Source organism: Chiloscyllium plagiosum, unplaced genomic scaffold, assembly GCF_037043375.1.
Source record: "Chiloscyllium plagiosum isolate Xiang-an unplaced genomic scaffold, Cpla_swu_hap1 HiC_scaffold_2, whole genome shotgun sequence".
In the NCBI taxonomy this organism is placed as follows: Eukaryota; Metazoa; Chordata; class Chondrichthyes; order Orectolobiformes; family Hemiscylliidae; genus Chiloscyllium; species Chiloscyllium plagiosum.
In genome coordinates, this window is record NW_028270140.1 from 150,968,031 (window position 1) to 151,253,042 (window position 285,012).

Genomic DNA, 285,012 nt, shown 5'->3' on the forward strand with positions numbered 1-285,012 from the left:
CTGCACAGAGTGCACACTGCACGTAGGGTACACTGCACCAAGGGTACGCTGGACTGAGGGTACACTACACTGAGGGTACACTGCACAAGGTACCCTGCACTGAGGGTACACTACACTGAGGGTACACTGCACAAGGAACCCTGCACTGAGGGTACGCTGACCTGAGGGTATGCTGCACTGACGGTACACTGCACTTAGGGTACGCTGCACTGAGAGCACGTTGCATTGAGGGTACGTTGCACTGAGGGTACACTGCACTGAGGGTACGCTGCACTGAGGGTACACTGCACATAGGGTACACTGCACCAAGGGTACGCTGGACTGAGGGTACACTGCACCAAGGGTACGCTGGACTGAGGGTACACGGCACAGAGGGTACGCTGCTCTGAGGGTACACTGCACAGAGGGTACGCTGCACTGAGGGTACACTGCACTGAGGGTACACTGCACTGAGGGTACACTGCACTAAAGGTACGCTGCACCAAGGAAAAACTGCACTGAGGGTACGCTGCACTGAGAGCACGCTGCACTGAGGTTTCGCTGCACTGAGGGTACACTGAAGTCAAGGTATGCTGCACTGACGTGATACTGCACTGAGGTTTTGGTGAACTGAGGGTACACTGCACTGAGGGTTCGCTTTTTTGAGAGTATGCTGCACCAAGGGTATACTGCACTTTGGGTACACTGCACTGAGGGTACGCTGCATTGAGAGCACGCTGCACTGAGGGTACACATCCCTGAGGTTATGCTGCATTGAGTGTACGGTGCACTGAGGATACACTGCACTGAAGGTACGCTGCACTGTGGGTCCGCTGCACTGAAGGTAGGCTGCACTGAAGGTACACTGCACTGAGGGTACACTGCACTGAGGGTACGCTGAACTGAAGGTACACTGAAGTGAAGGTATGCTGCACTGAGGTGATGCTGCACTGAGGGTTTGCTGAACTGAGGGTACACTGCACTGAGGGTCCGCTGCACTGAAGGTAGGCTGCACTGTGGGTACGCTACACTGGAGATACGCTGCACAGAGGGTACTCTGCAGTGAGAGCATGCTGCACTGAGGGTTTGCTGCACTGAGGGTACACTGCACTGAGGGTACACTTCACTGAGATTATGCTGCACCAAGGGTACGCTGCACTGTGGGTACACTTCACTGAGGGTAGTCTTCACTGAGGGTACAATGCACTGAGGGTATACTGCACTGAGAGTATGCTGCACTGACGGTTTGCTGCACTGAGAGTACACTGCACTGAGGGTACGCTGCACTGAGGGTACGCTGCACTGAGGGTACACTGCACTGAGAGTATGCTGCACTGAAGGTACACTGCACTGAGGGTACACTGCACTGAGGGTACACTGCACTGAGGGTACACTGAAGTGAAGGTATGCTGCACTGAGGTGATGCTGCACTGAGGGTTTGCTGAACTGAGAGTATGCTGCACTGAGGGTACGCTTTTTTGAGAGTATGCTGCACCAAGGGTACACTGCACTTTGGGTACACTGCACTGAGGGTACACTGCACTGAGGGTACGCTGCACTGAGGTTATGCTGCACTGAGGGTACGCTGCACTGAGGGTACGCTGCACTGAGGGTAAACTGCACTGAGGGTACGCTACACTGAGAGTATGCTGCAACAAGGCCACGCTGCACAGAAGGTACACTGCACTGAGGGTACGCTGCACTGAGGGTTCGCTGCACTGAGGTTATGCTGCACAGAAGGTACACTGCACTTTGGGTACACTGCACTGAGGGTACGCTGCACTGTGGGTATGCTGCACTGAGGTGATGCTGCACTGAGGGTACGCTGCACTGAGGGTAAGCTTTTTTGAGAGTATGCTGCACCAAGGGTACACTGCACTTTGGGTACACTGCACTGAGGGTACGCTGCACTGAGAGCATGCTGCACTGTGGGAACACATCCCTGAGGTTATGCTGCATTGAGTGTACGCTGCACTGAGGGTACACTGCACTGAGAGCATGCTGCACTGAGGGTACACTGCACTGAGGTTATGCTGCACTGAGGTTATGCTGCGCTGAGGGTTTGCTGCACCGAGGGTATGCTGCACTGAGGGTACGCTGCACCGAGGGTATACTGCATTGTGGGTACCCTGCACTGATGGTACATTGCATTGAGGGTGCACTGCACTGAAGATATGCTGCACTGAGGGTACCCTGCACTGAGGGTACACTGCACTAAGGGTACGCTGCACTGAGGGTACACTGCACTAAGGGTATGCTGCACTGAGGGTATGCTGCACTGAGGGTACCCTGCATTGAGGGTACACTGCACTGAGGGTACCCTGCATTGAGGGTATGCTGCACTGAGGGTACACTGCACTGAGGGTACCCTGCACTGAGGGTACACTGCACTGAGGGTACCCTGCACTGAGGGTATGCTACACTGAGGGTACACTGCACTGATGGTACGCTGGACTGAGGGTACAATGCACAGAGGGTACGCTGCACTGAGGGTACACTGCATTGAGGGTACGCTGCACTGAGGGTACGCTGTACTGAGGGTACGCTGAACTGAGAGTACGCTGCACTGAGGGTACACTGCACTTAGGGTACGCTGCACTGAGAGCACATTGCATTGAGGGTATGCTGCACTGAGGGTACACTGCACTGAGGGAACGCTGCACAGAGGGTACGCTGCACTGAGGGTACACTGCACTTAGGGTACACTGCACCAAGGGTACGCTGGACTGAGGGTACACTACACTGAGGGTACGCTGAACTGAGGGTACGCTGCACAGAGGGTACGCTGCACTGAGGGTACACTGCACTGAGAGTACGCTGCACTGAGGGTATGCTGCACTGACGGCAGACTGCACAGAGTGCACACTGCACGTAGGGTACACTGCACCAAGGGTACGCTGGACTGAGGGTACACTACACTGAGGGTACACTGCACAAGGTACCCTGCACTGAGGGTACACTACACTGAGGGTACACTGCACAAGGAACCCTGCACTGAGGGTACGCTGACCTGAGGGTATGCTGCACTGACGGTACACTGCACTTAGGGTACGCTGCACTGAGAGCACGTTGCATTGAGGGTACGTTGCACTGAGGGTACACTGCACTGAGGGTACGCTGCACTGAGGGTACACTGCACATAGGGTACACTGCACCAAGGGTACGCTGGACTGAGGGTACACTGCACCAAGGGTACGCTGGACTGAGGGTACACGGCACAGAGGGTACGCTGCTCTGAGGGTACACTGCACAGAGGGTACGCTGCACTGAGGGTACACTGCACTGAGGGTACACTGCACTGAGGGTACACTGCACTAAAGGTACGCTGCACCAAGGAAAAACTGCACTGAGGGTACGCTGCACTGAGAGCACGCTGCACTGAGGTTTCGCTGCACTGAGGGTACACTGAAGTCAAGGTATGCTGCACTGACGTGATACTGCACTGAGGTTTTGGTGAACTGAGGGTACACTGCACTGAGGGTTCGCTTTTTTGAGAGTATGCTGCACCAAGGGTATACTGCACTTTGGGTACACTGCACTGAGGGTACGCTGCATTGAGAGCACGCTGCACTGAGGGTACACATCCCTGAGGTTATGCTGCATTGAGTGTACGGTGCACTGAGGATACACTGCACTGAAGGTACGCTGCACTGTGGGTCCGCTGCACTGAAGGTAGGCTGCACTGAAGGTACACTGCACTGAGGGTACACTGCACTGAGGGTACGCTGAACTGAAGGTACACTGAAGTGAAGGTATGCTGCACTGAGGTGATGCTGCACTGAGGGTTTGCTGAACTGAGGGTACACTGCACTGAGGGTCCGCTGCACTGAAGGTAGGCTGCACTGTGGGTACGCTACACTGGAGATACGCTGCACAGAGGGTACTCTGCAGTGAGAGCATGCTGCACTGAGGGTTTGCTGCACTGAGGGTACACTGCACTGAGGGTACACTTCACTGAGATTATGCTGCACCAAGGGTACGCTGCACTGTGGGTACACTTCACTGAGGGTAGTCTTCACTGAGGGTACAATGCACTGAGGGTATACTGCACTGAGAGTATGCTGCACTGACGGTTTGCTGCACTGAGAGTACACTGCACTGAGGGTACGCTGCACTGAGGGTACGCTGCACTGAGGGTACACTGCACTGAGAGTATGCTGCACTGAAGGTACACTGCACTGAGGGTACACTGCACTGAGGGTACACTGCACTGAGGGTACACTGAAGTGAAGGTATGCTGCACTGAGGTGATGCTGCACTGAGGGTTTGCTGAACTGAGAGTATGCTGCACTGAGGGTACGCTTTTTTGAGAGTATGCTGCACCAAGGGTACACTGCACTTTGGGTACACTGCACTGAGGGTACACTGCACTGAGGGTACGCTGCACTGAGGTTATGCTGCACTGAGGGTACGCTGCACTGAGGGTACGCTGCACTGAGGGTAAACTGCACTGAGGGTACGCTACACTGAGAGTATGCTGCAACAAGGCCACGCTGCACAGAAGGTACACTGCACTGAGGGTACGCTGCACTGAGGGTTCGCTGCACTGAGGTTATGCTGCACAGAAGGTACACTGCACTTTGGGTACACTGCACTGAGGGTACGCTGCACTGTGGGTATGCTGCACTGAGGTGATGCTGCACTGAGGGTACGCTGCACTGAGGGTAAGCTTTTTTGAGAGTATGCTGCACCAAGGGTACACTGCACTTTGGGTACACTGCACTGAGGGTACGCTGCACTGAGAGCATGCTGCACTGTGGGAACACATCCCTGAGGTTATGCTGCATTGAGTGTACGCTGCACTGAGGGTACACTACACTGAAGGTACGCTGCACTGTGGGTCCGCTGCACTGAAGGTAGGCTGCACTGTGGGTACGCTACACCGGAGATACGCTGCACAGAGGGTACTCTGCAGTGAGAGCATGCTGCACTGAGGGTATGCTGCACTGTGGGTTTGCTGCACTGAGGGTACGCTGCACTGAGGGTACACTTCACTGAGATTATGCTGCACCAAGGGTACGCTGCACTGTGGGTACACTTCACTGAGGGTAGTCTTCACTGAGGGTACACTGCACTGAGGGTATGCTGCACTGAGAGTATGCTGCACTGAGGGTTTGCTGAACTGAGAGTACACTGCACTGAGGGTACGCTTTTTTGAGAATTTGCTGCACCAAGGGTACACTGCACTTTGGGTACACTGCACTGAGGGTACACTGCACTGAGGGTACGCTGCACTGAGGGTAAACTGCACTGAGGGTACGCTACACTGAGAGTATGCTGCAACAATGGCACGCTGCACAGAAGGTACGCTGCACTGAGGGTATGCTGCACTGAGGTTACGCTGCACTGAGGGTATGCTGCACTGACGGTACGCTGCACTGAGGTTAACACTGCACTGAGAGCATGCTGCGCTGAGGGTTTGCTGCACCGAGGGTATGCTGCACTGAGGGTACGCTGCACCGAGGGTATACTGCACTGAGGGTACGCTGCACTGAGGGTACGCTGCACTGAGAGCACGCTGCACTGAGGGTACACAGCCCTGAGGTTATGCTGCACTGAGTGTATGCCACACTGAGGGTACACTGCACTGAAGGTACGCTGCACTGTGGGTCCGCTGCACTGAAGGTACACTGCACTGAGGGTACGCTACACTGGAGTACACTGCACAGAGGGTACTCTGCAGTGAAAGCATGCTGCACTGAGGGTATGCTGCACTGTGGGTTTGCTGCACCAAGGATATGCTGCACTGAGGGTACGCTGCACTGAGAGCACGCTGCACTGAGGGTACGCCATACTGAGAGGATGCTGCACCAAGGGTACGCTGCACTGAGGGTACGCTGCACTGAGGGTACGCTGCACTGAGGTTATGCTGCACTGAGTGTACACTACACTGAAGGTACGCTGCACTGTTTGTCCGCTGCACTGAAGGTAGGCTGCACTATGGGTATGCTACACTGGAGATACACTGCAGTGAGAGCATGCTGCACTGAGGGTATGCTGAACTGTGGGTTTGCTGCACTGAGGGTACACTGCACTGAGGATACACTTCACTGAGAGTATGCTGCACCAAGGTTACGCTGCATTGTGGGTACACTTCACTGAGGGTACACTGCACTGAGGGTACTCTGCACTGAAAGTACGCTGCACTGAGGGTACGCTGCACTGAGAGTACGCTGCACTGAAGGTACACTGCACTGAGGGTACACTGAAGTGAAGGTATGCTGCACTGACGTGATGCTGCACTGAGGGTAAGCTTTTTTGAGAGTATGGTGCACCAAGGGTACACTGCACTTTGGGTACACTGCACTGAGGGTACGCTGCACTGAGGGTACGCTGCACTGAGGGTACGCTGCACTAAGGGTACTCTGCACTGATAGTACGCTGCACTGAGGGTTTGCTGCACTGAGAGTACACTGCACTGAGGGTACACTGCACTGAGGGTACACTGAAGTGAAGGTATGCTGCACTGAGGTGATGCTGCACTGAGGGTTTGCTGAACTGAGGGTGCACTGCACTGAGGCTATGCTTTTTTGAGAGTATGCTGCACCAAGGGTACACAGCACTTTGGGTACACTGCACTGAGGGTACGCTGCACTGAGGGTGTTTTAAAAAATTCTCAAGGTCAGGTTCGTAGGAGAGTAGTCTGACACAGAACAAACGACCAAGAGGCGAGTCTGCTAGAATATGGGCATTTTATTCCCCGCAGCGTCGCCACAACGGGTCTGGCTTATACTCACTCTACATGTTACCGGAACTGGGAGCCGTCAGTTCTCGTAGAGCGGTTGCCAACAACCCACGCTCGGCGGTTAAACGTAACCCCGGAGCAGACTCACCGAACTGGAGACTTTTCCAGCTGATATACTCTTTTCCAGATATAAACATTCATGTGAACAGCAGAGCAAGGCTAAAAAACACATTCCATTCTGGTTACATACAGATAAGAAGATTCACACGGGGAGGTGTGTAATAAGATTCACACGGGACTAAGCAACACCTCCATTCCGGTTAGATTCACACATGTATTGGGACATAATTTTTAACCGTTTCACCACATTCCACTGCTTGGAATTTTACACCACAGAGGGTTTGCTGCACTGAGGGTAAACTGCATTGAGGGTACACTACACTGAGAGTATGCTGCAACAAGGGCACGCTGCACAGAAGGTATGCTGCACTGAGAGTACGCTGCACTGAAGATACACTGCATTGTGGGTACACTGAAGTCAAGGTATGCTGCATCGAGGTGATGCTGCACTGAGTGTTTGCTGAACTAAGGGTACACTGCACTGAGTGTATGCTATTTTGAGAGTATGCTGCACCAAGTGTACACTGCACTTTGGGTACACTGCACTGAGGGTACACTGCACTGAGAGCACGCTGCACTGAGGGTACACATCGCTGAGGTTATGCTGCATTGAGTGTATGCTGCACTGAGGGTACACTACACTGAAGGTACGCTGCACTGTTGGTCCGCTGCACTGAAGGTAGGCTGCACTGTGGGTACGCTACACTGGAGATACGCTGCACAGAGGGTACTCTGCAGTGAGAGCATGCTGCACTGAGGGTATGCTGCACTGTGGGTTTGCTGAACTGAGGGTACACTGCACTGAGGGCACACTGCATTGAGTGTACACTTCACTGAGAGTACGCTGCACTGAGGGTATACTGCACTGAGAGCACGCTGCACTGAGGGTACGCCATACTGAGAGTACGCTGCACTGAGAGTACACTGCACTGAGGGTATGCTGCACTGAGGTTACGCTGCACTGAAGGTACACTGCACTGAGAGCACGCTGCACTGAGGGTACACTACACTGAAGGTACGCTGCACTGTGGGTCCGCTGCACTGAAGGTAGGCTGCACTGTGGGTACGCTACACTGGAGATACGCTGCACAGAGGGTACTCTGCAGTGAGAGCATGCTGCACTGAGGGTATGCTGCACTGTGGGTTTGCTGCACTGAGGGTACACTGCACTGAGAGCATGCTGCACTGAGGGTACGCTGCACTGAGGTTATGCTGCACTGAGGGTATGCTGCACTGAGAGCACGCTGCACTGAGGGTACGCCATACTGAGAGTATGCTGCACCAAGGGTACGCTGCACTGAGGGTACGCTGCACTGAGAGCACGCTGCACTGAAAGCACGCTGCACTGTGGGTACACAGCCCTGAGGTTGTGCTGCACTGAGTGTACGCCACACTGAGGGTACACTGCACTGAAGGTACGCTGCTCTGTGGGTCCGCTGCACTGAAGGTGCACTGCACTGAGGGTACGCTACACTGGAGTACGCTGCACAGAGGGTACTCTGCAGTGAAAGCATGCTGCACTGAGGGTATGCTGCACTGTGGGTTTGCTGAACTGAGGGTACACTGCACTGAGAGTACACATCACTGAGAGTATGCTGTACCAAGGGTAAGCTTCACTGTGGATACACTGCACTGAGGGTACGCTTCACTGAGAGTACACTGCACTAAGGTTATGCAGTACTGAGGGTTGCTGCACTGAGAGTACGCAGCACTGAGGGTACACTGAAGTGAAGGTATGCTGCACTGAGGTGATGCTGCACTGAGGGTTTGCTGAACTGAGGGTACACTGCACTGAGTGTATGCTTTTTTGAGAGTATGCTGCACCAAGGGTACACTGCACTTTGGGTACACTGCACTGAGGGTACGCTGCACTGAGGGTACACATCCCTGAGGTTATGCTGCATTGAGTGTACGCTGCACTGAAGGTACGCTGCACTGTGGGTCCGCTGCACTGAAGGTAGGCTGCACTGTGGATATGCTACACCGGAGATACGTTGCACAGAGGGTACTCTGCAGTGAAAGCATGCTGCACTGAGGTTATGCTGCACTGTGGGTTTGCTGAACTGAGGGTACACTGCACTGAGGGTACACTTCACTGAGAGTATACTGCACCAAGGGTACGCTTAACTGAGGGTACTCTGCACTGAGAGCATGCTGCACTGAGGGTACGCTGCACTGAAGTTACGCAGCACTGAGAGTATGCTGTACCAAGGGTAAGCTTCACTGTGGGTACACTGCACTGAGCGTACGCTTCACTGAGAGTATGCTGCATCGAGGGTACACTGCACTAAGGTTATGTAGCACTGAGGGTATGCTGCACTGAGGGTACACTGCACTTAGGGTACACTGCACTAAGGGTACGCTGCACTGAGGGTACACAGCACAGAGGGTACGCTGCACTGAGGGTACACTGCACTGAGGGTAGGTTGGGCTGAGGGTATGCTGCACTAACGGCAGACTGCATAGAGTGCACGCTGCACTGAGGGTACACTACACTGAGGGTACGCTGCACCAAAAATATGCTGCAATGAGGGTACGCTGCACTGAGAGCACACTGCACTGAGGTTATGCTGCACTGAGGTTATGCTGCACTGAGTGTACGCTGCACTGAGGTTATGCTGCACTGAGTGTACGCTGCACTGAGGGTACGCTGCACTGAGGGTACACAGCCCTGAGGTTATGCTGCACTGAGTGTACGCTGCACTGAGGTTATGCTGCACTGAGTGTACGCTGCACTGAGGGTACGCTGCACTGAGGGTACACAGCCCTGAGGTTATGCTGCACTGAGTGTACGCTGCACTGAGGGTACGCTGCACTGAGCGTATGCTGCACCACGTGTACACTGCACCAAGGGTACGCTTCACTGAGGGTACGCTGCACTGAGGCTACGCTGCACTGAAGGTACACTGCACTGAGGGTACGCTGCACTGAGGAACCACTGCACTGAGGATACGCTGCACTGAGGGTATGCTGCACTGAGAGTATATTGCACTGAGGGCACACTGCACTGAGTGTACGCTGCACTGAGGGTACGCTGCACTGAAGGTATGCTGCACTGTGTGTCCGCTGCACTGAAGGTACACTGCACTGAGGGTACACTGCACAGGGGGTATGCTGCACTGAGAGCACACTGCACTGAGCGTATGCTGCACCACGTGTACACTGCACCAAGGGTACGCTTCACTGAGGGTACGCTGCACTGAGGCTACGCTGCACTGAAGGTACACTGCACTGAGGGTACGCTGCACTGAGGAACCACTGCACTGAGGATACGCTGCACTGAGGGTATGCTGCACTGAGAGTATATTGCACTGAGGGCACACTGCACTGAGTGTACGCTGCACTGAGGGTATGCTGCACTGTGGGTACATTGCACTGAGAGTACGCTGCACTGAGGGTAGACTTCACTGAGGGTACACTGCACTGAGGGTATGCTGCACTGAGAGTACGCTGCACTGAGGGTAGACTTCACTGAGAGTACACTGCACTGAGGGTACGCCGAAGTGAAGGTATGCTGCACTGAGGTGATGCTGCACTGAGGTTATGCTTCACTGAGGGTACGCTGCACTGAGAGTTTGCTGCACTGAGGGTAAACTGCACTGAGGGTACGCTACACTGAGAGTATGCTGCAACAAGGGCACGCTGCACAGAAGGTACGCTGCACTGAGGGTAAGCTGCACTGAGGGTATACTGCACTGAGAGCACGCTGCACTGAGGGTATGCTGCACTGAGGTTACGCTGCACTGAAGGTACACTGCACTGAGAGCACGCTGCACTGTGGGTACACAGCCCTGAGGTTATGCTGCACTGAGTGTACGCCACACTGAGGGTACACTGCACTGTAGGTACGCTGCACTGTGGGTCCGCTGCACTGAAGGTGCACTGCACTGAGGGTACGCTACACTGGAGTACGCTGCACAGAGTGTACTCTGCAGTGAAAGCATGCTGCACTGAGGGTATGCTGCACTGTGGGTTTGCTGAACTGAGAGTACACTGCACTGAGTGTATGCTTTTTTGAGAGTATGCTGCACCAAGGGTACACTGCACTTTGGGTACACTGCACTGAGGGTACGCTGCACTGAGAGCAAGCTGCACTGAGGGTACACATCCCTGAGGTTATGCTGCATTGAGTGTACGCTGCACTGAGGGTACACTACACTGAAGGTACGCGGCACAGTGGGTCCACTGCACTGAAGGTAGGCTGCACTGTGGGTATGCTACACCGGAGATATGCTGCACAGAGGGTACTCTGCAGTGAAAGCATGCTGCACTGAGGGTATGCTGCACTGTGGGTTTGCTGCACTGAGGGTACACTGCACTGAGGGTACACTTCACTGAGAGTATGCTGCACCAAGGGTACGCTTCACTGAGGGTACTCTGCACTGAGAGCACGCTGCACTGAGGGTACGCTGCACTGAAGTTACGCAGCACTGAGAGTATGCTGTACCAAGGGTAAGCTTCACTGTGGGTACACTGCACTGAGGGTACGCTTCACTGAGAGTATGCTGCACCGAGAGTACACTGCACTGAGGGTACACTGCACTAAGGTTATGCTGCACTGAGGGTACACTGCACTGAGGGTACTCGGAACTGAGGGTACACTGCACCAAGGGTACACTGCACTGAGGGTACACTGCACAGGGGGTATGCTGCACTGAGAGCACACTGCACTGAGCGTATGCTGCACCACGTGTACACTGCACCAAGGGTACGCTTCACTGAGGGTACGCTGCACTGAGGCTACGCTGCACTGAAGGTACACTGCACTGAGGGTGTGCTGCACAGTGGGTATGCTGCACTGAGGGTGCACTGCACTGAGGGTATGCTGCACTGAGGGTATATTGCACTGAGGGCACACTGCACTGAGGGTACGCTGCACTGAAGATATGCTGCACTGAGGGTACACTGCACTGAGAGCACACTGCACTTAGAGTATGCTGCACCACGTGTACACTGCACCAAGGGTACGCTTCACTGAGAGTACGCTGCACTGATGGTACGCTGCACTGAAGGTACACTGCACTGAGGGTACGCTGCACTGAGGAACCACTGCACTGAGGATACGCTGCACTGAGGGTATGTTGGACTGAGTGTGCGCTGCACTGTGGGTATGCTACACTGAGTGTACGCTGCACTGAGAGTACACTGCACTGAGGGTATGCTGCACTGAGGGCACACTGCACAGCGGGTACACTGCAGAGATGGGATGCCGAACTGAGGGCACACTTCACAGAGGGTATGCTGCACTGAGAGTACACTGCACTGAGGTTATGCTGCACTGAGAGGATGCTGCACCTAGGGTACGCTGCACTGAGGACACACTGCACTGAGAGTACACTGCACAGAGGGCATGATGCACTGAGGGTACACTGCACTGACAGTACTTTGCGCTGACGGTACACTGCACTGAGGGTACACTGCACTGAGGGTACGCTGCACTGAGAGCACGTTGCACTGAGTGCACACTGCACTGTGGGTACACTGCACAGAGGGTATGCTGCACTGTGGGTACATTGCACTGAGAGTACGCTGCACTGAGGATACACTGCACTGATGGTATGCTGCACTGATTGTACGCTGCACTGAAGGTACACTGCACTGAGGGTACGCTGCACTGAGGAACCACTGCACTGAGGATACGCTGCACTGAGGGTATGTTGGACTGAGTGTGCGCTGCACTGTGGGTATGCTACACTGAGTGTACGCTGCACTGAGGGTATGCTGCACTGTGGGTACATTGCACTGAGAGTACGCTGCACTGAGGGTACACTGCACTGAGGGTATGCTGCACTGAGGGCACACTGCACAGCGGGTACACTGCAGAGAGGGGATGCCGAACAGAGGGCACACTTCACAGAGGGTATGCTGCACTGAGAGTACACTGCAATGAGGGTACAGTGCACTGAGTGTACACTGCACTGAGGGTATGCTGCACAGTAGTTATGCTGTACTGAGGGTACACTGCACTGAGGGTACGCTGCACTGTGGGTACACTATACTGAGAGTATGCTGCACTGAGGGTATACTGCTCTGAGGGCAGACTGCACTGAGGGTACACTACACTGAGGGTATGCTGCACTGAGGGTACACAGCACTGAGAGCACGCTGCACTGAAGGTACACTGCACTGAGGGTATGCTACACTGAAGGTACGCTGCATAGTGGGTACTCTGCACTGAGAGCATGCTACACTGAGAGCATGCTGCACTGGGGTTACGCTGCACTGATGGTACGCTGCACTGAGGGCATGCTGCACTGAGAGCATGCATCACTGAGAGAACGCTGCACTGAAGGTACGCTGTCCTGTGGGTACACTGCACTGAGGGTATACTGCACTGAGAGCATACTTCACTGAGGGTATGCCTCACCGAGGGTAGGCTGCACCAAGGATACACTGCACTGAGAGTACGCAGCACTGAGAGTATGCTACACTGAGGGTACGCTGAACTGAGGGCATACTTCACTGAGGGTATGCCTCACCGAGGGTAGGCTGCACCAAGGATACACTGCACTGAGAGTACGCAGCACTGAGGGTACACTGCACTGAGGGTATGCTGCACTGAGAGTACATTACGCTGAGGGTACGTTTCACTGAGAGTATGCTGCACCAAGGGTACGCTGCACTGAGGGTACACTGCACCGAGGGTACACTGCCCTGTGGGTACACTGCACTGAGGGTACACTGCACTGAGGGTATACTGCACTGAGGGTACGCTGAACTGAGGGCATACTTCACTGAGGGTATGCCTCACCGAGGGTAGGCTGCACCAAGGATACACTGCACTGAGAGTACGCAGCACTGAGGGTACACTGCACTGAGGGTATGCTGCACTGAGAGTACATTACGCTGAGGGTACGTTTCACTGAGAGTATGCTGCACCAAGGGTACGCTGCACTGAGGGTACACTGCACCGAGGGTACACTGCCCTGTGGGTACACTGCACTGAGGGTACACTGCACTGAGGGCATACTGCACTGAGGGTACGCTGCACTGAGGGTACACTGCCCTGTGGGTACACTGCACTGAGGGTACACTGCACTGAGGGTATACTGCACTGAGGGTATGCTGCACTGAGAGTACGCTACACTGAGGGTAGACTGCCCTGAGGGTACACTGCACTGAGGGTACACTGCCCTGTGGGTACACTGCACTGAGGGTACACTGCACTGAGGGTATACTGCACTGAGGGTACGCTGCACTGAGAGCATGCTGCACTGAGGGTACACAGCACTGAGAGCACGCTGCACTGAGGGCACGCTGCACTGAAGGTACACTGCACTGAGGGTATGCTACACTGAAGGTACGCTGCATAGAGGGTACTCTGCACTGAGAGCATGCTACACTGAGAGCATGCTGCACTGGGGTTACGCTGCACTGAGGGTACGCTGCACTGAGGGCATGCTGCACTGAGAGCATGCATCACTGAGAGAACGCTGCACTGAAGGTATGCTGTCCTGTGGGTACACTGCTCTGAGGGTACACTGCACTGAGGGTACGCTGCACTGAGGGTACGCTGCACTGAGGGCATGCTGCACTGAGAGTACGCTGCACTGAGGGTACGCTGCACTGAGGGTATGCTGCACTGAGGGCACACTGCACTGAGGGCACACTGCACTGAGGGCATACTTCACTGAGGGTATGCCTCACCGAGGATAGGCTGCACCACGGTTACGCTGCACTGAGAGTACGCAGAACTGAGGGTACGTTTCACTGAGAGTATGCTGCACCAAGGGTACGCTGCACTGAGGGTACACCGCACTGTGGGTACACTGCATTGAGGGTACACTGCACTGAGGTTCGCTGCACTGAGAGCATGCTACACTGAGGGTATGCTGCACTGAGAGTATGCTACACTGAGGGTAGACTGCACTGAGGGCATGCTGCACTTAAAGTACTGAGGGTACACTGCACTGAAGGTACGCTGCCCTGTGGGTACACTGCACTGAGGGTACACTGCACTGAGGGTACACTACACTGAGAGGATGCTGCACCAAGGGCATGCTGCACTGAGGGTACGCTGCACTGTGGGTACACTGCATTGAGGGTACACTGCACTGAGGGTACAGTGCACTGAGTGTACACTGCACTGAGGGTATGCTGCAGTGAGGGTACACTGCACTGAGCATACATTGCACTGAGAGTACGCTGCACTGAGGGTACGCTGCGTAAAGGGTATATTGCACTGAGGGTACGCTGCATTGAGGGTACGCTGCACAATGGGTACACTGTACTGAGGGTGTGCTGCACAGAGGGCAAGCTGCACTGAGGGCACCCTGCAGTGAGGGTACACTGCACTGAGGGTATGCTGCACTGAAGGCATGCTGCACTGAGGGTACACTGCACTGAGGGTACGCTGCACAGTGGGTATGCTGCACTGAGGGTACACTGCACTGACGGTACGCTGCACTGAGTGTACATTGCACTGAGAGTATGCTGCACTGAGGGTACATTGCAAAAAGGGTACGTTGCACTGAGGGTACGCTGCACTGAGGGTGCGCTGCACAGAGTGCAAGCTGCACTGAGGGCACACTGCATTGAGGGAAAACTGCACTGAGGGTACACTACACTGAGGGTACGCTGCACTGAAGGTTCACTGCACTGAGAGTACACTGTTTTGAGGGTACGCTGCACTGAGGGAACACTGCACTGAGGGTACACTGCACAGAGGGCATGCTGCCCTGAGGCTACACTGCACTGAGTGTACACCACACCTCACTGAGACCACGCTGCACTGAGGGTACACTGCACTGAGGGTACGCTTCACTGAGAGTACATTACACTGAGGGTACGTTTCACTGAGAGTATGCTGCACCAAGGGTACGCTGCACTGAGGTACGCTGCACTGAGAGCATGCTACACTGAGGGTATACTGCACTGAGAGTAAGCTACACTGAGGGTACACTGCACTGAGGACATGCTGCACTTTAAGTACGCTGCACTGAGGATTCCTCCGCACTGAGAGCAGGCTGCACTGAGGGCACGCTGCACTGAAGGTACGCTGCCCTGTGGGTACACTGCAGTGAGGATACGCTAAACTGAGGGCACACTGCACTGAGAGGATGCTGCAGCAAGGGTACGCTGCACTGTGGGTACACTGCACTGAGGGTACGCTAGACTGAAGGTACACTGCACTGAGGGTACACTGCACAGTGGGTACACTACACTGAGGGTATGCTGCACTGAGGGCACACTGCACTGAGAGTATACTGCACTCAGGGCACACTGCACTGAGGGTACGCTGCATCAAGGGTAGGTTGCACTGTGGGTACACTGCATTGAGGATACGCTGCACAGAGGGTGTGCTGCACTGTGGATACTCTGCAATGAGAGCACGCTGCACTGAGGGCACACTGCACTGACGGCACACTGCACTGCGGGTACACTGCACTGAGGATACGCTAAACTGAGGGCACATTGCACTGAGAGGATGCTGCAGCAAGGGTACGCTGCACTGAGCGTATGCTGCACTGAGGGTACGCTAGACTGAAGGTACACTGCATTGAGGGTACACTGCACAGTGGGTACACTGCACAGGGGGTATGCTGCACTGAGAGCACACTGCACTGAGCGTATGCTGCACCACGTGTACACTGCACCAAGGGTACGCTTCACTGAGGGTACGCTGCACTGAGGCTAGGCTGCTCTGAAGGTACACTGCACTGAGGGTATGCTGCACAGTGGGTATGCTGCACAGTGGGTATGCTGCACTGAGAGCACACTGCACTGAGCGTATGCTGCACCATGTGTATGCTTCACTGAGGGTATGCTGCACTGAGGCTAAGCTGCACTGAAGGTACACTGCACTGAGCGTGTGCTGCACAGTGGGTATGCTGCACTGAGGGTGCACTGCAGTGAGGGTGCACTGCACTGAGGGTATGCTAAACTGGGGGTATATTGCACTGAGGGCACACTGCACTGAGGGTACGCTGCTCTGAAGATATGCTGCACTGAGGGTACACTGCACTGAGAGCACACTGCACTGAGATTGTGCTGCACCACGTGTACACTGCACCAAGGTTATGCTGCACTGATGGTACGCTGCACTGAAGGTACACTGCACTGAGGGTACATTGCACTGAGGGTACGCTGCACAGAGGGTATGCTGCACTGAGTGTGCACTGCACAGCGGGTACACTGCAGAGAGGGGATGCCGAACTGAGGGCACACTTCACAGAGGGTATGCTGCACTGAGGGTACACTGCAATGAGGGTACAGTGCACTGAGTGTACGCTGCACTGAGGGTATGCTGCACTGAGGGTACGCTGCACTGAGGGTACGCTGCACTGAGGAACCATTGCACTGAGGATACGCTGCACTGAGGGTATGCTGGACTGAGTGTGCGCTGCACTGTGGTATGCTACACTGAGTGTACGCTGCACTGAAGTTACACTGCTCTGAGGGTATACTGCACTGAGGGTACACTGCACTGAGGGTACACTGCACTGAGGGTACACTGCACTGAGGGTACACCGCACTGAGGGTATGCTGCACCGAGAGGATGCTGCACCAAGGGTACGCTGCACTGAGGACACACTGCACTGAGGGTACACTGCACTGAGGGTACACTGCACAGAGGGCACACTGCACTGAGGGTACATTGCACTGAGAGTATGCTGCACTGAGGGCGCACTGCACAGCGGGTACACTGCAGAGAGGGGATGCCGAACTGAGGGCATACTTCACAGAGGGTATGCTGCACTGAGGGTAAACCGCACTGAGGGTACGCTGCACTGAGGGACATGGCACTGAGGGTACGCTGCACTGAGGGTACACTGCACTGAGGGTACGCTGCTCTGAGGGTACACTGCACTGAGTGTGCACTGCACTAAGGGTATGCTGTACTGAAGGTACGCTGCACTGATGGTACGCTGCACAGTGGTTATGCTGCACTGAGGGTACACTGCACTGAGCGTACGCTGCACTGAGGGTACACTACACTGAGGGTATACTGCTCTGAGGGCACACTGCACTGAGGGTACACTACACTGAAGGTATGCTGCACTGAGAGTACACTGCACTGATGGTACGCTGCACTGAGGGTACGCTGCACTGAGGGTACACTGCACAGTGGGTACACTGCAGAGAGGAACCATTGCACTGAGGATACGCTGCACTGAGGGTATGCTGGACTGAGGGTACGCTTCACTGAGGGTACACTGCACTGAGGGTACACTGCAGAGAGGAACCATTGCACTGAGGATACGCTGCACTGAGGGTACATTGCACTGAGGGTACATTGCACTGAGGGTACATTGCACTGAGGGTACGCTGCACTGAGGGTACACTGCAGAGAGGAACCATTGCACTGAGGATACGCTGCACTGAGGGTACATTGCACTGAGGGTACACTGCACTGAGGGTACATTGCACTGAGGGTACGCTGCACTGAGGGTACGCTGCACTGAGGGTACACTGCACTGAGTAACCATTGAATTGAGGATACGCTGCACTGAGGGTATGCTGGACTGAGTGTGCGCTGCACTGTGGTATGCTACACTGAGTGTACGCTGCACTGAAGTTACACTGCTCTGAGGGTACACTGCACTGAGGGTACACTGCACAGAGGGCACACTGCACTGAGGGTACACTGCACTGAGAGTATGCAGCACTGAGGGCGCACTGCACAGCGGGTACACTGCAGAGAGGGGATGCCGAACTGAGGGCATACTTCACAGAGGGTACACTGCACTGAGGGTACACCGCACTGAGGGTACGCTGCACTGAGTGTGCACTGCACTAAGGGTATGCTGTACTGAAGGTACGCTGCACTGATGGTACGCTGCACAGTGGTTATGCTGCACTGAGGGTACACTGCACTGAGGGTATATTGCTCTGAGGGCACACTGCACTGAGGGCACACTACACTGAAGGTATGCTGCACTGAGAGTACACTGCACTGATGGTACGCTGCACTGAGGGTACACTGCACTGAGGGTACGCTGCACTGAGAGCACGCAGCACTGAGAGTACAGTGCACTGAGGGTACCCTGCACTAAGGGCATGCTGCACTGAGGGTACGCTGCACTGAGGGTACGCTGCACTGAGAGCACGCAGCACTGAGAGTACAGTGCACTGAGGGTACGCTGCACTAAGGGCATGCTGCACTGAGAGTACGCTGCACCGAGGGTTTGCTGCACTGAGCGTACACTGCACTGTCGGTACGCTACACTGAGAGTATGCTGCACCAAGGGCATGCTGCACTGAATGTACGCTGCACTGAGGGTACACTGCACTGATGGTACGCTGAACTGAGGGTACACTGCACTGAGGGCACACTGCACTGAGGGTGTACTGCACTGAGGGCACGCTGCACTGAAGGTACGCTGCACTGAGGGTCCGATGCACTGAAGGTACGATGCACTGAAGGTACACTGCACTGAGGGTACGCTACGCTGGAGGTAAACTGCACAGAAGGTATGCTGCACTGAGGGCATGCTGCACTGAGAGTACGCTGCACTGAGCACTCAGAGTACGCTGCACTGAGGGTATGCTGCACTGAGGCCATGCTGCGCTGAGTGTACGCTGCATTGAGGGTTTGCAGCACTGCACTGAGGGTACACTTCACTGAGAGTATGCTGCACCAAGGGTACGCTGCACTGTGGGTACACTGCGCAGAGGGTACACTGCACTGAGGGTATGCTGCGCTGAGGTTACGATGCACTGAGAGCATGCTGCACTGAGGATACACTGCACTGAGGGCACGCTGCACTGAGGGCATGCTGCCCTGAGGGTACACTGCACTGAGGGTATGCAGCACTGAGGGTTCACTGCACTGACAGTACACTGTTTTGAGGGTATACTACACTGAGAGCACGCTGCACTGAGGGAACACTGCACTGAGGGTACGCAGCACTGAGGGTACACTGCACTGAGAGCACATTGCACTGAGAGCACACTGCACTGAAGGCACACTGCACTGAGGGTAGGCTGCACAGTGGGGATGCTGCACTGAGGGTACACTGCACTGAGAGCACACTGCACTGAGAGCACACTGCACTGAGAGCACACTGCACTGAGGGCACACTGCACTGAGTGTATGCTGCCCTGAAGGTACGCTACACTGAGGGTACACTGCATGAGGGTACATTGCACTGAGCGTTCGCTGCACAGACGGTTTGCTGCTGTGCAGCATGCAATGTGGGCATGCTGCACTGAGGATATAGTCCACTTAGGCTACTCTGCACTGAGGGTACATTGCATCAAGTGTATGTTGACTGAGGGTATGCTGCACTGTGGTTACGCTGCACTGAAGGTACACTGCACTGAGGGTACACTGCACTGAGGGTACACTGCACTGAGGGTATGCTTCACTGAGGGCATCAGGCACTGAGAGTACTCTGCACGGAGGGTACACAGCACTGAAAGTATGCCGCACTGAGGGTACGCTGCACCAAGCGTATGCTGCACTGAGGGTAAACTGCACTGAGGGTACGCTGCAAAAAGGATACGTTGCACTGAGGGTACGCTGCACTGAGGGTATGCTGCACTGTGGGTACACTGCACTGAGGGTGCGCTGCACAGAGGGCACACTGCACTGAGGGCACACTGCACTGAGTGTACACCACACTGAGGGTACACTGCACTGAGGGCACACTGCACTGAGGGTACACTGCAATGAAGTTAAGCTGCACTGAGGGTACACTTCACGGAGAGTACACTGTTCTGAGGGTACCCTGCACTGAGGGCACACTGCACTGAGGGTACACAGCACTGAGAGTATGCTGCACTGAGGGTATACGGCACAGAGGGCACACTGCACTGAGGGTACGCTGCACCAAGCGTACGCTGCACTGAGGGTAAACTGCACTGAGGGTACATTGCACTGAGGGTATGCTGCACTGAGAGGATGCTGCACCAAGAGTACGCTGCACTGAGGACACACTGCACTGAGGGTACACTGCACAGAGGGCATGATGTACTGAGGGTTCACTGCACTGACAGTACCTTGCACTGAGGGTACACTGCACTGAGGGTATGCTGCACTGAGAGCACGTTGCACTGAGTGCAGACTGCACTGTGGGTACACTGCACAGAGGGTATGCTGCACTGTGGGTACATTGCACTGAGAGTACGCTGCACTGAGGGTACACTGCACTGAGGGTATGCTGCACTGAGGGTACACTGCACTGAGGGTGCAATGCACTGTGGGCACACTTCACAGAGGGTACGCTGCACTGAAGGTACACCGCACTGAGCGTACGCTGCACTGAGGGACACGGCACTGAGGGTGCGCTGCACTGAGGGTGCACTGCACTGAGGGTACGCTGCACTGAGTGCACACTGCACTGAGTGTACACTGCACAGAGGGCACACTGCACTGAGGGTACGCTGCACCATGTGTACGCTGCACTGAGGGTAAACTGCACTGAGGGTACGCTGCAAAAAGGGTACGTTGCACTGAGGTACGCTGCACTGAGGGTATGCTGCACTGTGGGTACACTGCACTGAGGGTGTGCTGCACAGAGGGCACACTGCACTGAGGGCACAATGCACTGAGTGTACACCACACTGAGGGTACACTGCACTGAGGGCACACTGCACTGAGAGTACACTGCAACGAAGTTAAGCTGCACTGAGGGTACACTTCACAGAGAGTATGCTGCACTGAGGGTTCACTGTACTGAGAGTACACTGTTCTGAGGGTACCCTGCACTGAGGGCACACTGCACTGAGGGTACACAGCACTGAGAGTATGCTGCACTGAGGGTATATGGCACAGAGGGCACACTGCACTGAGGGTACGCTGCACCAAGCGTACGCTGCACTGAGGGTAAACTGCACTGAGGGTACACTGCACTTAGGGTATGCTGCACTGAGAGGATGCTGCACCAAGAGTACGCTGCACTGAGGACACACTGCACTGAGGGTACACTGCACAGAGGGCATGATGCACTGAGGGTTCACTGCACTGACAGTACCTTGCACTGAGGGTACACTGCACTGAGGGTATGCTGCACTGAGAGCACGTTGCACTGAGTGCAGACTGCACTGTGGGTACACTGCACAGAGGGTATGCTGCACTGTGGGTACATTGCACTGAGAGTAAGCTGCACTGAGGGTACACTGCACTGAGGGTATGCTGCACTGAGGGTACACTGCACTGAGGGTGCAATGCACTGTGGGCACACTTCACAGAGGGTACGCTGCACTGAAGGTACACCGCACTGAGCGTACGCTGCACTGAGGGACACGGCACTGAGGGTGCGCTGCACTGAGGGTGCACTGCACTGAGGGTACGCTGCACTGAAGGTACACTGCACTGAGTGTACACTGCACAGAGGGCACACTGCACTGAGGGTACGCTGCACCATGTGTACGCTGCACTGAGGGTAAACTGCACTGAGGGTACGCTGCAAAAAGGGTACGTTGCACTGAGGTACGCTGCACTGAGGGTATGCTGCACTGTGGGCACACTGCACTGAGGGTGCGCTGCACAGAGGGCACACTGCACTGAGGGCACAATGCACTGAGTGTACACCACACTGAGGGTACACTGCACTGAGGGCACACTGCACTGAGAGTACCCTGCAACGAAGTTAAGCTGCACTGAGGGTACACTTCACAGAGAGTATGCTGCACTGAGAGTACACTGTTCTGAGGGTACCCTGCACTGAGGGCACACTGCACTGAGAGTACACTGCAACGAAGTTAAGCTGCACTGAGGGTACACTTCACAGAGAGTATGCTGCACTGAGAGTACACTGTTCTGAGGGTACCCTGCACTGAGGGTACACAGCACTGAGAGTATGCTGCACTGAGGGTATACGGCACAGAGGGCACACTGCACTGAGGGTACGCTGCACCAAGCGTACGCTGCACTGAGGGTAAACTGCACTGAGGGTACACTGCACTTAGGGTATGCTGCACTGAGAGGATGCTGCACTAAGAGTACGCTGCACTGAGGACACACTGCACTGAGGGTACACTGCACAGAGGGCATGATGCACTGAGGGTTCACTGCACTGACAGTACCTTGCACTGAGGGTACACTGCACTGAGAGTATGCTGCACTGAGAGCACGTTGCACTGAGTGCAGACTGCACTGTGGGTACACTGCACAGAGGGTATGCTGCACTGTGGGTACATTGCACTGAGAGTACGCTGCATTGAGGGTATGCTGCACTGAGCGTACACTGCACTGAGGTTGCAATGCACTGTGGGCACACTTCACAGAGGGTACGCTGCACTGAAGGTACACCGCACTGAGGGTACGTTGCACTGAGGGACACGGCACTGAGGGTACGCTGCACTGAGGGTGCACTGCACTGAGGGTACGCTGCACCATGTGTACGCTGCACTGAGGGTAAACTGCACTGAGGGTACGCTGCAAAAAGGGTACGTTGCACTGAGGTACGCTGCACTGAGGGTATGCTGCACTGTGGGTACACTGCACTGAGGGTGCGCTGCACAGAGGGCACACTGCACTGAGGGCACAATGCACTGAGTGTACACCACACTGAGGGTACACTGCACTGAGGGCACACTGCACTGAGAGTACACTGCAACGAAGTTAAGCTGCACTGAGGGTACACTTCACAGAGAGTATGCTGCACTGAGAGTACACTGTTCTGAGGGTACCCTGCACTGAGGGCACACTGCACTGAGAGTACACTGCAACGAAGTTAAGCTGCACTGAGGGTACACTTCACAGAGAGTATGCTGCACTGAGAGTACACTGTTCTGAGGGTACCCTGCACTGAGGGTACACAGCACTGAGAGTATGCTGCACTGAGGGTATACGGCACAGAGGGCACACTGCACTGAGGGTACGCTGCACCAAGCGTACGCTGCACTGAGGGTAAACTGCACTGAGGGTACACTGCACTTAGGGTATGCTGCACTGAGAGGATGCTGCACCAAGAGTACGCTGCACTGAGGACACACTGCACTGAGGGTACACTGCACAGAGGGCATGATGCACTGAGGGTTCACTGCACTGACAGTACCTTGCACTGAGGGTACACTGCACTGAGGGTATGCTGCACTGAGAGCACGTTGCACTGAGTGCAGACTGCACTGTGGGTACACTGCACAGAGGGTATGCTGCACTGTGGGTACATTGCACTGAGAGTACGCTGCATTGAGGGTACACTGCACTGAGGGTATGCTGCACTGAGCGTACACTGCACTGAGGGTGCAATGCACTGTGGGCACACTTCACAGAGGGTACGCTGCACTGAAGGTACACCGCACTGAGGGTACGTTGCACTGAGGGACACGGCACTGAGGGTACGCTGCACTGAGGGTGCACTGCACTGAGGGTACGCTGCACTGAGTGTACACTGCACTGAGTGTACACTGCACAGTGGGCATACTGCACTGAGGGTACGCTGCACCATGTGTACGCTGCACTGAGGGTAAACTGCACTGAGGGTACGCTGCACTGAGTGTACATTGCACTGAGCGTACGCTGCACTGAGGGTATGCAGCATTGGGGGTACACTGCACTGAGAGTATGCTGCACTGAGGGCACACTGCACAGCAGGTACGCTGCAGAGAGGGGACGCCGAACTGAGGGCACACTTCACAGAGGGTATGTTGTGCTGAGGGTACACTGCACAGAGGGTACACCGCACTGAGGGTACGCTGCACTGAGGGACACGGCACTAAAGGTACGCTGCACTGAGGGTACACTGCACTGAGGGTACACTGCACTGTGGGTATGCTGCACTGAAGGTACGCTGCACTGAGGGTACATTGCACTGAGGGTACACTGCACTGAGGGTACACTGCACTGAGGGTACACTGCACTGAGGGTGCACTGCACTGTGGTTATGCTGCACTGAGGGTACACTGTAGAGATGGTGTGCTGCTCCGAGGGTGCACTGCACTGTGGGCACGCTGCACTGAAGGTATACTGCACTGAGGGCACACTACATCAAGAGTATGCTGCATTAAGAGTACGTTGCACTGAGGGTATGCTGCACTGAGGGTACACTGCACTGAGGGTACACTGCACTGAGGGTACACTGCACTGAGGGCACGCTGCACTGAGGGTACACTACACTGTGGGTATGCTGCACTGAGGGTATGCTGCACAGAGGGTATGCTGCACTGAGGTTACGCTGCACTGAAGGTACAGTGCACTGATGGTACACTGCACTGAGGGTATGCTGCACAGAGGGTGTGCTGCACTGAGGTTACGCTGCACTGAAGGTACAGTGCACTGATGGTACACTGCACTGAGGGTATGCTGCACAGAGGGTCTGCTGCACTGTGGATACTCTGCAATGAGAGCACGCTGCACTGACGGCACACTGCACTGCGGGTACACTGCACAGAGGGTATACTGCATTGAGGGTACACGGCACAGATGGTGTGCTGCTCCTAGGGTGCACTGCACTGTGGACACTCTGCACTGAAGGTATACTGCACTGAGGGCACACTGCACTGAGGGTACACTACACTGAGGGTATGCTGCACTGAGGGTACACTGCACTGAGGGTATGCTGCACTGAGGGTATGCTACACTGAGGGTACACTGCAAAGAGGATACGCTGCACTGAAGGTACACTGCACTGAGGGAACACTGCACTGAGAGGATGCTGCAGCAAGGGTACGCTGCACTGTGGGTATGCTAGACTGAAGGTACACTGCACTGAGGGTACACTGCACTGAGGTTATGCTGCACTGAGGGTACACTGCACAGCGGGTACGCTGCAGAGAGGGGACGCCGAACTGAGGGCACACTTCACAGAGGGTATGTTGCGCTGAGGGTACACTGCACTGAGGGTACATTGCACTGTGGGCTCACTTCACAGAGGGTACGCTGCACTGAGGGACACGGCACTAAAGGTACGCTGCACTGAGGGTACACTGCACTGAGGGTATGCTGCACTGAGGGTACACTGCACTGAGTGTACACTGCACTGTGGGTATGCTGCACTAAAGGTACGCTGCACTGAGTGTACACTGCACTGAGGGTATGCTGCACTGAGGGTACACTGCACTGAAGGTACGCTGCTCTGAGGGTACACTGCACTGAGGGTGCACTGCACTGTGGTTATGCTGCACTGAGGGTGCACTGTAGAGATGGTGTGCTGCTCCGAGGGTGCACTGCACTGTGGGCACACTCAACTGAAGGTATATTGCACTGAGGGCACACTACATCAAGAGTATGCTGCATTAAGAGTACGTTGCACTGAGGGTATGCTGCACTGAGGGTACACTGCACTGAGGGTACACTGCACTGAGGGCACACTGCACTGAGGGTACACTACACTGTGGGTACACTACACTGTGGGTATGCTTCACTGAGGGCATCATGCACTGAGAGTACTCTGCACCGAGGGTACACAGCACTGAAAGTATGCTGCACTGACGGTATACTGCACTGAGGTTACGCTGGACCAAGCGTACGCTGCACTGAGGGTATACTGCACTGAGGGCACGCTGCACCAAGCGTACGCTGCACAGAGGACACAATGCACTGAGGGTACACTGCACAGACGGCATGATGCACTGAGGTTTCACTGCACTGACAGTACCTTGCACTGAGGGTACACTGCACTGAGGGTACGCTGCACTGAGAGCACGTTGCACTGAGTGCAGACTGCACTGTGGGTACACTGCACAGAGGGTATGCTGCACTGTGGGTACATTGCACTGAGAGTACGCTGCACTGAGGGTACACTGCACTGAGGGTATGCTGCACTGAGAGGATGCTACACCAAGCGTACGCTGCACTGAGGACACACTGCACTGAGGGTACACTGCACAGAGGGCATGATGCACTGAGGTTTCACTGCACTGACAGTACCTTGCACTGAGGGTACACTGCACTGAGGGTACGCTGCACTGAGAGCACGTTGCACTGAGTGCAGACTGCACTGTGGGTACACTGCACAGAGGGTATGCTGCACTGTGGGTACATTGCACTGAGAGTACGCTGCACTGAGGGTACACTGCACTGAGGGTATGCTGCACTGAGGGTACACTGCACTGAGGGTGCAATGCACTGTGGGCACACTTCACAGAGGGTACGCTGCACTGAAGGTACACCGCACTGAGGGTACGCTGCACTGAGGGACACGGCACTGAGGGTACACTGCACTGAGGGTACACTGCACTGAGTGTACACTGCACAGAGGGCACACTGTACTGAGTGCAGACTGCACTGTGGGTACACTGCACAGAGGGTATGCTGCACTGAGAGCACGTTGCACTGAGTGCAGACTGCACTGTGGGTACACTGCACAGAGGGTATGCTGCACTGTGGGTACATTGCACTGAGAGTACGCTGCACTGAGGGTACACTGCACTGAGGGTATGCTGCACTGAGGGTACACTGCACTGAGGGTGCAATGCACTGTGGGCACACTTCACAGAGGGTACGCTGCACTGAAGGTACACCGCACTGAGGGTACGCTGCACTGAGGGACACGGCACTGAGGGTACACTGCACTGAGGTTTCACTGCACTGACAGTACCTTGCACTGAGGATACACTGCACTGAGGGTACGCTGCACTGAGAGCACGTTGCACTGAGTGCAGACTGCACTGTGGGTACACTGCACAGAGGGTATGCTGCACTGTGGGTACATTGCACTGAGAGTACGCTGCACTGAGGGTACACTGCACTGAGGGTATGCTGCACTGAGAGGATGCTACACCAAGCGTACGCTGCACTAAGGACACACTGCACTGAGGGTACACTGCACAGAGGGCATGATGCACTGAGGTTTCACTGCACTGACAGTACCTTGCACTGAGGGTACACTGCACTGAGGGTACGCTGCACTGAGAGCACGTTGCACTGAGTGCAGACTGTACTGTGGGTACACTTCACAGAGGGTATGCTGCACTGTGGGTACATTGCACTGAGAGTACGCTGCACAGAGGGTACACTGCACTGAGGGTATGCTGCACTGAGGGTACACTGCACTGAGGGTGCAATGCACTGTGGGCACACTTCACAGAGGGTACGCTGCACTGAAGGTACACCGCACTGAGGGTACGCTGCACTGAGGGACACGGCACTGAGGGTACACTGCACTGAGGGTACACTGCACTGAGGGTACGCTGCACTGAGGGTACACTGCACTGAGTGTACACTGCACAGAGGGTAGACTGTACTAAGGGTACGCTGCACCAAGTGTACGCTGCACTGAGGGTAAACTGCACTGAGGGTACGCTGCACTGAGTGTACATTGCACTGAGCGTACGCTGCACTGAGGGTATGCAGCATTGGGGGTACACTGCACTGAGGGCATGCTGCACTGAGGGCACACTGCACAGCGGGTACACTGCAGAGAGGGGACGCCGAACTGAGGGCACACTTCACAGAGGGTATGTTGCGCTGAGGGTACACTGCACTTAGGGTTACGCTGCACTGAGGGTACATTGCACTGTGGGCACACTTCACAGAGGGTACGCTGCACTGAGGGACACGGCACTAAAGGTACGCTGCACTGAGGGCACACTGCACTGAGGGTACACTGCACTGAGTGTACACTGCACTGTGGGTATGCTGCACTGAAGGTACGCTGCACTGAGGGTACACTGCACTGAGGGTGCACTGAACTATGGTTATGCTGCACTGAGGGTACACTGTAGAGATGGTGTGCTGCTCTGAGGGTACACTGCACTGAGGGTACACTACACTGAGGGCACACTATACTGAGGGTATGCTTCACTGAGGGCATCATGCACTGAGAGTACTCTGCACGGAGGGTACACAGCACTGAAAGTATGCCGCACTGAGGGTACGCTGCACCAAGCGTATGCTGCACTGAGGGTAAACTGCACTGAGGGTACGCTGCACAAAGGGTACGTTGCACTGAGGGTACGCTGCACAGAGGGCACACTGCACTGAGGGCACACTGCACTGAGGGTGCGCTGCACAGAGGGCATACTGCACTGAGGGCACACTGCACTGAGGGTACACTGCAACGAAGTTAAGCTGCACTGAGGGTACACTTCACGGAGAGTATGCTGCACTGAGGGTTCACTGTACTGAGAGTACACTGTTCTGAGGGTACCCTGCACAGAGGGCACACTGCACTGAGGGTACACAGCACTGAGAGTATGCTGCACTGAGGGTATACGGCACAGAGGGCACACTGCACTGAGCGTACGCTGCACCAAGCGTACGCTGCACTGAGGGTAAACTGCACTGAGGGTACACTGCACTTAGGGTATGCTGCACTGAGAGGATGCTACACCAAGCGTACGCTGCACTGAGGACACACTGCACTGAGGGTACACTGCACAGAGGGCATGATGCACTGAGGTTTCACTGCACTGACAGTACCTTGCACTGAGGGTACACTGCACTGAGGGTATGCTGCACTGTGGGTACATTGCACTGAGAGTACGCTGCACTGAGGGTACACTGCACTGAGGGTACGCTGCACTGAGGGTACGCTGCACTGAGGGTACACTGCACTGAGGGTGCAATGCACTGTGGGCACAATTCACAGAGGGTACGCTGCACTGAAGGTACACCGCACTGAGAGTACGCTGCACTGAGGGGATGCTGCACTGAGGGTACGCTGCACTGAGGGACACGGCACTGTGGGCACACTTCACAGAGGGTACGCTGCACTGAAGGTACACCGCACTGAGGGTATGCTGCACTGAGGGACACGGCACTGAGTGTACACTGCACTGAGGGTAAACTGCACTGAGGGTACGCTGCACTGAGTGTACATTGCACTGACCGTACGCTGCACGGAGGGTATGCAGCATTGGGTGTACACTGCACAAGGGTACGCTTCACTGAGGGTTCGCTGCACTGAGGCTCCGCTGCACTTAAGGTACACTGCACTGAGGGTATGCTGCACAGTGGGTATGCTGCACTGAGGGTGCACTGCACTGAGGGTACACTGCACTGAGTGTACATTGCACTGAGCGTACGCTGCACTGAGGGTACAGTGGACTGAGGGTATGCAGCATTGGGGGTACACTGCACTGAGGGTATGCTGCACTGAGGGCACACTGCACAGCGGGTACACTGCAGAGAGGGGACGCCGAACTGAGGGCACACTTCACAGAGGGTATGTTGCACTGAGCGTAAAACTGCACTGAGGGTACATTGCACTGTGGGCACACTTCACAGAGGGTACGCTGCACTGAGGGACACGGCACTAAAGGTACGCTGCACTGAGGGTACGCTGCACTGAGGGAATACTGCACTTAGTGTACACTGCACTGTGGGTATGCTGCACTGAAGGTACGCTGCACTGAGGGTACACTGCACTGAGGGTACACTGCACTGAGGGTACACTGCACTGACGGTGCACTGCATTGTGGTTATGCTGCACTGAAGGTATACTGCACTGAGGGTACACTGCACTGAGGGTACACTGCACTGAGGGTATGCTACACTGAGGGTACACTGCAAAGAGGATACGCTGCACTGAAGGTACGCTGCACTGAGGATACGCTGCACTGAAGGTATACTGCAAAGAGGATACGCTGCACTGAAGGTATACTGCACTGAGGGTATGCTGCACTGAGGGTACGCTGCACTGAGGGTATGCTAGACTGAAGGTACACTGCACTGAGGGTACACTGCACAGTGGGTATGCTGCACTGAGGGTACACTGCACTGAGGGTACAATGCACAGCGGGTATGCTGCACTGAGGGTACACTGCAAAGAGGATACGCTGCACTGAAGGTACACTGTACTGAGGGTACACTGCACTGAGAGCACACTGCACTGAGCGTATGCTGCACCACGTGTACACTGCACCAAGGGTACGCTTCACTGAGGGTTCGCTGCACTGAGGCTACGCCGCACTGAAGGTACACTGCATGGAGGGTATGCTGCACAGTGGGTATGCTGCACTGAGGGTGCACTGCACTGAGGGTACGCTGCACTGAGGGTATATTGCACTGAGGGCACACTGCACTGTGGGTACGCTGCACTGAAGATATGCTTCACTGAGGGTACACTGCACTGAGAGCACACTGCACTGAGAGTATGCTGCACCACGTGTACACTGCACCAAGGGTACGCTTCACTGAGGGTACGCAGCACTAAGGGTACGCTGCACTGAAGGTACACTACACTGAGGGTACGCTGCACAGTGAGTATGCTGCACTGAGGGTGCACTGCACTGAGGGTAAGCTGCACTGAGGGTATATTACACTGAGGGCACACTGCACTGAGTGTACGCTGCAATGAAGATATGCTGCACTGAGGGCACACTGCAATGAGAGTACGCTGCACAGAGGGTATGCTGCACTGAGGGTACGCTGCACTGAGGAATCACTGCACTGAGGATATGCTGCACAGAGGGTATGCTGGACTGAGTGTGCGCTGCACTGTGGGTATGCTGCACTGAGTTTACGCTGCACTGAGGCTATGCTGCACTGAGGGTACACTGCACTGAGGGTATGCTGCACTGAGAGGATGCTGCACCAAGGGTATGCTGCACTGTGGGTACATTGCACTGAGAGTATGCTGCACAGCGGGTGCACTGCACTGAGGGTATGCTGCACTGAGGGTACACTGCACTGAGGGTGCAATGCACTGTGGGCACACTTCACAGAGGGTACGCTGCACTGAAAGTACACCGCACTGAGGGTACGCTGCACTGAGGGACACGGCACTGAGGGTAAGCTGCACTGAGGGTACACTGCACTGAGGGTACACTGCACTGAGGGTACACTGCACTGAGGGTATACTGCACTGAGGGTACGCTGCACTGTGGGTACATTGCACTGAGAGTACGCTGCACTGAGGGTACACTGCACTGAGGGTATGCTGCACTGAGGGTACACTGCACTGAGGGTGCAATGCACTGTGGGCACACTTCACAGAGGGTACGCTGCACTGAAGGTACACCGCACTGAGCGTACGCTGCACTGAGGGACACGGCACTGAGGGTGCGCTGCACTGAGGGTGCACTGCACTGAGGGTACGCTGCACTGAGTGTACACTGCACTGAGTGTACACTGCACAGAGGGCACACTGCACTGAGGGTACGCTGCACCATGTGTACGCTGCACTGAGGGTAAACTGCACTGAGGGTACGCTGCAAAAAGGGTACGTTGCACTGAGGTACGCTGCACTGAGGGTATGCTGCACTGTGGGTACACTGCACTGAGGGTGTGCTGCACAGAGGGCACACTGCACTGAGGGCACAATGCACTGAGTGTACACCAAACTGAGGGTACACTGCACTGAGGGCACACTGCACTGAGAGTACACTGCAACGAAGTTAAGCTGCACTGAGGGTACACTTCACAGAGAGTATGCTGCACTGAGGGTTCATTGTACTGAGAGTACACTGTTCTGAGGGTACCCTGCACTGAGGGCACACTGCACTGAGGGTACACAGCACTGAGAGTATGCTGCACTGAGGGTATACGGCACAGAGGGCACACTGCACTGAGGGTACGCTGCACCAAGCGTACGCTGCACTGAGGGTAAACTGCACTGAGGGTACACTGCACTGAGGGTATGCTGCACTGAGAGGATGCTGCACCAAGAGTACGCTGCACTGAGGACACACTGCACTGAGGGTACACTGCACAGAGGGCATGATGCACTGAGGGTTCACTGCACTGACAGTACCTTGCACTGAGGGTACACTGCACTGAGGGTATGCTGCACTGAGAGCACGTTGCACTGAGTGCAGACTGCACTGTGGGTACACTGCACAGAGGGTATGCTGCACTGTGGGTACATTGCACTGAGAGTACGTTGCACTGAGGGTACACTGCACTGAGGGTATGCTGCACTGAGGGTACACTGCACTGAGGGTGCAATGCACTGTGGGCACACTTCACAGAGGGTACGCTGCACTGAAGGTACACCGCACTGAGCGTACGCTGCACTGAGGGACACGGCACTGAGGGTGCGCTGCACTGAGGGTGCACTGCACTGAGGGTACGCTGCACTGAGTGTACACTGCACTGAGTGTACACTGCACAGTGGGCATACTGCACTGAGGGTACGCTGCACCATGTGTACGCTGCACTGAGGGTAAACTGCACTGAGGGTACGCTGCACTGAGTGTACATTGCACTGAGCGTACGCTGCACTGAGGGTATGCAGCATTGAGGGTACACTGCACTGAGAGTATGCTGCACTGAGGGCACACTGCACAGCGGGTACGCTGCAGAGAGGGGACGCCGAACTGAGGGCACACTTCACAGAGGGTATGTTGTGCTGAGGGTACACTGCACAGAGGGTACACCGCACTGAGGGACACGGCACTAAAGGTACGCTGCACTGAGGGTACACTGCACTGAGGGTACACTGCACTGTGGGTATGCTGCACTGAAGGTACGCTGCACTGAGGGTACATTGCACTGAGGGTACACTGCACTGTGGGTACACTGCACTGAGGGTACACTGCACTGAGGGTGCACTGCACTGTGGTTATGCTGCACTGAGGGTACACTGTAGAGATGGTGTGCTGCTCCGAGGGTGCACTGCACTGTGGGCACGCTGCACTGAAGGTATACTGCACTGAGGGCACACTACATCAAGAGTATGCTGCATTAAGAGTACGTTGCACTGAGGGTATGCTGCACTGAGGGTACACTGCACTGAGGGTACACTGCACTGAGGGTACACTGCACTGAGGGCACGCTGCACTGAGGGTACACTACACTGTGGGTATGCTGCACTGAGGGTATGCTGCACAGAGGGTATGCTGCACTGAGGTTACGCTGCACTGAAGGTACAGTGCACTGATGGTACACTGTAGAGATGGTGTGCTGCTCCGAGGGTGCACTGCACTGTGGGCACGCTGCACTGAAGGTATACTGCACTGAGGGCACACTACATCAAGAGTATGCTGCATTAAGAGTACGTTGCACTGTGGGTATGCTGCACTGAGGGTACACTGCACTGAGGGTACACTGCACTGAGGGTACACTGCACTGAGGGCACGCTGCACTGAGGGTACACTACACTGTGGGTATGCTGCACTGAGGGTATGCTGCACAGAGGGTATGCTGCACTGAGGTTACGCTGCACTGAAGGTACAGTGCACTGATGGTACACTGCACTGAGGGTACACTGCACTGAGGGTGCACTGCACTGTGGTTATGCTGCACTGAGGGTACACTGTAGAGATGGTGTGCTGCTCCGAGGGTGCACTGCACTGTGGGCACGCTGCACTGAAGGTATACTGCACTGAGGGCACACTACATCAAGAGTATGCTGCATTAAGAGTACGTTGCACTGAGGGTATGCTGCACTGAGGGTACACTGCACTGAGGGTACACTGCACTGAGGGTACACTGCACTGAGGGCACGCTGCACTGAGGGTACACTACACTGTGGGTATGCTGCACTGAGGGTATGCTGCACAGAGGGTATGCTGCACTGAGGTTACGCTGCACTGAAGGTACAGTGCACTGATGGTACACTGCACTGAGGGTATGCTGCACAGAGGGTGTGCTGCACTGAGGTTACGCTGCACTGAAGGTACAGTGCACTGATGGTACACTGCACTGAGGGTATGCTGCACAGAGGGTCTGCTGCACTGTGGATACTCTGCAATGAGAGCACGCTGCACTGACGGCACACTGCACTGCGGGTACACTGCACAGAGGGTATACTGCATTGAGGGTACACGGCACAGATGGTGTGCTGCTCCTAGGGTGCACTGCACTGTGGACACTCTGCACTGAAGGTATACTGCACTGAGGGCACACTGCACTGAGGGTACACTACACTGAGGGTATGCTGCACTGAGGGTACACTGCACTGAGGGTATGCTACACTGAGGGTACACTGCAAAGAGGATACGCTGCACTGAAGGTACACTGCACTGAGGGAACACTGCACTGAGAGGATGCTGCAGCAAGGGTACGCTGCACTGTGGGTATGCTAGACTGAAGGTACACTGCACTGAGGGTACACTGCACTGAGGTTATGCTGCACTGAGGGTACACTGCACAGCGGGTACGCTGCAGAGAGGGGACGCCGAACTGAGGGCACACTTCACAGAGGGTATGTTGCGCTGAGGGTACACTGCACTGAGGGTACATTGCACTGTGGGCTCACTTCACAGAGGGTACGCTGCACTGAGGGACACGGCACTAAAGGTACGCTGCACTGAGGGTACACTGCACTGAGGGTATGCTGCACTGAGGGTACACTGCACTGAGTGTACACTGCACTGTGGGTATGCTGCACTAAAGGTACGCTGCACTGAGTGTACACTGCACTGAGGGTATGCTGCACTGAGGGTACACTGCACTGAAGGTACGCTGCTCTGAGGGTACACTGCACTGAGGGTGCACTGCACTGTGGTTATGCTGCACTGAGGGTGCACTGTAGAGATGGTGTGCTGCTCCGAGGGTGCACTGCACTGTGGGCACACTCAACTGAAGGTATATTGCACTGAGGGCACACTACATCAAGAGTATGCTGCATTAAGAGTACGTTGCACTGAGGGTATGCTGCACTGAGGGTACACTGCACTGAGGGTACACTGCACTGAGGGCACACTGCACTGAGGGTACACTACACTGTGGGTACACTACACTGTGGGTATGCTTCACTGAGGGCATCATGCACTGAGAGTACTCTGCACCGAGGGTACATAGCACTGAAAGTATGCTGCACTGACGGTATACTGCACTGAGGTTACGCTGGACCAAGCGTACGCTGCACTGAGGGTATACTGCACTGAGGGCACGCTGCACCAAGCGTACGCTGCACAGAGGACACACTGCACTGAGAGTACACTGCACAGACGGCATGATGCACTGAGGTTTCACTGCACTGACAGTACCTTGCACTGAGGGTACACTGCACTGAGGGTACGCTGCACTGAGAGCACGTTGCACTGAGTGCAGACTGCACTGTGGGTACACTGCACAGAGGGTATGCTGCACTGTGGGTACATTGCACTGAGAGTACGCTGCACTGAGGGTACACTGCACTGAGGGTATGCTGCACTGAGAGGATGCTACACCAAGCGTACGCTGCACTGAGGACACACTGCACTGAGGGTACATTGCACAGAGGGCATGATGCACTGAGGTTTCACTGCACTGACAGTACCTTGCACTGAGGGTACACTGCACTGAGGGTACGCTGCACTGAGAGCACGTTGCACTGAGTGCAGACTGCACTGTGGGTACACTGCACAGAGGGTATGCTGCACTGTGGGTACATTGCACTGAGAGTACGCTGCACTGAGGGTACACTGCACTGAGGGTATGCTGCACTGAGGGTACACTGCACTGAGGGTGCAATGCACTGTGGGCACACTTCACAGAGGGTACGCTGCACTGAAGGTACACCGCACTGAGGGTACGCTGCACTGAGGGACACGGCACTGAGGGTACACTGCACTGAGGGTACACTGCACTGAGTGTACGCTGCACTGAGTGTACACTGCACTGAGTGTACACTGCACAGAGGGCACACTGTACTGAGTGCAGACTGCACTGTGGGTACACTGCACAGAGGGTATGCTGCACTGTGGGTACATTGCACTGAGAGTACGCTGCACTGAGGGTACACTGCACTGAGGGTATGCTGCACTGAGGGTACACTGCACTGAGGGTGCAATGCACTGTGGGCACACTTCACAGAGGGTACGCTGCACTGAAGGTACACCGCACTGAGGGTACGCTGCACTGAGGGACACGGCACTGAGGGTACACTGCACTGAGGTTTCACTGCACTGACAGTACCTTGCACTGAGGATACACTGCACTGAGGGTACGCAGCACTGAGAGCACGTTGCACTGAGTGCAGACTGCACTGTGGGTACACTGCACAGAGGGTATGCTGCACTGTGGGTACATAGCACTGAGAGTACGCTGCACTGAGGGTACACTGCACTGAGGGTATGCTGCACTGAGAGGATGCTACACCAAGCGTACGCTGCACTAAGGACACACTGCACTGAGGGTACACTGCACAGAGGGCATGATGCACTGAGGTTTCACTGCACTGACAGTACCTTGCACTGAGGGTACACTGCACTGAGGGTACGCTGCACTGAGAGCACGTTGCACTGAGTGCAGACTGCACTGTGGGTACACTTCACAGAGGGTATGCTGCACTGTGGGTACATTGCACTGAGAGTACGCTGCACAGAGGGTACACTGCACTGAGGGTATGCTGCACTGAGGGTACACTGCACTGAGGGTGCAATGCACTGTGGGCACACTTCACAGAGGGTACGCTGCACTGAAGGTACACCGCACTGAGGGTACGCTGCACTGAGGGACACGGCACTGAGGGTACACTGCACTGAGGGTACACTGCACTGAGTGTACGCTGCACTGAGGGTACACTGCACTGAGTGTACACTGCACAGAGGGCAGACTGTACTAAGGGTACGCTGCACCAAGTGTACGCTGCACTGAGGGTAAACTGCACTGAGGGTACGCTGCACTGAGTGTACATTGCACTGAGCGTACGCTGCACTGAGGGTATGCAGCATTGGGGGTACACTGCACTGAGGGCATGCTGCACTGAGGGCACACTGCACAGCGGGTACACTGCAGAGAGGGGACGCCGAACTGAGGGCACACTTCACAGAGGGTATGTTGCGCTGAGGGTACACTGCACTGAGGGTACATTGCACTGTGGGCACACTTCACAGAGGGTACGCTGCACTGAGGGACACGGCACTAAAGGTACGCTGCACTGAGGGCACACTGCACTGAGGGTACACTGCACTGAGTGTACACTGCACTGTGGGTATGCTGCACTGAAGGTACGCTGCACTGAGGGTACACTGCACTGAGGGTGCACTGAACTATGGTTATGCTGCACTGAGGGTACACTGTAGAGATGGTGTGCTGCTCTGAGGGTACACTGCACTGAGGGTACACTACACTGAGGGCACACTATACTGAGGGTATGCTTCACTGAGGGCATCATGCACTGAGAGTACTCTGCACGGAGGGTACACAGCACTGAAAGTATGCCGCACTGAGGGTACGCTGCACCAAGCGTATGCTGCACTGAGGGTAAACTGCACTGAGGGTACGCTGCACAAAGGGTACGTTGCACTGAGGGTACGCTGCACAGAGGGCACACTGCACTGAGGGCACACTGCACTGAGGGTGCGCTGCACAGAGGGCATACTGCACTGAGGGCACACTGCACTGAGGGTACACTGCAACGAAGTTAAGCTGCACTGAGGGTACACTTCACGGAGAGTATGCTGCACTGAGGGTTCACTGTACTGAGAGTACACTGTTCTGAGGGTACCCTGCACAGAGGGCACACTGCACTGAGGGTACACAGCACTGAGAGTATGCTGCACTGAGGGTATACGGTACAGAGGGCACACTGCACTGAGCGTACGCTGCACCAAGCGTACGCTGCACTGAGGGTAAACTGCACTGAGGGTACACTGCACTTAGGGTATGCTGCACTGAGAGGATGCTACACCAAGCGTACGCTGCACTGAGGACACACTGCACTGAGGGTACACTGCACAGAGGGCATGATGCACTGAGGTTTCACTGCACTGACAGTACCTTGCACTGAGGGTACACTGCACTGAGGGTATGCTGCACTGTGGGTACATTGCACTGAGAGTACGCTGCACTGAGGGTACACTGCACTGAGGGTACGCTGCACTGAGGGTACGCTGCACTGAGGGTACACTGCACTGAGGGTGCAATGCACTGTGGGCACAATTCACAGAGGGTACGCTGCACTGAAGGTACACCGCACTGAGGGTACGCTGCACTGAGGGTATGCTGCACTGAGGGTACGCTGCACTGAGGGACACGGCACTGTGGGCACACTTCACAGAGGGTACGCTGCACTGAAGGTACACCGCACTGAGGGTACGCTGCACTGAGGGACACGGCACTGAGTGTACACTGCACTGAGGGTAAACTGCACTGAGGGTACGCTGCACTGAGTGTACATTGCACTGACCGTACGCTGCACGGAGGGTATGCAGCATTTGGGGTGTACACTGCACTGAGGGCATGCTGCACTGAGGGCACACTGCACAGCGGGTACACTGCAGAGAGGGGACGCCGAACTGAGGGCACACTTCACAGAGGGTATGTTGCGCTGAGGGTACACTGCACTGAGGGTACATTGCACTGTGGGCACACTTCACAGAGGGTACGCTGCACTGAGGGACACGGCACTAAAGGTACGCTGCACTGAGGGTACACTGCACTGAGGGTATGCTGCACTGAGGGTATGCTGCACTGAAGGTACGCAGCACTGAGGGTACACTGCACTGAGGGTGCACTGCACTGTGGTTATGCTGCACTGAGGGTACACTGTAGAGATGGTGTGCTGCTCCGAGGGTGCACTGCACTGTGGGCACGCTGCACTGAAGGTATACTGCACTGAGGGCACACTACATCAAGAGTATGCTGCATCAAGAGTACGTTGCACTGAGGGTATGCTGCACTGATGGTACACTGCATTGTGGGTATGCTGCACAGAGGGTATGCTGCACTGAGGTTACGCTGCACTGAAGGTACAGTGCACTGATGGTACACTGCACTGAGGGTATGCTGCACAGAGGGTGTGCTGCACTGTGGATACTCTGCAATGAGAGCACGCTGCACTGACGGCACACTGCACTGCGGGTACACTGCACAGAGGGTATACTGCATTGAGGGTACACGGCACAGATGGTGTGCTGCTCCTAGGGTGCACTGCACTGTGGACACTCTGCACTGAAGGTATACTGCACTGAGGGCACACTGCACTGAGGGTACACTACACTGAGGGTACACTACACTGAGGGTACACTGCACTGAGGGTACACTACACTGAGGGTATGCTACACTGAGGGTACACTGCAAAGAGGATATGCTGCACTGAAGGTACACTGTACTGAGGGAACACTGCACTGAGAGGATGCTGCAGCAAGGGTACGCTGCACTGAGGGTACACTGCACTGAGGTTATGCTGTACTGAGGGTACACTGCACAGCGGGTACGCTGCAGAGAGGGGACGCCGAACTGAGGGCACACTTCACAGAGGGTATGTTGCGCTGAGGGTACACTGCACTGAGGGTACACTGCACGGTGGGTATGCTGCACTGAGGGTACACTGCAAAGAGGATACGCTGCACTAAAAGGTACACTGTACTGAGGGTACACTGCACTGAGAGCACACTGCACTGAGCGTATGCTGCACCACGTGTACACTGCACCAAGGGTACGCTTCACTGAGGGTTCGCTGCACTGAGGCTCCGCTGCACTTAAGGTACACTGCACTGAGGGTATGCTGCACAGTGGGTATGCTGCACTGAGGGTGCACTGCACTGAGGGTACACTGCACTGAGGGTATATTGCACAGAGGGCACACTGCACTGAGGGTACGCTGCACTGAGTGTACATTGCACTGAGCGTACGCTGCACTGAGGGTACAGTGGACTGAGGGTATGCAGCATTGGGGGTACACTGCACTGAGGGTATGCTGCACTGAGGGCACACTGCACAGCGGGTACACTGCAGAGAGGGGACGCCGAACTGAGGGCACACTTCACAGAGGGTATGTTGCACTGAGCGTAAAACTGCACTGAGGGTACATTGCACTGTGGGCACACTTCACAGAGGGTACGCTGCACTGAGGGACACGGCACTAAAGGTACGCTGCACTGAGGGTACGCTGCACTGAGGGAATACTGCACTTAGTGTACACTGCACTGTGGGTATGCTGCACTGAAGGTACGCTGCACTGAGGGTACACTGCACTGAGGGTACACTGCACTGAGGGTACACTGCACTGACGGTGCACTGCATTGTGGTTATGCTGCACTGAAGGTATACTGCACTGAGGGTACACTGCACTGAGGGTACACTGCACTGAGGGTATGCTACACTGAGGGTACACTGCAAAGAGGATACGCTGCACTGAAGGTACGCTGCACTGAGGATACGCTGCACTGAAGGTATACTGCAAAGAGGATACGCTGCACTGAAGGTATACTGCACTGAGGGTATGCTGCACTGAGGGTACGCTGCACTGAGGGTATGCTAGACTGAAGGTACACTGCACTGAGGGTACACTGCACAGTGGGTATGCTGCACTGAGGGTACACTGCACTGAGGGTACAATGCACAGCGGGTATGCTGCACTGAGGGTACACTGCAAAGAGGATACGCTGCACTGAAGGTACACTGTACTGAGGGTACACTGCACTGAGAGCACACTGCACTGAGCGTATGCTGCACCACGTGTACACTGCACCAAGGGTACGCTTCACTGAGGGTTCGCTGCACTGAGGCTACGCCGCACTGAAGGTACACTGCATGGAGGGTATGCTGCACAGTGGGTATGCTGCACTGAGGGTGCACTGCACTGAGGGTACGCTGCACTGAGGGTATATTGCACTGAGGGCACACTGCACTGTGGGTACGCTGCACTGAAGATATGCTTCACTGAGGGTACACTGCACTGAGAGCACACTGCACTGAGAGTATGCTGCACCACGTGTACACTGCACCAAGGGTACGCTTCACTGAGGGTACGCTTCACTGAGGGTACGCAGCACTAAGGGTACGCTGCACTGAAGGTACACTACACTGAGGGTACGCTGCACAGTGAGTATGCTGCACTGAGGGTGCACTGCACTGAGGGTACGCTGCACTGAGGGTATATTACACTGAGGGCACACTGCACTGAGTGTACGCTGCAATGAAGATATGCTGCACTGAGGGCACACTGCAATGAGAGTACGCTGCACAGAGGGTATGCTGCACTGAGGGTACGCTGCACTGAGGAATCACTGCACTGAGGATATGCTGCACAGAGGGTATGCTGGACTGAGTGTGCGCTGCACTGTGGGTATGCTGCACTGAGTTTACGCTGCACTGAGGCTATGCTGCACTGAGGGTACACTGCACTGAGGGTATGCTGCACTGAGAGGATGCTGCACCAAGGGTATGCTGCACTGTGGGTACATTGCACTGAGAGTATGCTGCACAGCGGGTGCACTGCACTGAGGGTATGCTGCACTGAGGGTACACTGCACTGAGGGTGCAATGCACTGTGGGCACACTTCACAGAGGGTACGCTGCACTGAAAGTACACCGCACTGAGGGTACGCTGCACTGAGGGACACGGCACTGAGGGTACGCTGCACTGAGGGTACACTGCACTGAGGGTACACTGCACTGAGGGTACACTGCACTGAGGGTATACTGCACTGAGGGTACGCTGCACTGAGGGTACACTGCACTGAGTGTATACTGCACAGAGGGTACACTGCACTGAGGGTACGCTGCACCAAGCGTACGCTGCACTGAGGGTAAACTGCACTGAGGGTACGCTGCACTGAGTGTACATTGCACTGAGCGTATGTTGAGCTGAGGGTACACTGGACTGAGGGCACATTGCACAGCGGGTACACTGCAGAGAGGGGACGCCGAACTGAGTGCACACTTCACAGAGGGTACGCTGCACTGAGGGTACACTGCACTGAGGGTACACCGCACTGAGGGTACACTGCACTGAGTGTACACTGCACTGTGGGTATGCTGCACTGAAGGTACACTGCACTGAGGGTACACTGCACTGAGTGTACGCTGCACAGTGGGTATGCAGCACTAAGGGCACACTGCACTGAGGGCATGTTGCACTGAGAGTACGCTTCACTGAGAGAATGCTGCACCAAAGGTAGCTGCACTGAGGGTACACTTTATTGTTAGGATGCTGCACCAAGGGTACGCTGCCCTGAGTGTACGCTGCCCTGAAGGTACGCTGCACTGAGGGTACACTGCACTGAGGGTGCACTGCACTGTGGTTATGCTGCACTGAGGGTACACTGTAGAGATGGTGTGCTGCTCCGAGGGTGCACTGCACTGTGGGCACGCTGCACTGAAGGTATACTGCATTGAGGGCACACTGCATCAAGAGTACGTTGCACTGAGGGTATGCTACACTGAGGGTACACTGCATTGTGGATATGCTGCACTGAGGGTACATTGCACTGAGGATACGCTGCACAGAGGGTGTGCTGCACTGTGGATACTCTGCAATGAGAGCACGCTGCACTGACGGCACACTGCACTGCGGGTACACTGCACAGAGGGTACACTGTACTGAGGATATGCTGCACTGAGGGCACACAGCTCAGAGGGTACACTGCATTGAGGGTACACTGCACAGATGGTGTGCTGCTCCTAGGGTGAACTGCACTGTGGGCACTCTGCACTGAGGGCACACTGCACTGAGGGTACACTACACTGAGGGTATGCTGCACTGAGGGTACACTGCACTGAGGGTATGCTACACTGAGGGCGCACTGCACAGAGGGTACACTGCACAGAGGCGATGCCGCATTGAGGGGACACCGCACTGACGGCACCATTCACAGAGGGTATGCTGCACTGAGAGCACACTGCACTGAGCGTATGCTGCACTACGTGTACACTGCACTGAGGGTGCACTGCACTGAGGGTACGCTGCACTGAGGGTATATTGCACTGAGGGCACACTGCACTGAGGGTATGCTGCACTACGTGTACACTGCACCAAGGGCACGCTTCACTGAGGGTACGCTGCACTGAGGCTACGCTGCACTGAAGGTACACTGCACTGAGGGTATGCTGCACAGTGGGTATGCTGCACTGAGGGTGCACTGCACTGAGGGTACGCTGCACTGAAGATATGCTGCACTGAGGGTACACTGCACTGAGAGCACACTGCGCTGAGAGTATGCTGCACCACGTGTACACTGCACCAAGGTTACGCTTCACTGAGGGTACGCTGCACTGAGGGTACGCTGCACTGAGAGCACGTTGCACTGAGTGCAGACTGCACTGTGGGTACAATGCGCAGAGGGTATGCTGCACTGTGGGTACATTGCACTGAGAGTACGCTGCACTGAGGGTACACTGCACTGAGGGTATGCTGCACTGAGGGCACACTGCACAGCGGGTACACTGCAGAGAGTGGATGCCGAACTGAGGGCACACTTCACAGAGGGTATGCTGCACTGAGAGTACACTGCAATGAGGGTACAGTGAACTGAGTGTACACTGCACTGAGGGTATGCTGCACATAAGGTACGCTGCACCGAGGGTACATTGCACTGTGGGTATGCTGCACTGAGGGTATACTGCTCTGAGGGCAGACATGCACTGAGGGTACACTACACTGAGGGTATGCTTCACTGAGGGTATCATGCACTGAGGGCATGCTCGCTGAGGGTTCACTGCACTGAGCGTATGCTGCACTGAGGGTAAACTGCACTGAGGGTAAACTGCACTGGGGGTACGCTGCAAAAAGGGTAGATTGCACTTTGGGTACGCTGCACTGAGGGTACACTTCACTGAGATTATGCTGCACCAAGGGTACACTGCACTTTGGGTACACTGCACTGAGGGTACACTGCACTGAGGGTACGCTGCACTGAGGTTATGCTGCACTGAGTGTATGCTGCACTGAGGGTACACTGCACTGAGGGTACGCTGCACTGAGAGTATGCTGCAACAAGGCCACGCTGCACTGAGGGTACACTGCACTGAGGGTGCGCTGCACAGAGGGCAAGCTGCACTGAGGGTTCACTGCACTGAGGGTACGCTGCACTGCGGGTATGCTGGACTAAGTGTGCGCTGCACTGTGGGTATGCTGCACTGAGTGTACGCTGCACAGAGGGCACGATGCACTGAAGTTACACTGTTCTGAGGGTACGCTGCACTGAGGGTACACTGCACAGAGGGCATGATGCACTGAGGGTACACTGCACTGAGAGCACGTTGTACTGAGTGCAGACTGCACTGTGGGTACACTGCACTGAGGGTATGCTGCACTGTGGGTACACTGCACAGAGGGTATGCTGCACTGAGGGCACACTTCACAGAGGGTATGCTGCACTGAGAGTACACTGCAATGAGGGTACAGTGCGCTGAGTGTATACTGCACTGAGGGTACGCTGCACATAAGGTACGCTGCACTGAGGGTACACTGCACTGAGGGTACGCTGCACTGAGGGTACACCACACTGAGAGTATGCTGCACTGAGGGTATACTGCTCTGAGGGCACACTGCACAGCGGGTACACTGCAGAGAGTGGATGCCGAACTGAGGGCACACTTCACAGAGGGTATGCTGCACTGAGAGTACACTGCAATGAGGGTACAGTGCACTGAGTGTACTCTGCACTGAGGGTATGCTGCACATAATGTACGCTGCACTGAGGGAACACTGCACTGAGGGTACACTTCACTGAGATTATGCTGCACCAAGGGTACACTGCACTTTGGGTACACTGCACTGAGGGTACACTGCACTGAGGGTACGCTGCACTGAGGTTATGCTGCACTGAGTGTATGCTGCACTGAGGGTACACTGCACTGAGGGTACGCTGCACTGAGAGTATGCTGCAACAAGGCCACGCTGCACTGAGGGTACACTGCACTGAGGGTGCGCTGCACAGAGGGCAAGCTGCACTGAGGGTTCACTGCACTGAGGGTATGCTGCACTGAGGGTATGCTGGACTAAGTGTGCGCTGCACTGTGGGTATGCTGCACTGAGTGTACGCTGCACAGAGGGCACAATGCACTGAAGTTACACTGTTCTGAGGGTATGCTGCACTGAGGGAACACTGCACTGAGGGTACGCTGCACTGCGGGTATGCTGGACTAAGTGTGCGCTGCACTGTGGGTATGCTGCACTGAGTGTACGCTGCACAGAGGGCATGATGCACTGAAGTTACACTGTTCTGAGGGTACGCTGCACTGAGGGTACACTGCACAGAGGGCATGATGCACTGAGGGTACACTGCACTGAGAGCACGTTGTACTGAGTGCAGACTGCACTGTGGGTACACTGCACTGAGGGTATGCTGCACTGTGGGTACACTGCACAGAGGGTATGCTGCACTGAGGGCACACTTCACAGAGGGTATGCTGCACTGAGAGTACACTGCAATGAGGGTACAGTGCGCTGAGTGTATACTGCACTGAGGGTACGCTGCACATAAGGTACGCTGCACTGAGGGTACACTGCACTGAGGGTACGCTGCACTGAGGGTACACCACACTGAGAGTATGCTGCACTGAGGGTATACTGCTCTGAGGGCACACTGCACAGCGGGTACACTGCAGAGAGTGGATGCCGAACTGAGGGCACACTTCACAGAGGGTATGCTGCACTGAGAGTACACTGCAATGAGGGTACAGTGCACTGAGTGTACTCTGCACTGAGGGTATGCTGCACATAATGTACGCTGCACTGAGGGAACACTGCACTGAGGGTACACCACACTGAGAGTATGCTGCACTGAGGGTATACTGCTCTGAGGTCACACTGCACTGAGGGTACACCACACCGAGAGTATGCTGCACTGAGGGTATACTGCTCTGAGGTCACACTGCACTGAGGGTACACTACACTGAGGGTATGCTTCACTGAGGGTATACTGCACTGAGCGTATGCTGCCCTAAGGTACACAGCACTGAGGGTACCCTGCACCAAGTGTATGCTGCACTGAGGGTAAACTGCACTGAGGGTAAACTGCTCTGAGGGTACACTGCACTGAGTGTACATTGCACTGAGAGTATGCTGCACTGAGGGTACGCTGCAAAAAGGGTAGATTGCACTTAGGGTATGCTGCACTGTGGGCACACTGCACTGAAGGCACACTGCACTGAGGGCACGCTGTACCACGTGTACACTGCACCAAGGGTACGCTTCACTGAGGGTACGCTGCACTGAGGGTACGCTGCACTGAGAGTACGCTGCACAGAGGGTATGCTGCACTGAGGGTACGCTGCACTGAGGAACCACTGCACTGAGGGTACGCTGCACTGAAGATATGCTGCACTGAGTGTACACTGCACTGAGGGTACGCTGCACAGAGGGTATGTTGGACTGAGTGTGCGCTGCACTGTGGGTATGCCGCACTGAGTGTACGCTGCACTGAGGGCACAATGCACTGAAGTTACACTGTTCTGAGGGTATGCTGCACTGAGGGTACACTGCACTGAGGGTATGCTGCACTGAGGGTATACTGCACTGAGGGTATGCTGGACTAAGCGTGCGCTGCACTGTGCGTATGCTGCACTGAGTGTACGCTGCACTGAGGGCACGATGCACTGAAGTTACACTGCTCTGAGGGTACACTGCACAGAGAGCACGTTGCACTCAGCGTATGCTGCACCTACGTGTACACTGCACCAAGGGCACGCTTCACTGAGGGTACGCTGCACTGAGGCTACGCTGCACTGAAGGTACACTGCACTGAGGGTATGCTGCACAGTGGGTACGCTGCACTGAGCGTACGCTGCACTGAAGATATGCTGCACTGAGTGTACACTGCACTGAGGGTACGCTGCACAGAGGGCATGCTGGACTGAGTGTGCGCTGCACTGTGGGTATGCCGCACTGAGTGTACGCTGCACTGAGGGCACAATGCACTGAAGTTACACTGTTCTGAGGGTATGCTGCACTCAGGGTACACTGCACTGAGGGTATGCTGCACTGAGGGTATGCTGGACTAAGCGTGCGCTGCACTGTGGGTATGCTGCACTGAGTGTATGTTGCACTGAGGGCACGATGCACTGAAGTTACACTGCTCGGATGGTACACTGCACAGAGAGCACGTTGCACTGAGCGCAGACTGCACTGTGGGTACACTGCACAGAGGGTATGCTGCACTGAGGGTACACTGCACTGAGGATATGCTGCACTGAGGGCACACTTCACAGAGGGTATGCTGCACTGAGAGTACACTGCAATGAGGGTACAGTGCACTGAGTGTATACTGCACTGAGGGTATGCTGCACATAAGGTACGCTGCACTGAGGGTACACTGCACTGAGGGTACGCTGCACTGAGGGTACACTACACTGAGGGTACACTACACTCAGGGTATGCTGCACTGAGGGTAGGCTGCACTGAGGGTAGGCTGCACTGAGGGTATACTACACTGTGGGTATGCTGCACTGAGGGTATACTGCTCTGAGGGCACACTGCACTGAGGGTACACTACACTGAGGGTACACTACACTGAGGGTATGCTCCTCTGAGGGTACACAGCACTGAGGGTATGCTGCACTGTGGGTATACTGCACTGATGGTACACTGCACTGAGGGTATACTACACTGAGGGTATGCTGCACTGAGGGTATACTGCTCTGAGGGCACACTGCACTGAGGGTAGGCTGCACTGAGGGTACACTACACTGAGGGTACACTACACTCAGGGTATGCTGCACTGAGGGTAGGCTGCACTGAGGGTAGGCTGCACTGAGGGTACGCTACACTGAGGGTATGCTTCACTGAGGGTATCATGCACTGAGGGCACGCTGCACTGAGGGTACACTTCACTGAGGGTAAACTGCACTGAGGGTACGCTGCACTGAGTGTACATTGCACTGAGAGTACGCTGCACTGAGGGTACACTGCTCTGAGGGTATGCTGCATTGGGGGTACTCTGCACTGAGGGTATGCTGCACTGAGGGCACACTGCACACGGGTACACTGCAGAGAGGGGACGCCGAACTGAGGGCACACTTCACAGAGGGTATGCTGCACTGAGGGTACACTGCACTGAGGGTACGCTGCACTGAGGGTACGCTGCACTGAGGGACATGGCACTAAGGGTACGCTGCACTGAGGGTACACTGCACTATGGGTATGCTGCACTGAGGGTACACTACATTGAGGGTACACTGGAAAGAGGATACACTGCACTGAAGGTACACTGTACTGAGGGTGCGCTGCACTGAGAGCACACTGCACTGAGCGTATGCTGCACAACGTGTACACTGCACCAAGGGTACGCTTCACTGAGGGTACGCTGCACTGAGGGTACGCTGCACTGAGGGTACGCTGCACTGAAGGTACACTGCACTGAGGGTAGGCTGCACTGAAGGTACACTACACTGAGGGTACACTACACTCAGGGTATGCTTCACTGAGGGTATCATGCACTGAGAGCATGCTGCACTGAGTGTACACTGCACTGAGGGTACGCTGCACTGAGTGTACATTGCACTGAGAGTACGCTGCACTGAGGGTACACTGCTCTGAGGTTATGCTGCATTGGGGGTACTCTGCACTGAGGGTATGCTGCACTGAGGGCACACTGCACACGGATACACTGCAGAGAGGGGACGCCAAACTGAGGGCACACTTCACAGAGGGTATGCTGCACTGAGAGTACACTGCAATGAGGGTACAGTGCACTGAGTGTACTCTGCACTGAGGGTATGCTGCACATAATGTACGCTGCACTGAGGGAACACTGCACTGAGGGTACGCTGCACTGAGGGTACACCACACTGAGAGTATGCTGCACTGAGGGTATACTGCTCTGAGGTCACACTGCACTGAGGGTACACCACACTGAGAGTATGCTGCACTGAGGGTATACTGCTCTGAGGTCACACTGCACTGAGGGTACACTACACTGAGGGTATGCTTCACTGAGGGTATACTGCACTGAGCGTATGCTGTCCTGAGGGTACACAGCACTGAGGGTACGCTGCACCAAGTGTATGCTGCACTGAGGGTAAACTGCACTGAGGGTAAACTGCACTGAGGGTACACAGCACTGAGTGTACATTGCACTGAGAGTATGCTGCACTGAGGGTACGCTGCAAAAAGGGTAGATTGCACTGAGGGTACGCTGCACTGTGGGCACACTGCACTGAAGGCACACTGCACTGAGGGTACACTGCACTGAGGGTACACTGCACTGAGTGTACATTGCACTGAGAGTATGCTGCACTGAGGGTACGCTGCAAAAAGGGTAGATTGCACTTAGGGTATGCTGCACTGTGGGCACACTGCACTGAAGGCACACTGCACTGAGGGTACGCTGTACCACGTGTACACTGCACCAAGGGTACGCTTCACTGAGGGTACGCTGCACTGAGGGTACGCTGCACTGAAGATATGCTGCACTGAGGGTACGCTGCACTGAGAGTACGCTGCACAGAGGGTATGCTGCACTGAGGGTACGCTGCACTGAGGAACCACTGCACTGAGGGTACGCTGCACTGAAGATATGCTGCACTGAGTGTACACTGCACTGAGGGTACGCTGCACAGAGGGTATGCTGGACTGAGTGTGCGCTGCACTGTGGGTATGCCGCACTGAGTGTACGCTGAACTGAGGGCACAATGCACTGAAGTTACACTGTTCTGAGGGTATGCTGCACTGAGGGTACACTGCACTGAGGGTATGCTGCACTGAGGGTATACTGCACTGAGGGTATGCTGCACTCAGGGTATGCTGGAATAAGCGTGCGCTGCACTGTGCGTATGCTGCACTGAGTGTACGCTGCACTGAGGGCACGATGCACTGAAGTTACACTGCTCTGAGGGTACACTGCACAGAGAGCACGTTGCACTCAGCGTATGCTGCACCTACGTGTACACTGCACCAAGGGCACGCTTCACTGAGGGTACGCTGCACTGAGGCTACGCTGCACTGAAGGTACACTGCACTGAGGGTATGCTGCACAGTGGGTACGCTGCACTGAGCGTACGCTGCACTGAAGATATGCTGCACTGAGTGTACACTGCACTGAGGGTACGCTGCACAGAGGGCATGCTGGACTGAGTGTGCGCTGCACTGTGGGTATGCCGCACTGAGTGTACGCTGCACTGAGGGCACAATGCACTGAAGTTACACTGTTCTGAGGGTATGCTGCACTCAGGGTACACTGCACTGAGGGTATGCTGCACTGAGGGTATGCTGGACTAAGCGTGCGCTGCACTGTGCGTATGCTGCACTGAGTGTACGCTGCACTGAGGGCACGATGCACTGAAGTTACACTGTTCTGAGGGTACACTGCACAGAGAGCACGTTGCACTGAGCGTATGCTGCACCTACGTGTACACTGCACCAAGGGTACGCTTCTCTGAGGGTACGCTGCACTGAGGCTACGCTGCACTGAAGGTACACTGCATGGAGGGTATGCTGCACAGTGGGTATGCTGCACTGAGGGTGCACTGCACTGAGGGTACGCTGCACTGAGGGTATATTGCACTGAGGGCACACTGCACTGAGGGTATGCTGCACTACGTGTACACTGCACCAAGGGCACGCTTCACTGAGGGTACGCTGCACTGAGGCTACGCTGCACTGAAGGTACACTGCACTGAGGGTATGCTGCACAGTGGGTACGCTGCACTGAGCGTACGCTGCACTGAAGATATGCTGCACTGAGTGTACACTGCACTGAGGGTACGCTGCACAGAGGGCATGCTGGACTGGGTGTGCGCTGCACTGTGGGTATGCCGCACTGAGTGTACGCTGCACTGAGGGCACAATGCACTGAAGTTACACTGTTCTGAGGGTACGCTGCACTGTGGGTACACTGCACTGATGGTACACTGCACTGAGGGTACGCTGCACAGAGGGTATGCTGGACTGAGTGTGCGCTGCACTGTGGGTATGCTGCACTGAGTGTATGTTGCACTGAGGGCACGATGCACTGAAGTTACACTGCACTGTGGGTACACTGCACAGAGGGTATGCTGCACTGAGGGTACACTGCACTGAGGATATGCTGCACTGAGGGCACACTTCACAGAGGGTATGCTGCACTGAGAGTACACTGCAATGAGGGTACAGTGCACTGAGTGTATACTGCACTGAGGGTATGCTGCACATAAGGTACGCTGCACTGAGGGTACACTGCACTGAGGGTACGCTGCACTGTGGGTACACCACACTGAGAGTATGCTGCACTGAGGGTATACTGCTCTGAGGGCACACCACACTGAGGGTACACTACACTGAGGGTATGCTGCACTGAGGGTACATTGCACAGAGGGTGTACTGCACTGTGGGTACTCTGCAATGAGAGCACACTGCACTGTGGGTACACTGCACTGAGGGTATGCTGCCCTGAGGGTACACAGCACTGAGGGTATGCTGCACTGTGGGTATACTGCACTGATGGTACACTGCACTGAGTGTATACTACACTGAGGTTATGCTGCACTGAGGGTATACTGCTCTGAGGGCACACTGCACTGAGGGTAGGCTGCACTGAGGGTACACTACACTGAGGGTACACTACACTCAGGGTATGCTTCACTGAGGGTACACTGCACTGAGAGCATGCTGCACTGAGAGTACACTGCACTGAGGGTAAACTGCACTGAGGGTACGCTGCACTGAGTGTACATTGCACTGAGAGTACGCTGCACTGAGGGTACACTGCTCTGAGGGTATGCTGCATTGGGGGTACTCTGCACTGAGGGTATGCTGCACTGAGGGCACACTGCACACGGGTACACTGCAGAGAGGGGACGCCGAACTGAGGGCACACTTCACAGAGGGTATGCTGCACTGAGGGTACGCTGCACTGAGGGTACGCTGCACTGAGGGTACACTGCACTGAGGGACATGGCACTAAGGGTACGCTGCACTGAGGGTACACTGCACTAAGGGTATGCTGCACTGAGGGTACACTACATTGAGGGTACACTGGAAAGAGGATACACTGCACTGAAGGTACACTGTACTGAGGGTGCGCTGCACTGAGAGCACACTGCACTGAGCGTATGCTGCACAACGTGTACACTGCACCAAGGGTACGCTTCACTGAGGGTACGCTGCACTGAGGGTACGCTGCACTGAGGGTACGCTGCACTGAAGGTACACTGCACTGAGGGTATATTACACTGAGGGCACATTGCACTGAGGGTAGATGACACTGAGGGTACACTGCACTGAGGGTATGCTGCACTGAGGGTACGCTGCCCTGAGGGTACACTGCACTGAGGGTATGCTGCACTGAGGGTACGCTGCCCTGAGGGTACACTGCACTGAGGGTATGCTGCACTGAGGGTACGCTGCACTGAGGGTACGCTGCACAGAGGGTATGCTGGACTGAGTGTGCGCTGCACTGTGGGTATGCCGCACTGAGTGTACGCTGCACTGAGGGCACGATGCACTGAAGTTACACTGTTCTGAGGGTACGCTGCACTGAGGGTACACTGCACTGAGGGTACGCTGCACTGAGGGTACGCTGCACTGAAGGTACACTGCACTGAGGGTAGGCTGCACTGAGGGTACACTACACTGAGGGTACACTACACTCAGGGTATGCTTCACTGAGGGTATCATGCACTGAGGGCACGCTGCACTGAGGGTACACTGCACTGAGGGTAAACTGCACTGAGGGTACGCTGCACTGAGTGTACATTGCACTGAGAGTACGCTGCACTGAGGGTACACTGCTCTGAGGGTATGCTGCATTGGGGGTACTCTGCACTGAGGGTATGCTGCACTGAGGGCACACTGCACACTGATACACTGCAGAGAGGGGACGCCGAGCTGAGGGCACACTTCACAGAGGGTATGCTGCACTGAGGGTACACTGCACTGAGGGTACGCTGCACTGAGGGTACGCTGCACTGAGGGACATGGCACTAAGGGTACGCTGCACTGAGGGTACACTGCACTAAGGGTATGCTGCACTGAGGGTACACTACATTGAGGGTACACTGGAAAGAGGATACACTGCACTGAAGGTACACTGTACTGAGGGTGCGCTGCACTGAGAGCACACTGCACTGAGCGTATGCTGCACAACGTGTACACTGCACCAAGGGTACGCTTCACTGAGGGTACGCTGCACTGAGGGTACGCTGCACTGAGGGTACGCTGCACTGAAGGTACACTGCACTGAGGGTATATTACACTGAGGGCACATTGCACTGAGGGTAGATGACACTGAGGGTACACTGCACTGAGGGTATGCTGCACTGAGGGTACGCTGCCCTGAGGGTACACTGCACTGAGGGTATGCTGCACTGAGGGTACGCTGCCCTGAGGGTACACTGCACTGAGGGTATGCTGCACTGAGGGTACGCTGCACTGAGGGTACGCTGCACAGAGGGTATGCTGGACTGAGTGTGCGCTGCACTGTGGGTATGCCGCACTGAGTGTACGCTGCACTGAGGGCACGATGCACTGAAGTTACACTGTTCTGAGGGTACGCTGCACTGAGGGTACACTGCACTGAGGGTATGCTGCACTGAGGGCACACTGCACAGCGGGTACACTGCACAGCGGGTACACTGCAGAGAGGGGATGCCAAACTGAGGGCACACTTCACAGAGGGTATGCTGCACTGAGAGTACACTGCACTGAGGGTACACCACACTGAGAGTATGCTGCACTGAGAGTATACTGCTCTGAGGGCACACTGCACTGAGGGTACACTACACTGAGGGTATGCTGCACTGAGGGTATACTGCTCTGAGGGCACACTGCACTGAGGGTACACTTCACTGAGGGTATGCTGCACTGAGGGTACACTGCACAGAGGGTGTACTGCACTGTGGGTACTCTGCAATGAGAGCACACTGCACTGAGGGCACACTGCACTGAGGGTATGCTGCCCTGAGGGTACACAGCACTGAGGGTATGCTGCCCTGTGGGTATACTGCACTAATGGTACACTGCACTGAGCGTATACTACACTGAGGGTATGCTGCACTGAGGGTATACTGCTCTGAGGGCACACTGCACTGAGGGTAGGCTGCACTGAGGGTACACTACACTCAGGGTATGCTTCACTGAGGGTATCATGCACTGAGGGCACGCTGCACTGAGGGTACACTGCACTGAGTGTATCCTGCCTGGGGGTACACAGCACTGAGAGTATGCTGCACTGAGGGTATACTGCACTGAGGGCACACTGCACACGGGTACACTGCAGAGAGGGGACGCTGAACTGAGGGCACACTTCACAGAGGGTACGCTGCACTGAGGGTACACTGCACTGAGGGTACACCGCACTGAGGGTACGCTGCACTGAGGGACATGGCACTAAGGGTACGCTGCACTGAGGGTACACTGCACTATGGGTATGCTGCACTGAGGGTACACTACACTGAGTGTACACTGCACTGAGGGTACGCTGCACTGAAGGTACGCTGCACTGAGGGTACGCTGCACTGAGGGTAAACTGCACTGAGTGTACACTGCACTGAGGGTATGCTGCACTGAAGGTATGCTGCACTGAGGGAACACTGCATTGAGGGTATGCTGCACATATTGTACGCTGCACTGAGGGAACACTGCACTGAGGGTATGCTGCACTGAGGGTATACTGCTCTGAGGTCACACTGCACTGAGGGTACACTACACTGAGGGCATTCTCACTGAGGGTACACTGCACTGAGGGTATGCTGCTCTGAGGGTACACAGCACTGAGGGTACACAGCACTGAGGGTACGCTGCACCAAGTGTATGCTGCACTGAGGGTAAACTGCACTGAGGGTAAACTGCACTGAGGGTACACTGCACTGAGGGTACACTGCACTGTGGGTACACTGCACTGAGGGTACACTGCACTGAGAGTACTCTTCACTGAGGGTACACTGCACTGAGAGTACTCTTCACTGAGGGCATGCTGCACCAAGGGTACGCTGCACTGAGTGCATGCTGCCCTGAAGGTACGCTGCACTGAGGGTACGCTGGACTGAGTACGCTGCACTGAGGGTATACTCCACTTAGGGCACACTGCACTGAGTGTACACTGCATCAAGGGTACGTTGCACTGAGGGTATGCTGCACTGAAGGTACATTGCATTGAAGGTATATTGCACTGATGGTACACTGCACTGAGGGTACACTGCATTGAGGGTATGCTGCACTGAGGGTACACTGCATTGAAGGTACATTGCACTGATGGTACACTGCACTGAGGGTACACTACACTGAGGGTACACTACACTGAGGGTATGCTTCACTGAGGGCATCATGCACTGACAGTATGCTGCACTGAGGGTATACTGCACTGAGGGCACAGTGCACTGAGGGTAAACTGCACTGAGGGTACGCTGCACTGAGTGTACATTGCACTGAGAGTACGCTGCACTGAGGGTACACTGCACTGAGGGTATGCTGCACTGAGGGTACACTGCACTGAGGGTACACCGCACTGAGGGTACGCTGTACTGAGGGACACGGCACTAAGGGTACGCTGTACTGAGGGTACACTGCACTGAGGGTATGCTGCACTGAGGGTACACTGCACTGAGTGTACACTGCACTGAGGGTACGCTGCACTGAAGGTACGCTGCACTGAGGGTACGCTGCACTGAGGGTACACTGCACTGAGTGTACACTGCACTGAGGGTATGCTGCACTGAAGGTACGCTGCACTGAGGGTACACTGCACTGCGGGTACGCTGCACAGTGGGTATGCTGCACTGAGGGTACACTGCACAGAAGGTACGTTGCACTGAGGGTACGCTTCACTGAGGGTACACTGCACTGAGAGTACGCTGCACTGAGGGTTCACTACACTGAGAGTACACTGTTCTGAGGGTACCCTGCACTGAGGGCACGCAGCACTGTGAGTATGCTGCACTGAGGGTATACTGCACTGAGGGCACACTGCACTGAGGGTAAACTGCACTGAGGGTACACTACACTGAGGGTACACTACACTGAGGGTATACTGCTCTGAGGGTACACAGCACTGAGGGTATTCTGCACTGAGGGTATACTGCACTGATGGTACACTGCACTGAGGGTATACTATACTGTGGGTATGCTGCACTGAGGGTATACTGCTCTGAGGGCACACTGCACTGAGGGTACACTACACGGAGGGTACACTACACTGAGGGTATGGTCCTCTGAGGGTACACTGCACTGAGGGTATTCTGCACTGAGGGTATACTGCTCTGAGGGCACACTGCACTGAGGGTACACTACACTGAGGGTACACTACACTGAGGGTATGCTGCCTGAGGGTACACTGCACTGAGCGTATGCTGCATTGGGTGTACACTGCACTGAGGTTATACTGCACTGAGGGCACACTGCACACGGGTACACTGCAGAGAGGGAACGCCGAACTGAGGGCACACTTCACAGAGGGTACGCTGCACTGAGGGTACACTGCACTGAGGGTACGCTGCACTGAGGGTACACTGCACTGAGTGTACACTGCATTGAGGGTATGCTGCACTGAAGGTACACTGCACTGCGGATACGCTGCACAGTGGGTATGCTGCACTGAGGGTACACTGCACTGAGGGTACACTGCACTGAGGGTACACTGCACAGTGGGTATGCTGCACTGACTGTACACTGCACAGATGGTGTGCTGCTCCGAGGGTTCACTGCACTGTGGGCAGTCTGCACTGAAGGTACACTGCATCAAGAGTACATTGCACTGAGGGTATGCTGCACAGAGGGTATGCTGCACTGAGGTTACGCTGCACTGAAGGTACACTGCACTGAGGGTACGCTGCACAGAGGGTACACTGTACTGAGAGCACCCTGCACTGAGCGTATGCTGCACTACGTGTACACTACACCAAGGGTATGCTTCACTGAGGGTACGCTGCACTGAGGCTACGCCGCACTGAAGGTTCACTGCACTGAGGGTATGCTGCACAGTGGGTATGCTGCACTGAGGGTGCACTGCACTGAGGGTACGCTGCACTGAAGATATGCTGCACTGAGGGTACACTGCACTGAGAGCACACTGCACTGAGGGTATGCTGCACAGTGGGTATGCTGCACTGAAGGTTCACTGCACTGAGGGTATGCTGCACAGTGGGTATGCTGCACTGAGGGTGCACTGCACTGAGGGTACGCTGCACTGAGGGTATATTGCACTGAGGGCACACTGCACTGAGGGTACGCTGCACTGAAGATATGCTGCACTGAGGGTACACTGCACTGAGAGCACACTGCACTGAGAGTATGCTGTACCACGTGTACACTGCACCAAGGGTACGCTTCACTGATGGTACGCTGCACTGAGGGTACGCTGCACTGAGGGTACACTGCACTGAAGATATGCTGCACTGAGGGTACACTGCACTGAGAGTACGCTGCACAGAGAGTATGCTGCACTGAGGGTACACTGCACTGAGAGTACGCTGCACAGAGGGTATGCTGCACTGAGTGTACACTGCACTGAGGGTACGCTGCACAGAGGGTATGCTGGACTGAGTGTACGCTGCACTGTGGGTATGCCGCACTGAGTGTACGCTGCACTGAGGGCACAATGCACTGAAGTTACACTGTTCTGAGGGTACGCTGCACTGAGGGTACACAGCACTGAGGGTATGCTGCACTGAGGGTATACTACACTGAGGGTATGCTGCACTGAGGGTATACTGCTTTGAGGGCACACTGCACTGAGAGTATACTACACTGAGGGTACACTACACTGAGGGTATGCTGCACTGAGGGTACACTACACTGAGAGTATGCTGCACTGAGGGTATACTGCACAGCGGGTACACTCAAGAGAGGGGACGCCGAACTGATGGCACACTTCACAGAGGGTATGCTGCACTGAGGGTACACTGCACTGAGGGTACACCGCACTGAGGGTAAGCTGCACTGAGGGACACGGCATTAAGGGTACGCTGTACTGAGGGTACGCTGCACTGAGGGTACACTGCACTGAGGGTACGCTGTACTGAAGGTACGTTGCACTGAGGGTACGCTGCACTGAAGGTACGCTGCACTGAGGGTACGCTGCACTGAGGGTACGCTTCACTGAGAGGATGCTGCACCAAGGGTAAGCTGCCCTGACTGTACGCTGCCCAGAAGGTACGCTGCACTGAGGGTGCACTGCACTCAGGTTACACTGCACTGAAGGTACACTGCACTGAGGGTACACTGCACAGAGGGTACACTGCACTGTGGGTACTCCACACTGAGGGTACGCTGCACTGAGGGACACGGCACTGAGGGTAGGCTGCACTGAGGTTACACTGCACTGAAGGTACACTGCACTGAGGGTACACTGCACAGAGGGTGCACTGCACTGTGGGTACACCGCACTGAGGGTACACTGCACTGAGGGACACGGCACTGAGGGTATGCTGCACTGAGGGTACACTGCACTGAGGGTACACTGCACTGAGGGTATGCTGCACAGTGGGTATGCTGCACTGAGGGTACACTGCACTGAGGGTACACTGCACTGAGGGTACACTGCACAGTGGGTATGCTGCACTGACTGTACACTGCACAGATGGTGTGCTGCTCCGAGGGTTCACTGCACTGTGGGCAGTCTGCACTGAAGGTACACTGCATCAAGAGTACATTGCACTGAGGGTATGCTGCACAGAGGGTATGCTGCACTGAGGTTACGCTGCACTGAAGGTACACTGCACTGAGGGTACACTGCACAGAGGGTACACTGTACTGAGGGTACACCGCACTGAGGGTAGGCTGCACTGAGGGTTCGCTGCACTGAAGGTACGCTGCACTGAGGGTACGCTGCACTGAGGGTACACTGCACTGAGTGTACACTGCACTGAGGGTATGCTGCACTGAAGGTACGCTGCACTGAGGGTACGCTGCACTGAGGGTACACTGCACTGAGTGTGTACTGCACTGAGGGTATGCTGCACTGAAGGTACGCTGCACTGAGTGTACACTGCTCTGAGGGTATGCTGCACTGAAGGTACGCTGCACTGAGGGTACACTGCACTGAAGGTACGTTGCGCTGAGGGTACGCTTCACTGAGAGGATGCTGCACCAAGGGTACGCTGCCCTGACTGTACGCTGCCCTGAAGGTACGCTGCACTGAGGGTGCACTGCACTGAGGTTACACTGCCCTGAAGGTACACTGCACTGAAGGTGCACTGCACAGAGGGTACACTGCACTGTGGGTACACCGCACTGAGGGTACGCTGCACTGAGGGACACGGCACTGAGGGTAGGCTGCACTGAGGGTACACTGCACTGAGGGTACGCTGCACTGAGGGGACACTGTACTGAGTGTATGCTGCCTGAGCGTACACAGCACTGAGGGTATGCTGCACTGAGGGTATACTGCACTGAGGGCACACTGCACTGAGGGTACACTGCCCTCAGAGTACGCTGCACTGAGGGTTCGCTGCACTGAGGGTTCGCTGCACTGAGGGTTCACTGCACTGAGAGTACACTGTTCTGAGGGTACCCTGCACTGAGGGCACACTGCACTGTGGGTACACTGCACTGAGGGTATGCTGCCCTGAGGGTACACAGCACTGAGGGTATTCTGCACTGAGGGTATACTGCACTGATGGTACACTGCACTGAGGGTATACTATACTGTGGGTATGCTGCACTGAGGGTATACTGCTCTGAGGGCACACAGCACTGAGGGTACACTACACTGAGGGTACACTACACTGAGGGTATACTGCCCTGAGGGTACACAGCACTGAGGGTATTCTGCACTGAGGGTATACTGCACTGATGGTACACTGCACTGAGGTTATACTATACTGTGGGTATGCTGCACTGAGGGTATACTGCTCTGAGGGCACACTGCACTGAGGGTACACTACACTGAGGGTACACTACACTGAGGGTATGCTCCTCTGAGGGTACACTGCACTGAGGGTATTCTGCACTGAGGGTATACTGCTCTGAGGGCACACTGCACTGAGGGTACACTATACTGAGGGTACACTACACTGAGGGTATGCTGCCTGACGGTACACTGCACTGAGCGTATGCTGCCTGAGGGTACACAGCACTGAGAGTATGCTGCACTGAGGGTACACTGCACTGAGGTCACACTGCACTGAGGGTAAACTGCACTGAGTGTACGCTGCACTGAGTGTACATTGCACTGAGAGTACGCTGCACTGAGGGTACACTGCACTGAGGGTATGCTGCATTGGGTGTACACTGCACTGAGGTTATGCTGCACTGAGGGCACACTGCACACGGGTACACTGCAGAGAGGGGACGCCGAACTGAGGGCACACTTCACAGAGGGTACGCTGCACTGAGGGTATGCTGCACTGAAGGTACACTGCACTGCGGGTACGCTGCACAGTGGGTATGCTGCACTGAGGGTACACTGCACTGAGGGTACACTGCACTGAGTGTACACTGCATTGAGGGTATGCTGCACTGAAGGTACACTGCACTGCGGGTACGCTGCACAGTGGGTATGCTGCACTGAGGGTACACTGCACTGAGGGTACACTGCACTGAGGGTACACTGCACAGTGGGTATGCTGCACTGACTGTACACTGCACAGATGGTGTGCTGCTCCGAGGGTTCACTGCACTGTGGGCAGTCTGCACTGAAGGTACACTGCATCAAGAGTACTTTGCACTGAGGGTATGCTGCACAGAGGGTATGCTGCACTGAGGTTATGCTGCACTGAAGGTACACTGCACTGAGGGTACACCACACTGAGGGTACACCGCACTGAGGGTACGCTTGACTGAAGGTACACTGCACTGAGGGTACACTGCACAGTGGGTATGCTGCACTGAGGGTACACTGCACTGAGGGTACACTGCACAGTGGGTATGCTGCACTGAGGGTACACTGCAAAGAGGATACGCTGCACTGAAGGTACACTGTACTGAGGGTACGCTGCACTGAGAGCACCCTGCACTGAGCGTATGCTGCACTATGTGTACACTACACCAAGGGTATGCTTCACTGAGGATACGCTGTACTGAGGCTACGCTGCACTGAAGGTTCACTGCACTGAGGGTATGCTGCACAGTGGGTATGCTGCACTGAGGGTACGCTGCACTGAGGGTACGCTGCACTGAGGGTATATTGCACTGAGGGCACACTGCACTGAGGGTACGCTGCACTGAAGATATGCTGCACTGAGGGTACACTGCACTGAGGGTACGCTGCACAGAGGGTACGTTGCACTGAAGATATGCTGCACCGAGGGTACACTGCACTGAGGATACGCTGCACTGAAGATATGCTGCACTGAGTGTACACTGCACTGAGGGTACACTGCACAGAGGGCATGATGCACTGAGGGTACACTGCACTGAGAGCACGTTGCACTGAGCGCAGACTACACTGTGGGTACACTGCACAGAGAGTATGCTGCACTGTGGCTACATTGCACTGAGGGTATGCTGCACTGAGGGTATACTGCACTGAGGGCACACTGCACTGAGGGTACACTGCACTGAGAGTACGCTGCACTGAGGGTTCACTGCACTGAGAGTACACTGTTCTGAGGGTACCCTGCACTGAGGGCACACTGCACTGTGGGTACACTGCAATGAGGGTATGCTGCCCTGAGGGTACACAGCACTGAGGGTATTCTGCACTGAGGGTATACTGCACTGATGGTACACTGCACTGAGGGTATGCTACACTGAAGGTATGCTGCACTGAGGGTACACTGCACTGAGGGTACGCTGCACTGAGGGTACACTGCACTGAGTGTACACTGCATTGAGGGTATGCTGCACTGAAGGTACACTGCACTGCGGATATGCTGCACAGTGGGTATGCTGCACTGAGGGTACACTGCACTGAGGGTACACTGCACTGAGGGTACACTGCACAGTGGGTATGCTGCACTGACTGTACACTGCACAGATGGTGTGCTGCTCCGAGGGTTCACTGCACTGTGGGCAGTCTGCACTGAAGGTACACTGCATCAAGAGTACATTGCACTGAGGGTATGCTGCACAGAGGGTATGCTGCACTGAGGTTACGCTGCACTGAAGGTACACTGCACTGAGGGTACGCTGCACAGAGGGTACACTGTACTGAGAGCACCCTGCACTGAGCGTATGCTGCACTACGTGTACACTACACCAAGGGTATGCTTCACTGAGGGTACGCTGCACTGAGGCTACGCCGCACTGAAGGTTCACTGCACGGAGGGTATGCTGCACAGTGGGTATGCTGCACTGAGGGTGCACTGCACTGAGGGTACGCTGCACTGAGGGTATATTGCACTGAGGGCACACTGCACTGAGGGTACGCTGCACTGAAGATATGCTGCACTGAGGGTATACTGCACTGAGAGCACACTGCACTGAGAGTATGCTGTACCACGTGTACACTGCACCAAGGGTACGCTTCACTGATGGTACGCTGCACTGAGGGTACGCTGCACTGAGGGTACGCTGCACTGAAGATATGCTGCACTGAGGGTACACTGCACTGAGAGTACGCTGCACAGAGGGTATGCTGCACTGAGGGTACACTGCACTGAGAGTAGGCTGCACAGAGGGTATGCTGGACTGAGTGTGCGCTGCACTGTGGGTATGCCGCACTGAGTGTACGCTGCACTGAGGGCACAATGCACTGAAGTTACACTGTTCTGAGGGTATGCTGCACTGAGGGTACACAGCACTGAGGGTACACTACACTGAGGGTATGCTGCACTGAGGGTACACTACACTGAGAGTATGCTGCACTGAGGGTATACTGCACTGAGGGCACAGTGCACTGAGGGTAAACTGCACTGAGGGTACGCTGCACTGAGTGTACATTGCACTGAGAGTACGCTGCACTGAGGGTACACAGCACTGAGGGTATGCTGCACTGAGGGCACACTGCACAGCGGGTACACTGCAGAGAGGGGACGCCGAACTGAGGGCACACTTCACAGAGGGTATGCTGCACTGAGGGTACACTGCACTGAGGGTACACCGCACTGAGGGTACGCTTCACTGAGAGGATGCTGCACCAAGGGTAAGCTGCCCTGACTGTACGCTGCCCTGAAGGTACGCTGCACTGAGGGTGCACTGCACTGAGGTTACACTGCACAGAGGGTACACTGCACTGTGGGTACACCGCACTGAGGTTCCACTGCACTGAAGGTACACTGCACTGAGGGTACACTGCACAGAGGGTACACTGCACTGTGGGTACACCGCACTGAGGGTACACTGCACTGAGGGACACGGCACTGAGGGTAGGCTGCACTGAGGGTACACTGCACTGAGGGTACGCTGCACTGAGGGAACACTGTACTGAGTGTATGCTGCCTGAGCGTACACAGCACTGAGGGCACACTGCACTGAGGGTACACTGCACTGAGAGTACACTGTTCTGAGGGTACCCTGCACTGAGGGCACACTGCACTGAGGGTATGCTGCTCTGAGGGCACACTGCACTGAGGGTACACTGCACTGAGAGTATGCTGCACTGAGGGTTCACTGCACTGAGAGTACACTGTTCTGAGGGTACCCTGCACTGTGGGTACACTGCACTGAGGGTATGCTGCCCTGAGGGTACACAGCACTGAGGGTATGCTGCACTGAGGGTACACTGCTCTGAGGGTAAACTGCACTGATGGTACACTGCACTGAAGGTACACTACACTGAGGGTACACTACACTGAGGGTATGCTCCACTGAGGGTATCATGCACTGAGGCCATGCTGCACTGAGGGTACACTGCACTGAGTGTATGCTGCACTGAGGGTACACTGCACTGAGCGTATGCTGCCTGAGGGTACACAGCACTGAGAGTATGCTGCACTGAGGGTATACTGCACTGAGGGCACACTGCACTGAGGGTAAACTGCACTGAGGGTACACTGCACTGAGGGTACACTGCACTGAGTGTACATTGCACTGAGAGCACGCTGCACTGAGGGTACACTGCACTGAGGGTATGCTGCATTGGGTGTACACTGCACTGAGGTTATGCTGCACTGAGGGCACACTGCACACGGGTACACTGCAGAGAGGGGACGCCGAACTGAGGGCACACTTCACAGAGGGTATGCTGCACTGAGGGTATGCTGCACTGAAGGTATGCTACACTGAGGGTACACTGCACTGAGGGTACGCTGCACTGAGGGTACACTGCACTGAGTGTACACTGCATTGAGGGTATGCTGCACAGTGGGTATGCTGCACTGAGGGTACACTGCACTGAGGGTATGCTGCACTGAGGGTATGCTGGACTAAGCGTGCGCTGCACTGTGGGTATGCTGCACTGAGTGTACGCTGCACAGTGGGTATGCTGCACTGAGGGTATGCTGGACTAAGCGTGCGCTGCACTGTGGGTATGCTGCACTGAGTGTACGCTGCACAGTGGGTATGCTGCACTGAGGGTATGCTGGACTAAACGTGCGCTGCACTGTGGGTATGCTGCACTGAGTGTACGCTGCACTGAGGGCACGATGCACTGAGTGCAGACTACACTGTGGGTACACTGCACAGAGAGTATGCTGCACTGAGGGTACACTGCACTGAGGATATGCTGCACTGAGGGCACACTTCACAGAGGGTATGCTGCACTGAGAGTACACTGCAATGAGGGTACAGTGCACTGAGGGTACACTGCACTGAGGGTACGCTGCACTGAGGGGACACTGTACTGAGTGTATGCTGCCTGAGCGTACACAGCACTGAGGGTATGCTTCACTGAGGGTATACTGCACTGAGGGCACACTGCACTGAGGGTACACTGCACTGAGAGTACGCTGCACTGAGGGTTCACTGCACTGAGAGTACACTGTTCTGAGGGTACCCTGCACTGAGGGTACCCTGCACTGAGGGTACACAGCACTGAGGGTATTCTGCACTGAGGGTATACTGCACTGATGGTACACTGCACTGAGGGTATACTACACTGTGGGTATGCTGCACTGAGGGTATACTGCTCTGAGGGCACACTGCACTGAGGGTACACTACACTGAGGGTACACTACACTGAGGGTATGCTCCTCTGAGGGTATCATGCACTGAGACCATGCTGCACTGAGGGTACACTGCACTGAGCGTATGCTGCCTGAGGGTACACAGCACTGAGAGTATGCTGCACTGAGGGTATACTACACTGAGGGCACACTGCACTGAGGGTAAACTGCACTGAGGGTACGCTGCACTGAGTGTACATTGCACTGAGAGTACGCTGCACTGAGGGTACACTGCACTGAGGGTATGCTGCACTGAGGGCACACTGCACACGGGTACACTGCAGAGAGGGGACGCCGAACTGAGGGCACACTTCACAGAGCGTATGCTGCACTGAGGGTATGCTGCACTGAAGGTATGCTGCACTGAGGGTACACTGCACTGAGGGTACGCTGCACTGAGGGTACACTGCACTGAGTGTACACTGCATTGAGGGTATGCTGCACTGAAGGTACACTGCACTGCGGGTACGCTGCACAGTGGGTATGCTGCACTGAGGGTACACTGCACTGAGGGTACACTGCACTGAGGGTACACTGCACAGTGGGTATGCTGCACTGACTGTACACTGCACAGATGGTGTGCTGCTCCGAGGGTTCACTGCACTGTGGGCAGTCTGCACTGAAGGTACACTGCATCAAGAGTACATTGCACTGAGGGTATGCTGCACAGAGGGTATGCTGCACTGAGGTTATGCTGCACTGAAGGTACACTGCACTGAGGGTACGCTGCACAGAGGGTACACTGTACTGAGGGTACACCGCACTGAGGGTACGCTTGACTGAAGGTACACTGCACTGAGGGTACACTGCACAGTGGGTATGCTGCACTGAGGGTACACTGCACTGAGGGTACACTGCACAGTGGGTACGCTGCACTGAGGGTACACTGCAAAGAGGATACGCTGCACTGAAGGTACACTGTACTGAGGGTACGCTGCACTGAGAGCACCCTGCACTGAGCGTATGCTGCACTACGTGTACACTACACCAAGGGTATGCTACACTGAGGGTACGCTGCACTGAGGCTACGCCGCACTGAAGGTTCACTGCACTGAGGGTATGCTGCACAGTGGGTATGCTGCACTGAGGGTGCACTGCACTGAGGGTATGCTGCACTGAGGGTATATTGCACTGAGAGTACGCTGCACTGAGGGTACACTGCACTGAGGGTATGCTGCACTGAGGGTTTATTGCACTGAGAGTACGCTGCACTGAGGGTACACTGCACTGAGGGTATGCTCCATTGGGTGTACACTGCACTGAAGATATGCTGCACTGAGGGTACACTGCACTGAGAGCACACTGCACTGAGAGTGTGCTGTACCACGTGTACACTGCACCAAGGGTACGCTTCACTGAGGGTACGCTGCACTGAGGGTACGCTGCACTGAAGATATGCTGCACTGAGGGTACACTGCACTGAAGGCACGCTGCACTGAGGGTACGCTGCACTGAAGATATGCTGCACTGAGGGTACACTGCACTGAGGGTACCCTGCACTGAGGGTACGCTGCACTGAAGATATGCTGCACTGAGTGTACACTGCACTGAGTGTACACTGCACAGAGGGTACACTGCACAGTGGGTATGCTGCACTGAGGGGACACTGCACTGAAGGTACGTTGCACTGAGGGTACACTGCACTGAGAGCACACTGCACTGAGAGTGTGCTGTACCACGTGTACACTGCACCAAGGGTACGCTTCACTGAGGGTACGCTGCACTGAGGGTACGCTGCACTGAGGGTACGCTGCACTGAAGATATGCTGCACTGAGGGTACACTGCACTGAGGGTACCCTGCACTGAGGGTACGCTGCACTGAAGATATGCTGCACTGAGTGTACACTGCACTGAGTGTACACTGCACAGAGGGTACACTGCACAGTGGGTATGCTGCACTGAGTATACGCTGCACTGAAGGTACGTTGCACTGAGGGTACGCTTCACTGAGAGGATGCTGCACCAAGGGTACGCTGCCCTGACTGTACGCTGCCCTGAAGGTACACTGCACTGAGGGTGCACTGCACTGAGGTTACACTGCACAGTGGGTACACCGCACTGAGGGTACACTGCACAGAGGGTACACTGCACTGTGGGTACCCTGCACTGAGGGTACACTGCACTGAGGGGACACTGTACTGAGTGTATGCTGCCTGAGCGTACACAGCACTGAGGGTATGCTGCACTGAGGGTATGCTGCACTGAAGGTACGCTGCACTGAGGGTACACTGCACTGCGGGTACGCTGCAAAGTGGGTATGCTGCACTGAAGGTACACTGCACTGCGGGTACGCTGCACAGTGGGTATGCTGCACTGAGGGTACACTGCACTGAGGGTACACTGCACTGAGGGTATGCTGCACAGTGGGTATGCTGCACTGAGGGTACAGTGCACTGAGGGTACACTGCACTGAGGGTACACTGCACAGTGGGTATGCTGCACTGACTGTACTCTGCACAGATAGTGTGCTGCTCCGAGGGTTCACTGCACTGTGGGCAGTCTGCACTGAAGGTACACTGCATCAAGAGTACATTGCACTGAGGGTATGCTGCACAGAGGGTATGCTGCACTGAGGTTACGCTGCACTGAAGGTACACTGCACTGAGGGTACACTGCACAGAGGGTACACTGCACTGAGGGTAGGCTGCACTGAGGGTTCGCTGCACTGAAGGTACGCTGCACTGAGGGTACGCTGCACTGAGGGTACACTGCACTGAGTGTACACTGCACTGAGGGTATTCTGCACTGAAGGTACGCTGCACTGTGTGTACACTGCACTGCGGGTACGCTGCACATTGGGTATGCTGCACTGAGGGTACACTGCACTGACGGTAGGTTGCACTGAGGGTACACTTCACTGAGAGGATGCTGCACCAAGGGTACGCTGCCCTGACTGTACGCTGCCCTGAAGGTACACTGCACTGAGGGTGAACTGCACTGAGGTTACACTGCACAGTGTGTACACCGCACTGAGGGTACACTGCACAGAGGGTACACTGCACTGTGGGTACACCGCACTGAGGGTACACTGCACTGAGGGGACACTGTACTGAGTGTATGCTGCCTGAGCGTACACAGCACTGAGGGTATGCTGCACTGAGGGTATACTGCACTGAGGGCACACTGCACTGAGGGTACACTGCACTAAGAGTATGCTGCACTGAGGATTCACTGCACTGAGAGTACACTGTTCTGAGGGTACCCTGCACTGAGGGCACACTGCACTGAGGGTATGCTGCCCTGAGGGTACACAGCACTGAGGGGATTCTGCACTGAGGGTATACTGCACTGATGGTACACTGCACTGAGGGTATGCTATACTGTGGGTATGCTGCACTGAGGGTATACTGCTCTGAGGGCACACTGCACTGAGGGTACACTACACTGAGGGTACACTACACTGAGGGTATGCTCCTCTGAGGGTATCATGCACTGAGACCATGCTGCACTGAGGGTACACTACACTGAGGGTATGCTGCACTGAGGGTACACTGCACTGAGCGTATGCTGCCTGAGGGTACACAGCACTGAGAGTATGCTGCACTGAGGGTATACTGCACTGAGGGCACACTGCACTGAGGGTAAACTGCACTGAGGGTACGCTGCACTGAATGTACATTGCACTGAGAGTACGCTGCACTGAGGGTACACTGCACTGAGGGTATGCTGCATTGGGTGTACACTGCACTGAGGTTATGCTGCACTGAGGGCACACTGCACACGGGTACACTGCAGAGAGGGGACGCCGAACTGAGGGCACACTTCACAGAGGATATGCTGCACTGAGGGTATGCTGCACTGAAGGTACGCTGCACTGAGGGTACACTGCACTGAGTGTACACTGCATTGAGGGTATGCTGCACTGAAGGTACACTGCACTGTGGGTACGCTGCACAGTGGGTATGCTGCACTGAGGGTACACTGCACTGAGGGTACACTGCACTGAGGGTACACTGCACAGTGGGTATGCTGCACTGAAGGTACACTGCATCAAGAGTACATTGCACTGAGGGTATGCTGCACAGAGGGTATGCTGCACTGAGGTTACGCTGCACTGAAGGTACACTGCACTGAGGGTACGCTGCACAGAGGGTACACTGTACTGAGGGTACACTGTACTGAGGGTACACCGCACTGAGGGTACGCTTGACTGAAGGTACACTGCACTGAAGGTACACTGCACAGTGGGTATGCTGCACTGAGGGTACACTGCACTGAGGGTACACCGCACTGAGGGTACGCTTGACTTAAGGTACACTGCACTGAGGGTACACTGCACAGTGGGTATGCTATACTGAGGGTACACTGCACAGTGGGTATGCTGCACTGAGGGTACACTGCAAAGAGGATACGCTGCACTGAAGGTACACTGTACTGAGGGTCCGCTGCACTGAGAGCACCCTGCACTGAGCGTATGCTGCACTACGTGTACACTACACCAAAGGTATGCTTCACTGAGGGTACGCTGCACTGAGGCTACGCCGCACTGAAGGTTCACTGCACTGAGGGTATACTGCACAGTGGGTATGCTGCACTGAGGGTGCACTGCCCTGAGGGTACGCTGCACTGAGGGTATGCTGCACTGAAGATATGCTGCACTGAGGGTACACTGCACTGAGAGCACACTGCACTGAGGGTACGCTGCACTGAAGATATGCTGCACTGAGGGTACACTGCACTGAGAGCACACTGCACTGAGAGTATGCTGTACCACGTGTACACTGCACCAAGGTTACGCTTCACTGAGGGTACGCTGCACTGAGGGTACGCTGCACTGAGGGTACGCTGCACTGAGGGTATGCTGCACTGAGGGTACACTGCACTGAGAGTACGCTGCACTGAGGGTACACTGCACTGAGGGTATGCTGCACTGAGGGTACACTGCACTGAGGGTACCCTGCACTGAGGGTACGCTGCACTGAGGATACGCTGCACTGAAGATATGCTGCACTGAGTGTACACTGCACAGAGGGTATGCTGCACTGAGTGTACACTGCACTGAGGGTACGCTGCACAGAGGGTATGCTGGACTGAGTGTGCGCTGCACTGTGGGTATGCCGCACTGAGTGTACGCTGCACTGAGGGCACAATGCACTGAGGTTACACTGTTCTGAGGGTATGCTGCACTGAGGGTACACTGCACTGAGAGCACGTTGCACTGAGTGCAGACTACACTGAGGGTACACTGCACAGAGAGTATGCTGCACTGAGGGCACACTTCACAGAGGGTATGCTGCACTGAGGGCACACTTCACAGAGGGTATGCTGCACTGAGAGTACACTGCAATGAGGGTACAGTGCACTGAGGGCACACTGCACTGAGGGTACGCTGCACTGAGGGGACACTGTACTGAGTGTATGCTGCCTGAGCGTACACAGCACTGAGGGTATGCTGCACTGAGGGTATACTGAACTGAGGGCACACTGCACTGAGGGTACACTGCACTGAGAGTACGCTGCACTGAGGGTTCACTGCACTGAGAGTACACTGTTCTGAGGGTACCCTGCACTGAGGGCACACTGCACTATGGGTACACTGCACTGAGGGTATGCTGCCCTGAGGGTACACAGCACAGAGGGTACTCTGCACTGAGGGTATACTGCACTGATGGTACACTGCACTGAGGGTATAATATACTGTGGGTATGCTGCACTGAGGGTATACTGCTCTGAGGGCACACTGCACTGAGGGTACACTACACTGAGGGTACACTACACTGAGGGTATGCTGCACTGAGGGTACACTACACTGAGCGTATGCTGCCTGAGGGTACACAGCACTGAGAGTATGCTGCACTGAGGGTATACTGCACTGAGGGCACACTGCACTGAGGGTAAACTGCACTGAGGGTACGCTGCCCTGAGTGTACATTGCACTGAGAGTACGCTGCACTGAGGGTACACTGCACAGAGGGTACACTGCACTGAGGGTAGGCTGCACTGAGGGTTCGCTGCACTGAAGGTACGCTGCACTGAGGGTACGCTGCACTGAGGGTACACTGCACTGAGTGTACACTGCACTGAGGGTATTCTGCACTGAAGGTACGCTGCACTGTGTGTACACTGCACTGCGGGTACGCTGCACATTGGGTATGCTGCACTGAGGGTACACTGCACTGACGGTAGGTTGCACTGAGGGTACACTTCACTGAGAGGATGCTGCACCAAGGGTACGCTGCCCTGACTGTACGCTGCCCTGAAGGTACACTGCACTGAGGGTGCACTGCACTGAGGTTACACTGCACAGTGTGTACACCGCACTGAGGGTACACTGCACAGAGGGTACACTGCACTGTGGGTACACCGCACTGAGGGCACACTGCACTGAGGGGACACTGTACTGAGTGTATGCTGCCTGAGCGTACACAGCACTGAGGGTATGCTGCACTGAGGGTATACTGCACTGAGGGCACACTGCACTGAGGGTACACTGCACTAAGAGTATGCTGCACTGAGGATTCACTGCACTGAGAGTACACTGTTCTGAGGGTACCCTGCACTGAGGGCACACTGCACTGAGGGTATGCTGCCCTGAGGGTACACAGCACTGAGGGGATTCTGCACTGAGGGTATACTGCACTGATGGTACACTGCACTGAGGGTATGCTATACTGTGGGTATGCTGCACTGAGGGTATACTGCTCTGAGGGCACACTGCACTGAGGGTACACTACACTGAGGGTACACTACACTGAGGGTATGCTCCTCTGAGGGTATCATGCACTGAGACCATGCTGCACTGAGGGTACACTACACTGAGGGTATGCTGCACTGAGGGTACACTGCACTGAGCGTATGCTGCCTGAGGGTACACAGCACTGAGAGTATGCTGCACTGAGGGTATACTGCACTGAGGGCACACTGCACTGAGGGTAAACTGCACTGAGGGTACGCTGCACTGAATGTACATTGCACTGAGAGTACGCTGCACTGAGGGTACACTGCACTGAGGGTATGCTGCATTGGGTGTACACTGCACTGAGGTTATGCTGCACTGAGGGCACACTGCACACGGGTACACTGCAGAGAGGGGACGCCGAACTGAGGGCACACTTCACAGAGGATATGCTGCACTGAGGGTATGCTGCACTGAAGGTACGCTGCACTGAGGGTACACTGCACTGAGTGTACACTGCATTGAGGGTATGCTGCACTGAAGGTACACTGCACTGTGGGTACGCTGCACAGTGGGTATGCTGCACTGAAGGTACACTGCACTGTGGGTACGCTGCACAGTGGGTATGCTGCACTGAGGGTACACTGCACTGAGGGTACACTGCACTGAGGGTACACTGCACAGTGGGTATGCTGCACTGAAGGTACACTGCATCAAGAGTACATTGCACTGAGGGTATGCTGCACAGAGGGTATGCTGCACTGAGGTTACGCTGCACTGAAGGTACACTGCACTGAGGGTACGCTGCACAGAGGGTACACTGTACTGAGGGTACACTGTACTGAGGGTACACCGCACTGAGGGTACGCTTGACTGAAGGTACACTGCACTGAAGGTACACTGCACTGAAGGTACACTGCACAGTGGGTATGCTGCACTGAGGGTACACTGCACTGAGGGTACACCGCACTGAGGGTACGCTTGACTTAAGGTACACTGCACTGAGGGTACACTGCACAGTGGGTATGCTATACTGAGGGTACACTGCACAGTGGGTATGCTGCACTGAGGGTACACTGCAAAGAGGATACGCTGCACTGAAGGTACACTGTACTGAGGGTCCGCTGCACTGAGAGCACCCTGCATTGAGCGTATGCTGCACTACGTGTACACTACACCAAAGGTATGCTTCACTGAGGGTACGCTGCACTGAGGCTACGCCGCACTGAAGGTTCACTGCACTGAGGGTATACTGCACAGTGGGTATGCTGCACTGAGGGTGCACTGCCCTGAGGGTACGCTGCACTGAGGGTACACTGCACTGAGGGTATGCTGCACTGAGGGTACACTGCACTGAGGGTACCCTGCACTGAGGGTACGCTGCACTGAAGATATGCTGCACTGAGGGTACACTGCACTGAGAGCACACTGCACTGAGAGTATGCTGTACCACGTGTACACTGCACCAAGGTTACGCTTCACTGAGGGTACGCTGCACTGAGGGTACGCTGCACTGAGGGTACGCTGCACTGAGGGTATGCTGCACTGAGGGTACACTGCACTGAGAGTACGCTGCACTGAGGGTACACTGCACTGAGGGTATGCTGCACTGAGGGTACACTGCACTGAGGGTACCCTGCACTGAGGGTACGCTGCACTGAGGATACGCTGCACTGAAGATATGCTGCACTGAGTGTACACTGCACAGAGGGTATGCTGCACTGAGTGTACACTGCACTGAGGGTACGCTGCACAGAGGGTATGCTGGACTGAGTGTGCGCTGCACTGTGGGTATGCCGCACTGAGTGTACGCTGCACTGAGGGCACAATGCACTGAGGTTACACTGTTCTGAGGGTATGCTGCACTGAGGGTACACTGCACTGAGAGCACGTTGCACTGAGTGCAGACTACACTGAGGGTACACTGCACAGAGAGTATGCTGCACTGAGGGCACACTTCACAGAGGGTATGCTGCACTGAGGGCACACTTCACAGAGGGTATGCTGCACTGAGAGTACAGTGCACTGAGGGCACACTGCACTGAGGGTACGCTGCACTGAGGGGACACTGTACTGAGTGTATGCTGCCTGAGCGTACACAGCACTGAGGGTATGCTGCACTGAGGGTATACTGAACTGAGGGCACACTGCACTGAGGGTACACTGCACTGAGAGTACGCTGCACTGAGGGTTCACTGCACTGAGAGTACACTGTTCTGAGGGTACCCTGCACTGAGGGCACACTGCACTATGGGTACACTGCACTGAGGGTATGCTGCCCTGAGGGTACACAGCACAGAGGGTATTCTGCACTGAGGGTATACTGCACTGATGGTACACTGCACTGAGGGTATAATATACTGTGGGTATGCTGCACTGAGGGTATACTGCTCTGAGGGCACACTGCACTGAGGGTACACTACACTGAGGGTACACTACACTGAGGGTATGCTGCACTGAGGGTACACTACACTGAGCGTATGCTGCCTGAGGGTACACAGCACTGAGAGTATGCTGCACTGAGGGTATACTGCACTGAGGGCACACTGCACTGAGGGTAAACTGCACTGAGGGTACGCTGCCCTGAGTGTACATTGCACTGAGAGTACGCTGCACTGAGGGTACACTGCACTGAGGGTATGCTGCATTGGGTGTACACTGCACTGAGGTTATGCTGCACTGAGGGCACACTGCACACGGGTACACGGGTACACTTCACAGAGGGTATGCTGCACTGAGGGTATGCTGCACTGAAGGTATGCTGCACTGAGGGTACACTGCACTGAGGGTACCCTGCACTGAGGGTACGCTGCACTGAGGGTACGCTGCACGGAAGATATGCTGCACTGAGTGTACACTGCACTGAGGGTACGCTGCACAGAGGGTATGCTGGACTGAGTGTGCGCTGCACTGTGGGTATGCCGCACTGAGTGTACGCTGCACTGAGGGCACAATGCACTGAAGTTACACTGTTCTGAGGTTACCCTGCACTGAGGGCACACTGCACTATGGGTACACTGCACTGAGGGTATGCTGCCCTGAGGGTACACAGCACTGAGGGTATTCTGCACTGAGGGTATACTGCACTGATGGTACACTGCACTGAGGGTATACTATACTGTGGGTATGCTGCACTGAGGGTATACTGCTCTGAGGGCACACTGCACTGAGGGTACACTACACTGAGGGTACTATACACTGAGGGTATGCTGCACTGAGGGTACACTACACTGAGCGTATGCTGCCTGAGGGTACACAGCACTGAGAGTATGCTGCACTGAGGGTATACTGCACTGAGGGCACACTGCACTGAGGGTACGCTGCCCTGAGTGTACATTGCACTGAGAGTACGCTGCACTGTGGGTACACTGCACTGAGGGTATGCTGCATTGGGTGTACACTGCACTGAGGTTATGCTGCACTGAGGGCACACTGCACACGGGTACACTGCAGAGAGGGGACGCCGAACTGAGGGCACACTTCACAGAGGGTATGCTGCACTGAGGGTATGCTGCACTGAAGGTATGCTGCACTGAGGGTACACTGCACTGAGGGTACGCTGCACTGAGGGTACACTGCACTGAGTGTACACTGCATTGAGGGTATGCTGCACTGAAGGTACACTGCACTGCGGGTACGCTGCACAGTGGGTATGCTGCACTGAGGGTACACTGCACTGAGGGTACACTGCACAGTGGGTATGCTGCACTGACTGTACACTGCACAGATGGTGTGCTGCTCCGAGGGTTCACTGCACTGTGGGCAGTCTGCACTGAAGGTACACTGCATCAAGAGTACATTGCACTGAGGGTATGCTGCACAGAGGGTATGCTGCACTGAGGTTACGCTGCACTGAAGGTACACTGCACTGAGGGTACGCTGCACTATGGGTACACTGTACTGAGGGTACACCGCACTGAGGGTACGCTTGACTGAAGGTACACTGCACTGAGGGTACACTGCACAGTGGGTATGCTGCACTGAGGGTACGCTGCGCTGAGGGTACACTGCACAGTGGGTACGCTGCACTGAGGGTACACTGCACTGTGGGTATGCTGCACTGAGGGTACACTGCAAAGAGGATACGCTGCACTGAAGGTACACTGTACTGAGGGTACGCTGCACTGAGAGCACCCTGCACTGAGCGTATGCTGCACTACGTGTACACTACACCAAGGGTACGCTTCACTGAGGGTACGCTGCACTGAGGCTACGCCGCACTGAAGGTTCACTGCACTGAGGGTATGCTGCACAGTGGGTATGCTGCACTGAGGGTGCACTGCACTGAGGGTACGCTGCACTGCGGGTATATTGCACTGAGGGCACACTGCACTGAGGGTACGCTGCACTGAAGATATGCTGCACTGAGGGTGCACTGCACTGAGAGCACACTGCACTGAGAGTATGCTGTACCACGTGTACACTGCACCAAGGGTACGCTTCACTGAGGGTACGCTGCACTGAGGGTACGCTGCACTGAGGGTACGCTGCACTGAACATAGAACATAGAAGAATACAGCGCGGTACAGGGCCTTCGGCCCTCGAAGTTGTGCCGATCCAAGCCCACCTAACCTACACTAGCCCACTATCCTCCATATGCCTATCCAATGCCCGCTTAAATGCCCATAATGAGGGAGAGTCCACCACTGCTACTGGCAGGGCATTCCATGAACTCACGACTCGCTGAGTAAAGAACCTACCCCTAACATCTGTCCTGTACCTACCCCCCTTAATTTAAAGCTATGCCCCCTTGTAATAGCTGACTCCATACGTGGAAAAAGATTCTCACTGTCGACCCTATCTAAACCCCTAATCATCTTATACACCTCTATCAAGTCACCCCTAAACCTTCTTTTCTCCAATGAAAACAACCCCAAGTGCCTCAGCCTTTCCTCGTACGATCTTTCTACCATACCAGGCAACATCCTGGTAAACCTCCTCTGCACCCGTTCCAGTGCCTCCACATCCTTCCTATAGTATGGCGACCAAAACTGCACACAATACTCCAGATGTGGCCGCACCAGAGTCTTATACAACTGCAACGTGACTCAGTACTCCGGAAGTCAATTCCCCTACCAATAACAGCCAGTACGCCATATGCCTTCTTCACCGCACTATTTACCTGGGTGGCAACTTTCAAAGATTTGTGTACATGGACACCAAGATCCCTCTGCTTATCCACACTACCAAGTATCCGACCGTTAGCCCAGTACCCCATCTTTTTATTACACTTACCAAAGTGAATCACCTCACACTTAGCTACATTGAACTCCATTTGCCACCTTTCTGCCCAGTTCTGCAGCTTATCTATATCCCGCTGTAACCTGCCACATCCTTCCTCACTGTCTATAACTCCTCCGACTTTCGTATCATCCACAAACTTACTCACCCAACCTTCTAACCCCTCCTCCAGGTCATTTATAAAAATGACAAACAGCAATGGTCCCAAAACAGATCCTTGCGGAACACCGCTGGTGACGGCACTCCAAGATGAACCTTTGCCATCAACTACTACCCTCTGTCTTCTTCCAGCCAGCCAACTCCTAATCCAAACCTCCAACTCACCCTCAATGCCAAACCTCTGTATTTTTTGCAGTAGTCTACCATGGGGAACCTTATCAAACGCCTTACTAAAATCCATATACACCACATCTACTGCTTTCCCCTCGTCCACCTCCTTAGTCACCTTCTCAAAGAATTCAACAAGGTTTGTGAGGCACGACCTGCCCTTCACAAAACCATGCTGACTATCCTTGATCACATTATTCCTATCCAGATGTTCATAAATCCTATCCCTTACAATTCTCTCTAAGATTTTGCCCGCAACAGAAGTGAGACTCACCGGCCTATAGTTACTAGGATTATCCCTACTCCCCTTCTTGAACAAGGGAACCACATTTGCTAGCCTCCAATCTTCTGGCACTACTCCTGTAGACAACGAGGACATAAAAATCAAGACCAATGGCTCTGCAATCTCTTCCCTCAGTGAGGGAACTGCACTGAGGCTACACTGCACTGAGAGTACGCTGCACAGAGGGTATGCTGCACTGAGGGTACGCTGCACTGAGGAACCACTGCACTGAGGATATGCTGCATTGAAGATATGCTGCACTGAGGGCACACTGAGGGTACACTGCACTGAGAGCACACTGCACTGAGAGTATGCTGTACCACGTGTACAATGCACCAAGGGTACGCTTCACTGAGGGTACACTGCACTGAGGGTATGCTGCACTGAGGGTACACTGCACTGAGAGTACGCTGCACAGAGGGTATGCTGCACTGAGGGTACGCTGCACTGAGGAACCACTGCACTGAGGATATGCTGCACTGAGTGTACACTGCACTGAGGGTACGCTGCACAGAGGGTATGCTGGACTGAGGAACCACTGCACTGAGGATACGCTGCACTGAAGATATGCTGCACTGAGTGTACACTGCACTGAGGGTACGCTGCACAGAGGGTATGCTGGACTGAGTGTGCGCTGCACTGTGGGTATGCCGCACTGAGTGTACGCTGCACTGAGGGCACGATGCACTGAAGTTACACTGTTCTGAGGGTATGCTGCACTGAGGGTACACTGCTCTGAGGGTACGCTGCACTGAGGGAACACTGCACTGAGGGTATGCTGCACTGAGAGGATGCTGCACTGAGAGTACACTGCAATGAGGGTACAGTGCACTGAGCGTACACTGCACTGAGGGTATGCTGCACATAAGGTACGCTGCACTGAGGGTACACTGCACTGAGGGTACGCTGCACTGAGGGTATACTGCTCTGAGGGCACACTGCACTGAGGGTACACTACACTGTGGGTGTACTGCACTGTGGGTACACTGCACTGAGGGTACACCACACTGAGGGTATACTGCTCTGAGAGTACGCTGCACTGAGGGTACACTACACTGAGGGTGTACTGCACTGTGGGTACTCTGCAATGAGAGCACACTGCACTGTGGGTACACTGCTCTGAGGGTATGCTGCCCTGAGGGTACACAGCACTGAGGGTATGCTGCACTGTGGGTATACTGCACTGATGGTACACTGCACTGAGGGTATACTACACTGAGGGTCTGCTGCACTGAGGGTATACTGCTCTGAGGGCACACTGCACTGAGGGTACACTACACTGAGGGAACACTGCAAAGAGGATACATTGTACTGAAGGTACACTGTACTGAGGGGGCGCTGCACTGAGGGTACACTGCACTGAGCGTATGCTGTACCACGTGTACACTGCACCAAGGGTACGCTTCACGGAGGGTACACTGCACTGAGGGTACGCTGCACTGAGGGTACACTGCACTGAAGGTACACTGCACTGAGGGTATATTACACTGAGGGTATGCTGCACTGAGGGTATACTGCTCTGAGGGCACACTGCACTGAGGGTACACTACACTCAGGGTATGCTTCACTGAGGGTACACTGCACTGAGGGTACGCTGCACAGAGGGTATGCTGGACTGAGTGTGCACTGCACTGTGGGTATGCCGCACTGAGTGTACGCTGCACTGAGGGCACAATGCACTGAGGGTACGCTGCACTGAGGGTATGCTGGACTAAGCGTGCGCTGCACTGTGGGTATGCTGCACTGAGTGTACGCTGCACTGAGGGTATGCTGCACTGAGGGTATGCTGCACTGAGGGCACACTGCACAGCGGGTACACTGCAGAGAGTGGATGCCAAACTGAGGGCACACTTCACAGAGGGTATGCTGCACTGAGAGTACACTGCAATGAGGGTACAGTGAACTGATGTACACTGCACTGAGGGTATGCTGCACATAAGGTACGCTGCACTGAGGGTACACTGCACTGAGGGTACGCTGCACTGAGGGTACACCACACTGAGAGTATGCTGCACTGAGAGTATACTGCTCTGAGGGCACACTGCACTGAGGGTACACTACACTGAGGGTGTACTGCACTGTGGGTACTCTGCAATGAGAGCACACTGCACTGTGGGTACACTGCACTGAAGGTATGCAGCCCTGAGGGTACACAGCACTGAGGGTATGCTGCACTGTGGGTATACTGCACTGATGGTACACTGCACTGAGAGTATACTACACTGAGGGTATGCTGCACTGAGGGTATACTGCTCTGAGGGCACACTGCACTGAGGGTAGGCTGCACTGAGGGTACACTACACTTAGGGTACACTACACTCAGGGTATGCTTCACTGAGGGTATCATGCACTGAGAGTACGCTGCACTGAGGGTATACTGCACTGATGGTATGCTGCATTGGAGGTACTCTGCACTGAGGGTATGCTGCACTGAGGGCACACTGCACACGGGTACACTGCAGAGAGGGGACGCCGAACTGAGGGCACACTTCACAGAGGGTATGCTGCACTGAGGGTACACCGCACTGAGGGTACGCTGCACTGAGGGACATGGCACTAAGGGTACGCTGCACTGAGGGTACACTGCACTAAGGGTATGCTGCACTGAGGGTACACTACACTGAATGTACACTGGAAAGAGGATACACTGCACTGAAGGTACACTTTACTGAGGGTGCGCTGCACTGAGAGCACACTGCACTGAGGGTATATTACACTGAGGGTACACTGCACTGAGGGTACGCTGCACAGAGGGTATGCTGGACTGAGTGTGCACTGCACTGTGGGTATGCCGCACTGAGTGTACGCTGCACTGAGGGCACAATGCACTGAGGGTACGCTGCACTGAGGGTATGCTGGACTAAGCGTGCGCTGCACTGTGGGTATGCTGCACTGAGTGTACGCTGCACTGAGGGTATGCTGCACTGAGGGTATGCTGCACTGAGGGCACACTGCACAGCGGGTACACTGCAGAGAGTGGACGCCAAACTGAGGGCACACTTCACAGAGGGTATGCTGCACTGAGAGTACACTGCAATGAGGGTACAGTGAACTGATGTACACTGCACTGAGGGTATGCTGCACTACGTGTACACTGCACCAAGGGTACGCTTCACTGAGGGTACCGTGCACTGAGGTTACGCTACACTGAGGGTATATTGCACTAAGGGCAGACTGCACTGAGGGTCCACTGCACTGAAGGTACACTGTACTGAGGGTGCGCTGCACTGAGAGCACACTGCACTGAGAGCACACTGCACTGAGGGTATGCTGTACCACGTGTACACTGCACCAAGGGTACGCTGCACTGAGGGTACACTGCACTGAGGGTACACCGCACTGAGGGTACGCTGCACTGAGGGACATGGCACTAAGGGTACGCTGCACTGAGGGTACACTGCACTATGGGTATGCTGCAATGAGGGTACACTACACTGAGTGTACACTGCACTGAGGGTACGCTGCACTGAAGGTACGCTGCACTGAGGGTATTCTGCACTGAGGGTACACTGCACTGAGTGTACACTGCACTGAGGGTACGCTTCACTGAGTGTACACTGCACTGAGTGTACACTGCATTGAGTGTATGCTGCATTGAAGGTACGCTGCACTGAGGGTACACTGCACTGCGGGTACGCTGCACAGTGGGTATGCTGCACTGAGGGTACACTGCACTGAGGGTACACTGCACTGTGGGTATACTACACTGAGGGTATGCTGCACTGAGGGTATACTGCTCTGAGGGCACACTGCACTGAGGGTACACTACACTCAGGGTATGCTTCACTGAGGGTATCATGCACTGAGGGCACGCTGCACTGAGGGTACACTACACTGAGTGTATCCTGCCTGGGGGTACACAGCACTGAGAGTATGCTGCACTGAGGGTATACTGCACTGAGGGCACACTGCACACGGGTACACTGCAGAGAGGGGACGCCAAACTGAGGGCACACTTCACAGAGGGTATGCTGCACTGAGGGTACACTGCACTGAGGGTACACCGCACTGAGGGTATGCTGGACTGAGGGACATGGCACTAAGGGTACGCTGCACTGAGGGTACACTGCACTATGGGTATGCTGCACTGAGGGTACACTACACTGAGTGTACACTGCACTGAGGGTACGCTGCACTGAAGGTACACTGCACTGAGGGTACGCTGCACAGAGGGTATGCTGCACTGAGGGTACACTGCACTGAGGGTACACCGCACTGAGGGTACGCTGCACTGAGGGACATGGCACTAAGGGTACGCTGCACTGAGGGTACACTGCACTATGGGTATGCTGCACTGAGGGTACACTACACTGAGTGTACACTGCACTGAGGGTACGCTGCACTGAAGGTACACTGCACTGAGGGTACGCTGCACAGAGGGTATGCTGCACTGAGGGTACACTGCACTGAGGGTACACCGCACTGAGGGTACGCTGCACTGAGGGACATGGCACTAAGGGTACGCTGCACTGAGGGTACACTGCACTATGGGTATGCTGCACTGAGGGTACACTACACTGAGTGTACACTGCACTGAGGGTACGCTGCACTGAAGGTACACTGCACTGAGGGTACGCTGCACTGAGGGTATGCTGCACTGAAGGTATGCTGCACTGAGTGTACACTGCATTGAGGGTATGCTGCACTGAAGGTATGCTGCACTGAGGGTACACTGCACTGAGGGTACGCTGCACTGAGTGTACACTGCACTGAGTGTACACTGCATTGAGGGTATGCTGCACTGAAGGTACGCTGCACTGCGGGTACGCTGCACTGAGGGTACACTGCACTGAGGGTACGTTGCTCTGAGAGGATGCTGCACCAAGGGTACGCTGCCCTGACTGTACGCTGCCCTGAAAGTACGCTGCACTGAGGGTGCACTGCACTGAGGGTACACTGCACAGTGGGTATGCTGCACTGAGTGTACACTGCACAAATGGTGTGCTACTCCGAGGGTTCACTGCACTGTGGGCACTCTGCACTGAAGGTATACTGCACTGAGGGCACACTGCATCAAGAGTACATTGCACTGAGGGTATGCTGCACAGAGGGTACACTGCACTGAGGGTACACTGCACAGTGGGTATGCTGCACTGAGGGTACACTGCACTGAGGGTACACTGCACACTGGGTATGCTGCACTGAGGGTACACTGCACTGAGGGTACACTGCACACTGGGTATGCTGCACTGAGGGTACACTGCAGAGTGGGTATGCTGCACTGAGTGTACACTACACTGAGGGTACGCTGCACAGTGGGTATGCTGCACTGAGGGTACACTACACTCAGGGTATGCTTCACTGAGGGTATCATGCACTGAGAGCACGCTGCACTGAGAGCACGCTGCACTGAGGGTACACTGCACTGAGTGTATCCTGCCTGGGGGTACACAGCACTGAGAGTATGCTGCACTGAGGGTATACTGCACTGAGGGCACACTGTACAGCGGTACACTGCAGAGAGGGGACGCCGAACTGAGGGCACACTTCACAGAGGGTATGCTGCACTGAGTGTACACTGCACTGAGGGTACGCTGCACTGAAGGTACGCTGCACTGAGGGTACGCTGCACTGAGGGTACACTGCACTGAGTGTACACTGCACTGAGGGTATGCTGCACTGAAGGTACGCTGCACTGAGGGTACACTGCATTGAGGGTATGCTGCATTGAGGGTATGCTGCACTGAAGGTACGCTGCACTGAGGGTACGCTGCACTGAGGGTACACTGCACTGAGGGTACGCTGCATTGAGGGTATGCTGCACTGAAGGTACGCTGCACTGAGGGTACGCTGCACTGAGGGTACGCTGCACAGTGGGTATGCTGCACTGAGGGTACACTGCACTGAGGGTACGTTGCTCTGAGGGTACGCTTCACTGAGGGTGCACTGCACTGAGTGTACACTGCACAGTGGGTATGCTGCACTGAGTGTACACTGCACAAATGGTGTGCTACTCCGAAGGTGCACTGTACTGTGGGCACTCTGCACTGAAGGTATACTGCACTGAGGGCACACTGCATCAAGAGTACATTGCACTGAGGGTATGCTGCACAGAGGGTACACTGCACTGAGGGTATGCTGCACAGTGGGTATGCTGCACTGAGGGTACACTACACTGAGGGTACGCTGCACTGAGGGTACACTGCAGTGAGGATATGCTGCAGTGAGGGTACGCTGCACTGAGGGTAAACTGCACTGAGGGCACACTGCACATGGGTACACTGCAGAGAGGGGACGCCGAACTGAGGGCACACTTCACAGAGGGTATGCTGCAGTGAGGGTACGCTGCACTGAGGGTAAACTGCACTGAGGGCACACTGCACACGGGTACACTGCAGAGAGGGGACGCCGAACTGAGGGCACACTGCACTGAGGGTATGTTGCACTGAGGGTACACTGCACTGAGGGTATATTACACTGAGGGTACACTGCACTGAGTGTACACTGCATTGAGGGTATGCTGCATTGAAGGTACGCTGCACTGAGGAACCACTGCACTGAGGATACGCTGCACTGAAGATATGCTGCACTGAGTGTACACTGCACTGAGGGTACGCTGCACAGAGGGTATGCTGGACTGAGTGTGCGCTGCACTGTGGGTACACTGCACTGAGGGTACGCTGCACTGAGGGTACGCTGCACTGAGTGTACACTGCACTGAGTGTACACTGCATTGAGGGTATGCTGCACTGAGGGTGCACTGCACTGAGGGTATATTGCACTGAGGGCACACTGCACTCAGGGTACTTTGCACTGAGAGTACGCTGCACTGAGGGTCCGCTGCATAAAGGGTACGTTGCACTGAGGGTACGCTGCACTGAGGGTACGCTGCACTGTGGGTACACAGCACTGAGGATGCACTGCACAGAGGGCAAGCTGCACTGAGGGCACACTGCTCTGAGGGTACATTGCACTGAGGGTACGCTGCACAGAGGGTGTGCTGCACCAAGCGTACGCTGCACTGAGGGAACACTGCACTGAGGGTATGCTGCCCTGATGGTACACTGTACTGAGGGCACACTACACTGAGCGTAAGCTGCACCAAGCGTACCCTGCACTGAGGGTAAACTGCACTGAGGGTACGCTGCACTGAGGGTGTACTGCACAGAGGGCAAGCTGCACTGCACCGAGGGTACATTGCACTGAGGGTACGCTGCACTGAGGGTACGCTGCACTGTGGTGCACTGCACAAAGGGCGCACTGCACTGAGGGTAAACTGCACAGAAGGCATGCTGAACTGAGGGTATACTGCACCGAGGGTACGCTGCACAGAGGGTGTGCTGCACTGTGGGTATTCTGCAATGAGAGCACGCTGCACTGAGGGCACGCTGCACTGCGGGTACACTGCACTGAGGGAACACTGCACTGAGGGTATATTGCAGTGAGGGTACACTGCACTGAGAACACGCTGCCCTGAGGATATGCTGCACGAAGGGTACGCTGCACTGAGGGTACGCTGCACTGACAGCGCGCTGCACTGAGGGTAAGCAGCACTGAAGGCACGCTGCACTGATGGTACACTGCACTGAGGGTATGCTTCACTGAGAGTATGCTGCACCAAGGGTACACTGCACTGAGTGCACACTGCATTGAGGGTATGCTGCAGTGTGGGTATGCTACACTGAGAGTACGCTGCACTGAAGATATGCTGCACTGAGGGTACGCTGCACAGAGGGTATGCTGCACCGAGGGTACACTGCACTGAGGAACCACTGCACTGAGGGTACACTGCACAGAGGGTACACTGCACTGAAGGATGCTGCATTGAGGGTACGCTGCACTGAGGGTACACTGCACTGCGGGTATGCTGCACTGAGGGCACAGTGCACAGCGGGTACACTGTACTGTGGGCACACTGCACAGAGGGTACACTGCACTGAGAGTACACTGCACAGAGGGTACACTGCACTGAGGGTACACTGCACTGAGGGTACGCTGTACTGAGGGTACACTGCACTGAGGGTACACTGCACTGAGGGTACGCTGCACTGCGGGTACACTGCACTGAGGGTACGCTGCACTGAGGGTATTCTGCTCTGAGAGTATGCTGCACCAAGGGTACACTGCACTGAGGGTGCACTTCACTGAGAGGATGCTGCACCAAGGGTACGCTGCACTGAGTGTATGCTGCACTGAGAGCATGGTGCACTGAGGGTATACTGCACTGAGGGTACACTGTACTGAGGGTATGCTGCACTGAGAGCATGCTGCACTGAGGGTATGCTGCACCAAGGGTACACTGCACTGAGGGTACGCTGCACTGTGTGTACGCTGCACTGAGGGTACACTGCACTGAAGGTATGCTGCACTGAGGGTATACTGCACTGAGGGTACACCGCAATGAGGGTGCGATTCACTGAGAGGATGCTGCACCAAGGGTACGCTGCACTGAGGGTACACTGCACTGAAGGTACGCTGCACTGAGTGTACGCTGCACTGAGGGTACACTGCACTGAGGGTACGCTGCACTGCGGGTACACTGCACTGAGGGCACGCTGCACTGAGGGTATTCTGCTCTGAGAGTATGCTGCACCAAGGGTACACTGCACTGAGTGTGCACTTCACTGAGAGGATGCTGCACCAAGGGTACGCTGCACTGAGTGTATGCTGCACTGAGAGCATGCTGCACTGAGGGTATACTGCACTGAGGGTACACTGTACTGAGGGTATGCTGCACTGAGAGCATGCTGCACTGAGGGTATGCTGCACCAAGGGTACACTGCACTGAGGGTACGCTGCACTGTGTGTACGCTGCACTGAGGGTACACTGCACTGAAGGTATGCTGCACTGAGGGTATACTGCACTGAGGGTACACCGCAATGAGGGTGCGCTTCACTGAGAGGATGCTGCACCAAGGGTACGCTGCACTGAGGGTACACTGCACTGAAGGTACGCTGCACTGAGTGTACGCTGCACTGAGGGTACACTGCACTGAGAGCGTGCTGCACTGAGAGCATGCTGCACTGAGTGTACACCACACTGAGGGTATGCTGCACTGAGGACACATTGCACCAAGGGTACGCTGCGCTGAGGGCACACTGCATTGAGTACGTTGCAAGTACCATTTCTCAGGCGAGAGATTAAATCCAAGACTCAATTAAAAGCCACTGACTGCAGATGAAGGAAGTTTCTGACAGGCGCAGAGAACATTGGAGAACCTCACCAGCTCTGGCAGTGGCAGAAGTATCACTGTTAATATTGTGAATAAAAATCATCTCTGGAGTAGCAATGAAAGGGCCCTTTTTCCTGTTGTAGAAATTGTGCTTCTCTTGTGTGAATGGACCCTTCAAAGGGCATTTGCATTAATCAGGCACTTTCACAGTCCAGTTATCTGTAATCATACCATTGAACATGGGACCGCAAGATATAGACCATTCAGCCCATCAAGTCTGTTCCACTATTCAATGAGATCATGGCTGATCTAATAATCCTCAACTCTTATTTCCTGCCTTTTTTCCATGTACCTATGGTTGTTTATTAATTAAAAATCTCAGCCTTGACTATGCTGAATGACCCAGCCTCAATAATTCTCTGTGATAAAGAATTCCACAGATTAACCACCCTCTACAAGCAAATATTCCTCCTTTTCTCTGCCTTAAATGTGCAGCTCCTTAGTCTGAGATGATGTCCTCTGGTCCTAGATTTTCCAACACGGAAAAACAACCTTTCTGCATCTATCCTGTCAAATCTCCTACTGAGCTTGTATTTTTCACTAACGTCGTCTTTTATTTTTCTATACTCCAATGAGTACAGGCTGAACCTGCTCAACCTGCTACTAGTAAGCCAGTCCGTTTAAACCTGGGATCACATGGGTGAACCTTCTCTGGACTATCGCCATAGGCAGTGCATCTTGTGAAATTCATGCAGTGTGGGTGCAAATGATGGTCACAAGCAATCTAACGCTGTGTCATGGACTTTAACATAGTCACTTCTATGAGTCAGATGATCTCATAGGCTGCACAGGGGTACACAACCGTTTCCTTCTCATCTTGAATTGTTTGGTATTTATCAACATGCTGTTATTGCAATGATGTCTTTTTTGCGTGATGTGGTGTGGGGACGAGAAAGGTCTCAGTGCTCATTCAATTTTGCACTGTCTCATTGCGACCTAACTGTTCATAAGGTCACTGTGTCAAATATCCGGTGGGTGAGTGCTCAGTGCAGTGAGCATTCATTGATTGTAAATTCCTTGCTGCTCAAACGACACGCAGTCCCTGCCTGTTCCCAAAGGCAAATTCAGCCCCTGTTTGTGTTTTTTGTTTTGCTTTTGCTGCTATTGAATAAAAGTGACTGATTTGAAGGCTTTCCTGTCTGGGATAGTTCCACATTGAGCAGTGATAAAATGCTGGCTTGCACAGGGTGACGAGGAAAGAGTTGCACTGACTTACAGAGGGATGTAAGTTGGGATGAGGCTAAGTCATGTGATGATACAGTTTCTTTAAGAGGATTTTTTTAAAAGAGAGGTTTTAAGACACAGGTGCCCAGCTGTCAATTTGGAAAACCAATAAAGCAAACAGCTTGTGAGGCTTTGGGATTTATTTTAAAGTTGCAACAATAGAAGCAGCCTGAATGGGTGGGGTCAAGCTCCCACAGAACGAGGATTGTTAGTTTTTTTTAGTTTTCCAGTAGCAGTTGCTGCTGGTGTCTCCAGGAGGTGGAAGCTATATTTTTCCCTCCCTCAGTTACAGCAAAAGCTGGGGTCGTTTATGGAGTTACATATGAACAATCTGTTTTCTGAATTTGCCTTTGACAAGGGTGTGTTTATGAGATGTTACTATATTGGAACAGTTAAATAGTAATAGTTACTGAGTCTATTATCTTGTTAAGCATTTGAGGGCCTTCCCACTAAGCCAATTCTTTAAATTTTTCTTTTGTTATGTTCTAACTATGAATAAATTGTGAATTGCTTTACATTGAGTAGTTCGACCAGTTGGATGGCATCTGGAATGCGACACTTTACATTTACCTTTAAAATAAGGAAATATTTTGAGTCTAGGCTACCTTTGGAGGGGGTTTGGTCTGGTCCATATTAGGACAGGTACACTGTGTGGTTTAAACAGCGACCGATGTAAAACTGTATATTTGTATGTGCAAAGAGGTGCCAGCTGTGCCATTTCTGTGCCCTGAGATGCGTTGGTTTGTGGTTTTTGTCCCGGTATGCACATGGTGAAGGGCAACTCTGGATCCAACCTGCTTGACTGGGTGTACAAGGGGAATTCAAAGGTGGTGCCATTGCCAGGGATCCCGGGATTTCCTGGCAGTGTTGGGAATGTCGCTTGAGACGAGTGGGTGAATACGATGACCAAGCTGCCACGGGTGCATAGGGAATGAGGTGAGTTTGGGAAACGGAGTGAAAAAACTGAACAGGCCTTGTGGAGATAAACATTCCCTGAAATTCACCAAAAACCATGGTTAGCTGCTTTCTGGTGAGATCCAGTTACAATTCCAATGTAGAGTCATAGAGATGTACAGCACGGAAACAGACCCTTGGGTCCAACAGCTATTTGACAGCAATCGTGCGTGAATGATTAGGATTGCTGTTGCGTTTCTCCCAGATCTTGCAACTATTTTAATATTTAAGGTTAAACGTTTTTGCAGGCTGGGTACAGCTCTCCTGCTTGGGTTAAATTTCAGGTGTGGCTTCCAATCAGGTCGGATCCTCTCTCCTTCCATACTTGCACCATCTAAAGCTGGTATTGGCCATCAACATAGCCTTTGCAAAAAGTGAGGGGCATCACTCCATGGATATAAGGTTCAACCTGGAGAGAATTTCTAAGACCCGCAAGTAGTGGGTGAAGACGGGGATTCTTGCTGTCTGCAGGTGTTTTATATTGCTGGGCTACCTCAGTGTACCATCAGTGCAGAATACCTGCATGCCATTGTTTAAATGCAGCAGTGTGCAGTGTTTGATGAAGGCAGCCCACTAACACCGTCTCGAGAGCGATCAGGATGTGTAAAAAAAGCTGAGCTAGCCAGCAACACCCATGTCCCATGATGAATAAATTCAAATTCAATTAAACGAATCACTTGGTACTCTTTCAATGCTGGATGTGGGAAAAATCCAGGAGGAAAACAGCTCAGTTAATGGATCGATTTCAGAATCGCACTGTTTTCTATCCTCTGTAGTCTCTGTGGTATCACCCCCACTCCATGGAAAAGGGGCAGACTCTGAGAAATGTAATTTCAACAGCTTCAACCAACTCCCTTTTGAAAAAAAGAAATCCCTCATGCCTCTTCTGAAATTCAGGTTTGATTCAGCAAATCCTTCCTTATCGAGCCATAAACATTTCACCTTGTGTTCATAAATATGCAACATTTAAATCCAAGCACTTATCTCCACACCTCTGCAATTTGAATTTGCGTCAACTCTGGATTTTGAAAGTCTTTAGGTATTAAGGGAACAGGCAATCTGAAAGCTCAGTTACTCTTCAGAATCCACAAAAATGACTTGCATTTGCGTAGCGCCCACCTTGGCCACAAGTCATTCCAAATCACTTTACCATTACCTTTGAAGTTCATCACTGTTGTAATGTAGAGAATACAGCAGCTAATTTACATACAGCAAGTTCACCCAAACAGCAATGTGACAATAATCAAATAATGTCTGTCGTGATGGCATTGAGGGAGGCAATAGCCTAGTGGAATTATCACTGGGCTGAATCACTACCTGGTGTGGCAACTGTACCATTCAAGATCGGAAATGGTTACAGAGAGTGGTGAGCTTGGTCTGGACAATCACAAGGGCCAACCTCCCATCTATAGAATCCATCTACCAGGCCCGCTGTCAAGGAAAGGCCGCCAGCATTCTCAACAATCCATCCCATCCTGGCAATGTTTTTCTACAACCTCTACCATCAGGGAGAAAGTACAGAAGCCTGAACACACGCACTGGTTGGTTTCGAAACAGTTTGTACCCTACTGTTGTTAGAATACTGAATGGACTCACAAACTCTTATCATTGGCCTGTACCTGTGTTTTTGTTTTTGCCGCTGTTTACCTATTATTTACTTAGCTATGCTACTTAACTCTGTGATCTGCCTGTATTACTCGCAAGACAAAGCTTCTCACTGTGCCTCGGTACACGTGACAATAAATTCAATTCAATTAATCCAAAGACCAGGTAATGTTCTGGGCTTGAATCCGACCATAGTAGGTGATGGAATTTGAATTGAATGTAAATCTGAAGGCTGCTGATAGCCACGAATCCAATGATGATTGTCATTAAAAATCCATCCTCAGTAATATCCTATTGAGAAGGAAACTGTCATCCTTACCTGCTCGGGCCTACATGGGACTCCAGACCCACAGCATTGTGGCTGAATCTCATCTACCCTCAGGGCAATTAGGGATGCCCTCATCCTATGAACAAATTTTAAAAAAAGCATTCTGCGCATCTTCCCTTTGGCCTGCTAATGACCAGCAATCTGTATCCTCCCAGTGCAGTCTTCCTGTTTACTCTGGCAACACCGCCTTTGTAATTTTGATCAGCTCTGCCAAATCTCTCCATGAGTTTCTGTATTGACTACTCAGCTCATTGGGCCCTTCTTTTCATTCACTCTTGGGACGTGGGCATCGCTGACTGGGCCAGCATTTACTGCCCATCCTTAGTTGCCCCTTGAGAAGGCGGTGGTGAGCTGCCTTCATGAACCGCTGCAGGTAGACCCACAATGCCATCAGAAAGGGAATTATAAGATTTTGACCCAGTGATCAGTGAAAGAATGGTGATATATTTCCACGTCAGGATGGGGAGTGGCTTGGAAGGGACTTTGTAGGGGGTGGGGTTCCCATGCACCTGCTGTTCTTGTCCTTCTGGATGGTAGAGGCTGTGAGTTTGAAAAGGGCAATGGTTAGATTGTCTAGTGCTGAAGATAATCATTGCCTGACATTTGTGTGGCGTGAATGTTACTTGTCACTTCTCAGCCCAAGCCTACATATTGTCCAGATCTTGATGCATTTGAGCACGGATTGCTTCAATGTTTGAGGAGTGGTAAATGATGCTGAACATTGTGCAATCATCGGTGAACATCCCCACTTCTGACTTAATGATGTAGGGAAGGTCATTGATGAAGCATTTGAAGATGGTTGGGGTCTAGGACACTACCCTGAGCAACTACTGCAGAGATGTCCTGGAGCTGAGATGAGTGACCTCCAACAACCACAATTATTTTTCTATGACTTCCTGCCCCTGACCATGGAGCAAGTTTGATGTAACTAATCTACAGGGTTTGATACTGTGTCCAGTTACCCTTCTCCTCCCTGATGTGTCTCAGAGTCCACAGCTCATCGACTCTGAGCCGCCAATCTTCGAGCCTCCAGTCCTTGCTACAGATGTGCTCACCAAGTCTGCCACGCACTCCCACACACAACAGCTGCAACCCAGCAAAATGAACCAACAAGTGGTTACCATCTGTTGGTGTTGAGTCTAAACAACACAGTGTGTGTGCACAGTCCTTCTGTCTCTAAAGAACAGGGCCTTCTGTATTAATGTATTTCATTTGCAGTACACACAACACAGAGCACCAATCTGACACGATCTGTAATTGGTCATCAGGGCAATTCTTTGCACAGTCAGGATTATTTAACAATTGTTATCCAACTGCAGTCACATCTAATATTGGACACTGTGTTTAGACATGGCCTGTTTGGTGCAGTCAATATCTTGGCCTGTTGTGAAGAGCCAAAGGAATATTCTGTTTGATACCATCATGGGGAAACACAATCTATATACCTGGTATCACACTAGCACTGAAATTCATATACCACATTACTCATATACGTAATAGGCAGTGCATCTTTTTGGCTTAACACCAATGCTCTGTTAGTAGCGAACAGCACTTGTGTCACTATTACACAGTAACAGCATGGAAAGCTGACTTTCCCAGCAGTTAAAATAATTGACTATCTTAACCTTCCAGGGGTAGACCTGGAAGAGGTAGACAGGGCCCGAAAGTGAAGACCTCAGGCCTGTTCATGTGTTTCTGTGATTATGCAATGAGTGAAGATCTGATCGGAATAGTCATTATCCCTCTGGCTGGCCTTCTTGTTTCCTATTTCAACTTCCAGTCTGTCGGGTGAATAACTGGCCTGGGGTCTGTTTCCCAGATTGCTGACAAAGCCCATCATGTAACTCATCGAACTGTGGGATGTACAAATATTCAACAACCCTGCCTCTGCCACCCTCTGGGGAGGAGAGTTCTGAAAACCCATGCGCACTGAGAGAAAATATCCTCTTCACCGCCATCTTGAATGGGAGCCCCTTTATGTCAAACCCACGTATCCTCCTCCTCCCTGTGAATAGAGTCACAGAGTCATACAGCACGGAAACACAGACCCTTCGGACCAACTGGTCCATGCCAACCATGTGGCCAAACCAAACCAGTCTCATTTGTCTGCATTTGGCTCATATCCCTCCAAACCTTTCCTACTCATGTACTTATTCAAATGTCTTTTAAATGTTGCAACTACACCCACATCCATCACTTCCTCTTGACGTTCATTTCATACACGAAACAGCCTATCTTAGCATCACATCAAACTCAAACCATTTCCAAATGTATAAAAGTTTGCACACAGTTCTTGTAATGCAGTGGTAGTGTCTTTGTCTCTAAACCAGGAGGTCTACGTACAAGTCGCACCTGCACCAGAGTCCGTCATGATGTCTTTGAATACAAATGTTGCCCCTCATGTCCTTATCAAATCTCTCTCCTGTCATCTTAAGAATATGCCCCATAGGTTTGAAATCCCCCACCCTATGGAAAAGAGCCTTGCCATTTGCCTTATCCATGTCCCTCAAGATTTCATAAACCTCTGTAAGGTCACCCCTTAACCTCCGACACTTCAGTGAAAAAAAGCCCCAGCCTATCGAGCCTCGCCCAAGAAATCAAACTCTCCATTCCTGGCAACATCCTGGTAAACCTTTTCTGAACCCTTTCCAATTTAATAATAAATATGGGAGACGATGGCCTAGTGGTATTATCGCTGGACTGTTAATCCAGAGACCCTGGTAAAGTCATGGAGACCCAAGTCTGAATTCCACCACAACACATTCAGTCGTTCAGCAGATTTGTTGAATTCAATAAATATATGGAATTAAGAGTCTAATGATGACAATAAATCCATTGGCGATTGTCAGAAAAACACTAATATCTTTTTAGAGAAGGAAACTGCCATCCTTACCTAGTCTGGCCTATATGTGACTTCAGACCCAAAGTTGACTCTGAACTGCCCTCTGGGCAACTAGGGATGGGCAATAAATGCTACATCCCCATCGTGTGAATAAATATTTTAAAAACCCTTCCTATAGCAGAGCAATAATTTAAAACAATCTATTCAGAGACACCGTGACAGGCTCTGGTGCAGGTAAGACTTGTACGTAGACCTCCTGGTTTAGAGACAAAGACACTACCACTGCATTACAAGAACTGTGTGCAGAATTTTATACATTTGGAAATGGTTTGAGTTTGATATGGTGCTATAATAGGCTGTATTCGCAGGGATATTTATGCTACTTTATAACTACAGGAAAATCAGCTCTCTGGGAATACTTGAGACTGCTTGAGATTATTGATCATCAAGAGAAACAGTGTTAAGTGGAAATATATTTTATGAGTAATCCCTGGATATTTGAAGGAGGGATACTATTACTCCGGTCTTTCAGTTGCTCTTTATTGTTGCACTTTATACGTTAACATTGCTTATTCCAGACAGGCAGGGAGCAGACAGTGTGTATGGAAGTCCCTGACACAGGAAATCCTACCCAAGCATCTCAGATTTGGTCAGGTGACTAGGGAAGGGCAATTAAATGGATATTAACTTTGTGAAAATAGATGTTAGTGGATGAAATGCAAGTTAGTGTTGCAATGCATATTTGAGGACAGCGTGGAAAGCTGAATTATTGAAGATTGAATTGTTTGGACACTTCTGCTATTAAACCGGGTTTGGTCAAGGGTTGAGGTCAACAGTTTACTGCCATTTGCAGAAAGGTCAAATGATTCTGGATAAAATTCTTAAGGAGATTCGAAATGGGTTTTATGGTCCTTCATCACTGGAAAACCTGGTTCTGAAGACTATGGGTACATCTATGCTAATGATTTCCTAGCAGTTCTTTCTAGACAGTTTTCTCTTCCATAGATCTAAGTAGTCAGATGGGGAATAACCTCTTAGTTCCAGAGAATCTGATAACATTTCCAAATATCAATACTTCTGGCTGCTGGTAAAGCTGAACTCCAGCCACTTTTGGCATCAGCTTTGTTTCCGTCCATACCAAAGCCTTGTTTGGAAGCCTTCCTGAAGAAGGGCTCATGTCCGAAACGTCGATTCTCCTGCTCCTTGGATGCTGCCTGACCTGCTGCGCTTTTCCAGCAACACATTTTCTGATCTCCAGCATCTGCAGCTCTCACTTTCTCCTTGTTTGGAAGACTCTTCATCAGTCTATGGACGTCAGCATTTCGACTTTGTCAACAGGAAATCTAATGGATCATGAGAAATCATCACATTCTATACTTTGTTTTTAAATTCTTGGTTCATAGGTTTTTTTTTTACCCTTTGCCCTTTTTTAAAAAAAAGTTATCTTTGCAGAGATTGTTGTCTTTTTGGATTTTGTAAGTATTTCCGTGTTTTACATTAAAGGGATATAGTTTACATTCTGGATTTTAGATTAGATGCGAACGAACGTTTTACATTTGTTTTAAGAATAAGATTTACATTATAATAAATGGGTTATTTTGAGTTCATCGAACAAGTCTGGTGAAAGTCTCAATTAATCTCTCTGGTCATACAAAAAAGAAACAATTGGTGATTTGGGTGATTGAATTAGGAATTATGCGAATGGTTGATTGATGGAAAAGTGGGGTTTGATTATCAGAGAATCCTTCCTGTCACAGTCAAAATATTAGTGAGGACCACGATAGGACTCATCCCTTTATGTAGAAGTATCCAATGGAAGAGATTAGAGCTGAGAGAAAATGAAATTGCATTACACCTGCTTCGAGGTGCCTTGTGCTTTCCCTGTTTATGTTTCTTCAAGAATAGAGTGAAACACGTTTTCTCAATTAAATTAAATTTGCAATTTTTCTTGACTTGGAAATATATCGCTGTTCCTTCAATGTTGCTGGATCACAATCCGGTCATTCCCTCCCTAAGGCACTGTCGGTTTACCGACAGCACATGGACTACAACGGTTCAAGAAGGCAGCTCACCCCCACTTTCTGAAGGGGCAACTAGGGACAGGCAATAAATGCTGATCCAGTCAGCGACGCCCACATTCCACGATTAAATTAAAATAAACTAAATCAAAGGAATGATTCCTGAAGCAAGGGAATTTTGGAAAACCAATGTTCTCACATTTCCTTTAAAACTCTGGGATGTAAGTGTTCGCATGGTGGCTAGTGGTTAGCACTGCTGCCACACAGTTCCATGGACCTGGGTTCAATTCCAGTCTCGGGTGACTGTCTATGTGGAGTTTGCACGTTCTCCCCGTGTCTGCATGGGTTTCCTCTGAGTGCTTCAGTTTCCTCCCACTGTTTAAAAATGTGCAGGTTAATCGGATTGACCATGCTAAATTGCCTATGGTGATCAGGGATGTGCGGGCTAGGTGGTTAGCCGTGAGAATTACAGGAAGAGGGGAGGGGTGGGTCTGGGTGAGCTGCACTTCAGAGGGTTGATGTGGACTTGATGGGCTGAATGGCCTGCTTCCACACTGTAGAGATTCTATGAGTCAAAAAATACATCTGATCCTGGGGGACTCCCCACTCCTTCATGGACGGGTATTCTGATTGGTTAAGAAGGAATAGGAGGTTCATGTGGAACATCACCCTATCAGAGACTTGATGGGTTGAATGGCGTGTTTCTGTGCTATAATGTATCTCAATGTATGTTTATCAACATGCAGTGTGTGTGTGCTTACGTTGCTATGTTTATATGGTGTACCTGCAATGGTGGAGGGGTTGGCTGACAGGAAAGGTGACTGCATAAAAACCAAATGAATTCCAGAAGCTAGAAAACATAAGTTGCTGGAAATGTTCAGCAGGTCTGGCAGCATCTGTGGAGAGAAGTCAGAGTTAACATTTCAGGTCGAGAGTTCTGAGGAAGGGTCACTTGATCTAAAAAGTTAACTCTGATTTCTCTCCATAGTGCTCCCTGACCTACTGAGCTTTTCCAGCAATCTCTGTTTTTGACCAGGCTAGCCTTCTATCTGCTGGAGTTTAGAAAATTAAGAGATAACTTAATTGAAGCAGATAAGACCCTGAGGATGTCTTGACAAGTGGCGTGTGGAAGGGATGTTTCCTCTGGTGTGAGAATCTAAAAGGGGGGCAATGCTTGAGGATGGAGGACATTGAGTACAGAGATAATGTCTCAAAGCTAGTCCCTTTTTGTTTCTAAAAGCTGTTCCTTAGCTCAAGGAGACTCTGTCCTTGATTTTTTTCAGAGGGGTAATAAACTGGGCTGGGCTCTGATCAGTCTGGTTTGGTACAGAGATGAAAAGGACTTTGAGAGGCCTTTTGTTCATATGTAAACAGATGAGACTTCAGGCCAAAGTGGTCATGTTTTAGAAGTGACCTGTGTAATGAAAGGGGAGTGGTCAGCTCTCTAGCTGAGCAGGTTAGTTCAGTCCTGAGGTGGTGAGGAGTTCAAAAGGGAATTGTGTGGAAGCTCTCTCTCTCTCTTTCTGCCTTCCTGCAAGCATGTGTTCCATTTATACTGGGTTTTAAAGGGGGTTGGCTTATTGGGACTGCTGCGTATACTCGGAACAGCATAATTAAGTCTAGGTGGATAGGTTGAGGGTTCTTTATTCTGTTGTCTGTGTTCCATTGTGTAATTTTGTGAATAAATATTTATCTGTTTTAAAATCTAGTAGTCAGCCTAGGCAACTTACTCCAGGTAATTTTCACTGTACACTTACTGAAACAAATTGCAAGGTTATGGTCTGGCTGCCTGCTTAAGAATGTTTTGAGTGGTCTGGCCTAGTCCATAACAGATTGTGGGACTTTAAACAGCGAGTAGTAGGTGCCAGTGTCCTTATTTCGAGTATTGGCTTGGTTGGGTTGACGAAGCATGGGATAGGAATGGCTCTTTCAGTTGCCAACAGTTTTCTGGAAGTGGACACGGTGACTTTGGAAGTTTTGCAAAAAGCGAATGATGCCAAGCTGCAGGAATTAGCAGAGAAGCTGGAATTGGAGCTGCCTGCTTCTGTGAGGAAAGGAGAGATAATTACAGCAGTAGCTCAGCATTTAAACTTGCCGGAGAAACCATCAGAATCTGTAGAGATGGCAAGAATTCAATTACAAATGAAACAGCTTCGAGTTAGAGGCGAGAGATAAGGAAAGGTTAGCAGAAATGAAACAGTTTGAGTTACGATTAAAAGCAGACGAGGGGAAAAAAAGAGAGAGCAGCAGAACAGAGAGAAAAAGAGAGAGCTTTTGAACTTCAAAAAAAGGACACTTAAAAAGGAAAGTCAGCTTAAAAGGCGGGAGATAAAGGCTGAAGTAACCTTAGTGAGGAAGCAGTGCAAACTTCAATGGAAGAGCAGAGTTAAAATGGCAAGATTGGCAGCTGAAGTGGCTGATGATGATGAGCTGGTCCATTAAACAGGGTTTGGCTTCCAGAATCAATTTCAGTCCATGAGGGATAGAAACTCGGGCAAAGAGAAATCCTCACGTGGTAAGGGAAAGGTAGATCTCAATGAAGCCCATAAGGATAATTTACCACCGGGTAAAAAAAGAAACCCTTGAGGGGGACAAAGAAGTTAAAAGTTCCGGTATTTTCATTGTAATAAAGTGGGCCACACGAAATCAGAGTGTTGGTGGGCTAGGAGAAAGCCAGATGTAGGAAAACCAGACAAGGCTGAAAGTTTTGTTGGACTAGTAACAAAAAGTACAATTGAAGTTAGACAACTGCCTCAGAGTGTACAAGATAATCAGAGGTTGGTTAAGGAGGAAGTGCCAGATCTACTTAAAAAAACATACATGCAAGGGTAAAGTTTATTCACATCGGCCAGGAGTAGCAGGTAAAGAGGTTACAATATTAAGGGACACCGGATCCTCTCAGTCTCTAATGCTGAAGGATGAGGAGATATGTGCTCTTGAGGGACTATTGCCAGAAAAGATACTTGTAACAGGAATTCATGGTGAAACTAAAAGTGCTCAATAATATAAAGTGAGGCTAGAGAGTCCAGAGAAGAGTGGAGAATTTGTGATAGGAGTACTGGACGAACTCTCAGCTCCAGGAATACAATTTGTCCTTGCAAATGATATCACTGATTCACTGGTAGGTGTGCTGCCTACTCTACTTGAAAAGCCAGTGGAGACGCAGGAAACTGAAGACTTGGAGAATGGTTATCCAGGAACTTTGATTGTGTGATCACAGAGGCACAAGCTGAAACTGGAGGGGTCAAAAGAAACAAATAAGGAAACTGACAGAGCTCTATCAGAAGCTTGCTTCAATCAGACAAGTGGAAAAGAAAAGGAACAAATAGATAAACATCTATTGAGCTCTGCTACGCTTATTGAATTACAGCAGAAAGATGAGGAGTTAAAACAGTTATATCAAAAGGCATTTACAGAGAAGGAAAGTGATTGCATTCCTGTGTGTTGCTACCTAACAAATGATGTCTTAATGAGGAAATGGAGACCATCACACATTCAAGCAGAAGAGAAATGGGCAGCGATTCATCAAATTGTTTTGCCAGTAGGGTATAGAAAGGAGGTGCTGCAACTGACGCTTGAGCTACCACTTGGAGGTCATTTAGGGGTGAAAAAAACACAGGCTAAAATACTATGACATTTTTACTGGTCTGGACTACACAAAGATGTAGTTGAATTTTGCCAGATGTGTCATACATGTCAGCTAATTGGAAAACTACAGGCAGTAATAAAACCTGCACCTTTTATACCTATTTTAACATTTGAGGAACCTTTCACAAGAGTCTTGATTGGTTGCGTAGATCCCCTAACGCAAACAAAAAGTGGGAATAAGTATTTATTAACATAATGGATGTGTCCACTAGATTTCCAGAGTCCATCCCATTACACAACATCACAGCTAAAAGGGCTGTAGAAGGATTCCTTTTTATTTAATAGATACATACTACCAATAGAGATCAAGGATCAAACTTCACATCCAAACTATTCAAGGAGGTTATGGATAACTTGGGAATAAAGCAATTCAAATCTACTGCGTACCATCCAGAAATGCAGGGGGTGCTAGAGAGATGACATCAAACACTAAAGACCATGTTGAGGGCTTATGGTCAGGATTATCCAGATGATTGGGATAAGGGAGTTCCGTTTGTACTTTTTGTGATAAGAAATGCACTGAATGAATCAGCCAAATGCAATCCATTTGCATTAATTTTTGGGCATGAAGTAAGAGGACCATTAAAATTGATTAAGGAGAAATTAATAAGTCAGGATTCAGAGATTGCCCATTTGGAGTATGCGTCAGATGGAGATAGAGCACACGCTCCAAGATGGCATAATCAGAGTGAGTTACAGTGACTGGAGCTCATGCATAGTCATGGTGCCAAAGCCAGATAGTACCCAAAGGTTATGTGTGGGCTATCGCAAAGTCAATGCCATTACAAAGACTGATGAATATCCAATTCCATGGTTGGAGGACTGTATCGAAAAAGTGGGACAAGTGACTTACATTTCTAAGTTAGATTTGGCAGAGGCTCCTGGCAAGTACCTCTGTTAGAGACAGTAAAGGCAATTTCAGCTTTCACAATGCCAAATGGTTTATATCAGTTCAAATTCATGCCAATTGGTATGAAAAATGCTCCAGCCACATTTCAGAGGCTGACTAATAAGGTCATTGCTTGATTACCCAACTGTGCGCTGTATATTGATGACCTAGTGATTTTTAGTAACTCATGGAAGGAACATTTACAGCATTTATCGGCCTTGTTTGATCGACTTCGGAAGGCAGGCTTGGTGGTAAACCTAGCTAAACGTGAATTTGCCAAAGCCCAAGTCACCTTCCTGGGCCATGTTATTGGACATGGGCAAATAGCCCCACGGGATGTGGAAACGAAAGTAATTGGGGAATTTCCCACACCATTGATGGAAAAAGCAGTACTACGGTTCCTGGGATTGGATGGATTTTACCGAAAGTTTGCATCGAGCTTTAGCAGTATGGCTGCTCCACTCACCGAATTGTTAAAAAAGGGCAAGACGTTCCAGTGGACAGCAGACTGTCAAAAGGCATTTGACAGCCTAAAAACGGCGTTTACAATTGCCCTAGTATTAGCCACACCGGATTACTCAAAGCCTTTCAAAGTGTCTACCGATTGGGTGTTGGTGCGGTGCTCTTGCATGAGGATTACGAGAGGATAGAAAGACCCATTGAGTATATTTTCAGGAAGTTAAACGTTCGTCAACAGAAATATTTAACGGTGGAGGAAGAGACTTTAAGCTTGGTGTTGGCATTACAACATTTCAGTGTTTATATTACCAGCAATGCATCTGAGACAATCATATACGCTGATCATAACCCATTGATATCTGTGGAAAACTTTAAGGACAAAAATGCCAGAGTGTTTAGATGGAGCTTGTTATTGCAGCCATTCCATTTGACAATTGTGCAGGTGGCAGGTTACGGGAACATGACTGCCGATGTGTTATTGAGATTCGAGTGAGATACAGAGGCGTTCGGTGATGAGTGTACTGTGGCCTGAATTTGCATATGGTTGTGCATTTTTACATCTGTATGGTTAGTATAGTATATATGAGTGTTTAGATTACTAACCGGGTTTTGGAAGAGTTAAAAATGAAGCTATCTTTTGGTATTGATGGCTCATTTTTTTTTAAAGGCGGGAGGTGTCACAAAGCTGGTCCCTTTTTTTGCCTAAAAGCTGTTCCTTGGCTCAAGGAGACTCTGTCCTTAATACTTTTCAGGGGGGCAATAAACTAGGCCGGGCTCTGATCAGTCTGGTTTGATACAAAGATGAAAATGACTTTGAGAGGATTTTTGTTCATATGTAAACAGATGAGACTTCAGGCCAAAGTGGTCATGTTTCAGAAGTGACCTGTATAATGAACGGGGAGTGGGCAGCTCTCTAGCTGAGCAGTTTAGTTCATTCCTGAACTGGTGAGGAGTTCAACAGGGAGCTGTGTTAAAACTCTATCTCTCTCTCTCTCTTTCTGCCCTTCAACTTCAACCTGTAAACATGTGTTCCATTTATACTGGGTTTTAAAGGGAGTTTGCTTATTGGGACTGTTGTGTATATTTGTCACAACATACCTAAGTCATAGAGTCATAGAGATGTACAGCATGGAAACAGACCCTTCGGTCCAACCCATCCATGCCGACCAGATATCCCAACCCAATCTAGTCCCACCTGCCAGCACCCAGCCCATATCCCTCCAAACCCTTCTTATTCATATACCCATCCAAATGCCTCTTAAATGTTGCAATTGTATCAGCCTCAACCACTTCCTCTGGCAGCTCATTCCATACACGTACCACCCTCTGTGTGAAATAAATGCCCCTTAGGTCTCTTTTATATCTTTCCACTCTCACCCTAGACCTATGCCCTCTAGTTCTGGACTCTCCGACCCAAGGGAAAAGGCTTTGTCTATTTATCCTATCCATGTTCTTCATAATTTTGTAAACCTCTATAAGGTCACCCTTCAACCTCCAACGCTCCAGAGGAAACAGCCCCAGCCTGTTCAGCCTCTCCCTGTAGCTCAAATCCTCAAACCCTGGCACCATCCTTGTAAATCTTTTCTGAACCCTTACAAGTTTCACAATATCTTTCTGAAAGGAAGGAGACTAGTGGCCTAACCAATGTCCTGTACAGCCGCAACATGACCTCCCAACTCCTGGACTCAATACTCTGACCAATAAAGGAAAGCATACCAAACACCTTCTTCACTATTCTATCTACCGGCGACTCCACTTTCAAGGAGCTAAGAACCAGCACTCCAAGGTCTCTTTGTTTAGCAACACTCCCTCGGACCTCACCATTAAGATCTGCTTTCCCAAAATGCAGCACCTCGCATTTATCTGAATTAAACTCCATCTGCCACTTCTCAGCCCATTGGCCCATCTGGTCCAGATCCTGTTGTAATCTGAGGTAACCCTCTTCGCTGTCCACTACACCTCCAATTTTGGAGTCATCTGCAAACTTACTAACTGTACCTCTTATGCTCGCATCCAAATCATTTATGTAAATGACAAAAAATAGAGCACCCAGCACCAATCCTTGTGGCACTCCACTGGTCACAGGCCTCCAGTCTGAAAAACAACCCTCCACCACCACCCTCTGTTTTCTACCTTTAAGCCAGTTCTGTATACAAATGACTGGTTCTCCCTGTATTCCATGAGATCTAACCTTGCTAATCAGTCTCCTTGTCTCCTTGTCAGGGAACCTTGTCGAAAGCCTTACTGAAATCCATATAGATCACACCTACCGCTCTGCCCTCATCAATCCATTTTGTTACTTCTTCAAAAAATTCAATCAAGTTTGTGAGACATGATTTTCCACGCACAAAGCCATGTTGACTGACCCTAATCAGTCCTTGCCTTTCCAAATACATGTATATCCTGTCCCTCAGGATTCTCTCCAAAAACTTGCCCACCACCGAGGTCAGGCTCACTGGTCTATAGTTCCCTGGCTTGTCTTTACCGCCCTTCTTAAACAGTGGCACCACATTTGCCAACCTCCAGTCTTCCGGCACCTCACCTGCGACTATCGATGATATAAATATCTCAGCAAGAGGCCCAGCAATCACTTCTCTAGCTTCTCACAGAGTTCTAGGGTATACCTGATCAGGTCCTGGGGATTTATCTACCTTTATGCGTTTCAAGACATCCAGCACTTCCTCCTCTGTAATATGGACATTTTGCAAGGTGTCACCATCTATTTCCCTACATTCTATAGGTTCCATCTCCTTTTCCACAGTAAATACTGATGCAAAATGCTTGTTTAGTATCTCCCCCACTTTCTGTGGCTCCACACAAAGGCCGCCTTGCTGATCTTTGAGGGGCCCTATTCTCTCCCTAGTTACCCTTTTGTCCTTAATATATTTGTAAAAACCCTTTGGATTCTCCTTAATTCTATTTGTCAAAGCTATCTCATGTCCCCTTTTTGCCCTCCTGATTTCCCTCTCAAGTATACTCCTACTTCCTTTATAGTCTTCTAAGGATTCACTCGATCTATCCTGTCTATGCCTTACATATGCTTCCTTCTATTTCGTAACCAAACCCTCAATTACTTTAGAATCTAGTTTGGATAGACTGAGGTCTGTAGGGGTTCTTTATTCTGTTCTTTGTGTTTCATTGTATAATTTTGTGAATAAATTTTTGTCTGTTTTAAAATCTAGTAGTCAACCTAGCTAACTTACTCCGGGTAATTTTCACTGTACACTTACCAAAACAAAATGCAGAGTTCTGGTCTGGGCTGCCTGCTTTAGAATGTTTTCAGTGGGCTGGCCTAGTCCATAACAAATAGGAGAAAGCTTTTCTCTCAGAAGAGTGTGAATCCTTGGAACTCTCTTCATCAGAAGGCAGTGGAAGCAGAGTCTGTATTATTCTTAAGGCAGAGGGAATAAGATTCTTGGTATGCAAGCGGGTGGAAGGTTATTGGGGGTGAGTAGAAATGTGGAGTAATGAGGTTAGCCATGGATCTTATTGAATGCTCAGTGGTTAGCACTGCTGCCTCACTGTGCCAGAAACCCAGGTCGATTCCACCCTTGGGCGACTGTCTGTGTTGAGTTTGCATGTTCTCTCCATGTCTGCGTGGGTTTCCTCCAGGTGCTCCAGTTTCCTCCCACAGTCCAAAGATGTGCAGGTTAGGTGGATAGGCCATGGGAAATGCAGGGATTGCATAGGGGTCTGGGTCTGGGTGGGATGGTCTTCAGAGGGTCAGTGTGGACTTGATGAGCCGAATGGCCTGCTTCCACACTGTAGGGATTCTAATGGTGGAACAGGGCTGAGGCTCATTTGAATTTATATTCTTAAAATGTAAATATGTGCCTGTGAGGGAGAGATAAAAGAGATTATAGTGGATGAGTGACACTTTATTATGTTTCAAAGAGACAGCAACTAGAGAGTGTGGTTGGAGAGATGATCCGAACGTGTATTTACATATCGAAAACATTACCCGACAAAGCAATGGAAGTCAGCTAATTACCTCACCTGGGCTTACACTGACAGTTATAAAGAGCCCTTTCCTTGTTAGAGCATAGATTATATATCTCTAATTCCTTTGAGTCAGAGAGAGAGAGAGTGTGAGAGAGATACACAAGGAATTGAGTAAATCAACAGAAAGATTGGCGCATAATTAATCCTTTCCTTTTGATTTTATTTTAAAACATAAGTGAACAGAACAGCCGGTAAGAAAGAGGAAGGTGAACGGTATCCAGAAAGATAACACAGAAAGGGCAGGATCAGCTTAAAAGAGTTATGTTTTGATCAAAAGGGAAGATGCTGTTTTGATGACAATATCACTGACCCAGTCGGCCACACTAATTCTTTGGAGGATATGGGTTCAAATCTCAATGTGGCATTATGTTTCGCAGCTACTATGCTCCAAACCTTTAAGGGACATGCTCAGGATATCATCACTGCATCAGAGCATGTGATGTGAGGGCATAAAGGTTTTAGGCTGCATTATAGCTGGGGCCAGATGAAGCAGTGAAAAGCTAATGGAAGTATGCTGCTGTGTGTAACCAAATAGCTTCTACACACAAATGGAAATCTCCAGGTCAGTTGTTAATTTTAAATCTAAGAGAGATAAATATTTGTTAAGCAAATGTATCCAGTATCCAGTCACTAAGTCAGCCTTCATTTACAGGTGCGCTGTACACTGTGTCCAGCTAGCTCAGAGTCAGTCGCTAAAGTCAGGAGGCTCTGAATCTCCTGTTTATATATTTTTTCTTTTCTTTTTTTTTGTGTGTGCAGGTGTGAGACACAGTGAAAATCTCCTGTTTATGTCTGTCAGCCAGGACTCCCTGACTGGCCCAAGTTTACAACCCCAATCAAGGATCTTGTAGTCACTGAGATCCACCTAGTTGCGATCACTACAAGGATACAGGCCAGAGGTTTATGAAGTTAGTCCACATATCAGCCATGATTTCACTGGATGGGAGAGCTGCCTCAACAGGCTGAATGGCCTACTCCTGTTCCTGTGTTCATATTAGCTCAGACACCACAGTATCTGTGAACGTAGTATTTATACACATCAAGAGCTATAACAAACGTCTGTTGAATCTTTCAACACCGTATTGCCATGTTTAGATCTTATGTTACAGGACCTAATGTAAACATTATTGTAGCACATCTGGATACCCTGTGGAGGCAAAGCCCACAGATGAGAAGTTAAATGAGTAAATCTGGAATTGGAAACTGGTCCCAGTAAAAGATTGGGATCTTATCATCAATTGTTCTAAAATCTGATTCACTAATATCTTTTAGGGACCGAAATCTGCCATTCTTACCTGATCTAGCTTCAATCCCAAAACAGTGCGGTTGATTTTTAACTGCCCTTTGATATAGCCTGAGCAAGCCATTCAATTCAAGGGTAATTTGTGATGGGCAATAAACACTAGAGCCCATGAAAGTATCAAAATAAATCAAAAGTTAAGAGGTACTCATGATCATGATCTGGAGGGAAAATGGTTAGAAGGGGAAAGTGTAGGATGATGTTCAAGGGAAAAAATGAGGATTTGACGAAGATGAGGGGATAGGATATGTAGGGCCATTGCTTCCCCATGACCCTCACCCACCACATCTCCCACCTGAAAGGGAAGGGAGAGAGGAGGAACAATAGTTAACAGGGGAAGTTGAAGAAATGAGGCACAAAGCCAAGCAGAAAGAGTTGTAATAGTAACTTTGAAGCCAGCAGGAAAGATCTCACCATGTGCAATGCCAGCACAATCACTAAGGAGTAGCTTCTGTCTGTACACTCTGCCAATCTTTTCCACTTTTAAAATGCATAAGTCGCCATTTGTAATGGCAGCTGCCACCATAAACCTGTCCAATTCCACCCCCCTCCAGTCTGTTCAATCTTTTCAGGAAGTTCTAACCTCACAGCTCTGGTCTCATTCTTGCGATTCCATTATTCTCCTTCTCCAATACCTTCATATAAAATGGAGACTGGAATTTTGCACAGTATTCTGAGTGAGATTGAACAGAGGTTCCCTACAATCTCTTCACATCAAGGTGGAACCTTGGGGGGGACGCCATTAATTGTTTCATTATTCTGTGAGAGGTTTTCCAGGTGAGTGAAATATCCCCTTACAGCTTCACTATAGATATGTCACTCTGATTGATGTACAGTATTCCCAAGGTCTTCATTAGATTAGATTAGATTAGATTACAGTGTGGAAACAGGCCCTTCGGCCCAACAAGTCCACACCGACCCGCCGAAGCGAAACCCACCCCATACCCCCACATTCACCCCTTACCTAACACTACAGGCAATTTTGTATGGCCAATTCACCTAACCGTGCACATCTTTGGACTGTGGGAGGAAACCGGAGCACCCGGAGGAAACCCACGCAGACACGGGGAGAACGTGCGAACTCCACACAGTCAGTCGCCTGAGGCGGGAATTGAACCCGGTCTCCTTCTTGGTCTACTTCTCCAAATGTCCCATTGCTCAATATCTCTCTCTGGACGACTCCTGCTATCACCTGAAGGACCTCTTTCCATGCTGTTAAAAACTCTGAATCTAAGACTGGGTTACACAACATGTCTCAACAATTGGTTCACAGACAGTGCACCTAAGTGACCATGTGAACAATAAACAGTCAATGTGTGTGTGGGAGGAGTGTTGCTGGTTATGTCAACTTAGGAATGTGTATTAGCCAGAGACATAGTGGGAACTCTCAGTTCTTCTCCAAACATTGCCAGAGGATCTTTAACTCTCAGTATAACTGTATATCCAAAAGATAGTGCAACAAGTAGGAATTTTACAACTCTAATTTGTACCTGATCAGATCGTGAGTGTACCTTTCCTATTCATGCGTAGGATGTGGGAAGTCCAACATTTCTTGTGCATCTCTAATTGTCCTTGAGAAGGTGAGCTGGCTTCTTGAACGCCTGGTGTCTAATTGGTACATCCACAATGTTGGTAAGGAGGGACTTCCAGGAATTTGACCTAGTGACACTGAAGGAACACTGATATATTTCCAAGTCAGGACGGTGAGTGGCTTGGAGGGGAACTTGCAGGTGATGTATTCCTATGGATCTGCTGCTCTTGTCCTTTTGAATGGCAGAGACTGAGGGTTTGGATGGTCCCTTTGAAGGAAACTTGGTGAGTTGCTGCAGTGTATCTTGTAGAGGGTGCGGACAGCTGCTACTGAGCATTGGTGATGGAGGGAGAGACTATTGAAGATGGCGGATGGTGAATGGGAATGTGCAACACCAGTGTACATGAGAGTCCAAGATCACTACGTACAGCTCCCAGTGTTCAACACCACACAGCAAGCCCTTGCCTGACTCAGGTCCTGTTTTTGTTAGAGTTTACTGAAGGCTATAGTGAGAGGACATTGATCACATCAGACACACAACTCCAGGTGGGAAAGAAAGATGCAGAAACAAGTCAAGGCAGATTCAAAATGACAGGAGATTTCAGAATATGACAAGACTGATCTTCTTGTCAAAACCTGTTTAAAGTTTTTTGGATAAAATTGCTTTGTCAGTTCCCACTTTGCCAGGAAAGTTAATTTAACCAACAGTATCAAAGAAATTTGTCACCAGCAATTCCTGTCTTTCCAGCTGCACGTTCACTCTGTCAGAGGAAGCAAAGGGGATCCCATCCGCCCACACCAATCGACAATGGAAACTTGCTGCAAGTCACCTGTTTATGGTGAAGTGAAGCTGTTCCCAAGTCCAGAGCAGTGACATTTTCTGTGGGATTAGGAGCAAGCAGTGACTGGTGGGGTACTGTAGGGCTCAGTGCTTGGACCCCAGCTATTCACAATATACTGTATATTAACGACCTGATGACGAAACCAAATACAACATTTCCAAGTTCGCTGATGACAAGAAACTAGGCGGGAGTTGTGAGGAGGATGCAAGGAGGTTTCAAGGAGATTTGGAAAAGTTGAGTGAGTGGACAAACAGATGCAGTACAATGTGGTGAAATGTAATGTTGCACACTTCAGTGTCCAAAAGAGAAAGAAAGAGTATTATTTAAATAGTGATGTATTGGGAAGCGTGGATGTCCAAAGGTGAACTTGTGCACCAATCAATGAGAATAGATGCAGCAGTTCGAAAGGCAAATGTTATATGGTCTTCGTTGCAAGGTGGTTTGAGTTCAGAAGTAAGGATGTCTTCCTGCAGTTACACAGGGCCTTGGTGGGATCATGCCTGGAGTACTGTGTGTGGTTTTGGTCTGTCCACTTATGAAAGGTTCACTAGGCTGATGCCAGGGATGGCAGGAGTGTTGTAATGAGGATAGATTAGTTCGCCTGGATCTGTATTCACTACAGAAGGATGAGAGAGGGGGTCTGACTGGAACATAAGATTCTAACAAGACTGGGCAGGCGGGATGTTGGGAGAATGTTTTCTCTGGTTGAGGAGGTGCATATTTTGGACTGAGATATAGGAAAATAGTTGTGAAACTTGAAAGGGTTCAGAAAAGATTTACAAGGACGTTGCTAGGGTTGGAGGATTTGAGCTACAGGGAGAGGCTGAACAGGCTGGGGCTGTTTTCCCTGGAGCGTCGGAGGCTGAGGGGTGACCTTATAGAGGTTTACAAAGTCATGAGGGGTATGGATAGGGTAAATAGACAAAGTCTTTTCCCTGGGGTCAGGGAGTCCAGAACTAGCGGGCATAGGTTTATGGTGAGAGGGGAAAGATATAAAAGAGACCTATGGGGCAACTTTTCACGCAGAGTGTGGTATGTGTATAGAATGAGCTGCCAGAGGAAGTGGTGGAGGCTGGTACAATTGCAACATTTAAGAGGCATTTGGATGGGTATATGAATAGGAAGGGTTTGGAAGGATATGGGCCGGGTGCTGGCAGGTGAGACTAGATTAGGTTGGGATATCTGGTCAGCATGGACGGGTTGAACCGAAGGGTCTGTTTCCATGCTGTACACCTCTAAGACTCTATGAGGAAAGATTTCTGATTCAACAGGCAGTGTGCCTGTGGAATTCTCTAACATGGAGGGCTGTGGAGGCCAAGTCATTGAATATATTCAAACAAGAAAGAGATACATATCAAGGTTTCAAAAGCGTCAAGGAACATGGGGAAGAAGCAGGAATATTACATTGAGGTAAAGGAGCAGCTATGATCATGTTGAATGGTGGAGCAGGCTGGAAGGGCTGAATGGCCACAATGAAACTAGAAGCAGGTGTAGGCCATTCAGCCCCTCAGTCCTGCTCTCCAGTTCAATTAGATCATGGCAATGCTGTACCTCAGCACCATGCACCCTTCTTTGCCCCATATCCTGCGACACTATTATTGATAAAAATCTGTCAATCGCAGTCCAATTGAAAACTCCTGCCTAGGTATTTTGGGATGAGTGTTCCAGATTTCCAGTATCCTTTAGAGTGAAGAAGTGCTTCCTGGTTTCACTCTGAATGAACTGGCTTGAAGTTAAACTGGTGTTGCCTTGTTTGTCTTCCCCTGCTCAGCACAGGCAGATTGTCCCCAGTCTTCCCGATCAAATCCCTTTAATATTTTTAGTCAGACCACACCCTCAAGCTCCTAAAGCTCAGGGAAATAAAGCCAGGTTTATACAAATTGTTCGGATCACTTAAACCTTGCAGCCCCAGTACTTTGTCTGTTAATCTGATACACACACATATCACAGGTACAGGGAAAACCCAAGCTTTTAAAAACCCTTCTCTTTGAATATTGTTGAAAGGATAGAGACAGACAAAGACAGGCAAAGCTTTTCATCAGGACAAAACACAAGAATACCAAATTTCAAACAATCACAATAATTTATACTGCAGGAGTAAATGGTGCTGATTGGTTGCCAAGTTGACTTTCTGATTGGCTGAGAAAGCAGCAGGAAATTACAGGTTACCCTGTAGGTTGACTCCGAGGTAAATCCTCTTTGCTGCTGGGAGAGTAACCTCAGCATCTTCTATGTAACCTTGTAACTAAAACACCTCATCCCTGGAACTTCTCCGGCAAATGTCCTCTGTATCTACTCAACGATCCTCACATCCTTCCCGAAGGGTGGTGACCTGGAAACTGGACACAACACTCTCGGTGAAAAACTTCACTACCATCTACCTGATCGAACTTAAATTGTCAAGACTTCGATCAATTGATTCCCTCAGTCTTCTCTTTTCTACCTGGAAGTGCTCCAGCCTGTGCAACTATTCCTGATAGTTATGACCTCTCGATTCTGGGATCATTTGACTGTGAGATCTGATGGTAGATCACCCCAGACAGTTCGATTCTCTTGCTTCTGAGTTATGCAGCCAGCGAATCATAGAGATGTACAGCACGGAAACAGACTGTTCAGTCCAAATTGTCCATGCCAATCAAATATCCTAAACTAATCTAGTCATTTGCCAGCATTTAGCCCATAGTCCTTTAAACCCTTCCTCTTCATACAACTATCCAGATGCCTTTGAAATGTTCGCTGAAAATGTGTTGCTGGAAAAGCGCAGCAGGTCAGGCAGCATCCAAGGAGCAGGACAATCGACGTTTCGGAAGGGCTCATGCCCGTAACGTCGATTCTCCTGCTCCTTGGATGCTGCCTGACCTGCTGCACTTTTCCAGCAACACATTTTCAGCTCTGATCTCCAGCATCTGCAGCCCTCACTTTCTCCTGCCTTTGAAATGTTGTAATGATACCAGCCTCCACCACTTCCTCTGACAGCTCATTCCATACACACATCACCCTCTGCATAAAGACGTTGCCCCTTAGGTCCTTTTTATATCTGTCCCCTCTCACTCTCAACTCAAGCCCTCTAGTTCTGGAATCCCCTACCTTGAGGACAAGATCTTGGCTATTCACCCTATCCATGCCCCTCATGATTCTATAAACCTCTATAAGGTCACCTGACAGCCTCTGATGTTCCAGGGAAAACAGCCCCAGCCTATTCAGCCTCTCCCTACAGTTCAAGCCCTCCAACCCTGGCAACATCCTCGTAAACCTTTTAAAGGGAGTCTCACACATTTTTGAAACGAAAAATGTGAATTCAAAAATTTTTTTAATACAATTTTATTGAGACAAATACTGAGGGAGCCCTCCTCTCCCCATTCTTGCATTTCAAATAGTTCTGGAGGGGGTCGAGAGTGGGTAGGTGAGAAGGCATGTGGAGATTCCAATGACAGAATGGAAAGTTCTGGAGCTGCCCAGTCTCAGGTTTGGTTTATGTACAGAGCACCTGTTCATATTTCCCTCTCTCTCTGTTCTCTGTGACGTTCATCCCAGTTTTTCATCAAGGTTGGGGCATGGTGGGTGTACAAAGAGAGAGAGAGAGGGAATTCCTGTTGTTTTACTGCAAGTCCAACTCCCAGCAACATCAGCTGCTGCAAATGCTGTTCACAGATACTAGGCTTGGATCGACCAACCCCATCTCCTCGTGCTCATTGACACAGAGACGGTATCCGCAGCCCCTCTTCCTCGGCAGAGGGACCACCCCTTTGGCGTTGGCCGCTCCCTCGGGCCTGGTGGTGGGAGGCAGTAGGAAGCCCACACTGCCAGCGATCAGCATGTGCCAGATGCTATGGATGTAGAAGTAGTTCTCCTCAGTCTCCACGAAGGCGTACAGTGCCACGGCGAACGTGGCGATGACTGTGCCAGGGAAAAGGTAGAAGACCCAGCGCTTCCAGGTCGGAGGGTAACAGTGACGTCTGCGGATTGTACGTACAGTCTGTGAGAGAAAGGGAAGCAGAACGTCATGGAGGCAAGCTGTACTTTTACAGGATCTATCACTCAAGCTATTGTGTATTAGATTAAATTCCCTACAGTGTGGAAACAGGCTCTTCGGCCCAACAAATCCACACCGACCCTCCGAAGAATAACCCACCCAGACCCATTCCCTGACATTTACTCCTGACTAGGCAAAAACAATGACTGCAGATGCTGGAAACCAGATTCTGGATTAGTGGTGCTGGAAGAGCACAGCAGTTCAGGCAGCATCCGAGGAGCAGTAAAAGCGACGTTTCGGGCAAAAGCCCTGATAAACGTCGATTTTACTGCTCCTTGGATGCTGCCTGAACTGCTGTGCTCTTCCAGCACCACTAATCCAGAATTTACTCCTGACTAATGCACCTAACACTACGGGCAATTTAGCACGGCCAATTCACCTGACCTGCACATCTTTGGATTGTGGGAGGAAACCGGAGCACCCGGAGGAAACCCACGCAGACACTGGGAGAATGTGCAAACTCCACACAGACGGTCACCTGAGGTCAGAAGCGAACCCGAGTTCCTGGCGCTGTGAGGCAGCAGTGCCAACCACTGGGCTACCGTGCCGCTGGTGAATCTTTTAAGGTGAATCTTTATCACGTATGGTGTGGCATAATTAGGTACAACCAAGTCTTGCTGAAAAGAGAGACAGTCCCTGAAACTTTTCACCTTGCCATCCATCAGGACCAATGCAAGAATGCCAATTTTCAAACAATCACAACAATTTATACTGCAGGAGCATAGTGCACTGTTGCGTTGGAAAATCAATTCTGATTGGCTGAGGCATTACCATGGAATAAGTAACAGGCTCTCCAAGCTCCCAGGTCATTCAACAGAACAAAAGACTCCTTTTGGAAGCATTTTTGCTCCTAAAGTCACAGAGTCCTATACACGGAGACAGACTCTTTGGCCCACACTTGGTCCATGTCGAACAAAATGTCCATCTACACTAACTCCATTTCCCTGCACTTGGTCCATATCCACGTAATCCTTTCCTATCCATATATTTGTCCAAATGCCTTTTAAATGTTGTTAATGTACCCACCTCAACAACTTCCGCTGGCATCTCATTCCATACGCATACCACCCTCTGCGTAAAAACATTGCCCCTCAGATTCCCTTTTATTCTTTCCCCTCTAACCTTAAACCTCGATGCCCTCTAGTCCTCAATTCCCCAACCCTGGGAAAATGACTGAGTGCATTCACCCTGTCCATGCCTCTCATGATGTCTCAAGATCCTCCCTCAGTCTCCTATGCTCTAAAGAAAAAAGGTCCTAGTTTGTCTAACCTCTCGCTGTAACTCAAATCACTGAATCCAGGCAACATCCTTGTAAATTTCTTCTGCACTCTTTCCAGTTTAATAACGTCCTTCCTATAGCAAGATGACCAAAACTGAACACAGTACTCCATGTGTGGCCTCCTGAGGTAGGAATTGTTGTAACTATTGAAATTTGATATTCTTGCATTTGTCCTGATAGTACTTTTTGAATTCCTTCCAGGCATTACTGGATAGACCAGCATTGAGGTTGAAACTTTATTGCTGGAACAGCACAGCAGGTCAGGCAGCATCCAGGGAACAGGAGATTCGACGTTTCGGGCACAGGCCCTTCTTCATTCCTGAAGAAGGGCCTGTGCCCGAAACGTCGAATCTCCTGCTCCCTGGATGCTGCCTGACCTGCTGTGCTGTTCCAGCAATAAAGTTTCAACTTTGATCTCCAGCATCTGCAGACCTCACTTTCTCCTGGATAGACCAGCATCTATTGTCTCGCCCTAGTTGCTCAGAGAGCAGTTAAGAGTCAAGTACATTGATGTGGATCTGGAGTTACGTATAGGCCAGACCAAGTAAGGATAGTAGAGTTATTTCCCTAAATGACATTAGTGAACCAGATGGATTGGTACAACAGTTGACAATGGCCACCATTGGACTAATTTTTTAGTGAATTCAAATTTCCCCAACTGTTGTGGAAGGATAATGACAGTATCCTCCCACTATTTCATCGCCAGCACCAAGACAATACGACATTTCAGCCACACCTCCGACTTTGCAGTGACACTCAGGTTCCGTATCACCAAATGATTGTGTGTGATAAATGATTTTAAGACACAGTGTGTCAGCTAAGGTGTTATGTTGAGTGCCGCACTTTCGAAAGGGTTGCCATGGCTATGCAGATGGTGCGGAGAAGATTTCCTGTCATGGTGCCAGCTCCTCAGTTATGTGGAGAGACTGAGCAAACGGCAACTATTCCCCTTTCAACAGGAAGGATTCATGGGAGCTTTCATCGAGGTTTCAAAGGCATGAAGCGTTTTGATAAGAGTGGACGGGGAGGAGACTTTTCCCACTGGGAGGAATCAGGAGATTGGCCAGAGAGTCAGAGGGAAGATGGGAAGAATTTCCTTTATGACTCCAATTCTGAATCAGACATTGTAAAACTCTTCATGTCAATGATATGCTTTTAAGCGTAGTCTCCAGTGTAGATAAACACGACAGCTAATTTGTACACAGGCAGCTCCCACAAACTGTAATGTGATGATGATCAGAATATTTTGTAACTGAATGATGTTGTTTCTTTGATATCTATTGAATACCCCTCTTCATCTTTGCATAGCAGGTGGGGCATCAGTTTAATATCTTATACAAGAGAAGGTACCCCCGAGAATGAGGTTCTGGCTCAGTACAGGCAATAGGGGAGGCAGCCCAGCTCCAGTCTCTGCAATAAGGCTAATTCAGACACTTGGAGACAAGAACACAAGCCTCTGGATGAACAAGATAGAGTCATTGAGATGTACAGCATGGAAACAGACCCTTCGGCCCAACTCATCCATGCCGATCAGAAACCCTAAATTTAACTTGTCCCATTTGCCAGACCTTGGCCCCTATCCCTCTACACCCTTCCTATTCATATATCCATCCAGATGCCTTTTAAATGTTATAATAGTACCAGCCTCCACCACTTCCTCGGCAGCTCATTCCATACACGCAACACTCCCTGTGTGAAAAAGTTGCCCCTTACGTCCCTGTTATATTTTTCCCCTCTCATCTTAAAACAATGCCCTCTAGTTTTGGACTCCCCTAGCCTGAAAAAAAAGACCTTGTTTATTTATCCTGTCCATGCCCCTAATGGTTTTATAAACTTCTATCAGGTCACCCCTCAGTCCCCGATGCTCCAGGATAAACAGCCCCAGCCTATTCAGCCTCTCCTGAGAGCTCAAACCCTCTAACACCGGGTTGGCTGTAGACACAATCTGGCTGATGAACTAGACCAGAGCCACTCAAAATATTTCTGATGTTTCCCACAGGCACAAAATGAAACAAAATCCTGTCAATTGCGGAGATCTGAAATTACAGCATAAATTGCTGGAGATACTCAGCAGGACTGACAGTACCTGCGGAGAAAGAGAAAGAGGTATAATTTTGAGTCTAGTATAACACACTTGAAGCATTAATTCTGTTTCTCTCTCCATTGATGCTGCCAGACCTGCTGAGTTTCTCAAGCAATTTCTGTTTGCATTTCAGACTTGTATTTCACTGACTGAGATTTGGCAGAGGTTTACAAAATCATGAGTGAGCTGGTAGATCAGGAGATGCTGTTCCAGCTCATCAAAGGAAAAGGAATGAGGGGATGTAAATTGAAAATGATGTGCAAACAAAGCAAGGGTAATGTGATTACAAACTTTTTCACTCAGTGAGTAGTTAGGGGCTGGAACACGCTGCCTGGAAATGTGGCAGGTTCAAACGAGGAGAGCATTGGATGGTTATTGGGAAAGAATGGTCTACAAGGGTATGGAGAAAAGGCAGGAGATTGACACGAGGCGATAGAAGCAGTGCAGGGCACAATGGGTCAAATGGTCTCTTTCTGCACCAGAACAACTCCGTTCTTCCTCAGAATGATTACATACAGCCAATGCAGCAGATACAAAAAGGGTGAATATCCATCTCCCTACCCAAGCGATGGCCATAATGCCGAGAGCAAAGAGGCTTGGTCCCAGAAGATTCCACAGTCCATGCCGATCCAACTGCAAAGCCATCGACAGCAACATGGCTCCCAGCAAGTACAAGATCTGTCAAAGTGCAAAGGGCAAGGGTCATCATGATGATGTGTGATATAATAAACCATCAATGACAGATATTTTAATTATCTATGCTGTCTTCGCTTTAACTTAATATTCAACTGCTCTCAGTGAGAACGAGGTTTACTCTTGTTTTGTTGGTCAGAAAATGTCACCAATCTGCCTGAAGAATTGTTCAAGGATATCAAGGGCTACAGAATGAAGTGTTCTGTGCAATGTGATCGGGGAATCAGAGGGTGACACAATACAGGAGGAGGCTGCTTGGCCCATCACGTCCGTTCTAGCTCTCTACAAGGACACCTCAGCTTTTTTTTATATATCTACTGGCTGGGTCTGCAATTATTACCCATCCCTCATTGCTCTTGAGAAGGTGATGGTAAATTTCTTTCTGGAACCACTGCAGTCCATGTGCTGTAGGTGGACGCACACCGCCCTGAGGGAGGGAATTCTAGGATTGTGACCCAGCGAGAGCAACGGAGGGGTGATATATTCCCAAATCAGGATACTGAGTCACTTGGAGGGGAACTTGCTGGAAGATGGTGTTCCCATGTATCTGCTGCCCTTATCTTTCTAGATGGAAGTGATCGTGGGTTTGGAAGGTGCTGTTTGAGGATATTTGGCAAATTTCTGCAGTGTGTCTTGGAGATGGTATGCACTGTTGCTACTGAGTGTCAGTGGTGGAGGGAGTGGTGCTTGTGGATGTGGTAACAATCAAGCAGTCTGCATTATTCTGGGTGGTGTTGAGCTTTTCGGGTGTTGTTGGAGGGACATCGATCCTGGCAAGTGGGGAGTATTCCATCACACTCCTGACTCGTGTCTTGTAGATGATGGAGAGGCTTTGGGGAATTACTCACTGCAGTATTCCTTGCCTCCAACCTGCTGTTATGTGTTTATGTGGCGAGTCCAGTTCTGTTTCTGGTTAATGGTAACCCCCAGGACGCTGATAGTGATAGTCCCCTGCCCATCCCATGCAACCTTGCAAGTTCTCCTCTTTTCAAACAATCATCCAATTCACTCCCAGTTGAATCTGCCTCCAAAACACCTTGTAGCATATAGATTCCGATCAGCCATGATCTAGTTAAATCAGGCTCATGGGGATGAAAGACCTAATCCTAATCCCTTGTTCTTCCCAGAAGGCAATTTCTGTCAACCAGTGAAACAAGGATTTCTTTGAATCAGGGATATCCCACAACCAAAAGCTATATTTATCCTGTTCCGACCTGCTGTACTCACACAGGTCAAGTCCAGTACCATCAACTAACAGCTTGGATTTAATCCACTCTGTTCCAGATAACGTCACAGTGAATGGTACAGACTGCAGGGCATCTCGGTTGGGGCACACAGTGGGTGGTGTGCCGATGCCCAGGTCACAAGGCCTGGTCTCTGGCCAATGGCGGTCTCTGCGATTAGGTGAGAAGAAAAGTAACAGCTTGCATTTATGTAGCACCTTCCATGACCACAGTCAACGAGGGGCAATGTGGGAAAATGTGGCAATCGGAACACAGCAAGATCCCATAATTAGCGTTTTAAATTTATTTTCTCATCAGATGTGAGAGGGCCAGGTGTTAAGACCAGCATTTGTTGCCCACCCCTATCTGCCCTTGAACTGAGTGGCTTGTGAGGCCATTTCAGAGGGCAGGTCAGAGACAACTGTATTGCTGTGTGTCTAGAGTCACAAGTAGGCCAGAAGCATTGAAGACAACAGGAGGAATAGGCCATTCAGCCCTTCAAGCCTGGGCTCTACCATTCAATTTGATCATGGCCAATCTTCCAACTCAGTTCCCTTTCCCAAATTCTCCCCATACCCTTTGATCCCTTCATCCCTGGGAAATATAGCTAGCTCCTTCTTAACAACAGATGATGGAAGGATGGCAGATTTCTTTCTCTGAAGGATATTAGTGAACCAGAAGGAATTTTAAGACAACCAATAATAATTTCATGGCCAGCATCACAAACAATAGCTTTCTCAGAACAAATTGTTGTGGATCCAACTGGGGAATCAGGTTATTTTGGATCTAGTAATGTTTAATGAGATAGGTTTGATAAACAATGTCAGAGTAAAATATCCCCTTGGAAATAGTGACCATAACATGGTAGAATTTAGCATTTAGTTTAAGAAGGAGGAACTTGAGTTGGAAACAACTGAGCTAAACTTAAATCAGGGTTACTACAAAGGAATAGAATCCCTACAGTGTGGAATCAGACCATTTGGTCCATCAAGTCCCTCCAAAGAGTATCCCACCCAGACCCACCCCGTACAACCCCTGCATTCCCTATGGCCAATGGATCTAACTTGCACATCGTTGGACCGTGGGAGAAAACTAGAAACCCACACAGACAGAGAGAATGTGCAAACTCCGCACAGTCACCCAATGCTGGAATCGAATCCAGGTCCCTGGCATTGTGAGGCAGCAGTGCTAACCACTGTGCCACCCTGTGAGGGTACAGCTGGCTGGAGTGGACTGGGAAAGGAGTGTAGCAGCAAAGGTAGTTGAGGAACAATGGCAGACTTTTAAGAAAATAGTTCATGGCTCACAGCAAAAATAGATCTCAGTGAGGAAGGAGGATTCAACATCAGAAAACACAAAATTCCTGATGAAGGGCTCTTGCCCAAAATGTCGACTCTCCTGCTCCTCGGATGCTGCCTGACTGGCTGTGCTTTTCCAGCACCACACTCTCGACTCAGAAAACACCAGGCCTTGTCTCTGGCCTACGGTGGTCTCTGCAAATAGATGCGAATGAAAACAACACTAAGGGGAGAAACCCAACCACGGTTAACCCAAAAGGTTAAGGACAGCATCATATTGAAAGAAAATATATCCAATGTGGCAAAGGTTAGTGGTCAGCCAAGAGGATTGAGAAACTTTTAAAAACCAATAAAAGACGACCATTTTAAAAAAGAGTCAGGAGAAAAGCTTTGAGGGTAAACTGGCAAGTAATATCAAGATGGACAGTAAGAGCTTCCTGAAATACATGAAAAGGAAGAGGGAGGTCAAAGTGGGCAATGGCTCCTGAGAGAATGAGGTGGGGGAAATCAGAATGGGGTACCAAGAAATGAGACAGGAGTTAAAGAAATACTTTGCATCTGTCTTCATAGCAGAAACCACCAATAGCATTCCAATATTATTAAATATTCAAATAGCAAAAGAGGGAGAGGAACTGAATCCAAGAATTATCACAAAAGGAAAAGTACCTTGGAAACTAATGGGGTTAAAGGCCGGCAAGTCTCCCAGACCTGATCCTTGGCAAAAAGATGTAGGTTAGAGTGTGGATACACTGGCAGTACTCTTTCACAGGACGATAAAATATAGGAGGAGAATTAGGCCCATCAGCCCATCGAGTCTGCTCCCCCATTTGGTCATAGCTGATGTGTTTCTCAAGTCCATTCTCCTGCTTTCTCCCAGCAACCCTTGGTCCCCTTACTAATCAAGAACCTCTCCATCTCTGTCTCAAATACACTCAATGACATGGCCTCCACAATCCTCTGCGACAATGAATTCCACAGATTCCCCACCCTCTGGCTGAAGAAATTCCTCCTCATCTCGGTTCTAAAGGGTTACCCCTTCACTCTGAGACTGTACCTTCAAGTCTTAATCTCTCTTACTAGTGGAAACATCTTCTCCACATCCATCCTGTTCAGGCCTCTCGGTATTCTATAATTATCAATCCGATTCCCCCTGATCCTTCTAAACTCCATTGAGTACAGAGCCAGAGTTCTCAACCAGCTCTGTGCAGCACCTTGTCACCTTGTTCTGGAAATCCCATTAGGTCATGTTCACTGGCTCTCCTTTGTCTAACTTGCTCATTACCTCCTCAAAGTATTCTAACAGATTTGTCAGACGTGACCTCCCCTTGACGAAGCCATGCTGACTCTGCCCTATTTTATCATGCACTTCAGAATCTCGTCCATAATAATGGACTCTGAAACCTTGCTAACCACTGAGGTCAGGCTAACAGGCCTTTAGTTTCCTGTCTTCTGCCTCTCTCTCTTCTTAAATAGGGGACTTATATTCGGCATTTTCCAGTCCTCTGGGCCCCTCACATACTCCAGGGATTCCTAAAAGATCACCACCAATACCTCTATAATCTCTTTAACACCTCACCTTGGGATGTTTAGGTTAGGTGGATAAACAGTATTACGAGGATAGGGTAGGGGGATGAGTCTGGATGGGATGCTGTTCGGAGGGTAAATGATTAAAATGTCATACAGTTGATGCGATGCACTGAACAAACTTAGATTGCTGTTAAATCTTTAATCCCTCTACACTGTCCCCATCAAACACTCCCAGGTCAGGGACAGCACAGGATTAGATACAGAGTAAATCTCCCTTTACACTGTCCACGACCAAACACTCCCAAGACAGGGACAGCATGGGGTAAGATACAGAGCAAAGCTGGCTCTACACTGTCCCCATCAAGCCGTCCTGATATGAATCTGTGCTGCTTTAATAGGTTTTCAGATCATTCTTTCCCCGATTGTGTCCGTATCAGGTATTTGCTGATAGTTTCACGGACACTGTTACTGTTTTTAACTTTTTATCCTAATTTTTAATTTAATTAGTTGTAATTTAAATTCCTGTGATGAATTTTGAACTTATATCCAGAGATCCCTCATTCCGATCTGTGAATTACTGGTGCATTTACATAACTAAGCAGCCGCCATATCCAGTTATCCTGATACTGTGCTAACTGGGTCAGTTTTACCTTCACTCTGGGAATATCCTAACTGCGGTCACATGGAAGATATGGAGCCAGGAGGCTGGGGAACCTTGCGATTGGAATCTGGAATCTAGAAAGAGAAGACTCGCTGACGAAACCATTGCTCCATCAAATCTATTGAACAGTAGGAGCTGGATGATGGGCCAACTCCTGGATGGCCAATGTACGAGAAATGACAGGCCGACAGTATTCATGGTCATCCAGGGATACTTCCAAAGTTTCCAAGGAATTAAATTGCTGTCAATATCCTGACTTGGAAATATATCACTGTTCCTTCACTGTCGCTCAGTCAAAATCCTGGAATTCCTTCTCTAAGGGTATTGTGGGTCTACCTACAACACATGGACTGCAGCAGTTCAAGAAGGCAGCTCACCCCAACTTCTCAAGGGGCAATTAGCAATGGGCAACAAGTGCTGGCCCAGCCAGCGATGTCCACATCCCATCAAAATGAAATTGATGCTAGACTCCTTTGAAACGAAATAAGTAAATGTGAACATGGTGTGTGGGCAATGATTGAGAGAGAGGGGTGACATGTAGCCAGTTGCCCAGGATTCTCCCCCACTGAGGGATTTCCTCACCTCATCTCTGGATCTGTCTCATTGACAGAGACTGATCACGTGGATAAACGAGAATAAACCTCAGCTTTGTAACAACGTACAAAGAAAATCTCGAAAGCGAACATCTGGGAAAGCCGTCAGTGACGTGTGCTTGCTCGTGAGAGGGAGATAGTGAGAGGGAGAACAGCAGCAGGGATGGGGGTGAACAGTTGGATGGTCCCGGATTGCTGTGAGACAGGGCCCCACTTGGCCTGTCAAGGTGGAGACTAACCTGCTTGATGATTGGTTGCAGCCTCGCCATGGCAATAACCGTGACCCAGACAGACATCAGTGATCCCAGGAAGTCACAGAACTGCAGCACATCATACTCCATGATACAGAAGACCACGATCCCAGGCTGGTCACACGCGTGGTAAAACTGCAGGGGGCAGGAGGGTGGGAACAACAGCTAGTGTCACCTCACAGACAACAGGAAACCCTCTGAAAGTTACAGGGAGTCACTCCCAAACAGAGGAGGAGCGTCAGGCACAGGGGCTGGAATGTGGTCATCTCTATGAGGAATTAGGGGATCTGTTTCAAAATAAGGAGATGGGGATGAACAGGAATCCCTGACAGGATCCTTTGTCTTTGTAATTCTCTCCCTCAGCAAGCTGTGGACGCTGGGTCAAGGAATAGGTTTGAGGCTGATGTAGACAGAGCTTTGATCGACAAAACAGTTTAATGTTTTGGGGGAAGGCAGGAAAGCTTATCAAGGGGCTGAATGTTATTTAAATGGTCAAAGATTGGAGAATGATACAGAACAGAAAGATTGGGAGTCCGCATCCATGAAACATAAAGAAACATAAAGTCTACTGGAAATAGGGAAAGCAAATGGAATGTTGACCTTTATTTCAAAGGGAATAGAGTAGAAGGGGAGTAGAAGTTTTGCTCGAACTGTACGCAATACTAGTTAGGTAGACCAAGATACTAGTCTGACTGGAGCTGGTACACTGTGAATATACCTAAGAAAAGATATATTGGCATTGGAGACAGTCCAGCGAGTGCCCACTCGGTAATACCAGATCGATGTATTCTTGATCTTTACTGAATTCAAAGTATTACAAGGAAAGAACAGAAAATTGGAAGTGAGGAATGTCAGATCAGTCATGATCCTATTGAATGATGGAACAGGCTCAAGGGACTGAATGGCCTTCTCCTATTCCTATCTCTTATGGTCACATGGTATCAACAGACTGTCTGAAAAGGAAAGGTTGGGCCTGTATTTGTTGGACTATATAAGAATGTGGGGAGACCTTAGACTTACAAGGATGTTGCCAGGGTTGGAGGATCTGAGCTACAGGGAGAGGTTGAACAGGCTGGGGCTGTTTTCCCTGGAGCGTCAGAGACTGAGGGGAGACCTTATAGAGGTCTACAAAATTATGAGGGGCATGGATAGGATAAATAAACAAAGTCTTTTCTCTGGGGTTGGGGAGTCCAGAACGAGAGGGCAAAGGTTTAAGGTGAGAGGGGAAAGATATAAAAGAGACCTAAGGGGCATTTATTTCACACAGAGGGTGGTACGTGTATGGAATGAGCTACCAGAGGATGTGGTGGAGGCTGGTACAATTGTAACATTTAAGAGGCATTTGGATGGGTATATGAATAGGGAGGGTTTGGAGAGATATGAGCCGGGTGCTGGCAGGTGAGACTAGATTGGGTTGGGTTATCTGGTCAGCATGGACGGGTTGGACCGAAGGGTCTGTTTCCATGCTGTACATCTCTATGACCCTATGACTCTATGGAGCATACAAGATCCATTGGGAGATATGGGGAGATTGTTTCCCCTTGTGGGAGAGTGTAGTTCCAAAGGGAATAATCCCAGAATCAGGCATTGCACATTTCAGACAGAGATGTGGAGGAATTTCTTCTCTCAGAAGGGGGTGAATCTATCACGGAGGGCTGTCAAGGCTGGGCCATTAAGTGGATTCAACACTGAGAGAGACAGAAGGGAATCAAGAGTTATGGGAGAAAATGGGAAAGGCAGACAGATATCCCTTCATATACACTGATAGTCAGAAAGTGCTGGAGAATGCTATACACCAGAGGCAGAGATGCATGTGAGACATTTGATAGGAAATAGGTTTGGGAGGTTTTCTATCATGGTAGCATGATACCGCAAGTACAGATCTTGATCACTGAGGAGTCCAGACAAAGACTCCTTCACCCTGCTGCCAGACCAGGAGGTATTTAATTGGCCAATGAGGGCTTCTGGCTAGCAGGGTGGGAGGGGAGGTGTCAGGGAGTGTTAAATTAGGATTGGAAGGGAGGGAGTGGGGGTGAGGCATCAAGAGTTCAGGGGATCAGTGGTTGTGGAGTAATGGAGAGTCAGAGGTTTGAAGTCTAGAAGTGAGAGATTGAGGGTCAGAGCATTGATGGAAGGTGTTGAGGTTCCGCAGACCAGAGGGTGCCTGAAGAATGGCGAATAGAAGGTTGCAAGGTATTCAGGGTCGGAGGTGAGAGGTCACTTGTGCTGCCTCCTAGTGGAGATAAGGATTGGGAGCTGTACGTGGCCTTGCTCCCCACCCCCCCCCATCACCCCTGCCTCAGTGATCTAGAGGCACCGAGGTCGAATGGTCACCTTCCCAACCAGGAGCTCAGGCCCAACTGTGCTCTCTCAGCAAAGGCCAAAGGTCAAACAACCACTGTCATGTTCAAAGTGACCCTGTGCACAGTCCCCAGCGAAGCCAACCCCTTCCCAGAGATTCAGCAAATAATGGCACTGACCGTTGAGAAAAACATGGTGAAAATGTAGACAGAGGCCTCCAGGAGATACTCGCTGCGAATCGCTATGGCGACAGGCGGGACGAACATCAGGTTGCTGAGGCACAGCAGGAGGGTGGAGAGGAGCTGGAAGCTGTATGAATAAGCCTCCAGGTTATCAGTACAACCCCAGCCATTCCAACCTGTAACGGGACAAACCAGTCAGAGTGACAGAGACCACTCAGCCTCTCCAGTTAATGCTGGCCCTTTCCAGACAGTACCCAATCAGTCACCCTCCCTGCTCTGAACCCACAGCTCTGCAAATTTATGTTCATTTCATATTAAGTTGACACAGTTTATCTTTGAAAACGTGAGGATTGGTTCTCCTCCCAGCCCCATGTGAGAGACTGGGTTTTCGATCACCGCTCCTCTCTGTGTAAAAGAATTTCCACTTGTCTCTGCTCTGCAATCTTTGTCAATGATCAGAATCAAGATGGCCAGCTGCTTGTGGTCTGGGTGTTACCGAACCCCAGGACAGGGCCTTTCCCCCAGCCCCTTACACCCCAGCTCTGGGACTGGATCAGTGCCCTCTCAGTGACAATGTCATTCAGATTGGTGTTGCTAGCCATGACTGATCAGCAGTGAGCAGTATATAACCTCCAGGGTCTCTGCCTCCCAGTAAAACCCCATTGCCAGCCTGCCCAGGACTTCAGGGTCTTATCTCCTTCCTGATCATTACTGGATATTGGCATCACTGGCATCACGAATACGTATTGCCCATCCATAATTGCCCAGAGGGTATTTAAGTATCAACCACATTACTTTGGGTCTGGAGTCACGTGTAGGCCAGACTGGGTGTCAGATTTCCTTGCCTGAAGGACTTTGGTGAACCAGATGTGATTGACAGTCACCATTCGGTCAGATCTTTATTAAATTCAAATGTCACCATCTGCTATTGTGGGAATCGAACTCATGTCCCCAGAACATTCACCTGGATTACTAGTCCAGGGACATTACCACTGTGTTGGACAAGGTTCAATGAGAGACAGCATGGGGCTCTCACTAGCTCTCCTGCTAGCAGGCTAAACCATCTCAACCCTCTGTTATTGACCTGTGACAGACCCTCACATGGTTCATGCCCAATCTTACTGCTGTTAAAACCGAATACATCTCAAACTTTCCCCAGTTCTGATGAAGGGTGTTAACCCTGTTTTTCTCTCTCCATACTTGCTGCTGGAGTGTTTCATTCTGTAATGTTATTGGAGGTTTCCTGCTGTACAGTGGTTTGTACTGTGACCCTCCTTCCTGGTTGAAGGTCTCTCACACGCACACATACACACAGACAACACAATCTCACACACACAGTCTCCCTCACACATACACACTCACACACTCTTTCACTCACACACATGCACACACACGTACTCAGACTCACACCGGCACATAAATAGAGACACATACAGACACACACAGACACACAATCTCACTCTCTCACACAAACACACACACATACTCTCTCACACAAACATACTCAGACACACACACGCTCTCTCTCTCACACGCACATACACAAAAATAGAGGCACACACACAAATAGACGCACACACGCACTCACACACACACAAACAGACACACGCACACACACAAACATGCACACACATGCACACAAACCCCCGTACTGGAACTGGCTACAGCTTACCTGCTTTACATTCACAGGCAGCGTACAGGTAATTGTTGGTGCGTAGCAGTTTGCACTGTCCATACGTGCCACACTCATTTATACACGGAGTCAGATATGTTCTCAGATACACCTCTGCTGTCACATTGGTGCACTCTTCATACCTGCCAAAACCACAGATCATTCCAGTTACAAAGATTCTCAGTTTGGCTGCTTTGGGGCACGACCTGCTCAGTATCCACAGCTCTGTTACAAGCCCACACTGGATGGGCTGAAGAGCCTTCTTGTGTGCTCTAATATTCTATGATTCTGCAAGGACCTCAATAAGGGAGATCTGAAGGTGGTGGACACTGACCCTGATGACTGGGGGACAGTCAGTGACGGCTGGGCCTTCTGGAAGGGGACTGGGTGGAAGGTAATTGGAAGTGGTGAGTGAAATCAAAAAGCTCAGCTGCTAAGAAGAGGGGCCCAGAGAAAACTGAGGCCAGATCATCCTACACCTTCTCAGCCCAGGGTCTGCCTCTGCAGCAACTGAAGCAGGGACTGCCCCCTCAGACTGTAGCTCCTGGGCCACACCAGATGACGGTTAACGCAGTGATGTTCAAATCCCATGAGCGAATAAATTAAACCGAACATCACAGAAACAGATTATCGGACCATCCGCACCTTGATGCTTGTGGGAGCTTACTGTGCCCAAACTTGGCTAACAGAGGTTACATTTCTGTGGGTGTAATGCTGTCTGAGACACCCTGTGCTCTCAGCTCACTGCTCTCAGCGAATGAGTGAGTGATTACTGCTAAAAGTGCCTCACAGTTTACTGAGCAATCTCACTCTGCGACAGAGTAATTCTGGTTAAGCCTTTCAGTGAGACAGTGAGCTCACATTCTCCCTGCGTCCCTTTTATTTTGTTCCTTGTAAATCGGAGCCTGATCCAGATTAAACTGCTTGGGTTTAGCCAGGATCTCTCCGATAAACAGGTTTCCAATTACTTTCAAATCAAATTGTATTTAATAAAAACCCCAGACGTCAATCTCTGTTTATTCAGTCTTATGTGCTGTCATTAGCGAGATTTGGATGAATACAAATCAAATTCTCATATCTGGGAGACAAATAGTCTCTCTCGGTGATAAACCAGCCCAAGACAATGAGGAGAGAAAAAAAAACAGGAAGAGCTGAAAATAGCCAGCTGGTCTGAGAGCAATAGAGTCATTTTGATTCAAAACATTAATTCTTTTCATTCATTCACCAAAGTGGGCATCGCTAGCTAGGTCAGTATTTATTATCCATCCCTAATTGCCCAGAGAGTAATTAAGAGTCAGCCACATTGTTGTAGATTTGGAGTCACACGTAGGTCACACCAGGTAAGGATAGCAGATTTCCTTCCTGAAGGGCATTACTGAACCAGATGGGTTTTACCAATAAATACAGGGACTTTCCACAGATGTATTTGAGGGGGTCGAGACATGTCTGTAATGGAGATAGGAATAGAGCATTCCAATGTTAGATTCAATGGAAAAGATGGGACAGGAACTTAGAATCATAGAATCCCTACACTGTGGAAGCAGTCAGTTCAGCCCATAAAGTCCACACTGAGCCTCCGAAGACCATTCTACTCAGACATACCCAACTACCCTATCCCTGCAACCTTGCATTTCCCATGGCAAGTCTGCACATCCCTGTACACTACAGACAATTTAGCATCCACCTGACCTGCACGTCTTTGGACTGTGGGAGGAAACTGGAGTACCCGGAGGAAAGCCCCACAGACACAGGGAAAATGTGCAAATTCCACACAGACAGACTCCCAAGGCTGGAAGTGAACCTGGGTCACTGGTGCTGTGAGGCAGCAGTGCTAACCACTGAGCCACCATGCCGCCCCTAAACTTGAGTAGAGCATAGACATCAGCATTTGGGCTGGTTGGGCCAAATGGCCTGTTTCCATGCTGTATGTCTGATAATCCTATGGATTCCAAAAGTGAGTGGGCTGGTGTGGGGTGAGAAAGGCTTAAAACCTTAACTCGTGATGCTAACATACTCAGTGAATGGCAAGAGTGTGAAATTCACTGACACAGCGAGTAATCAAGGAGAGTACAGAAAATACGAAAATATAAAAGCTGGTTAAACACAGGAGGGAGAAAGAAGCAGGAGGAGAATAATAGGGTAGTTATGGTAGGGGATTTTAACTTTCCAAACATCGACTGGGACTGCCATAGTGTTAAAGGTTTAGATGGAGAGGAATTTCTTAAGTGTGTACAAGACAATTTTCTGATTCAGTATGTGGATGTACCTATAAGAGAAGGTGCAAAACTTGACCTACTCTTGGGAAATAAGGCAGGGCAGATGACTGAGGTGTCAGTTGGGGAGCACTTTGGGGCCAGCGACAATAATTCTATTCGTTTTAAAATAGTGATGGAAAAGAATAGACCTGATCTAAAAGTTGAAGTTCTACATTGGAGAAAGGCCAATTTTGATAGTATTAGGCAAGAACTTTTGAAAGCTGATTGGAGGCAGATGTTCGCAGGTAAAGGGACGGCTGGAAAATGGGAAGCCTTCAGAAATTAGATAAGAATCCAGAGAGACCATATTCCTGTCAGTGAGAAAGGGAAGGCTGGTAGGTATAGGGAATCCTGGATGACTAAAGAAATTGAGGGTTTGGTTAAGAAAAAGAAGGAAGCATACGTCAGGTATAGACGGGATAGATCGAGTGAATCCTTAGAAGAGTATAAAGGAAGTAGGAGTATACTTAAGAGGGAAATCAGGAGGGCAAAAAGGGGACATGAGATAGCTTTGGCAAATAGAATTAAGGAGAATCCAAAGGGCTTTTACAAATATATTCAGGACAAAAGGGTACCTAGGGAGAGAATAGGGCCCCTCAAAGATCAGCAAGGCGGCCTTTGTGTGGACACACAGAAAATGGGGGAGATACTAAATGAATATTTTGCATCAGTATTTACTGTGGTAAAGGATATGGAAGATATAGACTGTAGGGAAATAGATGGTGACATCTTGCAAAATGTCCAGATTACAGAGGAGGAAGTGCTGGATGTCTTGAAACGGTTAAAGGTGGATAAATCCCCAGGACCTGATCAGGTGTACCCGAGAACTCTGTGGGAAGCTAGAGAAGTGATTGCTGGGCCTCTTGCTGAGATATTTATATCATTGATAGTCACAGGTGAGGTGCCGGAAGACTGGAGGTTGGCAAATGTGGTGCCACTGTTTAAGAAGGGCGGTAAAGACAAGCCAGGGAACTATAGACCAGTGAGACTGACCTCGGTGGTGGGCAAGTTGTTGGAGGGAATCCTGAGGGACAGGATGTACATGTATTTGGAAAGGCAAGGACTGATTAGGGATAGTCAACATGCCTTTGTGCGTGGGAAATCATGTCTCACAAACTTGATTGAGTTTTTGAAGAAGTAACAAAGAAGATTGATGAGGGCAGAGCAGTAGATGTGATCTATATGGACTTCAGTAAGGCATTCGACAAAGTTCCCCATGGGAGACTGATTTAGCAAAGTTAGATCTCATGGAATACAGGGAGAACTAGCCATTTGGATACAGAACTGGCTCAAAGGTAGAAGACAGAGGGTGGTGGTGGAGGTTTGGTTTTCAGACTGGAGGCCTTTGACCAGTGGAGTGCCACAAGGATCAGTGCTGGGCCCTCTACTTTTTGTCATTTACATAAATGATTTGGATGCGAGCATAAGGGGTACAGTTAGTAAGTTTGCAGATGACACCAAAATTGGAGGTGTTGTGGTCAGTGAAGAGGGTTACTTCAGATTACAACAGGATCTGGACCAGATGGGCCAATGGACTGAGAAGTGGCAGATGGAGTTTAATTCAGATAAATGCGAGGTGCTGCATTTTGGGAAAGCAAATCTTAGCAGGACTTATACACTTAATGGTAAGGTCCTGGGGAGTGTTGCTGAACAAAGAGACCTTGGAGTTGCGGTTCATTGCTCCTTGAAAGTGGAGTCGCAGGTAGATAGGATAGTGAAGAAGGCGTTTGGTATGCTTTCCTTTATTGGTCAGAGTATTGAGTACAGGAGTTGGGAGGTCATGTTGCGGCTGTACAGGACATTGGTTAGGCCACTGTTGGAATATTGTGTGCAATTCTGGTCTCCTTCCTATCGGAAAGATGTTGTGAAACTTGAAAGGGTTCAGAAAAGATTTACAAGGGTGTTGCCAGGGTTGGAGGATCTGAGCTACAGGGAGAGGCTGAACAGGCTGTGTCTGTTTTCCCTGGAGCATCAGAGGCTGAGGGGTGACCTTATAGGGATTTACAAAATTATGAGGGGCATGGATAGGATAAATAAACAAAGTCTTTTCCCTGGGGTCAGGGAGTCCAGAACTAGAGGGCATAGGTTTAGGGTGAGAGGGGAAAGATATAAAAGAGACCTGAGGGGCAACCTTTTCACGCAGAGGGTGGTACATGTATGGAATGAGCTGCCAGAGGATGTGGTGGAGGCTGGTACAATTGCAACATTTAAGAGGCATTTGGATGGGTATATGAATAGGAAGGGTTTGGATGGATATGGGCCGGGTGCTGGCAGGTGGGACTAGATTGGGTTGGGATATCTGGTCGGCATGGACGGGTTGGACTGAAGGGTGTGTTTCTATGCTGTACATCTCTATGACTCTATGACTCTACGAGATGTTAATATGGTGAGAATGAAGAGGAGTCTCATGTGGAACTCAAAGACCAGTATTGTTCGGTTCGACTGAATGAGGAAATGTGGAATGAGGAAATGAGTGAAATAATCCAGAGAGGCCGAATGGCCTACTCCTGCTCCCTATGATCACTTGCATGTTTCTGTGCTGTAAAATTTAATGTGATTGAGAGAAATCATACCTTGAGTCCTCATGGCCTTGCCCCATGTCATCTCGAAATCGAATTATTTACCTGCACTAGTGAACAATGTCCCATTTAAATGCAGAAGCTTACCCATAGTCAGTCGAGCAGAGGGAACGTAGACTGATGTACCAATTTCCTGTCTGAGGGTAAGGGATACGCAGCCGCGTTACATTTGAGGTAGAGTTGACCAACAAGAGAAACCCCGCGGACGTTTCTGGAACAGAAGATAAGACAGGAATGTTTCAGTTCTGAGTGAGTTGAATAATCCTTCCTTCTCTGTCAGTGGATGCTCAGTATTTGTATCTCCTTGCCCACACTCCAAGAAGTTCCCTCAGGGAAAGGTGGGAGAGGCAGGCAGCTCTTGGGCTAGTGACCCAGGCAGCTGAAGACAATTGCCATTGAGTCATAGGGTATTACAGCGCTGATTGAGATCCTTTGGCCCATTGTGTCCATGCTGGCCATCAAACATCCAATTATTCAAATCCCATTTTCCAGCACTTGACCCACACATGGACCAGCACATGCAATGGTGTGTCAAATGTCTCACAGAACCTCTACAGTGTGGAAGCAGGCCATCCAGCCCTTCGAGTCAACACCAATCCTCTGGGGAGCATCCCATCCAGACCCACCACCTCTGCCCTGACACTGTAACTCTGCATTTCCCATGGCCAATCCACTAAACCTGCACATCTTTGGATTGTGGGAGGAAACTGGAGCACTCAGAGGAAACCCACTCAGGCATGAGGAGAACGAGCAAACTCCACACAGTCTCCTGGGGTGTCAGGAGCTGTGAGGCAGCAGTGCTAACCACTGAGCCACAGTGCCACCCTTGCTTGTTAAATAACTTGAGGATTCCTGCCTCTGCCACTCTTTCAGTCAACCTGTTCCAGATTCCCACCACCCTCAAGCCTCTCAAATCCCCTTACCTTCAAATAGAAGTGTAGAAACTAGGAGCAGGGGGAGGCCATTCAGCCCATTGAACCTGCTCTGTCATTCAGTAGGATCATGGCTGACCCTTTACATCAATGCCATATTCTCAATAGCTCCCCATATCTCTTTAAAATCTATAAACATTTACCTCACGCAGTTTTGTCCCTGTTTACCTGATTCACAGCGGATTGAGGTGTTTTCTGATGATATTAAAGGCATCCCGTGATTCAAGCAGCCAATCACTGTCACGTTCTCTCCTTTCACTGAGGACTATATTGAAAGGAAAGAGTGAGGGAAAAGGTTAGAAAGTTCATTACTAAAATAAAGATACTTCATTCCCCACTCCAATTTTGACGATGTGCTTGTGCTTGACTGGGTCAAACCATCTTTCAAAAGTCACTGGAGTCAGGGAAAGTCCCGGATGATTGGAAGATCGCAGTTGTAACCCCCTTGTTCAAGAAAGGATCAAGACAAAAGATGGAAAATTATAGGCCAATTAGCCTAACCTCGGTTGTTGGTAAAATTCTAGAATCCATCATTAAGGATGAGGTTTCTAAATTCTTGGAAGAGCAGGGTCGGATTAGAACAAGTCAACATGGATTTAGTCAGGGGAGGTCGTTGAGGAGAAAGTGAGGTCTGCAGATGCTGGAGATCAGAGCTGGAAATGTGTTGCTGGAAAAGCGCAGCAGGTCAGGCAGCATCCAGGGAACAGGAGAATCGACGTTTCGGGCATAAGGGCTTATGCCCAAAGCGTCGATTCTCCTGTTCCCTGGATGCTGCCTGACCTGCTGCGCTTTTCCAGCAACACATTTCCAGCTCAGGGGAGGTCATGCCTGACAAACCTGTTGGAGTTCTTTGAAGAGGTGACAAGTAGGTTAGACCGGGGAAACCCAGTGGATGTGGTCTATCTAGACTTCCAAAAGGCCTTTGATAAGGTGCCACATAGGAGGCTGCTGAGCAAGATGAGGGCCCATGGTGTTCGAGGTGAGCTACTGGTATGGATTGAGGATTGGCTGTCTGACAGAAGGCAGAGATTTGGGATAAGAGGTTCTTTTTTGGAATGGCAGCCAGTGACAAGCGGTGTCCCGCAGGGTTCAGTGCTGGGGCCGCAGCTGTTCGCATTATATATTAATGATCTGGATGAAGGGACTGGGGGCATTCTAGCGAAGTTTGCCGATGATACGAAGTTAGGTGGACAGGCAGGTAGTACTGAGGAGGTGAGGAGGCCGCAGAAGGATCGAGACAGTTTGGAAGAGTGGTCCAGGAAATGGCTGATGGAATTCAACGTGAGCAAATGTGAGGTCTTGCACTTTGGAAAAAAGAATACAAGCATGGACTACTTTCTAAACAGTGAGAAAATTCGTAAAGCCAAAGTACAGAGGGATCTGGGAGTAGTGTTGAGGATTCTCTAAAGGTAAACATGCAGGTTGAGTCCGTGATTAAGAAAGCGAATGCAATGTTGTCAAATTATCTCAAGAGCTGAAAATGTGTTGCTGGAAAAGCGCAGCAGGTCAGGCAGCATCCAAGGAACAGGAGAATCGACATTTTGGGCATAAGCCCTTATGCCCGAAACGTCGATTCTGCTGTTCCTTGGATGCTGCCTGACCTGCTGCGCTTTTCCAGCAACACATTTTCAGCTCTGATCTCCAGTATCTGCAGCCCTCATTTTCTCTCAATTATCTCAAGAGGGTTGGAATATAAAAGCACTGTTGTGCTACTGAGACTTTATAAAGCTCTGGTTAGGCCCCATTTGGAGTACTGTGTCCAGTTTTGGTCCCCACACCTCAGGAAGGACATACTGGCACTGGAGCGTGTCCAGCAGAGATTCACACGGATGATCCCTGGAATGGTAGGTCTAACATACGAGGAACGGCTGAGGATCCTGGGATTGTATTTATTGGAGTTTAGAAGATTAAGGGGAGATCTAATAGAAACTTACAAGATAATACATGGCTTGGAAAGGGTGGACACTAGGAAACTGTTTCCGTTAGGCGAGGAGACTAGGACCCGTGGACACAGCCTTAGAATTAGAGGGGGTAAATTCAGAACAGAAATACGGAGACATTTCTTCAGCCAGAGAGTGGTGGGCCTGTGGAATTCATTGCCGCAGAGTGCAGTGGAGGCTGGGACACTAAATGTCTTCAAGGCAGAGATTGATAAATTCTTGATTTCACAAGGAATTAAGGGCTATGGGGAGAATGCGGGTAAGTGGAGTTGAAATGCCCATCAGCCATGATTGAATGGCGGAGTGGACTCGATGGACCGAATGGCCTTACTTCCGCTCCTATGTCTTATGGTCTTATGGTCTTATGGTCTTATATCTTCATCGTAGCTTTCATTGTCCTGAATTTCCCTCTCAATCCATCCCTCTCAATCCATCCCTACCCACAGCCTCCAAACTTCAGCTCTGTGCATCCCACCTCTACCTCCCCCATCAACACACCCCACAATCTTTCTGTCCTTAGCCACGCTCAAAATATTAGATACAAACAAATAAACCTTTCGGGATTTCTGATGGAACCTGAAACATTAACTCTCTGTTTCTCTCCACAGCTTCTTCCTGACCTATTAAGATTTACCTGCTACTTTTGCACTTATCTCTCGCATCCACAGTAATTTTCTTTTGAGCTAAGGTAGACCACTTTCAATTGCGTCCTCCAAATCATTTACAAATAATGTCACTCATTTAAAGCCTCAGCATAAATCCTTGTGTGGAACCAGGAGGTTTCCTTCCAAGTCAGGAAGCGATAGATTTTGGTGAGAAGAAAGAGGAGAGTTGATAGTTTTTGTTTAAAAAAAGTACATTTCTCGAGAGGGTGTAAGAACAGAAACCAGTAGATAAAAACGCACAAATTGTTGAGGGTTGAAGGACAGATCGAGAAAGCAGTTAATAAGGCCAAGTGGCCTACACTTTCTATGTTTCTATCTATGTCAGAAGCCACATGGCACCAGGTTATAGTCCAACAGGTATATCTGAAGTGATATGTACAGACGACCTCGATTATCTGAACATCGATTGTCCAAATTTTGATTATCCAAACAAGACCGCAAGATGCTTGGCTAAACTGTCATAATTTGGAGATACCGGTGTTGGACTGGGGTGTACTAAGTTAAAAATCACACAACACCAGGTTATAGTCCAACAGGTTTATTTGGAAACACTAGCTTTCGGAGCGACGCTCCTTCATCCAGTGGCTAAACTGTGTTATCCGGCATTCGACTATCCGAACATTCGATTATCCAAACAAAATACCCGCCCATGTCATTCAGATGATCAAAGTTCCTCTGTATATGAATAGGAAGGGTTTAGAGGGACACGGACGAAGTGCTGGCAAATGGGATGAAATTAATTTAGGATATCTGGTTGGCATGGGCATTTTGGACCGAAGGGTCTGTTTCTGTGCTGTACATCTCTATGACCCTATCTATGACTAAGCTTTCAGACCAGTGAACCTCAGAACATTAGCTGGATCTCCGGATGAACAGCTAATTCCACTTGGCCCTCACAGCTCTGCTGTTTCAACCTGTTCAGGCATGATATAACATCCAGAGCAGGTGGGACTTGAACCTGGACCTCTTGTCCCAGAGATACGGACACTACCACTGCACTACAATAGTCTAAAGGAACAGCGTCACCTTTCTAAGTTGGAATGGTGTTTGGTTAGGAAGTGAACCCAGAGTCAGGAAGCACAGGAAGGCTGACAAAGAAATCCCAATCTCCCTGACCTGAAAAGCTGTTGAGGCCAGGGGGAGTGGGGGTGTCAATTAAAAAGTATCAGAAATGTAATTAGATTACTTATAGTGTGGAATCAGGCCCTTTGGCCCAACAAGTCCACACTGACCCATCAAAGCACCACCCACCCAGACCCATTCCCCTACATTTACCCCTTCACCTAACACTACGGGCAATTTAGCGTGGCCAATTCACCTAACCTGCACATTTTTGGATTGTGGGAGGAAACCGAAGTACCTGGAGGAAACCCACGCAGAATGTGCAAACTCCACACAGACAGTCGCCCGAGGTGGGAATTGAATCCAGGTCTCTGGCGCTGTGAGGCAGCAGTGCTAACCACTGTGCCACCGTGCCGCCCATGTGATGGCTAGATTTATTGTGAATATGACAATGAAAGGTTATGGAATTAAGGTGGATCAAAAGGGTTAAGATACTGGTCAGCCTTGACCTGATAGAGTGGTGAAGCAGATTAGAGGGGCTGAATGGCCTCCTCTATCCATTACATGCCTAAAGAACTATGCCGGGTCATACCAAGAGGTGTGGATCACATACAAAGTCTACAAAGTGTTTTATCAATTGGTACAATTGGATCTCTTCACTGTAACCTCTTCATCAGCGTGCGGTTTGATTAAGGGAGCTAGTTCCATTAACATCCTTGTTTCTTGCAGTTAGATCTTTTGGAGTGCGGCTGAATTGTTGTCACATGTTGTTATTAATCCTGGACAGCTTGGAGCTCAGAGGATGAAGCAATGGTTCTGGCAGCAGTCCACTTCCTCAAATAAGCACAGCTATCCCTCAGGCTATTTCAGTCCAACATTAATCCACACAACATGTTCACATAAAGCTACAACGCAGACTTCAAGCTAAACTTATCATCACAGGCCCGAGGTAATAAATTAATTAGAGCCATCCCAGATCAGTCTGTAATGGACTAGCTGAACGTTTAGTCTACTCGCTGTTTATTTTACATGAGTTGAACGAGGAACAGTCTGCAGCCTGCATTCCCACCAATAGGAATTCAGCTCAGCAATCCCGACTCCAAAATTTCCCACAAACAGCAGGAGGCCATTCATCCCTACCAGCCTGTACTATCATGCAATTAAATCATGGTCTGCTACAATGACAGCACTGACCTTATAAACATCGAACACATTGAGAGCTAAATATCAAAATTACACCCAGATCCCAAACCACCCAGAAACTGTGCTTGGTACAATCCATTTGGGTTCCTAAAATTGTTTCCCACTGTTAATCAGGCTACAGGTGTCACACCTTAAACTGTAAAAAGCAGTAAAATTGAAAAATGGGTTATTTTTTACCAACTCTGCTGTTCATTTTCCTCAACAAACAGTAATTAAACTCTGATTGAACCTGATCCACAAGCAATGTTTGACACTCTTTGATTAAAGACAAGGTCAGATTCTGAAACTGGTAACACATTGACGCTCAATTCCAATGTCAGAGAAGGTCAATGAATGGTTATACAGACATGAGAGAGATAGAGAGCAATGGTGTGACAGAAAGACAAGTGAACACGATATTGGGCTAGAGAGAGAAATAGAAAACAGAGAGGGAGAAACGTATCAGAGAGAGAGAAAAAAACAAAGGAGAGAGAGAGAGAGACAGGAGGATAAAGAGAGGGATACACATGTGTGCCCAGTGAAGGTGAGTCCTATTCATAATTTCAGACATGTGGAGTGAGGGGTGAGGTCAATTAAAAGGTACTGGAGATGAAAGTTGCCAAGTAGACTCGCCAACTTTCAGGGCATTTAAATGGTCATTGGATAGACATATGGATGAAAATGGAATAGTGTAGGGCAGATGGGCTTCAGATTGGTTCCACAGGTCGGCGCAACATCGAGGGCCGAAGGGCTTGTACTGCGCTGTAATGTTCTATGTTCGATGAGATGGATAGATGTTTTGTGAGTAACAAAATGAAGGGTTATAGAACCGAGATTCTGATCAACCATGACCTGGCAGAATGGTGGAATAGGTTAGAAGGTTGAATAGGTAAAAACAATGACTGCAGATGCTGGAAACCAGATTCTGGATTAGTGGTGCTGGAAGAGCACAGCAGTTCAGGCAGCATCCTCGGATGCTGCCTGAACTGCTGTGCTCTTCCAGCACCACTAATCCAGAATCCTAGAAGGTTGAATAGCCTCCTCTAGCCATTGAATGTTTAAAGAATTGACTAGGGATATACCAAGAGATGTTGAACGACACAATGTGTACAAAGTGTTTTATCAATTGGTATGGAAGTTTCTGGAACTTTTGCTTATTTCTTCAAACTTTTGGAAACAAGCCAAGGGCCAGGCCACCTCTCATACACACAAAGTTGCTCAAATAGCTCAAACTTCTTGGAGGCTCCTATTTGAATCGCCCTGGGTGTAATCCTTCCTGCACTTGAATGGACATGCCCAGGTAGGACCTCCCTCACGAATAGACATGTCCAAGTGGGACATCCGTCATGAATGGACATGTCCAAGTGGGACCTCCCTCATGAATAGACATTTCCAAACAGAGCCTCTTGGTGGAACTCATATCTGGCATGGGTCATGGTGGTCTCAAAAACAGAACCATGTCTCCAAGTTTACAATGTAACAATTCAGAGAGCAGTAGAAAGCTAGTTACATGGTGTAAGGGGGCCATCATCTATCTCCACCATAATGGGATGGCTTTGACCTTTAAACCATTCTGGGTGGACTTTGGCCAATCAAGTGGCCAATAACAGGCTACAACAGTCCAAATGCTGAGGGTCTGGGAGACCTGGGCCTTCTGGAAGGAAAAACACTTCATAATATTGGCTGCAACCCAAGGCAGTAAGAGACTTTATAAACATGGAGGTAGACCCATCAGAAGAAAGCCTGGTTCCGGATACACATGACTCCAAACCCACAGGAACACAGATGGCTACTAACTGCCCTCTGAGAAGACCGAGCAAACCACTCGGTTATATTCATGGTGGGCACAGCACCACCACCACCATCTTCTCGAGGGAAAATAGCGGTAGGCACTAAATGCAGGTTTTACGAACAAGGACCCATTCTTGCTCCTGTGTCCTACTTTGGGCTGGTGGCCCAGACTGATTACAAGGAAAACTTACGGTGTTCAGTTTGAGCTCCATGTTCAGGACACCTCCGCTGTCCAGAACTGGAACCAGATTGATCACAAACACAGCCGGTCTGTCTGGAGGCACAGAGATGTTCGGGCCAAAGAATATGTAGAAATGGACAGAGAAAGTATCCAGCTCATTCCTGAGGGTGGGGCGGATAGGCCAGCATTGGTGTCCCCCAGAAACTGTGTCCCGATGACCAGGGCCCTCCTGGGATGGCCACTCTGCTGAGCTTCTCTCTGAATCGTTCAGCCCCGGGGGAGCGAGTCCCGTGACAAGCAGGGTATCGAGAATGGACGGGCCACCAGGCGAACCGAACGACTGAGGCATGTTGAGCTTTGGGGTGATCAACTCAGACACGCTCCTGGAAATGGCCGGCTTGGAGCAATCTGGAAGGCAAAGAGCAAGTATTTTGCATTATCACAGTGTTTACAGGGCCGGGGGACGGTGAGGGGTGGAGAATGGGGATGGTGATGTCAGTGGGGCAAGGGGAGGTTATTTGGGGGAAGGTTCTGGGATGTGGGTGGGGGAGAGCGTGTGGGAGAGGGTGTGTGGGTGACGATGGGGATATGGGTGGGGATGTGAGTGGGGGAGGGTGTGTGGGTGAGGGGGTGGATGTGGATGGGGGAGGGTGTGTCGGTGAGGGAGGGGATGTGACTGGGGGAGGGTGTGTGGGTAAGGGTGGGGATATGGGTGGGGGAGGGTGTGTGAGTGAGGGTGGGGATGTGGGTGAGGAAGGTATGTGGGTGAGGGTGGGGATGTGGGTGGGGTGGGGGTGTAGGTGTGGGAGGATGTGTTTGAGGGTAGGGATGTGGGTCGGGGAGGGTGTGGGGGTGAGTGTGTGGATATGGGTGGGGGTGGTATGTGGGTGTGGGAGGGTGTGTGGATGAGGGTGGGGATGTGGGTGTGGGAGGGTGTGGGGGTGAGGGTGTGGATATGGGTGGGGGTGGCGTGTGGGTGTGGGAGGGTGTGTGGGTGAGGGTGGGGATGTGGATATGGGAGGGTGTGTGGGTGAGGTGGGGATGTGGGTGGGTGTGTGAGTGACAGTGGGCATGTGGGAGGGGGAGGGTGTGTCGGTGAGGGTGGATGTGTGAGTGAGGGTGAAGATTTGGGTGGGGGAGGGTGTGTGGGTGAGGTGGGGATGTGGGTGGGGGAGGCTGTGTGGGTAAGGGTGTGGATATGGGTGGGGGTGGTGTGTAGGGGTGGGAGGGCGTGTGAGTGAGGGTGGGGATGTGGGTGTGGGAGGGTGTGTGAGTGTGGGAGGATGTGTGAGTGAGGGTGGGGATTTGGGTGGTGGAGGGTGTGTAGATGAGGGTGGGGATGTGGGTAGGTGGGGGTGTGGGAGAGGGTGTGTGGGTGACGATGGGGATATGGGTGGGGATGTGAGTGGGGGAGGGTGTGTGGGTGAGGGAGTGGATGTGGGTGGGGGAGGGTGTGTCGGTGAGGGAGGGGATGTGACTGGGGGAGGGTGTGTGGGTAAGGGTGGGGATATGGGTGGGGGAGGGTGTGTGAGTGAGGGTGGGGATGTGGGTGAGGAAGGTATGTGGGTGAGGGTGGGGATGTGGGTGGGGGTGGGGGTGTAGGTGTGGGAGGATGTGGTTGAGGGTAGGGATGTGGGTCGGGGAGGGTGTGGGGGTAAGGGTGTGGATATGGGTGGGGGTGGTGTGTGGGTGTGGGAGGGCGGGGATTTGGGTGGTGGAGGGTGTGTAGATGGGGGTGGGGATGTGGGTAGATGTGTGAGTGACGGTGGGGATGTGGGTGGGGGTGGGGGTGTGGGTGAGGGTGGGGATGTGGGTGGGGGAGGGTGTGGGTGTGAGAGGGTGTGTGGGTGAGGGTGGGGATGTGAGTGGGGGAGGGTGTGTGAATGAGGGTGGGGATGTGGGTGGGGGAGGGTGTGTGAGTCAGGGTGGGGATGTGGGTGTGGGTGTGGGTGTGGGGGTGGGAGGGTGTGTGTGAGGGTGGGGATTTGGGTCTGGGAGGGTGTGGTGGTGAGGGTGTGGATATGGGTGGGGGTGGTGTGTGGGTGTGGGAGGGTGAGTGGGTGGGTGTGTGGGTGTGGGAGGATGTGTGAGTGAGGGTGGAAGTTTGGGTGGGGGAGGCTGTGTGGGTGAGAGTGGGGATGTGGTTGGGTCAGTGAGTGACCGTGGGGATGTGGGTGGGGAAGAGTGTGTGGGTGCGGGTGGGGATGTGGGGGGGGAGGGTGTGTGAGTGAGAGTGGGGATGTGGGTAGAGATGGGTGTGTGGGGGTGGGATGGTGTGTGATTGAGGGTGGGGATGTGGGTGGGTAGGGTGTGTGAGTGAGGGTGGGGATGTGGGTCGGGATGGGTGTGTGGGTGTGGGAGGGTATGTGAGTGAGGGTGGGGATCTGGGTGGGAGAGGGTGTGGGTGTGGGTGGGCGTTGTGTGTGGGGGTGGGAGGGTGTGTGGATGAGGGTGGGGATGTGGGTGTGGGAGGGTGTGTGGGTGAGGATGTGGATGTGGGTGGGAAGGATGTGTTTGTGAGGGTGGGGATGTGGGTGGGTGAGGGTGTGTGGGTGAGGGTGGGGTGTGGGTGGGGATGGGTGTGTGGATGTGGGTGGGGATGTGGGTGGGGATACGAGTGGGGGAGGGTGTGTCGGTGAGGGAGGGGATGTGAGTGGTGGAGGGTGTGTGGGTAAGGGTGGGGATATGGGTAGGGGAGGGTGTGTGAGTGAGGGAGGATGTGTTTGAGGGTAGGGATGTGTGTTGGGGAGGGTGTGGGGGTGAGGGTGTGGATATGGGTGGGGGTGGTGTGTGGGTGTGGGAGGGTGTGTGGGTGAGGGTGGGGATGTGGGTGTAGGAGGGTGTGAGGGTGAGGGTGTGGATATAGGTGGGGGTGGCGAGTGGGTGTGGGAGGGTGTGTGGGTGAGGGTGTGGATGTGGATGTGGGAGGGTGTGTGGATGAGGATGGGGATGTGGGTGTGGGAGGGTGTGTGGGTGTGGGAGGATGTGTGAGTGAGGGTGGAGATTTGGGTGGGGGAGGGTGTGTGGGTGAAGTGGGGATGTGGGTGGGTGTGTGGGTGTGGGAGGATGTGTGAGTGAGGATGGGGATGTGGGTGGGGATGGGGGTGTGTGAGAGGGTGGGGATGTGGGTGGGGGGGGTGTGTGGGTGTGGGAGGGTGTGTGGGTGAGGGTGGGGATGTGGGTGGGGGAGGGTGTGTGAGTGAGGGTGGGGATGTGGGTGGGGGTGTGGGTGTGGGAGGGTGTGTGTGAGGGTGGGGATTTAGGTCAGGGAGGGTGTGGATATGGGTGGGGGTGGTGTGTGGGGGTGGGAGGGTGTGTGGGTGGGTGCGTGGGTGTGGGAGGTTGTGTGAGTGATGGTGGGGATGTGGGTGGGGGTGGGGGTGGGGGTGTGGGGGAGGGTGTGTGAGTGAGGGTGGGGATGTGTGTGGGGGAGGGTGTGTGAGTGAGGGTGGGGATGTGGGTGGGGGTGTGGGTGTGGGAGGGTGTGTGTGAGGGTGGAGATTTGGGTCAGGGAGGGTGTGGTGGTGAGGGTGTGGATATGGGTGGGGGTGGTGTGTGGGTGTGGGAGGGTTTGTGGGTGTGTGTGTGGGTGTGAGAGGATGTGTGAGTGAGGGTGGAAGTTTGGGTGGGGGAGGGTGTGTGGGTGAGAGTGGGGATGTGGTTGGGTCGGTGAGTGACCGTGGGGATGTGGGTGGGAAAGGGTGTGTGAGTGAGGGTAGGGATGTCGGGGGGGAGAGTGTGTGGGTGAGGATGGGGATGTGGGAGGATGTGTGGGTGAGGGTGGGGAGGTGGGTGGGGAGGGTGTGTGAGTGAGGGTGCGGATGTGGGTGTGAGCGGGTGTGTGGGTGAGGATGAGGATGTGGAAGGGTGTGTGAGTGTGGGTGGGGATGTGCGTCGGGGAGGGTGTGAGGGAGAGGATGGGGAGGTGGGTGAGGAGAGTGTGTGGGTGAGGGTGGGGATGTGGGAGGGTGTGTGAGTGAGGGTGGGGATGTGGGTGAGGAGGATGAGTGGGTGAGGAGAGTGTGTGCGTGAGGATGGGGAGGTGGATGGGAAGGGTGTGTGGGTGAGGAGAGTGTGTGGGTGAGGGTGGGGAGGTGGGTGGGGAGGGTGTGAGGGTGGGGATGCGGGTGTGGGAGGGTGTGTGGGGGAGGATGGGGATGTGGGAGGGTGTGTGAGTGTGGGTGGGGATGTGGGTCGGGGAGGGTGTGTGGGTGTGGGAGGATGTGTGAGTGTGGGTGGGGATGTGGGTCGGGGAGGGTGTGTGGGTGAGGGTGTGGATGTGGGTGTGGGAGGGTGTGTGGGTGTGGGAGGATGTGTGAGTGAGGGTGGGGATTTGGGTGTTGGAGGGTGTGTGGGTGAGGGTTTGGATGTGTGTGGATGTGTGGGTGAGGGTGGGGATGTGGGTGGGGGAGAGTGAGTGAGGTGAGGTTGGGGATGTGGGGGTGGGGATGTGAGTGAGGGTGGAGATGTGGGTAGAGGAGGGTGTGTGGGTGAGGGTGGGGATGTAGGTGCAGGAGGTGTGTGGGTGAGGGTGGGGATGGGGGTGTGGGAGGGTGTGTGGGTGAGGACGTGGATGTGGGTGGGGAGGGTGTGTTGGCGAGGGTGGGGATGTGGGTGGGTGAGGGTGTGTGGATGAGGGTGGGGATGTGGGTGTGGGAGGGTGTGTGGGTGTGGGAGGATGTGTGAGTGAGGATAGGGATGTGGGTGGGGTGGGTGTGTGAGTGAGGGTGGAGATGTGGGTGGGGGAGGGTGTGTGAGTGAGGGTGGGGATGTGGGTGGGGGTGTGGGTGTGGGAGGGTGCGTGTGAGGGTGGGGATTTGGGTCGGGGAGGGTGTGGTGGTGAGGGTGTGGATATGGGTGGGGGTGGTGTGTGGGTGTGGGAGGATGTGTGAGTGAGGGTGGGGATTTGGGTGGTGGAGGGTGTGTGGGTGAGGGTTTGGATGTGTGTGGATGTGTGGGTGAGGGTGGGGATGTGGGTGGGGGAGAGTGAGTGAGGTGAGGTTGGGGATGTGGGGGTGGGGATGTGAGTGAGGGTGGGGATGTGGGTGTGATAGGGTGTGTGGGTGAGGATGGGGATGTGGGATGGTGTGTGAGTGTGGATGGGGATCTGCGTCGGGGAGGGTATGTGGGAGATGGTGGGGAGGTGGGTGAGGAGGGTGTGTGGGTGAGGGTGGGGATGTGGGTGTGATAGGGTGTGTGGGTGAGGATGGGGATGTGGGATGGTGTGTGAGTGTGGATGGGGATCTGCGTCGGGGAGGGTATGTGGGAGATGGTGGGGAGGTGGGTGAGGAGGGTGTGTGGGTGAGGGTGGGGATGTGGGTGGGGGATGGTGTGTGAGTCAGGGTGGGGATGTGGGTAGAGGTGGGTGTGTGGGGGTGGGAGGGTGTGTGATTGAGGGTGGGGAGGGTGTGTGATTGAGGGTGGGGATGTGGGTGGGGCGGGTGTGTGAGTGAGGGTGGGGATATGGGTGGGGATGGGTGTGGGAGGGTGTGTGACTGAGGGTGGTGATGTGGGGGTGGGAGGGTGTGCGGGTGAGGGTGTGGATATGAGTGGGGGATGTGTGTGGGGGTGGGAGGGTGTGTGGGTGAGGGTGGGGATGTGGGTGTGGGAGGGTGTGTGGGTGTGGGAAGTTGTGTGAGTGAGGGTAGGGATTTGGATGGTGGAGGGTGTGTGGGTGAGGGTGGTGATGTGGGTGGGTGTGTGGGTGAGGGTGGGGATGTGGGTGGGGGGAGTGTGTGAGGGTGAGGTTGGGAATGTAGTTGGGGGTGGGGATGAGTGAGGGTGGAGATGTGGGTGGAGGAGGGTGTGTTGGTGAGGGTGGGGATGTGGGTGGGGAGGGTGTGTGGGTGAGGATGGGGATGTGGGAGGGTGTGTGAGTGAGGGTGGGGATGTGGGTGAGGAGGATGAGTGGGTGAGGAGAGTGTGTGGGTGAGGGTGGGGAGATGGGTGTGGGAGGGTGTGTGGGTGTGGGAGGGTGTGTGAGTGTAGGTGGGAATGTGGGTCGGGGAGGGTATGTGGGTCAGGGTGGGGATGTGGGTGTAGGAGGGTGTGTGGGTGTGGGAGGATGTGTGAGTGGGGGTGGGGATTTGGGTGGTGGAGGGTGTGTGGGTGAGGGTTTGGATGTGTGGGTGAGGGTTTGGATGTGTGTGGATGTGTATGTGAGGGTGGGGATGTGGGTGGGGGAGAGTGTGTGAGGTGAGGTTGGGGATGTGGGGGTGGGGATGTGAGTGAGGGTGGAGATGTGGGTAGAGGAGGGTGTGTGGGTGAGGGTGGGGATGTAGGTGCGGGAGGTGTGTGGGTGAGGGTGGGGATGGGGGTGTGGGAGGGTGTGTGGATGAGGACGTGGATGTGGGTGGGGAGGGTGTGTTGGCGAGGGTGGGGATGTGGGTGGGTGAGGGTGTGTGGATGAGGGTGGTGATGTGGGTGGGGATGGGTTTGTGGATGCGGGTGGGGATGTGGGTGTGGGAGGGTGTGTGGGTGAGGATGGGGATGTGGGTGGGGGAGGGTGTGTTGGTGAGGGTGGAGTGGTGGGTGGGGAGGGTGTGTGAGTGAGGGTGGAGATGTGAGTGTGGGAGGGTGTGTGAGTGAGGATGGGGATGTGGGAGGTTGTGTGAGTGTGGGTGGGATGTGGGTCGGGGAGGGTGTGTGGGTGAGGGTGGGGATGTGGGTGGGGAGGTTGTGTGGGTGAGTGTGGGGATGTGGGTAGGGGAGGGTGTGAGGGTGATGTTGGGGATGTGGGAGGGGGTGGGTGTGTGGGTGAGGGTGGGGACGTGGGTCGTGTAGGGTGTGTGGGTGAAGGTGGGGATGTGGGTGGGGTGGGTGTGTGTGAGGGTGGGGACATGGTTGGGGGAGGGTGTGTGGGTGAGGGTGGGGATGTAGGTGCGGTAGGCTATGTGGGTGAGGGTGGGGATTTGGGTGGGGTGGGTGTGTGGGTGAGAATGTGGATGTGGGTGTGGGAGGGTGTGTGGATGAAGGTGGGGATGTGGGTGGGGGAGGGTGTGTGGGTGAGGGGGGATGTGGGTGAGGAGGATGTGTGGGTGAGGGTGGGGATGTGGGTGACGGTGGGGAAGTGGGTTGGGGAAGGGTGGGGGATGGGGAGGTGAGTGGGGAGTGGGGATGTGAGTGAGGGGTGGTGTATAGGTGGGGAGCATGGGGAGTGGGTGAGGGATGTTGGGAAGGTGGGGAGCATGGGGAGTGGGTGAGGGATGTTGGGAAGGTGGGGAGCATGGGGAGTGGGTGAGGGATGGTGGGGAGATGGGGTGAATGAGGAGTGGGTGAGGGATGGTGGGGAGGTGGGGAGAGTGGGGAGAGTGGCAGTTGGGTGAGGGATGATGGGGAGATGGGGAGAGTGGGGGTGGGTGGATGAGGGATAAGGTTGGGTTTGGTATACATGAAGGGGGTTGATGATGCTGTGGGTGAAGACTGGGAGGTTACCATTTCCAAAGCCCCAGTGGCGTTTATCCAAGTCAATGACCTGATTGTGTTTCTCCATTCTGCGATGGAGCTCTAGCTACTGCCATTTTGAATTGGTCCTGAGGTCAAGGTCAAAGACTGCTTGCAATTATACAAACCAGGGTCCTGGGAGAAAGCCCTGCTCCTCCTGCCTGAGCAGTATTTAGTCAGGGTGTGAATGGGAAGGTAGAAAGGGCATTTTGACTTTGGGGATGTTTTTGTAGAAACCCCTTCATTATTTTGAACTTTCCCCTTATGTCCTCTGCACCAGACAGAACATCTCCATTTAAAGGAAAGGCTGGAACATATTCCTCTTGTTTGCAGAGAGCAGGGTTCCTGTGATTTCCAGCTATGTTAGGAAGTCATGTGATTCTCTTAATATCTTTGTTAGTGTAGCTATCAGCACACTCAGAAGTATTCAGCAAGGGCTGCTCAGTCGTGCAATCACATCCAGCAAGAGACAATTTGCTTTGAGTTCTGAGGCACAGGCTGAGTACAGTCTGTGCTCTGCCTGATATGAAGGGCTGGAGGAACACGTTGTTAATTCAATCTGCCAATAATTCGGATATACAGCCTCCGTACCTGGCATCTCACTGGCATCTCAAACTTAACACACAATGTTGCTCACTGTGGGGTAGATGTCTTTTTGGACTGGTGTCAATTTACCATGAGTGAAAAATAGCACTGGCATCCCATTGCACAGTAACAGCGTGAAGTGGTGTGCTTAACCTTTTGTTACTCGGTCTTCTCAGGGCTGAGAAGTGTGTGGTCAACTTCAAAATACCCTGGAAAGGTGACCCATCTCAAACATGTGAACAAAATTCTGCGGTTAGTTCCAAAACAGCACCTCTTACTATCTGAAACAATAAACAGAATTTGCTGGAAAAGCTCAGCAGGTCTGGCAGCATCTGTGAAGAGAAATCACATCTCGGGTCCGGTGACCTTTCCTCTTGCTACCTGTTTATACGCTGATAGAAGATAATCCCTTTTCACATTAGCTGTCTCTCCAAATGCTCTGTGCTTGATTTCCTTTATCGCTCTCCCCCTGAACCTTCCTAGCTGCACCCTGGCTCTTGTTTGTTTGAATCAGCCCACCCCTGTCTCTGTGCTGAAGGCCAGCTGTGAGTTGATTGATGGCCCTTTCACCTCTGGGTCAGCAGATTCCCACCTATGAGTGCCTACCTCAGGTCTGAGCAGGAAAAGCTGTGTGGAAAGCCCCCAGTGCACAATTGAGGGAGCGCTGCACGGTTGGAGCCCCGGATGGTGGATGAGACAATAAACCCACCTGCTTGCTTGGGGAGAATTATTAAAAGCTAAAACACTAGTTTGAAGAAAAGGGAGAAAATTACTCCTGGTGTCCTGACCAATGTTTACCCCGAAACCACGATTACAAACAGATTACCTGATCATTATCACGGTCCTGTCTGTGAGTGTTTGATGTGTGAACATTGGCTGCTGTATTTGTTACATTACAACAGTGACTACACTTCAGAGAATACTTAATTAGCTTTAAGGCAGTGTCAGACATTTAGTGATTGTGAAAAGCGCTATATAAATACCAATTTTTAGTTTCTCTTTTCTCATCTTATTCTTCATCTGTTTCATCACCCAAGAGGCTCTGAGTCAGTCTGCCTACACAGAGTTCGATTCATAGAGCTTGGAAAAGGCCCTTTGGCCCATCATGTCAATGCTGGTCATCGCATCACATTCGCCATCCACTCCCCCCCACTCCATACCCTCACCGCCCACATGGGATGGTTCTTGACTCTGGTTGAAAGAGCTCCTGTTTAAAGGCAGCTCATCGTTCCTTTAGTTTCGTTTTGACAATCTTTGATTCTGACTTACCTGGACCAGAGCCATTCTGCTCAAAATTGTCCTTCTTTGGTCAACTATTTATATTCTGAATTTTCCTGACCTTTTCCTTATCATATTATGATCACTGTTCCCTAAAGGTTGCTGGCTGACTCATGATCCACAGAACTAGGTCCAGCAATGTCTCCTTCCATGTTGGATTTGCAAACCTAGACAACTTTAAAACTCTCCTGAACTCACACAAACTTTCTGCCTTTTGCAATATTACTATCCCAATCTATATTATGATCATTCCAACTGGAGGATGTGACATAGCCATCATGTCACAGGATGAGTAATACAGAGGCACACATGTTCAAACCACATGGCAGCTGGTGGAATTTGAATATAATTGTTAAATCTGGGATTGAAGGTGAGTCTCAGATAGTGCCATTAAAAACTCATTTGGTTCATGAATGTACATCAGGGAAGGAAGTCATACCCAGTGATGCCAAACCCACAATAACATGGGTAAGTTCTTACTGTCCTTTGAAATGGCCTCAGATCAAGGACGATAAATTCTGCACTTGCCATCAATGTCATGCCATCAATGTCCACATCCCACGAAAAGTTCAAGAAAATAAATTGAGGGTAAAAAGAGATTTAAGGGTTGTTTTCCTATATCTGTCTGACCCACCAATGCAGATGATGTGTTGTTTCTGCATGATGTGGGAGCGGGTGGACCCCATTATCATTCCCAGTGACCATGTCTGGAGTAAATGTTGGTTGCTGGAAGCACTCTGGCCCAGAGTTGATGAGCTGGACTCTGAGCTTCAAACTTTGCGATACACCAGGAAGGGGGAGAGTTACCTGGATGCTGTGTTTCAGGAGACAGGCACACCCCTACACTAACTAAAATTTGGCCAGTGGTCAGGGACAGGAGGGTGTGGCTGCGAATGAGGCAGATAGAGGGATACAGGAGGTAGAGTTGCAGAAATCTTAGCCCCTGTCCTTGTCCAACAGGTTTAAGAGTTATGCTCCCTGTGTGGACAGGAATAGGTACTACTTGGAGGATGAAACAACTGACTGCAATACCTTGGTGCAGGGAGCCAGTCAACTGGAGGGAGAGAAGATAAATGTTGTTATGATTCGGGATAGTATAGTTAGAGGTATAGAAACTGTTCTCTGGACCAGGATCGAGAGTCCCGAAGGTTGTGTTGCCTGCCTGGTGCTCGGGCTCGGGATATCTCCTCTGGGCTGCAGAGGAACTTGGAGTGGGAGGGAAAAGACCCAGTGATCGTGGTCCTTGTAGGTACCGACGACATACAAATAACTAGGTCCGAGGTTCTGCTAAGGGGATGTGAACAGCTAGGAGCTAAACAAAAAAGCAGAACCAAAAAGGTAATCACTAGGATCAGGGAGGGCCCCAGAGGACTGGAAAATCATTAATGAGACACTCCTGTTTAAAAAGGGAGTAAGGCAAAAGATGGAAAATTACAGACCGATTAGCCTAACCTCGGTTAGGTGGTGGGTAAGATCCTGGAATCCACTGTGAAGGATGAGATTTCTGAATACTTGAAAATGTGTGGTAAAATAGGGCAAAGTCAGCATGGTTTCATCAAGGGGATGTCATGCCTGACAAATCTGTTAGAATTCTTTGAGGAAGTAATGAGCAGGTTAGACCAAGGAGAGCCAGTGGATGTTATCTACCTGGACTTCAAAAAGGCCTTTGACAAGGTGCCACACAGGAGGCTGCTGAGTAAGGTAAGGGCCCATGGTGTTAAAGGCAAGGTGCTAGCATGGATAGAAGCCTGGCTGTCTGGAAGAAAGCAGAGAGTGGGGCTAAAAGGGCCCTTCTCAGGATGGCAACCGGTGACAAGTGGTGTTCCACAAGGGTCGGTGTTGGGATCACAACTTTTCACTTTATACATTAACGGTCTAGATGAAGGAACTGAGGCCATTCTGGTTAGGTTTGCAGATGATACAAAAATAGGTTGAGGGACAGGTAGTATTGAGGTGTTGGAGAGGCTGCAGAAGGATATGGACAGGTGAGGAGAGTGGGCAAAGAAGTGGCAGATGGAGTACAATGTGGGATAGTGGGAGGTCATGCACTTTGGTAAGAAGAATAGTGGCATGGGCTATTTTCTAAATGGGGAGAAAATTCAGAAGTCTGAAGTGCAAAGAGACTTGGGAATCCTAGCCCAGGATTCTCTCAAGGTAAATTTGCAGATTGAGTCAGTAATTAGGAAGCCAAATGCAATGAAGGCATTTATTTTGAGAGGACTTGATTATAAAACAGGGATGTTTTTATATTCTGAGGCTCTGTAAGGCTCTGGTCAAACAACATTTGGAGTATTGTGTGCAGTTTTGGGCTCCATTTCTCAGAAAGGATGTAGTGGCCCGGGAGCATGTTCAGAGGAGGTTCATGAGAATGGCCCCAGGAATGAAAAGGTTAACATATGAGGAAAGTTTGAGGATTGTGGGTCTATACTTATTGCCACATGAATTCATTGCCAAAGAGTGCTTTGGAAGCCAGGTCATTGAGTATATTTAAGACTGAGATAGATAGGTTCTTGACTATCAAGGGGATCAAGGATTCCAGGGAGAGAGCGGGAGAATGGGGTTGAGAAACATATCAGCCATGATTGAATGGCAGAACAGACGCGATGGGCTGAATGGCCTAATTTCTGCTCCTATGTCTTATGGCTTTATGGAATTATGGTTCATGGACAGAAATGGCTAAAACCAGTGCAAAGGCACCCAATTATAATCAGAAATGCTCAAAGAATACAAATGCAGGAAATATAAAATTAGAGCAAAAATTCCAGAAACACAGAACAGGACAAGCAGCATATGTGGAGAAAGAAACTGAGTGAACGTTTCAAGTTCAATGACCTTTCCCTAGAACTGCCCGTAACTCGAAGTGAAATGAGAATTGTGAGCAATTTTGATTTAATGCATGAGAAAATCAAAAATGAAACTTTGTTACAGGTCAGGAGGGATTAAATAACAAAGAGTTTCTTTTTATAAATTCATGGGATGTAGCATTGCTGGCTGGAGCAGCATTAATTGCCCACTCCCAATTGTCCCCTTGGGAAGGTGGGGGTGAGCTGCCTTCTTGACCCGCTGCAGTCTGTGCGCTGCGGGTTGACCCACAATGCACTTGGGAAGGGAATTCCAGGAATTTAAGGAACAGCAAGATTTTTCCAAGTCAGCATGGCGAGTAACTTGGAGGGGAACTTTTAGGGGGTAGTGTTTCCATTTTTTCTGCTGCCCTTGTCCTTCTAAATGGACGTGGTCATGGGTTTGGAAGGTACTGTCTGAGGATCTTTGATGAATATCTGCAGTGCATCTTGCAGATAGTACACACGGCTGCTACTGAGTGATGGTGATGGAGGGAGTGCTTGCTTATGGATGTGGTGCCAATCAAGCGGGCTGCTTTGTTCTGGATGGTGTCAAGCTTCTTGAGTGTTGTTGGAGCTGCACCCATCCAGGCAAATGGGGAGTATTCCATCACACTCCTGACTTGTGCCTTGTAGATGATGGACAAGCTTTGGGGAGTCAGGAGGTGAGTTACTCGCTAGAGTATTCTTGCAGCCACTGGTCAATGTTGTTACTCCAGGTCAATTTTCTGGTCAATGGTAACTCCCAGAATGTTGAAAGGGGATTCAGTGATGGTAACACCAATGAATATCAAGAGGCTTTGGTTAGATTGTCTCTTACTGGAGATGGTTATAGCCTGGCTTTTGTGTAGCGCGGATGCTGCTTGCCACTTGTCAGCCCAAGCCTGGATATTGTCCAGACCTTGTTGCATTTGAACATGGACTGCTTCAGTATCTGAGGTGCTGCAAAGTCTCAGGATAAAACAGTGAGAAACACATGGTGCAATTTCAGGAATGTCTGGTTTGCCCCCATTCCATGTTTACTTCTGGCTTGGGAATACCATATTGGGGAAGATACAATGCAGATTCCCCCCAAACCATCTGATTTACCTTCAGGGAAGGAAATCTGCCATCCTTACCTGGACTGGCCTTCATGTGACTCCAGACCCACGCAGTCCAAGAGGCAATTAAAGATGAAGAACAAATGCTGGCCTTGCCGGTGATGCCAACATCTCATTAGGAAACAAAATGCTGTCAAAGCTGCGATTGCCAATTCAAAGAATCTCAGTATTGAGACAATGGATTCTAGTTTGGCAAAGATATTAAGTATTCAGAAACCAAGGCAAATAGATGGGGGTGAGATATAATTCTGCTACATTCCTATCGCATTTTGTTTCAGGTCGGAAATGGAACCTCCTGTTGTGATGTCCCTAATACGAGGCGGAGAGAGGCAAAGATTATCTATCAGTGGTTTGTATGATACTGATAACAAGACAGATGGATTTTGTCAGAATTTGGATAGACTAACATTATTGTACAGAAGTAGCTGGAGTGAGAATTAGGTTTAGAATTGAATTTAAATAGCGCAGATCACTGAAATTTAATTGTCTTCCCTTATTTTAACAAAACAATCCTTATTTCCTATTTGCCTTTGGGTCTGATGCAAATTATTCTCGGAATGAAAGGCTCATTATAAACTGCCACAGAGGAGACAGGACTGGAACAACAAGCTTCAAGGCAGCAGACATGACCCAGAATAATCAGAGCACCAGAAGTGAGAGATTAACACAAAATGACTCTTAAACCTACAGTATTTCCCCAGAAACCTTAATTTACACATGCAATGTCACTCAATTAAAACAGTTCTACAAAATAAAAGGTCTTCCTTTCACAGCTGCTCGCACACTCTTTCTCTCACACACTGTTTCTCTCTCTCTCACACACACACACATGCTCACACACACGCTCTCACACACACTCCTCTCTCTCACACACACACGCTCTCTCTCACATACATACACGCTCTCACACACACTCCTCTCTCTCTCTCCCACACAGCCGCTCTGTCTCACACACACACGTTCTCACACACACTCCTCTCTCTCACACACACTTCTCTCTCTCTCTCCCACACAGCCGCTCTCTCTCTCACACACACGCTTTCACACACACTCCTCTCTCTCTCACACACACTCTCTCTCTCACACACACACACATGCTCACGTACACACACGCTCTCACACACACTCCTCTCTCTCTCACACTCACACACTCTCTCACATACACATACACGCTCTCACACACACTCCTCTCTCTCTCTCTCCCACACACCCGCTCTCTCTCACATACACACACACACGCTTTCACACACACTCCTCTCGCTCTCGCACACACTCTCTCTCTCTCACACACACACATGCTCACGTACACACACACGCTCTCACACACACTCCTCTCTCTCTCACACACACACGCTCTCACACACACTCCTCTCTCTCTCTCACACACACGCTCTCTCTCACACAGACATACTTTCTCACGCACATACACACTGTCTCTCTCTCTCACACACACTCTCTCACACACACTCTCTCTCACACAGACACGCTCTCACACAGACACACTTTCTCACGCACACACACTGTCTCTCACACACACACACACGCTCTCTCTCACACACACACGCTCTCTCTCTCACACAGACATACTTTCTCACGCACATACACACTGTCTCTCTCACACACACACTCTCTCACACACACTCTCTCTCACACAGACACGCTCTCACACAGACACACTTTCTCACGCACACACACTGTCTCTCACACACACACACGCTCTCTCTCACACACATACGCTCTCTCTCTCACAGACACACATGCTCACACACACACACATGCTCTCACACACCCTCTTTCTCTCTCTCACACACACTCTCTCTCTCACACACATGCTCTCTCTCTCACACACACACATACTCACGCTGTTACTCTCTCTGTCTCACACACACACACTCGCTCTCACACACACTCTCACGCTGTCACTCTCTCTCTCACACACACACACACATACACACTCTCTCACACAAACACTTGCCAGTTCTTGGCCAATATCCCTCTAACCCCTTCCTATTCAGATGTCATTTAAATGTTGCAATTGTACCCGCTTGCATCACTTCCTCTGGCAACTCATTCCATATACGCACTAATATCTCCACAAAAAAATTGCCTCTTCAGGTCCTTTTTAAATCTTTCCTCTCTCACCTTAAACCTATGCCCTCTAGCTTTGGACTCCCTCACCTTGGGAAAAAGACCTTGGCTATTCACCCTATCCATGCCCCTCATGATTTTATAAACCTCTACAAGATCAGCCCTCAGCCTCTGATGGTCCAGGGAAAACAGCCCCAGCCTGTTCAGCCTCTCCCTGTAGCTCAAACCCACCAACCCTGGCAACATCCTTGTAAATCTTTTCTGCACCCTCTCAAGTTTAACAACATCCTTCCTATAGAATGCTTTTGCAATATTTTCTCAAAAACTAAAATCCTGCAAATAAAGCAAATCTGAAACAAATGCTGGAGGAACCCGAAATTGCTCTGAACCCGTTCTGCAAACACATCACACTGGGCCCAAAATATTAACTCTGTTTCTCTCTCCACAGATGCTGCCAAATCTGCTGGGATTCTCCAGCATCCTCTGTGTTTATTTGTGCAGTGTTATGTTTATTTACAAAAATAAACACAAAAATGATCTGCCTTCTAAGTCAAATATAGTGCAGCTTCAGTCTGTTTCTGATTTATGTGCACTCAAGTGAATCCCAAATTAACGCTCACTACCAGCACTCTAATTAAACAGAATGAATTTCCAATTAACTGGTAATGCAGTTTGGGGCTGAAAGTTTGCTCGTCCTGAAACCTTCACCCTATTTCTGCTGCTGCTGCCGCCAACTGTATCTCTACCTGTAGGGCATGTGCTATCGGCTGTGTGAGATCTTAAGCAATAGGAGTTGTGAAGGAGGCAGTTCAGCTTCTCAATACAATCTGCCATTCAACAGCCTCATGGCACTCTCCTGGTTTCCAGCTCCTCATTGCCCTCAACTCCTCAATATTTCAAAGGCCTCCAGAGAAAAGAAATTCCTTCCCATTTCAGTTTTAAATGAGTGTACCCAGCCAACACAATCAAAGATCCCTCTCACCCTGGTTATAATCTCTTCAGACCTCTTCCATCAGGCAGAAGATGCAAAAGCTTAATAACATGTGCCAGCAGGTTCAAGAACAGCTCCTTCCCCTGTTGTTATTCGACTTCTGAGTGGATCTCTTAAATTTCAAATTTAATGTTGATCTCACTCTTTGTGCATTTTTTCTGCAGCCATAACATTGAATTCCTCACTCTGATTACCCTAATACACTTTGTATGGCATGATCTACCTGTACTGCACGCAAAACAGAACTTTTCACTGTAACTAGGTACACGTGACAATAATAAATCAAACCAAATCAAATCCCTGCCAGTTGTCCCCACTATTCATAAAGTCATATAAGCACAGAAACAAACCCTTCCAACCAACCAGTCCATGCTGACCATAATCTCAAACTAAACTAGTCTCACCTGCCTGTGCTTGGCCCATATCCCTCCAAACATTTCTTATTCATGAACTTATCTAAATGTCTTTTAAATGTTGTAACCATACCCTCATCCACCACTTCCTCTGGAAATTCATTCCACACACATAGCCTGTGACTAATGGAGTGCCTCAGGGATCGGTGCTGGACCCATTGCTGTTTGTTATATCAATGATATATCAATGTTATATCAATGATTCGGATGAGAGTGTACAAGGCATGATTAGTAAGTTTGCAGATGATACTAAAATAGGAGGTATCGTGGACAGTGAGGAACGTTATCAGAAATTGCAGCAGGACCTTCATCAGCTGGGGAAGTGGGCCAAGAAATGGAGTTTAATATAGATAAGCATGAGGATTGGCATTTCGGAAAGTTAAATCAAGGTTGGAGTTTCATAGTGAATGGTACGACCTTAAGGGGTGTCGTGAAACAGGGGGACTTTGGAGTCCAGGTGCATGGCTCTCTGAAAATGGAGTCACAGGTAGACAGTGCAATGAAGAAAGCTTTTGGCATACTGGCCTTCATTAGTCAGGGCATTATGTTGCAGTTGTACAGGATGTTGGTGAGGCCGCATTTGGAATATTGTGTTCGGTTTTGGTCACCTTGCTATAGAAAGGATGTTATTAAACTGGAAAGAGTACAGAAGAAATTTACAAGGATAGTGCCAGGATCCAGCGCTCAGAATCATAGGGAGAGGCTGGACAAACTAGGACTTTTTTCTTTAGACTGTTGGAGACTGGGGGGTGGGTGGTGTGGAATCTTACAGAAGTATATAATATCATGAGAGGCATTGGTAGGGTGAATGCACTCAGTCTTTTTCCCAGGGTTGGGGAATCAAGGACTAATTAAGGTTAGAGGGGAATGAATAAAAGGTTAGAGGGGCAACTGTTTTACACAGAGGGTGGTACACATATGGAATGAGCTGCCAGAGGAAGTGATTGAGGCGGGCACATTAACAACATTTAAAAGGCATTTGGATGAATATATGGATAGGAAAGGTTTAGAACGGTATGGGACAAGTGCAGGGAAATGGGGTTAGTGTGGATGGACGTTTTGGTCAGCAAGGACCAGTTTGGGGCAAAGGGCCTGCCTCCTTGCTGTAAGACTTTATGACTCTATGCAGTTTCTCAAAAGTTACCCTATCAAGCCCCTTCATAATCTTGAATGTTTCAGTGAGATCACCCCTCATTCTTTGAAACTATAACGAGTAAAGGCCAAAGCTGTTTTGTTGTTTTAGGTATCTCAAGCTCATCTGTCTTGTGCCATCCTCACCCAGCTGCTTTAACTTATGTGCCATCTGTCTGTGACAGCATCAACCAAGTACATCGCAATCCACATTTCCCTCTGCTGCCCTCACTTTATCCTCTCTGTAGCTTTTTCTGATCAGGAGCCCGAAATACTGACATTCTGTTTTCCAGGTGTCAGTTTTTGCATTCCTTTTACTTTTGTGGTGTCAAGTATCTCGTCTACTCTTACACCTGGAGAATGGGCCAGATTCTGGCCGATGCGGATAAGTGTGAGGTTGTCCATTTTGGCCACAAAAATAAAAGTACAAATTGTGTTTTTAAAAGGGAATCAGACTCAAAGTGTGTCAGTGCAGAGAGATCTTGGTGTCTTTGCGCATGAATCACAGAAAGTGCGTACGTGGCTGTAGCGTATAATCAGAAACGCAAATGGAATCCTGACATGGATTGTAACAGGACTGGGATATAAATGTAAAGAAGTATTGTTACAAGTGGTGAGACCATGTCTGGAGTATTGTGACCAGTTTTGGTCTCCTGACTTGAGGAAGGATGTGCAGGCAATGAAGACAGTTCAGAGGTTGGTCTCAGGGATGAAAGGGCTGTTGTATGAGGAGTGAAGAACAAAGAACAAAGAAATTTTACAGCCCAGGAACAGGCCCTGCGGTCCTCCAAGCCTGAGCCGCTCCAAATCTACTGTCTAAACCTGTCGGTCAATTCCTAAGCATTTGTATCCCTCTGCTCCCCACCTACTCATGCATCTGTCCAGACGTATCTTAAATTAATCTACCGTGCCTGCCTCTACCACCTCTGCTGGCAACACGTTCCAGACGTCCACCACCCTGTGTGTGAAGTACTTGCCACGTGTATTCCCCTTAAACTTTCTGCCTCTCACCTTGAAAGTGTGACCTCCCGTTATTGAATCCTTCACCCCGGGAAAAAGCTTGTCTCTATCCACCCTGTCTATACCCTTCATGATTTTATAAACCTCAATCAGTCCCCCCACAATCTCCTTTTTTCTAATGAAAATAAACATAACCTACTCACCCCTTCTTCATAGCTAGCACCTTCCATACCAGGCAACATCCTCGTAAACCTTCTCTGCACCCTCTCCATAGCGTCCACATCCTTTTGGTAATGTGGCGACCAGAACTGTACACAGTATTCTAAATGCGGCAGAACCAACGTCTTGTACAATTTTAACATGACTTGCCAGCTCTTATACTCAATGCCCCGTCCAATGAAGGCAAGCATACTATATGCCTTCTTGACCACTCTATCCACCTGTGCAGCAACCTTCAGGGTATAATGGACCTGCACTCCCAGATCTCTCTGCCCATCAACTTTTCCCAAGGCTCTTCAGTTTATTGTATAATTCGCTCTAGAATTAGCCTTGCCTAAATGCATCACCTCACATTTGTCTGGATTAAAATCCATCTGCCACTTTTCTGCCCAACTCTCCAGTCTATCTATATCCTCCTGTATTCTCTGACAGTCCCTTATGCTTTCTGCTACTCCACCAATCTTCGTGTCATCTGCAAACTTGCTGATCATACCAACAATGCCCTCTTCCAGATCATTTATGTATATCACAAACAACAGTGGCCCCAACACTGACCCCTGAGGAACACCACTGGTCACCTTTCTCCATTTCGAGAAACTCCCTTCAACCACTACTCTGTCTCCTGCTGCTCAACCAGTTCTTTATCCACCTAGCTGGAACACTCTGCACACCATGTGACTTCACTTTCTCCATTAGTCTACCATGGGGAACTTTATCAAATCTGAAAATGTGTTGCTGGAAAAGCACAGCAGGTCAGGCAGCATCCAAGGAACAGGAGAATCGACGTTTCGGGAATAAGCCCTTCTTCAGGAATGAGGAAAGTGTGTCCAGCAGGCTAAGATAAAAGGTAGGGAGGAGCAACACGACGGTTGGAGGAAGAGCACTTCATCTTCCGCCTAGGAACCCTCCAACCACAAGGGATGAACTCAGATTTCTCCAGTTTCCTCATTTCCCCTCCCCCCACATTGTCTCAGTCAAATCCCTCGAACTCAGCACCGCCTTCCTAATCTGCAATCTTCTTCCTGACCTCTCCGCCCCCACCCTACTCTGGCCTATCACCCTCACCATGACCTCCTTCCACCTATCGCATTTCCAACGCCCTTCCCCCAAGTCCCTCCTCCCTACCCTTTATCTTAGCCTGCTGGACACACTTTCCTCATTCCTGAAGAAGGGCTTATGCCCGAAATGTCAGTTCTCCTGTTCCTTGGATGCTGCCTGACCTGCTGCGCTTTTCCAGCAACACATTTTCAGCTCTGATCTCCAGCATCTGCAGTCCTCACTTTCTCCTCGAAGATTTCAACCTTATCAAATGCCTTACTCAAGTCCATGTATATGACATCTACAGCCCTTCCTTCATCTGTCAACTTGGTCACTTTCTCGAAGAACTCTATTCAGTTAGTAAGGCACGATCTCCCCCGCACAAACCCATGTTGCCTATCACTAATAAGCCCATTCTTTTCTAAATATAAATAGATCCTATCCCTCAGTATCTTCTTCAGCAACTTTCCCACTACCGACATCAGGCTCACTGGTGTGTAGTTACCCGGAATATCCCTACTACTCTTCTTGCACAAGGGGACAACATGAGCAGCCCTCCAAGTCCTCTAGCACCTCACCTGTATTTAAGGAAGCCACAAAGATATCTGTCAGGGCCCCAACTATTTCCTCTCTCGCCTCCCTCAGCAACCTGGGATAGATCCCATCCGGTCCTGGGGATTTGTCCACATTAATATTCTTTAGCCTACCCAACACATCTTCCCTACTTATATCAATGTGATCCAGACTAATCAAACTTCTATCTCTAATCTCAAGATTCATCATGTTCCTCTCCTCAATGAGCACTTGGTGGGCGGCATGGTGGCACAGTGGTTGGCGCTGCTGCCTCACAGCGCCAGAGACCTGGGTTCAATTCCCGCCTCAGGCGACTGACTGTGTGGAGTTTGCACATTCTCCCCGTGTCTGCGTGGGTTTCCTCCGGGTGCTCCGGTTTCCTCCCACAATCCAAACATGTGCAGGTCAGGTGAATTGGCCATGCTAAATTGCCTGTAGTTTTAGGTAAGAGGTAAATGTAGGGGTATGGGTGGTTTGCGCTTCGGCGGGGCGGTGTGGACTTGTTGGGCCGAAGGGCCTGTTTCCACACTGTAAAGTAATCTAATCTAATCTAATCAAAGTAATCATTCAGAATCTCACCCATTCTCTCAGGTTCGACACACAGCCTTCCTTCGTTATCCTTTAGTGGACCAATCCTTTCTCTAATTAACCGCTTGCTTCTTATATAAGAATAAAATGCTTTGGGATTCTCCTTAATTCTGCTCGCTAAAACTATTTCATGACCCCTTTTCACCTGCTTGATTCCTCGTTTAAGACTTGACCTACTCTTCTGATATTCTTCCGGGGCCCGTTCTGTTCTTAGCTGCCTAGGCCTTACATATGCTTCCCTTTTCCTCTTGGCTAGTCGTACAATTTCTCCTGTCATCCACAGTTCACGAATCTTGCCCTTCCTATCCTTTGCCTTCAACAAGACATGCCTATCCTGCACTATCTTTAACCTATCTTTGAAAGCCTCCCACATCGCAAAGGTGGACTTCCCTTCAAATAGCTGTGTCCAGTCCACATTTCTGAGGTCCTGCCTAATTTTGATATAATTGGCCTTGGCCCAGTTTAGTACTCTTCCCTTAGGACCACTCTCTTCTTTATCTACGAGTATTCTAAAACTTACAGAATTGTGGTCACTGTTCCCAAAGAAATCCCCCACCGCAACTTCTACCACCTGGCCTGGCTCATTACCCAGTACCAGGTCCAATATGGCCCCTTCCTTCGTCAGACTATTGACATACTGGTTGAATAGCATGGGCTGGAGTTCAGAAGGATAAGGAGGGATCTGACTGAGGAATATAAAACGCTAAAGGGGATTGATAAGGTGCACATTGAACAGATGTTCACCCTTGTGGGACAGTCTGGAATAAGAGGTCACAGATACGAGGTAATGGGACGAAGTAGGTTCAAAACTGAGATGAGGAGAAACTGCTTCTCTCAAGCGGTTGTGAATCTGCGGAACTCACTGCCCCAGAGTGCAGTGGGGGGCAGAATCAATCCACAGATTCAAGAAAGAAATGGAAATGTTTCTGATGGAAAGTGGGATAAAGGGCTGTGGGGAGCAGGCAGGAAAGGAGAGTTGAGATCAGGATAAGATCAGCCATGATCAGGTTAAATGGCTGAGCAGGCTTGAAGGACTGAATTACCGACTCCTGCTCCCAATTCCTATATTCCTGTAGCCAATATATGGACCTTTAACACAAATCTTAGCCTCTATTATTCTTATTAATACTCTGTCAGTCTTAATCTACTATTATGACTCTACTGACTTGAAGAATTATAAATGTTTGGCCAGGCGGATTGAAATCTCCAAATCCTATTGTACAAATGGAGAGGAGGTAATGGCCTAGTGATACTGTCAGTAGATTGGTAATCCAGGAACCCAAGAAATGTTCTGGGGACCCAGGTTTGAATCCCACCGTGGCAGCTGGTGAAATTTGAATTCAACTAAAAAAATAATCTGGAATTAGAAGTCTAAGGATGACCATGAAGCCATTGTCCTTAAGAATTCCAGCTGCTGTCTAGGGAAGGAAATCTGCTGTTGTTAGTTTGGCTGGCCTACATGTGACTCCAGACCTTTAGAGTCAAGCAAGCCACTCAGTTCATGAGCAGCTAGGGATAGGCAATAATTGCTGACCCAGCCAACATTAATACACAATAAAACATGTAATCTGCGAAAAACAGAGGGCGGTTGTAAAAAGGAGACTATAAATAAATAAATGGCACTTTCTGAGTCTGTCGAGATGCTAAATAAATGGATACATGGGGTTTAGAAACTGGGTGAATCATGGAAATGGCTGAGTTATCTGGATAGGGTCATCCATGGGTTATGTTACTAGACCAGCCATCCACAAGTTTGGGTTGTTAAACCCACTGTGAGTCAAATGTGAGTTTAAATCCGCCCCCAGATGCATTTTGAAAATTGAAGCTTAGTTTTTAATTTAAAAACCACAATACTATTCCATTATTGTAAAAAGCCATCGAGTTCACTAAAGGCCTTTAGAGGTGGAAATCTCCCACCCTGACCTGGTCTGGCCTACAACTGTATTAAGTGGCCATCGGAACTGTCATCTCAGACAATATCTGGCCCATTGGGGGCTGCTTAAGGTGATGAGTTGGTCTTGAAGACATTATTCAACTCTGATTGGCTGTACATTGTATGTATATAAGACCTTGAGACAGAGGAGCAGAAATAGGCCATTCAGCCCATCAACTTTCAATGAGATCATGGCTGTTCTGATAATCCTCAATTCCACTTTCCTGCCTTTTCCCCTCAACCTTTGATTCCCTTTTACTGATTAAAAATCTGTCTACCTCAGCCTTGAATATATTGAGTCTGAGAGCAGGAGGAAGGCATTCAGCCCCTCCAAGGCTATTCTGTCACAGTTTGTCTATATCTCACTCTAATCAACCTACCTTAAATGCAATTTCTTGATACAAAAATTGTTGCCCACAAAAATCTAGCCATCACAGTCCAGAAAGCTCTGTTCTCTACCCTTCCTTTTCATATTTTAAATCCTCAGCACTTTTTTTTTTCTCTTTCTTCTTATTCATGACTTCTGTCATTAATTTAGGTGCCGTGGCATGCCAACTTATAAAACTTCTAGGTAAAAACAATGACTGCAGATGCTGGAAACCAGATTCTGGAATAGAGTGGTGCTGGAAGAGCACAGCAGTTCAGGCAGCATCCGAGGAGCAGTAAAATTGACGTTTCGGGCAAAAGCCCTTCATCAGGACTTCTGTTTGTTTTGTAAAAATACATTCGACAATAAGTTGCCATTCTATTCTATTCCAGTTTAATCCTCCATAATCTAAAATGCAAGTGTGAAAATGACACAGGAAGCATCAGCAGTTTCACAGAGCCTACATGACAGATCACTGTCCAGTTACCCCTGTGAGAGAGGAAGTGGGACTCTACAGGGATGTCACTGAGAATCATGTTCAGCTACAATGACTCCCCACACTGCAACATATCCATGCAGCCGGCTTATAGTTAGCTTTCCAGTTCAAGAACACTGGCATCCCAGTGACATACTAGAGGCTTAATGGCAACCATCAGTCTGCGGCCGAGTGCGAGTCAGGAGAGAGAGAGAAGGATATTAGGGATATTGGCACTACAATGCAGCACCTGCTTCCCAAGAGGATGGCACAGTGGCTCAGTGGTTAGCACTGCTTCCTCACAGTGCCAGGGACCCAGGTTCAACTCCAGCCTTGGGTGACTGTCTATGTGGAGTTTGCATGTTCTCCCCATGTCATAGAGTCATAGAGATGTAGAGCATGGAAACAGACCCTTCGGTCCAACTCGTCCACGCATGGGTTTGCTCCAGGTTTCTCCCACAGTCCGAAGATATACTGGTTAGGTGGATAGGCCATGCTAAAATGCCTATAATTTTCAGGGATGTGTAGGTTAGGTGCATTAGTCAGGGTAAACGTTGAGTAATAGGATAGGGGAATGGGTCTGGGTGAGTTACTCTTTGGAGAGTTGGTGTAGACTTGTTTGGCCGAAGGGCCTGTTTCCACACTGTAGGGATTCTGTGATTCACCTGAGTCATTGAGGGACACTACAAGTGTAATTGTCCTTTCAAGATTCATGGGGAATCACAAATTAATCTCCCTGAGGGTTGGTAACAGGACATGGCATGCCCAGCTGGAACTTACTACCTGAGCTGGAGATAAACTAGGTCCCCCTCCTCTTCCTCAGTTACCTTCTAGCCCAGGTGGTCCTTGTAGGGGGAGCACATGGTGTCCATCAACATTCTCGATGCCTTTAGGGAGAGGTGGGGACCACAGGGGACACAGTGCTTTATCTCCCTCTCCAACTTCATTCAATTTAGCTCCTTCCTGTTCTCCATACCCTACCCCACCGTCCTCACTGTCAATGGCTCCCACTGCCCATAATGAGTTCTGTGTGTAAACTTGGCTAAACCCGTGATTACTACTGCCGCTTAATAGTTAAAAAAAACTCATGGTGATTTGGTGGGAAAGCCGTTCAGTTATGTGTGATAAGACAAAGCAGACCCTTAGCCTCCTGTGATGCAGTGGTAATGTCCCTACCTCTGGACCAGGAGGCCTGCGTTCATGTCCCACCTGCTCCAGAATTGTGTCATCGTGTATCCGAATGGGTTGACTTAAAAAAAAATGAAACAGCCCCTACATGGGCTCATGTGGTGCAATGGTAGTGTCCCTCTCCCTGAACCAGGAGGCCTGACTTCAGGTGCCACCTACTGCAGAGATGAATAATAATACTTCTGAACAGGTCAATTAAAAATATCCATAAAACCCACCCAAGTAGTATTCCTGGTGCAATGAGCTCAAAAATAAGATCAGTAAAACGTTTCGTGCTTTCCTTCCTGAAGACAAGCCCTTGATAAGTTTGGTTGGCTGAAGAATTCCAGCATGTGTCTTGTTTGCAGTGTCTGGGTGTCCGGGAGAGGGCGCATATGGAGAACTTTGTCTAGTTCAGCTCGCCCTGTGATAGAAAGGATATTATTAAGCTGAGAGGGTTCAGAAGTGTTTTACGAGGATGTTCCCAGGTGGGCTGGGACTTTTTTTCACTGGAGCGTTGGAGGTTGCGGTGTGACCTTACATAGATGGGCAGTGGGAGCCATTGACAGTGAGGACGGTGGGGTAGGGTAGGGAGAACAGGAAGGAGCTAAATCGAATGAAGTTGGAGAGGGAGATAAAGCACTGTGTCCCCTGTGGTCCCCACCTCTCCCTAAAGGCATCGAGAGTGTTGATGGATAAAGTAATGGCTATAGATAAAGTAATGGCGGGTGTCTTTTCCCTCGGGTAGGAGAGTTCAAAACAGGGGTGTATTTTAAGGTGACAGAAGAAAGATTTAAAAAAGACATGAGGGGCAACTTGTTTCTCACAGAGCGGTTTGTGTGTGGAATGAACTGCCAGAGGAAATGGCGGATGTGGGTACAGTTACAATGTTTAAAAGATATTTGGATACGTTCATGCATAAGAAATGTTTGGAGGGCTATGGGCTAAGTGCAGGCAGCTGGGACTAGTTTAGTTTGAGATTCTGGTCAGCCTGGACCAGTTGGACCAAAGGGTCTGTTTCTCCGGAAGACTCTCGGTGCCTTGAGAGAGTCTCGGTACCATAGTGTATGGAGTGCCTTATTCCACACACCCCCAACGCCATTTGGTTTAGCTCGCCTTACCCCTTGCTCACTTTTTTTGTTTGCATTGCTTGTAATAGGCTTTGCATTTAAATATCTAATTGGCTGCAGAATATGGGTGATTTACTGGTTGCAAGTAATTAGCAATTAAAAATGTCGTGATGATTTGTTGATGGGATAAAAAACCTTTCAGTTGCGGGTAAGAACACTTCTGGATATAAAAATAAAGAGAAGCAGACTCAGGGATCGGGTATGTACATTACTACGACTACTAATTAATTGTTCCAATATAGTAACATCACATCAACACATCTTTGACAAATTCAGTGAAATAGATGTAACTTTAGCAGCAGGAAGAGAACCCCAGCTTTCAGCTGTAACAGAGAGAGGAATAAAAACTTCCACATCCAGCTTTAAGACACCAGCAACTGCTGAAAGCTAAAACTAAAAAGCCGGGTTCTGTGGGAGCGTGACCCTACCCACCCAGGCTGCTTCTATCGTTCCAACTTTATTAAAAAAACCCAAAGCCTCACAAGCTGTTTACTTTATAGGGTTTGAACACAACGCTCTCCATTTCTGTCTCAATCTTTCTTCATTAAAGGACAAAATACACCTCTTAAAGACACAATGTTGTCACAAATTGTTGATCCCCAGGGAGATGACTGATTATTAGGGAAATGCAGGAAGGTAGAGTTATGGTTAAAATCAGATCAGCCGTGATCTTATTGAATGGCAGAACAAACTGGAAGGGCAGAGTGGCCTACTCTTGTTCCTTATCTGTATGCTGTAAACTCTGTACCAGATAAATCACCCATAGAACACCTAGAAATACTTAATTAGAATAGAACATGCTAACTCAATCAACTTTGTTCTTATACCTCTTACAGTGTTGGCTCTCCTGTATGTAGTGGGTCAGTTTTGAGGTTGGATATGGTTTCGTATAGGTTGCACTTTTGAGCAGATTACCTCAACATTGGACTCGATACTAACTCAGAGCACTGAGACAAAGACAGAAACTGCTGGAGAAACTCGGCAGATCTGGCAGTATCAGCGAAGAGAAAGCAGAGTTAACATTTTGGGTCCAACGACCCTTCTTCAGAACTGATTGTAGCTGGATAAGGAAACAGTAATTGCCGGTCCTGTTAAGTTCTGTCAGCGATTTCGGATTTGTTTCTGATTTCCAACATCCACAGTTGTTTGGATTTTGTTTGTTTTGTGTCAGAGAGATCTGATGCGGTCTGGGTCAGAGGGTGGCAGAGTGGGAATTGGAGTTGTGATCCCAGCAAGAATCCTGGAACTGTACAGGAACTTCCGCTCCGGGGGTTTGGAGTGGTGGGTGAGGCATTTGGATGGAGAGTGGTACGTTTCTCTCTTCGATCCCAGCATAAAAGTCTCACCCCTTCCCTTGCTAAAAAAATAATTAGCCAACAAATAACACAAAGCTGATGAGGGCCAATTGACTCGAAGCCCTCACACAGCAGGTTCAGCTGTTACATAATTCATTTCCCAGTGATTGCATTTTTCAAAATAAGATTTGCATTCTCTTTTCAATAAGGAACATCCAATCTGTGTGATTGAATATGACCAGTGCATGTTTACTCCTAAGGCAGCTTATCCATTATTTAATGGTCCTGTGGTTTGTGCTGTGACAGTTCCTCTTGCAAAATGAGAACATATTCCATTCTCCACTAACTCATCTCCTCCCTGAACCAGATTCCTGTGGCTGTGGATAAATCAATTGCCAAGACTTTCACCAACCTAAGAGTACGTAAGCACATCCTACCCTCTCGGGAGTGAGCCAAGATTTATACGCAAATTAAAATCGAAAACACAAATGAAGAGTTGGTCTTCTGAAGAGTTTGTCTTCGAAGATGTCTGATCAAAATAAATGCTGTGATGGATTTGGCTTTGCATCTATCACATGACAATATTTTCGCTGAATTTCACATCTTACTGAGGATGTGAATGGTGCTGTACAAATTCCAGCTCTCTCTGTTTCTACACCTCATGACACCTTCACTGACATCGAATCAGAGAATAATATAGTGCAGAAGGAGAAGGAGATCCTTCAGCCCATCATGTCCCTTTGACTAGAGTATTCTCATGATTCCACCTTACTGCCCTATCCATACAGCCCTGGATTGAATTGAATTGAATTGAATTTATTGTCACGTGTACTGAGGCACAGTGAAAAGCTTTGTCTTGCGAGTAATACAGGCAGATCACAGAGTTAAGTAGCATAGATAAGTAAATGATAGGTAAACAGCGGCAAAAACAAAAACACAGAATGTTAAGAGTTTTTGAATCCATTCAGTATTCTAACAACAGTAGGCATAAACTACTTGATCTTTCAGGGATTTAAGGGTTATGGGGAAAAGGCAGGAAAGTGGATATGAGGAATACTGGATCAGCCTACTGAATGGTGGAGCTGGTTCCATAGGCCTACTCTTGTTCCCATTCCTTATGGTCTTATAGACCTTGAGGGTGGCCATACCCCCCTCTACAAGTGGAAAATGAACATAGAATATTGAACAGTACAGGCCCTTTGATGTTGTGCCGACCTTTTATCCTACTCTAAGGTCAAACTAACCTACATACCCTTCATTTTCCTATCATCCATGTGCCGATCGAAGAGTCGTTTAAATATCCCTAATGTATCCGACTGTACTACCACTGCTGGCAATGCATTCCACACACCCACCACTCTCTGAGTAAAGAACCGACCTCTGACATCTCCCTTAAACCTTCTTCCAATCACCCTAGCACCATATGAGGATGATGGACATTGACCCTGACAGCTGGGGGACAGTCACTGATGGCCAGGACTTCTGGAGGGTGACTGAAAGGTCATTGGAAATGAAAAGCTCAGCTGCTGAGAAGAGGGACCCAGAGAAAATCAAGACCAGAGCAACCTACATCTTCCCAGCCCAGCGTCTCCCTCTGCAGCAACTAAAGCAGAGACTGCCCTTTCAGAAGGGGCTCCACACCAGATGATGTTTAACACAGAGTTAACCACCACAGGGCACTTGATGATCTTATGAAATGGACGTCTGCCACCAATTTAAACCCATGTCCTCTTCTGATCAAAGTTAAAAATCACACAACACCAGGTTATAGTCCAACAGGTTTAATTGGAAGCACTAGCTTTCAGAGTGCCGCTCCTTCATCCGAAAGCTAATGTGCTTCCAATTAAACCTGTTGGACTATAACCTGGTGTTGTGTGATTTTTAACTCTGTACACCCCAGTCCAACACCGGCATCTCCAAATCACGACTCTTCTGATCAAACCACCTTTGAGTGGAAACAGTTTCTTCCTGTTTAATCTTTCCAGAAAGCTTCATGATTCCACTCTCTTCACATGCACGAAGGTCTCTCTTCCCCAACACCAGGGAAATGAACATTGTCAAAAACCCACTGCCAGACATTGACAAAATATGGACATTGACACTGGCCAGAATGGAGCCAAACTTTAGCCGCTTCTCACTCTTGAGTGAGACGTAGTCGCCTAACCCCCATCATGCATTCTCTTATTTGTAACAGCTAGAAAAATTCTCCTTCAATTATCAAGCCTAACCTCAAAATGCAGTCAATTCAAAATCTACAGGTATTTATTTCCAGATTCGGAGATGGAAGTTACATCACCTGTTAAATTTAGATTAGATTTCTTACAGTGTGGAAACAGGCCCTTCGGCCCAACTAGTCCACACCGACCCTCCATCCAAAGAGTAATCCATCCAGAGCCATTCCCCATATTCACCCCTGACTAATCACCTAACTCTATGGGCAATTTAACATGGCCAATTCACCTGACCTGCACATCTTTGGACTGTGGGAGGAAACCAGAGCACCTGGATGAAATCCACACAGACACAGGGAGAATGTGCAAACTCCACACAGACAGTCACCCTGAGGCTGGAATCGAACCCAGGTCCCTTGCGCTGTGAGGCAGCAGTGCTAACCACTGAGCCACCGTGCTATCAAGTCTCTCTCACTCTCTTACTGCCTCATAGCCAGTCCTCTGGCAAGAGCCACATCGCCTGTTCAAGACTGCACTCTTTCACTGCAGATACCACATGTCCTACTGAGGTATTTCCAGTATTATCTGATTTTATATCACAGCACACGGTTATTCTTGGTTTTAACTGAAAGATATCACTGTTGGCAGTACACCACTCCGATGGTGTGTGTGACAATAGTATGGCTTTAAGAGCTATATTTTGTCCTGGCTTCTTTAATGATAAGACATTGAGACAGAGGTGCCAAGTGGTCAGTTCTAAGCCAATAAAGCAAACAGCTTGTGAGATCTTGGGGCTTTTTTTAAAAAGGTTGAAACAAAAGAAGCAGCATGAATGGGTGGGTCAAGCTGCCACAGAACTAGGATTTTAGTTTAGTTTTCAGTAGCTGTTGGGATTTGGAAGCTGCTATACATCTCTCAGTGCTACAACAAAATGCTTGAGTTCTTTCTCTCTGTATCTCAGCGTTTCTCTTGATGTTCTTTCCTCCTGAACTGGAGAATTACATGTGAAAATCTATTTAACTGAATTTGCCTTTGCCAAGGGTGTGTTTATATGATGTTACTATCTTGGAACAACTAATCAGTGGTAACTAATTTTTATTAACTTGTTAAATATTTTGATAGTTAGTTAAGCTAATTTTTAAAAATTTCCTATTTTGTCCATTATTTAATTGGAGTGTAAGAATAAAGTGTGTTTTGCTTCACGCCTGGTAGTTTGAACACTCGAACTGCATCCAGAACACAACACACTTACCTTTAAAATAAGGTCAAGTTGGGGTCAAGGCTACCTTCTTTGTATATTATGAGGGGTTTTGGTCTGGTCCATAACAAGCATCAGCCCACAGTGTGCACACACATTACTGGGAGATGGGACTTGAACCCAGAAAGAATCCAATACAAAGTGGAATGCTATCCATTGGACCACAGCTGGGCAAACGAGGGGAAACATACCGAGCTAATCTTCCTAATGATTGCTCTCTGTGAATGGCCCACATCTTGATCACTAGCTTTTATTCCAATAAAAACTCTAGGAGAGGTGCATCTGCAACATTTTTCCCCAGTATCCCAGAACTAAACTACAGGAAAAGGTGAGAACAATCTTTAAACCAAGGTACAGGAGAATCGAAAGAGAGACATTGGAAATTCCTGGAAATAGAAGAGAGCACTGTGTTGAATTCAAGTTGAACCTTGATGTAAAGACAATGGCACAGGTTAGGGAAAGGCAGAGCACATTACAAACCGACATGACTTGGGCAGGGATTACTCTTGACTCTCTGTCAGAAGGTTCCAGGTTCAGTTCTCCCTCCAGGATGAGCACAGTAATTAAGGCTGTAGTGCTGAGGGAGTGCTACACTGTTGGATGTTCTGTCTGACCGAAGCTCAGGTAGATGTAAAGTGGCTGAGGCACAGCTACTCCTGGAAGGAGGTGCCCTGGTCAATAGTAAACCCTCAATCAATGACACAAACCTTGGTTGTATGTGTTACAATGCCAGTCACTACTAGCCTGTGGTCGGGGTGGTTTGCTGCCTCTTTCTTTGATGGGGTTCCAGGGCATATTATGACGGCAGTGATAGAGAAAAAAACATGAGTTTTTGACCTCGGTATTATAGTGGTTAGTGTCCCCGCCTGTCACGTGGGAGACCGGGGTTCAATTCCCCGTGAAGGAGCACCCAAGCATTTAGGGACTTTTCAGTGAACAGTCACTTTTTGTTTAGGGTGGCACGGTGGCTCAGTGGTTAGTACTGGTGCCTCACAGTGCCAGGGACCTGGGTTTGATTCCAGCCTCGGGCGACTGTGTGGAGTTAGCACATTCTCCCCGTCTCTGTGTGGGTTTCCCTCCAGGTGCTCCGTTTCCTCCCACAATCCAAAGATGTGTAGGTTAGAAGAATTGGCCATGCTAAATTGCCCATAGTATCCAGGGATGTGTAGGTTAGGTGCATTAGTCAGGGGTAAACGTAGGGGAATGGGTCTGGGTGGCATTCTCTTTGAGTGTCAGTATGGACCTATTGGGCTAATGGCCTGTTTCCACACTGTGATTCTATGCTTCTCTGGGTGAATCTTAATAAGAAAAGGCACTGATCTAAAACAAGGTGTTTACTGCATGACACTAAGATTGTTACAACAAGTCTGCAGAGACCTAGGTTATAGGTTGTCATTCTGCAAAACTCTTCAGTTGTTTTGGCTTTCCCCATTCTGTCTTCAAATATCGGTTGGAGCTCGATGCAGGCAGTCTCCTTCGTATTGGAAGGATGTCGTGAAACATGGAAGAGTTCAGAAAAGATTTACAAGGATGTTGCCAGGGTTGGATGGTCTGAGCTATAGGGAGAGGCTGAACAGGCTGGGGTTGTTTTCCCTGGAGCGTTGAAGGCTGACGGGTGACCTTACAGAGGTTTACAAAATTATGAGGGGCATGGATAGAGTAAATAGACAAGGCCTTTTCTCTGGGGTGGGGGAGTCCAGAACTAGAGGGTTTAGGGTGAGAGGGGAAAGATATAAAAGAGACCTACAGGGCAAATTTTTCACACAGACTTTGATGTGTATATGGAATGAGCTGCCAGATGAAGTGATGGAGGCTGATACAATTATGACATTTAAAAGGTATCTGGATGTGCGTATGAATAAGAAGGGTTTAGAGGGGTATGGGCCAAGTGCTGACAAATGGGACTAGATTAGATTAGATTAGATATCTGGTCAGCGTGGGTGAATTGGACCAAAGGGTCTGTTTCTGTGTTGTACATCTCTATGACTCTATGACTTTATTAACCCCTTCAGAACCATTGTTGTGTGCAAATTGTCTGTCTTTCTCACTGTATAACTCTACTTCATTAAACAGAATAGTATTGCCTGGAAAGAGATTTCATATGTTGTAAAAGGTGCAATATAAATGCAAGTCTTTTTTTTGAAGTTTATCTTTTCAAACCCAACCTTAGCATTGAAGCACAGCCCCCCAGCCCCCAGTGCATTGCAGAGAGAGCTCTGTGCTTGGAAGCATGGTGTTTTGAGACTCTACTTGTGACCTCAGGTGAATGAATAAGATCTCCTCTTTGCTAACCAAACCAACCAGGGAGTTTTCTCAATGTTGTAGACAATACTCAAGGCTATCAGACATCTACAGCACCTCCACACCTACAACCACTGCCATCTAGAAGGACAAGGACAGCATATACAGTATATGGGAACACTGCCACATCCTCCAAGCCACTCATCATCCTGACTTCACAATATATCGCCGTTCTTTCATTGTCGCTGGGTCAAAATCCTGGAATTCCCTCCCTAAAGGCATTGTGGGTCTACCAACAGCATGTACACTGCAGTGATTCAAGAAAGCAGCTCACTACCACTTTCTCAAGGGGCAACTAGGGACGGGGCAATAAATGGTGGCCCAGCCAGCAACACCCACGTTCCATAAATGAATAAATAAAAGATCAGTACCCATCAACAGCTTCATCATCTCCCTGACCGATTGCAGGATCTTGCTGTGCATATACTGATTGCCAGGTTTGTGAACAAAGCAACAATAACACTCAGACACATGCGGGCTCAGAAGCGGTTCCACACAGAAGTGCCAAGTGATGGACTGCAGAAAGCTACACTTAGGAAAAGGCACACTCAGTAATTAACAGTACATCCCACTCTTTATAGCACTGAATTAATCTTACCCATCCATCTCTCAGTGAATGCAGAACACAAAACATGAATCTTTCATTACTACAAGGACACCAGCCCTCACTCCCTGAATTCATAGTAATTGGAATTACTTCCTACTTGTGTATTTTAATTAGCTTAGATTTGATATTCATTATTTGCTGCATGTTTTATCAGGTCTGCCACACAATTAGTGATGCCCTCCCTCCCATATGTTTCTCCACACTAGCATCTGTCCTGAATTTTACAGCGTTCTATTACCCCTCTACTTTCCCACAGGGGTAGGGGGAGGTGCAGTTAACCAACAAAGGATTGTCATTGTTGAACCACTGCCAACACAGAAAAGTGAAATACTACAGAGATTACGGCTGATCCAATATTGCTCACATCCACTTTGCCACGGTCTCTCTATAACACCCAATTCTCTACTGGATCAAGAATCTATCTCTTTTAGCCTTAAATGTCCACAAGGACTCTGCCCCCAACAGTGGAAGGAGTTCCAGAGACTCACGACCTTCTGAGACCCTTTAGAGCAGAGACAGGGAGGGATTTCTTCAGCCAGAGGGTGGTGAATCTGTGGAACTCCTTGCCACAGAGGGCTGTGGAGGCCAAGTCATTGAGCGTATTTAAGACAAAGATAGATATTGGTAAAGGGATTAAGGGTTATGGGGAGAAAGCAGGAGAATGAGGTTGAGCAACGTATCAGCCGTAGTTGCTCAGAGCTGACTGAATGGACTGAATGGCCTAAATCTGCTCCTATATCTTACTGTGTTATGGTCAAATATTGCTGTTTAATGTCTCTTTAAACCTAGGGGTTCCTCGTGAATCCACATTACATTGTCACCGTGTACTTTCTACCTGGTCCTGTCAACGGCTCCCCAGCCTCCCCTCTGTTTCCTAACCAGGATCTGTGCCAATGACCTTGACCTCTTACCTCTGATGTGAACCCTGACCCGGAAGTTGACATTGACATTGCGAATGGTCTTCTCCACCAGGATGTAGTACCACTGCTGCCAGAATGGAGTGCCGTCATGCAGCTCACAGAGCCACTGGTCCCGGCAGTCAGTCCGGCTGGAGTTGTGGAGTGGCGGGGCCTTCGGCCTGACCTTCAGCACCACTGGGCAGCCCCTCACTGTCCTGTTACTGTTACTGCAGTCTGAGAGCTGCACGGTCACTCGCGAGCTGTAGCTTGGTACAAAAACCCTGAGGGGGAAACACAAGGGGGAAACTCAGAGGAAGGGAGATGAGACGGAGAGCAGACAGCTTCAGATGCATGTCTAAATGAGACCCTGTCAGCTTCCCCCTGCAACATTGGAAGAGGAGCAACCCCCTTTGAACGAGCTCCTCAGTTAGATCTGCACATAATTACATCATGACAACACAAGGTGATCCTGAAGGCAGGAAGTGACAAAGGACAGGGCAATAGATGTTGTCTATCAGGACTTTAGCAAGGCCTTTGACAAGGTCCCTCATGACACGCTGATACACAAGGTGACGGCACATGGGATCCCTGAAGAGCTTGCTTCATTGGAAGGTTGTTTTTTCTGACTGGAGATCTGTGAGCGGTAGTGTTCCGCAGGGATCAGTGCTAGGCCCCTGTTGTTTGTAACATATGTAAATGTTTTGGAAGAGAGTGTTGGTGGTCTGATTAATAAGTTCACAGGCAACACAAAGATTGGGGGAGCTTTGGACAGTGAAGATACAGCAGGATCTAGATAGGCTGGAGACATGCGTGGAGAAATGGCAGATGGAATTTAATCTGGACAATTGTGAGGTTGTCCATTTTCGAAGATCAAATGCAGAATGGAGGTGTACAGTAAATGGTAGAATCCTTAATAGAATTAAATATAAAGGATCCAGGCGTACAGGTCCGAGGTCAAGCCCACTGATTCCCACAGCTACCTAGACTACACCTCCTCCCACCCTACCTCCTGTAAAAACACCATTCCTTATTCCCAGTTCTTCTGCCTCCACTGCATCTGTTCCCAGGATGACCAATTCGATCTTAGAAAATCCCAGATGGCCTCCTTCTTCCAAGATCGCAATGTCCCTTCCCACATGGTCAACGATGCCTTACAACATATCTCCTTCACTTCCTATGAAAGACCATTCCCTCCGCGACTCCCTCATTAGGTCCACACCGCCTCCACACCCCCCACCAGCCCACACCCCACTCCTGGCACCTTTCCCTGCCACCACAGGAAGTGCAAAACCTGCACCCACACCTCCCTCCTCACCTCTGTCCAAGGCCCCAAAGGATCTTTCCAGATCCAACAGAAATTTACCTGTACCTCGACCAATGTCATCCATTGTGTCCGTTGCACCCAATGTAGTCTCCTCTACATCGGGGAGGCAGGACGCCTCCTTGCAGATTGTTTCAGAGAACATCTCTGGGATACCTACATTCACCAACCCCACCACCGCGTGGCTGAACACTTCAACTCCCCCTCCCACTCCGCCAAGCACATGCAGGTCCTGGGCCTCTTCCATTGCCAAACCCTTACCACCCAATGCCTGGAGGAAGAACATATCATATTCCACCTTGGAACTCTGCAACCACATGGGATTAACGTGGATTTCACCAGTTTTCTCATTTCCCCTCCCTCTACGTTAACTCAAGCCAAAGCCTCCAACTCAGCACCGCCCTCTTGACCTGTCCATAGCCTTTCCCATCTATCCACTCCACCCTCCTCTCCGACCTATCACCTTCTCTCCCCCCTTCATCCATCTATCACATTCTCAGCTGCCTTCACCCAGCCCCACCCACCTCCCATTTATCTCTCAGCCCCCCGGCCCACAAGCCTCATTCCTGATGAAGGACTTAGGCTCGAAATGTTGATTCTCCTGCTCTTCGATGTTGCCTGACCTGCTGTGGTTTTCCAGCACCACACTCTCGACCCTGAAAGTGACAACATAAATTGATAAGATGGTCAAGGAGGAATATGCAATGCTTGCCTTCATCAGCTGGGGCACTGAGTATAATAATATCATGTCATGTTGCCGATGTATATAATTTTAGTCCAGCCACAGTTGGAATATTGATTCCAGTTTTGCTCACTACACTACCAAAAGGATGTGGAGATTTTAGGGCAGGTACAGAAATGGCTTACCTGGATGTTCCCTGGTTTGGAGGGTATTAGCTGTGAGGAGAGATTGGACAAACGTGCTTTGTTTTCACTTGAGCATCAAAGAATGAGGGGCAATCTACTGGAAGTTTACAGAAGTATGGATAGAATGGAAAATCTGAATCTTTTTCCCAGGGTAGACATGTTAATTACTAGGGGACATAGGTTTAAGGTAAAAGGGGGAATATTTAAAGGAGATGTGAGGGGGTAAACCTTTTCCGCAGAGGATGGTAAGTGCCTGAAATGCACTGCCAGAGGAAGTGGTGGAGGAGGATAAAAGAGACATCTTGACAGTTACATGAGTAGGTAGGGAACAGAGGGATACAAACAGTGTGGAGGCAAAAGGCTTTTAGTTTAGGAAGGTGTGGTGTGTTGGTGCAGCATTAGTGGGCCGAAGGGCCTGTTCCTGTGCTATACTGTTCTTGGTTCTTTGTTCTAATCCCTAACTAGGGATGTGCAACATATCCCGTGGAAGAATAAGTTGAGGTAACTCCAGATAACCTGCTGTTTGATGGAGGGTAAACACATAGCATTCACAAGACAGGTATCCACAGTGGGACCAGGCAAGCAGGCAGACAGATGATTATCTGGTTAGTGATCGACTGGGAAAAGGGGGAGATGCAACGAGACCTGGGTATCCTTGTACACCAGTCACTGAAAGTAAGTATGCAGGGGGTGAAGAAAGGAAATGGTATGTTGGCCTTCACCGCGAGAGAATTTAAGTACTGAAGCAGGAATGTCGTGCTACAACTGTACATGGCCTTCTGGCTATGGAGGGAGTGTGACACAGGATTACCAGACCAATTTTTGGGATTGCTGGTTCAATTAGGACAGTATTCATAGAGTTTAGGAGAATGAAAGGGGGGTAATTACATAGAAGCCCATAAAATTCTTACAGGGCTCGACAGGGTCAATGCAGAAAGGATGTTCCCAATGACCAGAGAGTCCAGAACCACGGGGGTCACAGTCTTCGCATTCGGAGTAGGCCATTTCAGACCGAGATGAGGAGAGATGTCTTCACCCAGAGAGTGGTGAATTGTAGAACTTACTTCTGCAGAAAACTTTCAAGGACAAATTATTGCATAATTTCAAGGAATGAGATTCATCCTTAAGGCGAAAGGGATCAAAGGGCATGAGAAGAAATTGGGAACAGAATACTGAGTTGGATGATCAGCCAATGATTGTATTAAATGTTGGAGCAGGTTCAAACGGCCAAATAGCCAACTCCTGCTCCTACTTTCTCTGTTTCTGTATTTCTAGGTAACTCCCTCACCTCTTTCCAAAATTGCATTAGGACTTTTTAATGATCATCTGAGAATCATAGAGTCACACAGCAGGAAACAGACCCTTCAGCCCATCTCATCCATACCAACCATGCTCCTAAACTAATCTAGTCCAATTTGCTTGCATTAGGCCCAGATCCCTCTAAACCTTTGCTATTCATGTACCTGTCCAAATGTCTTTCAAAAGTTGTAACTGTAGCTGAATCCATTTCTTCCTCTGGCAGCTAATTCCACACACAAACGACTCACCGTGTAAAACCGTTGCCTCTCAGGTCCATTTAAATTTTTTTTCTTCTTACCATAAAATATGCTCCCTAGCTTTGAACTCCCCGACCCAATGGAGAGGACATTTTCTATTCACCTTATCCATGCTCCTCATGGTTTTATAATGCTCTATAAGATCACCCCTCAACCTTCTATGGTTCAAAGAAATATGTCACAGTCTATCCAGTCACTCATTCCCAGCAACACCCTGGTAAATCTTTACTAAGCCCTCTCCAATTTAATAATATTCTTCCTATAAGATCAGAACTGTACACAGTACTCCAAAAGAAGCCTCACCAACATCCTGTACACCCTCAATATAATGTCCCAACTTCTATACTGAATGACCTGAGCAATGAAGGCAAGTGTGCTAAATACCTTTTTAACCACTCTATCTACCTGTGACGCAAATTTCAAAGAACTATGTACCTGAACCTCTAGGTCTCTCAGTTCAACTACACTATCTAGGTCCGACCATTAACTGTATAAGTCCTCCCCTTGTTTGTTTTACCAAAATGCAATACCTCACATTTATCCAAATTAAATTTCATCTTCCACCCCTTAGCCCATTGGCCCAATTGATCAAGATGCCTTTGTAACCTTCTTTGATGTTGACTATACCACCAATTTTGGTGTCATCTGCAAGTTTACTGACCATCCAAATTCTCATCCAAATTGTTTATATAAATGACAACCAACAGTGGACCCAGCACTGACCCCTGCAGAACATTACAGGCCATAGGCCTCCAGTCCAAAAAACAATTTCCACCGTCTGTCTCCTATCATCAAGCCAATACCATATCCAATTGGCGAGTCCTTTCCGAATCCTGTGTAATCTAACTTCACTAAACAGTCTACCATTCAGAACCTTGTCAACAACTTTGTAAAGTCCATATAGACAATTTCTACCACTCTGCCATCATCAATCGTTTGTTTACATACTCAAAAAACTCAATTAACTTTGTGAGATACGATTTCCTTCACACAAAGCCATGCTGACTATCCCTAATTAGTCTTTACCACTCCAAATACATGTAACCCTATCTCTCAGAATCCCCTCCAACAACTTACCCATTACTGATATCAGAATCACCGGTCTATAGTTTCCAGGCTTCTCCTTACAGCCTTTCTTAAACTTCTCAAATTTCAAATCCAGTGTTGATCTTGTGTTTTGTGCACCATCTTTGCAGCTGTAACTCTGTATTCCTCACTCTGTTCAATCACCCTGTGACCTTGTATGTTGTGATCTTTGAGGAGAAAGTGAGGTCTGCAGATGCTGGAGATCAGAGCTGGAAATGTGTTGCTGTAAAAGCGCAGCAGGTCAGGCAGCATCCAGGGAACAGGATTCTCCTGTTCCCTGGATGCTGCCTGACCTGCTGCGCTTTTCCAGCAACACATTTCCAGCTCTGTATGTTGTGATCTGCCTGTCCTGTATATAAAGCAAAACTTTTCGCTGTACTTAGCAAAGTGACAATAATAAATCAAATCAAATAATGGCACAACATTAGCCACCCTCCAGTCCTACGACATCTCCGGCACGTGTGGGCGGCACGGTGGCACAGTGGTTAGCACTGCTGCCTCACAGCACCAGAGACCCGGGTTCAATTCCCGCCTCAGGCGACTGACTGTGTGGAGTTTGCACGTTCTCCCTGTGTCCGCGTGGGTTTCCTCCGGGTGCTCCGGTTTCCTTCCACAGTCCAAAGATGTGCAGGTCAGGTGAATTGGCCATGCTAAATTGCCCATAATGTTAGATAAGGGGTAAATGTAGGGGTATGGGTGGGTTGCGCTTCGGCGGGGCGGTGTGGACGTGTTGGGCCGAAGGGCCTGTTTCCACACTGTAAGTAATCTAGTCTAATCTAATCTAATCTAATCTAATCTAAGCTAATCTCATCTGTGGCTGTGGATCAAAGTACAAAGGGATCTGGGAATGCTAGTCCAGGATTCTCTTAAGGTTGACTTGTAGGTTGAGTCCATAATTAAGAAAGCAAATGTAATACTGTCATCTACTTCAAGAGGGTTGGAATATAAAAGCAACAATGTGCTTTATAAAGCTCTAATTAGGCCCTATTTGGAGTACTGTGCCCAATTTTGGGCCCCACACCTCAGGAAGGACATACTGGCACTGGAGCGTGTCCAGTGAGGATTCACACAGATGATCCCTGGAATGGTAGGTCTAACATATGATGATCGGATGAGGATCCTGGGATTGTATTCATTAGAGTTTAGAAAGTTGAGGGGAGATCTAATACAAACTTTTCAGATAATGCATGGCTTAGAAAGGGTGGACGCTGGGAATTTGTTTCCGTTAGGCAGGGAGACTAGGACCCGTGGGCACAGCCATAAAATTAGAGGGGGTCAATTTAGAATGGAAATAAGATGACGTTTCTTCAGCCAGAGAGTGGTGGGCCTGTGGAATTCATTGCCACGGAGCACAGTGGAGGCCGGGACATTGGGTGTCTTCAAGGCAGAGATTAATAAATTCTTAATCTCGCAAGGAATTAAGGGCTACGGGGAGAGTGCAGGTAAGTGGAATTGAAACACCCATTAGCCATGACTAAATGGCGGAGTGGACTCGATGGGCTGAATGGCCTTGCTTCCACTCCTATGTCTTATGGCCTTATAATAACATCTCTGCTACGGATGCTGCAATTTCTTCCTTAACTTTCCACAACATCCTGGGATACACTTGAGCAATTCTTGGAGATTTATCCACTTTTATGTTTTTTACGACTTCCAGCACCTCCTGTTCCACAATGAGGACAGTTTTTAAGACATCAGTATTTATTTCCCTGAGTTCCCTAGCCTCCATTTCTTTCTCCAAGAGGCTCCACTCTCTCCCTAGTTGCTCTTTTGCTCTTCATGTACTTGTAGAATTTCTTTGGATTATCCTTAACCTTATCTGCCAAGTCTATCTCATTTCCCCTTTATGACCTCCCAAGTTTGCTCTTAAGAATGTCCATATGTCCCTGATAGTCTTCCAGAGATCTCAGTTGTCGATACCTAACATATGCCTCCTTCTTATCTTTGACCAGAGCCTCAATATCTTTATGCTTCCATTGTTCCCGACTCTGAACAGGCTTTCCCTTCACTCTAACAGGAACATAACGCCTCTGAACTCTCGTTATCTCACTTTTGAAAGCCTCCCACTTGCTAAGTCATCCATTTACCTGTGAACAGTCTCCTCCAATCAACTTGTGAAAGTTCCTGTATTATACTGTCAATATTTGCCTTACTCCAATGAAGAACATTAGCTTTTGTATCCTTTTCCATAACTATTTTAAAACTAATCGAATTATGGTCACTGGTCCCAAAGTGCTCCCTCGTTGACACTTCAGTCACTTGCTGTGCCTTATTTCCCAAGGTAAGCTCAAGTCTTGCTCCTTTTCTAGTGGGTATATCTACAGATTCATCAAGAAAATTTTCTTGAACACATTTAACATATTCCTCCCCATCCAAGTCCTTAACACTACGGCAGTCCCGGTTTATGTTTGGAAGTTAAAATCCCCTAGTCAGGCAGACTCCTACTTTCATGTCCTAATGACGATACCTCTGACAGTTCAGCACTCCCTTTGCACTGCACAAGAGTATCAGCTTAGAAAATGTGCCCAAATCTCTGGAGTGGGACATGATGCATGGCCTTTAACTATCCACTAAGCTATGGCTGACAATGTTGAAAGCTGCATAATGTAAATATATATCAATATCCTTTTTTGGACAGTCAAGTTCAAAGCAGTGTCATGTGGATATCAGTTACTTTTATGAAGAATTGTAAAATAAATCTGATCAGAGTGTCCTTCTGGAACAGTGGCCTAATCCAGCATTGCTCAGGAAGCAAATGCTGAAGACCCCTGTGGTGTGTTATTGGAAAATTGTTTATACTATTGTGGTTTAGCACAGGTAGGTAAACATTGAAAGCATTGGCCTGCTTTCAGTTCAGAATAATCAGGGATTGATTTCAAATTCAAAAACTTCGAGATGACAATTTTTAGGCAGTTTGGAGGAGGCCTGACTAGAATCTCAAGTTCTTCTGAAAATAGGTATTTCAGAGCAGTTCAGGAGATAAGTTAACTCAGCAGATGTTTAATTTGTGTGGCTTCAAGGCCAGAGGGTTTGGCCAACAATCTTCAGGTTATTAGAAGCAAAGAAAGTTTTAGCTCTCTGCTTTAAGCAACAAAACTAAAATGCAAGGAGATTTCACAGTTCACAGGAAAGATACTGGAGAGAATTGGTTAAGTGGAACTTAAAAACTTTTTTGGGCTTGAATTTCTGTGAATCAGTGATGTTGGGAACTTGAAATGGTTGTTTAGCTGTATGTTTTCTGATATTTCTGAACTGTGTTACATCTCTGGATAACTTGCTTTATTTTATTTGAATCATTGAGTCATAGAGCACAGAAAAGACCCTTCAGCCAATCAAGTCTGCACTGAAATTGCTACCAGTAAAGGTGTTCTAACTCCAATGTCCTGCTCTTCTTCCACATTCTTGAATCTTATGATATTTCAAGTGCTCATCCAAATTTGGGTTTATGCCTTTTCTATTATAAACTTCTATTCTGTTGTTGAAGGAATTCTGCAGTCTTGTGTGACTATGTTTCCGTAACTGACTGTCACATCAACAAAACTAAAAAAAGAAACGATCTATCAATCTGGGAGCGGTCTTACCCAGTAATACCATCAACTGGCATCATAACACTGACCCAATTGGTGAGTTTGGACTACCGGAGTAACAGAGCTGAGAGAATGATGCTGGAAAAGCACAGCAGGTCAGGCAGCATCCAAGGAGCAGGAAAATTGACGAAAATCGAAGGGCTCTGGCCAGAAACATTGATTATCCTGCTCCTCGGATGCTGCCTGATCTGCTGTGCTTTTCCAGCAACATACTCTCAACTCTGATCTCCAGCATCTGCAAACCTCACTGTCTCCTCCTTCAGGAATTCCTGAAGAAGGGCTTATGCCCGAAATGTCGATTCTCCTGTTCCTTGGATGCTGCCTGACCCGCTGCGCTTTTCCAGCAACACATTTTCAGCATAGGCGAGATTTGGCAGTTTAATGTCCCTTGCATTTACAACCTGAATCCTTGAGAAAAGATCTACTGAGCCTCCCCCATCAGCAACCTTTTGTAGGAGGAATTTCCAGATTCCCATTTTGTATTACAAAAAATTATGATTCACAAATTTCATTCCTGAACTGCGTGGCTCTATTTTAAGTTTCTTTGAACTTATTTCGTTTCATGTTCACAAAATGTCCTCAGCTACAAAACGTGTTAGTCAGCCTGCAAAACCTTCTACTACTTTGTATTGCTCTCTAAGGGAGTAGTGTGATGTTGCAACAACAGTTTACATTCATATATCTACTTGAGTGTAGTGAAACAAATCCAAGTGCTCCACTGGAGAATTAATCAAACAGAATTAGACACCAAGTCACAGAAGATGGCTGTGCATCAAATGATCAATGACTTAGTCAAAGAGGGAGGCTTTAACGGGCATTACAAAGGAGGAGAAAGAAGCAGAGCCATGTAAGAAGGGGACCCTACACTCGAAGTCACAGTCACCAGAGGTGAAGCAATATAAAGCAGACATTCATGAGGTAATTGGAGGAGCTCGGAGGTGTGTGAGGCTGGGGAGATTACAGAGTCAAGAGTATGGTGCTGGAAAAGCACAGCAGGTCAGGCAGCATCCGAGGAGGGAGAAGCAAGGTTAAAGAGGTATTTGGAAATGAGAATGAAATTTTTAAAATCAATACGTTGATGGTTTGGAAACCAGGGTGCAATTGCAAGCTCACTGGGTGATGGACGGGTGAGTAAAGACACAGTAAGCTGTGATATGGAGAAACGGACATCTTGGCAGAGTAGAATGTGGGAGAGTGGTCAGGAGTGGCCCGGAATAGTCAAGTCTCTGAGGCAATAAGGATATGGATGAGGCTGTCAGCAACTGATGAGCTGAGGCAGGAGGAGGGAGGGTCATGGTTGTGGTTGACACACAACAGAGGGATTCGGGACTCCTCACCCATCAATCACAAAAAGCTAGCATCTGAGTTCAGTGGGTAATAGGGAAGGCAAAAGGAATGTTGGCCTTTATTTCAAAGGGGAAGTATGGAAGAAGGGAAATTTTGCTAAAAGTGTACAAGGCACTAATCGTAGCTAGATTAGAAAAGCTTTGGGCCCCTTGTCGAAGGTAAAGGTATATTGCCATTGGAGGCAGTCCAGAGAAGGTTCCCTCAGCTGATACCAGATTCGGAGGCTCTGTTTTATGAGGAGGGGTTGAATTGATCAACCTGTACTTCTTAAAATTCACTCATTGGACTTTGGCATCTCTGGCTGGGCCAGTATTTATTGCCCATCCTAGTTACCCTGAGAAGGTGGTGGTGAGCTGCCTTCTGTCATTAGATTTCTGAACGGACCTCTCAAATTTAATGTTGATCCTGCTCTTTGTGCACCTTCTCTGTAGCCGTAACATTGTATTCCTCGCTCAGGGCTATGCCCCTTATACACTTTGTATGGCATGCAAAACAAAACTTTTCACTGTATCTAGGTACGTGTGACAATAATAATTCAAATCAAATCAAAACTAGGTGCTGTTGGTGTTGGAGTTGAAATGTAGAAGAATTAGGGGGTGACCTTATTGAAACATACAAGATTCTTGGAAAGCTTGACAAGGTCGATGTGAAATGTTATTTCCCCTTGGGGAAGATTCTAGGACCAGAGGCAATCATCTCAGAGCAAGGGGTTGTACATTTAAGACAGAGATGAGAAGGAATTCCATCTCTCTCAAAGGGTGATCAGTGTGTGGAATTCTTTACCACAGAGGGCTATTATGGAAGTTACTCTGGCAGTTAATACAATCCCAGGCATGCATTACAACATTAAGTTAACTACACAACTGCCAGAGTAACTTCCATACTATCGAGGCTGGATCATTAAGTATATTCGAGGCTGAGACAGACAGATTTTTAATCAGCCAGGGGGTATCGAGAGTTATGGGGAAAAGGCAGGAGAGTGGAGTTGAGGATTATCAGATTGGCCATGATCTCACTGAGTGGCAACACTGACTAGATGGACTGAATGGCCAAGATCTGCCCCTTATGGTGTTATGATAGTCCCACCCTGATGAATACAATTCACAATGGGAGGGAATGGGTCCAATTACGTTTAAGGATTAAGGAAAGGATTAATTGAACAGGATTGAGGCTTCCTCATTTTGAGATTTTAACATTTTTTAGCTTTTTGAGTGTTTTGCAGTTAGGAGAATGAAAGTGTAACCATAAGATAAGCTACCCTTTTTTGGATAAATGTGAGTTTTAATAGACAATGCCATATTTCAGATAAAACTATAGAGTTAGTGTAAGTACCAGGCAGAGACAGTCTTTCGCTGATCGGACATTCAGTGGTCGGAACTAAAGTTTAACCAGTGCCATTAAAGAATATTCAAGCGCTATTAACTTCTTGAAGGAGACAGCTGCAATAGAGATTGTGGTTAAATGATAATCTAGTCTTTGTCCATTCATCTCCCTCTAACCGCCTTCAGCTGAATGATTTTATTGGCAGTTCAGTTAAGGTTTGAAAGGATTTATTTTTTAAAACCAATGTTATTGATAAAGGAATGAGGGAAAATGGCTGATTCACACAGAAACTTTGAAAATAGAAGCAAGAATAGGCCATTCAGCCCATTGAGTCTGCTCTGTGATTCCACCTACTTCAATATTGTTTGACACCATTACCCTCATGTCCCCATTACTATCTAGATATCTATCAACCTCTTTTTGTCAATGATTAAACTTCCACTGACCATTCAGGTACAGAATTCCACACATTCACCCCCTTCAAAGTGAAGAAATTCCTCGTCATCTCAATGCCCTTGTTCTGAAACTGTGTCCCCTGCCAACCAGGGAGCTATTCTTCCTGCATTGCCATGTTGAACCCTTTATGATCATTGTATGTACCAATGAGACCAGCTCTCATTCTCCGAAACATGAGAAAATAAAGGCCTGATCTTCTCAATCACCCTTCATAGATATGACAATGCTGCTCTTTGAACAAGGTTATGCTGTCCTTGGCTTTTTTTTCAGATATATCGTAAAAGCAGAGATTCTGGTTTGGATGGCTTTTTGGGCCAGTTGGATTATAGCTAACAGACACTGCCTCAGACAAAAGGCTTTCAAGTTTCAAGAAAGCACTTGTACAATGAAAGGGGAGCGGCCAGTTCTCCCAGCTCAGTTTTTAGATTAGATTAGATTACCTACAGTATGGAAACAGGTCCTTCGGCCCAAAAAGCCCACACTGACCCTCCGAAGAGTAACCCACCCAGACCCATTCCCCTGCCCTGTACTTACCCCTGATTAATGCACCTAACACTATGGGCAATTTAGCATGACCAATTCACCGAACCTGCACAGGTTTGGACTGTGGAGGGAAACCCACACAGACACAGAGTGAATGTGCAAACTCCACACAGACAGTCGCCCAAGGCGGGAATCAAACCTGGGACCCTGGTGCTGTGAGGCATCAGTTCTAACCACTGAGCCACTGTGCTGCCATGGCTTTCTCTAATTTGATTTGGTTTTGGCAGCCTGGCTTTTCACTGAAAGCAGTCAGTAGAGTTTTGAGGCTGCCGGTCCAGGAAACAGCGACAAGGAAGAGGGTGTGCTATACTGAATCTCTCTGCCATCTCTCTCTCTCCTGTAAGACCCTGTGTTTGATTTTACCTTTTGTGCCAAGGGGTGTTTATGGGAATTGTTGCAAGTGTTTGGAACAGCTTCATTAAGTTGGTATAATCTATTGGGTTTTCTGATAGGTTGTAATAGAGTCATGGAGTCCTAGAGATGTACAGCACGGAAATAGACCCTTCGGTCCAACTCATCCATGCCGACCAAATATCCCAACCCAATCTAATCCCATTTGCCAGCACTTGGCTCATATCCCCCCAAACCCTTCCTATTCATATACCCATCCAGATACTTTTTAAATGTTGTAATTGTACCAGCCTCCACCACTTCCTCTGGCAGCTCATTCCATACACTCACCACCCTCTGTGTGAAAACATTGCCTCTTAGCTCCCTTTTATATCTTTCCCCTCTCACCCGTGTTCTGTTCTCTTTTGTTTATGCTTCATTCGGTAATCTTTTAAATAAATTCTGTTTTGTTTAAAACTAAGTTGTTTAAAACCAGCTGCATCCCGACTGGAATATCCACGTTACACACGCTTAAAACAACTGGAAAAGTTAGGGTCTGAGCTACTTTCCTGCATTGTTTTGAGGGGGTCTGGCCTGGTCCATAACATGGCGTAATCCCGATATCTCAGAAATCAGTCTGGTGAGCTCCCACTAAGGAAGTATATCCTTACTTACGTGTGGAAATGAAAACTGTGCACAGGTGTGCTACAAGTCCTACAAGGGCTCTATACAGCTATAGCAAAACATCTATATTCCTGGACTCAAATCCCCTTGCAATAAATTATTTACCTTCCTAACAGCTTGCTGTACCTTATCAAAAGAAAGATGATACTGGCACTGCCGCCAGTCCAGAGAAGATTCACTGTGCTGATGGAGGGATTTTCTTATGATTAGAGGTTGAGTGGCCCTGGAATATGAAAGAATGAGAGGTGACCCCATTGAATTGTTGGGGACTTGACAGGGTACATGTGGAAAGGTAGTTTCCACATTGTGGGATGTCTAGGACCAGAGGGCAGAATAAGGGGTTGCCGATTTCAGTCAAAGATGAGGAGGAATTTCTTCTCTGGGAGGCTGGTCGATCAGTGGATATGTTTTACCACAGAGGGCAGTCAAGGTTGGGTCATTAAGTCGATTCAAGGCTGAGAACAACAGATTTTTAATCAGCAAGTGAATCAAGCATTATGGGGGAAAGGTAATAAAGTGGGATTCAGGATAATCACGGTATACTGGTTGGTAAGGTTAGATCACATGGAATCCTGGGAGATCTAACTAACTGGAAAGTAGGGGACAGAGGGTGATGGTGGAGAGTTGTTGTTCAGACTGGAAGCCTGTGACCAACAGTGTGCCACAAGGATCGGTGCTGCGTCCATTGCTTTTCATCATTTACATAAAAGATCGGTATGTAGGAAGTTTGCAGATGACAGTAAAAAAGGATTATCTCAGACTGCAATGGGACATTGATCAAATGGGCAAATGGGTTGAGGAGTAGCAGGTGGAGTTTAATTTAGATAAATGTGAGCTATTGCCTTTTGGTAAGGACTTATACAGTTAATGGTACAGCTCTGGGGTGTACTGCAGGACAAAGAGATCTAGGGGTGCAGATGCATCGTTCCTTGAAAGTGAAGTCACAGGTAGAAAGGATGGTGAAGAAGGCGTTTGGTACACTTATCTTCATTGGGCAGTGCATTGAGTATTGGAGTTGGGATGTCATGGTGCAGCTGTACAGGTATACCAATGTTTAGAATACTTTCAGAATACTGCCTACAATTCTGGTCTCCCTCCTACAGGAAGGATGTTGATAAATTTGAAAGAGAGCAGTAAAGATTTACAAGGATGCCACCAAGACTGAGGGGTTTGAGCTACAGGGAGGGGCTGAATATGCTGGGGCTTTTTTCCCTGGAGAATTGGAAACTGAGGGATGACCTTATAGAGGTTTATAAAATCATGACAACCATAGATAGGATGATTGGCCAAGGTCTTTTTCCTAAGGTGGAGGAGTCCAAAACTAGAGGGCACAGCTTTAAGGTGAGAGGGGAAAGATTTGGAAAGAAAGTGAGGAGTAACATTTTCACCTAGAAGGTGGTGTGTGTATGGAATGAGCTGCAGGGTGGGAGTATTCAATGGAGTCTGATTGGGTCTGAAAAGACTTCATGATCACTGATCTGTCTGAAAACTCTTTTTAATGTCCAGTTATTGTGTCTGATAGTTTTTACTGTCGCAGTGTGTGTGTTTGTGCATGTGTGTGTGTGTGTGTGTTTGTGTCTGTCTGTGTGTGTGTATCTGTTTGTGCATGCGTGTGTATATGTGTTTGCGTGTGTTTCTGTATGTGTACGTGTGTGTGTCTGTCTGTTTTTGTGTGTGTGGGGGTGTGTTTGTGTGTGTGTGTCTGATTGTGAGTTTGTGTGTGTGTGTGTATTTGGCTGTATGTGGTTCTGTTGGCTGGTTAGTGATGCAGAGAGACACCAGCAATGTGGGTTCAATTTCTGCACTGACTGAGGTGACCATAAAGGATTCTCCTTTTCAACCTTTCCCCTTGCCTCAGGCAAGGTGACCCTTGGGTTAAACACACCAGCAGCCTTTGAGAGAGCAGCCCTATGGTATCATATTACCTTTTCATTTTTGTCCATCTCTGAGTTTGTGTGTGCCTGAATATGTATGTGTGCTTGTGTGTGTGAGAGAGTGAGAGAGAGTGTGTGTGAGTGAATGTGTGTGTCTCTGTGAATGTGTTTATGCTTGTGTGTGTCTCTGAGTGCGAGTGTGTGTGCACTGACCTCAGCTTATGAGCACAGCCATCAGCACCAATTCTGCAAAGCAAGGTCCTCTCAGGCCCGTGTGTTAAGCACATGCACTCTGCACTCCAGTACCAAACAGTGACTAGGGCAATGCGCCTTGGGGTTTGGAACCAGAGCCAGTGGCTAATGACATCTAGTCATGAGAAAGGCTTTCTCCCCCCAGCAATGATAATATTACCTCAACTCTCTCACCATCTGATGGCTGACTGTCATTTCCACGGTCTGGGTCACAGGGAGCCTAGCATAGCTGACAGTGGAGCAACTGGCCAGACTGAAACATGTCGCCAATATGTGGAATAACCAATAACAACACAGCTGTGGAAGAAGCATATCTCTGTGCCTGTTCTAAACAACACCAGACTTCAACAGAGCCCTATACCGGGACAGCACAGATAGCCAAAGAACCAGTCACTGGTGAAAGCAGGAGATCACAGAGACAACACCAGTACAGCTCTACAGAGTAGCATCAATACACCGCCCCATCCTCAATGCAATGCAGCCCAAACACCTGTAGCACCAGCAGACAGAGCACAACAGCAGTAACTCCCTGGATCGCATTGATGTGACTCAAGAACTCAGTCTATATCATGCAGGAGGTGATAGCAAAGGATAGTTGGTCCATCGGCTTCTCAACTCCATTTCCCAACCCCTGAGTCGGTACGCAGGAATATCGCCCAGTCACATACGCATTCGGATTAGGAGCAGGAGGAGGTCACTCGACCCTTCCAACATGTTCCACCATTAAGCAAGATCCCAGCTGATCCAATTACTCCACACTCCCTCCTAATGCTGATGACCTTTCACCCGCTTAACAAGAATCTCTCTGCCTTCAAAACATTTAAAGATTCTACCTCCGCTGCCATTTTAGGAAGGGCGCTCCAAAGACTATGAGAGAAAAGAAATTCTCCTCGTCTTTGTTTTAAATGGGTGACTCTGAATTACAAACAATAACCCATCATTACAGACTCCCCCATTACTGGAAACATTCTTTGCACATCTCCTCTGTTAAGACCCTTCAGGACCTCTTTCTCTCTAAACTCCAGCCAATATGAGCCCACACTCTCCAACCTTCCCTGATAAAACAACACAGGTATTATTCTGGTAAGCCTTCTCAACATATTTATAAATATTGTTATTGTACCCAGTGCTCCAGACATGGCCACATCAGTGTGCTGTATAACTGAAGAATAACCTCCTTACTTCTGAAACCATTTCCCCCAGCAATAAACAATAACATTCTCTTGGTTTCTCCAGTTACTCATTGTACCTGCGTACCAGCTTGCTGTGATTCAGGACTCACAGATCTCAAAGCTCTGCACTCTCTCACCGCTTAGACAATATGCCTCATTTTTATTCTTCCTGCCAAAATGGACAATCTCACATAATACTCTACTTGCTATTTTTATTTTTAATTTGCTGACAGGATGTTGCTGGCCAGGACAGGACGGATTACCCGTCCCTAATTGCCCACACAGAGCAGTTAAAGGCCAACCACACTGGCTGTGAGACAACAAATACTGGAGATTGCAGACAGTCAGCCAGTGTCCATGGAGAGAGAGAGAGAGAGAGAGAGAGAGCAAGCCAACGTTTCCGGTCAGGGTAACTCTTCATCAGAGCTGACGTGAAGTGTGGAAGGGGGTTGTGCAGCATGCATGCTACAGTGGGGAGGCGGGTGGAGTGCTGGGGAAGACAGGATAGTTCAGATTAAGCGATTGGAATAAGAGAATAGCAGAACAATAGTGTGGCTGTCTGCCAGATTGGTAAGAACAGACAGTCCCACTAGGGTGAGGGGGAGGGATGATGACAGAGAATGCAACAAGTGGTTAGCACTGCTGCCTCACAGCACTGGGGATCTGGGTTTAATTCCCGTCTCAGGCGACTGACTGTGTGAAGTTTGCACATTCTCCCCGTGTCTGCGTGGGTTTCCTACAGGTGCTCCGGATTCCTCCCACAGTCCAAAGATATGCAGGTCAGGTGAATTGGCCATGCTAAATTGCCTGTAGTGTTAGGTGAAGGGGTAAAGGTAGGGGAATGGGTCTGGGTAGGTTGCTCTTCGGAGGGTCGGTGTGGACTTGTTGGGCTGAAGGGCCTGTTTCATACTGTAGGGAATCTAATCTAATTGAATCTAATCTAAAGCTAATAGAAAGGGAAGGAATGAGAGTGGGTTCACAAACTGAAGGTGTTGAACTCAATATTAAGCCCAGAAGGTTGTAAAGTGTCCAGCCTGAAGATGGGATGTTGTTCCGCTGGTTTGTGCTGTGATTCACTGGAACACCACAGCAGGCCAAGGGCAGACACATGGGTATGTGAGCAGGACTCTGCATTAGAATGACCAGCCAAGGAGGGAAGGTCAGGGTCCTGCTTACACATGGATTGGAGGCGTTCCACAAAGTGATCACCCAGTCTGCGTTTGGTCTCTCCAATGTAGAGTAGGCCACTTTGGGTGCAGAGAATATAATCCACAAGATCGAAGGGGGTCCAGGTGAAAGTCTGCTTCACGTGGAAAGACTGCTTAGTCCCTTGGATGGGGAGCTGGGACGAGGTTACATGGGAAGGTGCCACAGGAAGACAGGGTGGTGTTAGTGGGTCTGGTGTCACAGATAGGCCAGACCAGGTAAGGATGGCAGATTTCCTCCCCTAAAGGACATTAGTGAAACAGAGTTTCTGTTTCATTGACAATCAACAGTGGTTGCACTGTCAACATCAGGTTAGTTTTTTGGTCCAACTTCAGGTTTTTGATTGAATTGGTGATTTGTCCCCAAAGCATTAGCCTGGGGTTCTGTGTTCCCATGCCAGTAATGAGATTACTATTTTGTCCGGGAGTTGGATTGGCTCACATGTGGGTGGTGATGAATGGTTACTCACTCTCCTTCTTACCTCCCCCCCCCCTCCCACACACACCTTTTCCCCTACAGCTCCAAGCTCTGAACCATGCCCTTGGGTAAGTGAGGTTCATGCCTGGATCAATTACCCCGGGCACAATCTTGAATGAGGTCACCTCAAATTCTTCTCCTCATCTCCCAGTCAGAGCAAGCCCAACATTCACTGAGCTGCCGTGATTGCATTACATTTCCCAGGACATGAGAGTGCTCTTACCAACCACAAGATTGACAGGCTGTTGGAGGAATGAATAGGAAGTTTTATCCATTTCCTATAAATGACTGTCAACACTAACAGGAAGAACGCATTTTACACAGTTACTGTGCTCTCATACTCCATTATGCCATTGACTTGGTAACATGAGCCAAGGAGATTTCAGTTTGACTCACTTACTTGTAGAGTACTGATCTGTTGTGGCCAGGAATCATCTGATCTATCACGTAACCAGGATACAGCACAGGGATGCCAATCAATCTCTGCACAATCAATTGAGGCTGGAAGAGGTATTGACATTCTTCATAGAGACCCTGGCAACACAAGGCAAAACAAAATGAATCAGACAACATGCCCGCTGCTTTCCCTGTCTGATATCCTGGCCTTTGCACAGTTATGTGTTTACAATTGAATGCTGAAGCATCAGTTTAACAGCAACAACTAGTTACATTGAAATATTGGGAATGAGCTGGGTCAAGTGGATCGACTATCAGTCAGGCAACATTTCGCAAGCAGTGACTGCTGTATCATAAGATTTAGCAAATAGCTATGCAGAAGGACAAGGATCAATCTAATGCGAAAAAAAACAGTAATTGGAGAAGGTCTAATTTCAGTGCTTTGGTCACCTTTATTGAAGGAAGGATAGACTTGCTGTGGAGTCAGGTCACGGCAGGTTCACCCAGCTGATGCCTGGCATTTAGAGGAAAGCTGAGTGGTTTGCGTCCCGTACCCTTTTGGAGTTTAGTAGATGGAGGCTGGAACTTGTGAAACCTGAGGGGGTTTGATCAGGTGGATGGTGGGAGGATGACTCCAGGTGAGTGAGAATTTACAACCTGTAGACACTGTTTCAAGGTAGGGAATTTCCCACAAAGAAATAAAGGAATGTGTTTTCCCAGAGAGTCGTTCCTGTAACCTCAGTCATTTGTTAAAAAATTTACCTGGCTCACTAATGTCCTTTCGAGGGGAAAATCTACCAGCCTGACCCAGTCTGGCCTACAAGTGACTCCTGACCCATAGCAATATGGTTGTCTCTTAACTGTCCTCTCAAATGTCCTAACAAGCCACTCGGTTGTATTGAAAACTTCTACAACGTCTGAAGCAAAGAATGAAACTGAACAGATTACTTGGCATCAACTGAGGTGCCAGAAATGACAATGCCTGTTAGCTTTGCAAAGCCCTCCTTATTAACATCTGAGACAGGATAGACCCAGCAATGGTTGTACAGCAGAGTGATGTACAGTTGGGAGCGGGTTATTTTGGGAGTCCCCAAATTCAGTCGAGACCCCATGAAGTCTTATAAAATAAGGTGCATAAGTCACTTGCTAATTACCTCCCAAAAGCTCCCAGAATGCAAATGAGAAGAACTCACCAAGGCTCCTCAGTCAGCACGACCACTTCCATCCAGAAGGACAAGGGCAGCAGATACATGGGAACACCACCCCCTGCAAGTTTCCCTCCAAGCCCCTCATTATCCTGACTTGGAAGTATATCACCGTTCCTTCAGTGTCACTGGGTCAAAATCCTGGAATTCCCTCCCCAACAGCATTGTGAGTCAGTGACAAACATTGAAATTACTGGAAAAGCTCAGCAGGTCTGGCAGCATCTGTGATCAAAAATCAGAGTTAACATTCCGGGTTGAGAGTTCTGAGGAAGGGTCAGCTGACTCGAAACGTTAACTCTGATTTCTCTCCACAAATGCCACCAGACCTGCTGAGCTTTTCCAGCAATTTCTGTCTTTGTTGAGGTTGAGGGGGAACCTGATTGAGTTCTACGAAATCATGAGAGGCATAGAGAGGGTGGATAGCAAGGAACGTGAGGGACTCAATTACTGGGGTCACGAGTTCAAAGTGAGAGGGAAAAGCTTTAGGGGTTATATGCATGGAAAGTTCTTTACACAGAGGGTGGTGGGTGCCTGGAACGCATTGCCAGCAGTGGTAGAGGTGGGTATGATAGTGTCATTCAAGATGTATGTAGACAGAGACATGAATGGGCAGGGAGGAGAGGGATACAGATCCTTAGAAAATAGCAACAGGTTTAGATAGAGGATCTGGATCAGCATAGTCTTGGAGGGCCGAGGGGCCTGTTCCAATGCTGTCATTTTCTTTGTTCATTTGTTCTTTGTTTCTGATTTACAGCATCTCCAATTCTTTCAGTTTGCATTGTAGGTCTACCTACAGCACATGGACTGCAGCGGTTCAAGAAGGCAGCTCCCCACCACCTTATCAAGGGGCAACTAGGGACAGGCAATAAATGTTGGCCAGCAAGCAGCCCCCCCATCCCATGAGCGATTTTAAAAAAGTGAACCCTCAGATGACCAGTAAAAAAGGTTAGCTTGCTTCTTGTCACTTTGCTGCTCTTGGACAGTGAGCTGTAAGGGAGTGAACCTCAGGAGTATGTAAAGCACTTCAGAACGTCCTGAGACACACCTTAACTGAGATTTTCCCCTTGTCCTTTGGTAGGTGGGCAGCGAGGAACCAGTCTCCCAGAAGTGGATTGGTAACATTAAACACCCCGGTGGTACGGTTTGGCAATGTCCACGTCAGAGTGACAGTGAATGATTCAGGCACAATCGTATCTGTCGGAAACCGGGTGTGAAGGGGGTTAATAACTGGTGGAGCCCCAGATCTGAAATACCTGTTGGAAATTGGGGAGAGAGGTAAGAGTTAGATAGAGAAATAACAACTCCCATCTGTGTAGCGCCTTTTATATAATGAAACATAATAATGTTAGAAATAGCTTCAGACTAACCTCATGAAATCCTCAGAAATTTGTTCAATATTATAGAGATAGTGGAAAGAAAGCCTTTGTAGCAGCCTGTTGGCTGAGAAACACCAAGACAAGACTGTTTTCTCTGCTAATGATAAGTCTTTAGTATTGATATTCCTGATAAGGTTGAACCTCACAGTCCATCTGTGAACCAACCATCTGACAAAATGTTAAAAACAGGTTTTTGGGAGGGAATATGACACTTCAGACAGGAAAACGTTGCAAAATGATCTAAGACTCCAACCGTCTTCCGACTGGAGAAGACTGAGGATAGATTGGAGAAAATTACAGGAAACCTGAAGAAGCCAGGGGGAGGTTTGAGGAGGGGGTGGGGGTGAGGAGAAGACTGAAGAAGACCAAGGAACATAGATCAAGACTGGGGGTAGATGAAAGAAGATCAGAAGAGGATTGAGGAACATGGGGAAAGGTTGAGGGAGACCAGGGGAAGATGGAGGAGGACAAGAGGGAAGATGGCAGAAGACTCAGGGAAGGTGAGAGAAGATGAAGGAAGGATTGAGGAAAACTGGGGAAAGATTGAGGAAGACTGGGGGAAGATGGAGAAAGACTGGATGGAAGACTTCCCTAAGATTTCAGCTAGGGGGTAGAAGGCTGGTGTCAACAGCTCTTTGTCTGCACCATCATCCATTTGTCCTTTGAGGTGGGTAACCTGGTCTCACCTGTTACAGACTGTGACAGATAACCAAAAACGTGGTCAAAGAGGTTGGCTTTAAGGAGTATCTTAGAGGAGGAATGGTGCCAAGTTGGGAAAGGGAGAAAGCAGTATAAAGGGGTGAAAGTTGCAGCGAAAGCGAGGGGGAAAAAGAGAAAAGTGAAAGACATAGAAAGAAAGACAAAGATATTGAGAGTAACAGACCCTCACTTTAGGTCGGCTCAGTTTCTGCATGATGACCTCCTTAATAGGCAAGTGCTGGACAATCGACAACGTGGCAAAGTTGTCTTATCTTGTGGTTGGGACCTGGACTGCGCTGCCTGTGAGTGTGGTGGAAGCAAGTGCAACCAAGGCCTTCAACAGGCAATGGGATTATGATCGAAAGGGGAGTACACATGGGGCACAAGGTGAATTGCTCCTTCAGGCAGCCAGCAAAGACATAATGGGCCGAATGCTCTCCTTCTGTCCTGTAGCCATTCTGTGATTCGATGGGAAGAAAGAAGGTGAAACCACAAAAATAATGAGGAGGAGACCTGGAGAACAGAATGGAAATGGGAGAGATACAGGGAAGCACTGAACCATTGACACCCTCAGGTCAACAGGAGGCCATTCAGCCCACTGTGTCTTTACCAGCTCTCGCTGGAGAAATCCAACTCCTGGCATCTCTCCTGTATCCAATGTATAATGTTTCCTTAAAAGATTATCTCATCGTGAGCCACACTCTAATACTTGGTGTTGCATGTGCCTGTGTGCAGTCATTTCTTGTCATCTCACTCTTTCGTCTTTGCTGAGAAGATTAGAATGAATTGATTGGTTGTTTCAAATCCCCAAAGCCAAACAAGCTCGTCCTCATTTGTTGAGATTAAGGTAATTACCTCACCAATTAGTCTGTAGAGGGGGACACTCCTTTGTAATGAGCAGTGTTGTTTGTGACTCTCTGTAACTGCATTAGAGTTCTGTGCTTGCATTGTTAATATTAGAAGTATTTAAATTGCATTGGGGCACCACAGAGTGGAACATGTGATACACAAAAAAGTTTAATTCAAACGCTCTTTCTGTAATATTCAATTAGATGTGAACTACCCTTGGTTTGTATGTCTGACACAGTGATGTATGTTGTAAACATTAAGAGTATTACAATGACATGAAGGTGGAGAAAGTGAGGACTGCAGATGCTGGAGATCAGAGTCAAAAAGCGTGGTGCTGGAAAAGCACAGCAGGTCAGGCAGCAGGAGAGTCGAGGTTTCGAGCATAAGCTCTTCATCAGGAATCTTCATTCTTATGCCAGTAACGTTGACTCTCCTGCTCCTCAGATGCTATGCTTTTCCAGCACCACGCTTTTTGAATCACATGCAGATGCCTAAGATGACAACATGCTGAACGCAAACAGGATGAATTTTATTGAACTTTCTGTAATTTTCAAATCAAAACATTTCAGTATCTACCTCAACAAATCTTGTGAATATTAAAATTTTGGGTAAATTGGGAGTTTGTACTGAGGCTATAGATTTAGATTTTTAGATTTAGGTTTGATTGTCACGCGTACTCAAGTATACAGTACAGGAGTCCAGTGAAAACTGTACAATGTTACCACACAAGGCACCACCTTACATACAAAATCTCAGTTATAGAAGGAGAAGAGTAAAGAAAAAAGTTCAGCACTGCAGTCTTCTTAGTATAAAAGTAAAAATAAAAGGAAATTAAGTCGACAAAGTTAAACATTACAGTCCTTTCTCCAGCCATGGGCCTGCAGATGCTCCAAGCTGGTTTGTCCCCAAGAGGGCTCGCTCTCGCCTTTGCTGGGCATGCTTTTACCCATTGGGCTAAGACCCACCTGTGTCTGCCAGCAGCCTTCGCCCGCTGGGTGGTGGGGTGGTTGACGAGAGTTCCTGGCCTGTTCTGAAACCACTCTTGCCTTATCACCCAAAGCATGCCATCTGGCAGATGGCGCTTGTCACAAGGGATACGTTGGTGCTTTCCCTGTTTCCTACTCCTTGATCCAAAAGAATATCTGCCAGGAATGTTCCCCCAAATCAACTCCTCCTCACTGGTTCTCTGGTCAGTGCACACTGGCTTTCCCTGTCCAGTCTAACAAACATTCTCTTAATTTTACAAACTTCAATTAAGTACCCAGCTATTTAGAGGCGGACTTTTCACAACTATTGAAAGTAGCAAAGAAAATGGAAGCTGGAAACCTGAAATATAAATAGATAACATTGGAAACACACAACAGCAACCTGACCCACTGTGTGTTCCCAGCATTGTCTGTTCATATTAAAAGTAGCAATGCAGGTTTAACAATGCCATGAGGAATGTAAAAAGAAAAGAACTGGGGTACATTTAGAGAAGAACAGAATTGAAAATCAAAAGGCTAATTTGGACTTTAGTTAGTCAGCATGGAGTACGATTGAGAAAAAGCCGCATAGAAAGTCTGCAGAGGGTGCAAACATATAGTTACAAGGATAGTATCAGAACTAAAGCCATTTGAAAAGATTAAATAAGTTGGAGGACCTTCCTCCAGAAAACAGTCAGTGTAAAATTGACTGTAGGTATATTATGACAGCAGTGGAAGAGTTTTCTAGATTAACAGTGGAGAAGGTTATGCAGGAGATTGAAAATAAGGATCATTAACAGGCAGATACGATTAAATTCAATTGGGGGACTGTGGAATTCACAGGAGTGGCTGAGGTACAGTTGTGGGGGAGCTGGATAAACACAAGGGGATATGCAAATGGATGTGAGAGAAAAAGAAGAGGGATGAGGTTCCTGTGAGTCATAAATAACATAACCAGATGGGCCGAAGGGCCTGTTTCTGTGCTGTAAGTTCTTAGTGGCACATTCCAATTAATAATCAATGTATTCTGCACTAAATGGCAAACCGCCCTCCCCAGATCATGCCCAGCTCCTGCTCCCCAGCAGTCCCAGCAGGGGAATGGGGGTAGAGAGGCTCTGGACCAGGAGTACTCACACAGTAATGTCTCGGTCTGGACAGTGGTCTCCGAAGCTGCCTCCTTGCTCCTTGAAGGTGATAAGGTTCCAAACGGCCACCACGGTGTCTTCAGGCACGTGGAAATGGAAGAGCTCGGCGCTAGCAAATGAGGTGAAGGCGTTCAGCTTGCGAGGCGTCCGGGTGAAGTAATCAGTCACAAAGAGACACTCTGGGAAGACAGAAAGAAGCAGAAGGGGAGCGAATGGTCAGTGACCATCAGTCTGATACCAGGGAGAAGCTTCAATGCTCTCCTGGGACCAACTGCCCATCCAGCCAGCTGTTTGTATTCATCCCTTACTCTCCATCACCCAGAGGTGACTCCCATCACCATTTTAATGGTGTGAAGTGAAGTGTGTGTTAGACAGAGTTCACAATCGAATATACATTCAGTTTAGTTGAATTGACAGGGAGTCCAGAACATTGTTGTAATGTTTCCTCTGACTGACACCTACCTTACAATGATGCAGCCTGTAGAGGTGACAACCATGTAGTGTTATTACTCGATGATAGAGCCAAATAATGTTCTGTGGACATGGGTTCAAAACCCATCCATGGCAGATGGTGGGGTTTAAATCATTTTTTTAAAATTAATAAATGGGTGTTGATTGTGTCAAAATCCATCTTGTTCAGGAATGTCCTTCAAGGAAGGAAACTGCCATCCTTATGACCTGGCGTAACTACCCTCTGGGCAATTAGGGATGGATATGAAATGCTGGCCCAGCCTGCAACACCCACTCCTATGAATGAATGCAAAGAAAACAGAAAGAAGACATTCAGACCATCACACCCGTGACAACTGTTTGAAAGAAATATCAAATAATATCGAAGATACTGCCCTAAAATAGGCCATTCAGCCCGACTAGTCCATGCCTTTGTTTCTGCTGCACAGGACACTCCTCCCTCGCCTCTTCATTTACTCTATCTGGGTTTTGATTAGCTCAGTTTGTTGGACAGTTGGTTTGCGATGCAGAGTGATGCCAACAGTGAGGGTTCAATCCCTGGACCGGCTGAGGTCACCAAGAAGACTCTGCCTTCTCCACCTCACCCCTCAGCGAGGGCCAGTGACCCTCAGATTAAACTCACCACCAGCCATCTCTCTCTCTCTCTACCCCTCTCTCTGTGAGTAGCCCTGTGGTACTCTGGCATCCACCAGTCAGTATCTAACCCAATGCTGTCCCTGTTCCGGGAGTGTTTGATGGGGACAGTATAGAGAAAGGAAGCTTTACTCTGTGTCTAACCCAATGCTGTCCCTGTCCTGGGAGCGTTTGTTGGGGACAGTATAGAGGGAGGGAGCTCTACTCTGTATCTAACCTCATGCTGTCCCTGTCCTGTGAGTGTTTGATGAAGATTGCTTTCCTAAAGTAGAAGTTATTATGTTCCTTGGCACTAACATCTTTAATGTAGAGGAATAAGAAATGTTGACCTTGAGTCTGGGGCCAGCACGGCGGTTCAGTGATTAACACTGCTACCTCATAGTACCAGGGACTTGGGTTCGATTCCAGCCTTGCAGGACTGTCTGTGTGGAGTCTGCACATTCTCCCCGTGTCTGCGTGGGTTTCCTCTGGGGGCGCTGGTTACTTCCCAAAGCCTAAAGATTAGGTTAGATGGATTGGCCATGTAAATTGTGTGTAGTGTCTAAGGGTGTGCGGGTAGATTAGCCATGGGAAATGCAGTGTGACAGGGAATAAGGTTGGGGGGATGGGTCTGGGTGGGATGCTCTTCAGAGGATTGGTGTACTGACTCAGTGGGCCGAATGGCTTGCACTGTAGGGAATCCATGACTTGCTCTGCCTGACTGTTTGGATGCAATGTATTGAAGCAGGACCATGACCTGATTGTTCACAGAGTGTCTGCCCTGTACCTACCACATTACAGGAAGGATGTGGAAGCTTTGGAAAGGGTTCAGAGGAGATTTATTAGGATGTTACCTGGTATTGAGGGAAGGTCTTAGAGAAAAGGCTGAGGGACTTGAGGCTGTTTTCGTTAGAGAGAAGAAGGTTGAGAGGTGACTTAATTGAGACATATAAGATAACCAGAGGCTTAACTAGGTTGGGCAGTGAGAGCCTTTTTCCTCGGATGGTGATGGCTAGCACGAGGGGACATAGCTTCAAATTGAAGGGTGATAGATACAGGACAGATGTCAGAGGTAGTTTCTTTACTCAGAGAGTAGTAGGACCGTGGAACACACTACCTGCATCAGTAGTAGACTCGCCAAGTTTAAGGGCATTAAAATGGGCATTGTATAGGCATATGGACGAAAATGGAATAGTGGAGAGGGGCGGGGGTGTAATGGTGATGTAACTGGACTAGTAATTCACAGCTTGAGGCTAATCTCCCTGGGATATGAGTTCAAATCCCACCATGGCAGCTGAAATTTGAATTCGATAAAAATCCAGAATTAAAAGCTTGCCTAACGATGACCATGTAACCATAACCAAAGGTTAAAAAGCCATTTAGAACGAATGCCGTTTAGGAAGGGGAATCTGCCGTCATTACCTGGCCTACGTGTGACTCCAGCCCAACAGTAAAGTGGTTGACCCTTAACTATCTTCTGGGCAGTTAGGGATGGGCACATCTAGACCAGCCTGTGGCACCCACATGGAATCCCTACAGTGCAGAAAGAGGCCATTCAGCCCATCAAGTCTGCACCAACCCTTCAAAGGGCATCCCACCCAAATTCAGGCCCCCCCACCCTACTCCCATATCCTTCCATTTACCTTGGCCAATACACATAACCTGCACGTCTTTGGACTGTGGGAGGAAATCCACGTAGACACTGAGAACAAGCAAACTCCACACAGGCAGTCACCTGAGGCTGGAATTGAACCCAGATCCCTGGCACTATGAGGTGCAGTGCTAACCACTGAGCCACCGTGCCAACCACATCCCATGTGGTGAATTAAAAGAGATGCTAGATGAAGCAATCCAGAAAAGACAATGGTGTCAGTGTTGCGTCTGAATGGCAACACATCTGGGGAATGATGCTTCTTCCTGTAGACTGTAGCATCACCATGATTCCCCAGGGTGGGACTCTCACCCATCAGTCTCATCTCTCTAGCACGGGATGAAAGGTCAAAGCCAGGTTCCAGCTGGTCCACAAGCTGGCTGGATTGCTGAGGGGGAAATGGGCAGTGTACTTTACTGTTTAACAGTGGTCCTTATCCACACTGCTGTAAATGGTGCTCTCCTTTCTGGTCACACACCTGGCACCTTTGGGCACACAGATGACTGGGAGGGCACTGGCAGAGACACACACCCTGGACAAATGGCTCTTACTGCCATCCCATACTTCCATTTCCCATAAATCCATCATTTTATTCCAGAGAGCTGGCATAGACAGGATGGGCCAAGTGGCCTCCTTCTGCTTTTCATGATCCAAGAGGTGATTGAAGTCATTAGCCACACAGACTCCCATGTTTTATTAATCCCCATTATGCGGCTTGTTAGCAGAAACAGGAGCAGATACTAACAAGGCTGATGCCTCCCTCTCTGCAGTCAGACTGAAGCATCACATTCCTGAGGCGATAACAGAGGATTTGTGCTCCATCAGACAACTCTCAAGCAAACCCTCATGGGAGCTGGATGGCGTGAGCAGCCCCTCTGTAAGCAGAGGGTGTAGGATGTCCTGGTGGTTAATAGTGTCCATGGGCCCCAAGTAGTGGAGCCATCGCCCTCCTATGAAGAACGGTTTAGGAGATACCTCGTTCCTCCACTTGTTATCTCAAGGGTCCATCACATCGAGAGCCAATGGGAGCAACTTAGGGACGGGAAAGAAATGCTGGCCCTGCCCGAGATGCCCACATCCCATTGGAGAATTAAAGAAAAGACTACCTGGTTAGAAACCTTGCCAATCCTACGAAAGTCGTACTGGTGACTATGGAGTCGGAACTAAACTAAATCAAATCTCTGCAGTGAATCCAACACAGAGTCTGTATTAATTAAAAACCTGAAGTTGAACGTCTCACTGAGCGAGTGTGGGATTCAGTTTGATAACTTATTGACATTGCTCAGATAGACCTGGACACTCTGTCTCCTGGGCTAGGAAGGGGCATTCCTACTTTGGATCTTACATAAGAGACCTTTGTGAAAGACAGGCTCAGACTCTGCAAGACTCAAGCCTCTGAACTGAGTCCCTGTCAAACCTCATGATGTGAGTCATGGCCGTATGTGGACTGAGCTCTTCCCAGAGTGATTGAATGTGCTGAATCTGACACAGATTACAGACAATGAGAACATGATCCATCTTCAGCACTGCGATGAGCAATTGGTTTTACTGGGACCATGACATCAGAAATAATAACAGTAAGCTATCAACATTAGCAATCTGTCTTTTAATATCTCAGTAATTCTGCAGTTTACAATCGATGTTTTAACACATGTTGTGATCAAACATTGATGGAGACTCCTCTTAAACCATTACTCATACAGCAGCTACAAGCTTGGTTCTGAGGGGAATTGTATCATTTCACAGAGCTGGAAATGTGTTGCTGGAAAAGCGCAGCAGGTCAGGCAGCATCTAGGGAACAGGAGAATCGACGTTTCGGGCATTAGCCCTTCTTCAGGATTCCTGAAGAAGGGCTAATGCCCGAAATGTCGATTCTCCTGTTCCCTAGATTAGATTAGATTAGATTACAGTGTGGAAACAGGCCCTTCGGCCCAACAAGTCCACACCGACCCGCTGAAGCGCAACCCACCCAGACCTATTCCCCTACATTTACCTCTTCACCTAACACTACGGGCAATTTAGCATGGCCAATTCACCTAACCTGCACATCTTTGGACTGTGGGAGGAAACCGGAGTACCCGGAGGAAACCCACGCAGACACGGGGAGAATGTGCAAACTCCACACAGTCAGTCGCCTGAGGCGGGAATTGAACCCGGGTCTCTGGCGCTGTGAGGCAGCAGTGCTAACCACTGTGCCACCGTGCCGCCCAACTCAAGCTTGGTTCTGAGGGGAATTGTATCATTTCACAGAGATGGAAATGTGTTGCTGGAAAAGCGCAACAGGTCAGGCAGTATCTAGGGAACAGGAGAATCGACGTTTCGGGCATTAGCCCTTCTTCAGGATTCCTGAAGGGCATTAGCCCTTCTTCAGATGCTGCCTGACCTGCTGCGCTTTTCCAGCAACACATTTCCATCTCTCATCTCCAGCATCTGCAGACCTCACTTTCTCCTCATTTCACAGAGACACAAGGTGGGAGTGGGAAGAGCTCTTGGGTTCTTTTCAAAAGAGAAAGTTGCAACATATATTTGAAAAGGCGTAAGGCCATTCATCCCCTCCATCAGAGCAGCTTCTTTCCCGCTGCTATTAGATTTCCGAATGGACCTCTCAAATTTCAAATTTAATTCTGATTTCGCTCCTGTGCATCTTCTCTGCAGCTGTCACATTGTATTCCTCGCTCTGTTCTATTATCCTCATGTATTTTGTATGGAATGATCTGCCTGTGCTGCACTCAAAACAAAACTTTTCACTGTACCTCGCTACACGTGACAGTAATAAATCAACTCAAAACAAATCAATAAAATCATTGGTGACCTGATTTCTTCACAACCCCAGCCAACTCTGGTGCCCTTTCAATGACACCCCCCCCCCCCCCCCCCCCACCCCACCTTCCCCACCTTCCTTGCTTAACAAGAATCTATTTCTGCCTGAAAAACACTCCAGGATTCTGTGTCCACCACCTTCTAGGGAGTTCTTTGTGAGAAAAACAAATTCTCCCTATCCCGGTCTTAAGTGGGCAATTTTTTATTTTTAAACAGTGATCCCCTAGTTGTAGGGCAGGGTGAGTTACCCAATGGGGTGACTGTAATGTGTGGATTATCCAGTGGGATGATTGTAGAAGGTGTGTTATCCAATGGGATGACTGCAGAGGCGAGGGGTTATTATCTAATGAGATGATGTTCTACTGCATAGAATCATAGAATCCACAGAGTGTGGAAGCAGGCCGTTCAGACCATCAACTCCACACTGACACTCTGAAGAGCATCCCACCCAGAGTCAGCCCCTCCCCCTATTCCCATAACCCCATTAATCCACCCTAACCTGCACATCTTTGGATTGTGGGAAGAAACCAGAGGAAACCCACGCAGTCATGGGCGAACATGCAAACTCCACACAGACAGTCACCCAAAGCTGGAATTGAACCCGGGTCCCTGGTACTGTGAGGCAGCAGTGCTAACTCTTGAGCCACCGTGGCATCACATGAGAAAACCACATTGTAGTTCATTTTAAACTGTGCGTAAAGTTCTTCTCTGCAACTTCAAATCCTTCCCGCAACTTTCAAACTAAGCTACAGGTTCACAATGCAGCTTTTCCACACAATTGGCAAAGATAACTTTTGACCCTACCTTTCTCATCAGGAGGACTGACAATATCCCAGGGAGTCGTTTCAATGAACATTGGGAGAGTTCTCCCTGATGTCCATCTAAACGACTCCCTGGGATATTGTCAGTCCTCCTGATGAGAAAGGTAGGGTCAAAATTTATCTTTGCCAATAGTGTGGAAAAGCTGCATTGTGAACCTGTAGGGAGAGTTCTCCCTGATGTCCTGACCAATATTTATCCCTCAGCCAAACATTACGGAAATGGGTTAGGCTCAGAATATTAACCTTGGGTCCTGGATTAAAAGTGAAGTTAGTGTCACCCTAGTCCCATATAAGAGAGATGACTGACAGTGAGTTTAACTTGAAGGTCACCACACTTCAGGCAAAGGGTGAGGTTGAGGAGGTGAACCCTTCTTTGTGACGTCAGTTGTTATGGGAATTGAACCCATCACGCTGCATTGCCAATCAACACCCTGAGCTAGCCAGCAGTGGAAGAATGAGAGGTGATCTGACTGAGCCATAAAAGATTCTGAAGGAGCTTGATGGGGTTGGTGCTGAGAGTACCTTTGTCCTCGTTAGCGAATAAAGAATAAGGAGAACCACAGTTTAAAAAGAAGGAGTCTTTGGAATTCTATTCCACGGGGGGGGAGGTGTGGAGGGGGGGGGGGGGGGGTGCTGAATGAATAATATGTTAAGAGTCATACAGTCATAGAGTCCTACAGCACGGAGACAGGCACTTTTGCCCAACTGGTCCATGCCGACCAAAATGTCCATCCACGCTAACCCCATTGGCCCAAATCTTCTAAACCCTTCCTAACCATATATTTGTCCAAATGTGTTACTGAAGCAAAAACTAGATCAGCCATGATCTTATAGATTCATATAGCGCAGAAACGGCCTTTCGGCCCATTTAGTCTTGTACCAACATAACTACCACTAAAAGTGTGCTAATCCCAATTTCCTGCACTTGCCCCATATCCTATTATTGAAGGCCAGAGCAGGCTTGAGAGGCCAAATGGCCTATTCCTGTTCTGATTAGTTGTGATCTTCCTACCAATGGAGGGCAGCACTGGCAAATGGGCCACCTTTCAGGTGAGACATTAAATCCACCATCTCAGCTGTCTGTCTCCTGAACCATCCTGCCAGCCATGGTGACCTGGCCAATGTCTATCCCTCAAGCAACATCATCAAAACCAATCATCTCAGCATCACATGTGGGATCTCACTGTCTACAAAAAGACCATTCCACCTCTTGCATCATGGCTGTGGTTTCAGGGATGAGGAACTTCAGGGATGAGGATGGACTGAAGAAGTTGGGACTGTTCTCCTAGCAGAGAAGACGACTGAGAGGATATTTGATCGAAGCTTTTAGAATCATTAGCGAGTTGGATAGAGCAGATCGGGGGAAGCTGTTCCTGCTTTTAAAAGGAACAAGAACGACAGGGCATAGATTTGAAGTGATGTGCAGAAGAAGCAGGAATGATGTAAGAAAATGTTTTCTCACCTAGTGAGTAGTTAGGGTTTGGAATGCACTGCCTGGAAATAGGGCAGAGGCTGGTTCAACTGAGGCATTCAAGATGGCACCGGATAGTTATTGGGGTAAAAATGGGGCACAGAGATATGGGTAAAAGGCAAGGCAATTGGCACTAGGTGATAGATTTTATGCAGACAAGATGGGCTGAATGGCCTCGTTCTACAATGTAATAATTCTGTGTTGGGACTGCAAAGGCTGTAAGGACACTGGGATGTCCTTTGAGTGTATTTGTCACTATCGCAATGAGGTCCACCCCTCCATGTCATTCAGAAGGACGGAGTAGCTGAGACAGCTGAGAACTGGCTGCTCCAGTTTTGTCAGGACTTAGTGAAGCATTACATCAGGGTGGAGTTGTGGTTCCAGTAAACTGACCTTGGCTCTGAGTCAGTCAGTGAAGAAATGTCACTGTATCCTCCACTACCAGTCAAACTGGAATGACCTTTAGTCTCTCTGTCTCTCTCTCTCACTGTCCCACAGAGACACCACCACAGAATCAGAAACTACCCACTCGTCATTCAAAGCTCTCTAAACCAAGTGGCTTCTCAACAACAACAACACCACTCTGTATTTGTATAAAACCTTTCACACGGTGCTTCACAGGAGTAGAAATTAAATGAAATCTTGCACCCAGTTACGGCAGGAGATCCAAGGAGAGGTGACCTGAAAAGGACAGAGGATTTTGGTGAGTGAGAGGGGCGCAGTAGAAGGTGGAAAGGTATTGAGAAGGAATTCCAGACCCTGGGGTTGAGGCACCTGAAGGGGCTGAATATCCTACTCCTGTTCCTAGTTCTGATGTAAGTGATCATCTGGGAGGTAATACGTCATGAGGACAAATGTAAGTTAATTATGGAAAGTCAACACTTTTCTGTTAAGGGCTGTGATGAAGACTTATTTATTACCCTTTGGGAATTTGAGTTATAAAGTAGAGGTAAACGGGATTTTGGTCTTCAGTTCTGTGAAGGGTCAGGAAAACTTTGGGCTTTTTTTAGCAGTACATCAAACAGCAAGAAATTGTGTGACTTAAGCTAAATGATTAGTGAAGCTACCTGGTGAGATAATTGCTCAAATTGTTAACCATTTTAAATGTACGTCCCCGAGAGACGCATAGGGAGGGGTCAGAAGAAGATCCAGTTCAGAGAGAAAAGATCCATTCCAGCAGATGTTTGGTCACCACAAAGTCATCAAAGTCAGACTTTCCTTTCCTTACAGTCCACTGAGTATAGTCATTGAGTCAACCTCTGTCTGTCACTGATGGAGGAAATCACAGCTGGTGAATGTACAGAATAATATTGTCTGGGAACACTTGCAGCCTTGTCAGATGAGGGGTTTGTTTTAATGAGAAAACCATATTTAATGATTCGGAGATGCCGGTGTGGGACTGGGGTGGACAAAGTTAAAAATCACACAACACCAGGTTATAGTCCAACAGGTTTAATTGGAAGCACACTAGCTTTCGGAGCGACGCTCCTTCATCAGGTGGTTGTGAAGGTTGAGCAGAGATCTGACAGGGCTTTTCAAAGTCATGAGGAGTCCGGACAGTGCTGAGTAGGAAATGGCTCCTTTTGGAGGGAAGGTTGGGAATCAGAAGGCAAATGGCCAAAAACCCAATGGCTACATTCAGAGAAATGTTCCACAGCGACCCGTTAGGATTGGGAATGAGAAAGTAGTTGCAGCGGATATAATCGTGGCTTAGAAAGGGAACTGTGTCAGCATTGAAAATAGGAAAAGGTGCATGGTATAGGGGAGAGGGCTGCAAACTGGCACAAGGTGACTTGCTCTTGCTGCACCAGCATGAGCACAAGGGACCGAATGGCCTCCTTTGATGCTTAAACATTCATTAGGATTCCAAATACAGAACCACGTAACACAGCAATTCAACAGGATTCACAGACTGTGCAAATCAATACATAGGAACATCATTTTCACATTTTCGGTGACAGTCACAGCATCAAACACTCCCACAACAGATACAGCACAAGGTTAGACACAGAGTAAAGCTTCATCTATACTGTTCCCTATCAAATACAACAGTTACAGCACAGGGTTAGACACAACTAAATCTACACTGTCTCCATAAAAGACTCCCAGGACAAGTAGAACATGGTGTTAGATGCAAAGTAAACTCCCTCTGCGCTGTCCCTATCAAACACACACAGGACAGGGTCAAAATGGGGTTAGATACAGAGTAAAAGCTCCCTCTACACTGTCCCTAACAAATATAGTCAGGACAGGGTCAGAATGGTGTTGATACAGAGTAACAGCTCCCTCTACACTGTCCCTATCAAATACACCCAGGATTGGGTGAGAACAGTGTTAGATACAGAGTAAAAGGTACCTCTACACTGTCCCTATCAAACTCTCCCAGGACAGAAACAGTACAGGTGGCCAACAGAGTGAAGGTCTCTTTGCACTGATCTATCAATTTGTATGTCTGAATTGTATTCTCTGCCTTCTTTCTGATGGGGTGTGTTTAGTGGTACTAAATCAAATTGGTTAAGCTTGTGGTTGGAATTTCTTTCTGCTCCAGGAGAGGCTGTTATATTGTTAATGATACTTCAGTGGTGATTGAAGGAACACTCTCAGACTCCTTTCAATCTCCCTGTCTCTGAGAGCACCTTTCTGACATACATGAATCTGCTCCAGGAAATCTGCCAATTATTTCCATGGAAGGGAATGGGGTGGGAGGAGGGGGGGAGCGGTTTCCGCCTAGTCCACCTTCTCCCAACTCGAACACACCTCGGAAATCTCAGCAATCAGCATATTCCACTGAAGGGTTGCTATGGAAACCTAACCTGGCAGCCATTGTGCCTTTCTGAGCCTGGGAATCCTAACAAACAGGAGTGTCATTTGGTTAACTCGATGTATTGATCTTCTGTTGCAACTTGTATTAAATGATGGGGCAGCCCTGTGCTGTGAACTTTACCCTCCACCTTATCACCCCCGCCCCATTTCCCCTCGGAGAGATGAGCTGAGTTAGGTGAGGAATCTGTGCCTGGGTCTCTCCCAGCCCCATTCCAAACCTCCCGATGTAATTGAGGATGAGAATGTGGCTCTTAGAGAGAGAGAGCCTCATTACAGCGACCCCTCTCCACATGAAGACAAACAGGAAAGATAACAATATCCACTAGATCAGGAACTTCTAAACTGCAGCAAGAGTTACAAAACCATTGAAGTTTCACCTTTGGACCTGCATGTTTGTTGAAAGAAAGAATAAAGTGCATTTGTAGAACAAAAGGACCTTGCTGGGGTATTTTTACAGCCTGTTGCTGAAGAGTGAGCCCCTCCTGTAAAATAGAACCTGCCAGGAAAACCCCAATGTGGTAACAGTGATCACAACGCAGAGACAGCCTGCTTGTTTTGGTGATGTTGCTGAGATCTGAACTCCTCACTCAAATCCTGGTGCACGGGATCTGTTAGACCCAGCCGAGTGGGCAAGCAGGGCCTCAGATTGACATCCCTTCTCAAGGTGGGCATCTTGAAGGTGCAGCACTCCCTCAGTACTGCCCTGTGTCATCAGCCTGGATGAGGCACCCAAGTCTCCAGAGTAGGACTGGGATGCAGGAACATCGGATGGTCAGACTATTGTCGTCAGACTAGAGTGGTGCAGGAAAAGCACAGCAGGTCAGGCAGCATCTGAGGAGCAGGAAAATCGACGTTTCGAGCAGGAGTCCTTCATCAGATTCCTGATGAAGGGCTCCTGCCCAAAACATCGATTTTCCTGCTCCTCAGATGCTGCCTGACCTGCTGTGCTTTTCCTGCACCACACTAATTTGACTCTAATCTCCACTATCTGCAGTTCTCATTTTTGCCCGGACTATTGTAGTGCTGACTGGGCCCACAGCTATCACCAACCATCTCTGGAAAGGTCACATTCTTTGGGTGTCTCTCCTGGTCAACCTCCTTCAATCTGTCTCTGCAGTGGAATGGCACAGTGGCTCAGTGGTTAACACCCAGGACCCGAGTTTGATTCCAGCCTCGGGTGACTGTCTGTGTGGAGTTTGACAATTCTCCCCGTGTCTGTGTGGATTTCCCCTGGGTGCTCCGGTTCCCTCTCGCAATCCAAAGATGTGCAGGTTAGGTGAATTGACCATGCTAAATTGCCTAGGAGAAAGTGAGGACTGCAGATGCTGGAGATCAGAGCTGAAAATGTGTTGCTGGAAAAGCGCAGCAGGTCAGGCAGCATCCAAGGAGCAGGAGAATCGACGTTTCGGGCGTGAGCCCTTCTGGAGGGAGAGAGCTTCTTCAAGGAAGGCATCCTTGTAAGAGGATTCGCAGTAGGTTAAAATCCTCGAGGAGAAAGTGAGGACTGCAGATGCTGGAGATCAGAGCTGAAAATGTGTCGCTGGAAAAGCGCAGCAGGTCAGGCAGCATCCAAGGAGCAGGAGATAATTTAGCAGCATGATAAATTGCCCATAGTGTTCAGGGATGTGTAGGTAGGTGTATTGGTCAGATAAATATAGGATAATGGGGTAGGGGAATGGATCTGGGTGGGTTATTGTTCGCAGGGTCAGTATGGACTTGTTGGGCCAAACGGTCTGTTTCCACACTGTAGGGATTCTATAAGGGCAGTCATATCTCCTGTCCTTGCTGTCTGGTTTGTCTTTAACATTGAGCTCTGGAACGTCCCCTAACTGAACCTGTTGGGTGTGTCTTCTCTGACCCAGACCCTTAGCTCAGGAATTCTCTTCCTCAACCTCTCCAGCCTTTGATCTGCCTTCCCCTTCTCAAGCAACTGTGGTTAGATTTTGGGGAGATGGCGGGGGGAGAGGAGGCTTGATATGGTAGAGATTGAAAGGTTGTTTGTCCTAGTGGGAGAGTCTGGGATCAGAGGGAATCATTGCAAAATCAGGGGTTGCACATTTAAGACAGAGATGAGGAGGAATTTCTTCTCTCAGAGGGTAATACATCTGTGGAATTCTTTCCTGCAGAGGGCTGTCGAGGCTGGGTCATTAAGTATATTCAAGGCTGAGATAGAATAGCTTCTTAATCAGAAATGAAATTGACAGTTATGTGTAAAAGGCAAGAAAGTAGAGTTAAGGATTATTAGATCCACTAAGATCTCCTAGAATGGTGGAGCAGACTCGATGGGCTGAATGGCCTACCATTGCCCTTCCAGCTTACTGTCTTATGAACACCCTGAGCTGATCAAATCCAGTCAAGGCAATGAGATTGTCTGAGTGTTATTGATAAAGCCAAAATATGATGTGATCTCTGTCCCAGCACCATCTTGAAGTTCAATGGTGGGAATCCATTAGAACAGCTGTCAGGAGGTCCTGGAGACCTATAATTCTTAGGAAAAGGGGAAGAGCCCAAATTCCAGTTTATTCCCATCCTCAGATAGATTGACCAAAGTTTCATATGTGATCTTGAGGATGGAATACTCTCAAGGGCTATGGGGAAGAGGCAGGAAAGTGGGGTTGAGGATGATCAGAGCAGCAGCGATCTCATCCATTGGCAGAGCAGACTTTATGGGCTGAATGGCCTTCACTGCCGCAGTGTTTGATGGCTTTGTGGCTTCAGGTGCAGTCTGTTTAAGCACGATTTCCTTGAGAAGCTTTGCTCCAAGGTGAATCCTCAGTCTCCTGTGCCCCTCTGGATGTCCCGGGGGGAGACTGGGGGGAGAGCCAGTGATAAATCAAACAGCTTCACTCCGGCCAACATCCTTACCCCCTGGGAGGGAGTCACGTAGTTCCTTCTTCTCTCCAAAACATGCGCAAGAGGCATTGTGAGGATTTGACAACACAAGGATAATGTGTGGGATGATAGATTAAATGGCATCGCTGAGTCAGGATGCCTTCCCTTGAGAGAAAGCTGATGGCTGCTCCTGAAGAATGATAAATGGATTTAATATTTTGTGCTGGGCTTACTGCCAACAAGGATCAGGAAGGGACTGAAGCCTTCAATTCGGCAGTTTGGTGTTGGTGCTTTGGTAAATCTGAGGGCGTGTGGAAGGGTAGTGGGAGGGTTGAGTGAGGGGCCACCTTGTGGTCTGGCAGTGAGGTGAAAATGTTAGTAACGTGGCCACCTCTCCCCTCTTGGTGATCAGCACCATTCCAGCTGCCATGGGTCACACTGACGCACCGCTCACTGAGCTGACAGAATGGTGGCTGTTTGCCAAGAATGAAGAGCAGAAACAGTGTGAGCTCCGTGAGCGTCCTGAAATTTTCCCTGATTACCCATGGGAATGGGCAATTTGACAAAGAGGGCTCTGAACGTAAGACGGTGAGCTGAAGTAGGCCGTTCAGCCCATCGAGTGCCTGCTGTGCCATTCAATAAGAGCGCAGCCGATCCAATAGTCAGTTTGCTTGGAAATTCAGAAGGCCGGATTAACACAAAATGGAGATGGGAAGAAAAGAGGATCTGCTGGTTGGGTGAGACAAAGAAGGCATGGGACAGGATTCGTGTGCAGCATAAACATAGCAGAGGGGCTGAATGGCCTGTTTATGTGTTTCAAAGTTCAAAGTAAGTTGATAAATACAGAGTTCTCCTGAGAGCAGACTTTCAGCTGTCTTGCTACTAAGCTCTTAAACATAGTCTCCTCTCCAGTCCGCTCATCCCCCACCCCACCCCCATTCTCTACTGTTCAGAACTTGCTTCTTTGATCAAAAGGTTGGTCAACTTTTGTTTATTCATTCACAAGAGGAACACTAGCTAGGTCAGAGTTCATTGTCTATTCCGAATTGCCCAACGGACAGGTGAGAGTCAACACACTGCTGACCTGGAGTCTGGAGTCACATGTAGGCCAGACATGTAGGGAAGGATGGCAGATTTCCTTCCCTAAAGGACATTAGTGAACCAGATGGGCTTTTCCTCACAACCAACAGTGGTTTCATGGTCATCATTAGACTCTTATTTCCAGATATTTATTGAATTCAAATTCCACAATCTGCCATGGTGGGATTCAAGCCCACGTCCACAGAATATTATCTGCTGATGAAGGACTTATGCCTGAAACGCCAATTCTCCTGCCTCTTAGATGCTTCCTGACCTGCTATGCTTTTCCAGCACCACATTCTTCGACTGTGATCTCCAGCATGCAGACCTCACTTTCTCCTTCTGGATTAGCAGTCTAACGGTAACACCATGAGGTCTACTATCTTCGTGTCTCCTGTTGTGATTGGATGGTTGATTTTGCTTGTGTTAGGCACCTGTTGTCACATGAGAGGCACTATAGAAATGCACGTTATGGGGTTGAATTCCTCCATTTTCTTTTACTTTTCTTTTCCGAGTGAGATGCATGGCTCCTGGTCCATCATGGTCCATGATTACTTTTCCCCAAAAGTTTCTGCTCTACACTTCATTACATGTACAGGCAGTCTAGTTGGTGCTTGTTTGTGGATTCATGCAGAAGGAGAGACAAAAGGGAATCAGTGGATGTCATCTTTTTGGATTTCCAAAAGGTGTTTGATCAGGAACTGCATGTAAGGCTACTTAATAAGAATTCATGGTGTCAGGAGTAGCGTTTTAGCATATATAGAATGTTGGCTAATGTACATGGAAAAGAACATTCTATTTTTCTATCTTTTAGATTGCGGACTGAAATGTGAAAAGGATTAGGAAAGGACGACTGTACTTTTTAAATGTGGGTTACTAACACTCATTATAAGTGTTGTTTACACTGCTGTTTATTCAAGGTTGAGGTGTAGATGAGCTCAAGCCAGGGAGTGCGCTATGAGATTCAGTTGGCAGCAAGTCGCTGATTGGTCAATGGAATGATGACCAGTTGTCAATGACAAAGGCCTTCTGCCTGCCAACAACAATGTCATTGGCTCCTGAATACCTCAGGGGAGAAGCCATTGGTCATTTAGAAAGGTTGTTCACTGTCTCTTCACAGTGAAAAAAGCCACCTCAAGCATATCTCTCATCAGTTGCTATAAACTGTGACTGTTCACCCATAAGTCAGAGATTGTACATATATGAACCAGCCACCCTGTGCCTCCTGCAAACAAAGTGAAAGGAACCTGGAGAAGGGAGAGTGAGGAGTAACAAGTCCTTGTGAGACAAAAGGATCATCTCCAGAATCCCCTGTGGACAGGGACCATTCAACTGCCTTCCCCATCTTTCCCTCCACCCATAACAGCAATGTCTTTGTGTTTGTCTATGTCTGTGCATGTATGGGGGAATCTTATAAGGGATTAGAGTATAAACAAGCAGAGTTACATGTCAACTGTATACAATTATTTACCTGTAGCTAGTGTCTATTAATTTGTAATCAATATTAATCCTTGATAGGTATAGAAACCCAGTCTGTACTTTCTATTAACTTTAAAAAAAATTGGAAAATTGGTGAATTTTGCATACTTTTATAAAATCTTTAACTTTTATGACAACTCCAGAACTAGTGAGGTTTGATGTCCCGAGCACTCCCCCAAAGCCACTTGGCTAAAACATGCAAGAACAGAAGCATCGCTGAATTCTAGAGTCAAGTGTTGAAGGGCTGAGTGGTGTGCAGGTTAATCTGAAAGCAGTCCCGATGATGTGCTGAAGCTGGTGATGTCCGGGGCGGGGGTGCAGGGGAAGAGGATGGTGTCTGTGGAGAATGCACAAGGACTGATGGGCGAATAGGAAAGTTCAGGAAAGCAAGCTGCAGCCACTGGGACCCTCTGACTATCAGGTTGGGAATTGGCATCTTCCAGCTCCTCAAGGAAGGTCAGGAAGACTCAGGAACTGCTTCAAAGAATACCTACTAACGAGACACAATGTGGTAGTTGCCATTCATTAGCGAGATTTGGAACTTCCCATTTTGAAACCACTGGGGGTGGGGATGGCCCTTGCAGTGCAATGGTAGTGTCCCCTCCTCCAAGCCAGGAGAGTCAGAGTCCAAGATGCACCTGCATCAGAGGTATGTAATAACATCGCTGAACAAACTGATTGGGAACATCTAACCCATTTAGGGAGAAGTCAGGATGTTTTCTTGACATAAGAATCCCAAATATTTGAAGTTTGTCATATCTTCCCGACATTCCCACATTATCTACACCACTCAATAGGATTGGAAAATTTGGAGTTGAGGAGAAGCACATTCCACAGCCCAATACTTCGTCTTCCATTATTAATAATATTGAGAGAGATCGAGTACTTTCCCTGCACCCTACACTCAAAGCAGATCATGATGTGCAGGTGCCGGTGTTTCACTGGGTGGTCAAAAGTTAGAAGTCACATGGAACCAGGTTATAGTCCAGCAGTGCTCCCAACCAACCCAACCACCCCGTGGCTCAACACTTTAACTCCCCCTCCCACTCCGCCAAGGACGTGCAGGTACTTGGCCTCCTCCATCGCCAGACCATGGCAACACGACGCCTGGAGGAAGAGCGCCTCATCTTCCACCAAGGAACCCTCCAACCACAAGAGATGAATGCAGATTTCTCCAGCTTCCTCATTTCCCCTCCCCCCACTTTATCTCAGTCCCAACCCTCAGACTCAGCACCGCCTTCTTGATCTGCAATCTTCTTCCCGACCTCTCCGCCCCCACCCCCTCTCCGGCCTATCACCCTCACCTTAACCTCCTTCCACCTATCGCATTCCCAATGCGCCTCCCCAAGTCCCTCCTCCCTACCTTTTATCTTAGCCTGCTTGGCACACCTTCCTCATTCCTGAAGAAGGGCTTATGCCCGAAACCTCAATTTTCCTGCTCCTTGGATGCTGTCTGATCTGCTGCGCTTTTCCAGCAACACATTTTCAGCTCTGATCTCCAGCATCTGCAGTCCTCACTTTCTCCACAGATAATTCAGAGTCCAGTATGATTTTGCTTCATTGAGTAAGTAAGCCGTATGTTCGATGAGAATAAATACTATCCAATACTCTCTGTATTGATTGTATATTGAATTAGAGTTCATTCATTGAATTTTTTTTCGAACACAGCAAATTTATCCCATGGGATAATTCAGGGCATGTTTTTTCACAGCTCAGAATTACTCCAGCTGTCAAGGGATAAGAAAGAGAAGCTCCCAATAATGATGCTGAACCATCCCTAATGTTAGATTATGGAGTTAAGCACCGAGATGCTCAGAGCATTATGTTCACAGTGTTGCAGATTATTTGGAGCAGTGAAGGAAGGAATGACAGGCTGACACTGTCTGGTGGGTGCTGCACAGGCAGAGGTGCCACCTTTCAAAGAAAACTTTCAAATGAGGACTCTAGATCTGCCAAAGGTGACTATCCAAACAAATACAACAGGAGCAGAAAGAGACCATTCAGCCCCTCGAGTTCGCTCTGCCATTCAATAAGATCATGGCTGTTTATGCTTCAAATTCTACGTTCCATCTGCCTGCCAACACCCCCCCCCCCACCGAAAACCCTTGATTCCCTGCCTAACATGGGTCTTTCCATCTCTGTGCTGAGACCCCACTCCCAATGCTTTCTGAGGCAGAGACTTCCAAAGCCACACAATCCTCTGACAGAACAAACTTCTTCTCATTTCTGATCTCTCACTTTAAAACAGTGCCCCCTTGCTCTAGACTCACCCACAAGAGGAAACATCCTTCCTATGGCCACCTTGTCTTGACCCTGTTATAAATATCAATCGAGTCACTCCCCACTCTCCTGAACTCCACTGGAAGCATGCCCAGTCTGTCCAACCTTTCCTCCTGAGGCAACCCTGTACCTTCCAGGGATCAATCCATAAACTTCCTTGAACATATTTACATCGTTCCTTTGTTTCGAAGAACCAAAGGGGAGTTTGCCCCAATGTCTGGCCAATGTTCACGTTTCCAATCAACATCAGTAATTAACCTGATCAACATCTCATTGCTGTTTGTGGGATTGTATTGTGCACTGGCGCATATATTACAGCATTGACCACGATTCTAAAATACTTCATTGACTGTAAGTGGTTGTGAAAGGCACTGAATTTTAAAAAAAGTCTCTATTTCCTTAAAACCTCCCTTTATTGATGGAGTTCTCAAGTTACTCTGAGTATTGAGTGTGAGTTTAGATTCCAGCACAGGGGTTAGAAAACTTGAATTCAGCTCAATACCCTCCAGAAATGAAGCCTCCACTAATTGTTGGTGAAACTCAGCTGGGGATTTGCTCACATCCCTCAGGAACAGGAAAGTTCTCTCCTTGTCCACTCTGAACCTACTTGTGACTCCAGTCCTAAAGCAATGTGGTTGACTCTTACCCTCCCTACAATGTGTCCCAGGGAGTTTTTAGCCGGTCAAACAAGAATTAAACCAAACCAATCCCTGTATGTGCAAGATGCAACACAGGTAAGGACAGGGAGAGTACTGCTGGCCAGGTCAGCTTTCATTCATCATCCCTAGTTGCCCTCAAGGAGGTGATGATGAGGCAGCTACATCTGAGTGTCTCATTTGGCCACTTCAGAGGGCAGTGTGGAGTCAATCACATTACTGCGGGTCTGGACTCACATGTAGGCCAGACCAGGTAAGGATGGCAGATTTCCTTCCCTGAAGGGCATTTATGTTTTTACAATAATCTAGCTGTTTTACAATTAATGTGAATCATGAGAGCAGTATTTCATTCCTGATTTATTAATTAAACATAAAATCCACCCCCCAAAAACAGCAGCACAGTACTAGCTTCGAAAGCTAGTACTTCCAAATAAACCTATTGGACTATATCCTGATGTTGTGTGATTCTAAACATGGAGCAGGGTAGTTCGGGGTTAGATACTGCTCTCTGCAGCTGACAGCAAGAGTCCCAGAGGCTGAGTTCTTGGCACAGGCCAGAACATCTGCTCTGGGCTGGAGAGACACTTTCAGTGGGAGGGGAACAATCCAGTCGTCATTGTACAACTAATTACCAATAAGATAGGAAGGAACAGGAACGAGGTTCTGCTTAAAGGAAAGGAGCAGTTGGGGCTGAATTAAAAATTGGAACCTCGGGGTAATAATCTCTGGACCTGTCATTCTCTCAGTGTCACTGGGTCAAAATCCTGATGGTAACTGGGGGTGTCCCTGCAGCACATGACCTGCAGTGGTTCAAGAAGACAGCTCCCCACCACCCTCTCAAGGGGCAACTAGGGACGGGCAATAAATGCTGGCCCAGCCCCTGATGCCCACATCAAATGAATAGACAAAAACATACTGATCCACAAAGCAAATTGGAATAGTGTAAGCAAGATTAGAGAGATTACTGAGCAGCTGGGAAGGATGGATTCTGATTGATGGGGCACTGGCACCTGTACTGGGGTATCTGGGGTGTTCCATTGGGACAATCTCCTTCTGAACTGTGCTGGGCCTTGTGTTCTGGTGAGGCATATAAACAGGACAGCTGAGCATTTTAAACTGAATAGTGGGGAGAAGGGATCAAGTAGGGAAACCACAATGAATTAAAGAAAGGAACAAGGCAACAGGGCAAATTAGCAATAAAAGAAATTATAATCTGAGTCAAGCAGGAAGGGAAACAGCATAAAAGACATTGCAGTGTGTGAGCAGGTAAGGCTGGACGTTAATCAGATGAGGGGAGCAGGCAAGCAAATGTGTTGAGGAGGAAGGCTTTGAGGAATTTGGTGAGATATAGTTTTTGTTTTTAAATTGTGTTCCCAAATCCAGTTTTCTCACATCAATGCAATAATAATATTGTATAATACCTACAACATTTATGAGCTCAGTGTCATGACATCAATTGTGCAATAATGCAGATGCTAAAATGTCTAAATTGTGAAGACAGGTTCAATAAACAAGGCTTGTATTCCCTTGAGTGTAGAAGGTTTTGGTCCTGGTCAAACTGAGATGTCAGTGATGATTACTGGAGTTGATGAGGTGAATAGAAAGCAACTGAGGCTGAGTCCAGAACAAAGAGGTGTATTCTTAACCTTACAGCCAGGCTGCTCAGAGCAGATATAAAGAAACATTCCTTCACTAAAGGTAATGGAAATCAGGAAATCCATCCCTTTGAGATGTTGTGGAGGTTGAGGGTTAATTGAACATTTCAAAACTGAGCTCTGTAGATCATTTTGTTGGGAGCCAAGATGGGCAAATGGGGTTTTAATACAGATCAGCTGAGATCTCATTAAATGGTGAACCTTGCTGGAGGGATGTGCAGCCTCTTGCTGTCCTTGTGTTCTGCTAAAGCCGACTTGTTCAGTATGCAGCGCTCATTCTGGAATCCCTCTGTGAAGAAAGCCTTGTGTTGATACAGAGTGAGCAGGGATGTGTATCAATCTGATCTGAATGCTCCCGGTGTGATTGCTGTCTTTCAACCATCAGGGTTAGTCTTTTGGGAATCTCTCAAGCTTGACAGAATCAGAATCAGACAATAATACAGTGCATGTATAGTCAGCACTGGCTCTTTGGTAGAGTTATCTGGTTAGTGCCAAGCCCTGCTCTTTCCGAGTCCCCCCCACAACTTTTCTTTCTCTTTTACATAATTTACCACTTTCAAATCAATGATCAAATCTGAACCATTGTTCTATCAAGCAGAATCCTAAATACATTGACTGAAAACTTATTCCCTTACGATGACTCTGTTACATTTGCCTATTAACTTGGATCTGTATAGCCTGGATGATTAATCTTTCAGTAACTGGAAGCCATTTCCCTTTATTTAATATTTCAAAACCCTTCATACAATCAAGTAACAACAGTAGGCCACTTGGCCCTTCAAGCCTGCTCCACGGCTGATCTGATTTTAACGTCAATACTACATTCTTGCATATCCCTGATAACCTTTAATGTTCTTGGGAAACAAGAATCTGTCTACCTCTTGTCTTAAGAATACTTAAATGTGCTGCGTCCACTGCCTTTTGAGGAAGAGGATTCCAAATATTCGCACCTGTCTGAGAGAAAGAATGCTTCCTCATCTCTGGGCACTTTTTATTTTTAAATTTATACCCCTAGTTCTAGATGGCCCCACAGAAAAAAAAAATCCTTTCAATATCCAACTGGTGAAGTCCCCCAGGACTGTATGTTTCAATTAAATCACCTCCCACTCTTCTAAGCTCCAGAGGATACAGGTCTAGACTGTCTAGCCTTTCCTCATTTGGGGAACCACTCATTCCAGGTATTAATCTACTAAACCGCTCATGATTGTAAACACCTCCATTGCATCCCTTCGTGGTTTTGCCTGATCTAAGCAGAACAATCTCAAAGCCTCTCCCAACCTTCCCAAGTTACCAACCTGGCTCAACACTAGAACCATTCTCATGATTCTCTTCTGTACACTCTCCAAATCCTTCCTGAAGTCCAGTGCCCAGAATTGGACACAACACACCATATAGGGCCAAAACTAGTATTTGATAAAGATTCAGTACAATATCCTGGTTCTCTAACAAACAGAGAATGCTGGAGAAACTCAGCAGTGGAGAGAGAAACACAGTTAACGGTACAAGTCCAGAATGAGTTTTCTACAGAAGACTCTTGTTCTGAAGGAAGGTCACTAGACCTGAAACATTAACTGTTTCTCTCGACACAGATGCTACCAGAACTGCTGAGATTCTCCAGTATTCTCTGTGCTTGTTTCAGATTTCCAGCATCTTCAGTATTTTGCCTTTAATGCTGGCACTCTACAGCTTTACTTATAACGCTCAGGATCCTGTAGGCTCTATTAACTACCCTTTCATCTGTCTTATTCCTTCATCTACCACGGTGGGGTGGCACAGTGGCTCGCACTGCTGCTGCACAGTGCCAGGGACCCAGGTTCAATCCCTGCTTCGGATGGCTGTCTGCGTGGAGTTTGCACATTCTCCCCTTCCACAGTCCAAAGATATGCAGGTCAGGTGAATTGGCCAGGCTAGGTTGCCCGTAGCATTAGGTATATTAGTCAGGGGTAAATGCAGGGGACTGGGTCTGGGTGGGTTGCTCTTCATGGGTCAGTGTGGACTTGTTGGGCCTAAGGGCCTGTTTCCACACTGTAGGGACTCTAATCTGTTTTATCATCTTCAGAAATTTATGCACAAATATCACCAAGGGTTCTTGTAATCCCTTTATGTTTGTACAATCTAACACTTATTGTCTCTTATTCTTGCTGCTAAAATCAATCGTTTCACACTTTAGATGTGAGGTCTCACCTCATCCAGTGTGGAAAATACATCAGTTCACACATTGCTATTGGAATCACATTATCAATCTCAGAAACTTTCGTTTTCTTCCTCAAAATGATTTAGAAATTTGTAGGAAAAAGAGAAGATGGCTCTTGAGAAATTATTAGGCAATTTTTCACCATCTTACAATGTCTGACACCAATATATCTATCAGCCACTGACTTACTGTCTCTCTCATCGGTTCTGAATTATCATCTCTTTTATTGATCTGTCAACCATTAGCAAGCTACCAAGAGAACCATTAAAAATTACAATCCGAAATGAGGGCATTCAGCCCATTGAGTCTGGGACAGCTCTTTGGTGGAGCAATTTAAACCAACCCATAGGCAATAATTCACCTGCTATTGTAATCCCCTTTTTCATAAATTAATGATCAGAATCTGGGTATCACTGGGAAGGCAAATATTAATTACCCACACCATGTCCAACTGACTATATTTAAAACAGTATATTGAGTACATTTAAAACAGAGGTAGATAAATTCTTGATTGCCAAGGAGATCAAAAGTTACGGGGAGAAAGTGGGAAAATGGGGTTGAGAAGCTGAACAGCCATGATCAGAGCAGACTCGATGGGCTGAATGGTCTACTTTCTGCTCCTATGGTCTTATGAACTTAGGAAAAGGTGGTGGAGAGCTGCCTTCCTGTGTATTGGGGCAAGGCCCCTTCAGGGGGCAGTGAAGAGTCAAACTCAATAGGACTCGCATGTTTTGAGACAAGATGAGTGCTTCAGATTTCCGTCCTTGAAGGACCTTAGTCAACCCACTGGGTTTTTCACTGCAATCCAACAAACATGGTCACTTTCCCAATGTTTCATTTGTGTTATTGCAATGTCTCTGCTTTTTCCGATTATATTCTTGTCGAATCGAATCTTTTTTTTATGTCCTCAACAAACTGCATCACTGTTTTTTATAATGATCTTTTAATGATCCCACAGATCTTGCTATTTCTTCAGTCCATTTAACATCTAATTTCCACGTTTCGCATCAAATTTTGTTTCCCCCCTCCAAAATATGATAACTCATACGTTTCTACACTGAAGTTCTCTCGTTAATGAGACAGCCATTCTGTTAGTTATTAATGGCTTTTTCAGTATTTTGCTGCAGTCCTCCTCAATTTTAACTGGAGCCCTCAATTTGATATTGTCCACAAGTTTTCTAAGTTGTGTCCAGTCTGGATTTAGCAGAGAATAATTGCCAGTACAGTGTGAAAACCTTCATCCTCACAATCTGTGCTGGATTTAAAGACAGGTCCCACAGGACAGAATATTGTGCTTTAACCCATTAGGTTAACAAGTCTGACTTTCATCCGTGGAGCAGTCAGCAACGCTTTCCCAGCTCCTGTCAGCTTAATTGATCACTGAACAGGGAGAGGCTTGGAACCTTGGCTCTAATTAGTGGGAAACGGGGAAAACTGTGCTACGTAACTCCAGTCCACATGCTGGAATTGACAGGTCTGGAACTGACACCCCAACTATCGAAGCACACTGACATTTAAAAAAAACATTGAGCTGATAAAGAAAATTGACATGCAGAGGTATTTGATAAAGTTCCCCGTGGGAGGCTGGTTATAAAAAAATTAAAGCACATGGGATAGAAGATACTGGCAATGGATCAATGATTGGCTAACAGAGAGAGGACAGAGAGTAGGAATAAATGGGTCGTTCTCACATTGGCAGGCTGTGACTACTGGGGTACCACAAAGGTCAATACTTGGTCCTCAACTATTCATAATCGACATCAATGACTTGGAGCTGGAGACCGTATGTCATATTTCCAAATCTGCAGATCATTTTTGAGCGACACAGTGGCACAGTGGTTCGCACTGCTGCCTCACAGCGCCAGAGACCCGGGTTCAATTCCCACCTCAGGACTGTGTGGAGTTTGCATGTTCTCCCCGTGTCTGCGTGGGTTTCCTCCGGGTGCTCTGGTTTCCTCCCACAGTCCAAAGATGTGCAGGTCAGGTGAATTGGCCATGCTAAATTGCCCGTAGTGTTAGGTAAAGGGTAAATGTAGGGGTATGGGTGGGTTGCGCTTCGGCGGGTCAGTGTGGACTTGTTGGTCCGAAGGGCCTGTTTCCACACTGTAATGTAATCTAATCTGTAATGTAATCTAATCTAATCCAAAAGCTAAATGGGAATATGTGTTGTGAGGAAGATGTAAAAGCAGTTTCTGGAGGACTTTGACATGACTAACATATGGGCAAGAACAGGGCAGATGGAATATAATGTGGAAAAATGTGAGGTTATCCACGTTGGTCAGAGAAACAGATGTGCAGGGTATTTCTGAAGCATTAAGATGTTGGAAAGTCTGGATGTATAAACGCATCTTTGTCAATAAATCTCTGAAAACTAACATGCAGGTGCAGGAAGCAATTCCGAAGGCAAATGGAATGTTAGCCTTTATCACAAGGCGATCTGAGTACAGGAGTAGTGACGTTTTGCTTAAATTGTATCGGAGCTTGTGTGAACTGCACTCTGGAGTACCTGTGTACAGCTTTGCTCTCCTTATCTCAGGAAAGGTATGATTGCCATAGAGAGAATGCAATGAAAGTTTACCAGGCGTGTTCCTGGAATGGTGTGGTAAAGAGAGATTGGGCAAACTGGCCCTCAAATAATGAGAGGCGAACTGATTGAGGCTTACAAAATCCTTAAAGGGATGGACAGGGTAGATGCCGGTAAGATGTTTCCTGGTTGGGGAGTCTTAAACCGAGGGCTCAATTGAAAATTAATGAGGTCCAATGCCCATTTAGATCTGAGGTGAAGGAATTTTCTTTTTTACTCAGAGGGTTGTGGACCTTTGGAAATCACTACCACAGGTGGCTGTAGATACTCTGTCTTTGAGTACTGTATGTACAAGGTAGAGATTTTTGATAAGCAATGGCACACAGGAGTTTTGGTCTGGGGGTGATTAAAAGGATTGATATATTCAATCAGGCATAACCACATTGAATGGTGGGACAGGTTCAATGGGCTGAATGTCCTATTCCTTCCAATGGCTTCAATGAATACTTTCCTTTGGTCTTCACAATGGAACAGCATAATATAGGTATAGATGGAAGGTGGAAGGTGGAAGACTGAAATATTAGAAGAAATTAACATAGAGAAAGGATATACTGGAGTGTTTCTCAGTCTTAGAAATGATACATCGATAGGCCTAGATGAGATGTATCCAAGGCTGTCGAGGGTGACAAAGGAGGACATATCAGGGGCCCGAGCAATAATTCTCAAATCCTCTCTGGCCACAGGGGAAGTGCAGAGGACTGGAGGACTGCTAACATTGTCCCATTATTAAAAAAAAGGAAGAAAGATGATATACCAGGAAATTTCAGGCCAGTCAGTCTCACCTCAATAGTGGGGAAGATATTAGAAAGAATTCTGAGGGACAGAATAAAATTGCACTTGGAGAGACTTGGATTAATCAGGGATCGTCGGCATGGACTTTTTAAAATGGAAATTCATGTTTTACAAATATGATGGAATATTATGAGAAGGTGACCAGGATTGTTGATGAGGACAGTACGTTTGATGTAGTTTTCAGCAAGCCTTTTGATCAGCTTCTCCAGGCAAGAAACTAAGAGCCCTTAGAATCAAAGGCAAATTGGGATGTGGGTCCAAAATTAGCTTTAATGAGTAGGAGGCAGAGGGTGGCATCACAGGAATGTTCCTGCTGCTGGAAGTCTGCTTGTAGTGGGGTTCCACAAGGCTTGGTGCTGTGACCTTTGCTGTTTTTGGTGCACATCAAAAAGTTGGACTTAAATGTAGGGCTATGATGAAGAATTCATGGATGACACAAATGTTGGTAGGATGGTGAACAGTGAGGAGGATAGCTGTAAACTGCGGGAGGATGGCAATGGGCTGGTCCACTGGGCAGAGCAGAGACAAATGGAAAAGTGTGAGGGAATGCACTTGGGGAGGGTTAACAAGGGAAGGGATAACATTGTGATTGGTGGGACCCTGGACAGTGCTGAAGGTCAGAGGGAGCTTGGTCTTCACATCCACAGATCCCCAAAGGGAGCAGGGCAGATCGATACTGTGGTTAAGAAAGCATATGGGATACTTGTCTTTGTTAGCTGAGGTACGGAATACAGGAGCAGGAGATTATGCTAAAACTGTATGAGACACTATGTTGCCCACAGCTGGAGTACTGTGTACGTTCTGGTCACCACGTTATAGGAGAGATGTGACTGCATTAGAGAGGGTGCAGAGGGGATGTACCAGGATGTTGCCTGGGCTGGAGGGTCTGAGCAATGAGGAAGGATTGATAGGCTGTGAACATTTCCATTGAAGCAGTGAAGGTTGAGAACGGGGAAACCTGACAAAGATGGATGAGATTATGAGGGGCACAGATAGGAAGGCACTCTTTCCAATATTAGAGGGGTCAATAACAAGAATTTATATTTAACAGTAAGAGGGAGATTTGAGGGAGAAATGTTTTCATTCGCATTCCTTCCTATGGCATGGTGTCCATGACTGTACTCAATATCCCAGCTGAGGTCTAATTAGTCACCGACTTAACCAAATCATCTAGATGGCTGAGTGAACCAAGGCCCCCACACCTCCCAACCACAAACATATGGAAGAGGAATGAAAAGACATGCTGAGAGACTGAGATGAAAATGGATGGGTGAGGCTCAAAAAGGGATAATGTGCAGCGGAGGTGAGCTGGGCTGAATCTCATCTTTATCTGACCAAACCCACAAACAGGATCCAGAATAGGCCACTCTGCCCTTCAAGCCTGTTCTCCGATTCAATAAGGTCATGGTTGATCCGACTTTATCCACAACTCTGCATATCCCCAATAATCATTCATCCCCTTGGGAATCAAGAATCTATCTACCTGTGTCTTAAAAAGATTTAAAGATTCTACATCCAATGTCTCTTGAGGAAGGAATTTCGAAGAAGCTCAATCGTCTTGAGAGAAAATGTGTTTCCTCATCTCGACCTTATTTTTAAACTATGACCCCAGTTCTAGATTCCCCCATAAGCGAAAACATCCTTTGAACATCCGCCTGGTCAAATCCCCTCTTCCACGTTTCAATGAAGTCACCTCAAACTCTAAGCTCCAGAAGATACAGGCCTAGCCTCAGAGTTGAAGGTTTACTGGAGGGTCCCAGATTCCACGTATTTGCTCATCAGAAGTTTAAACATTATAAATAATTTGATTTGTTATTGTCACATGTACCGGGATACAGTGAAAAATATTTTTTTGCATGCTAACCAGACAAATCATATTTTACACAACTATATCAGGGTAATAGAACAGAATGCAGAATATCATGTTAAAGCTATAGAGAAGGTGCAGAGAAAGATCATCTTCTACCTGTTGGAAGAGGATTGAAGAGAGTATAATCAGATTGGGAGGGGTCTTTGGTAATGCCTCAAAGGACATAAAAGATCATGCAGTAATCTTTCAAAGAACAGCAAGGATTTCCTGGGAAATTGGAACTTCCAATTGGCAAATACCTGAGTTAGGGTCAAGACTCTGGAGGGTTTCAATAGATTTATTTGAATAGTTACTGAAGATACATTACAAGAATGAAAGTCTGTTCTAACTCCTTGGCTAACTGTGAAATTAACTCCCTCCAGTCACTGCTGACATACATTTCAATCCTGCACAGATACCCATCTGCCCTCCACCCACAGGTGTCAACCCCCAACTTTCCCACTGGACCTCCCCCACCGTGACCTTCACCCAACCCCGAACAATAACTCCGCCTCAATCCCCGATCCTCCCCTGGACTCGAATCCCCGCATCTATCTGGCAGCCTGCCTCCTCACGTACATTACACTTTCTCTCAGTGGCCGTGAAAGTGGCTTTAAGATCCTGAAATACAACAGGAATTCTGATGGGAAAGGGGTGTAGTTTTAACACTGATCCCACTTCGCCACTGGCTGTGTGGATTCCTGGTCTGGACTACAGCTGAGAAGCTTCCTGACCCAGAGACTCACACGGAGATTCCTCTAAAGAGAAATGTGGGCTTGTTTGACAGATCAGAGTCAGTTAAAAAGGTTCCTGATCCCAATTGGAAGGTCTGGCCCATTGTTTACCTGACAACCCTGTTTGTAACAGTGACTACACTTTGGAAAGTATATCTGCATCTGCAAAGCTACATGCAGCAATCAGGAGTTGTGAAAGGAGATATATAAATGCAACTTTGTTGTTTCTTTCAAGGAGCTGGGCAGGGAGGAGGATTGGATGGAGAGGTAATTCAAGGTTTTGGTGGAATGTTGCTGCATATCGTCATCCTGGAATTAATACTGCATGTCTGCGGATATGACAACAATCCTGAGCCAGCTAAACCCAACCAGAGCCTAGAGATGGGAAGGTCAATGAGCTATGTCTGTGGCCTCAAGTAATTCCATCTCCCTACATAGAACGCAAAACTGGCCAAATTCAATTACCTACTGATGCCAATGGAGGGTTTAACCTGTGCCATTGAACGTTCAAGGTGTTAGATATATTGCTTATGGCTAAAAGGATCAAAGGATATGGGGAGATGATGAGAAAAGAGACTGAGTTGGATGATCAGCCAATATCATACCAAATAACAGATCAGGCTCAAAGGGCCAAATGGCCTACTCCTGCTCCTATTTTCTATGTTTCTAAAGGCCAAGGAGTGAAGGCTGACAAAGTGAGGCTGGAAGCAGGAGGGAAAGCGATGGGTGACAGGTGAAAAGGGAGGCAGAGACCCCCTCCTCATGTCAGAAGGAGGTCCCTGAATGGAGCACTGGAGAAGTGATCCCAATCCCACTCCGAAGGGGGAGGGAGTAGGGGTGGGGGCTGGGTAAACAGGATACAGCAGTGTTCTACACGTCACTCCGAATCCCTCTCCCCGGCCTTTATCCTCACGACTCTCTTGGTTGGAACAGCAAACATTGAGAGGTCAGCCAAGCTTCCTTCAATACTCTGACACAAACTCTACCAGCAATATTAACAGCCATATTGGCTGCAGTCTTGTTCCATCCCTTGTCATGTGCTGGGGTACAGGGCCATTTCACCAGGGTCACAGGTGGGGACCTTGCCAATGTCTCACCTCCACCAGACTGTGGTATAAAGGCTCCTGGTCAAATATCCTGTTCTGACACCAAGTGAGGCCCTTAGATGGGCAGTTAATATGCCTGGGAGTGTTTGATGGGGACAGTGTAGAGGGAGCTATTCTCTGTATCTAACTCCATATGTCCCTATCCTGGAAGTGTTTGAAAGAGATACTGTAGAAGGAGCTTTATTCTGTGCCTAATGCCATGCTGTCCATGTCTTGGGAGTGTTTGATGTGAGCAGTGCAGATGAATCTTTATTCTATAGCCAACCCACACCGTCCCTGTGCTGGGAGTGTTGGATGGGGGAACAGTGCAGAGCCAACTGTATTCTATATCTAATCTCATGCTGTCCCTGTCATGAGAATGTTTAATGGGGACAGTGTAAAGGAAGCTTTATTTTTTATATAACCCTATGCTGTCCCTGTCCATAAGACCATAGGACATAGGAGCAGAAATTAGGCTATTCAGTCCATCGTGTCTGCTCCGCCATTCAATCAGGGCTGAGAAGCGTTTCAACTCCAATTTCCTGTTTTTCCCTTGACAATCAAGAGCCCATCAATCTCTGTTTTAAATATACTCAATGACCTGGCCCCTACAGCCTTCCGTGGCTATGAATTCCACAGATTTACCACTTTCTGGCTGAAGAAGTTTCTCCTTATTTCTATTCTAAAAGGTCTTCCCTTTATCCTAAGGCTGTGCCCTCAGGTCCGAGTCTCTCCTATCAATGGAAACATCTTCCCAACATCCGCTCTGTCCAGACCTTTCAGTATTCTGTATGTTTCAATTAGACCAGCTCCCCCATCCTTCTAAACTCCATTGAGTATAGACCCAGAGTCCTCAAATGCTCCTCATATGTTAAGCCTTTCACTTTTGGGATCAATCTTGTGGATCTCCCCTGGATCTGCTCCAGAGCCAGTACAACCTTCCTGAGATATGAGGCCCAAACCTTTTCACAATACTCGAAATGTGGTCTGACCAGAGCCTTATACAACCTCAGAAGTACATGCCGGCTTTTATATTCTAATCCTCTCAAAATAAGTGCCAACATTGTATTTGCCTTTTTCACTACTGACTCAACCTACAAGCTAACCTGAAGAAAACCTTGGACTAGGACTCCCAAGTCTCTTTGCACTGCAGATTTCTGAATTTTCTCCCGTTTAGAAAAAAGGTCCATACCTCTGTTCTTCCTATCAAAGTGCACGGCATCACACTTTCCCACGTTGTACTCCATCTGCCACTTCTTTGCCCACTCTCCTAACCTGTTGAAATTTTCCTGCAGACTCCACATTACTACCTGATCCTCCACAAATCTTTGTATCATCTGCAAACTTAGCCAGAATGCCCTCAGTTCCTTCACCTAGATCATTAATATATAAAGTGAAAGGTTGTGGTCCCAACGCTGTCCTTATGGAACACCACTTGTCGCTGGCTGCTATCCTGAGATGGACCCTTTTAGCCCCACTCTCTGCTTTCTGCCAGACAGCCAGGCTTCTATCCATGCTAGCACCTTGCCTCTAACACCATGGGCCCTTACCTTACTCAGCAGCCTCCTGTGCTGCACCTTATCAAAGGCCTTCTGGAAGTCCAAGTGGATAACATCCTTTGGCTTTCCTTGGTCTAACCTGCTTGTTATGTCCTCAAAGAATTTTAACAGATTTGTCAGACATGACCTCCCCTTGATGAAACCATACTGACTTTGCCCTATTTTACCATGCACTTCCTAGTATTCACAATGGGCTCCAGTATCTTACCAACAGTCCTGGGAGTGTTTGATGGGAACAGTGTAAAAGGAGCTTTACCCTGTATCTAACCCCAGACTGCCCCTGCCTTGCGAGTGTTTCATGTGAACAGTGTGGAGACACAGAATGCACCATTTATAAATCACAAGAATTACACTCAGAACTCTCAAAGGCCTGTTCCTAAATCATTGAGAATTTACTTAGAATCAAGCTCGTTCCATTGTAAAACCCTGGTTCCCGTCTCTCCACTCAGAAATTAGCTCTCCTCCAGTTTTAATATTCTCTAGTCCCAGAAGTCAGGATACAGTCATTTAATATTAATTTCTTCACAGTTCACCTGCACGTATCACGGAGCATGGAGGAATTCCCACCCCTGCTCATTTATCATGACAAGCCAGGTTTGCAAAGAAAATTACTTTTGTAGATTTTCACTTTCATTAATAATGCTCTTTGGGAAGTGGGCTGTTGGCTCTGTGAGGGAAAGCTGCTGTTCTGTGAGAGTGTGGACAGAGGAATGAGGTTTTATTTAATGCTTACTTATTTCCCCAAACCATGGGGGATTTCTAGGCACAAAGGACTGAGTTCAGAAGCTCGTGCTCAGAATACAACAGAGTAAATTCAGTGATTATTGATGTCAAGAACTGAGCACCTTTTGGAATACTGTGTTTGATCCCGGTCTCCCTACTATATGAAAGATATTGTTAAACTTGAAAGATTTACAAGGATGTTGCCAGGGTTGGAGGGTTTGAACTATAGGGAAATGCTGAAGAGGCTGGGCTGTTTTCCCTGGAGCTGAGGGATGACTTTACAGATGTTTATAAAATCATGGGAGACATGAATAGGGTAAAAGCGAAGTATTTTTCCTTGGGGTTGGGGAGGCTGAAACAAGAGAGCATAGGTTTAAGGTGAGACGGGAAAGATTTAAAAGGGACCTGAGGGGCAACTTTTTCATGCTGAGGGTGGTGTGTGTATAGAATGAGCTGCCAGAGGAAGTGGTGGAGGCTGGTACAATTACCACATTTAAAAGGTATCTGGGTGCATGAATAGGAAAGGTTAAGAGAGATGTGGGCCTAATGATGGCAAATGGGACTAGATTAATTTAACATATCTGGTTGGCATGAACAAGTTGGACCGAATGTTGTGTTTCCATGCTGTACAATTCTATGACTCCATGGCTCTATAACACAACCTCCACTCCCAATACAAACTACACAAGTTGGAGCATACTGAACATAGTCCACAGAGGATGGAGATGTAACAATTGGGAAAACAAGACTTATCAACATCAAGTTAGCCTGGACAGATGTCAATGCCTATCTAAAGAGGAACTGAGTTCCTCTGTCATATCTGGGTGAACCGTGCCACATGCAACACAAGATCCAGAAAACCAGCCGTACCAACTTCCCAACCGGAAATATCAGCTGTCTAAAAACAAGGCCGTGCATTTGTATCTCACTTTTAACACATCAAAATATTTCAAAGCACTTCACAGGAATGGTTATCAAACAACAGACTAGCACAGAACCAGGAGTCAGTGATTTCATTCACATGAGTAGACTGGAAAAATTCGGGTCATTCACAGGGAGGGGAAGGCTAAGAGAGGACTTACCAGGGGTGTTGAAAGTGATGACAGGTCTGAACAGAGTGGACAGAGAGAAACTGGTCCTCATGGTGGATTACAGGATGCTGATTGAACAAGACTGGCAGAAGAACCAAAGCAGACATGAGGAATGCTTTGTTTTATACACTAAGTGGTGAGGATATGGATTGCACTGAGCGAGTGCTGGAGATATTCAAACACAGCTTTCAAAGGAGATTTGATAACTATTTAGGAGGAGGTTATGTCCTGGCAGTAATATCACTAGACTAGCAATCAAGAAATCCTGGGTGGGTTTGAATCCCACCATGGCAGATGGTGGCATTTGAATTCGCTGAAAAAAAATTAAGAAAACAGTCTGTGGGCTATAACCATTGTTAACTGATGTAAAAAAAAAAACTATCCGTATACTCATGTCCTTTAGGGAAGGAAATCTGCTCTACTTACCTGGCCTGCCCTACATATGACTCCAGACCCACAACAATGGGGTTATCTCTTAACTGCCCTCTGAAATGGCCAAGAAAACCATTGAAATCAAGGGGCAATTAGAGATAGGAAATAAATGCTGGCCTTAATAACACCACATCTCAGGAAAGAATAATTTTTAAAAACTTGTAGGGCGACAGAAAAGGGACTTAGGAATGAATGAATGATGAATGGTGAATGATTTATTTATTGTCACATATATTTTGAAGATCCAGTGAAAAGTGTTTCGTTGACTCAGTCTGAAACCATTGTCCAGGTACAATAAAGATTAAAAAAAACTACTTAAATAAGAGTTCATCTAGTCAAATTAGGCTTCGGGGCTCCTGCAAGGTGTTCCAGTCATAAATCATTAAATCCCTACATTGCGGAAACAGGCCCTTCGACCCAACAAGTTCACACTGACCCTCCAAAGAGTAACCCAACCAGACCCATACTCTATATTTACCCCTGACTAACACACCTAACCAACACATCCATGGATACTATGGGCAAGTTAGCATGGCCAATTCACCTAACCTGCACATCTGTGGATTGTGGGAGGAAACCAGAGCACCCGGAGGAAACCCCACATAGACACTGGGGAGAATGTGCAAACTCCACATGGACAGTTGCCCAAGGTTGGAATTGAACCCGGGGCCCTGGCACTGTGAGGCAGCAGTGCTAACTGCTCAGCCACCAAGCTGCCCACAATAAAGAGCGAAAAGGAATTGAGAGAGGTAGGAAAGTGGAGAGTTTCGAGGGCAGAATCTCCGTATGGAGTGTCTACACAGACAGCTGCCAATGATGGGATAAAGGAATGTGGGAGTGTGTACAAAGCCAGAATTAGAGGAGTACAGGGCTGTGGGGCTGAGGGAGATGACAGGGAAAGAAAGCAAGTGGTGAGGATGACACAAAGGGTCCGCAGAAGGTTATAGACAGGTTAAGCAAGTGGACAAAAACTGGGCAGATTGAATGTAATGTGGGAAAATGGGAGATTCTGCATTTGTAAGGAACAGAGAATCCGCATATTATTTAAATGGACAAAAACTACAGACAGCTACAGATCAGAGAGATTGGGAGTCCTTGTGCATAAATCACAGGACACTAATATCCACATTCAGAAGGTAATAGGGAAGGCCAATGGAATGTTGGCCTTCACTTCAAGAGGAATGGAGTATAAAAGTAGTGCGCTCTTGCTGACACTATACAAAGCACTAGTCAGATCACAACGAGAATACTGAGAACAGTCTTGGGTCACTCATTTGAGGAACGATGTACAGGTACTGAAGGCAGTCCAGAGAAGGTTCACTCAGCTGGTACGAGATATGGAGGGACTGTCTTATGAGGTGGGGTTGTGTAGACTGGGCCTGCACTTATTGAAGTTTAGATGTATGAGAGGTGACGATTGAAACATAGAAGATTCTTCGGAGAATTTACAAGGTGGCTGTGGAAAGATTGTTCCATATTTGATGGGGGGGACGACTCCAGAACCAAAGGGTATAATCTCAGAACCAGGGGTCACCCATTTAAACAGAGATGAGGAGAATGAAGGGAAGTAAATCTGTGGAATTCTTTACTGGAGAGGGCAGTATAATTAAGTATATTCAAGATTGAGGGTGACATATTTTAATCTGTGAGGGAATAAAGCATTACAGGAAAAAGGCAGGAAAGTGCAGTCGAAGATTATCAGATCAACTGCAATCTCATAGAGCAGACTCAATGGGCTGACTGGCCTGCTCTATTTTCTATGTTGCTATGTGTCTGTGCCGCACTGAAGCATCAGTCTAAATTATGTGCTCGAGTCCCTGGAATGAAGCCAAAGCTCACAACGCCTGGTTCAGTGGTGAAAGGGCTGCCACTGAGCTGAGTCTGACAGTCACTGCTCTGAGGTGTTTCCTCCTGTACTTCAGTGTCTAATCAGGATAGTCAACGAGGTTAACAATAGACTGTCTGGGCCCACACCAAACTATGAAGGCTGGTTAATCTGGGAAACTGGTATCCATGTGTGAGCCTGCTCACTGAGAAAACCCAGGAGAGGAAAGGCAGCAACATCTCTGAAAACCTCCTGTTTCTTTCTGCACATGGATAGGGCACATCTTATTGGGGAAATGCCCATTTAAGTGCATAAATTGCTCTTGTTTGATGAGCAAATGCTGGAAGACACTCAATGGGCTGAATGGTCTCCTTTACTTTTCTCTTCCTTGTCTCACACACCTAACTTCACACAATTTACTTTGGCAACATCCGCGTATGAAACAGATCAATGCTGGGTTAGCCGCATGGAAATGAGGAGAGAAGGAAAAGCACCCAGAGGGAATGTGTCAGAAGGAGAAATTATTAAATTCAGCACAGAAACAGAGAGAGAAAAACAGATAAAGCCTAGTGGACAGACAGATTTAGGCAGAGTTAGCACTAGACTGACAGAGGGAGACTCTCAGCTACAGCACAGAAACAGAGAGAGAGAGAGACAGGGATAGAGACAGCAGAGGAGAGATGGAAAGCGAGAAAAACAAACCTGGCAAGTACAGCACAGAAACAAAGAGAGAAAAGCATAATGAAACTGGCAGCCACAGAGAGAACAGGCAGGATCAGACTGGCAGACGCAGAGAGATTTGCATATACAATGGGACTGGCAGACACAGAAGGCAAAAGTGAGGACTGCAGATGCTGGAGATTAGAGTCAAGAGTGCGGTGCTGGAAAAGCACAGCAGGTCAAACAGCATCCGAGAAGCAGGAAAATCAACATTTTGGGCAAAAGCCCTTTTTTTCCTGATGAAGGGTTTTTGCCCGAAACGTCGATTTTCCTGCTCTTCGGATGCTGCCTGACCTGCAGTGCTTTTCTAGCACCACACTCTCAATTGGCAGACACAGAGACTGGCAGATGTAGAGACACTTGTAGACACAGAGAGATTGGCAGCCACACACAGCAGCTTACATTTTTACAGCACTTTGATATAATCAAACATCCCCAGTTTGACACCAAACCACATGAGGTAGAAGACCCAAAACTTGTCAAAAGATACAAGTTTTAAGGAACATCTAAAGGGAGGAAAAAAAGATGGAGAGGTGAAGAGATGGAATCGTTTACAATCCATGAAGACATGGTCACCAATTAAAACCAGTGATTCTCAAGAGTTTGGAATTAGACAGAGAGAGAAAGACCTTGGATGAACTGGGAGATTCACTCCTTACTTAAGAGTAGGTCTGAGGCATAAAGGTCAGGTGACCCACATAAGAAATCCTGATACAACCTGCGTGGGGGAGGCTATTAGAGACACCAAGAGACAATAACAAACTAAGCTTGAGACCCAGACTTACCACAGGGATATTGCTGTTTGTTGCGAGGTTTATAAAACATCGTGGGACCGAAAGTCAAACAGAATTGTAGGTACCAATACATCCCAACCCAATGAGCTCAATGCATTCTATACTTGCTTTGCACAGAAGGTCAGTGAAACAATATCACTTATCCGAACAGCCTTGGATGTATCTGTGCACATGGCCACTGCCACAGACATTAGCTTGGCATTCCTGAGAGTGAACCCATGGACAGTGACTGACCTGGATGGAATCCACGGCCGTGTACTCAGATCCTGTATGGACCAGCTGGCAGGAGCATTTTCAGACATCTTTAACCTCTCCTTACTATGATTTGAAGTCCCCACTTGCTTCAAGAAGATCACCGTCATCCCGGTACCAAAGAAAGATCATGCAGAATGCCTCAATGCCTTCCGCCCAGTGGCTCTGACCTCCATAATTGTGAAGTGTTTTGAGAGGTTAGTCATTGCTCACATCAACTCCAGCCTACCAAATCACCTTGATCCTTTGCAATTCGCCTATCAGAGCAACAGGTCCACAGCAGGTGCTATCTCCTGGAACATCTTGATAACATGTATACGTATGTTAGGCTCTTACTTATTGACTAGATTAGAGTGGTGACATCTCTGGGACACCCGCACCAATCAACCACACTGCCCCGTGGCCCAACATTTCAACTCCCCCTCCCACTCTGCCGAAGACATGGAGGTCCAGGGCCTCCTCCACTGCCGCTCCCTCACCACCAGACGCCTGGAGGAAGAACGCCTCATCTTCTGCCTCGGAACACTTCAACCCCAGAGCATCAATGTGGACTTCAACAGTTTCCTCATTTCCCCTTCCCCCACCTCACCCCAGTTCCAAACTTCCAGCTCAGCACTGTCCCCATGACTTGTCCTACCTGCCTATCTTCTTTTCCACCTGTCCACTCCACCCTCCCCCCGCCTCCGACCTATCACCTTCATCCCCTCCCCCACTCACCTATTGTACTCTATGCTACTTTCTCCCCACCCCCACCCTCCTCTAGCTTATCTCCCCACCCTTCAGGCTCTCTGCCTCTATTCCTGATGAAGGGCTTTTGCCCAAAACATTGATTTTCCTGCTCCTTGGATGCTGCCTGAACTGCTGTGCTCTTCCACCACCATTCTAATCTAGACTCTAGTTTCCAGCATCTGCAGTCATTGTTTTTACCGAGTTTTTTCCTACTTACTGACTACCGTTCCACCTTTGACACCATAATTCCAAACAAATTTGTCCCACTGTAACTGGATCCTCGACCTCCTGACCCATAGACCGCAATCAATAAGGCTAGGTGATGACACCTCCTCCACCGTAATCCATAACACCAGTATCTCATACTGAGCCCCTTACGACACTCCTTATACACTCATGACTGAGTGGTCAAGTTCAGCCCCAAATACATTTACAAGTTTGGTGACAACGCCACCATTGTAAGTTGGATCTCAAACAATGCTGAGACAGAATACAGGAAAGAGATTGAGTGCTTGGTGGCATTGTGCAAAAACACCAATCGCTCCATCGACATCAGCAAAACCAAGAAGCTTACTGGTCATTGACTTCCCTGGCTGTATCAATGGTGCTGAGGTAGTGGAGAGCATCAAGCTCCTGGGAGTGATGATCACCAAGAATCTGTCATGGTCCACCCGCATCGACATGATGGCCAACAATGTCTCTAGTCCCTCAGGAGTCTAAGGAAGTTCAGCATATCAGACAAGGACTCCTGTCAATTTTTCATAGATGCACCATAGAAAGCATCTTATCTGGATGCATCACAAATTGGTATGGCAACTGTTTTTCCCAAGACTGCAAGGAAATACAGAGGGTCATCAACACAGCCTAGTCCATCACATAAACCAGCCTTCCATCCGCTGACTCCATCTACACATCTCACTGCTTCAGGAAAACAACCAACAGAGTTAAAGACTCCCTCCATCCCTGTTACACTCGATTTTACCCTCTTCTGTCAGGCAGAAGATATAAAAGTTTGAATACATGTATGAGCAGGTTCAAGAACAGCTTCTTCCCTTTTGAATTGAACATTCAAATGTTAGTGCTGATCTCTCTTTCGCTAAACCTTTTCTGTAGCTGTATTCTGCCACCCTGATGCACTTTGTATGGTATGATCTGCCTGCAGAGCATGCAAAACAACATTTTTCACTGTATGTTGGTACATGTGACCACAATAAATCAATCAATCAGACAGACAGCACAGAGGGAGAAAAAGTGATAGATACAGAGACTTGCAACACGCAAAGAGAAAAAGATGGGCAAAGCAAATTAAGAAGTCTGGTTAGCACGGACAAATTGGACCGAAGGGTCTGTTTCTGTGCTGTATATCTCAATGATTCTAAGGCAAATCAAAGTATTAAATTAGCAACAGGAGAAGGGAACTATCAAAGAGAATAGACTAATTTTTCGGAATTGGAGAGATCATTAAGAACAATAAACCTAACCCTCTTTGAAATCAAAAGCAGAGACAGGAAAGATGTACTGTTTGGGTGATGGATTTTGAAGGGTCAAAAAAATGAATAAACTGAGTCAGAATAAAAAAGAGAATGTACCTTGGAGAGAGAGAGACTTCAAATAAGACATTGATTCAAACAATGAGACAGACAGGATGGAGAGATCAGCAAAACACAAAGAGAGGAAATCTCCACATAGCAATAGCAATAACAGAACAGATATGTTGGTTAGGCAAAAAGAGACAGAAGAAAAGTGTTGTATCTGACAGGCCGAGAAAAAAAAGGCTAGAAATTGAAAAGATGATTGGCAGTTTGAAGAGGGAGAACCTGAAATAAAATAAACAAACCCTGGCATGGAAATTCTATTCTTGCCTCAGCTACATTGTGACAGGAATGTACATACCTGCACAATTCAAGAGAGGCTGTGCAAAGGCTGTGAACATCATAAGGTGCAGCTATTAAATGCTTAGCTGGTTGTGAATGGGGATAAAGAAAAGAGGCAGAATTGTACATCTCATGAAACCATTAGCATGTTGGAAGGTGAACACTTCTGGCCCTGTGATCTTTGATTATATATCACTGACAATCCAACATGCTCCTCCTCAATTATCATGCCATCAGCTCAGATGTGCTGCACACTGCAGGAAGCCAGCCTGGGAAAGATGGAGGGAAACAAACAATAGACACTGACAGCAAAAGAATACCTGGGCAAGTGGAGACAGGGATGAGGTGTATAGAGACTGAAGCAATGGGAAAATCTGCTGACTTAATTCAAATGTCATTAGCAAACTAGGAAAGGAAGAGATAGCAAAGGTAACTGAGATGGAATAGTGAAACATTGAGAACAGAAATATAGAGACAGATTGAAACATACACTGAGTGATAATAATGTAGGAGCAGAGATTGACAGAATTTGAGATGGAGAGGTCAGATAGGCAGAAAGACAGAGCCTAAATGATAGTATTGAAAAGTGCAAAATACAAGATAAATGAATGTAATCAAACAAGGAAGTGAAGTTGAAAAAAGAAGACAGACAGGTAAATAGTGAGACAAATATTTAAGAAATGTATTTTTTTAAAAAGGGAAGAGAGACCGAAAATGAGGAGCAAATGAATGAATTGACAGACAGTAGTTCATTGTCAGGGTGAGGAGTCAGTGATAGAATTCTGTGAACTGATAGTAATTTAAAAACATTCCAAATATGTCAACAATCTGCTAGGTTTGGTGGCATTTCCAGTACATATTCAGAACTGATGCTTTGTCAGGGGGAGAGGAAGTAGCCAAACAGGGCTATCAGTAAAAACTCATAAATTGAAGGAATTAAATATCCTTGTCCATGTAACTAGCATCACTCACAGTGACACACAGCGACATTGGCCATGATGGTTACATCCCAAATATACACTGAAAAACCAACATAAAGGCAAACACTACACTATAAAGGCAATCCAACACTATAATGCCAGCTTCACTCACTCAAACTCAGGTGCTTGTAGAGTTAAAGTAAGGGATTAACCTGAACTTTGACTTTGAGATGAGTGAGACTGTGGGAGTCAAAACAGACTGAGTTATGGGAGAGTGTGAAGGTGACGAGGGGGAGATAGAGGGGAAAAGAAAAAGTGTGGGGTTTGACAGAGAAAGTGTTGGGGAGAGGAGAGAAAGAATGTGTGTATGCATGGTACAAGTGAAAGCTTGGGAAAGAGGAGAGAATGTGGAGGCAAGAGTGAACAGAGAATATAGGAATGAAGAGAAAGAGTAAGGGGCAGAGCATGGGAGAGAGGGGAGAGAGGAGAGAGAGAATGGGAGAGAGGAGAGAGAGAATGGGAGAGAGGAGAGAGAGAATGGGAGAGAAAGTAAGTCAGAGAGGTAAGACTGTTGGAGAGTGGAGAGAAAGATTGGGGAAGACAGCGTGAGACCGTGGGAAAATCAGCATATAAGAGAAAGTGGAGAGTATGTAGGAGAGGAGAGGGATGATAAATGTGAGAAATACTAGAGAGAGTGGGAGAGAGAGTAGGGAAGATAGATGGAGCACAGGAGAGGAGAAACTGTGTATGAGAGAAAGGTAGTGTAGGCGAGGAGTGGGAAAAGCGAGGACGTGTGGGTAGGGATGGACTGAGCGGAGAGAGAGAGAGAGAGTGGCTGACAGAATACACTGGACAAAGAAATGGTTAGGGAAAAAAAGGCATCGGACGGGGGGAGGGAAGGAGTCCGCAGTGCATCTCGCAGACTGAATGAAGTATTTCTGGGCACAGTCAAAAGGGACATAAAAGACTAAATTCCCGAGCAGATACCGCCAGGGGCTGGGCGGAGGAAGTGGGGTTTCAGCACCTGGAGGCGGTGGACAGCTCCCTGCGGTGAGCGGCGGACTGAGACTGAGGGTACTCACCGCTCAAAGGGTGCAGGCAGCAGGCGAGAAGCAGCAGCAGAGGCGGCGGAGGCGGGGGGAAGCCTCGCATCCCGGGTGACATCTCTCAGGAGCAGGCAGCCGCGCAGTCCAGCCCCAGCTCTGGAGGAGAAATCAACCCCTACAAATGTCCCGAGGTGGAGAGAAACACACACACAGGCACAGAGCAGTCAAAGGCGCTGCTCCCGGTCTCCAGCTCCCTCTGTTATTCCTGTGCCATTCTGCAGCGCTCCCCGGCTCTGCCCAAATCATGCACACACTCTTCATGCCAGCGGCTCGACTATATAAGGGAGGCTTGGCTGGAACAACTACAAGGGCATTGGTGCAGAGTAGACGCCAGTCAGGGGAAAGGGCGGGCGCTTGACTGACTGGACACCCGTTTCACAGCCTGATGCTGTGTTGCACTGTGCCCGCCCCTGAGCCAGGAGATTTGGCGATGGTTTGAAATTCACCTCCCACAGCCCCCCCCCCCCCACCCCCCCCCCAATCCAACCAGAGACTTTGAGTGTACAACTCAGGCTGAGGGAGACAGACACAGAGACAGACGCAGAGAGCCCTGGAGAAACTCAGTCAAGTCTGTCAACGTCTGCACAGAGAGAGAGAGAGAGAGTTAGCATTTTGAATCAGATAGTGACTTCTTCAAGATCCGGTATGTCAGGCTGAGGGAGCGCTGCTCCCATCAAAGTCCTGCCAATCACCTGATGAAGGAGCAGCGCTCCGAAAGCTAGTGCTTCCAATTAAACCTGTTGGACGATAACCTGGTGTTGTGTGATTTTTAGCTTTGTACACCCCAGTCCAACACCGGCTCCTCCAAAGTCAGACCCAACAGACTTCAGAAACAGTGACTTGGCTGGACAGTCTAGGGGGGCCCTCTTGCAAGGATGCCTGTCTTCAAGAAGTTTTCCTCCTCTCTCTACAAGAATCTCAGGGAGTCCCTCTCCCACTGCAACTCCCAGGACATTTCCTCTGCCCTGATGTTCTTACTCTATGCTACTTTCTCCCCACCCCACCCTCCTCTAGTTTATCTCTCCACCCTTCAGGCTCTCTGCCTTTATTCCTGATGAAGGGCTTTTGCCCGAAATGTCGATTTTGCTGCTCGTCGGATGCTGCCTGAATTCCTGTGCTCTTCCAGCACCACTGATCCAGAATAGGGGAGCCCTCAGCACCCTTTAACAACCTGCTTGCCCAGCCAGTCCACTTGGGTCTTCCTGCGTGTCAGAGTTTATTTTGGGGGGGAGAAGGGCAGTAAGTTAGGGAGTGGTGATTCAACGCCCCAGCAAATCCCTTCAATGCCTCCCCCTCCCCATCTCTGCAGGCCTCTCCAACACCACGGCCTCCAGGATCACTGTGCTCTTCCAAATCCAGTCTGAGTATTCCACACCCCTCCCCCCCCCCCCCCCCCCCCACTCCACTCCCCTCCTATTTTAGTGGCTCTGCCTTTAGCCCACCATGTGTCCAACTGTCTGTGTCCAGAGGTTTATGGGGACTGAGGTATAAAAGGCTGTGCGCTCCCTCAACTTCACACACCAGGACAAATTAGACCTTGCAGTCACCATCCCCTACCTGCAACTTTCTGTGAAGATTAGATTACTTACAGTGTGGAAACAGGCCCTTCGGCCCAACAAGTCCACACTGACCCGCAACCCACCCAGACCCATTTCCCTACATTTACCCTTTCACCTAAAACTACAGGCAATTTAGCATGGTCAATTCACCAAACCTGCACATTTTGTGGACTGTGGGAGGACCCACGCAGACACGAGGAGAATGTGCAAACTCCGCACAGACAGTCGCCTGAGGTGGGAATTGAACCTGGGTCTCTGGGGCAGCAGTGCTAACCACTGTGCCACCGTGCCGCCCACGATTGTTTATGATAATGATGCCGTGCCTCTCTAAACTGAACCAGGAACAAAACAAAAGCTCACACAATGCCACCTATTCAAAGCATTCCCCCCATCTCAGCTTCCGGTTCCTTCCAGGCTGCCATGACCCACTTGCTGATGTGCCCAAAGCCCAGGGCCCAGGGAGGTCACCCTGATTTACCTGGCATAGCCTAGTGACAGTTCTTCCAGACATTCCTCCCCAAAGTTCATTGAAACTTCACTTCACTCTCCTCCCGCGAGACACTGCGTAAAACCCATCTCTAATCAAGTTTCTTGGCCATCTGCCTTTGTATCACATTATGTGGCAGAGTTTCAAATCTTTCTCTGGAATACTCCTGTGAAATGCCCTGGGATGTTTTACAACATTTGCTGTACAAAAGTACAAGTAGCTGTTGTTCTTGTAAAGGTTTGGGAGAAAACAAATAAGTTGCCATTACACAGTATCTTTCACAACTTCAGAACATTCCAAATCACTTTGCAGCTAATGCCCTGCTTACAACGTGAAGTTACTGTTGAAAATGCAACGGACAACACGTGTACAGCAAACGTACCCAAGTTGCTATCAGATTGTCTGTTTCGACTATGTTTGTTAAGGTGTAAATTTTGATCAGGATAACAAAGAGAGCTACAGGGGAAATGCCAGAGCCAAGGATATGGATGATTAACCCTGATCTAAGGATATGGATAAGTAATCCGGAATACCAGGATAATGATCTGAGCTAGCATCTCAGTGTTGGTGGAATTTAAACTCAATTCATAAATCTGAGATAAAAAAAACTAGCCTCAGTGATGGTGTTAATGGAAAAGACTCATTGATGGTTGTGAAGTCCCACCTAATGTCCTTCAGGAAACAAAATCAGCCATCCTTATCCAATCTGGCCTTTATGTGATTCCAAACCCATAGCAATGTCACTCACTCTTAACTACCTTCTGAAATGACCTTAGTGAGTCAATCAGTTCAAATGTCATTACAAATGGCTTTCCAACAATGCCTACATCCCAGGAATCAAAAAATCCATAGAATCATAGAACCCCTACAGTGAGGAAGCAGGCCATTCAGCCCATCGGGTCCACACCAAACCTCCAAAGAGCATCCTACTTAGACCCAACCCCATACCCTATCCTACCCCTGCAACCTTGCATTTCCCGTTGCTAATCCAACCAGCCTGAACCTCCCTGGACACTATGGGCAATTTAGCATGGCCAATTCACCTAACCTGCACATTTTTTGACTATGGGAGGAAACAGGAGCACTTGGAGGAAGCCGACATGGACACGGGGAGAATGTACAAACTTGACACAGACAATTGCCCGAGGATGGAATCGAACCTGGGTCTCTAGAGCTGTGAGGCACCATGCTGAAAGAAGAGAGAAACTGCCCTGCTTCTCTTTGAATGGAGCCATGAGATCTCTTACATCTCCTCTGAATGATGGTATTACTGACAGTGCAGCATTTTGCTCCATGCTCCATTATCCACTTGGGGAGCAAAAGCAGGATAATTATCTGAATGATGATAAATTCCGAAAGGGGGAGGTGTAACAAGACCTTGGTGTCCTTGTACACCAGCCACTGAAGTAAATATGTAGAGGTTTTTGCATACTCACTCACAGGATGAGGTTGTCACTGGCTAGACTAGCATTTATTGCCCATCCCTAGTTGAGGTTGAGAATCAAACATATTGCTGTGGGTTTGGAGTCACATAGAGGCCAGACCAGGTAAGGATGGCAGTTTCCTTCCCTAAAGAACATCAGTCAACCACGTGGGGCTTTCCTGACATTCAGTAATGAATTTATGGCCACCATTAGATTTGATTGAATTTAAATTTCAACAGGTGGGTGGCACGGTGGCACAGTGGTTAGCACTGCTGCCTCACAGTGCCAGAGACCCGGGTTCAATTCCCGCCTCAGGCGACTCTCTGTGTGGAGTTAGCACATTCTCCCCGTGTCTGCGTGGGTTTCCTCTGGGTGCTCCAGTTTCCTCCCACTGTCCAAAAATGTGCAGTTAGGTGAATTGGCCATGCTAAATTGCCCTTAGAATTAGGTGAAGGGCTGAATGGGTCTGGATGGGTTGCGCTTCGGCGGGTCGGTGTGGACTTGTTGGGCCGAAGGGCCTGTTCCCACACTGTAAGTAATCTAAAGTCTGCCATGGCAGGATTCAAACCTGGGTCCCCAGAATACTACCTGGGTCTCTGAATTAACAGACTAGTGATATATACCACTAGGAGAAAGTGAGGTCTGCAGATGCTGGAGATCAGAGATGGAAATGTGTTGCTGGAAAAGCGCAGCAGGTCAGGCAGCATCTAGGGAACAGGAGAATCGACGTTTCGGGCATTAGCCCTTCTTCAGGAATGAGCAAAAGCAGGATAATTATCTGAATGATGATAAATTCCGAAAGGGGGAGGTGTAACAAGACTTTGGTGTCCTTGTACACCAGCCACTGAAGTAAATATGTAGAGGTTTTTGCATACTCACTCACAGGATGAGGTTGTCACTGGCTAGACTAGCATTTATTGCCCATCCCTAATTGAGGTTGAGAATCAAACATATTGCTGTGGGTTTGGAGTCACATAGAGGCCAGACCAGGTAAGGATGGCAGTTTCCTTCCCTAAAGAACATCAGTCAACCACGTGGGGCTTTCCTGACATTCAGTAATGAATTTATGGCCACCATTAGATTTGATTGAATTTAAATTTCAACAGGTGGGTGGCACAGTGGCACAGTGCTGCGCTTTTCCAGCAACACATTTCCATTTCCATATATACCACTAGGCCATTGCTTCCCTGTGTGCAGCAGTTGGTGAAGAAGGTAAATGATATGTTGGTCTTCATAGTGAGAGGATTTGAGTACAGGAGAAGGGATGTCTTGCTGCAATTGTACAAGATTCTGGTGAGACCACACCTGGAATATTTGTTTTGGTCAGTTTTGGTCTTTCCTTTTCTGAGGAAGGATGGTCTGGCAATGGAGGGAGTGCAACAAAGGTTCGCCAAACTGATTCCTGGGATGGCAAGACTAACATATGAAGAGAGACTGGATCAGTTAGGACTATATTCGCTGGACTTCAGAAGAATGAGGGGAGATCTGAAAGAAAGCAATAAAAATCTGATAGGAATGTAAAGGGTAAACACAGGAAGGATATTCTCATGTCTAGGAAGTTCAGAACGAGTGGTCACGGTTTAAGGATATGGATTAGGCCATTTAGAACCAAGTTGACAAGAGATTTCATCACTTGATTTGATTTGATTGACTTATTGTAGGGAGCTTGCAAGGAATCGCACTGTGTGGACACCATCTTGAATCAGCACTCAGAGAGTGGGAACCCTGTGGAATTCTCTGCCTCAGACAGCAGCGGACCACCAAAACATTGAATGGTTTCAAGAAGGAGTTAGGTATAGTTCTGAGGGCTAAAGAGATCAAAAGGCATGAGGAGAAGGTGGGAACAGGGCACTGAGTTGGATGATCAGCCATGATCATACTGCAACTTACAAGTAATATCAAGACAGACAGCAAGAGCTTCTTTAAGTAAATAACAAGAAGCCAAAATGAACATCGGCTCATCCAGAGAATGACCCTCCAGAAAAAATGACAGGGAACTACGAAACGTTTGAGCAATCCAATAAACATTTTGCATCGATTCTCATAGTAAAAGACATTAATAGCATTCTAAAATTACAAAATATTCAAAGGGCTATTGAAAGAGAGGAATTAAATACCATAGCTATTATTGGAGAAAAAGTCTGAAAACAACTAATGGATCTACCTGGACCGGATGAGCTGCATCCTTGGATATTAAAGTAAGTATCTGCAGAAGTAGTGGAAGCCGGGTCATTGAGTACATTTAAGACAGAGATAGATAGGCTTTTGATTGTAAACGGGGTCAAGGGTTATGGGGAGAATGCAGGAGAATGGAGTTAAGAAACTTATCAGCCATGGTTGAATGGTGGACCAGACTCGATGGGCTGAATAGCCTAAGTTCTGCTCCTATGTTTTGTAGTCTTATGGTCTATAGTGATGCAGTTGCTCAGATTTTGAGTAGTTTCTTGAGGATCGGCTAGCAGCCAATGTGACATCTTTTATCATAAAGGAATTAAGGGTTACAGTGAGAGGATGGGTAAGTGGAGCTGCGTCCATGAAAAGATCAGCCATGATCTTAGTGAATGATGGAGCAGGTTTGAGGGGCCAGATGGCCTACTCCTGTTCCTAGTTCTTGCGTTCTTCCATTCTTTACTTAAAAAGGGAAGGAGACAAATAAAGAAAATAGAGTCTATAATAAAGAATGTGGTAGCAGAGCATTAATAAAAATATAATACGTTCAAGCAGAGTCAGCATGAAGGGAAAATCATACCTGACAAGTTTACTCAAATTCATTGAGGAGTTAAGAAGCAGGATAGATAAAGGGGAAGCAGTGGATGTCATATATTTTGATTTTCAGGTGTTAGGTAAGATACCACACATTAGGCTACTTAATAAGGTGAATCCCCAGCGTGTTGGAGGTGGTACATTAGCCGATTGGCTAACTAATAGAATACAGTATTGCGATAAGGGGTAGGGGTTACAGTTTCAGGTTGAAAATATACAGGTAGTGGAATGCCACAGGGATCAGAGCTGGGGTCACAATTATTTGGAATATATATTCAAGACTTGAATGAGGAAAGTCAATGCACAAGTAACAAGTTTGTGAATGGCACAAAATAAGTGGGAAGGCAAATGTGAGGATGCCACAAACACTCTGCAAAGGGGTAGGGACTGTTTCAGTGAGTGCGCAAAGTCTTGGCAGAGGGATTAGACTATGGGAAAATATGAGGCTATACACTTTGTCAAGAAGAATAAAGGAGCTGAATATTAGTTAAATGGTCACAGACTACAAGAAACTAAAGAACAGAGAGATTTGGGGATCCTTGTCCATCAATCATAAACAGCTGGTTTCCATGTTCAGCTGGTAACAGGAAAGGCAACTGAAATGTTTGCCTTTATTTTAATGGGAATGGAGTATAAAAGTCAGGAGGTTTGCTAAAACTAAAAAGGCACTGGTTAGATCACAGTTAGAATAATGTCAATAGTTCTGGTCTCCCTATCTAAGGAATTAAATATTGACATTGGAGGCAGTCCAGAGAAGGTTCACCAGACTGATAGCTGGTATGGAGGAACTGTCTTATGAGGAGAGATGGAGTAGGTTGGCCCTGTGCTATTGGAGTTTAGAAGAATGAGAGGCAATCCTAATAAAACATACAAGGTTCTTTGGGGGATGTGACAGGGTAGATGCGGAAAGGTTGTTTTCCCTGGTGGGAAGTTTAGGACTGAGGGCAGTTTAGGGGGTCATTTAAAATGGAGATGAGGAGGAATTTCTTCTCTCAGAGGGGAGTGAATCTGTGGAATTCTTTACAGCAGAGGGCTGTCATGGCTGGGTCATCACTTATATTCATGCCTGAGATGGACATATTTCAATCAGTGAGTGAATAAAGGGTTCTTGGGAAAAGGCAGAAGGGGCAATTGAGAATTTGAAGTCAGCCATTATTCATTGAATGGTGGAGTAGACTCAATGGACTGAATGGCCTGCTCCTGCTATTATTTTCCATGTTGCTATGTGTCTGTGCTGCACTGACACATCAGTCTAAATTATGTGCTCAAGTCCCTGGAATGAAGCAAAATTCACAACGCCTAGTTCAGAGATGAAAGGGCTGCCACCCGAGCTGGGTCTGACAGTCACTGCTCTGAGGTGTTTCCTCCTGTACTTCAGTGTCTAGGTAGGATAGTCAAAGAGGTTAACAATAGACTGTCTGGGCCCACACCAAATTATGAAGGGGAAGTTAATCTGGGAAACTGGTGAGCCTGCTCACTGAGAAAACCCAGGAGAGGGTGGCACGTTGGCACAGTGGTTAGCACTGCTGCCTCACAGTGCCAGAGACCCGGGTTCAATTCCCACCTCAGGCAACTGTCTGTGTGGAGTTTGCACATTCTGCGTGGGTTTCCTCCAAGTGCTCCGGTTTCTTTCCACAGTCCAAAGATGTGCAGGTCAGGTGAATTGGCCATGCTAAATTGCCCGTAATGTTAGGTGTAGGGGAATGGGTCTGGGTGGTTGCTCTTCGGAGGGTCGGTGTGGACTTGTCTCCACAGTGTAAGTAATCTAATAACTGAGGAGAAGCAGCAACATCTCTGAAAACCTCCTGTTTGTATCTGCACATGGATAGGGCACATCTTATTGGGGAGAGTCCCATTTTAATACTCAAACTGCTCTTGTCTGATGAGCTTTTACTTAGATGTGCTGTAGCTTTAAATAGTATTGATTCTGTTTGAGTGCTTTGTTACAAAGAAGTCCTTTTACAAACAGTTCCCATCATGAGATTTGCTCATTGTTTTGACCTAGAGAATGATGTGCTTGTTGATGCTTTCAGATTGGGTGCTCAACTTTTGATGACTCACAATGAATATGTGTACCAGAATAGTTCAACCTTGAATCTAGAACACAAAGTCACAATATCAGACTGAGGTGAGGAGAAATTAAAGGGTGTGGATCCTTGGAATTGTTTCCCACAAGGTGCAGGGGATATTGAGCATATTCAAGACTGAGATCGATATGAAGGGAACATTAGAGGGTCAGTTGGCTCAGTTGGAGGGCCTACCGCCATTCACCTATTGTACTCTTTGCTACCTTCTCCCCAGCCCACCACCACCCCCCCACCCCCCCAATTATCTCTCCACCCTGGAGGCTTCCTGCCTCCATTCCTGATGAAGAGCTTTTGCCTGAAACGTCGATTCTCCTGCTCCTCGGATGCTGCCTGACCTGCTGTGCTTTTCCAGCACCACTCTAATCTAAACTCTAGTTTCCAGTATCTGCAGTCCTCACTTCTGCTCAGCTGAAGGGCTGGCTTGTGACGGTAAGACTACGGTGACTTCATTTTGGGTATTAAGGAAACTAAGGGAAATGGGAATACTGCAGGAAGAGAGACTTGAGATGGATCATTTGTTTTATGGTGGTGCAGACTTAAAGATTTTAAAAAAGATATGAGGGGTGATTTATTTACACAGAGAGTGTCCCATGTTTGGAATAAACTTCCAGAGGAAGTGGTGGATGCAGGTACAGTTACACCATTTAAAAGACATTTCGTTAAGTTCATGAATAAGAAAGGTCTGGAGAGATTTGGAGAGAGGTGGCACTGGCTCAGTTTGGGAATGTGGGTCAGCACAGATTGGTTAGATGGAAGGATCTGTTTGTATGCTGTGTGACTCAGTGATTGTATTTACCCATGTTTCTGTTCTTAGTACAATGGATTGTGGGAATTGTTTGGAGCAAGGGTGTATGAACATGCAGACATATGGATTAGGAGCAGAAGTGGCCCCTCAGGCTTGCTCTGTCAGTTAGTTAGCTCAGTTGGCTGGATGACTGGCTTGCACTGTATAGTAATGCTAGCAGTATAGGTTCAAATCCCACACCAGCTAAGGTTCAAGGAATCTCCTTCTCAATCTCTCTCTCCTTGCCTGAGCTGTGGTGACCCTCAGGTTAAACTCACCAGTTGCCTCTCTCTCTCTCTAAGGACAGAGTGGTCTCTGGGGCAATTGTGACTTTACCTACCATTCAAGAAGATCATAGCTGCTTTGCTTCTGTTCTGAATTCCAAATTCCCATCTATCCCTGATAACCTTTCATTCCCCACCTAACAATAAATTGTCCATCATTGCCTTAAAAAATCCACCTTCTGAGGCACAGAGTTCTCAAGTCACACAACACTCTTAAGAGAAGGAAAGCTCCTTATCTCTGTACTAAGGGCAATACTTAATTATAAAACAGTACCCTTTAGATCTGGACAAACCCCTAAGAGGAAATATCCTTCCCACATCCACCTTGTCAAGATCTTATACACTTCAATCAAGTCACCCCTCCAACGTTGAAGTACAGAGAAACACCCTAATCTTTCCTTATAAGACAGCCTGCTCATTTCAGATGTCAATCTCCTCTGAACTATCTCCCATACATTAAAATCCTCCCTTAAATAAGGAGACCAAAACTGCCCACAGTATTCAAGATCTGGTTTCACCAATGCACTGTATAACTGAAATACAAAGTCCTTAATTTTATGTTCAATTCCTTTCATAATAAAGGAGTACAAGTCTTGAAGCTTTATCTAACGCTATCACTACTCTGAGAGAGATCACTGGAGAGATCATACTAGGGAGATAAGGAAGTTGAGATCAAAATGAAAGTACTTTCACTGGTTTTATTTGTATAACAACTATCTATTGGCTAAACATTTTTTCTTTCATTCACTGATGGGATGTAGGCGTTATTGGCTGCACCAATATTTATTGCCTGTCCCTAGTTGTCCTTAAGAAAGTGGTGGTGAGTTACCTCCTTGAACTGCTGTGGGTGGATCAACCATGTTGTTAGGGAGGACATCCTGGATTTTGACGATGAAGGAATTTTGGCACAATGGTTAGCACTGCTGCCTTACAGCATCAGGAGCCCAGGTTCAATTCTAGCATCAGGTGACTGTCTGTGTGGACTTTACACCTTTTCCCTGTTTCTATGCGGATTCCCTCTGGATGCTCCAGTTTCTGCCCACAATCCAAAGATGTGGAGGTTAGGTGGATTGGCCATGCTAAATTGCCCATAATATCCAGGGATGTGAAGGTTAGATGAATTAGCCATTGGAAATGCCGGGATGGGACCATTTGCCGCCGCCAATTAGCCACTGCCCTTTCACCGCCGAGGAGGCTTAGCCACATTGGCCACTGAGGATGATTCGACACTGCAAGTCTTTGTAACTCATTTTTATGTATAAACCAATAAAATGATATTTGTTTCACCTCTTTTTTTTATCAATATGTACTATGTTGTGGCATAAACAAAGGGGAAAGTGAGGACTGCAGATGCTGGAGATCAGAGCTGAAAAATGGGTTGCTGGAAAAGCGCAGCAGGTCAGGCAGCTTCCAAGGAGCAGGAGAATCGATGTTTTGGGCTTATGCTCCTGCTCCTTGGATGCTGCCTGACCTGCTGCACTTTTCCAGCAACACATTTTTCAGCTATAAATAAAGGGGACTGAGAAATATGAAAGAACAGACAGGAGGGAAAACTACGTATATATCTTTCCGGTGGCGAATAGTGTCCAGAGGTCAAACGACCCCAGTGGAGAAACGCTGGTGGCAAACCGGCAGTGGCTAATCGGCGGTGGTGAATGTGCCGTGGCGAATCCTCACCAACCCTGGAAATGCAAGGTGTTTGGTAACAGGGGTGTGGGTCTGGGTGGATGCTCTTCGGAGGGTCCATGTGGAGTCAATGGGCCAATTGGCCTGCTTCCATGCATGAGGGCTTTTATGATGTATTTCCAAGTCAGGATGGTGAGTGACATGGAGGTGAACTTGCAAGGAGCAGTGTTCCTGTGGTTCTGCCGCCATAGTCCTTTTAGGTACAAGTGGTCGTGGGTTTGGATGGTGCTGTCTGAGGAACTTTGGTGAATTTCTTCAGTACATTCTGTAGGCGTTACACAACACCCACACATTGTCATTGATGTTGCTACTGACAGCATTCTGTTCCTGCGCTGTGCTGCATTACTGTTTGTGCTGGATCAGTCAGTCTCTTTTCTATCTTGGCACTGGCAGGAGTGAACACAATGCTGTTCAGCTCCCACTGGAACTCTACACCTACGCCGCCAGCTCTGTTCCTTGCTCCCACCTGTTTAGTCAGTCTGATCCCAGCAATCTGGATACTTGGATTAACTATCAACTGCACTTTCTATCCATCAGTATGCTTGCCGACTTCTGCCTCTATATTATTGCCCATTGTTACCTCAGCCTCACAGCTATTGAAACTCAAATACTTGTCAAATGCAAGCCATCGCACCCTCTGCTGGTCCTAGCCGCCCTCTGAGCAAGGTCACCAATCAGTGGCATTAAATGTCAACCTCTTTAGAATCTCGATCAGAAGTGTAGTTGCAATCCTCCTAAGTGGGTCCTCCATACCTCCTCAGAGAGCCCAGTACCCTGTCAGCCACTCACTAAGCCCAGCACCTTGAAAATGGGAGTTGGGAAGTCATGTTGCGGCTGTACAGGACATTGGTTAGGCCACCTTTGGAATATTGCGTGCAATTCTAGTCTCCTTCCTATTTGAAAAAAAGAATACAAGCATGGACTACTTTCTAAACGGTGAGAAAATTCATAAAGCCAAAGTACAGAGGGATCTGGGAGTGCCAGTTGAGGATTCTCTAAAGGTAAACATGCAGGTTGAGTCCGTGATTAAGAAAGCGAATGCAATATTGTCAATTATCTCAAGAGGGTTGGAATATAAAAGCACCGTTGTGCTACTGAGACTTTATAAAGCTCTGGTTAGGCCCCATTTGGAGTACTGTGTCCAGTTTTGGTCCACACACCTCAGGAAGGACATACTGGCACTGGAGCGTGTCCAGCGGAGATTCACACGGATGATCCCTGGAATGATAGGTCTAACATATGAGGAATTGTATTCATTGGAGTTTAGAAGATTAAGGGGAGATCTAATAGAAACTTACAAGATAATACATGGCTTGAGAGAGTGGACGCTAGGAAATTGTTTCCGTTAGGCGAGGAGACTAGGATCCGTGGACAGAGCCTTAGAATTAGAGGGGGTAAATTCAGAACAGAAATACGGAGACATTTCTTCAGCCAGAGAGTGGTGGGCCTGTGGAATTCATTGCCACAGAGTTGCAGTGGAGGCCAGGACGCTAAATGTCTTCAAGGCAGAAATTGATAAATTCTTGATGTCACAAGGAATTAAGAGCTACGGGGAGAATGCGGGTAAGTGGAGTTGAAATGCCCATCAGCCATGATTGAATGGCGGAGTGGACTCGATGGGCCGAATGGCCTTACTTCTGCTCCTATGTCTTATGGTCTTATGGAAGAATGTTGCAAAACTTGAAAGGGTTCAGAAATGACTTACAAGGATGCCAGGGTAGGAGGATTTGAGCTACAGAGGATCCTCAATTATCCAAGGGACATGGGCAGGGTGTATTTTGTTCAGTTAATCAAATGCTGGATAAGCGATGCCGGATAACATAGTTAGCCATGCACCGGCACTCTGCGATCTTGTTTGAATAATCCGAAATTCAGTTAATCAAACATTGGATAATCGAGGTTCCTCTATATTGGGAGAGGCTGAATAGGCTGAGGCTGTTTTCCCTGGGGCGTCAGAGGCTGAGGGGTGACCTTATAGAGGTATATACAATCACGAGGGGAATGGATAGGATAAATATACAAAGTCTTTTACCCAGGATGGGGGAGTCCAGAACTTATAGGCATTGGTTTAGGGTAAGAGGGTAATGATATAAAAGGGACTTAAGGGTCAATTTTTTCACACAGAGAGAGGTGCGTGTATGGAATGAGCTGCCAGAGGAAGTGGTGGAGGCTGGTACAATTGCAGCATTTAAAAGGCATCTGGATGGGTATATGAATAGGCAGGGTTTAGAGGGATATGGGCCAAGTGCTGGCAAATGGGACTAGATTGGGTTGAGATATCTGGTTGGCATGGATGAGTTGGGCCAAAGAGTCTGTTTCCGTGCTGTACATTTCTATGATCCTAAGTGCCATAGGAATCGAAAGAGATGCAGCTCCCAGTTTAAATCAAAATCAGTAAATCTTGGAAAAGATGGAACTGATCCAATCTCACCCGTTCTGACCAGTATCGTCATTTCTATGTCTTGCTATATTTTACTGGTTCCCCCACCACACCAGGGCCAGGACTTCACCTGTATTCCATTCCCGCACCTGCCCCACCACTGAGGACTGTCTCCCACAACTCCATCCCACTCCCAGACACAGACCATCACCAACATTGCAATGGGATTGATGCAACCTGTAGATTTAACAAGACCCTGAGAAAATCCCTGGAGATGGTACAGGATGTTGTAGACCAGCAGAAAGACCTCAGAGAGTTTCAGGACTTTGTTTTCCATTCCACATCTCAACCCCTTTCGTTCAAGTTGTCTTTCAATTTCCCACTCCCCTCTCAATCCCATTCTTTACATTTCACATTCAATTCCTGTCAATTCCTCATTCCACCTCATTACATTTCCTTTAATTCCTATTTGCTGTCACTGACCATTCCTTCCTCAGGATTAAGTTAAAAATCACACAACACCAGGTTATAGTCCAACAGGTTTAATTGGAAGCACACTAGCTTTCGGAGCGACGCTCCTTCATCAGGTGATTGTGGAGGGCTCGATCGTAACACAGAATTTATAGCAAAAATTTGCAGTGTGATGTAACTGAAATTATACATTGAAAAATTGATTGTCTGTTAAGCCTTTCATCTGTTAGAATACAGTGATAGTTTCACTTCTTTCATGTGTAAATCACAAAACCCTTTTTTTAAAAGTTGCATTCTCGGGTTAGCTGTTAACAATGGTGATTGCTAGACAATATGTTGAAGGTGTTAGCCCGCTGTGTTCTCTGTCTATGACCTGATGTTTAGATTGATTCCAATCTAAAAAGTGAGATAACTGGCTTTTACATAAATTCATGCAGTTTTTGAGCTCAGAGTTCTACATGAATGTATGTGGTTTTTGAGCAAAGTGCAATGTAACTCTGAAAGTACCAAAAAAATTCACCACACAAAATATATGTGTGCATGTGGGTCTTTGTCTGTCTGTGTGTGTGTGTGTCTGTCTGGGGTGGGGGTTGTGAGTGTGAGAAAGTGTGTGTGTGTTCCTCAGGATTCATTGTAACAGTGCTGAGACAATCTCTACATGTATCATTGAAATACGATCAAATGAAATTTGATCTTGTTATGATTCATTGGGACAGTGCAATGAAATAAAAACCTTCCTGTTCCCAGAATCATCACAAATGTGAAAATCTGAATAAACCACCAACTTTTCCAATTTTAATTCACTGTCGAAATCAGGGTAAATTAATTTGGGCAGCAAGTTCTTGCCAATAACAAGTTAATAACTACTCATTGCAAATCAGTTATTTTGAACAACAGCAAAAACAAAACATGAACTTGTAACGCTGTAACTTAAACTCTATCCATTCCCACTTGCCCAATCAGACAGACACACAGAGGCAGACAAGACAGGAATATTGTGGGTGGACCAAGACAAAACTCAAGGAAACACAGTTCTGGCACCAGTCCTGTTTACAAATATCAATGAGTTGTTTTTTTTGGTTCCAACTCCCTCTAATTCTTTGGTAATGACATGAGGTTGTGCATACACAAATCCTCAGTCTTTCACCGACTGGTTGAGAATTCATTCTTTGATTAGATTTCTTACAGTGTGGAAACAGGCCCTTCGGCCCAACAAGTCCACACTGCCCCGCCGAAGCGCAACCCACCCGTACCCCTACATTTACCCCTTACCTAACACTACGGGCAATTTAGCATGGCCAATTCACCTGACCTGCACATCTTTGGACAGTGGGAGGAAACCGGAGCACCCGGAGGAAACCCACGCAGACACGGGGAGAACGTGCAAACTCCACATAGTCAGTCGCCTGAGTCGGGAATTGAACCCGGGTCTCTGGCGCTGTGAGGCAGCAGTGCTAACCACTGTGCCACCGTGCCGCCCAAGGTCTTTGCGTGAAGGTCATTTTCCCTTTCCCCTCTCATGAAGGAGCTTGCACAGAGAGACAGCAGCTCACAGAGGAAAAATGGGAGCAAGCAACAACTAGTGATTTTGTGTTACTTCTCCATACATAGAAGGGGGAAGCAAAAGAGCGATAGATTTTCTCCGATGCATTCTCTGGATATTTCTGCTGCATTGTCTACACAACACGTGTAGTCATCTGCTCAGGAACCAATCAAAAGGCTGTTGCTATGCTGAGTGCCGAGCCTACAACATCAATCACCAAATAAATAGTCAATTAAAAGATTGTCTCTGTGCAGACTGACCTAGGACAGCCACAGGTGGTGCAGTTTTGACCAGATTTCTCTGTAACTTCTCGAAGAAGGCAATATTGTAGATACAATTCACAACGTGTTGCTGTAATTTGTTTTTAAAACAGCAAACACCTTCTTACACAACTTCAGAGAATGCTGGAGAAACTCAACAGATCTCGTAGCATCTGTGGGGAGAGAAACAGTTACTGTTTGGAGTCTGATATGACTTTTCATCTGAGTCACATTGGACTTGAAACATTAACTCTGTTTCTCTCACCACAAATGCTGCCGGACAGATGAGTTTCTCCAGCAATCTCTGTGTTTGTTTCAGATTTCCAGCTTCCACAGTATTTTGCATTCAGTCTTACCAAGTTTCCCTGGTTTAAAGCATTATCTTTTCCCATTTTTACTCCACAGTTTTAAAAAATGTAAAAATAGCCTTTACAAGCTGTACACTTGAATGCTTGCTGAAGATCCATAGGTTGGAAAATTTGGATTGGGCCAGAGTCTTTAAAGATCAATTGGGAAAACACATCTCTGAAATCATACAATGATACAAATCGGCAGTCAGCAAGAACTTTTTTTTAATATAAATTGATCTTATAGAAGAAAAAGCATTGCCAATTAAGGAGGATTATTATAGCAGCCCGGAGAACATTTACCTACTCGGCTATACCCTCCGCCTGAAAACGAAATGTCAATTCCATTTGTGAAGATTTGATCTGTCAGATGGATTTAAAATCCTTCCATCACTGGGTTGAAATAATGATAAAAGACCCAGTAGCACACTGCTGCCCAGTCGAAGAATTGACCGCAGGGCACAATTTCAGATAAAAGTGCAGGAAATCCTTTGCTGAACTGACAGATTTATAGGCTGGCGACACTTTCTGACTAAACGCTGTTGCCATTAAAGAAGCTGCATTTGAACGTGTACAAAGGACAAGGGATAGCATTCGGGTAAAGGAATGTATTTGAGAGACCCGAGAGACAGGTTGGAATTCACACAGGTGAGGAAAGAGAGAAAGAAAGCAAAGAATAGGATAGAATAGCCTTTACTGGCTTGAATGAGTGCAGTGAAAAATTTGTCATGTCATCACTTTGGCATCATCTTAGGTACTGGGTACCTCAGCACAGACACTTTTAAGTGTTTGTTACAGAACTGAAAGAGTAAAAAAAAGTCCAGCTTTGAAATAAAAAAGTTTTAAAAAGTACTCAAATTACTCAAAGTTCAGAATGAAAATGATAAGTATTTTTAAAAATACTCAAGTTATAGTCCTTTTTGCTGAGTCCATGCCCACCAGGCTTCAGACCTCGAAGGCCTCACTGCCTTCTCATGGGCCTCTGGCCTCAGACTCCCCTCTAGGTCACTTCTCCCAGCGCTGGCCTGGGCTCGGACTGCCCACTGCACCGGGCTCCAGGCTTGGGCTCAGACTGCCCCCTGTCCCCTGCACCGGGCTCCAGGCCTGGGCTCAGACTGCCCCCTGCGCCAGGCTCCAGCCTGGGCTCGGACTGCCCCCTGCACCAGGCTCCAGACATGGGCTCAGCCTGCCCCCTGCACTGGACTGTTCCCTGCACTGGCCTCCAGGCCTGGGCTCAGACTGTTTCCTGCACCGGGCTCCAGGCCTGGGCTCAGACTGTTTCCTGCACCGGGCTCCAGGCCTGGGCTCAGACTGTTTCCTGCACCGGGCTCCAGGTCTGGGCTCAGACTATTTCCTGCACCGGGCTCCAGGTCTGGGCTCAGACTGTTTCCTGCACCGGGCTCCAGGCCTGGGCTCAGACTGTTTCCTGCACCGGGCTCCAGGCCTGGGCTCAGACAGTTTCCTGCACCGGGCTCCAGGCCTGGGCTCAGACTGTTTCCTGCACCGGGCTCCAGGTCTGGGCTCAGACTGTTTCCTGCACCGGGCTCCAGGTCTGGGCTCAGACTGTTTCCTGCACCGGGCTCCAGGCCTGGGCTCAGACAGTTTCCTGCACCGGGCTCCAGGCCTGGGCTCAGACTGTTTCCTGCACCGGACTGCCCCCTGCACCAGGCTCCAGACATGGGCTCGGCCTGACCCCTGCACCGGGCTCCAGGCCTGGTCAGACTGTTCCCTTCACCGGGCTCCAGGCCTGGTCAGACTGTTCCCTGCACCAAACTCCAGGCCTGGGCTCAGACTGCCACCTGCACCAGACTGTTCCCTGCACCGGACTGTTCCCTGCACCAGGCTCCAGGTCTCCATTCCCAGGCTGGCCAGGACTTGGACTGCCCCCTGCACTGGGCTTCGGCCCATGACTCGCCTCCCACACTGGTCTCTGACCTATCTCCCACACCGGGCTGGACTCGAACCTGGCTCCATTCCCCATTCCCTTCAGGAATGTTGAAGAGGTTAGAAGTTGTAGGGGAGGGGGGTGAAGAAAAACTGCAGAAAAGAGAAGACAAAAAGAAAGAAAAACGGAAAGGAACTGGTGAAGCAGAGGTGTTCTAGCTGGAGCGTCCTACTCAGACGCCATCTTTATCCAAAGGTAGCTCTTACAGGAGGCCCAACAAGACTGGGGCCCAAGGAGGAGACAGGGTAAGATCAAAGAGGCACTGGGGAAGGAAGTGTTCACAAAGACAACACCAGAACTGAGAGGTTTACTTTGCTCTTTCATGAAGTGAGAGCATTTCGGACAAGATCAGTATTTACTGACCTGACTGAATTGTCTAACAATGAGCTGCTGCCTGGCACCGCTGCAGTCCATGTGTTGTAGGTAGACCCACAATGCCTTTAGGGTAGGTGTTCCATGGTTTTGACCCAGCAACACTGGGCAATACATTTCCCAGTCAGGATGGTGAGTGGCTTGGAGGGGAGCCTGCAGGGGGTGGTGTTCCCATGTATCTGCTGCCCTTGTTCTTCTCGATGAGGGATGTTACATGTTTTGGAAGGTGCTGTATAAGAAGCCTTGGTGAATTTCTGCAGTTCATCTTGTAGATGTTACACACTGCTGCTACTGAGCGTCTGTAGTGGAGGGAGTGGATGCTTGTGGATGTGATGCAAATCAAATGAGATGCTTTGTCTCGCATGGTGTCAAGCTTCTTGAGTTTTGCTGGAGCTGCATTCCTCCAGGCAAGTGGAACGTATTCTATCACACCCCTGACTTCTGCCCTGTAGACGGTGGTTAAGTAGGGAGGGTAGAAATAACGTGCCTGACAAATAGCTTTTGCCTGAAACATTGATTTCCCTGCTCCTCGGATGCTGCCTGACCTGCTGTGCTCTCCCAGCACCACACCTTTTGACTCAGATTCTCCAGTATCTGCAGTCCTCACTTTCTCCATGGTAGAAATAATGGTCCAGCCAAACTGAACAGAACTGAGGCTCATCTCTATGTAAATAACAAAACCAAGCAGTGACCTAATAATGGTGTTCTGATCCCAGTTGGTGCTATTACTGAACATGTCAGACCCCAGTCTGAAATCTGGCTTGATAGATCATTTTTAAAAATATTAATGAGTTAGTCTTTCACTGAAACACAAACATGCAATGCTGCAGATTCAGGTTGAGCAATAAAATGTAAGCTTAGTATGCAAAGGACATGAATATAAAATAGAATAAGTCAAAAAATTAGATTAAACTCAAGTTTGAAAATTAAAGATATCAGAGAAAGTGGAAACAGGGGACTGAGTTGGATGGTCAGCCATGGTCATATTGAATGGTGGAGCAGGCTAGAAGATTGCAAGGTACAAACCCATTGATTCCTAAAAAAGCACCCCTTACATCGAGAAACTAGAAGCAGGAGTAGGCCACTCGGCCCTTCGAGCCTGCTCCATCATTCAATATGACCATGGCTGATCATCCAACTCAGTACCCTGTTTTGACTTGCCATGATACCCTTTAATTCCTTTAGCCCTGAGAACTATATCTAACTGTTTTTCTGTGGCAAAGAGTTCCACAGGCTCCCCAATCTCTGGGCAAAGACATTTAGATTAGATTGGATTCCCTACAGTGTGAAAACAGGCCCTTCGGCCCAACAGGTCCACTCCAACCCTCTGAAGAGTAACCCACCCAGAGCCATTCCCCTACCCTGTATTTACCCCTGACTAATGCACCTAACACTATAGGCAATTTTGAATGGCCAATTCACCTGACCTGCACATCTTTGGATTGTAGGAGGAAACCAGAGCACCCAGAGGAAACCCACGCAGACACAGGGGGAGAATGCGCAAACTCCACACAGACAGTCACCCAAGGCAGGAATTGAACCCAGATCCCCAGTGCTGTGAGGCAGCATTGCTAACCACTGAGCATCTGTGCCACCCCCTGGTTAATATCTTCCTGTGACTCCAGTCTCTCATCATGTGATTGGCTCTTAATGGGGTTCTGGAATGGCTGCCCCAAGCACTGGGTTGTCAGGACAACAGGAAATGGCCAATGAATTTGGCCTTGTCCACACTGTCAGAACCACATAGACCAAGAGTCACATGATGAGGCAGGATTCCACCTTTGTCACTCCCCAGGCAGTCACACAGTGGATTCGCAGTCTAGCTGGTCAATAGTAAGTTTGATGTGTGTGACTTGGTGGGTGATGTAAGATCTTATGTTCTATTCTCAACTGCTTGAGTCTTGTTGCTGTTGTCCAAGGCCACAGTTTCTAGTTTCAGTGACAGAGGGAGTCTGTAGAGTATTGACGTGGTACCTTTGCTATTTATGCATTCACATTTGTTGGCTAGGCCAGGATTTCTTGTTACAATTCAACTACATTGCTGTGGGTCTGAAGACACATGTAGGCCAGATCAGGTAAGGATGGCAGATTTCTTCTTTTCTGAATAGTTTTAAGAATCAGATGGGGTTTTCCTTGACAATTGACTCATCGTTAAACTTCTAATTATAGATTTTTAATGAATTCAAATTCCACTATGCTGTGGCAGGACTTGAACCCAGGTCTCTAGGACATTATCTGAGTCTCTGGATTAGTGAAATACCACTAAGCTGTCACCTCCCCACCCGAGCAGCCATACGCTTGTGAAGAGCAGGAAGGAACAGAGGAAGGGAAGGGGAGTGGGGAGAGAGGGGGAGACAGACCGAAAGATGGAGAAAGCAAGGGCTTCCATTTCAATCACAGCTCTCAGTTCCACAGGGTAAACAGAGAATGTTCAAGCAATGAACTGCATCCTCAATTTTGGAATGCAGCCAATTTGTGAACAGCAAGCTCCCACAGATGCAGTAAAGACTAGATAATCCGCTTTACTGGAATAATTACTGCGCAAGATGTGGCTGAAGACCTCATCTGCTCTTTGTTGAACATGTCCACGCTGTTCCACTAATTTCTCATTGGAATGGTGACACCATGAAGAGCGTAGCACTCCCACAATGATACACCAAACTTTCAATCAGCTTCCGCAGCGAGGCTTAGACCCAAAACCTCCCAAATTAGGCAGGTGTGTGGATGTTTAGCTGAGGCTGACCACAGTTTGAAACCGGAATCAGCCCAAGCTGCAGTTCTGGTGGGTTCGTGAAGAAGCTGTTGTTGCAGTAGCTCATTGGTTATTGCAGCTTCCTCTACTTTTGTGATTGCCATTGTAGTAGTTGTAGACTTTGCTGCGATTGTTGTTGACATTAGCACCTGTTTCAGCTGTTGTTGACTTCTCATTGGCTGTTCTTCAATTCAGAGTCTAATAATGACTCAGGGTTGCTTGTGTTTTACTATCACTTTAAGAGTGATGTCCCTTTAAGAAACTCAACATAAAGCAAATGCGATGTCTTGCACTTCGGCAAAAAGAATACAGAGACGGACTATTTTCTAAACGGTGAGAAAATTCATAAAGCCAAAGTACAAAGGGATCTGGGAGAGCTAGTCCAGGATTCTCTAAAGGTTGACTTGCAGGTTGAGTCCTTGGTTAAGAAAGCAAATGTAATGTTGTCACTTATCTCAAGATGGTTGAATGTAAAAGCAGCGATGTGCTACTGAGACCTTATAAAGCTCTGGTTAGGCTCCATTTAGAATACTGTGTCCAGTTTTGGGCCCCACACCTCAGGAAGAAAATGCTGACACTGGAGCGTGTCCAGCGGAGATTCACACGGATGATCCCTGGCCTAACATACAATGATCGGCTGAGGATCCTGAGATTGTATTCATTAGAGTTTAGAAGGTTGAGGGGAGATCTAATAGAAACTTACAAGATAATGTAAGGCTTAGAAAGGGTGGACGCTGGGAATTTGCTTCCGTCAGGCGGGGAGACTAGGACCTGTGGGCACAGCCTTAGAATTAGAGGGGATCAATTTAGAAAGGAAATGAGGAGACATTTCTTCAGCCAGAGAGTGGTGGGCCTGTGGAATTCGTTGCCACGGAGTGCAGTGGAGGCCGGGATGTTAAATGTCTTCAAGGCAGAGACTGATAAATTCTTGATCTCGCAAGGAATTAAGGGGTACAGGGAAAGTGCGGGTAAGTGGAGTTGAAATGCCCATCAGCCGTGATTAAATGGTGGAGTGGACTCGATGGGCCAAATGGCCTTACTTCCACTCCTCTGTCTTATCGTCTTATGGTCTTAACACACTATACCTGGTGTGACCAGCGTCTACAGTCATACTGTATTGTAACACCATAGATACAGACTGTGTCTGGATTGTATATATTAGATTGGCTATAAATAAACCCTCCAGGGGATCCGCAAGTAAATTAAATCCATACGCATCAGTTGTGCCACATTTAGATAGACCAGGAATATCATTACACAGCGACAGCAGTGGGATTTTCTCCTTAAAAATAGTTGATTGTGGTTTCTGATTGCATGGTAACATACTTTTGCATGTTGGGTTTCTTAAAATAATAAGACAATGCACACACAAGCCTAAGTGGATGTCATCCTCAAGTTGAAACACAACAGTCTATGGGTATTCCTGGAACTCACCAGGCTGATTCCTGACCCATAGATCATTGCAGACATTGGCATTGTTTCCCATCAGGCAATGGGAGCTGGAGAACAGGGTATACTTTATTTTGTTTCCCTCTGTGTCTCTGCTCAGTGTCAGCAGTAAGTTGTTTGATTACCATCTTGATTGATTGAGTAACCAACTCTTCCATATTATTAATGTCAGTGTTGCTGTGTTTGAAGGATAGTTTCTGAGTGTCATTGCAACATATTATTTATTGTCCTCATAATGATGGCCATTTGAGAGTTGAGGTAACAGCACCTGATGAGGGAGACACTTATTGTCCACTGTATCCAATCCATTATTGTGTCTTTTGCAAGAGTTTTATCTGAATGTTTGTGGGAGCCAACTTTAAGAAAGATACTAGCATTATTTTGTTGGTCTGCCCATCAAATCAGGAGGATGCTGATTATTTGAGTAGAAATAATATACAAAGATTTGGAGAAAAGGTAGGAGATTGGCATGAGGCAATTTCTAGAAATGTTGGGGTCTTGAAAATGTGGAAGCTATTTTTTGTCCTTCAGTAATAGCCAAAAGCTGGGGTTCTCTCCCAGCCACATATGAGACAATCTTAGCAAGTTTTGAAAAGATTTGTTGCTCAGGCTGAGGTTTTGGATGTAGGTTTGCTCGCCTGGACAAAGGCCAACCTCCAGTTTATAGAATTCATTCACCAGGCCCACTGTCAAGGAAAGGCCGCCAGCATCCTCAAAGATCCATCCCACCCTGGCAATGTTTTTCTACAACCTCTACCATCGGGGAGAAGGTACAGAAGCCTGAACACACTCACCAGCCGGTTTCGTAACAGTTTCTACCCTACTGTTGTTAGAATACTGAATGGACTCACAAACTCTGAGCATTTCCCTGTACCTGTGTTTTTGTTTCTGCTGCTGTTTACCTATTATTTACTTATCTATGTTATTTAACTCTGTCATCTGCCTGTACTGATCACAAGACAAAGCTTTTCACTGTGCCTCGGTACACGTGACAATAAATTCAATTCAATTCAATTCCTGCTTCTCTCTTAAAGATGTGTGCGGAGCAGTTGTATAGAATCCGTGGTCTCTGTCTGTAGGAGTGAGGAAATGCAACATAGAATTGTGAGAATCAAAGAGAAAGAGTGAGACTGAGAGAGAGAGAGGGTGAAGTGGGAGCAGGGAGTTGTGTGTGTGGGGAATGCAGATATAAATGTGTTTGTATCATTCGGTGTAGATTGGAAACTGTTCAGGTTACCAGCTGAAGTGAGCAAAGCTCTGGGCATTGAATACAGACCAGATCTGAGAGCTGTTAATGAGAAAGAATATCAAACAGAAGAGGTGGACTTGCATTCATTCAGAATCTTAGACCATAATAAATAGTCACGGAAGTAGGCATTTCAGCCCCTCGAGTCTGCGCAGACATTCAATCGGACCATGGCTGATCCAACATTCCATCTTATACCATCTCTTTCCCTCAATATTCATTGGAAACCCATTGAATTCCCTCAGAGTGCCATTTCTGAATGTAATCACAGCATTCTTACAGTGCAGAGAAAGCCATTCAGTCCATCATGCCTGCACCCATTCTATTATCTTTGAGCCAATCTCAGTTTGGGGCTCCACACTGTCGTCCTCGCAGTCTACAATTCCTCCAATTGTCAAAGGTGTCAGCCATTGCGTCGTACACAGCAAGATCCCACATTTTAGCACCATGATCAATTAGGCTGCACAAGCAATGCTGGGCGGGGTAATGGGAGAGAGTGGAATCACTGAATCAATCTCATTAACCTGGCTCTGCAGTTTCAGAGACCATCTTCCAAACATGGATCTGGAAATTCTCACTGTAACTTGTTCCTGTATCAACACCTGAAGTATTGTGGACAGTTCTGGTCCCCTTACCTGAAGAGGGATGTAGTTATATTGGAGACAGTTCAGAGAAGGTTCACTCGATTAGTACCAGAGGTGAAAGGTTTGTCTTATGAAGAGAGATTGAGCAGTTTAAGTCGATACTCTCTACAGTTTAGAAGAATGAGAACTTAATTGAAGTCTATAAGATGTTAAAGTACGGATTGACAAAGTCGACATAGAGAGGCTGTTTCCTCATGTGGGCAATCGAGAACAAGAGGTCACAGTTTTAGGATAACAGGAAACAGATTTCAAACAGAGATGAGGAGAACTTGCTTCTCCCAAAGGGTCATGAATCTGTGGAACTCACTCCCGCAGAGTGCAGTGGATACTTGGAACTGAATACATTTAAAAAGAAGAGAGACAGATTTTTTATTAGTAATGGGTTGAAGGGTTGTGAGGAATGGGCAGGATGGTGGAGTTGTGGCTGAGATGAGATCAGCTGTGATTGTATCGAATGACAAAGTAGGCTGGGGGTGGTTGAATTTCCTACTCCTCCTCCTATTTCTTATGTTCTCATGTAACTATAACCAAAAATTATTTAATTGATGAATTTATTCAGGCCAAATAGTGTGGCACTCCTTCTGCAGACTAGTTAGTGACCATATAGAGGATTTTAAAATGACAAAAGTGGTTCTACAGAGATGGGGTGGGAGCTATCAATATAAGTCAACCACTAATGAATCTGATTCGGAATTTAAGACAACACTGCTTTATCTAGTGAATGGTGGGGATAAGACCATAAGATGTAATAGGCCATTCAGCCAATCGAGCCTGCTCCACCATTCATTGAGATTATGCCTGAACTGATAATCCTCAACTCCACTTTCCTGCTCTTTCCCCATAACCCTTGATTCCCTGACTCATTAAAAATCTGTTTATCTTAGCTTCGAATATTCTTAATAACCCAACCTCAATATCCAGCATCAAACTAAGTACCAGATACGACAACTCAAACACAGTCCTGCAGAGTCCTCCTTATCGACATCTGATGGCTTCTGTCAAAATTGGGAGCACTGTCTCACAGATTAGTCTGTAGATTCATACTTTACAATCTCCCAGACACCATGGTCACCATCCTGGATATGCCTTCCTGCACATGCAGGACAGATACAGCAGAAGTGGCAGCACAGTGGGATATAGCAGGAGGGAGTTGCTCTGGGAGTCTTCTTCAATATTGATTCCTGACCCCATGAAGTGTCATGGCTTCAGGTTAAACATGGGCAAGGAAACCTATTGTTCCCCACATACCACCCTCCCTCAGCTAATGAAGCAGTACTCCTCCACATTGGACAACATTTAGGGGAAGCACTGAGGGTGGGAAAGGCACAGAATGGACTCTGGGTGGGGAATTTCAAGGTCATAAGTGTGGTGCATTCCTGATAAAGGCCTTATGCTTGAAATGTCGATTCTCCTGCACCTCGGGATGCTGCCTGACCTGCTGCGCTTTTCCAGCACCACACTCTTGACTCTGATCTCCAGCATCTGCAGTCCTCACTTTCTCCTGCGATATTTCAATGTCCACTCACCAAGAGTGGTTTGGCAGCAGCTTTACTGATCGAACTGGTTGGGTCCTAAAGGTTTGTGTGTACATTAATGTTTCAATTTAACTATAAAGGATCAACAAAATCATAAATGATATGGAAGTTGGAAAATAATGAGGAGGATAGCTGTAAGCTTTGGCAGGATACCAGTGGGCTGGTCAGCTGGTTGGAGCAGGGACAAATAGAATTCAAACCAAAAATCTGTGAGGGAATGCACTTGGGGAGGGCTAGAAGGGAAGGAAGGAAGGACACCGTGATTGGTGGGACCCTGGAAAGTGCTGTAGGTCAGAAGGACCATGGTGTGTATGTCTTCACAGATCCCTGAAGGGAGCGAGGTATGTAGATGAGGTGATTAAGAAAGCATATGGAATACTTGTCTTTGTTCACTCAGGTATAGAATCCAAGAGCAGGTTATACAAGTTACAGGGTATGCTGGAACAGTGTTACTTAGACCACAACTGGAGTACTGTGTGCAGTTCTGGTCACTAGTTTATAAGAAGGATGTGGCTGCACTGGAGAGGGTGCAGGGGAGATTTACCAGGATGCTGCCTGGACTGAAAGGTCTGAACAATGAGGAAAGATTGGATAGGCTGGGAATGTTTTTCTTGGAGAGTAGACTTGATAGAGATAAGAAGGTTCTGAGGGTCATTGATAGGGTGGTGAGGAAGGCACATTTCCAAGCAGTTGAGGGCTTAATAAACAGGGGACTTAGTTTTAAGGTGCAAAGTAGAAAGCCAAAGGGGGAAGTGTTTTCACCCAGAGGGTGTTGGGAGTCAGGAACTCACTGCCTGAAAGGGGGATAGTCAGAAACTCATGTAACATTTAAGCTGCATTTAGATATTCACTTATGTTGCTATTGTCTCCATGGTTACGGGGCAAGAGATAGAAAACAGGATTAGTGAGATCAGATCTTTGTTGACCAGCATAAGCTCAATAGGCCAAATGGCCTCATTCTATGCTATAAACATCTTTGAGCCTGTGTTGATATAGCCACTAGATTGGGTCTGCAACAGATACTGAGGGAACCAACAAGAGGGAAAACATACCTGACCTCGCCCTCACCAGTTTGCCTGGCACAGCACTGTCTGTCCATGGAAGGATCAGCAGGGACTGCTACATAGTCCCGATGGAACTGAACAGTAACTCAGCTCCTGAGTCCCCAAAGCTGTCCACAAAGCACAAATCAGGAGTGTGATGGAGTCCTCCCCACTTGCCTGGATGGATGCAGCTCCAACAACACTCAAGAAGCTTGACACCATCCAGGACAAACCAGCCGCTTGATTGGCACCACATCCATAAGCATTCACTCCCTCCATCACCCCCGCTCAGTAGCAGCGGTGAGTACTATCTACAAGATTCACTGCAGAAATTTACCTGGGCTTGTCAACAACATCTTCCAAACCCACAGCAACTTCTACCTGGAAGGATGAGAGCAGAAGACACATGGAGAACCGCCAACTCCAATTCCCCACCTCCTGACTTGAAACTAGATTGTCATCCCTTTAGTATCACTGGGTCAAAATCCCTGAACCCCCTCCAAAGAAAAACTGTGCATGTCCTGGGGACATAGAGACACCAACCATTTTGTTTTGGAGGGAGTTCTAGGTTTTTGATCCTAAGAACTGCAGCAGTACAACATTTGGGGCTACCTTCTCTGGGGCAACTAGGGATGGGAAATGAATGTTGGACTAGCCAGCGACACCCACATCCTGTCAAAGAACTTGTGAAATCTATCCAGTTGTTTTAGGTACCAGATGTGGCGAGCACAGTGGATATTATGAAGACATTTGATCAAGTATCAGTGTATTTAGATAAGGAGGAGGGTTCCACATAGTAGATTAATTAATCAAGTTAGATCACATGGGATTCAGAATGAGCTTGCCAATTGGATACATGATTGGTTTAACGGCAGGAGACAGCGAGTAATGGTGGAGGTTGCTTTTCGGATTGGAGGCCCATGACCAGTGGTGTTCCACAGGGATCAGTTCTGGTTCCTCTTTTGTTTGTCATTTATATAAATGATTTGGGTGAGAACATAGGAGGCCTGGTTAGTAAGTTTGTAGATGACACTGTTAGCGCGGATGAAATGATATCAGTCCGAGCTCAGAGTGCGGTTCAACAATCGGTAACGTTTATTGATACAGTAACGCCGGCGGAGACCAACCGAGGTCCGAATCTCGGCTGTTCTGCTGTTCCAGTGCGCAGCTACACATTATATACCTTTCTTTGTCAGGATGTGAGGATTTTGAGTATGAATGGGATGATAGTTCCCCATCATCGCTGGAGTAGGTGCAAATGGTGGGTTTCCCTCCGTCCCAGGAGAGTTGCAGTGTACACACAATAGGGTGCTAATTGGATTATGTAAACAGGTCCGGGTACTATCTGCTTGTCTCTCTCTGTGAGGGCTGGGGGCTAGCACCCACTTTGTTCACTTGGGGTGCTGGGGTGTATTAGTCTGTTTGTTCCTGTCTGGTGGATGCCTGTCCTTTGTGTCAGGATGGTTCTGTATTGATGAATATGGGTGTGTTTCAGTCAGTCTCTTGATTTGATTAGGAGATGGGTTTCCATATTAATTAGCTCGGGAGTTTCGGTCTATGAGTCATGGTTAGTGTCTGGCCTAGTGTGGATTTGATCTGTCCTCTGGCTCCCATCTCCTGGTCACGTGGGCGGACCGGCAGCTGCTGAGTTCTGTGTGTTTAAGCTGCGGCTGCCGTTTAAAACACAAAATGAATTCCTATAGTTTTACCGATGTCGGCATAGTCCCGTGGCAAATGCGGGGCGACTCTGATGCCCGCTTGCAGTCCCCCCTTTCGGCAAGGGGTTGGACACATCCACACCCCTGATGCCGATATTTTAAAAGTCAGTTCCTCGCCCGGTACATTCCGCCGGCCGTCATGCTGCAGTCATGGGGCCTTTGGATAGTCCCGGGAGAAGGTCACATTAACTCGAGCCCTGTGAGCTCACGGTGACTGATCGCCCGCCAGGAGGCTATGGCGTGGGGCATGGTCTTTCTGGCCTTTCGTTTCTTGTGCTGACGGCATGAGTGACACGCCACCAGGAGCCAGGCCAGAGCCAGCAGTAACTGTAGGCCTACAATGGTGCGCGAGATGATTCGGATCCAGGGATGTATGTTTACGTTTAGGCCCCAATCCCACACCCTCTATGCCCAGCCCTGGGACTGCAGAGCTGGCTCTGTGTCCTCCTCTAGGTCCTTTATATGTGATTGCAACTGGTGGTACAGTTTCACTGAGTGTCCTACCCGGGTCCTAAGCTCCCGTAAGACCAAATGTGGGATGGGGGCTCCTGATATTCCCTGAGGGTGTCCCTGAATTTATCAGTAGTTTGTATGGACTCGGGGTTCCGTCGTCAGACCTCTGAGATGTGAGCTTGCCCAACCGTGACTGGGCGCCTGGGGGTGAAGCAGAACTCGTGCTGGGGAATCGGGCACTGCAGTCCGTTATACCAAAATGAGGTTTCAAGAGTGGAAACACAATACTGTCCCCTTCCACCATACCCCACCCTAGTGAAGTGGGGGTCCATGGGTTTGATTTCAAGGGTGCAGCCCTGTGTCCGGTTGAACCTGCATTCCGCTGTTTCACTCCTTCATAAGGGGTGAGGGCAGATGGTAATTGCCCCCCGCCGCTTGCAGCCTGTAAGCGGCACCCCGTACACAGCGCCGTTTCGAGATATGGCTGTGTGGTGAGCTAATCGATATTTGAGGGAAGCGTTTTCCCGTATGACTCCGATGTTCTCAATGTGAAACAGGGGAAATGGCCCAGATCCTGGGGTGACCACGGGGATCAGGAGGACAATCCCGACTCCTGTCGCCTCACTGACCTCACAGTCGGGCATCACTGGGTATACTCTGGTCATACCCTTCAGAGTCCGACTGTTGAGCGGCCCGGAGCGCCCCGCGAGTGAGGCCAGTTTGGCGCTGTCGATCCAGTCGGGCACCTCCCCCCTTTGGACCTGGTCAAGATTATGCCGGATCTGGGTTACCATCCATAGGCCATACGCATGGCACAGCTGCCCCTCGTGGATGTGGGCCATGTTTTCCCTTTCCCGGTCTATAAGGCGGTTAATGGTGTGGGCGTGTGTTTCCAGGACTGCAATGCTGTCGAGCTGGGTGTATGCTCCCTCTTCCCCCAGGCGTGCCTGGTCTGCCTGATTTGTGAGAGACCTCTGTAGCAGGTCCCTCATTACCCCTTTTAGTTGCTCGATCTTTTCATTAAGGCCCTGGATGTCTAGGGAGTTTACTATGGATGTTCCCGTGTTGAGTCCTGTGAGAGCATCGTTGACTATGCCCCGTCTGTGTCCTTGTGTGTGCGTGTTATGTATGTCATTTCGGTAGTGGGTTGCCCCCATGGCGTCTATGGCCCTCTCTATAACCTCCTTCCCCATCATGGCGTATAGGTTGCGTACCTGTGCTGTGCAATAGTCCGGTACCCGGATGCCCGATATATTGACCAGCACAGGCACGACCTCGTGTCGGACGTTGTCATAAAGGGCCTCCCCCTCATCCCACAATACCAGTCCCCCCGCGGGCCCCGGTCCCAGGGAGTGGCACGGCAATATCTCGGGAGTCGTGGTCGGGGGTGGTGTGGTTGGGGCGGGTGGAAAGCACAAATACAAGGAGATTACCGCGGCATTGGTGGGCTCATAATACCCGCAAACAGACAGATCCCGTAAAGTAAAAGCATCAAAGGCCAGGGCAGAGGAGAGGTCCTCCGGCATGCCACACATTGTCCCGAACATGCAAACCCCCAAGTCCATCGCCGGGCGCAGGTCGGCCGCGGGTCGTGCTCTGACGTGCAGAATAAACAGAATGTCTGTACGCCCAGGAGGACCTCCAGCCAGGCATTGTAGAACGCGTCGATCTCGTCGGGCTTGTCCCTTGCAGGAATACAGATGGCGTCGGACGCGTTGAAGGCAACACCGTGGCGGTAGAAGTTGTCATGTATCTGGGGAAAAGAAGGCATCAGTCGTAGGGCGAAGAGGAGAGCAGGGAGGAGAGCGGTGCACCGGTGAAGCATGATCTGTGGGAAGAAAGGGAGAGAGAGAGAGGGGCACCCTTACCAAGGGTGTAGGGGTTAGGATGTGTTGGAGCAGGCCCCCCCGGACCGGTCCGCCCGTCGCACTGTAAGGAGAAAAAGGAGACGGTTAGAGTCAAGTCAAAGGTGGGGGGGTGTCTGTCCGATCGGGGCTTAAGGGAAGGGTTTAAGCTGGGACCAGTGTTTCCACCTGCCCTTTCCTTTCATGTCGAATCAGGCGCACGTGTCGCTGGTGAGGATGATTTCGTGCGGTCCCAGCCACCGGGGGGGGCGAAGCCGGGCCGGTCGGGGGCGGCTCTGACCAGGACTTTGTCCCCAACGCCGGGAAGGGGTTGGGCGGGCAGATGCGGTTGCAGTTTTGTCTGGTCCCTAATGTCCTGCTGGTCGCACACAGTTTGTCTAAGGGCCCGCAGCTGCGCGTCCAGCTGCCTGATATAGCGCGTCATCCTGTCCCGCAGGGGGGGCCATGTCTTCCCCCCAGACCATGACGTTCTCTGGTAGTCGCATGGCCCTCCCCGTCATGAGCTCGAAGGGAGTGAGGCCAGTGGAGCGGCCTGGGGTGGCCCTTAAGCGCATCAGTATGCAGGGCAGAACGTCCACCCAGCCCTGCTCTGGAGTTGGTGGTGGTCACCGTGGGGCGCAGGACACTGTGCCGGGTGAGCTCGGCAACGATTGCCTCAGTGGCGCGTAGCGCCTCAGGTTTAATCGGGTATTGTTGGTGCGGGGCGAGTATGGGACCGGGTATCTGCTCAGGAGGGGAGCGAATGAGGCCGCAGTCCTGCTTGCTCGTGGCCCACACCTCCGGGACGAGTTGGCAGACGGCCCCGAAGCCACCGTCCTTGGTCCAGTCCCGGGCAATGGGCACACTGGGGGCAAGCGCAGCGACGGATTTAGTGGGCACCCATCTACCCTCGTGGGCGCTCGTGTGAAATTTGCGGGATGTCCACAGGAGGCGACGGTGGACCGCGTCCACCACCGCCCCCAGTTCGCCCAGAAGGTCGATACCAATAATCGTCCCCTCCGAGTTTGGGCAAACCCAGAAATGCACGGGGAGTAAAATGTTGTCTACCTCTAGGAGGACGGCCTCGCTTCGGCGTGCAATAACCGAGCTTCCCCAACCCCTTTAATGGAAATGGAGTGGTGGGTTGAGGGAAGGTCGAGGTCGGTGAGGGAGACCGACGCCCCCGTATCAATCAAAATCTTGCATCGGCGGCCCCCTAGCGATGCTGAAACCCAGATACGGGGGTCGGCTCCCGAGATGGGGGCTGACGCTACTCAGTCTTTGCGTCGAGCGAACAGCTGTAAAAGCTCGAGCAGCTGGCCCCAACTGAGTTGATCCTAGTCGGGGGTGGTGAGTTTCGGGCTTGGGCTGCAGGGTTTGTGGGGTTTGTGGGGGCTGGGGTCGCGGTTGACCCCTTGTCTGGGGCGATCCTGGTCATGGGGGCGCGAGGAGTGCGGCTGTGGAGGTGGCTAGCCCCCCCTTCGGACCCGGACCCCAGGGGCGTCGGAAAGAGAGCGGGCATTGGGCTTTGTGGTGCCCCGTCCGTTTGCAGCGTCCGGTTCGTCCGTCGAAACTGCCGCAACGGCGGGCACCGCTCAGTTGTCAAGGGACATGGCCCAGTTCTCAAGCTCCGCAAAGGTGACATAGGGCACCAGGCCCGTCCGTAGGACTGCCTGGTGTGCGGGGCTCAGGCCGTCTTTGTATAATTGGACGAATGCGGGGTTCTGCCTATCAGTGTCGGGAACCCCGCTGTGTGCTCGGAACGCCTCAAACTTGTGGACCCCATATTCCTGGGCGCCCTCCCCAGGTTTCTGAGTGATACCCACAATGGTGTTCCAGTTGACCGGTGTATGGCCGAGCGCCTCGCTGACATCAGCCTTGAAGTCAGCGAGGGCAACCTCCTGTTCGCGACGGCTGTCGCTGAGGTTGGTGCACCAGGACCCATTCTGGTGCGCGGGCTGGAGCCTGGACCACAGGTTCTCCGGGGGTTTGGTCCGGACCAGGCCGGCCACGTCCCTATTGTGAAGGTTGTGGCAGATCTGCATCTCCCTAAGCCTCTGCCAAAATTCAGCATTATTGTGCCGGGGCTTAAGGGCAGGGAGCCTGTCCAGAAGTTTCATGGTGTCGCCCGGGGTCAGGGAGACGTACGTCATCTTGAGGCGGGGGTTATGGGCAAGGGTCGTGGCCCGTCCACTCTCCCCTCCCCCGGGGGTATATTCAATTTTCACCGGGGCTGCACGGGCGCGATTCCCGGGGGTCCGGATTGTCCGTGAGCCCCTCCCAGTCCCAGGTGGGGGACGGCGGGGCGCTGGGCGCATCGGATAAGGTCGGTAAAACCGTACGGGCAGTAAGCGCTCTGTGGCCTGCTTTTCCTTGTCTTGGACATAAAGCTGAACCTTGCCAGCAAGCCTGACGTGTGCCTGTAGCACCAGGACGCAAGCTTTCTCGTACCTATCTTTCTTCTGGCGGGCCCACCACTCGTGCTGTACATCCAGCGGGTCGCCAGCCTGAGCAAAGCATAGCCTTAATAACTTTTTTATTCTCTTCGGCTATAAAACGGGTAAGGGAACCCTCCGGCCCCCAATCTAGGTCCTCAGCCGTGCTTCCACCAATGGTAGGGGCGCAGCGGGTGTAACTTGACAGAAGCTAAACTAAAGTAAAGCTAGCAGGCGTGCTAAGGGATGTCGCTGGCACGGGCTTATTAATCGCCCAGTCGGGGAGCCCACTCCCTGTAAGTCGAACCCTAGCCCCGCGGGTCAACCTGGGCAGGGGTGGGGATAGTTACAGGCGGGGCACGTGACGATTCCTGAGCACGCGACCCTGGGTTTCCGTGAGTCTCTCTCTCACTGCCTGACGTTCAGCGGCCATGTGTACCCCACGAACACTGGGCGTGAACCAGGGGCCCAAGTGCAAGGGGGGGGGGGGGGGGTCGTGAACTCAGACCTAACCGCATCTGATCCTGCAGAGGCCAACACCTCGGGACCGCGAAGTCAATGGGCAGAGCGCGTAACCGTCGCTTGGCCCAGAGGCTCCGCATGTCGGGCTGGTTTGGAGGACTTCCCTTCTTGTAGCGCGCGTAGACCTCCCAGCCTCTACCGCGTACGCAAGGAAGGCGCTAAAACCGGGCTCAACGTACAATGGGATCCCCTATCTCCCACTGCAGAGGTCAGTCAGGAAGGCTTGTTTGGTCGGTTTTTAAACGGGGGGTCAATCTGTCGGGGTCTCGTACCTAAAGTCGTCGGTCCAAGGATAGTCCGTCAGTCACAGTAGCACATTAACAATAAACGACAATAATAATAATCACACACACATTTACTAGTGTTCCGCGACCCCAAACGCCCACCCGCGAAGGATCACTCACACACACACTCACACACACACACACACTTTTAAAGAGTACTCTACCGTTACACGACTGCCGGACTCACTCTGTTCACAGGTTCAGATAACAGCCGGCAGTGAAGTCCCTTGCGGGGCACTGGGAGACTTTTATGCGAGAAGTAAAAGAGTAAAGATACTCACCCAGTGCCGTCGCAGGGATCCAGCAGCCGTCGTTAACCAGGACGAAGCCCCCAATTGTTAGCGCGGATGAAATGATCTCAGTCCGAGCTCAGAGTGCGTTTCAACAATCGGTAACGTTTATTGATACAGTAACACCGGCGGAGACCAACCGAGGTCCGAATCTCGGCTGTTCTGCTGTTCCCGCGCGCTGCTACACATTATATACCTTTCTTTGTCAGGATGGGAGGATTTTGAGTATGAATGGGATGATAGTTCCCCATCATCGCTGGGGTAGGTGCAAATGGTGGGTTTCCCTCCGACCCAGGAGAGTTGCAGTGTACACACAATAGGGTGCTAATTGGATTATGTAAACGGGTCCGGGTACTATCTGCTTGTCTCTCTCTGTGAGGGCTGGGGGCTAGCACCCACTTTGTTCCCTTGGGGTGCTGGTGTGTATTAGTCTGTTTGTTCCTGTCTGGTGGATGCCTGTCCTTTGTGTCAGGATGGTTCTGTATTGATGAATATGGGTGTGTTTCAGTCAGCCTCTTGATTTGATTAGGAGATGGGTTTCCATATTAATTAGCTCCGGAGTTTCGGTCTATGAGTCATGGTTAGTGTCTGGCCTAGTGTGGATTTGATCTGTCCTCTGGCTCCCATCTCCTGGTCACGTGGGCGGACCGGCAGCTGCTGAGTTCTGTGGGTTTAAGCTGCGGCTGCCGTTTAAAACACAAAATGAATTCCTATAGTTTTACCGATGTCAGCATAGTTCCGTGGCAAATGCGGGTGGCTCTGATGCCCGCTTGCAACACCAAAATTGGTGCCATAGGAGACAGTGAAAAAGGTTTTCTAAGATTACAAAGGGACCTTGATCAAATGGGTTAATGGGTTGGAAATGGCCAATGGAGTTCAATCTGGATCAATGTGAGGTACTACATTTTGGTAAACAAACAAGGGTAGGGCTTATACAATTAATGGTAGGGCCCTGGGTAGTGTTATAGAACAGAGGGACCTACGGGTGCAAGTACATAATTTTTTGAGGTTTGTGTCACATCTAGAAAGGGTGATTAAAAAGGCGTTTGGCACGCTAACCTTCATTGCTCAGTCCTTAGAGTAGAGGAGTTGAGAAGTCATGTTGAGGTTGTACAGGACATTGGTGAGGCCTCTTCTGGAATACTGTGCCTAATTCTGCTCACTCAATTAGAGGAAGGGTATTGTTAAGCTGGAGAGGGTTCAGAAGAGATTTGCCAGGTATGGAATCTTTGAGTTATAAAGAAAGGCCAGATAGGCTGGGACTTCTTCTACTAGAGAGTGGGAGGTTGAGAGGTGACCTAGTAGAAGTTTATAAAATAATGAGAGGTATAGATAGAGTTAATGGTAGTGGGTTTTTTTTGTAGGGTGAGGGATATCAAGACTTGGGAGCACATTTTTAAGGTGAGAGGAGAGAGATTTAAAAAAGACATGAGGGGCAAATTCTTTACACAGAGAGTGGTCCATGTGTAGAAAGAACTTCCCGAGGAAGTGGTAGATGTGGGTACAATTACAACATTTCAAAGACATTTGGGTGAGTACATGAAGAAGGGCATATGCCCGAAACGTCGATGGTCCTGTTCCTTGGATGCTGCCTGACCTGCTGCGCTTTTCCAGCAACACATTTTCAGCTGAGTACATGAATAGGAAAGGTTTGGAGGGATATGAGCCAGGAGCAGATAGGTGGGGCTAGTTTAGTTTGAGATTATGGATTGGTTAGGCCGAGGGTCTGTTTCCATGCTGTGTGGCTTTATGTCTCTAGACTCAGAATTTGCTTAATATCAGAAGTCAGTGGGTGCTGATTATTTTTAAGACTGGGCAGTGGGTTACAGCAGCTGTTTGCCGGAGGATCAGTTTTGAGTCCATTCCTGTTTTCCTAAGGTGTAAATGGTCCTGTCTCCAGCGTACAGAGGATACCCAGTCTGGCAAGACAGCAGTCAGTTACGGGTGAGTTCTAGCCTTGCCAGAGGATGACAGGATAGTGAAATGGGCAGAAACATGACAGATGGAGTTCTATGTGCAGAAGTGTGAAATGATGCACGAAGGGAGGAAAGGCAGTGTTCTATAAATGGAAGAAGAAAACAAATACAGCGGATGCTGGGAATCCGAAATGAGAAGAGAAAATGCTGGAAGCACTCAGCAGGAACCCAGTTTAAGAAGAAGAGGTCTCCCTTTGAAGACAGATTTCTCTGCGTTAATCTGTGGAATTCTCGTTCTCAGACAGCAGTAGAAGCTGCTCAAGACAGTCACAACCAGATCAGCCATGATCTTATTCAATGGTGTATCAGTCTCGAAGGGCTGAATGGCCTACCATTGCTCTGACACAACTTCTAGGTCAGGCAATGTTTCTGGAGACAGGAAGCCACAGTTAATGTTGCCTTCAATGATACTGATCCCATAATTGCCTCAATTTTGAGAAGCATTTGTATGTTCACAAGTCCTTAAAGGTACCAGGCCAATTTGATGAGGTATTTAAGAAAGGATATGGATTACTTGGATTGTATACAAAAGGAACAAAATATAAAGAAAAAGCGATCATACTAGAATTTTATGGATCACTGGTTAGACCCCACCTGGAATATTGGGGTGAATTCTGGACACCACACTTCAGCCAAGATGTGAAACCTTGAGAAGGTGATGGTGAGCTGCCTTCATGAACTGCTACAGTCCGTGTGTTGTAGGTAGAGCCACAGTGCCCTTACGGAAAGGAATTCCAGGATTTTGATCCAGTGACACTGAAGGAATGGTGATATATTTCTGAGTCAGGCTGGTGAGGGGTTTGGAGGGGAACTTGCAGGTGGTGGTGTTCCTACGTATCTGGTGCCTTTGCCCTTTTGGATGGAACGGGTCATGGGTTTGGAAGGTGCTGTCTCAAGAATTTCTACAGCACACCTTGCAAATAGTGCACACTGCTGTTACTGAGCGTCAGTGGGGTAGGGAGTGGATGTTTGTGGATCTGTTGCTAGTCAAGTGAACTGCTTTGTCCGGGATGGTGTCAAGTTTCTTGAGTGTTGTTGGAGCCGCACCTCATCCAGATGTGTGGATCCTTATGTTTTGGAGTCAGTAATACAAAGGAATTTTCTACGTGAAAGAATAACAGAAGTTGAAAGGGTTCATAAGAATGAGGAATTTACAACACCATGGGCCAGCAACGGGGCTAACCAAAGGACCCGCAAGACCCAGTGGTCCCAGTGGCCTGTCTTTTGCACCTTCCTATGAGTTTATGAATGAATATGTTCAGCAAGACAACAGGAACAACTGTGAGGGACTTATTAACCAATATTGTAGGTTGCAACGGGACATTGACAGGATACAGAGCTGGACTGAGAAGTGGCAGACGGAGTTCAACCTGGAAAAGTGTGAAGTGGTTCATTTTGCAAGGTCAAATTTGAATCCAGATTACAGGGAAAAAGGCAGGATTCTTGGTAGTATGGAGGAACGGAGGGGTCTTGGGGTCCACACCCATAGATCCCTCAAAGTTGCCACCCAAGTTGATAGGGTTGCTAAGAAGGTGTACGGTGTGTTGGCTTTCATTAGCAGGGGGATTGAGTTTAAGAGCCACAAGGTTATGCTGCAGCTCTATAGAGCCCTGGTTGGACCACTCTTGGAATATTGTGTTCAGTTCTGGTCGCCTCACTATAGGAAGGATGTGGAAGCTTTATAGAGGGTGCAGAGGAGATTTACCAGGATGCTGCCTGGACTGGAGGGTTTGTCTTATGAAGAAAGGTTGAAGAAGCTAGGGCTTTTCTCATTGGAGTGAAGAAGGGTGAGAGATAACTTGATGGAGGTGTACAAGGGGATGAGAGGCATAGAAAGAGTGGATAGCCAGAGACGTTTTCCCAGGGCAGAAATGGCTATCATGAGAGAGCATAATTTTAAGGTGATTGGAGACAGGTTTAAGGGAGATGTCAGAGGGAGGTTCTTTACACAGAGAGTGGTGGGTGGGTGGAATGCACTGCTAGCGGTGGTAGCCCTTCATTCCTGACCAAAGGCTCTTGCCCGAAACGTCGATTCTCCTGCTCCTCAGATGCTGCCTGACCTGCTGCGCTTTTCCAGCAACACACTCTCAACTCTGATCTCCAGCATCTGCAGTGCTCAGTTTCTCCCTGCCAGCAGTGTTAGTAGAGTCAGATACATTAGAGACATTTCAGTGACTCTTGGATAGGCAGATAGATGATAGAATGGGATAAAAGGTTAGCACAACATCGAGGGCCAAAGGGCCTGTACTGTTCTATGTTCTATTTCAGCAGCCGGTGAGAAATGAACCCCAGACAAGACAGAGCAGGTGAGGGAGTAGGCTAGAGGCTAAGCACAGGTCATAAATGTAGAAGTTGCGATCTATTACATTCCTTGATGTTAGTTCGAAGTTCAATGGTTAGCGGCCTCAGTTCGATGTCTGAAAATCCAGGGGTTCTTGCCTCAAACTGGAGCCAGGCAGACTCTCCTGGTAACTGACTCATGGGAGTGCTGCATTGTTGGAGGTGCCATCTTTCAGATAAGACATTTAACCCAAACCACGTCTTACACCTGAGGTGAGGGCAAAAGGATGCCAGGGCACCATCCCGAAGAAAAGCCCGCGAATCTTCTCCCAGATCTTGATGCTTGCCCTGCACCGCTGTCACTGAAATAGAAGTTTGGATCATTATCACATTTCTGTTCGTGGGAGTTTGCTGTGTGCAAATTAGCTGTGATGTTACAACAGGGATTACATATCCTCGGCTGCCTGCAATATTCTGGGTGTACAGAAGGGGTCAATCGAAATGACGAGTCCTCTCTCTGTGACATTTCATTTGAGTGTATTGTCCATGTTCCATGTGAGGCAGCACTGCCCTCTTGTGGGTAAGTTGCTGAACAGACGCTTGATTATGGTACAAAGCCACTCCAATTTAAAATTACAAATCACACAACACCAGGTTATAGTCCAACAGATTTAATTAGAAGCACTAGCTTCCGGAACGCCGCTCCTTCACTCCAAAAGCTAGTGCTTCCATTTAAATCTGTTGGACTATAACCTGGTGTTGTGTGATCTGTAACTTTGTAAACCCCAGTCCAACACCGGCATCTCCAAACTAATTTAAAATAATTGCATTGACACAGGGAAGGGTGTAAAATTGTTTTAAACACAAACCCTTAAGCATGATCTACTACTGGCATTGTTTATTCACCTAGTGCTGTTTTTCAAAACCTCTACTTATTAGAGCTTCTGGAGTTGACAAACTCTTCTCTAACGAAACACAATCTTTGTTAAGACACCGCCTTCCCCTACATTCTGCTGAAGTCCCTATACTTCTACTTTAGACTAGCTCCAAGTTCAAGTTTAATATTACTTGTGCCGTCAACTAACCCCCAACCCTGCCTGGATTCTGTTTAAATCTGAGTTTGAAAATAAAATAATGCAGCTGTTGCAAATCTGAGCTAAAGACCAACAAAGGCTGGAGAAACTCAGCTGATCTTGAAACATCTGTGAGGAGACAAGCAGAGTTAATGTTGCAGGTCAGTGCTTAAAACATAAATCTTTTATTATTCAGGTGCAGGAAATGTGTACCGCTGCCTGGGCCAGCATTTATTGCCCATGCCCTGGAGAAGGTGATGGTGAGCTGGCTTCTTGAACCGCTGCAGCCCATGTGTTGAAAGTAGACCCACAACGTCCTTACGGAGGGAATTCCAGGATTTTGACCCAGCAACACTGAAGGAACGGTGATATATTTTCAAGTCAGGATGGTGAATGGCTTGGAGGGATCTTGCTGGGGGTGGTGTTCCCATGTACCTGCTGTCCTTTCCCTTCTAGATGCAAGTTGTTGTGGGTTAGAGAGGTGCTGTCTTGTAGATGATCTACACTGTTGCTCCTGAGTGTCGATGGTGGAGGGAGTTGATGACCATAAGATATGGGAGCAGAATTAGGCCATTTGGCCCATCGAGTTTGCTCTACCATATGATCATGGCTGATAGGTTTCTCAACCGCATTACATAGAATCACAGGATCCCTATAGTGTGGAAGCAGGCTATTCAGCCCATCAAGTTCACATCAACCCTCCGAAGAGCATCCACCAGATCCACCCCACTGCCCTCCCCCTGTAGCCCCTGCATTTCCCATGGCTAATCCACCTAACCTGCACATCCTTGGTCACTATGCACGATTTAGCATGGCCAATCCACCTAGACTGCACATCTTTTGACTGAGGGGGGAAATTGGAGCACCCGGACAGTTACCTACAGCTGGAATCGAACCTTAGTCTCTGGTATTGTGAGGGACTGATCAAGAACCTATCCATCCCTGCCTTAAATACACTCAATGACTTGGCCTCCACAACCTTCTGCAGTGATGAGTTCCACAGAGTCACCACCCTCTGGCCAAAGACATTTCTCCTCATCTCAGTTCTGAAGGGCTATTCCTTCCCTCCAAGGCTGTTCAATTGGGGAGAAAGTGAGGTCTGCAGATGCTGGAGATCAGAGCTGGAAATGTGTTGCTGGAAAAGCGCAGCAGGTCAGGCAGCATCCAGGGAATAGGAGAATTGACGTTTCAGGCATAAGCCCTTCTTCAGGAATGAGGAAAGTTTGTCCAGCAGGCTAAGATAAAAGGTAGGGAGGAGGGACTTGGGGGAGGGGCGTCGGAAATGTGATAGGTGGAAAGAGGTCAAGGTGAGGGTGATAGGTCAGACTGGGGTGGGGGCGGAGAGGTCGGGAAGAAAATTGCAGGTTAGGAAGGCGGTGCTGAATTCGATGGATTTGACTGAGACAGGGTGGGGGGAGGGGAAATGAGGAAACTGGTGAAATCCGAGTTCATCCCTTGTGGTTGGAGGGTTCCTAGGCGGAAGATGAGGCGCTCTTCTTCCAACCGTCGTTTTGTTGTGGTCTGACGATGGAGGAGTCCAAAGACCTGCATGTCCTTGGTGGAGTGGGAGGGGGAATTGAAATGTTGAGCTACAGGGTGGTTGGGTTGGTTGGTCCGGGTGTCCCAGAGGTGTTCTCTGAAACGCTCCGCAAGTAGCCGTCCTGTCTCCCCAATATAGAGGAGGCCACATCGGGTGTAGAGGATGCAATAGATGATGTGTGTGGAGGTGCAGGTGAATCTGTGGCGGATATGGAAGTTTCCTTTGGGGCATTGGAGGGAGGTGAGGGGGGAGGTGTGGGCGCAAGTCTTGCACCTCCTGCGGTTGCAGGGGAAGGTGCCGGGAGTGGAGGTTGGGTTGGTGGGGTGTGTGGATCTGACGAGGGAGTCACGGAGGGAATGGTCTTTACGGAATGCTGATAGGGGAGGGGAGGGAAATATATCCTTGGTGGTGGGGTTCGTTTGGAGGTAGCGGAAATGACGGCGGATGATGCGCTGTACATGGAGATTGGTGGGGTGGTAGGTGAGGACCAGTGGGGTTCTGTCCTGGTGGCGGTTGGAGGGGCAGGGCTCAAGGGCGGAGGAGCGGGAAGTGGAAGAGATGCGGTGGAGGGCATCGTCGACCACGTCGGAGGGGAAATTGCGGTCCTTGAAGAAGGAGGCCATCTGGGTTGTACGTTTTTGGAACTGGTCCTCCTGGGAGCAGATGCGGTGGAGTCGAAGGAATTGGGAATGGGATGGCGTTTTTACAGGGGGCAGGATGGGAGGAGGTGTAGTCCAGGCAGCTGTGGGAGTCGGTCGGTTTGTAGTAGATGTCCGTGTTGATTCGGTCGCCTGAGATAGAAATAGAAAGGTCGAGGAAGGGGAGGGAGGAATCTGAGACTGTCCAGGTGAATTTGAGTTCGGGGTGGAAGGTGTTGGTGAAGTGGATGAACTGTTCAACCTCCTCGTGGGAGCACGAGGCGGCGCCGATACAGTCATCGATGTAGCGGAGGAAAAGGTGGGGGGTGGGGCCAGTGTAGTTGTGGAAGATGGATTGTTCCACATATCCTATGAAGAGGCAGGCATAGCTGGGGCCCATGCGGGTGCCCATGGCTACTCCTTTCATTTGGAGGAAGTGGGAGGATTGGAAAGAGAAGTTGTTCAGGGTGAGGACCAGTTCAGTCAGTCGAAGGAGAGTGTCAGTGGAAGGGTACTGGTTGGTACGGCGGGAAAGGAAGAAGCGGAGGGCTTTGAGTCCTTCGTGATGGGGGATGGAGGTGTACAGGGACTGGATGTCCATGGTGAAAATAAGGCGTTGGGGACCGGGGAAGCGAAAATCATGGAGCAGGTGGAGGGCATGGGTGGTGTCCCGAACGTAGGTGGGGAGTTCTTGGACTAAGGGGGACAGGACGGTGTCAAGGTATGCGGAGATGAGTTCGGTGGGGCAGGAGCAGGCGGAGACAATGGGTCGTCCGGGGCAGTCAGGTTTGTGGATTTTGGGCAGGAGGTAGAAGCGGGCGGTGCGGGGTTGTGGGACTATGAGGTTGGAGGCGGTGGATGGGAGATCCCCTGAGGTGATGAGGTTATGGATGGTCTGGGAGATGATGGTTTGGTGGTGGGGGGTGGGGTCATGGTCAAGGGGGCAGTAGGAGGAGGTATCTGCGAGCTGGCGTTTGGCCTCATCGGTGTAGAGGTCGGTGCGCCAAACTACTACCGCGCCTCCCTTGTCTGCTGGTTTGATAGTGAGGTTGGGGTTGGAACGGAGGGAGTGGAGGGCTGCGCGTTCCGAGGGTGAGAGGTTGGAGTGGGTGAGAGGGGTGGGGGAGTTCAGGTGGCGGTTAATATCGCGGCGGCAGTTGGCTATGAAGAGGTCGAGGGCAGGTAGGAGGCCAGCACGGGGTGTCCAGGTGGATGGGGTGTGTTGGAGGTGGGAGAAGGGGTCGTCAGAGGGTGGGCGAGAGTCTTGGTTAAAGAAGTGGGCATGGAGGCGAAGGCGGCGGAAGAATTGTTCGATGTCACGCCGCGTGTTGAACTCATTAATTCGGGAGCGTAGGGGAATGAAGGTGAGGCCTCTACTGAGGACTGGTCTTTCATCCTCAGAGAGGGGTAGGTCTGGAGGGATAGTGAAAACACGGCAGGGCTGGGAGCTAGGATCTGGTGTGGGGCTGGAGCTGGGTGTGGGGGCGGGGTTAGGTCTGGGGGCGGGGGCGGGGATCGGCATGGGGGCGGGGTTGGGCGTGGTGATGGCGATAGGCGAAGGAACTCATTAATCCGGGAGCGTAGGGGAATGAAGGTGAGGCCTGTTCAATTGGGTCCTAGTCTCTCCTACAAGTGAAAACATCTCTCCATGTCCAGGCCTCTCAGTATTATGTCAATTTCAGTCAGATCCCCCCTCATCTTTCTAAATTCCATCGGGTACAGACCGAGAATCCTGAACCACTCCTCATGTGACAAGCTCTTTATTCCTGGGATCATTCTTATCAATCTCCTGTGAACTTCCTCCAAGGCCAGCACATCCTTCTTTGGGTAAGAAGCCTAAAATTCCTCACAATATTCCTCCAAATACGGTCTGACTGGAGCCTCACACAGCCTCTGCAGTACATACCCTGCTCTTGTATTCTAGCTCTCTCGAAACATTGTTTTTGTCTTCAAAAACTGCCAACTGAATCTGCTAGGTGAAAGTGAGGGCTGCAGATGCTGGAGATCAGAGTCAAGAATGTGGCGCTGGAAAAGCACAGCAGATCAGGCAGCATCCGAGGAGCAGGAAAATCAATGTTTCAGGCAGGAGTCCTTCATCGGGAACTGAAGAGAATCCTGAACTAGGACTCCCAAGTTCCTTTGTGCTTCAGATTTTCAAAGCTTGACCATATTTAGAAAATTGTCTAAGCCGACATATTCTTCCTAACCAAATGTGTAACCTCACACTTTCCCACACTGTATTCCATCTGCCACCTGTTTGCCTACTTTTTCGAGCCAGCCAAAGAAAAAGCAAAGAAAAAGCTCCTTGCGTCCCTCTGTACCGAGTTCCCACATTGTGTCCAGATTCTCGGAACGACATACTCACTCGGGCTGTGGCTCACTGTTGGCGTGATCTCTCCTTCCTGACTGATCATGTACTTCCAGACCTTTCCTTTTATCCTTTTTTTCCTATTTTGTTTTGCTTCTGTTTTAAATATACCCCAAAGTTCAATTGCACACAACAGAGGAACTTTCACCCAAAATCACCATGACTTTTTTTTTCCATGTGTTTTTAACTACGATCCAGCGCCCATGAAAAACACCCGTGTAGCCAATTTAATATTTACAAGCAAAGTCCATGAAGGGGGCAATGCAAACCATCAAAAGTGAAAAGGGAGGTAGGGAGAGAGAGAAGGGGCTATATCAAAGTGGGAGAAAGCGA

The 285,012-nt window shown here is 48.9% G+C and overlaps 1 protein-coding gene and 3 pseudogenes across 1 annotated transcript; all 4 read right to left on the reverse strand.

The window, feature by feature from the left end:
* Positions 1 to 2,562: 2,562 nt before the first annotated feature.
* LOC148152010 (uncharacterized) lies at positions 2,563 to 9,056 on the reverse strand (annotated as a pseudogene).
* Positions 9,057 to 65,646: 56,590 nt separating this feature from the next.
* Positions 65,647 to 93,174, reverse strand: LOC148152011 (uncharacterized; annotated as a pseudogene).
* An 18,459-nt stretch (positions 93,175 to 111,633) lies between these two features.
* On the reverse strand, positions 111,634 to 240,429 carry tmem8b (transmembrane protein 8B). The gene is made up of 13 exons (XM_087974760.1): positions 240,174 to 240,429; positions 198,273 to 198,462; positions 194,295 to 194,502; positions 192,049 to 192,182; positions 173,580 to 173,848; positions 138,728 to 139,125; positions 132,065 to 132,161; positions 131,052 to 131,175; positions 126,131 to 126,273; positions 124,456 to 124,634; positions 121,964 to 122,110; positions 116,291 to 116,407; positions 111,634 to 112,310 (listed from the first exon to the last, which is right to left on the reverse strand). The coding sequence occupies exons 1-13, from the start codon at positions 240,253 to 240,255 to the stop codon at positions 111,960 to 111,962; spliced, it is 2,439 nt and encodes an 812-aa protein (XP_087830886.1). The 5' UTR covers positions 240,256 to 240,429; the 3' UTR covers positions 111,634 to 111,959.
* Positions 240,430 to 269,156: 28,727 nt separating this feature from the next.
* LOC148152012 (uncharacterized) lies at positions 269,157 to 270,994 on the reverse strand (annotated as a pseudogene).
* Positions 270,995 to 285,012: the final 14,018 nt, after the last annotated feature.

Excerpts from the sequence above, each read along its gene's own strand:
- tmem8b (XM_087974760.1), bottom strand. The coding sequence starts at position 240,255 with ATGTCACCCGGGATGCGAGGCTTCCCCCCGCCTCCGCCGCCTCTGCTG. Across the intron at positions 139,126-173,579 it reads GGTCAGGGTTCACATCAGAG|ATTGCTCCAAGCCGGCCATT; the intron begins GTAAGAGGTCAA and ends TTTGCCTTCCAG. Across the intron at positions 116,408-121,963 it reads TGCAACCAATCATCAAGCAG|ATCTTGTACTTGCTGGGAGC; the intron begins GTTAGTCTCCAC and ends GCACTTTGACAG.